Consider the following 208,467-nt stretch of genomic DNA (forward strand, 5'->3'; position numbering starts at 1 on the left):
ATCATAAAACAGCATGTGTCCTGATAAAGACTTAGAGCCTGAAGTGTTTGTGCTGTTCATAGACTGTTTACATAAATATAGTTTTTTTTTTCTTTTTTTTCTGCTCTGTGTGAAGCTCAGGAAAATTAAACCTATGACATTTATAAAGGTTTATATTATTGAGCTGAGGCTTTATAAACCTCGAAAATGCACTGGCACGTGACAAACTGCACAGAGCCTCTTCAAAACTTTCCTGTGGAGGAGCATGGAAAAAGTGTGAATAGATGGAAAGATAGAAAGATAGATAGAGATAAAGTGCGTAAACATGTGCATCAGTATCCCGGTTACGATCGGGTTTATTGAGTATCCTACGGTTTCTTCATGGTGCGTGTAGAAGCAGTATCTCAGTTTCAATATCCCGGTTTCGGCAGTATCCCAGTTATTAGAAACCTGAATACTGTAGCTGGTGTGTCCCGATAGTAACGAGGATACTACGGCTACTGCTACATAAAGGTGAGTGCGCATGCGTCCAAAAGACAAACACTTTACAGTCTTTTCCCCGCAACACTAGCGACATAAATAAAGTGACCAACATAAGTAAAGTGATCATACATGAGTGAAATGACTGTAAAATAAAGAGCTGCACTCGTACGACCTGCACGCATATGAGTACGCGCTAAAATGCTAAAACATGGAACTATCTCCTACAGTATACGCACAGAACAGACTCACCATCATTCGCACCTTTTCATTCACAAAAATAACTCACATAATCACACAATAATCCACTGAGTCGCGTCCTTTAGTCCAAAATAAGATGAACCGCACCAGCGTCACAAGGAGCGAACTGTTTTTATCAGCGCTAACAGTTTATGCTAGTTAGCCGTGCGGTTTTAAGTTTCGTTTCTGTAAAACGTAAACAAATACGATCAAAGCTGAATTATATGATCAGACGGGCTGGTGTGTGTGATGTTGTAAAGTTGTGGGATATCTCATAGCTCCTTACCGCTGGTTAAACCTCCCGGGCTTCTTCTGCTAAAGGAGCTCATGGTTGTTTGTATTTTTCCTGGTTCATTAATTTGAATTAACTTAATTTTTGCGATTGCGCATTTGTAAGATTATGTTAAGAAACCGGAATACTCCATTTGATCATGTGCACGGGGATATGAGGTCCTGGTTTCTCAGCGCGAATGTAAACACAGAAACCCGAATACTGACAAAACCGGGATATGGCTAATACCTGGAATACTGATGTGCATATGTACACACTCACGGACGGACGGACGGACTCACGGACTCACGAACGGACGGACGGGAGAGATAGATAGATAGATAGATAGATAGCGTGGGTCACGTGAGCACAGATGTATACTGCGTTCTTTTAAAAATGGCGCTCACCAGTACAGGTAAGGTAACTGTCACCAGATGCCCTGCCCCGGGCAGCCGAGCCAACCCAACCCGACTCAGCTCCGACTCAACTCAGCTCGACTCAGCTCAACTCGTTTTGTTTGTCGACAGCTTCACGTAAGTCTCTCTTGATATTTACTTAGGATGTTCCTGGTCGCGGGCTGACAGCGCTGACACCAGATCTGTGTCGTCAGTTCCTTTGTCCATGCATACTCTAACTTTTTACAGACTTCGTTGTTACGCATGGTTTATAAGGCATGTTTCCCTTGATGTCACTTCAAACGCTGCTTTATGTCAGAGGAAGCTCCTCTCATGGCAGCGCAACGTTTTTAGCAACAAAGAAAGAAAAGGCGGCGTGGAGCCACCGGAGCGGGAGCCACGGGATTCGCGCCAAAACTGCAGCGGGACCCGGATCATCGTCAGCGCAACAAACAGCACGGAGGAGTTCAGGTGAGTCCAGGTGAGTCTTTTTTGTGGATACGGAATCATTATTGCAATAATAAATTGCTGTTCGTTTGTAAATGTTGGATGAATTAAGATGCTGCTGCCGGTGTGTATTTACTCCGTGCTTTGATTCACGTTTATTTAATGTACAATGTGGATTGAAATAAAGCGATGATGTCATGAGTTTCAAATGATAATGACACTTTCGTTGAAAGGAAATCTCTTTCACTCTGTGGATGTGTTTTAAATTGAAAAAGGTGGATTATAAAAGGAAACGTGCACAAGGTGCGGCCTTGTGTCCTGAAACTGTCTGGTTAAAGGAAACAGAAAGGCCTTTTTTGAAAACAAATGCAAAAGGTTTTGTCTGTAAAACGAAGGAAATGATGCCACAAACGAAACTCATGAAACAAAAGCAAAACGTGTCTCAAATAAACTCTCTCGGTATTTTGATGTGTGAAAATGTCATTTATCACAAAGTGTGAAACTGTGGAGAAAAATTTGTTTTTCCAAACGTAACAAATTGCAATGAAAAGGTTTAAACGTGTACACCAAGCTTGGGTCAATGAACTGGAACACAACGAGTCAGAATTCTATGAAATGAATGGTACATTTGTGGGAATGAAATGATCACTTTCCAAACATGAATGATACAAGGACGGTACAGGAGCTGCCATGAAATACTCAAACATGCACATTTAAACAAGTGCAATACAAAAAGTGTCATCAAAGGTTTCAAATGGGATGAAAACCTACTCGGAAAATAAAAATCTCTCATCATTCCTGGAAATTTAAAACCGTACGCAAATGCATCCAAGTTTACAATGGTCATGGTGTAACCCTCAAATCCTAAAACATCTATTCTTTATTTATTCTTTACCTCATGTCCTCTCAAAACAAGAACTGAATGCTGAGGATTTTAATGGCTCAGATTTGGGTCTAAACTGGTACCAAATGTGTCATATTTTACACACACTTTTATGGAGACTCTGTGGTCTCTTGTGGGTTGATCTGGTCTAAATGTGGACTAGATTTTAATGTTTAATTTCCACAGGTGCCACTTTGTTTTGGGTCCTTGTGTTGCGTTTGGGTTTGGGATGGTTGGTAATAATAAAACAGAAACCAGTGCATAATTAAGGAAAATTGTTATGCACTCAGAGCACCTTGCAGGAAGAGTTTACCTGAACTGTGTGTTTTGGGTTGAACGTCCATCAGCTTTCCCCCAAAGACCCAAAGGTGAATTTAAAAACTGTTTTGCTGAAATACACTAGTATTTTGTAATTATGTTTCTAACTTTTCCTTTGTGTTTGCAGATTTGGGTGGTGTCCTCTAACTCGTCTACAGGTCTCACTTTTAGTATTATCATCATTGTTAATTAGTTCATAGTTAATGTAAAATAAATGTACTTCATGTCTTACAACTGTGAGACATGAAGATCATCTGTGGCAACTGCAGCAGATGATAATTTAGTTTATTTGAAAACAGCTAAAGCTAAAACGTGTCTGCCATATTTTCCTGACTAACCCTGGAGTTTTCAGGTTTTAGGTTGGTGTCTAACCCTTTTACAGCAGCTCTGTGACATCTACTACTGCTATATGAGCTAAAGAGTGCTGCTGACCAGTGAAAATGAACCTTTGCCTCCATCTGAAGTCAAAAAGGACACAAGAATTAAAGAAGAAGAATGGGAAATCTTATATCAGAGGCTATGCTCCAAAATATGGAATGAAAGAATTGATCCAGAGCACCTCGCTGGAAGAGTTGACCTCAACTCTGTGTTTTGGGTTGGGTTGGGCTTCAGTCAGCTTTCCCCCAAAAACCCAAAGGTGAATTTAAAACTGTTTTGCTGAAATATACTCTATATTTTGTAATCTTGTTTTTTAACTTTTCCTTTGTGTTTGCAGGTTTGGGTGGTGTCCTCTAACTCGTCTACAGGTCTCACTTTTATTATTATCATCATTGTTAATTAGTTCATAGTTAATCTAAAATAAATACACTTCATGTCTTACAACTGTGAGACATGAAGATCATCTGTGGCAACTGCAGCAGATGATAATTTAGTTTATTTGAAAACAGCTAAAGTTAAAATGTGATGACTGTCATGTTACTAACTCTTCAGTTTTCAGGTTGGAGAAACCCACATCTTTTGAAAACCTGATCATTTGGAATAATCTTAAGGTACTGTATATTTTAGTCATCCCTTCTGAGGTAAGTTCTTCCTCTACATTTGGCCCATTCATCAACAAAGTGCTGCTGGGGCAGCCTGTCAGGAGCAGTGAGCTGCTGCCGTACACCTGTGCAGATTCTGCACACAAAGGAACCTTCTTGCTGTGAGTGAGTGCTCAGTCACTCATCTTGACTTGAGTTTTGGTCCAAGGGTTGAGGCCCTTGTGTTCTGTCACTTTTTTGTGGTCTGAATGTAATAGTTCTGACCCTTTGACCTTGGGTTTGTAACCCACATAATCTTACAGGATCTTTCCCTGCTGCAGGTTTCACTGGATTTATTGGTCTGTCCATGCAGACTTTAACTCAGGTGGGTGACTTTAACTCAGGTGGGTGACTTTAACTCAGGTGGGTGACTTTAACTCAGGTGGGTGACTTTAACTCAGGTGGGTGACTTTAACTCAGGTGGGTGACTTTAACTCAGGTGGGTGATGTTTGTGTGTGAATCATCATCTCTAAACAAGGTCTGAATATGCTGAGGATTATATGTTACAGGCTTTAGTTTTGGGCCTAAACTGGTCCAAAAGTGGGCCATATTTAAATGTTGACTCACTTTTATGGAGACTGCTGGTCTCTCTTGGTCTTATCTGGTCTAAATGTGGAGTGGGCCAGATTACATGTTTACACATCATTTCCACAGGTTGCACTTGGGCCCTTGTGTGTTTTTGGTTTGTGCCTCGACTGGTCTGAACACAGGCCAGATTTAAACAGGCTGGTAAAACATGTTATGGTTTGGTGAAACTGAAATTTCTTATTGTAAACTAACCCTTCAACAGTTTCATTTGGTTTTAAAAAGGTCTGAAAACTGATTTGAGTGTGGGATTGTTTAAAGATGTGTTTTGTATTTGGTTTGGTCTGAACTGGTCTAAACGTGGGCCAGATTTGGACTGGTTTATAGAGTCTGATGGCTCTGGTCCTAACCCTGACACTAAACTGAAAGTCTAGTTGTTGTATCTTAATCCAACTCTTCCACAGGTTTGCGTTGGGTCTGTTTATTTTAACCGGTTTGAAATACGTTGACATTTTTGTTTAAACATTGTATTAACTTTACAGGGTTAAAGGTTCAATCTCATATTAATTTTGCCATTGTGTTTGTTGTAAAATTGTTTGGTTTTGTCTTGTGAAATGACAGTTCTAACCCTAACTCTTCTAAGTTCTTCTAAAACATCTATTCTTTTTTTATTCTTTACCTCGTGTCCTTTCAAAACAAGAGCTGAATGCTGAGAATTTTAATGGCTCAGATTTGGGTCTAAACTGGTCCAAATGTGTCACATTTTACACACACTTTTATGGAGACTCTGTGGTCTCTTGTGGGTTGATCTGGTCTAAATGTGGACTAGATTTTAATGTTTAATTTCCACAGGTGGCACTTTGTTTTGGGTCCTTGTGTTGCGTTTGGGTTTGGGATGGTTGGTAATAATAAAACAGAAACCAGTGCATAATTAAGGAAAATTGTGATGCACTCAGAGCACCTTGCAGGAAGAGTTTACCTGAACTGTGTGTTTTGGGTTGAACGTCCGTCAGCTTTCCCCCAAAAGACCCAAAGGTGAATTTAAAACTGCTTTGCTGAAATACACTAGTATTTTGTAATTATGTTTCTAACTTTTCCTTTGTGTTTGCAGGTTTGGGTGGTGTCCTCTAACTCGTCTACAGGTCTCACTTTTAGTATTATCATCATTTTTAATTAGTTCATAGTTAATCTAAAATAAATATACTTCATGTCTTACAACTGTGAGACATGAAGATCATCTGTGGCAACTGCAGCAGATGATAATTTAGTTTATTTGAAAACTGCTAAAGCTAAAACGTGTCTGCCATATTTTCCTGACTAACCGTTGAGATTTCAGGTTTTAGGTTGGTGTCTAACCCATTTACAGCAGCTCTGTGACATCTACTACTGCTATATGAGCTAAAGAGTGCTGCTGACCAGTGAAAATGAACCTTTGCCTCCATCTGAAGTCAAAAAGGACACAAGAATTAAAGAAGAAGAATGGGAAATCTTATATCAGAGGCTATGCTCCAAAATATGGAATGAAAGAATTGATCCAGAGCACCTCGCTGGAAGAGTTGACCTCAACTCTGTGTTTTGGGTTGGGTTGGGCTTCAGTCAGCTTTCCCCCAAAAACCCAAAGGTGAATTTAAAACTGTTTTGCTGAAATATACTCTTATTTTGTAATTTTGTTTCTAACTTTTCCTTTGTGTTTGCAGGTTTGGGTGGTGTCCTCTAACTCGTCTACAGGTATCACTTTTATTATTATCATCATTGTTAATTAGTTCATAGTTAATCTAAAATAAATACACTTCGTGTCTTACAACTGTGAGACATGAAGATCATCTGTGGCAACTGCAGCAGATGATAGTTTAGTTTATTTGAAAACAGCTAAAGTTAAAATGTGATGACTGTCATGTTACTAACTCTTCAGTTTTCAGGTTGGAGAAACCCACATCTTTTTAAAACCTGATCATTTGGAATAATCTTAAGGTACAGTATATTTTAGTCATCCCTTCTGAGGTAAGTTCTTCCTCTACATTTGGCCCATTCATCAACAAAGTGCTGCTGGGGCAGCCTGTCAGGAGCAGTGAGCTGCTGCCGTACACCTGTGCAGATTCTGCACACAAAGGAACCTTCTTGCTGTGAGTGAGTGCTCAGTCACTCATCTTGACTTGAGTTTTGGTCCAAGGGTTGAGGCCCTTGTGTTCTGTCACTTTTTTGTGGTCTGAATGTAATAGTTCTGACCCTTTGACCTTGGGTTTGTGACCCACATAATCTTACAGGATCTTTCCCTGCTGCAGGTTTCACTGGATTTATTGGTCTGTCCATGCAGACTTTAACTCAGGTGGGTGACTTTAACTCAGGTGGGTGACTTTAACTCAGGTGGGTGACTTTAACTCAGGTGGGTGACTTTAACTCAGGTGGGTGACTTTAACTCAGGTGGGTGACTTTAACTCAGGTGGGTGACGTTTGTGTGTGAATCATCATCTCTAAACAAGTTCTGAATATGCTGAGGATTATATGTTACAGGCTTTAGTTTTGGGCCTAAACTGGTCCAAAAGTGGGCCATATTTAAATGTTGACTCACTTTTATGGAGACTGCTGGTCTCTCTTGGTCTTATCTGGTCTAAATGGGAAGTGGGCCAGATTACATGTTTACACATCATTTCCACAGGTTGCACTTGGGCCCTTGTGTGTTTTTGGTTTGTGCCTCGACTGGTCTGAACACGGGCCAGATTTAAACAGGCTGGTAAAACATGTTTTGGTTTGGTGAAACTGAAATTTCTTATTGTAAACTAACCCTTCAACAGTTTCATTTGGTTTTAAAAAGGTCTGAAAACAGATTTGGACTGGTTTATAGAGTCTGATGGCTCTGGTCCTAACCCTGACACTAAACTGAAAGTCTAGTTGTTGTATCTTAATCCAACTCTTGCCATTGTGTTTGTTGTAAAACTGTTTGGTTTTGTCTTGTGAAATGACAGTTCTAACCCTAACTCTTGTGACTCTTCATTGCAGATCTAAACTGTTTTACTAAACTTTTAAACTAGTCTTCACAGGTCCAGAGGCTGCAGCTGTTTACTGTGAGTATGTCTGCACGCACTTACTAACACACTAACTCTGTACGAACACGGGCGGTGGGTCTAATCCAGCCACAGAGGGCGCTGTGTGTGTCCCTCTGTGCCAGTCCCCAGCCTGGATAAATGGAGAGGGTTGCTTTGGCGTAAAACCTGCGGCTTTAAGCCTGATCTTAAAGTGTGTATTACACTTGTGTATTATGTATTAAGCCCTGAGAGGCAAGAGAAAAAACACAGACTCAGGTCATTTGGTCTGTGTTTTCTAAGTGTATTTTTTGTTTTGGGGTTTTTTGCACCAATTCAAAAATAAAAATTTCTAAAAAAAAAAGTTTTTTTTTGTTTTGTTTTTTTTTCATTTTGCATCAGCAACGGTGAAAATTCGTGATGCATCTGTTGAAAGCAGCTGGTCTATGAAGAATGGAAAAAACGGATAACGGCCGTTTACGTGACTTCAGTGACTGTGATGCCGGACTTTTGCACCGCATACGGACTGAACCAGGACTGATCCAGGTCCGGGACCAGACTGGGACCAGAGTCACAGAAGTCACGAAAACAGGAAATGGCCGTTATCCGTTTTTTTCATCCTTCATTTAAACACAAAATCGAAAAGTGAAAAAAAAACAAATCGTTATCTGTTTTTTCATTTTGGTTTTGGAGACAAATAATGAAGAAAACTTGTTTTTTTCATTTTCTTATTTTTGGTTTTATATTGAAAAACGAATGAACGAATGACAGATTGTTTCAAGTGTTGATGTGTGTGTTAGTGTATTTTATTGAGTTTTAATTAATGGTGTGGTTCTGCTTTTTACTTACTTCCTTTTTTATCTTCTGTCTAGGTCCCAAAAGTTTCCTACCTGGAAACGCGCTCCCTCTTTTAAGACTCCGGGCTGGATCATGTGTATTATTTTGTACAGGGGTATTAGGTTTGGTGTTTTACTGGTTTATGGGTTTTAAAGTTTCATTGGTGTAATGGTTTTAGGTTTTTTTTTCATGTATATAGTTGGTGATTTTAATCGTTATTTGGTTTTGGGTTTATTCTACGGAGGTTTTGATCAAGATTTTAAGACGATGATAATTTTACCATCCCTGTTTTAGCTGTAGTAGTTTTATCCAATCAGTGACTCCAGGATAAAAGGCGCCTCAGTACATCAGTCTGGCTTCTGCTGGATTGAAAACACAAAAAGTAAACTGTGGACCACTGCTTCACGTCTTTGTCTGGACATTTTTTTACATTTCTCACTGAACCCCAACCCGCTCACGGTCAAACTACGTCACATGAGAAGTGATTAAAAACTGTAAGGATCATCCTAATTGTATTTTCATTTCCTTTATTATATCTTAAACTTAAATAGGCTGCATTTTGTCACAGCAAGTCCAATTTTGTTCAACACAGCAACATCTTTCTCTTTCTTTCTCTCTCTCTCGCTCTTTCTCTATCTTTTGGTCTCTTTCTCTCTCTCCCTCTTTCTTTCTTTTTTTCTTACTCTCTTTCTTTCTCTCTTTCTCTGTCTTTCGCTCTCTCTTTGTCTCTTTCTTTCTCTCCTGCTCGCTTTCGTTCTCTTTCTCTTTTTATCTTTCTCTCTCTTTTTGTCTTTCTTTCTCTTTCTTTCTGTTTCGCTCTCTCTCCTTTCTCTATCTCTTTTTTCTTTCTCTTCTTTCTCTCTCTCGCTCTTTCTCTGTTAATCTTTCTCTCTCTCCCTCTTTCTCTTTCTTTCTCTCTCTCTTTTTTCTCCTTCTTTCTCTTTTTGTCGCTCTCTCTCGCTCTTACTCTCTTTCGCTCTCTTTCTGTCTCTCTTTCTTTCTCTCCTATCTGTTTTTCTCTCTTTTCTCTTTTTATCTTTCTCTCGCTCTCTTTCTTGCTTTTTTCTTTCTCTTTCGCCTCTCTTTCTGTCACTCTTTCTTTCTCTCTCTCCTCTCTCTCTCTCTTTGTCTCTTTCTTTCTCTCTTTCTTTCTGTTTTGTTCTCTCTCTTTTTTCTTTCTCTTCTTTCTCTTTCTCTCTCTCGCTCCCCTCTCCTCTCCCCTTTCCTTCTCTCTCTGTTCTTTCCTTCTCTTCTCTGTTCTTTCCTTCTCTTCTGTTCTTTCCTTCTCTTCTCTGTTCTTTCCTTCTCTTCTCTGTTCTTTCCTTCTCTTCTCTTCTCTGTTCTTTCCTTTCTTTCCTCTGTTCTTTGCACACTCTTCTTTGGTTGTTTGATTTTGTTTTTCCTTAACTGTCAGCACTTGTTCTTTTTCATGTGTTTGAGTTTTTTTTAAAGATGAAATTTGAGTTGTCACTAAATGTTTGCATCTTAAAACTTTCATTGTGTGGTTCTATGATTCTATATATTTTCCTGCTTTTTTGTCCTTTTTGCTTTTTTTCCAATCACATCCCTGAGTATTCAAAAATATAAAAGTGAAAAAAAAAACGCTGTGTAGACTGTGTTCCAAAGCAAGAAATATAATCTGACGAAGGATTTTTGCCAAAACCTTATTTCAAAATTTTAAAAAAGCCTCCACCATCTGAGCGCACTAGGCATTTTTCCATTTTTATAAATAAATGAAAACAGGAAGCTATTAGAAATTGTGAGTTTTATTTTGCAGTAGTACAACTTTAAATGTGCATTTTTAAGTCAGTAGTTGAGATACAGCAGAGGCTTGTTGGTAGGAAATCCAACAAATTACAAGTATAGAAAACAATTCCTCAAAAACTCATTAGACAAAAGCAAAATCGGTAACACTTTATAATAACTACACCTTATTTAGCCTTAATAAAGCATGAACAAAGGCTTGATTAATAATGAACAAAGACTTTATTAATAATGATTCAAGCTGAGTAACTACTTAATTACTACCTTTATTAGCACTTGCACTTAATTTGCCTGAGCTGTAAATAGTTACTCATAATTATTTCATACTTAATTACTCATGAACTAACTATTTGAGCATTTATTAATCATTAGTAAACTATGAGACAATGATTTACTAATAATACAATGATAATTCAGGCAGCTATTATCTGTTAAGTCTTTTTGAGAGCTTTTCTAAAGTGAAGACAGATTATGCTTTATTAAGCATTTACTAAGCGTGAATCATTATTAATTAAATCTTTGTTCATTATTAATTAAGTCTTTGTTCATGCTTTATTAAGGCTAAGTAAGGTGTAGTTATTATAAAGTGTTACCGCAAAATCATTTTAGTTTACATCATAGCAAGCAAATAAACTTAATTAATATAGCACCTTTCCCAGACAACGAAGTCACAGAAGTTAAAACATAAAGATTACTCGAGTATGCAGTCCATGGTTTGCAATCTGAGGGTGAAATTATGATTAAAACTGTGTATTCTAGTGTTTGTAGATGTATTTACATTGGAGGAGCTTATATCTGGGGCAGAACAGAACTGTCTATAGTCCGGCTGTGGGCCAGACTCATCCTACAGCAGGAGAATTATCAGGAGAATCAAACAAAGACTCCATCCATTCTTCGTTAAAGGTCCCACATGACACAAAACTGACTCTCGTGAGGTCTAAAAACAGACCTGGAGATGTGTTTTGTTTCATTCACACATGTCTGAATAATCCTTTGTTATTAGTCTGTCTACGTCTCTAAAGCTCTAAATGTTCTGTTCCACCTTGTGATGTCATGAAGCGGTAGTCTTCAAGTTAACAGCTCCATTTTTTATACCTTTAATTCAGTGGAGATTGGCAATAGGCGAGTTTCATTGTTGACAAAAGCGCGCGTTGCATGCTGGGAATTATTTTGGTCGGCGGCAATAAACACTAATTCAACTTGATGGACAGAGCGAGAAAGCATGTAAAGGGTATTGATCCCGGTTATTTATCCACTCTAACGGCAGAGGACTGAAGACGATTTGACCAGAAATTGGTCATAAGCATCGATGGAGCCAAATCACCCTTTTCAGCTTCTACAAAAGGTGGACCAAACCAAATTTCTGGTCGGAATCGCCAACTACCTGGCCAAATATTCACTTCGGCGATATCCACAATGACTTGGTGGAAACTCCTGGGCCATTCACAGCAGAAAAGATGAAAACCTCCAAGAGTCTCGATGTGTTGTTGAACTTGTTGGAGTCCACGGTTTGTTAGGATCTTCTACATTTGCTCTGCGAATGTTTGAAAGCCGTTTAATACGAAAAAGACATTTTCCTTCTTCCGTGCTTCTATTTGTGCATCCGATAATGCAGAAGGAATTTACCATTATCAGGGATAAATACGCGAGGTTACGCACTGTCTTTGACCGCTATCGTGTTTCTTGTCTCCGACCAAAATATTTCCCAGCATGCAACGCGAGCTTTTAATAACAATGAAGCTGAAACTCGCTTATTCCAGGGCTGAAATTATCCAAATGATTCTAGTGAAGGTGTGTGATGCTTAAAAACACAATGGAGCACTTCCTGTATCACCGTATGACATCACAAGGTGGAACAGAGAGAAGAACTCGTGTGAATGAAACAAAACACAACTCCAGCTCTGTTTTTGATGAGGAAACAACATTATAAAATAGGTCAAAAGTAGTGTCATATGGGCCCTTTTAAATCTTCTTAGCACCTAACAACAGCTTTTGGTCTCTTCTCAGCAGCTCCAGGATCAGTTATTTCAGGTGAAAGAAGTTAAATATGTCGTCTTCATCGTGCTCTACCGGTTTGTTCTTCCCCACGGCCACTCTTGACAGACCCTCGGCCTTTCTGCTGAACGGTTCAAACCCTCTGGTGCTGTGGCTCTTCTGCTGTGAGATGTTGAGACGTCGTGAGATGCCCGGGCTCTGATCTCGCGGGCTGGAGGACCTCGGAGCTTCGGCCTTGTGTCCCAGCTCGCACGAGGCCACCAGAGGCTTGCCCACGTTCAGCTGCAGGGTCTGGGTGCACCTCCTGGCACTGTCCCTCTCCAGAACAGTGTAGTGTAGATCTACTCTGATGACCAGCGACTCCTACGAGCAAAGAAAACATTTTTTTTCATTAGCAGATCGATTCAAGTGATCACAGTTTTGAGCCCTGTGTCCCCTGTCCCAGCAGATTTATCCAAAACAACTGATTTGTTCAATTTTTATAAAAGAAATGTCCCAAATTCCCCTATTTTTGACCAATTTGATCCATGCCAACAGTAAAGAGACACATACTCTGTCATTTGTTCTGGTAAAATACTAAAAAATCTGCATAAAAATGACCAAAACACGAAGAAAATATGACTACACTGACTCATATGTTCGTCATGAATGTTCTCTGCGTAACAATTTTCCTTAATTACACACTCGTTTCACAATTTTATTCTTACCAACCACTAAAAAAACGCATGTGTCTCAGTTTTTTATTTTGAAAATCTGGTCACTAGGGATGTAACAATAACCAAAATGTCGTGATATTATATCATCAAAGTTCTCACAATAATATCGTGGACCATCACAATATATTGTATTCAAGTTTCTTTGGTTAAATGAAGAGTTATGGTGCAGCAATAGCTAAAGAAAGACAGAGGGAACTACATAGACCATGATCCTTTGCTCCATTTCAGTGCAGACTACAAGAAGAAATAACAGTTCTAACACTTTTAAGTCTTAGTTCTTTGGATAAAGTCTTGTCAAGGCATTTTAAGAGGAAAAAGCAGCATATTAACAGTTTTGTAAATTTGCCTCCACAAAATATCGCAATAAATGTCGTACCGTGAGATGTATATTGTGAAAATATCGTACAGAGAGATTTGGATATTGTTAGATCCTTAATCATGAGCCTCCCCACCATATTGCAATAAATATCGTACCGTGAGGTTTATACCGTGATGATATTGTATCGTGAGACTTGGATATCGTTACACTCCTTCTGGTCACTCTAACTTTGCAGCCAAAACACACCATAAACTGTGTAAAGAAGTGGACGTCACACATAGCTACAGTCAAATGAAGCTCACAGAGGCCTGCAGTCTCAGGAGAAATTGGAGCCCAGTTACATATTTGGAATAGAAAATTATTGAATCGTTTGTTTATTTTTCATATTGTTTTGTTTAATGCATTGTTGTGGAAGTTCTGTCTGCTTACAAAAATTTTCCCAACATTTATTTATTTACTTACTCATCTATTTATTCATTTATTTACATAGACTCTTGCAGTGAAGTGTATTGTCATTGTACCTTAAGTGTCTGAAGCCCGCAGAGCCAAATGGCGCTGTCTGAATCATTCGACTGGTTGAAGAGGAGGGAGTCGAATTCCTGTGATCTGTCCTGTCCCGAAAATATATCTCCCATGACCTAAGAAATCAAACAAATGTTAAACTTAAGGTCTCAGAGATCGATACAGAAAAGCAGCATGACAGAAAATCAATAAACGGTTTAAACAATTCTAAGCTTTCACCACTAGATGTCACCAGCGTCTTCTTAAATGATAGTGCAGTTGTGTCGTGACTAAAATGTGAATTTTTTGGGTTTTTTTTTTACATTCATAGTTTTAATCTAATCTGATAATGTAGTGTTTAATAAAAGTTTAGTCACATACTTCAGAGTGACGTTTCTTTGGTATTTAAAGGTCCTGTATTACGCAACATTGACCCTTGTGAACCTGCGAATGTTGACTCCTCCACAAAAACAAACCCAGAGTTGTGTTTTTTTTTCATTCCCACATGTTTGAGTAACACTTTATAATTAGTCCAAAGCTCAAAATGCTCAGTTCCACATTGCGAAGTCATGAAGCGATAGTTTTCAAGTTTCAAGCAGCTACTTTTTACTTTTACTTCTTTAGAGATCGGCAATTCCAGGACAGAAATCATCTGAATGATTCTAGTGACGGTGTATGGAGTTTAAAAACACAGTGGAGCACTTCCTGTATTAACACATTTGCTCCTGTGTTCTCCTTTGTTTTTGCTCTCCCTTTTTTTTTTTTTTTTTTGTACGTAAATCCCATTTGCAAGCCCTGGATCTGGAGTTGAGTTAACAAAAACAACATTGAGACACTTTTTATTTGATAGGATTACAAACTTTTGTTACGTTACCATTTGTTTGTAATTACTTAGAGTTCGGTTTGGTTAAAGAAATATTTCATTTGTTAATTATTTTTGTTTTAAAACCTTAATTTTATTTTCCACCACATTTTTTTCTGTCACTTAATACATTACAATTTTAGTTAACCTTATACATCTGTTTTTTTTTTTTTTTTTATATGTTACTTCCTCCTCCCTGGCTGAGCTGGTCGTAACACTGGAACAGAGCGTTTTCCGTTTGAGAGAAGAACTCTGACACAATCTGCAGGATTTGTGTGTTAAACTTGTGCGAATGAAACAAAACACGACTCCAGGTCTGTTTGTGATGAGAAAACAACATTTCGGTACAACATAGATCAGAAAATAGCGTAATATGTTTTTGCATCATTATTAATGTAATTATTACTACTTTATTTTTTTATTATTATTTTCTGGTCAATATTACTATTACTATTGTATTTTTATTTTATCAATATTATTTTTATTTATTTATTTTTAAATGTTTATTATTATTATATTTTTTTCTAAATTTTATTATTATTATTTTTTTTTTTTAATTTAATTTTTCAGCGTCTGTTAAGGGTGGGTATGGGGAGGGCGAATCGGGGTTTGGAAATGGGGAGGAGGGGGTTTAAATGTGGCATTTGTATATTTGTACATCTTGTGGCATTACTGTGTGGCCGTAAGACCACAATATAGGAAAAAATAAATAAATAAAATATATATGACAAAGAAAATTGCGTAATATGAGCCCTTTAAGTGATTAAAATGATAATAATATTAAAATCTGAAGCTGTATTCTGGTGTCTTACAGGAGTGGAGCTCAGGGACACTTTGCAGTCGATCATATGAGGCTCCGAGTGTCTGACGCTGGCGAAAGCTCCAAGAACGTTGGAGAACAACGCCGAGAACCCGACCTCCACTTCTGCTCCGCACGGAAACTTCAGACACTTCTTCTGAGGCAGCTCTGAAACACAACAACAAACAAACAAGAGTGAGTGAGCAGCAAAAACTCTAATAAATTTCATATTAAAACTTTGCATGTATTTCTATGGCTGAATGTTTCTGCTGTTACCATGGTGACACAATGCACACATTAGTAAACGCAGCCAAAAAAAAAAACATTTTAAGTTGTGAGTGAAGTTTAAGTGAAAAGTTGTACAGTATCTCTATTGGACGGAAAAGAGTTATAAGATCGTCTGAAAACTAAAAATGAAATAATAAAAAAAATAATAATACAAAATACAAAATGGGAGTACATTTTCAGGAGCCTTTGATCAGTCCGAGGCGTTCATGGTCCTCTGTAGGAGTTTGGTTTCAACAAAAAGGTGAGAGTGACTCACTGAACACGTCATTTACTGTTGGCGAACGCATTTTATCTGGTGACTTTAATGTTAGTTGAGAGGAACTTGTTTAATCAGATCATCTATTTTACTTCTGATTAAATTCTTTATAGTCAGATTGTGTGTAAAATGAAACTCAGATTTATTTTTTTTATTAAAGACAATGAATATAACATTAAACAAAATATAATAATAAACATGAAAACAAGATGCAGACACAAAAAACAGACATCCCTGTTTACCCGGGACTAGGGCTGGGTATTATTCAGAAGTTGCCGATATGATACGATACCTCGATACCGTGAGCTTACGATTCAGTACGATATATTTCAAATCGATTCGATATGGGTCAATAAAAAATAATGTCTAAATCATGGCTGTGATACTAAAAGTCTTTGTCAAACCACTTCTTGTGCAAAGTTCAAATGAAACACAAACATTTTAATCATCAAAACAGTGAAAATGTCAAATGTGTCACTAAACGACCTTCATTCCCTTAAACAAGCAACAAAACTGTAGCGCTGTAACTAAATAATTATTAAAATACATCAAAAAAATACTCTTGGTGAAATATCGATACTGTATCATCACATTAAATTATACGATATATCGATATTTCAATATTTTTGTATACCCTTACCCGGGACAGTCCCAGTTTTGAGCCCTGTGTCCCCTGTCCCAGCAGATTTATACAAAACCCATTGATTTGTCCCAGTTTTATACAAGAAATGTTCCCAGCCAACAGTAAAGAGACACATACATTGTCATTTGTCATTGAAAAGCTGCCTAAAAATGCCGAAACACAAAAAAATTGCGACTGCTGGGTCCAGAAACAAAAAAACAACTCTGGAATGAATGAATTATACATTAAACGTGTTTGTTTTGTTTATATTTTCTCTCTTATATATACAGTAAGTCGTGAGTAAAATTGTAAATACAAACTTGCTGTTCATAAGCTGCTTTTTAGACCAATTTGATACCCAGCAACAGTAAAGAGAGGACTATATTTTCATTTGTTGAGCTAAAATACAGAAAACCGTGCTTGGAAATTACTATAACACGGTGTCCAGATGTTCCTATTTACCCAGGACAGTCCCAGTTTGGAGCAATGTGTCCCCTGTCCCAGCAAATTTACCCAAAACCATTGATTTGTCACAGTTTTATATAAGAAATGTCCTAGATGTCCCTTTTTTGACCAATCTGATCCCAACCAACAGTAAAGAGAGGCATACATTATCATTTGTCATTGAAAAGCCGCCTAAAAATGCCAAAAACACAAAGAAAACCATTTGTTTGTCCCAGCTGTCCCTGTTTAAGATCAATTTGATTCCCACCAACAGTAAAGAGAGGACTATATTGTCATTTGTTGAGCTAAAATACAGAAAACCGTGCTTGGAAATTACTATAATAGTGTGTCCAGACATCCCTATTTACTCGGGAAAGTCACAGTTTTGAGTCCTGTGTCCCCTGTCCCAGCAGATTTACTCTAAACCACAGATTTGTCCCAGGTGTCCCTATTTTTGACCAATTTGACTATTGCCAACAGTAAAGACAGGCATACATTATCACTTGTTTAGGTAAATTACAGAAAAGCTGCTTAAAAATGACCAAAACACAAAAAATATAACTATACTGACTTACATGTTAGTCAGGAATAGGCCAAGTGCAAAACAATTTTCCTTAATTATGCTCGTTTATTATTATCACTGAAAACAGGGATGTCCAAGTTTTTCATTTTGAAAATCTTGTCGCCCTAAACAATACCAAAAATGAACAAAGCTTCCCAGGGACACACACGCACACAAATTTAAGTTAATAAAAATAAAAGTAATGTCATAGTGCAGCAAAACATACATACAGAACTACTTGCCCTGCTTATATTTATATTTTAACCTAATTATAATTTAATTTTCTTTTCTTATTTTCCTCAGTTTTGATAAACAGCGTCATCAGAATGTTCAAAATTTTAGAACAGCAGCACCTTTTCAATAATTAAACGAATAAAGGATGTAAATGTGAATGGCTTTACAACACTATAACAAAACATAAACGACTATTTTGAAATTCCAAACCACAAAATTGAACTTGAGCTTCAGAAAAAGTGTAATTTACGAAGAAAAGTGTGATATATCTGTAGATGAAGTGAAAAACTGTAATGGACTCAACTTTTCTTTACGTATTTTTCCAGTAAACCCTTGTTTAAAAACGTTTAGTGTCTATCATAAGTTCCTCTTAAACAAACAAATCACATAAAACACAATTGTAAATGTTTTTAAACTGTGCTCTTGTATCACTCACATGTCTCTGAGTGGATTTCGTTTGATAAATTTCCTTTGTTTTGTTCATATTTCGTGATTTTCTGAAGTTTTCCCATTGAAATCGCATTACGTTCCATTTCACTTTTGCCTCCAGCTGCCTCCTTTTCAGAATTCCTAATGTTTTTGTTTTTCAAATTTGATAATAGCAAGAATTTTAGCAGCAGCAATATCAGATTTAAATTTAATACACTATAAAAAACACACGCGAAAAACATGAAATGACAAAAGGATCCATGTTCAGTGAGGATTCTGCTGCTGTCGTGTGTTATGTTTGTAAAACCGCACACAGGTATTTCTGGAAACATTTAATCGCTTTTCTATAGGCGAGTTTCATTGTTGACAAAAGCGCGCGTTGCATGCTGGGAATTATTTTGGTCGGCGGCAAGAAACACTAATTCAACATGATGGACGGAGCGAGAAAGCACGTAAAGGGTATTGATCCCGGTTATTTATCCACTCTAACGGCAGAGGACCCAAGACAATTTGACCAGAAATTGGTCATAAGCATCGACGGAGCCAAATCACCCTTTTCAACCCCAACAGAGCCTGGACCAAACCAAATTTCTGGTCAGAATCGCCAACTACCTGGCCAAATACTCACTTCGGCGATATCCACAATGACTTGGTGGAAAATCCTGGGCCATTCACAGCAGAAAAGATGAAAACCTCCAAGAGTCTCGATGTGTTGTTGAACTTGTTGGAGTCCACGGTTTGTTAGGATCTTCTTCGTTTGCTCTGCGGATGTTTGAAAGCCGTTTAATTCGCCGTAAGCGGTTCTTTTCACTCAGAATACGAAAAAGACATTTTCCTTCTTCCGTGCTTCTATTTGTGCATCCGATAATGCAGCAGGAATTTACCATTATCGGGGATAAATACGCGAGGTTACACACTGTGTTTGACCGCTACCGTGTTTCCTGCCTCCGACCAAAATATTTCCCAGCAGCAACGCGGGCTTTTAATAACAATGACGTCAGCTGAAACTCGCCTATAGAGGGATTATCAGAGTACATCACTTTACGCTCCTGTCTCCTGCAGAAAGAGCCGCTGTCCTGTCCTGTCTGTATCATGTCAAAGTTTGTATCAGATCAGTGTCTGGGATCATGTCAGTGTCTTGTAGATTTCAGCAGATTTCAGGGTCTCCGGGGGGCGGGGATAAGTGTATCGTAAATTGTCGTTTACACACTCACCTGTATTTAACGCATACAGGTCATGAAAACATATCTCAGTCACTATTGTTCATTTATCATCAGATCTTATTTTATCACATGGGGATAAACTGTTTAATGCACCGTCTATATTACCAACCAGGTTACAGGTCAGATCTGTGGAGAGGCGACCCCACTCACTCAAAAACAGGCAATGGAATGGTATTGTTAAGCTTTAAAATTTTAATAATATATTTTTGGAAAGTCTATGAGAAAAAAAATGTATGAAAAATTTACTTCTGGAATCAGGTGGAGAGTGAGGGTGCTTATGTGTTATTGCAATATGATGAAGTTATGTTTAGCCAGGCTGGCGCCACCTAGTGTCTCAGCTCAATTTCATTTCTCTCCAGTGACCAGATCAGGAATCAGAATACACTAGACGATTCGTAAAAACCCCTGAAGTGCGAGTTTAGCAAAGAGCCAGATATTCTGTGACAGCAACGATTCCCGAGATCGAGGATTTAAACCCTCATGCTCTCCTCGGGGTCACATGGACCCGAAGAAACTTTTTTTTTTTTCCTTCCTGCTCTCTTGGGGCGAGTCAATCAGATCCAAAAATGTATTTTCTCGCCTGGCAAGAAAATAAATGAAAATAAGTTTCTGGGTCTGATTGACTCGCCACAAAAGAGCGGGAATGAAAAAAAAAACATTTCTTCGGGTCTATGTGACCCCGAGGAGAGCGTGAGGGTTTTAAATCTGGAACAAAGAGAATGTTTGGTGAATTTTATCAAGGGGAAAGATGTTATTGTCCTTCCTACGGGATTTGTGAAAAGCTTAATATACCAGTTTGCCCTGTTAATGGCGCATTACATACGTCACGACCAAAAAGCAGTGATTGGTTAAATAAAAAAAGTACCTGCCTACCATCGAGCAAATGAAATCTAACGCTGCGAGGTCAGACGGTTTCCACGAAGTGAAACCGGCTGATTAATCAGGCTAACATTTTACCACCATAGACTGTAAATCCATCCATCCATTTTTTTTCTACTTTTCTGGGGCCGTGTCGCGGGGACATCAGACTAAGCAGGGCCAGGGATTAAGCAGAGGCGTTCCCAGGCCAGCCTAAAGACAAAGTCCCTCCAATGTGTCCAGGGTCTTCAATGGGGCCTCCCCCCGGTGGGACATACCCGGAACACCTTCCCAGGGAGGCGCCCAGGAGGCATTCGGAACAGATGCCCGAGCCTCAGCTGCTCCTTTCGATGTGGTGGAGCAGCAACTCTACTCCGAGCTCCTCCAGTGTGACTGAGCTCCTCACCCTGTCTCTAAAGGAGCGCCCAGACACCCAGTTCACTTTGTACTGAAAAACTGCCGCCGCTCTCTCTGTGACTGCTGCTGTGAGCCCCGTCATTTTGGTCTTAAAATGTTCGTATTAACCCGCTCTACATGATCCGAGAGTTTTTCTTTTGCTTTTTCATCCGTAAATGTGTGAGTTTCTCTGTGAGTTTCATTTGACTGGAGCCAAACGCTGTGGGCCACATCACACTTTCTTAGTCCACTTCTTTATACAGTCGGTGGTTGATTTCTGGCTGCACCAAAGCAACACGAAAACAAAAAAACGGCCGACTGTTAGGAGGGACGAGCTTCAACTCAAACAAAAATAACTAATGATTTGAAAATTCCTGAACAGCTAAAGGGTTTTCAGTTTCATTCAACAATTCTAAACTAATTATTCTGCATAGTGAATGCTCGAATTGTCAGCTCAAAACAGAAAACTGAAACCTACAAATGAGGAACTAAAGGGTGAAAATATCTGATATCAGCAAAATAGAAACTGACTGATTCATTTTATTGTGGGTTATTGACGTGCCAGACATTTATGTGAACTTGGTCACATGACACTCGGCCCAAGGGACAAAGAGGAAATGAAAATCAAGTTCAGAACACAGACGTTTTAACTTTTCCGGTGTAGGGTCCGTCATATGCTTTTCTCCATGTTCTTGCTTTGTCTAGAATGTTCCACGGTATGGCATTAAACCTTTTTTATCTTCACGGAGACCAAACCAGACCAAGTTACAGGTCAGATCTATGGAGAGGCGACCCCGCTCACAGTCAGAATGCAGTTTTTCTAAGTATTTTTGAGTTTTAAAACCTCCTGTAATTGAATAAATGTAAAGTAGAGCTGTTTAAAGTCATACTGTGGAACATTCCAGACAGAGCAATGATTGTAGAAACAAGCAGGTGATGGACTCTCCATGAGAAAAGTTACACAATGCACCTTTAAAATGCCTATGATGGTTAGACTACTAATTTTACAAAAATACTGTTAAGATTTTTGCAAAAACTTTCATTCTCATTTTCCAAATTTGACCTTTTTTTTTTTTTTTTTAAATGTACTTCTTGGTTGGAAATCTGTAACTTCACACTCGGGAATTCCATAACTGTTACTTAGCAACCATGTAGTACACTTGACCAAAACTCGTCAAATGTGCATAGAAATTATTATTTGACAAGTAAAAACATAAGAAATACCTGTATTTTGTTGAAATTGAGCATCATTTTTGGTTAGAATTCTCCCTTTGTATGACCGTAAATGAAAAAAAAAAAAAGGAAATTTTTTCATTCTTATTGTGGTTTGCTTTGTACGATCCTAAACCATAAACTTTTGTGCCTTTGTTAATATTAGTATTAGTTTGTACAACCATAACAGGGTAAAAAAAAAAAATGCAAAAAAACTGGCACCTTTAAAAAAAAAAAGAAGATAAGAACTAAGAAAACAGTTATTGTATTTCTGTTCGAGGGGTTAGTTTATGGAATAACCTGAGTGATGATTTCAAAAAGTCTAACACTGCAGAAGCCTTTAAAAAAAGAGTATAAATCTTTATGTTTTAAATGATATAGAGCTCTGGAATGAATTAATTATGCATAAAATTTTGTTTGTTTTAATTTATATTTTGTCTCTTAAATATACAGTAAGTCGTGAGTAAAACACAAACTTGCTGTTCATATGCTGCTTTTCTTTCTTGGAATTATGTCATTGTTTAACAGGGGTTTGACGTTACAAGTACTTTTTACTTCAGCCTAAACTTTTTTGGTCATGATCTACAAGGATTGTAGTCTATTTTTGTTTTGTTTTGTTTTATAGGGCTGCAAAATGACTAAATAAACTACTACTACCACTACTCCTGTGCTGTCGTAATTATGATTTAGAACTCTCTACTTCATGTAATTTTTATTATATTTTTCAACTTTTCTTCACAAATTGCATCTTGATTTATGTAAAACTATAATTTATATCTAATAACAGGTATAATCAGGTATAAAAACAGGCACCAAATTAAGTCAAAATTACAGAGAATCATAAAAATCTGTCATGTATGCTTTAATAGTTTTGTCAGCTCACCGTTGGCTTGCCTCCAGCAGACGTCCCGCAGGTGCAGTTCCCTCGTGTGGCCAGAGGGGCGCACCGGGTCTGTGAGCGAGCGAGCCTCCTTCAGCGTGTGTCTGATCTCCACCGCCTGTTTCCCCTTCACCAGACCGTCTTTAGCCACGTCTGTCACAGAGAAAACAGAGAAATGTTCAAATGAATCCTTATAAGGACTTGTACAATTCCGTTAAAAAATGCTTAAAAGTGCACAACACAGTTGTGTTTTGTTTCATTCACATGTTTGATTAACTCTTTATTGTTAGTCTGTCCATATCTCCAAACTTCAAAATTGCTCTGTTCCACCTTGTGATGTCATGAAGTAGAAGTTTTCAAGTTAACAGCTCCTTTTTTACCTTTTGTTCAGCAGAGATTGGCAATTCCAGGGCTGAAATCATCCAAATGTTTCTAGTGAAGGTGTGTGGAGTTTCAAAATACACTGGAGCACTTCCTGTGTTACCACATGACATCACAAGGTGGAACAGAGTATTTTCAGTTTGAGAGAAAAACTGTTAAAGCCTAAATATGCAGGTTTGTGTGTTTAACATGTGTGAATGAAATAAAACACAACTCCAGGTCTGTTTGTGATGAGGAAACAACTTAAAAAAAAAAAATAAAAAAATCTGAAAATAGGGTAATATGATGAAAAAAAAAATCATTAAAAGTACGCATTATTAGTAGGGCTGGGTATCATTAAGAAGTTGCCAATACGATACATATCTTGATATAGTCCATTCAATACAATTCGATACAGTTCCAGACAAAGGCTAAAAAATTATGGCTGTGATTCAAAAAGTCTAGCCTGATTCATCAGCCGGTTTCACTTTGTGGAAACAGTCTGACCTCACAGTGTTAGGATTCGTTTGCTCGACAGTAGGCGAGTACTTTTTTTATTTAACCAGTAGCTGCTATTTGGTCGTGACGTATGTAATGCTCCGCTAACAGGACTAAGTGGTATATTAAGCTTTTCCCAAATCCAGTAGGAAGAAGGACAATAACGTCTTTCCCCTTGATAAAATTCTCTTTGTTCTGGCTTTAAATCCTCGATCTCGGGAATCATTACCAACACAGAACGTTTTTCGCTGATTGGCTGGTGTCCGAACTCGCACTTCCAGGGTTTTTGCGAAAGGTCAAGAGTATTCTGATTCCTGACCTAGTCGCTGGAGAGAAATGAAATTGAGCGGCTACAACAAGTCTATTAAGTCCACTAAGTTTGTGCAAAGTTAATATGAAAAACACCCATTTTACTCATCAAAACAGTGAAAATGTCAACACAACTGTAGCTCTTACACAAAATAATTTAGTAAAATATACCTCAAAATAGTCATGGCGATATATTGATACAGCTGCCCACGATATCGATACTGTATATTTTTGCACACCCGTAATTATTAGTAAATATTCTCTATCTTCCTTGCAGCTATGAGCCTTATTAGTGAGCTGCAAAACCAATCCTTAGTTGCAGCTCTGATAGCTTCCATCGTGACTTTGCCCAAAAGCTGTGCCTCGCTCTGGTGCCAGCAGGTTTAATTTCATAAATCATCAAGATCCACATGAGCCTCAGATAACGTGTAATGAAATTTTTTAATCGAGCATTAGCCAACACTTCTTCAGTTAGTCACTTCAAACCAAACCCCTAAACACAATCATGAAAATCCATGTTATATTTTCTCTTGAGTTTTCAGACTTGTATCTTAAAGGTGCATTGTGTAACTTTTCTGGAGGAGAGTCCGTTAAATGCTTTTCTCCATTGCTTTGTCTGGAATGTTTCACAGTATGGTATTAAATGGTGTTTCTATCTTCATGGAGACCAAACCAGATCAAGTTACAGCTCAGATCTGTGGAGAGGCGACCCCGCTCACTCAAAAACAAGCAAAAGAACGCCTGTTTTTCTAGGTATTTTTGAGCTATAAAATTTTAATACAAATTTTGGGAAAATAGATGAGAAAAAATAAATTTAAAACATACTTCTGAAATTGGGGTGCTCAGCTGACACTGTTAAAGGTGCATTGTATAACTTTTCTAGGGGCGGGTCTGTCAATAGGTTTTGTTTTATAGAGATGTTATTGTGTTGTCTGGAATCATGCAATCTGTCTGCAATCAAAATGTTTTTCTCCATGGACATGTTATTAGTTTGTCTGGAATCTTTCACAGTATTAAATGGTGTTTCTATCTTCATGGAGACCAAACCAGACCAAGTTACAGGTCAGATCTGTGGAGAGGCGACTCAAAAACAAGCAAAAGAACGCCTGTTTTTCTAGGTATTTTTGAGCTATAAAATTTTAATAATACAAATTTTGGGAAAGTTGATGAGAAAAAATAAATTTAAAACATACTTCTGAAATTGGGGTGCTCAGCTGACACTGTTAAAGGTGCATTGTGTAACTTTTCTAGGGGCGGGTCTGTCAGTAGGTTTTGTTTTATAGAGATGTTATTGCTTTGTCTGGAATGTTTCACAGTATGACATTATTTCTATCTTACAGGTCAGATCTGTGGAGAGATGACCCTGCTCAGTTAGAATGCCTATTATAAAAATGTAATAATATATTTTTTGGAAAGTCTATTAGAAAAAATGAATGAGCAATTTATTTCAGAAACTGAAGGCTGCGCAGACACTAAAATGCTTTTCTCCATGGACATGTTATTTCTTAAGAGACCAAACCAAACCAAGTTACAGGTCAGATCTGTGGAGAGGCAAACCCACTCACTCAAAAACAAGCAAAAGAACACCTGTTTTTTCTAGGTATTTTTGAGCTATAAAATTTTAATAATGTATATTTTTGGAAAGTCTATGAGAAAAAAATGAAAGAGAAATTTACTTCTGGAATCAGGGGCTGAGCCGACACTGTTAAAGCTGCATTGTGTAACTTTTCTGGTGGAAGGTCCATCATAAACTTTTCTACCTTCATGGAGACCAAAACCAAGTTACAGGTTTGTTTTTTTTTCTGTTTTGATTTGTAGGTACTTTTGAGCTATAAAACCACCTGTAATAAAAAAAAAAAAAGTATCGTAGATCTGTTTAATGTCATATTGTGGAACATTACGCAGAGCAATGACGTCTCCATAGAAACAAAACAGGTGACGGACCCCCAAACGAAAAGTTAACACTGCACCTTTAAATTAATTTAGTATTTTTCTTGAGTTTTCAGACTTTTATATTAAAACGTTTTTGACATCTGTGCAAATTCGTGCATTGTGTCTCCACGGTAACGGCCTATTTCTACGCTGAGGAAAAAGAAAAACACCCGATTCCGATAGCGATAGTTCCTTTACTCGGCTGTTTTCTAATGCTGGTTTCTTGGAATGGCGGTGTGGACTTGTGAATGCGGAGCTGCAGATCGGAGCGTGACCCCGGGAGCAGAGCCGTCAGCGTGCGACGGAGCAGCAGCTGTTTTGGACTCTCTTCTCAGGTTTCCGCTTGTTCTCCTGCCAACAGTCGCAATGTCCGAAGAATGAGGTCATCAGACACTTAACGGGCACAAGGAACGAATCCTGCCATCACCTCTCTATCACCGATACGCATGTAGGTCAACCGTTATTTATCTATTTATCTGCCCGTGGAAAATTATTTGTTTCGTCAGATTTTGAACGTTAAACACCGTTGGATTTCTCACTTTGAGTCTTTTTACTCTTTGAATGATTTTTATTCAAAATTTCAGACGATTATATTTTGAGGTATACGTTTTTTAATATGTGCTTAAAAAATTCACCTCATAAATATTTTCAAGCCTCAAATTCAACAGTCAGACAAAGTAAAAGTAAAATTCATGATGGAAAAAATTGCAGCAAAGATCCAAGACTACGTTTACACTGAAACAAACCCACGTATCACCGTATCGGAAACGATTTGCGTCCAGACACGTCATTTCTGTGTCCGCAAGCCTTCGCTATCCACACAGCTTTGAGCGTATTTGTTTACATTTTACAGAAACAAAGCTTAAAACCACATGGCTCATTTGCATAAACTAAGCGCTCAAAAAAAAAAGAGCGCTGATGCGGTTCAGCTTCTGCCGGACTAAAGGACATGACTCAGTGGAATATGAGTGTTCTTTCTGTGACAGAGGGATGTTCTGCTGATGATGAGTCTGTTCTGTGTTTCTATCGTGTTGGAGATGGTTCATGTTAAACTTTTAAGAGATTATTCATCTGCAGGTCATGAGCACAGACAGTTTATATATTCTAGCCTCTAGCGTTTTGGTGGTGAGTTACTTTGCAGCGCATAGACCTACATCAGAGTATCAGTGTTTTCGGGCGTCCACACGGTGCCGGATCAGATCTGTACTGAGATGAATTCGTGGGAGCTGGAGGCACCAGATGGTTCCGTCTCTGGAGTCGTTTTTAATCGGGTAAGTGTGAACGAACACTGCATCCACAATGAAAACGACTCAGATACGTACTAGTGTGGACGAAGCCTAAGATGCCAACGGAGGAGGAATTGATCCTAAGTGAGTCGATCTAACATAGTAACAACCACGAAACGCTGTAGGAACGACTCATTTTGAATTTTAAACACACTGAAAATGTGAATTTCAACTGCAATTGAAATTCAGAATAAAAACTTTTTTTCTCACTGTTAATTTTGTAACTGTATGTTTTTTTCAGACTTACAAAATTAAAAGTGAGAAATTCGGCAGCATTTAAAATTCAAATGTAATGAAACTAATAACCATTTTTTGCAGTAAAATCATGCTGGGGTGTTCTACATGTATCTCTAGGGAGGAATGTTCAGTCAATACTAGGGCTGGGTATCATTAACAAGTTGCCGATACGATACATACCTCGATACATACTTCTTATATATATATACATATACATTGAAGATTATTTCCATGTCGTAGTTGGCCAAGAAAGTCTCAAAATATTTAAACTATTATTTTAAAAAGTTCTGTAGTTAAATAACAGCTGCATGACACAGTTGGATCAGTTTTGTCTTATTTGATTCCAGTTTAAACAAAAAAATATATCAGTCTCAACACAGAATCGGTATCGGTTGATATCAGGTATCAGCTTATACTTAAAGACACAGTATCGAAAATGGTATCCAAAGTCAAAAAACTGGACCAGTGCATCCCTAAACGATACAAGTGTTCATGATCCTGTTTATTGGTTTGATTTCCAACAAAAAGATGAGACGAACTGAAAAACTGTTGGCTAATTTTATGTGAGAGAGATTTGTTTACCAGCACAAATCAGTTTACCTGTTGCAGTTCCAGCTAAATCAGTTCTTTCTGGTCAGATTGTGTTAAAATAAAGCTCAGATTAAAGTCTAACAGAGCCTCAGACAGAGCAGTGCCTTTGGTTTATCTTACCTTCGGAGACCCGCTCTAAAACGTGCGTGACTTTTTCTGGCAGTGAGATGTACTTGTTGAGATACTTGGTGAAGATCCCGGTGCTTTTCCCCCGATCCTGGACCTCAAACGCCTCAGCATCTTCACATCTGCAGCAGAAAAGTAGAAGAAGAAGGTACAGTGAGCTTTATTACACCAGGAGTCTCCAACATTTTTCACATTTGAGGAACTTTGATAAAAAGAAAATGGCACGGAGCTCCTTTGTTTAGGTGTTTAGGTGATTTAATGTGTTTTCCATGTAAAACGCAATTGGGAATTAATATGTCCATGTAAACTCGAAGGACAATATTTTAATTCCGGACTATTTAAGTCAGGACAATAAGAGGACGTGGCCAGTGTCACAATAGAATCAAAACTGCAATCTGAGTTAGCAGTTATAGTCCCTGCGGTCTTCCTCAGAGTCACGTGATGTTGCTGCTCAGCTGATTTAAACAGATTTTGGAGCTGTTTTCCTACCGGTGGAGGCAGGACGACAGCGCCATCTGCAGTCCGACTTCCTCAAGACAGTATCCCTGGTGTGTGAGAGTAAAAAAGCCCCCTTGTCCCGGTTTATAGTCCCGTGGGCACGTTTCAGTATTTCGATTGCCTCTTTAATCCAGCGACGATGTTTGTTGTCCTATATATAAATCAGCTGTCCGGACACCAGAGCTGAGGACTTGAGACTTCACTTGCTAAAATAGACAAAGACTTGGGACTTGACTTGATAAAATAGACAAAGACTTGGGACCTGACTTGGACTTGAAGGTAAATGACTTGGGGCTTGACTCGGACTTGAGGCCTGTGACTTGAGAAGACTTGATGCTTAGACTTGCTGACAAATGAACTGTTATTTAGCACTTAATTCTTTCTGTTCTGACCATAATAATTTGCACTCCTGTCAATACATTTAAAAAGGAAAAATCAACATTTCTACAACTCTTAGATAAATACTCATGTATAAATATACCATGACTTTGAAGTACAATTTACTTTAAAAATCATATAAATTGCAAAAATCTAAGCTATATGTGGTATTTTGGTTTAAAGACTTGAAATGACTTGAAGCTAAAAGGAGATAACTTGGGACATGACTCGAACTTGAGGTCAAAAACTTGAGACTTAGTTGAGACTTGCAAAACAACGACTTGGTCCCAGCTCTGCCGGACACGTCACAGCAACATCATGTGACCACTCTGAGAAGACTGTGAGTGAGCAAACTCCTAATAACATGAGTTAGCAGTTATCAAGTCACAAAGGCTCCAGTTATTTGGATAATAAAATCTCCTCTGTGAAGAACAAAATGTATTTTATAACCTCTAGTTTAAACCTCTACAAACGTGTTCTGAAATGTGATGTTCTGAATGGACTTTTGTATGAATTTATCCGTTATCTGTTTATATTTCAGTCTTTCTTTAAATATTAAAGCTGCATGTGACAAAGTGAGCCTTTATCCCATTTTAAATTCACATTATTTTATTTTAAACATTTTTATTTTGTAAGGGCACTTAGGCCCAGGAAAAGAAATCCTCGCTTTGCTTTGAAAGTTCCCTGGAAAGTCACCTGGGGGAGGTACTTCCTGCTAGGCGAGGGTATAAAGCAAAGCAGGTGTTGGGATTAGGGAGAGACTTCTGTGCAGATTGTTTTTTGTTTTTGATTTGAGTTACTTATTTTCTGTTTATTTGTACTTTCTTTTGCATTAACTTCAGAAGTCTGTTTTAAAATAAATTTTGTCTGGTCAAAGGTATTTTTTTTGTTGTCGTCTTCAACCTACCATATTTTCCGCACTATTAGGCGCTCTGGATTATAAGACGCACTGTTATTAAATTTTCTATTTTCTAACTTTTTTCACAAATAAACCGCACCGGACTTTAAAGGAAACACAACAGTGTGATGGGTGAGTGGTTTTGTTTGTTTGTGGCGTTCACGGTGACTCTGGGCTTTGTTCAGTTGTGGCGTGTAGGGAGGGTGCTGTCTGGGACCAACAGATTGTCGGCGTGTTCGCAGTGACTCAGTTGTTCAGTTTTGGCTCAGAAAGGCACATTGGACTCGCTTTTTTGGTTCGTTCCTCTGTTCTGTTCCTCATCGGCGTGGAGTGATGAGTGTGGCTGCGAGTGTTTTTGGCTGCGTGGTCTCTGTCTGCTCCGTGTGTGTTTGTGTGTTCTGCGGGTGGTGAGGCTTTGTAGTTTACTGAAGTCGTGCTGGGACACCTGAGTGGATTCGTGTATGGGGCGCTCTGGATTGCGGGGCGCACGGTTGTTTTTTGATGCGGTTAGAGGCTTAAGAGCGCGTCTAATAGCCAGGAAAATATGGTACTTTGACCACATTTGACCAGCTTCCCCACACTGCACTATGTAACTTTTTGGTTGCGGGTCCACCATCTGCATTTTTTTCTATGGATATGCCATTTTTTCTGTCTGGAATGTTCCACAGTGTGACATTAAACAGCTCTATCTTACATTTATTCTATTACAAGTGTTTTTATAGCTCAAAAATACCAAGAAAAACAACATTCTGACTTTGAGCAGGGTCGCCTCTCCACAGATCTGACCTGTAACTTGGGTCTTGTTTGTTCTCCACGAAGATGGAAAGGTTTATTAATGTCATACTGTGAAACCTTCCAGACAAAGTGATAACATCTCTGTGCAGAAAAACGCTGACAAACCCTCCACCAGACAGTGTTGTTTATTCAGCTCCAGTGAATTTCCTTCCTGATAATAAAGTATTTCTAATCTAATCTCGGTTTGGTGTGAGCTCATCGTTCTGGTCAGCTTGCTGGAGGAGCTATCGACACTGAAATTAACACACCCACTTCTGGTCTGTTGAATGACTCTGAGTGTAAACTGTGAGTCATATTTGCTTAATGGTTCTGTCTCCTGATGGGTGCAATCTGACCAAAACTGAAGAAGCTGCTGAGTTTTGATTTGTTTATGTATTTATTTTTCTTTTCTCAGGAGACACTGGGGAAGGGTAATGGGAGGGTGGAAAAAAATTATTATACTATTACATCTGCTTTATGTGCAAAAATAATAATTGCTTTTATTATATTATTATATTTATTATATTTATTATTTATATTTATTATATGTATTATATATATTATTATGTTTTTTTTTTTTTTGTTTTTTTGTGGCAGAGAGTAAAGGGAGGGGGGGAATAGTTTATATTATTACTAATAGTTTTTCTCTGCACAAAAAATAATAAAAAAAAAGCTGCTGAGATATTTATTATATTATTATACTTATATTTTATTTATTATTTATTATATTTATTTATTTATATTTATATATTATTCTATTTATTTATTTTATTTATGTTTATTTATTATTATTTATTTCCCTCAAGAGACAGTGGGGGAGAGTAAGGGGGGGATGTCAGAGAGAAAAACTAATTGTTTTTCTCTCTGACATCTGCTTTACATGCACAAAAAAGTAATAAATAAATAAATAACTAAATAAAAGAAGCTGGTGAGATGAGCACTAAAATCTCACTCAAAAACCTTTGACCAGTGACAGCAGCTCAAATTTGTTTTCTTGTGCTCTGGATCACACTGCAAAAACTCAAATCAAGCCAAGTTAAGATCACTTGAATTAAGAAAGTTTTATCATGATTTGAGTAAATAAAATAAAAAATGAACAAGGAGGTGAAAATGATAAGAAAAGTCTGAACAGAATCCTGCTTTTTATTGAAAATATAGTCACAATTGTAATCATCTCAGTTAGATTTTCTTTTCCAAAACTGTGCAATCCTAAATGCCCCTGTTCCAACACATTTGCAAGAATTTAAGGTGCATTGTGTAACTTTTCTAGTGGAGGGTCTGCACTTTTCTCCATGGAGATGTTATTGCTTTGTCTGGAATATTTCACAGTATGAAACCAGACCAAGTTACAAGTCAGATCTGTGGAGAGGCGACCCCACTCACAGTCAGAATGTCTGTTTTTCTAGGTATTTTTGAGCTATAAAACCACCTGTGATTGAATAAATGTAGAGCTGTTTAATGTCACACTGTGGAACATTCCAGGCAGAACAGTGACATATCCATAGAAACAAGCAGGTGACGGACCCACACCCGAAAAGTTACACAGTGCAGCTTTAAGAGTGATTAAATATTATTTACGTACGTGCCGTATCCATAGACGGTGTTTCCAGGTCTCAGAGGCTGAATCACTGACGGGGCGCTCCCCTCTTTACTCCTTCGAAAACACACATTTGGTTTGTTACTTAAGTAAAAGTACAGATACTGGAGCAAAAAATACTCAAGTAAAAGTAAAAGTGTCACATGAAAAAACTACTTAAGTAAAACATGTTTAAAAATTTACTTAAAGAGTAAAATGTCAAAGTTTTTGAGCAGAGTTTGAGATGTAATGAAGCTTCAAATGTGTGATTTTGATACAGATTTGTTCTAAATTGACAGAAATTATTGAATTATTTTTGTTTCTACTGTTTTTATTTGTGTATTTTTGTTTTGTTCAAATTATAAATGAGGTAAAAATAAACCTTCAGCGTTTTCAGCAGGTCTCGAACGATAATAACAAATACTTTAATTTTTCAGTCGTGTTCAAAAATATAGTGGAGTAGAAAGTACAGATACCTGCTCTTAAATGTAGTGAAGTAAAAGTAAAAATGATCCACTTTAAAATACACTTCTACTTTGTTACATTCTACCATTAGTTTCAGATACCTTTTACCTTTTGCCTTCTCAAAATTAGTATAATCTTGGACTTACCATTTTCTGCAGGCATCTAAAAGGACGACACTCAGCGCAGTCTTCCTTTCCTGCATTTTTCCCATGATCCTTTGCACACAGACACATGTTGACGCGTGGTACGGCTGTGGAGCGTCAACGGGAACAAGGTAGTTTCTCCCGGCTCGTTCAAACCCATGGCCTGCGTAGTAGAAGAGACCTGAGGAGCACAAGAGTGGAAGAAGAAGAAGAAACTGGTCATTATGGAGAGATTAAAAATAAAACAGATTTTAGATCTTCTTTGTAGCTTTTAAAGGTCTTATACTACACAAAATTGAATCTTGTGAGCTTTAAGTCATAATGTTGTTATCTCCTCAAAAACAGACTTGGAGTTGTGTTTTGTTTCATTCACACATTTTTGAGTAATTGCTCAAAATGCTTTGTTCCACCTTGTGATGTTATGAAGCGGTAGTTTCCAAATTAACAGCTACAATTTACCTTTTGTTCAATATGAGATTGGTAATTCCAGGGCTGACATTATCCATATCCAGGTGTGTGGAGTTTAAAATCACAGTGGAGCACTTCCTGTATTTACACATGACATCACAACCAGAGCGGAACAGAGTGTTTTCAGTTTGAGAAAAGGGTTTGTGTGTTAAACATCCATCTATTTTCTTCCACTCATCCGGGGCCGGGTTGCGGGTGCAGCAGTCTAAGCAGGGACTCCCAGACTTCCTTCACCCCGGACACTTCCTCCAGCTCCTCTGGGGGGGACCTCGAGGCATTCCCAAGGCCAGTCCAGAGACTGTCCAGCCTCCAGCGTGTCCTAGGTCTCCCCCAGAGCCTGCTTCCAGTGGGACATTCCCGGAACACCTCTCTAGGGCGTCAGCGGGGTCCCACCCTGGAGCAAGTCCTGAGTTGCGCGCTTAACATGTGAATGAAGCAAAACACAACTCCAGGTCTTGTTTGTGATGAGGAACAAGAGCGTAGGTTTGCACAGGAACGGTGGGGACATGTCACAAAATAGTCCCTACCGTTTTATTTTAATAACCAAAAATATATTTATTCCGATATTTTTCCAAACTCAGTAGTATTAATTTAATGTTTTAATTCACATTTATTTTATTAGACGTTCTGAGATGTATTCAGTAATGTGACGACAGGGTTACACCTGCCGCTGTTTCATTGGCTGCAGCAGAGTGATGTCATTAGTGGAGCCAGGAGCCTAAACTGGGGAAGCGGCAGGACAGGGCCGCACCTGAAGATGTCGGCTTGAGCAGGCGTGGGTGAAGACACTGCACCAAACTTTGAAAAACTTTTCAAAAGGAACTTACTTGGCTTCATCTTAAATTAAACTTGTCTTATAATGAGTCACCGTGGAAAAAGAGCATCTATCACCACAAGTTCACCTCCCAAACAGAGCCGTACTCGTGCACTGTGACCCCGACTCAACTAATATTCCATGGAAAAATGTACGGACATGACCTCACAAATATCTCATCACCAACAAGGAAAGAGAAATCTGTTACAAACTTGTAGAAGGACAATGAACACAAACTGTCACTTATTTTGGACCTGCTCAGACTCTGTGTGTTTTTGGAAAGAATTTATAAAACATATACACAACGTCTGATACCATTTTACTCTTTCTTATAAAGATGTGCTGTTTGTTTTTTGCAGTGTGCATCATACAAAAAGTAAACGATATTATATAATTAATCTGATAATCAAGTAACAAGTAAGTATCAGTTGTTAACTAACATAACGAGGCCTATCATGAATACAATACAAATTCACAAAATAGCTCCATAAACAGGTCTACTACAGGAGGGTGTAGAGGAAAAAACATAACAGATGAGAACATGTTTAGTCATTTAACACAAATCTTCCGTCTCTCACACTCACCGTAAACCCCTGAGTCTAAAAGCTGGATGAAGTTGTCCACGGCGGCTTTCATCTGGTCTGTGGTGAGGTCCAGCAGAGACAAAACCCTGAAGCCCAACTGCTGCAGGAGGAGGCCCAGCTCGTACACGTCCATGACCGGAGCCGTGAGCCCGGGGTGGTGCGAGTAGTTCAGGTTCCCGATGAGCAACGCGACTTTATCTGTGGCTACAAAACACAAAACACAAAACAATACAGCATGTGCACTGCAAGAACTCAAATGTACAAGTTAAAGTGACTTGAATTAAAAGTTTTATCATGATTTGAGTAGATTTCAAGTAGTAAAATGATCCATCAATGGAACAAGACTTTTTTGTAATTAAAATGTGAAAATACATCTGGCTACACTTAAGAAAAACAACAAATCTCTGCACTTAAAAATACAAAACAAAACGTAAAGTTGCGTGAATTAAGAAAAACACACTTATTCCATTGGTTGATAATTTTACTTGTTGTTGAATCTACTCAAATAAAGTAAAATGTTCTTAATTTAAGTCATATTAACTGACCTAGATATTCCTTTACTAATCAGTGTTGCCATAGTTACTTTGAAATAGTAATTTGACTACTGATTACTTCTTTAAAAAGTAATTTAGTTAAGTTACTGACTACTTGCTTTTAAAAGTAACTATGTTAGATCACAAGCAGCAGCTGATCCACATCTGACTCGTGGCGGAGTGGAGATGACGTAACATCATAGGAAACGTGTCACCAGAGACGATTTATACGATCTTTGTGGTCACATAACCCACGTCGCCGAAAAATACAAATAATTTAATAACCTACGTCGCCCTGAAATGCAAAAATAGTAACGCACAGTGTATTAGGTAAGTAACTTAAATTTGACTACTGGTTTGGAAATAGCATTGCCTTAGACACGCGTTACTGAGAAAAGTAGTCGGACTACAGTTAGTGGCATCACTGTTACTAATTGATACTTTGCGGCTGAACTCATCAACGTTCCCTGGAGGTTTGACACCAACAGGAGGCACGGCTCTGTCTGAAGCTCTGTGACTGAAGCTAGACTTTCTGAGCTTTGTGTTAAAGATGGACTGTGTAACTATTCTGCTTGGAGGGTCCGTCACCTGCTTGTTTCTATGAGTATGTCATTGTTCTGCCTGGAATGAGCCACAGTATGATTTTAAACAGGTCTACCTTACATTTATTCAGTTACAGGTGGTTTTATAGCTCAGAAACAACCTCGAAAAACAGGCGTTCTGACTGCGAGCGGGGTCGCCTCTCCACAGATCTGACCTGTAACTTGTAAAGCTCATAATGATCAAACTCTCCTGAAAATGTGCTGTTTAAATCCATTTTGTGTCTTCCATCTTAAAACTTTTTAGAACAGTGTTTGCTAAGGTGTGTATTGTGTCTCCATTTTAACTTGTCAACATTCCACCACAGACACACACTACCGGTCAAAAGTTTTAATACTCAAATTTTTCCAGTTATTTATTGAAATTCAAGTCACGCAAGTCCAACGAAGAGCTTGAAATGGTACAAAGGTAAAAACTGAACAGCCAGAAGAGTGAAGCAACCTACAAGTGCCACACATTTATGGAAACTTCTGCAACAGACTTGGGAAGAACTTTCTGAAAAATATTTGATTTCTGTTGTAAAAAGAACGAGCCACGAGTGTGTTCAGCTGTTATATCTGCCAAAGATGGACACTTTCATCAATCAAGTATGGTGTTATTAAACTTTTGACCAGTAGTGTACATGCAGAACACCCCCAGCGCGATGCCACCGTAAAGTATCAACAGATAAACAAGTGCGTTGTCATGTTTTACCTGTGAGTGCTGCCGGGGTTTCCTCCACACTCGGCTTTGGTAAACCTGCAACAAAACATCACACATTCGCATTAAAGGTACATCGTGCATTGAGATGTTATCGCTTTGTCTGGAATGTTTCACAGTATGGCATTAAACCTTTCTATCTTCATGGACACGAGATGTTTTTCTAGGTATTTTTGAGATATAAAAACACTTGTGATTGGATAAATGTAAGACAGAGGTGTTTAAAGGGACTGGTGCTAGACTAGTGCATGTCAGTGGTCATAGTTATCCTGCCACTAAACCCACTCCACAAAACACCTGAAAAAAATCTATTATTACACCAGGCTGTCCATGTAAATGTCTGTGTTGATAAAATAATTATAGCAGTAAAACCAACCTTGCATTTGAAGGATTTCTGTCTGAGCAGGAGAGCTGTCACTGGTCCATAAGTCCAAGTCAAGTCCAAGTTGTCTGCTTTGAGTCATTTCAAGTCTTTTAAACCAAAGTACCAAATATAACTTAGATTTTTGCAATTTATATGAATTTTAAGACAAATTGTACTTCAAAAAAATCTAAGTATATATTTATATTTGAGAATTTATAGAGTAAATAAGAGTTGTAGAGATTAATTTAGTTATTTTTTTCATTTTTAAATGTCTTGACAAGATCTTAGTGTCAATCATTAAGGTCAGAATAGAAAGAATTCAGATTTAAAAGTGCTTCTCAAGTTCTAAGTCACTGACCTTCAAGTCCAAGTTGAGTCCGGCATTGCAGTTTAAGTCACATAAACGGGAAAAGGCCATTACCTGTTTTTTTCATTAATCATTTAAACACAAAATCGAAAACAAATCGTTATCTGCTTTTTTTCATTTTGGTTTTGGAGACAAATAATGAAGAAAAATTTTGTTTTTTCATTTTCTTATTTTTGGTTTTATATTGAAAAACGAATGAATGAATGATACACGGATGAGCCTGGCTAACGGTTCATGCGATGCAAGGTTAGTTTTATTTCAAACATTGTTCTATCAACACAGACATTTACATCGACATTCTGGTGTAATACGGTATTTTCCTATTGGCTATTGGACGCTCTCTTCAGCCTCCAACCCCATCAAAAAACGACTGAGCGCCCCACAAGCCAGAGCGCCCCATACACGAATCCACTCGGGTGTCCCAGCACGACTTCAGTAAACTACAAAGACGAAAAACAACCGCAGAACACACAAACACACACGGAGCAGACAGCGACCGCACAGCCACACTCATCACTCCACGCCGACGAGGAACGGAACGGAGGAACGGACCGAAAAAGCGAGTGCAATGTGCCACTTCTAGACACGACTGAACAACTGAGTCACTGCGAACACGCCGACAATCCAGTTGGTCCCAGACACACCCTCCCTACACGCCACAACTGAACAAAGCCCAGAGTCACCGTGAACGCAACAAACAAACAAAACCACTCACCCATCACACTGTTGTGTTTCGTTTAAAGTCCGGTGCGGTTTATTTGTGAAAAAAGTTCGAAAATAGACCATTTAATGCCTTATAATCCAGAGCGCCTAATAGCCTGGAAAATATGGTAATTGTTTTGCTTCGGGTGCTTTTTGGAGTGGGTAAGACTCACTTCCATCCAGTCCTTGTAATATTTTAAAAAGTGTCTTCACACGCCTCCAACACTCACTAGGAAATGAGGTCTTATGTCTAAAATTCCGAACTGTCCCTTTAATGTTACACTGTGGAACATTCCAGACCGAGCAGTGACATATCCACAGAAACAAGCAGGTGACAGACGCCACAACCAAAAAGTTACACAGTGCACCTTTAAACTTTTGTGAGTAAACGTCTGGATATTTCATGACAAATTACAGTGTCAATGGAGAAATCTGACACATTCTAGAAACTACCAAAAAGTGACACAGCGCGTCTTTAACGTGATTATCTGTGATCTAAAAATGCTGTTGCTCTAGGAAAGTCTGGAGGTTTCAGTTTCAGTTAAAACCTCTTCCTGCATTACTGAGCTCAGGCGCACGGTCTTCTTTGTCATCTCTGACAAACGGAAAGTACCTTGAATTCACAGTCAAGTGAAAATACAGGTTTGTCTGAAACAGAACTTGACATGAACTTTTGTACTGTCTGCCTAGATGTGGTTCAGTTGACCTCAGAGCATTAGTAAATAGGTTATGGAAAATAATTTGTTCCAGTAGATTTTGTGTTTTAAATAAAGATGAATTTCCCACTTTGAATTTTTTAACTTTTAAAAAACATGTTTGAATTATTTTTATTCTGAATTGGAGTTGCTGGAATTCTATAATCTGTGTGTCATTCGTTCATTCGTTTTTCAAAATAAAAACCAAAAATAAGAAAATGAAAAATCAACAGTTTTCTTCATTATTTGTCTCCAAAACCAAAATGAAAAAAACAGATCATGATTCGTTTTTTTCAGTTTTTGATTTTGTGTTTAAATGAAGAATGGAAAAAAAACTGATAACGACTGCGATGCTGGACTGAACCAGGACTGAATCGGGACTAAACCAGGACTAATCGTTTTCAGTCCTGGTCTGGTCCCGGTCTCAGTCCCGGTCTCAGTCCCAGTCTCAGTCCTGGTCTGTCCTGTCTCAGTCTGGTCCGGTCTGGTCAGTCTGGTCCCTGGTCTCAGTCTGGTCTCTGGTCTGGTCTGGTCTCAGTCCTGGTCTCAGTCTCAGTCTGGTCTGGTCCCGGTCTGGTCCCTCTGGTCTAGTCATCTCCCTGTCTGGTCTTCCAGTCTGGTCAGTCCCGGGTCTCAGTCCCGGTCTCAGTCCCGGTCTGATCCCAGTCTCAGTCCTGGTCTGGTCCCAGTCTCAGTCACGGTCTCTGTCCTGGTCTGGTCCCAGTCTCAGTCCTGGTCTGAGTCCCGGGCTGGTCCCAGTTCTGGCCCCGGTATCATTCCTGGTCTGCTCCCGGTCTGGTCCCGATCTGATCCCGGTCTCAGTTCTGGTCTGGTCCTGTTCTCAATCCTGGGTCTGGTCCCAGTCCCTGTCCTGGTGTCTGTCCTGGTCTGATCCCAGTTCTGGCCCCGGTATCATTCTCGGTCTGGTCCCGGTCTCAGTCTCAGTCCCGGTCTCAGTCCAGTCCTCACACTCAGAATATCTGTTTTCTGAGGCATTTTTCATCTTTAAAACCACCTGTAATTGAATAAATTTAAGGTAAAACTGTTTAATGCCACACTGAGGAATATTCCAGACAGAAAAGAGCAGGTGACAGACCTTCAACCAAAAGGTTGCACAGTGAACCTTTAAAGATTTGTGAAGAAACGCGACAAAGTTAAGGGAAACCTGTCACATTCTAGAAAACCACCAAAAGGCAGAGCTGGGAAGTAACTGAATACACGAGAAAATGCAAACTAAACAATAATTTTGAGCGACTTCCTGGTGCAGTTGCTCTTTCATTTTGCGATGTTTAGAATACAGAGACTTTTCTAGATTAAAAGGAACACGCTGTTGTTTTTGATCAGGTAATTTAGGCTTCAAGTAGCAGGTATCAGTGCGAAGAATAGAAACCACAGCTTTTTGCGGTGAGGGAGTTTTTTCATTCTTCAAGGAAACGCACAAAAGTGAAACAAATATGAAGGAGGTCTTAAATATGAAGGAGGTGTTTTTTTGTTTTTTTTTTAATCCTGTGTTGTGATTTACACTGTAATTTCAGTGCAACTTGGTATTCTCAGTAAGTATTCAGAACACAGTGCTCTGATTGAACATTATCGGAACACGTTACAAAAAATGTTTTAATGCGGGAGGCAAAATTTTGTAACTAAAGACGTTTCAAAGTGTTCTTCCATCATTATTCAGGCTAGAAACTCGGCAAAATTAGAATAACGAGCATATTGTCTATAACAGGGTGCTAAAAGACAATAAAAAGCCCAAACTTTACTCACCCAAATTAAAAATATTATTGATAGAAGAGGAGGAGACGCGGTCCGCACAGCATGGTTAAATCCTGGTTTAGTCCTGTTGTAGTCCTGTTTTAATCCGGTTTTAGTCCTGGTTTATTCCTGGTTTAGACCTGGTTTAGTCCTGGTTTACACCTGGTTTAGACCTGTTTAGACCTGTTTTAATACAGTTTTAGTCCTGGTTTAGTCCTAGTTTAGACCTAGTTTAGACCTGGTTTAGAGCTGGTTTAGTCCTGGTTTAGACCTGGTTTAGTCCTGGTTTAGACCTGGTTTAAACCTGGTTTAGTCCTGGTTTAGTCCAAAATGTGAAAACAGGAATATACCGCCGTGTAATCCATTTATTCCAATAAAGTAACTGTAATCCAATTCCCACTCATTGAAACAGTAACTGTAACCGAATACAGTTACTCATAATTTGTACTCTGATTACGTAACTTTGGTACATATAAGCTGTTACTCCCCAACACTGGTTGTGATTTACGCTGTAATTTCACTGCAACTTGGTATTCTCAGTAAGTATTCAGAATGCAGTACTCTGATCGCATCATGTATCGAACACGTTACAAAAAACTTTTTCATGCAGGATTCAGTCTTCTGTCAGTAAAGATATTTCAAAGTATTCTTCCCATCATTATTCAGGCTAGAGGCTCAGCAAAATTAGAATAACGAAATCCAATATCCTTGGCGAGCGACTTGGAAGAGGGTGAAGAACATGCAGCATAATCTTTAAGGGTTTCAGCCAGGATATTTGCACGTCTGGATGAATCGAAGTCCTTTTCAAAGTTTACCAGCTGCGTTTTATTTAGACATTCTTGTGAAGGGAGCAGCCTAGTTTAAACCAATACTTAATATTGATCTTAATTGTCTGTCAAATACAATAAATGACATTTGTGATCAGCACGTGTCACTCACAGACGTTCACATCAGCGGGAAAGCTCCAGGTCTCCCCCAGGACGCTCGTGACGGCGCAGAGGTACGTCCCAGCGTCCTGTGCCCCGACCTGCTTCACCTGCACAAACACAAACACATAAACACAAACACATAAACACAATACTCACTGTGAAATCTGCACAAACACATAAACACAAAAATAATACTCTGAAATCTGCACAGACAAACACACAAACACATAAACACAATACTCTTAAATATGTGTACTCTGTACTTTATATATATAGTCAGTGTCAGGTAGTTTATATATATATAGATCAGGGGTGTCAAACTCATTTTGGTCCAGGGGCCATATCCAACCAACTTTGATCCCAAAGGGGCCGGATCAGAAAACTCATGGCATATAAACCCCAAAAATAATAAGTTCAAATATTTGTGCAGAGAAACAGAAATCTATTATAGATTTTTTTTTTTAATTGATGAACTCTTTCATTTACAAAATAATTGTAATATTATGAACAACCTGAATCTTTAAGAAAAATGTAATTTCAACACAATGTTTTAACATGAACTTGTATGCAAATTTAAAGAATTTAAATAAGAATAGGTAAATTTTTCTTGGAAAATCCTGCACTTGGCGTGCACTTTTCTCATTTTTGACATTTTGTTGATGAGGGTGTCAAGGTCAACAGTCAAAACAATCGTCCTTTAAGAGCGTTTGGAAAGAGACAAGTCTTCATTTGTGCTGCTCTGGTGGGAGGGGCCACGTGCAGAGACGCTGGAGACGCTGCTGTGATAAACACCACAGAAAATTACCAATATTTTAATAGAAAATATAATTAAAATATTTGACTAGAAAATCAGCTGAGGGTCAGATTAAAGGTCTTGGAGGCCCCCGGGACGTATGTTTGACACCCCTGATATAGACAGTGTGAAGTACTTTCTACAGTCAGTGTACTTTACATATACATCCAGTATGAGGTACTTTATATACAGTCTATGGTGAGGACTTTATATGTACAGTCAGTGTACTTTATATACAGTAAGTGTGAGGTACTTTTATATATACAGCCAGTATGAGGTACTTGATAAATACAATCAGTGTGAAGTACTTTTTTATACAGTCATTGTGAGATACTATTATTTACAGCCAATGTTCTTTATATATATAGCCAGTGTGAAGTACTTTCTACAGTCTATGGTGAGGACTATATATGTACAGTCAGTATATGTGTTTATTTAGCTCTATAGAGTCTGTGGTGAGTACTTTATAAAAACAGTCAGTACATATGTTTCTATAGAGTGTATGTTGGGGGCTGTTTTCACCTGCAGCAGCTCTCTGGTCTCGTGTCTCAGGGGGAAGCCGTTCCTGTACCACTGGTAACTGGGCTGAGGGGCCCCGAGAGCCGTGCAGCGCAGAGTGAGTTTGGCACCGGGCCGAAGTGTCTGGGATTTAGGGTTAACCACGACGTGAGGCTCCCCGTGCCACCGAGGAGGTAAACCTGCGAGGAAGACAAATGATGATTCAATGTTCAATCCCCACAGGAAACAGATTCTACAGACTGAATCAGATCAAAACAAACTTTACTATCAGGGAAAAAAGCTGTGCCTCATTCCACTGCCTCCCCCACCCACACAACTCTCTGACACACACAACCAACAGCTCACAGTCGGTCACATGTGAGTCTCACCCAAGCACACACACTCACACGCACACAAACACACACTCACACTCACATACACACACACACTCACGAACACAAGGCCTAAACACACACAAACACACACGAACACTCACGCACACACACTCACTCATACACTCACACGCACTCACTTACACACACACACACAAAAACACACACACTCACACACACTCATTCACTCACAGACACACACACACTCTCTTACACACACTCACACACACAAACACGCACTCACACACGCACTTATACACACAGACACGCACTCACACACACACGCACTTATACACACAGACACGCACACACACACACACACAAACACGCACTCACACACGCACTTATACACACAGACACGCACTCACACACACACGCACTTATACACACAAACACACACACACGCACATACACACAAACACACACACACACACACACTTATACACACAGACACACACACACAAACACGCACTCACACACGCACTTATACACACAGACACACACTCACACGCGCACACTTATACACACAAACACACACACACACACACGCACACACACGCACTTATACACACAAACACACACTCACACACACACACTTATACACACAAACACACACACTCACACGCGCACACACGCACTTATACACACAAACACACACTCACACACACACACTTATACACACAAACACACACTCACACGCGCACACACGCACTTATACACACAAACACACACACACGCACTTATACACACAAACACACACTCACACACACGCACTTATACACACATTCACACACACACACTTATACACACAAACACACACTCACACACACGCACTTATACACACAAACACACACCCACACAAACACACACACATACACTGACGCACACACACTCATTCATTTACACACACACAAACACACACACACACACTTATACACACACACACACTCACACACCGGTGTGTTTACACACATGTTTGTTCATTAACATGCTCTGTCCCACAAATAAATAAATAAATAAATAAATACACACACACACTCACTTACACACACAAACACGCACTCAGTCACACACACGCTCACACTCACTCATTTACACACTCTCTTACAAGCACACACACTCACTTACACGCGCACACACACACACACACACACACACATACACTCATACACACAAAAAACACACTCACTCACAAACACACACTCACATACACACACTAACACACGCACTCAATCACACACACACTTATATGCACACACAGACATTCATTCAGTTACACACACACACTCTCTTACAAGCACACACTCATTCACTCTCACTCACACAAACACACACACACACACACACACACAGTTCATCCTCATGTTGTGTGTAACACTGATCTTCTACGATCCGCACAAAAGCGAAACGCACCTGATTTATCCACGTCCAGCACCGTCACGTGAGCCCAAGTGGTAAATTTACAGTTTAAATAAATGTCATTGACTCGACATGAATAGTTCTGGTTTTTGGTCACTTTGATGGTGAGATTGGGTTGTGTGGCACCCGGAACCTTTAAAATAAAGAAGAAGAAAAAAAAAAGAAAGAAAGAAAACAGGGGTCAGGAACGGTCAGAAATGAAAAGTAGAGCTGTGAGTTTCTGTGTGAAGTGCTCCTTACCTCACACACTTCCCTTTTACCGTCCTTCAGAACATAATTAAACCACTGGTATTGTAATCCGGTGCCTTTAGCCCAGACGCTCAGGACCACTTCGTGACGCACGGGGACGCACGCGTGGACGGGATGGCGCACGATATCAATTTCTGGAACAATCCACAATTACAACTTACAGCGCTAAAAAAAAAAAAAAGCAAGTTATTCCACGACAGGGCACGAGTCTCGCTTACCTCCTATCATTCTGACAAATCCAGTTTTCAGACAGTTTTAACTTTGTGGTGTATTTTTTTGTTGTAGCAGCATCATAAACCGGGGCGTGTAGCTTCCATGTGAGTTGCGTTCTGCCCGTGCAGCTGCGCGGCAACAACTGCCTGCTCTGGTTTCTGTTTTTTTATCTTAGGCGTTTAGCACTTCCCTTTCATCGGAGCATGACACGATTTTACTGACACTCGTCACCAGAGAGCAGACGGACGCGCGCCAGGAAATACAGGCTGAGCTTTCGAGGCGAAGCTTTTTGTGACATTACGGTAACGCGCTCGAACTCTTATAAAGTTGACACGACAGACCAGGAGTGTCAAACTCAAACTCACAGAGGCCAAAATTAAAAACTGAGACTAAGTCGTGGGCCAAAATAAATATTTATTGCAAAATTTCAACAACACGTGCATGTTTTCTCTTCTTTCAAGATATGTAAAATCTTTTCTTATTAAAATAAATGTTTAGTAATAGTTTTGCTTAAACAGTGAATCCAGAACAAGCAGAATCTAAAATAATAACAACATTTTAAATAAATAATGTCTCTATAGCAGCGGTCACAAGAAATTGAGATGATTATAAGAAAGTGGGCGAGCCATAGGTACAGTCTGATGCCTACAAGACATAAACACAAACCATTGTCCATTTATTAGAAGTGTTGGGAGTGTTAGGCTACTTTTAAAATGTATTCCCCTACAGATTACAGATTACATCCCCCAAAATGTAGTTTGTAACGTAATACATTAAATTACTTAAAGTGAGTAACGTAATCTGAATACTTTGGATTACTTGATTTGCTGTAGAGAAGCAAAGACTAGGAAATCGTAACATAAGATGTTTTGTCTGTTAAAAGAAAATAAAAAGCCCAGAATTTACTGAACCAAATTAAAAATATTATTGATAGAAGAGGAGGAGACATGGTCCATGCAGTATGATTTAGTCCTGTTAAATCCTGTTTTAGACCGGGTTTAGACCTGCTTTTAGTCCCGGTTTAGACCTGGTTTAGTCCTGGTTTAGATCTGGTTTAGGCCTAGTTTAGACCTGGTTTTTAGTCCTGGTTTAGACCTGGTTTTAGTCATGGTTTAGACCTGGTTTAGACCTAGTTTAGACCTGGTTTTAGTCCTGGTTTAGACCGGGTTTCGACCTGGTTTAGACCGGGTTTAGACCGGGTTTAGACTGGGTTTAGACCTGGTTTTAGTCATGGTTTAGTCCTGATTTTAGACCTGGTTTAGACCTAGTTTAGTCCTGGTTTAGGCCTGGATTTAGACCTGGTTTAGTCTTGGTTTGGACCTGGTTTTAGACCTGGTTTCGACCTGGTTTAGTGTCCGGCATTGAGTGGAATTACCGAGAAAAACAAAAAAGAAAGAAAAAGGGGGCATATAGCCCGAAATGTGAAAACAGTAAAATACCTCTGTGTAATCCATTTATTTCAACAAAGTAACTGTAATCCAATTCCCACTCACTGAAACAGTAACTGTAACTGAATACAGTTACTCATAATTTGTACTCTGATTACATAACTCAGGTACATGTGATCTGTTACTCCCCTGCACTGTTTATTAGTGCACAAAGTTAGGCATCAGTGTCGATTGGTAAAAGGCATTTAATTAATCAGATTTTACTTATTCAGCATAATATGTATATTCAGAAATCCCTTGGCGAGCTCCTTGAAAGGGGGTGGGGAGCTACTTGTAGTTGAGCCTGAGTTTGACATGTCTGCTGCTCAGGATTTTAGCAGTTTTAACTACCAAACCACAGACTTTAGCTTTGGTTTGTTTTATATTATTGTATTATTGATTTATTACATTTGTGAAATTCTAATTGCATTTGACGAAACAAACTTTTTAACGCTTTCACTCAAACTTTTTTACGCTTTTACTGGAGCCATGAGAGCAGGCAGACGCGCGCCAGGAAATACAGGCTGAGCTTTCCAGGCGATGCTTTTAGCGACATTACGGTAACGCGCTCACGCTCTAATAAAGTTGACACTGTTTGCCCAAGTCTACTCAGGATTTTAGCAGTTTTAAATACTACCAAACCACAGAGTATATCTTAGGTTTGTTTTATATTATTGCATTTGATTTATTACATTGTGAAATTCTAATTGCATTTAACCAAACAAACGTATTTACGCTTTCACTTAAACTTTTTTACTCTTTCACTTAAAACGTTTTTACGCTTTTACTGGAGCCATGACACGACTTTACTGACACTCATCACCAGACAGCAAAAGCAGACGCGCGCCAGGAAATACAGGCTGTGCTTTCGAGGCGAAGCTTTTAGTGACATTACGGTAACGCGCTCACCCTCTAATAAAGTTGACACTGTAGATTCAAGATTGCTTAAGCCTACTTTGGATTTTAGCAGTTTTTACTACCAAACCACAGACTTTAGCTTAGTTTAGTTTTATAGGATTGCATTTGATTTATTACATTTGTGAAATTCTAACTGCATTTGACCAAACAAACTTTTTTACGTGTTCACTCGAAACGTTTTTACGCGTTCACTCATTACACTCATGTCCAGAGATTAAGTGAATTTAGATGTGTTCACAACTCTAAAATCAAGTTTCAGTGTCTGATGTGCTCTGGGACCTATTTGTGGCGCCGCTAAAAATAGGTCCAGCCTGGCAACACATGCTTGTCTCTGATACGGAGCTGGAGAGGTTCTGCTCACAAGCTCAGACCTGTGCAACACTCAGGGGCCGCTTCATGGTGAGTTTGAAAAAAGACGACCTAGAAACTCCAGAAATTCACGCTAAACTCTTTCTAGTTCGTGAATGTTAAGCTTGGGGTTTGGTCACTAACAGCGTGGACCCTCCTAACTCACCCTATTTATAACCTGCCTCCAAGAAAGCCTCTGCTCCAGTAAGGACAGGACAGGCCTGGGGGGCTGTTTTTGACTTTTGTGTGAGACCCTGATCCTGTTCTCTTTATCTCTTCCAGGGCCTCTGTGGGACTAAAGCAGAACAGAAGAAGGAGAAGAAGAAGAGGCGAGGGCAGTTTCACTTCTTTGGATATATTTTGGTTTATTTATTTGCCTGAAAATGACTTCCAGGAGGCCCATGACTCGGTCTTATTCCGGCAATGGACGGACGAGCAGCTTTAGTGAAGAAGAGAGCAGCTCCTCCAACGGACGCAACACTTATCTGTCAAATGTCCGGCCTGAGAACAGGTACGAAACAAAACTGTAGCTCCATTTGGCCAGTTTATGTTTGATTCAGTATGAAATATTTCCAGAGGAGGTACAGCACTGATACTGTATGTATAAAAATATGAATTTCAGTTTATAATGAGTGACTGATGAGTTCCTTTTATTTACCTCCTCCCTGAAGGTATTCTCACTACAGACCGACGAGGTAAACGACATTTCAGACCTTCCTCCACTAACCTGTTAACTCTGAAAGCAGCTCACACAGTGTAACAGTGGTGTTCACAGAGTCACGCCTTGGACTGACTTTGCTCTGTTTTGCCTGATGATGTCTCTGAGTTTTCCCCCTTCACTCCTTTTTACGTTTACTTACCACAGATTTCCATTAACAGCCGTCCTCCTAATGGGGCTCTTGTTTAAATGTTGACTCAGGGATAGTTCTGCTCACGGAGAGAGAGAGAGTGGGGAGTGGAGGGACTTTCTGACGGTGGCTGTGTGTTTCCAGGAGCACCTTGTGTAGCGTCATGGCTCAGCTCACCGAAGACGTCCAGCCCTCGTTCGAAACCACGCTCAAGTCCAAGGCCGTGTCCGAGAACTGTAACGTGAAGTTCACCTGCGTGGTGTCAGGTAGTATCGCGTCCAGCTGATGGAGACTGGGTAGGACCTGTAGCTGCACGGTGCACGTAGGAGTTCAAAACATCCTCACTGGAAACGCACGATCCGATGTTGGTATCAGAATTTGAAGCCTGTACTGAAAAAATTGGCTTTGAAATATCGCTTCAGTCAAAATGCTGGTTGAACTTATAAATTGATGTAATAAGTTTGTTTACAGGTCGGAGTCGAGACCGTGTACCATTCGTTCTTTTGAATTTCAATTAAGAACGAAAACAGTTTGAATCCGTGTGTCATTCGTTCATTCATTTTTCAATATAAAACCAAAAATAAGAAAACGACAAAACTGTTTTCTTCATTATTTGTCTCCAAAACCAAAATGAAAAAACACACAACGATTTGTTTTTTCAGTTTTCGATTTTGTGTTTCAATGAAAAATGGAAAAAAGGGATAATGGTCGTTTCCCGTTTCCGTGACTTAAACTGTGATGCCGGACTGTACAGGACTAAAACAGGATTAAAGCCGGACTAAACCGTTTTCAGTCCTGGTGTGGTCCTGGTCTTAGTCCGAGTCTGGTCCCGGTCTCAGTCCTGGTCTCAGGCCCGGTCTGTTCCTGGTCTCAGTCCCGGTCTCAGTCCCGGTCTCAGTCCTGGTCTGTTCCCGGTTTCATTCCTGGTCTCAGTCCTGGTCTGGTCCCTGTCTAAGTACAGGTCTCAGTCCCGGTCCAGTTCCGGTCTGGTCCCGGAACTGGTTTAGTCCTGGTTTAGTCCTGGTTTGGTCCAGCATCACAGTTTAAGTCACCTAAACAGGAAACGGTCGTTAACTGTATTTTTCCATTTTTCATTTAAACACAAAATCTAAAATTGAAAAAACAAATCATTATCTGTTTTTTGATTTTGATTTTGGAGACAAATAATGAAGAAAATAATTGTTTGTTCATTTTCTTATTTTTGGTTTTATATTGAAAAACAAATGAATGGATGTATACACAGATTAGTTTTTTATTTCATTATTCCGTTTTAGTGTCAAACAAAAAAAAACTAATTTTAACCTCTATTTCCTGTATAAATTTTTTATTCCTGCCTCTTTAAATTTTGATATTTTATTCTCTCTGGTTTATTTGCCCCGGAAGTTCTGCTGCTGGAAGGATTTACCTGAAAAATCGTTGCATGATGAAAAACGGAAACCAGGAACAAGGCGATAAACTTTGTTCAACTGACTCCATAAAACTATAATAAAAATAGTTTTTATTATAGATCCACGGTTGATACTAAATTCACACGCGACGTAGAGCAGCAGAGAATAAAATATCAAAATTAACAACGAAGTTTTTTGATTGGTGTTATTTGAATATTGGAAACAGAGATCGAAATCTGTTTTTGTTTTTGTTTGTTTGACACTAAAACGGAATAATTAAATAAACTGTTTTCCCTTTTTTTTTTTTGTTCTTAATTGAAATTCAAAATAACAAACTGTACATGGACTCAAGTCGGCTCAGAAAGCCTCAGTGTTTGACCTTTTGATTTACACAAAGTTGTTCTGTAGTAACTTAAGAGATAAATAACATTTTCATCACACATTTGGATCAGTTCTGTCTTATTTTATTTTTGTTTAAAGAAATAAATGCTGTTGTCACTTTCTGCACTGATACTAAGAACAGGAATCAGAAATGGAAAAAGCTCGATCGGTGCATCTCTAATCCCAACTCAATAGTGTATAGAATTATCAGAAAACACACACAATATCAGCACTGCATGAAAGAAAATATTATATTGAAGAGGTTTTTTACACTATAGACTTGAGTTATTTTAGCCATTGTGATCTTAATGTCATGTGTCTTTAGTTTTCGTATCACTGATGTTTGTGTTTCTTCAGGACTCCCGGCTCCTGAACTGAAATGGTACAAAGACGACCTGGAGTTGGATCGTTACTGTGGTCTTCCAAAATACGAAATTCGGCGAAACGGGAAAACTCACACCCTCCACATTTACAAGTGAGTCTCTACAGCGTTCACTAGGGGTGTAACGATACGATAATGTCACGGTATGAACATCACAGTACGATATTTATTGCGATATCGTGGGAAAGCTCACGATTAGAGATATAACAATAACCCAATCTCTCTGTACGATATTTTCATGATATACATCTCACGGTATGATATTTATTGTGATATTTTGTAGAGGCTAAAAAACTGTTAATATGCTACTTTTTCTTCTTAAAATGCCTTGACAAGACTTAATCCAAAGAACTAAGACTTTAAAGTGTTAGAACTGTTATTTCTTCTTGTGGTCTGCACTTAAATGGAGCAAAGGATCATGGTCAATGTAGCTCTTTGGTTTTTTTTGTTTGTTTTTAGCTATTGCTGCACCATAACTCTTAAATTTAAGCAAAGAGACTTGTAAGTCGATATATTGTGATGGTCCACGATATTATTGTGAGAACTTTGACGATACGATATCACAATATTTCGATTATTAGAATAGAATAGAATAGAAAGCCTTTATTGTCATTATACAATAGTATAATGAAATTCAGAGCTGGTCCGTTAAAGTGCAAGAATCAACAATTAACAAATAAAACAAATCAACAGTTCCCATTCAGTGTGGTGACAGCTTTGTGGAAGAAGCTGTCCCTGAGTCTGTTGGTCCTAGCTGGAATTGACCTGAAGCGCCTGCCAGAAGGCAACCGTTTGAACAGGTGGAATCCAGGTTGTGTATTGTCTTAAATTATTTTCCTTGCTCTGCTGAGACACCGAGAGTTGTATAATGTGGTTAAGGAAGGCAGGGGGCAGCCAATAATGTCCTGCGCAGTGTTGGTGACCCTCTGCACACGCTTCCTGTCAGCTTCTGTGCAACTACAGTGCCACACTGTCACTGCAAAGGTCAGCAGGCTCTCAATGGTGGAACGTTAGAAGGTTACCAGCAGGCTTGTGTTTAGTTGCTCCTTCCTGAGCACCTCAGGAAGTGTAGCCTCTGCTGGGCCTTTTTGCCCAGTGCTGAGGTGCTGACTGACCAGGAGAGATCCGCAGAGATGTGAACTCCAATTAATTTGAAGGTCTCCACTTGCTCCACACTTTGGCCATTGATGTACAGGGGGGCAGGGGTGGCTCTGTTCCTCCTAAAGTACAGGATGTTACTAACTGGACTATTGTTACATCCCTAGTGTTCTCCTCAATGTATTTAAATTGTTGACACTGGAATCAAAAGCAAATGATACAAATTAGGGCTGAATAAATGAGGCCTTGACAAATTTCATGTTTTGGTGTTTTTATCACAGTTTCTTAAAGGTCCTATATTGTTATAATGTTGTTACCTCATCAAAAACAGACCTGGAGTTGTGTTTTGTTTCATTCACACATGCACACATAGTTTTCAAGTTAACAGCTGTCTTTTACCTTTTTGTTAGAGTGTCAGTTTCAGGGCTGAAATCAAAAAGAATGAGAACTTCGCACATCAGTTTCTTGAAACGGGTGGGTTGGAGGAGCGGGAGCAGCCCAAGAACATAGAGAAAAATCCCGCAAACCAATTTTCTAATGTTCTAGGGCTGAAATTATCCAGATGATTCTAGTGAAGGAGATTATTCCGAATGAAAGTTAATTCAGAATAAAAATTAATTGCATTTTAAAAAGAACATGTAAACACTTAATTCCTATGATTATTCGGAATTAAACTTAAACGCAAATTAAGTATGTGGCTTATTCCGATTTTAAAGCTGAATTAATTTATTCCGCGATCATGTTAACTTTTATTCCTTAAAAATAATTCTGGTCGTTCAGTACATGCACGTTGACAACAATTAATTAATTAATTAATTAACAATTAATTCAGAATTTAAAAAATATCATGTAAACGTGTTTTTTCTTTGTTTTTGTCAATTTCAGGTCTGTTTGTGTTGAGGAAACAACACTATAACACAGATTAGAAAACAGAATAATATGGGCTCTTTAATGTTGACTTCACTGACAGGAAAATGCAACTTATTTAAAGATACATTTCCGGTTTAAAAGTTTTAGAACACCATCATTTTTCCAGTTATTTATTGCAGTTCAAGTTGTGCAAGTCCAATGAAGAGCTTGAAATGTTACAAAGGTAAGAACTGAACAACCAGAGGATTTTTAAAAAAAAGATAAACGATACAAAACACAAGTCCAAGCTCTGCCAAAACTACCTCAGGAAAACAGAACAAGACGGTAAAACTTGAAAACATGGAGTGTCCAGCAGCAGCACAGTGTCCAGACTTAAACCCCATCGAGCTGGTTTGAGATGAACTGGACAGAAAAGTGAAGCAACCTACAAGTGCCACACATGTATGGAAACTTCTGCGACAGACTTGGGAAGAACTTTCTGAAGAATATTTGATTTTTATTGTAAAAAGAACGAGCCACGAGTGTGTTCAGCTGTTATATCTGCCAAAGGTGGACACTTTCAGGAATCAAAAGTTTAGAATACGTACAGTAAAAATAAAAAAACTGGAAAAAGTGTAGTGTTCTAAACCTGATTTTGTGTTGTGTTTTTTAGCTGCACACTGGACGACGCCGCCATATACCAAGTCTCTGCGAGCAACAGTAAGGGGATTGTCTCCTGCTCTGGGGTTCTGGAGGTGGGCACTATGAGCGAGTACCAGATCCACCAGAGATTCTTCGCCAAACTGAAGGCAAAAGCTGAGAAGAAGCGACAAGACCTGGAGGAGTCAAGCAAGAAAGCCGCAGCGGACAAAGAACCAGCTCCGAAAGAGACGCCGCAGAAAAGCCCAGAGCGGACGCCGCGTAAACGAGCCATTTCAGAACCATCGCAGAGCCCTGAAGAACTGCTCGTCGGCGCTGCAGAAAAGAACAGCCAAGTCCAAGAACCTGCCCCGACTTCACCCGTAGCTCCAGAGGTGAAGACGGACGGCGAGCATGCGTTGAGCAAAAAGAAATTCAAAATCTCCAACAGCGTGGACGCGCAGACGGACCAGCCAAGCACGCCGAAGGGTAACACCGTCCGAAGCAACGTGATGGGGAACGGCGGAGACAATCATTACGACGGGGGAATGGGGCTGGCGCAGTTTTTGGCTGAAACGCTCCAGTCTCAGGCGGTAGAGGAGAAACAGGTGCCGAACAAAGAAGAGGCGGGTAAAGGAGGTGGAGAAAGTGTGAAAGAGAAGACGCATGAGGAGGACGGCAAACAGACGGTGGAAGAGGAGATGGAAGTAGAGACGGTGCAGGTGCAGGCGCAGGCGCAGGTAAGATTAAGTTGAAATTAGAGAATTGTCAAAACTTGTTGGACACGCTTTGTGAATTTTTAATTACCAAATATAGGGTCTATTTTATTGTAAATCTTTAGTCTCTCTTGGGGAAAAATACAATATGATTTTTTTTATGAAGTAAATGCACTGTACTTTTAACTTTTTTTTTTTTTTTACTTTTTTAATTTTACTTTTTTTTTTTTTTTTTAACAATTTTATTCTTATTTATTGTTATTATTTGTTACGTTACATTTTATTTATTACTTTATTTGATTATTTTATGTATATATTTTTACATTTTCTAATTTATAATTTTTTTTTTTTTTTTTAATGAAGTTAATGCACTGTACTTTTAACCTTTTTTCTTTTTTTTTTTAATAAGTTTTAATTTAATTAAAATTTTTTATTTTTAAAAAACAATTTTATTCTTATTTATTCTTATTATTTTTTATGTTACATTTTTATTTATTATTTTATTTGATTATTTTGTGTATATATTTTTACATTTTATAATTTATTATTTTTATTTTTATTTTTTTTACTTATTTATTTGACAGGTACACTGCAAAAAACAAAATCTGGCCACGTTAAGATGACTTGAATTAAGAAAGTTTTATCATGATTTGAGTAAATTTCACTTAAAAAGTTTTTAAAAATCTGCCAGCGGAACAAGACTTTTTCTTCTTAAAATATGAAAATACATCTTGCTTCACTTAAAATAAGAAAAACGACAACTTTTTGCACGTAAAATACAAAACAAAATCTAATGTTGCTTGAATTCAGAAAAACAAAAACAGACTTGTCAAGTTGAAGTAAAATTAAAGTCATTTTAATTAATAAGAACATGCAAAAACAGTTTAAAAGCAGGATCCTTAAACACATTTATACAACAGTACAGTTTCACATTCCAAACATTCTCACATTCAAACACGTCTCCATGCACACGCACACGCTGGGACTCTTAAGTGGTGAGGTCATTATTCTACTTCCCGGTTCAATATAATTCCAAACTCATTAACTATATCGCAGTGATATTGGAATTTGGCCCTGATCCAAGGCACAGACTGTATAAAGAAGCATCTGTCTCCAGTCCAGTGAAGCTCATCGAGGCTGGAGGTCACAGGGGCGAATTTGCAGCTGAGTTCCATATTAAGAATTTTTTTACCAAGAAAATAGCAAAATAAAAACACCAGGAGCACATAGAGAGGGTTAATGCGAACATTTTAAGACCAAAATGAAGAATGATAAAGAGAGGATTGACAATTTTTCAATGTAAAGTCAGTTTCAGTTTAGTTTTTTTCAATCTAAGATCCAAGATTTTGTATATAGACTTAGATTTTATTGATCCACAAGGGAAATTATTTGGACACAGTAACTCACACATCAAAATAAATATAATAACAAAGACTAAATATATAAATACTAATAATAAAATCAAAATAAGCAACAAAAATACTAAGGTGCTGGTGTCAGATAAGGCGTAATTACACAATTGTATATGCTGTTTAAAATACACTGCACACAAACTCTGCTTTTAGACTTAGACAGACTTTATTAACTGCAAAAGACAAAATCTAGCCAAGTTAAGATGACCTGAATTAAGAAAGTTTGATCATGATTTGAGTAAATTTCACTTGACAAGTAAAATTATCTGCCAATGGAACAAGACTTTTTGTAGTTAAAATATGAAAATACCTCTTGCTTCACTTGAAATAAGAAAAACAACAACTTTTTGGACTTAATTAACATAAGAAACAAAATCGAATGTTGCTTGAATTAAGAAAAACTCACATATTCTATTAGTAGATAATTTTACTTGTCAAATTGAATCGACTCAAATAACGTAAAATGTTCTTAATTTAAGTCATTTTAACTTAGTTAGATATTGTTTTTTTCAGTGTTCATCCACAAGGGAAATTATTTGGACACAGTAGCTCACAAATCACATTATAATATAATAACAAAGAGTAAAAAAATATATATAAATGGTAATAAACTTCTGAATAAGAAGCAATAAAAAGACTGGTGCCGGGCGTACACTGTGCGATATTTTTGATCATTTCGCTCAGCTCCAGCTCAAACTGTACGACCAAATCAGATAATTTAAAAGTTCACAGCTCACGATTCATGTTCTCACACGATACGAATGACTTCAACAGAGCAAAACCGTCACGAGAAGCGATTTCAAACAGGTTTGATTTTCTTACGACCTACGATTGCCGATCTGGAGCTGGTTGTGAGGTATTAATCGGTCTTCGTTACCCAATGTTTACTAAGCACGAAACACGATTAAGTAAAAACTTGCCCCGATCCCAAAAACAGTCGCACTAGTGAAAAATCGGCTCAAATAGGGCCAAAAATCACACAATAAACACACAATAAATTATATAAAAGTATGTACAGTAAGTAAAAAACACAAAAACCCCATGTTTACTACACGAAACACGGTACACGATGAAGCCAAGACTCGCCCCGATCCCAAAAACAGTTGCACGAGTGAAAAATCAGCTCAAACAGGGCCAAAAATCACACAATGAACACACAATAAATTATATAAAAGTATGTACAGTAAGTAAAAAACACAAAAATATCGTACTATAAATAGACTATATAGTTTTCCTGATATACAGATATATCAGTTTTGTTTGAGCAATAGAAACACCCATGGACATTATTCACCATGACCCACTCTGACCCCTGACAGCTCATTTATTTAGACATTTATTAATGAAACCTGCGTGACTATTTACTTCTGCTTTGTGTCTGTGGAGAACTGGGACCAACGCTGTCATACTTTTGCTATATCCTTGAGTTTCTGTTTCCAGACGCCATGTTGAGAACTTGTCATCATCCAAAATATGTAATATTAGGGATGTGACAATAACTGATTTTTTTTTATTGTGATATCGTATCATCAGAAGTCTCATAATAATATTGTAGACTGTGCATGGTTTATAGTAGTATCAGCTTATGAACTTTGGAAACTACATATCCCATGATTAATTTCAGCACAAACAACATGAAGAAATATGTTTTTTACTTAAATTCTTGGGATTATGACGGAAATAATTCACACCAAAATCTCGTCAAGGTATTTTAAAAGCAAAAAAGTTTCCTATCTCCATTTATATCAGCCTCTGCAAAATATCGCAATAAATGTCGTACCGTGACATGCATATCGTGATAATATCGTACCGAGAGATTTGGATATCGTTACATCCCTTCGTAATATGGACTTTGTTGTTGTTAATCGCTATAGCAACGGTGCAAATTTGTCATCACAGTGAACCCGACAGCAGTAAAAATGTTATAAAAAACAAAATCACGATCAAAACTCTAGCGCTGCCATTCCAAAAGTTTGTTTTTCCACTATCCCATTGATTGATTTCTAATAATAATAATATTTTACTCTACATATAAAATAATACATACTTTTAGATCATATTTATATGTTAAAACAATACATTCCCATGCTTTTAATACTAATATAAACAAATATTTAATGTAAAGCTGATTTAAAACTCAACAGTTTGGCTTTTGCTTGTTACGTCTAGAACAAAAATACAACTAATTCAGTCCAAAACTTTTTTTTCTTTCTTTTTTCTTTTATTGGGTCATTTTGCAGCACTACAAGACAAAAAAACAAAACAAAACAGACCAAAGCAACAGTATCAAACCATATTAAACAATAACAGAATTCCAAGAAAGAAAAGAAAGCAGTGCATGAACAACAAGTTTTATTTACAACAAAAAATATGAATTAAAAAGTTAAATTAAACTTTCATTTCAAGTAACAAAATCACATCAGATCTGTGTTTTTCTCCTTACAGCAGAACTAAAATGTGACTTTTTTTTTACATTTGTAGGTGCAAGAAAGAGCAGAGCAAGAGATGAAAGAGGAAAGCAAAGAGAAAGCTCATCCCACACCTCCAATTCGGCACAAGAAGGAACATAAAGAACAGAAAGAACAAAAAGAACACAAGGAGCATAAGGAGCATAAGGACCACCACATCCCCGCGTCCATCTCCTCCATGCTCCACTCCGTCAAGGACTTTTTCTTCGGGAAGAACAAGAAGGAACCCCACGAGAGCAAACCGAAAGACACCCCAGACTCCCCCGGCGTGCTCGAGCCGCCAGCCACGCCGCCGTCTTACTATCTCAAACCCGAAAGCCTGTCTGAAACCCGGGCTAAAGACGATTACGGAATGCCCACGGAGGTCGCGCAGCTGCAGGGAGCAACGTCGGAAAGGCCAAAGGTCGCAGAAGAGCAGGAGGATTTGTGCAGAGGAGACACTGCGCCGGAGAGCACGGCGGGGGGTGGAGCTGACCAAGCCATGGAGGTGACTGAAGAGGAAACGGCATTGTCCAGTCCGCAGATACTCGCTGAGGTATGGCCAGCTGCCCCACACTTGAGAGTTATTTTTAGGGCGCGTTTCTGACAAGATAGCAGAAGAAGAATGTCTAAGATGAAAGCGAGCAGCATGGCGCAAGAGCTGAAAAACAGAGAGTGTGCAATGGGTTTTTTACTCAGGTTTTAAAGGAATAATATATAAAAAAAACACGAGTAGCAGAGAAACAGGGGAAGTTCCTGGATATGTTTGTAAATATGCCTCAGCCAACACAGGAAGTTCTTCGATTTCAAGTCTTAGTTCTGTAGAAACCAAATCTGCAAAAGTTTACAATAACATGATGAAAAAATTACCATTACCATTGCTTTAGAATTAACTCTGGCTTGAATCTTGTAGCATTTAATAGATAGACAGATAGACACACATATATAGATAATTTCTCTTGTGGGTCAGTAAAGTTTGTCTACAGTTTGTCTAAAGATGAGATAGTGTATCATTCGTTCATTTGTTTTTTTTCAATGTAAAACCAAAAATAAGAAAACGAAAAAACAACTATTTTCTTCTTTATTTGTCTCCAAAACCAAAATGAAAAAACTGACAATTAATGATTTGTTTTTTCCGTTTTGTGTTTAAATGAATATGAATAATGGAAAAAACAGATAAAGGCCAGGACTAAACCAGGACTGAACCAGGACTGAACCAGGACTAAACCAGGACTAAACCAGGACTAAACCAGGACTGAACCAGGACTGAACCAGGACTAAACCAGGACTAAACCAGGACTGAACCAGGACTAATCCAGGACTGAACCAGGACTAAACCAGGACTAAACCAGGACTAAACCAGGACTAATCCAGGACTGAACCAGGACTGAACCAGGACTAAACCAGGACTAAACTAGGACTAAACCAGAACTAAACAAGGACTAAACTGTTTTCAGTCCTGGTCTGGTCCCGGTCTCTGTCCCGGTCTGGTCCCAGTGTAGTCCCGGTCTCAGTCCCGATCTTAATCACAGTCTGGTCCTGGTCTGGTCCCAATCTCAGTCCCAGTCTCAGTCCTGGTCCTGTTCCCAGTCTCATTTTCGGTCTGGTCCCAGACCTGTTTTAGTCCTGGTTTAGTCCTGGTCTCAGTCCTGGTCTGGTCCCGGTTTCAGTCTCGGTCTTAGTCCCAGGCTCAGTCCCGGGCTCAGTCTCAGTCTGGTCTCAGTCTGGTCCCAGTCTCAGTCCTGGTCTGGTCCCGGCCTCAGTCCTGGTCTCAGTCCTGGTCTCAGTCCTGGTCCTGTTCCCGGTCAAAGTCCTGGTCTCAGTCCTGGTCTCAATCACTGTCTGGTCCTGGTCTGGTCTCGGTCTCAGTCACGGTCTGGTCCTGGTCCTGGTCCCGGTCTCAGTCCTGGTTCAGTCCGGCATCGCATTTTAAGTCACGGAAACGGGAAATTATCAGTTTTTTCCATTATCAATTTAAACACAAAATTGAAAACTGAAAAAACAAATCTTTATCTGTTTTTTCATTTTGCTTTTGGAGAAAAATAAAGAAATTGTTTTTTCGTTTTCTTATTTTTGGTTTTATTTTGAAAAACGAATGAACAAATGATACACGGTACTTAAACCATATTATATTAATATTGTTTATTTTATGTGATTAGGTCTGTCACAAAAACAAACGATATATCAGAGAAATACAGAGAAATATTACAATAAATATATTCTCTGTACGATATTGTCACCATATGCATGTCACGTTTCGATATTTAATGTGAAATTTTGAGAAGGTTAACAAATCTGTGAATGTTTTGAATATTTTTTCCTCTTAAAATGCCTTGTCAAGACTTAATCCAAAGAACTAAAATTGAAAAGTGCTTATACTGGGGGAAAAAATCAATATCTAGGTCAATTAAAATGACTTAAATTAAGAACATTTGACTTTGAGTAGATTCAACTTGACAAGTAAAATTATCTACCAATGGAATAAGTGTGTTTTTCTTAATTCAAGCAACATTCGATTTTGTTTCTTATTTTAAGTGCAAAAAGTTGTTTTTTCTTATTTCAAGTGTAGCAAGACGTATTTTTAGATTTTAAGCACAAAAAGTCTTGTTACATTGGCAGATCATTTTACTTGTCAAGTTGAATTTACTCAAATCATGATAAAACTTTCTTAATTCAAGTGACGAGATTTTTTTTTTTTTTTTGCAGTGTAACAGTTATTTCTTCTTGTAGGCTGCACTGAAATGGAGCAAAGCATCATGGTCTATGTAGTTCCCTTTGTTTTTTTAGCTCTTGCTGCACCATAACTCTTAATTTAAGCAAGGAGATTTGTAATTCGATATATTGTGTTGGTCCATGATATTATTGTGAGACTTTTGACGATACGATATCACGATATTTCTGTTTTAGTCATGTTATTATATAAACATGGCAAAAACTCTCCCCATTATTGCACAGATTGAACTGTAAATCGATGTAGTAATTATCGTGACAGGCCTGTATGTGTTTATTAAAAAACTAGATCAGGCTGGCAACTAGGTCAGGAATCGGAATACAATTTGCAGAAAAACCCCAAACATTCTGTGTTGGCAACGATTCCAGAGATTTAGGATTAGGAGATCGAGGATTTAAAGCCGGAAAAAGAGAATGTTTGGTGAATTTTATCAAGGGGAAAGACGTTTATTGTCCTTCTTCCTACAGGATTTGGTGCATTACATACGTCACGACCAAATAGCAGCGATTGGTTAAATAAAAAAAAAAGTTCCCGCCTACTGTCGAGCGAAAAAATCCTAATGCTGCTGGTCAGACGGTTTCCACAAAGTGAAACCGTCTGATGAATCAGGCTACAACAGTATTACTGTGTCTAAAATAATACAGTTCTGGCTCTTTTATATCTGTGTTTATTTAACATATTGAATTTTGTGTTTTATTGAAGAGTTAAGCCAGGCGATTTTTGACCCTTTTTGAGCCGATGCGACTATTTTGGGGATCGGGCCGAGTTTTGGCTTCATCATGTGTCGTGCTTCGTGTTGTAAACATGGGGTAAAGAGAACAGATTAATACCTCACGACCAGCTCCCGATCTGCATTCGTAGGTCACAAGAATATCTAACCTGTTCGCCTCTCGTGAGGGTTTCGCTCTGTTGAAGTCGTTCCATAAGCCGATTTGCCAGATTCTGTCAGACCGAGCATGTGCGGACACAGAAGTGGAAGAAGGATATGAGGCTGTGGAGGACGATGGCGCCGGCGAGTGTTTTAGACACGGGACATTAGGGCTGGGTATCATTAAGAAGTTGCCGATACGATACATACCTTGATACACAGGACACGATACGATACATATCTCGATACAGTGCACTTTCAATTTGATATGATATATTTCAAATTGATTCGATACGGTTCAATAAAAAATAAAGGCTAAATCGTGGCTGTGATACTAAAAGTCTTTCTTGTGCAAAGTTCATATGAAACACAAACATTTTAATCATCAAAACAGTAAAAATATCAAATGTGTTGCATAAATGAGTTTCCTTTCACTCCACAAGCAACAAAACTGTAGCTCTGTAACAAAATAATTTAGTAAAAAACACCTAAAAATACTCTTACTTGGTGATATATCGATACAGTAGCCCACGATATCGATACTGTATCATCACATTAAAAGTTACGATATATCGATATTCCAATATTTTTGCACACCCCTACGGGACATGGAGGCACAGCTAATCAAGCAACACAGAACAGAAGTTTAGTGAAAAACTTGATGCTACTTACCTGCAGTTCCTTCTGAAGAACTGATAACTCGTACTGCCCACGTCTGCCCAGACATTTCTTTGACCAGATTCATCGCCTCTTCTTTTTGGGCTTGTCTGCGCAGAGAATGGCACAAATTGCCAAGGCAGCGCGTTTGTTTTTTGCCTGGATCAGCGTTGTGTCTCCGCACGTCTGTGGTTTTCTAATTCCATAGTTTTCTTTCCTTGTGGTTTTCTACTTCCGGAACAACAACTCCGGTCATTATGTGAGCGTACAGTATTCGAGCATCGGTTCGTATCGTGTGAGAACATGAATCGTGAGCTGTGAACTTTTAAACCCTGCGATTTGGTTGTACAGTTTAATGCCGGGGCTGAGTGACACGACCGAAAATACTGCACAGTGTACGCCCGGCATTAGAAAGTCATGACAGTTGTGGATGTGTTGTTTGCTGGATCGTGCATTACTTGGTTTCAGTGCATAGTATGAAATATTTTGACATTTAGTGGTGGAAAATAACAAAGTAAAAGCAGTAAAATGTTGTAGTTAAATACACATTTTTGGTATCTGTGCAATTACATTTTAAGTAGATACTTTTTACTTTTGCTTCACTACATTTGAGAGCAGGTATTTGTACTTTCCACTACATTTTTGACCTGGCCTGAAAAGTAAAAGTATTTTTATTATCATTTTAGACCTGCTGAAAAGGCTTTATTTATTTAGGCTTTAAAAGGGTTTATTTTTAACATGTTTGCAGTTTGAGCAAACAAAAATATACAAAAAACAACAACTAATTCAATTGTTACTGTACAAAAAAATCTCAAAATCGGTGCAAAATGCTTTTACTTTTTCAACAACTAACTATTTTAATACTTTTACTTGAGTAGATTTTTCATGTGATTTTGCTTTTTTTGCTCCGATATCTTAAAATCTGTGCAAAATGCGTTTACTTTTTACAGTTTAAGTACATTTTTCAACAAGTAGCTACTTTAATACTTTTACTTTAGTAAATTTTTTTATGTGATTTTGCTTTTTTTGCTCCAATATCTCAAAATCTGTGCAAAATTCTTTTACGTTTTACAGTTACAGTGCATTTTTAATCAAGTAGCTACTTTAATACTTTTACTTGAGTAGATTTTCATGTGATTTTGCATTTTTTGCGCCGATATCTGTACTTTTACTTAAGTTTCAAAGCTGAGTACTTCTCCCACCGCTGCATTTAATCTGTTTGATCAGAAATAAGGTTGAATATTGATGAGCTGGTGTGACAAAGGAGCTGTGTGTGTGAAAAATGAATTGAAAGTGAATGACGTTGCGCTCGTGTTTTGTTTTGTATGTAGCAGCATGTTGACCACAACTTCTTCATATATGTAACATGACCCTAGTTCCCTTCCACCGAAGCAGGAACTGTTCACTTCGGGTTTAGATTTACAGACAGCAGTCACAAAGGAGCCATTGAAATGCACTGAATTTTTGTGTAGTTACATCAATTAACAGTCAGGGAAGTCATTTTACATTCACAGTAACTTTCGGTAACATTATTTCAGAATTATTGTACTGCCGCTTTCAAATTGCGACTTCTGGAAAAGCGCTTTTAGAATTTTATATCAACTGTTTTTTGCCTTTTAAAGAGTCTCTATTACACTATTTTCTGATTTATGTTATAATTAGGCCTGGATATCATTAAGAATTTGTCAATTCGATACATGTCTCAGTACATAGGCCACGATACGATGCATATCTCAAAACATAGGCCACGATACGATACATAGGCCATGATATGATACATATCTCGATACATAGGCCACGATACGCTACATAGGTCATGATACAATACATATCTCAATACATAGGCCAGGATTTCGATACATGTCTCAAAACATAGGCCACGATTTCGATACATAGGCCACGATACGATACATAGGCCACGATATGATACATATCACGATACACAGGCCACGACACAAAACACATCTCGATACATAGGCCATGATACGATACATAGCTTGATACATAGGCCACGATACGATACATATCTCAAAACATAGGCCACAATTTCGATACATATCTCGATACATAGGCCATGATACGATACCTAGGTCATGATACGACACATATCTTGATACATAGGCCACGATACGATACATATCTCAAAACATAGGCCACAATTTCGATATATATCTCAATACATAGGCCATGATACGATACATATCTCGATACATAGGCCACGATACGATACATATCTCAAAACATAGGCCACAATTTCGATACATATCTCGATACATAGGCCATGATACGATACCTAGGTCATGATACGATACATATCTTGATACATAGGCCACGATACAATACATATCTCAAAACATAGGCCACAATTTCGATACATATCTCGATACATAGGCCATGATACATGTCTTGATACATAGGCCACGATTTCGATACATATCTTGATACAAAGGGCACGATACATATCTAAATATATAGGCCACGATACGATACATATCTCGATACAATACACATCTCCATACATCGGCCACTATACGCTACATATGTCAATACACAGGCCACAATTTGATATATATCTCAATACAAAGGCCACGATACGGTACATGTCTCGATACATAAGCCACGATTTGATACATACCTCGATACACAGGCTACAATACAATACATATCTTGATACACAGGCTACGATACGATACATATCTTGATACATAGGCCACGATACGATACAATGCTGTTATGACCCGACCCTTTTGCCTCTAAAAATCAAAAGGTAAAACGTGGCTGTTAACTTAAAAACTACCACTTCATGACATCACAAAGTGGAATGGACCAGTTTGAGCTTTGGATAGACAAATAATAAAGGTTATTTTCAATCTAACCTGACCTTTTACGTTTAGTTCAGTAGAGCTCGTCTGTTCCAAGGTGGAACATTGTGTTTTTGGGTTGAGAGAAGAAGTCAGACTAATAAGCATTCAGGATTTGTGCTCGAAACACGTGTGAATGAAACAAAACACGACTCTGGGTGCGTTTTTGACCAGGAAACAATATTACGACACGGGTTAAAGCTCACGGGGTAATTTTGCGTCACTCTGAACCTTTAACATTCATAACTCTCAACTTAAGTAGGAGAGAAGAGGCAGCATACCTCAACACGTCTCTTACTAACCACACGCCTCGGCCTGATTTATGGTTTAATGGAAACCCGTAAACATTGAGACACCAGCGCATGACACGAGCACAGCCTCCGCAAATAGACCTCACCGTAAAACAAGAATATTTGCATTTCTACATTTTGAACAAGTGCCCAAAGTGGTTGTTTTGAGAGTCCAGAATTGGCTGACGTCCCACTATATTTTACAGGGAAGGAGGCAGGAGTTCCCTCAGTGATGCAATAATTCTGTATCTATTTTTATTTCTTTGTAATGTAATTCCCTAGAATAGAAAGAATCTACAAATGTGAAAGCACTTTGTCGTTATTTGGAAGATTACGCAGCTACATTCTTTTCTTTTTTTGGTTTTAAAGGTCCTATATTACACAAAGTTGACTCTTGTGAGCTTTAAGTCATGTTATAATGTTGTTACCTCGTCAAAAATAGACCTGGAGTTGTGTTTTGTTTCATTCACACATTTGAGTAACCCTTTATTGTCAGTCTGTTTACATCTGCAAAGCTCAAAATGCTCTGTTCCACCTTGTGATGTTATGAAGCAGTAATTTTCAAATTAAGAGCTACCTTTTGGCTTTAGTTCAAGAGAGATAGTGTTGTAGTCAAGACCGCACTAATCGAGACCACAGGGTCCAGACACCAGGACAAGACCAAGACCTCTGAGAGTTGAGACTGAAAAGGCTTAAGACAGAAACTTTTAAGACCACGGCCCATCGAGACCAAATCAAGACCATCTTTGTCATTTTCAACATTTATTTGTATTTTACAGTTATTTTGGCACCTATATATCAATGTTTGTATAAATCCATCTCCATTTTATCTGATTAACGTTTATTTAGGCCTAAAATAAGCCAAGCAAACTGTACTGCACTGAAACATTCTGTGCCCCTTTTTTGGACCCTCACCCACAGTTTGAGAACCCCTTCTTTAAGAGAACTTCCACTGGCACTTTACACAAAACTATGAAGAAAGTGAGTAAGATTTTTAAACCTGTTTTTTCAAGTTCCTAACTGGAGTTACAATCTCTTAATGGTTTTTGCAGTGGGATTTAGACTCTGCACATTTACCAAATGCATGATGTGGCAAATACAGATGCATTTATACACTTTTATGAGGCAAACTTCAACCACATGTCACAGTAATTAGTTTATTGCCGACGGCAGCGGCTGTAATGAAATATGATCACACTCGACGAGAGTCAGACCTCGAGTCTGAGACAAGGCCGAGTCCAAGCGCCTTCAAGACTGAGACAAGACGGAGTCCAAGCGCCTTCAAGACCGAGACAAGACCGAGTCCAAGCGCCTTCAAGACCGAGACAAGACCGAGTCCAAGCGCCTTCAAGACCGAAACAAGTCCGAGTCCAAACACAGTCAAGTCTGAGACGGACTAAGACTGTAAAAAAAACAATCTCGAGTACTATGACTCTAGTAGAGATTGGAGTTTTCCATTTGAGAGAAGAACTCAGCCTAAATATGCAGAGTTTGTGTGTTGAACATGTGCAAATAAAACAAAAGTCCAACTCCAGGCCTGTTTTTGATGAGGAAACAACATTATAACAGTAGAAAATTGCGTAATATGGGCCTTTTAATCAGTATTTTTGCAGCCTTTCAAAATACTTTCATAAGAGTCTGTGAACTTCAAAAAGAAAACAGCGCCTACAATGTTGTCCTTCTTATATCTCCCTCTAAACTGTCTTGTCTCCCCTGCTTTAGATTGGAAAATTGTTGTAGCAGCGGCCGTCTGTCCTCTGCTCAAGTGAAGGACAAAGTTAATCCCAGCTGTGTGTTTCCTTTGCGGGGTCAGCGGCACGGTCCTTAACAACTTTTCCAATTAGGTCTAATGTAAAACTACTTTCTCCCTTCGACTCTGGATGTGTTGCTCAATTTTTGTAGCTCAGTTCTGGCATGCTGACATCTGACCCAAATCACCAGGACAGACAGTGTTGTGGTTACTGAAATAAATCTTTCCCACACAGGTGTTTTGGGGTCTCAGATGAGCTCATCGTGACATTCTAGAGGTCCCCGAGGTCGCGAGAAGGACGAAGCAAAAATGTTAAAAGTCCTAAATTACGCGAAACTGACTCTTGTTGTTTTAAGCCGTGTTATAAAGTTGTTACCTCGTTAAAAATAGACCTGGAGCTGCATTTTGTTTCATTCACACATGTTTGAGTGACCGTTTATTATTAGTCTGTCTACATCTTCAAAGCTCAAAATGCGCCATTCCACTTTGTGATGTTACAAAGCGGTAGTTTTCAAGTTAACACTTGACGTTTTACTTTTTTTTCTGGAGAGATTTGCATTTCGAGGTCTGAAATTTATCCAAATGATAGTCGTTTTCTGTCCAATCCAAATGTAAACACTTGGAATAAATCTCACAAGATCCTTTTTCTCATGTGTGCACGATCTTGTGGCAATTTCTCGTCCCATCCCTAATATTTATAATTCAGAAATCGAGCTGCTTGGAAGAGAGTGAAGAGCTACAGGCTGGAAACCGCTGATTCACACAGTGCAGCTTGAACTCAGACTGGGGATCTTAACCTTTTTGACCTTTTTGAGCCATCTTTTTTCAGTAATGTCACCTGTTAACGGCTGTAAATTATGTTATCCGTGTGGCTAACCCATAAACTATACCATATTTTTCTGACTTTTTTTCATGGTTTGGTTGTTTCCTGCAACTTATCCTCCGGTGCGACTTATATATTAAAATGTTCAAGCTGATAGGCACAAGAGGGCACTCTAGTCTTGTGTGTCAGTATCTGCTGCTCCTGTTCCTCCTGTACCACTGTCACTTCACTCTACTGCACATGTCTCCTGCAAAAAGAGCCTCTGTCCTGTCTGTATCATGTCAGTCAATCGCAACATTACTTCTGTACCACTGAAAATTTTACATTTAAACAAATTTATAAAGACGACTGAGAAGACTGAACACAAATGCCCCCAACAAGTAAATCATATTTTGCAGATTACAAACTGCAAGTAGTGCAATCTGCAGCTGAAAACAGTAATCGAGCAACAGAAAGAAAGTTGGTAGTGAGTGAGAAACTTGTGCGCCATGCAACTTTCCTGGAAGTCACTGGATGGATGGACAAAGTCTGGACTTCAGTGACACCGAAACCATCCTGTCGGGATTCAGAAAGGCCTGAATAATTCTAACTGGAACTGATGCTGAGTCTGATGACAGCGACACAGAAGAGGAAGCGGCGCTTTGTTTACCTCCAGAGGTCATGGAGTTGCTCAGAAGTGACACCGAGGATGAAGAATTGAATGGATTTAGTGATTTGGAGTGAGATGGAGAGTTTGGTAAACTTGTTCTGTTCTGTTGTTTATGTTATAGTTTATCTGAAGAACTGTTCATATGTGACGTTAACAGTCTGTTGTTCTCTCTTCTATTGTTATTACTAGAACTTGACTTTCAACAGGAAATGTCAATTCAATATATTTCCCCCCAAAAGTGCAACTTATATATGTTTTTTTTTCTTGTTCGTTGCACATTTTTTGGCTGGTTCGACTTATACTCCGGAGCCACTTCTAGCCCGAAAAATATGGTGTATATATATATATGTGTCTGCAAGCCTCAGTGAGCTTAATTTGACTGGAGCCGAACGCTACGGGTCACATCACGCTCAGTTCTTTCACTTCTCTACACTGTCTATGAACCCACACAGTTCTTGCTTCCCCACCATGCTGCTTTAGAATAGAATTAGCTTCCTTCTACATTGTACTTTTTACATCTTCTATATTATTTTAACTAAACAGCTTCACAAAGAACTACCAATAAATACAGATGAGGTACTTTTGCTGCATTGTCATCCCGTAATGTCCCTTGTACTTCAAAAACATACTTCATAACATTAGATTTTTGTTTCTTTCACATGTTTTTTTGTTGTTTTGTGTGTGTGTGTGTGTGTGTTCATCATGTGGCCGGATGAAAATACCCTGTTTCAGCATTTTACGTAGATTTCGTAAACCAGGAAACAAACTCACAGTCTTCTCACAGCTCAAACCGACTTTAGTGAAAATCTGTTCGCTTCCCTGTTTTGTATTTTGTCTGCTAGAGACCGAATAAAGATTACGGTAATAAGACCATCACTTTCCATCCACTTTTGAAACACAACTCCAACCAGAACCGACGGAGATAATATTTCAAAGAGAACAGAAAGTCACACCCATGTTTTCCAGGGGAGTTATTGGAATGGAAAGTGAATATATGTACTACCTGTCAAAAGTTTGGACTCACCCCCTCATTTAATGTTATTTTCTTCTTTTTTCTTACCACTTTTTACATTTTATATACATACAGAAGACACCAGAAAGGGCTGGTGCTGTTTAAACATATGTTACATAAATTAAAATGACTTAAATTAAGAATATTTTACTTTATTTGAGTTGATTCAACTTGACAAGTAAAATTATCAACTAATGGAATAAGTGTGTTTTTCTTAATTCAAGCAATGTTCAATTTTGTTTCTTATTTTAAGTGCAAAAAGTTGTTATTTTTCTTTCTCTTTTTTTTTTGAAATCTTAATTCAAGTCATCTTAACTTGACTAGATTTTGTTTTTTGCAGTGAAGGTTTGGACTCACGCTCTCATTATATGTTTTGTTTTCTTCTTTTTTCTTACCACTTTCTACATTTTTATATACAAACAGAAGACATCCAACATATGAAGCAAGATATATGGCATTATTTAGTAAAGAAACAAAGTGAAATAAATGTACAAAATATTTTTCGACAAACTAAAGGATGGCTGCTTTGAGGATTTGTTTTTTTTATTTATTTAAAGCTGCATTGTGTAACCGTCTGAGCCAAATTACTGGTTAGAGTTGGGGAGGTTCGACCCCACTCACAGTAAGAATAGATTTATGTCAGCAATAAATAACACCTATAGTTGAATAAATATGAGAGATTAGTTTAAAGCCATACTGTGGACAATTTAAAGTATTAACATCTCCATGGAGACAAAAAGGTTGGGGACCCTCTCCAGAAATGTATTTATTTATTTTATTTAATTTTTATTTTTATTTGCTACACAATTCCATAAATCTTACTTCATATATTTGATCATATATTTTTTGTATATGTTTAAAAATTAGTAAAAATATAGAAAAAACATGAATGTGAGTCCAAAGATCTGACATTTACATTTCTATTTTCTTCTTTTTTTTCTTCTTCTTCTCTTTTTGACGTTATGTTTTGGCCCATGCTGTTTTTCTTGGGTTGTTTGTTTTCTTGGGTTACGTACGTCTACTGTAAATTTCGTCATTGCCTGGGATCCAGAAAACACATTTCTCCATTGTGGACTTGCCAGGAAAATTTCCTCATCTGTTATTGTGAGTGGTGTAGACGTACTCAAAGTAAAAGTAAAAGTATCACATGAACAGATCTACTTAAGTACAAGTATTAAAGCACCTGTTTGTCAAAGTATTTCTCAGATTTTGAGATCTTATAAAGCTTCAAATGTAGTGATTCTGATACAGATTTGTGCTGAGTTTTGTTCAGTTTATTGTTTTCTTAGCTGTTTTTATTTATGACCTTGTTTTTAAAAAATTACCCCTCTTTTCTCAAACAATAATTAATAATACTTTTACTTTTGAGTCCATGTAGTGTAGTAGAAATTACAGATACTTGCTCTCAAATGTAGTGAAGTAGAAGTAAAAGCTACAGACTTTAAAATCTGCTTACGTAAAGTACAGATCTCTAAAATGTTTAGTTAAAAGTTGCTCTGTGTAACTTTTCTGGTGGAGGGTTTCACTTTCTTGTCTCCATGGAGATATTACTGTTTAGCCTGAATTATTCCACTGTATGGAAATAAACATTGTAATCACAATAGAGACAGGTTAACGGTCAGATCTGTGGAGAAGCAAGCTTGCACATGGTAAAAATTAATGTTTTTTGAGGTATTTTTGAGCTATAAACACCTGTAACTGAACAAATGCAAGGCAGATATCTGTAATGCCCTACCGTGGAACATTCCAGGCAAATTAGTGAGCAAGTAGCAAACACTTCACCTTAGAAATTACACAGTGAACCTTTAACTTATGCTACTCAAATTACATTTAACTTGATTTTAGTAGATTTGACTTGACAAGTGAAAATTTTTATTAATTTTTTTCTCGATTCAAGCTAAAGAAGATCTAAGACCTTGTTGCTTATTTTAAGTGCAAAGAGTTGTTATTTTTCTTAACTTTTGTGTAACAAGATATATTTTCTTAACCTGATTCATCAGACGGTTTCACTTCGTGGAAACTGTCTGACTTCGCAACATTAGGATTCGTTCGCTTGACGGTAGGCGGGTACTTTTTTTTATTTAACCAATCCCTGCTATTTGGTCTTGATGTATGTAATGCACCAAATCCTGTAGGAAGAAGGACAATAACGTCTTTTCCCCTTGATAAAATTCACTAAACATTCTCTTTGTTCCGGCTTTAAATCCTCGATCTCAGGAATCGTTGCCAACACAAAATGTCTGTTTTCGTCTACATCCATCTCGACGCTTTGTTTACTGTTGTGCTGTTCCACAAAAGGGACGCAGACAGACGCGTAAGTTTGATGACATGGCTTCACAGCTCTTCACTGATTGGCTGGTTCGCGGTCTACAACTTCCGAGGTTCTTGCAAATCATCTAGTGTATTCTGATTCCTGACCTAGTCGCTGGAGAGAATTGAAATTGAGCAAAAGCACTAGGTGACGGCAGCCTGTCTAGTATTTTCTTATTCTGAGTACGAAAGGTCTTGTTTCATTGGTAGATGATTTGACTTGTCATGTGAAATTGACTTCAAATCTTTATTTAAGTCATTTTAGCTTGTCAAGAGTTTAGTTTTTGAAATGTACAGTGCGTTTACTACTTTTACTTTGCTACATTCCACCACTGTTTAACCTCTTCTCTGTATTTCTCTCTTCTCTTTTAGACGGTGGAGAAAGAAGACCGGATACTCAACATTTCGGACATAAAATCAGAAGACAGGATCAGTGTTCCAGAGCTACCACCGAAAGACCCCGTCCCTGCCCTGGAACAGCCCCCAGTGCAGCTCCCGACCCCCAGCCCTTCCTCTTTTCAACGCCATCACACCCAAAGCCCGTGTGAAGACAGCCCTGACAGTCCACCGCAGCCTGAACCGAGAAGAAACCAGAATCCTGTCGCTGAAATCCAACCACAGCAAACTCAGAACGACACGGACACACGCTCTTCACGCGATTTCGCCCTGGCAACCTCTGTTTTTCCCTCTGTGCTGGAAGAGGAGAAAACTACACAACATCAGGTGCTTCTAGTTCCCGATAGAGACGCGAAAACAAAAGAAAGCGGAGAACTAAACAGCTCGGTTGTTGAGGAAATGAGTGTTGAATTTCCAGCTCCGGTCAGTAACAGTGAACTGAACACGCAAACACATCTTCCAGAAATGAACAAAGAATCTGAAAATGCAAATATACTCCAAGAAAAACAGAATAACGAGGATCAGGAAGCTACTAAAGAGAGTCAAATTCCCATAGAAAATATTCCTCTTATTCAAATATCGAGTATAGAAGACACGCAGGAAGTAGAAGCCGCCATGTGCACTGGAAATATTCAAGACAATAGTAAATCTTTACCAGTAACTAAACCTATTTTGACAGGTTTTGAGCATGACGTTAAAACAGTTCCAGAAATTCACATATGTTCCACAGAAGAAATTCCAGAAGTCCAGGTGGTTGTTCCGGTGATTTGCGTGGAGGACGAAATTCTGACTCCAACCATAGAAATAACTCAGCCGGATGTCATAGAAGGTCCCGTACCGATCCTTAATCTACCAAAAGAAAACGAGCCCGCCGTTTCACAGAAGGAGTTTGACAATTGGCCAAATATCATCCAAAACGATTACGTGTCAGATTTTTGTATGCAGCTCGAGCCAGAAAAAGCCGAGGCCCAAACAGAGGAGCTCCCCCAGGTTCATTATCCGATTATTCCGATTATAAATGTGTCGTGTACGGAGGAGGGGATGGAGCAGGTCTCGGAGATAAGGCCGTCACTTGAGACTGTGGAGCTGCCGGTGTGTGCGCCCGTGCTCGTCGTCCAAACAGCAGAAAGCGGAGATACACGTGAGCAAGAACTCAGCGAGCAGAAGGAGAAGAGTGAACCCAGAGAGGAGACTAAAGTTGTAGAGAAGGTAGAGCCGATAGAGAGCGCTGGAGCTGGACACGGAGACACCACGGCTCACGTAGAAACAGCAGAGCTCAGAGAAGTGCCAGTGTCTGAGCAAATATGTGAAAGGTCCGAGCTTGGAGAATTAATAAAACACAAAGAGACATTAGAGATACAAAGAGAGACGCCTGAGCACAGAGAGACAGAGCCAGCTGCCTCTGCTGTGAGTGAAGCTGCTGTGAGGGAGTCTGGAGCTGCTTCACAAGAGGAACCTAAACTCAGTGAAGCTCAGACCCAGGGTGAGGTGCAAGAACAGAGTGGAGCAGAGAACAGGCTCACAGTGGCCTACGAAACACCAAAGACTGATGTGAATGTGCTGTCTCTGAGTAAAACAGTGGAGGCCAGTATAGAGAGTGAAATCACCCAGTCTCTGAAAGAGGCGCGCATAGAGAGCTTCATGTCTGTGGAGAGGCTGAGCTTTAAGCCCCCGCTGTACCCCTCCCTGAGCCCGGCCAGTCTGAGGAAGTTCATGAAGGCCTCAGGTGAAGCAGACTCTGCAGGAGACAGACAGAGCGACAAAGCCGAGGACTCTCTGAGCGGCGGCTCTACCCCCACCTCGTCTCTGTCCTGTGAGAGCAGCCCCCGCCTCAAACGCAGAGACAGCCTCTCGCTCATCCGCTCCGCCACCCCCGAGGAGCTCGCCTCAGGGGCCCGCCGCAAGATCTACATCCCCAAAACCAAAGAGGAGAGTGAGGACAGCAGCGCTAAGAAGGACAGTCCCTACATGTCTCCCGGACAAGCTCGACGTACGACCTATCTACAGCCGCCCAGTGGCTCCAACACCCCCCCTGTGGAGAGACGCTCCCCTCTGCTCAACCGGCGGAAGGCCACGCTGGAGGTGCCCAAAGTGGTGGAAGAAATACCTGTGCCTGAAGAAGTCAGCACCAAACGAGAGGAGAAACCAGGAGACAAGAAACCAGATCCACTTAAAGGTACATGTTTTTATAAATATAAATGACACTTTTTATCCAGCCAAAACTGAGAATGAACTGACAAATCCCTGTGTGTTTGTGTGTGTGTGTGTCTCTGTGTGCGTGTTTGTGTATGTCTGTGTGTACATCTGTGTATGTGTGTCTGTGTGCAGCTCCTCAGGTGATCCGTAAGATCCGGGGTGAGCCGTTCCCTGACGCCTCTGGACACCTCAAACTCTGGTGCCAGTTCTTCAATGTTCTGAGCGACTCCACGATTAAGTGGTACAAGGAGGAGCAGGAGATTCTGGAGGTGCAGAGGAGGTGTGTTCACACTTTAGCTTAGTATAATTTTATTATAATGAACTAAATATGTATATATATTATAAGTTATATTAGCTCATAACTACTAAGTATGTGTTAGGTGGAATATTACACACACTGATCAAAGTCTGACACCAGTGTTCTGTGAAATAAACTAAGTGGATACAAAATATGATTCATCATATGCAGTACGTATATTACATTTTCAGTTCTACGTTATGCGGTTTGTTTCTGTCATACAGTTACAGGTACTGCAGAAATAAGTCTGTGTGAAAAGAGAAGTTACTCGAGCAAAACATAAAATGACAAGACATTTCCTTTTTTAAACCAAATCACAATTATAGCTCAACAGTGACGCTGCGGAGGCACGAGTGTGGGCCGGTTTCTGTATGAATAAAATGTTAGTTTCATAGGAAATACACTGATGATACAGCTAACCCACAGTGTATTTACCATACTGTATAGTGGATACTCTATAATATAGTTTTAAATCTATTATAATTAAGTAAAAAGGTTCCAGCACTGGGACCATACACCATCAGATTTTCAGATTCACAGTGGACGTGTCTTTATTAATCTCTATAAATCAGTACAGGGCATAAGATATTTTTGGTATGTGCTATGAAACCCAGGAGTACTGTTACTATAACTTATGAAACACTTCTTCACTTTGACGCTGGAAATAGCTTGGCGTGTGACAGTGACCCCTTGTGGCTGAAACCTGTGCTGTTCTTCTTTCTCTGTGCAGTGGAGGAGATGAGACTCAGGTCGCTCTGGCCATCGTTCTGGCCTCGAGTCTGGACTGTGGAGTCTACGGCTGCTCCATAAAGAATGAATATGGCAGCGACACCACGGACTTCCTGCTCAGTGAAGATGGTGAATGTGCATGAGAAATAAAACTACATGAAAATACATTTATGGTGATTTAACATTTTAAACCTTTTTTCTTTAGTCATGGCGGAGATTCTGCTCAAAGACGACTTGGAAGGTACAAGTATTCTTCTGTTTAAATCTGTCCACATTAGTCTTGTGTTATGAAAAGGAAGGAGGACATGGGTCTTTATTATATTTTAATGCTAAATGATGCACATTATTTTAGAACAGGAGTCTTCAACCTTTTTTTCTCCAGTGAGCTCCTTAGAGAGCTATTGATTTTATTGATTATTGATTTTAGCGGCCACAAAAAATTGAATGATAAGAAAGAGGGCAAGTCTTTGGGTACAGTTAGATGCCTATAAAACATAAACCACTGTCCATTTATTAGTGAAAAAAGTTGAGCTTCCAAATTATGCATTTACAATAGTAATAGGAAGGTAATTACCCAAATTTTTGTTATTTAAAAAAAAAAAGTATTTCCCTGTTTTTCCCATATTTATTTTTTTATTTATTCAATTTAATTATTATTTTATTTATTTTTATTATTTTTTATAGTTTTATTTTATTATTATGTATTTATTATTTTATTTATTTATTTATTTTTCCCTACTGGAGACAACGGAGGAGGGTAATGCGTTGGAGGTTTGGGGAATAAAATAATGGTGACATTATATTACTACTAATTGTTTTTTCTGTGACATCTGCTTTATGTGCACAAGTTAGTCATCCGCACAATGGTATAAATTTAATATGAAGGTTGTCAGATTAAAAAGTATCAAATTATAGCTATTTTCAGTTTGTGGAACCCTGGTATAAGAAGATTAAAAAACTACTACTTACTAAACAAGATTTATGATTAACAAGCAATAAAAGGCTTACCTAGTTTTCCCTAATTTGGCTTTAATGTAATTTTACTTCCCGTTTAATTAAATAACACATTTTATTGGTTAATTTTTAAATAACGTGTCAATAAGTAACCATACAGTACCCAGGGCCCTGAGAAAAACAACACGTTTTGTTTCATTCACACGTTAGTTTGAGTAACCCTTTATTATTAGTTCGTCTACACCTCCAAAGCTCAAAATACTCAGTTCCCCCTTGTGATGTCATGTAGTGGGTGAAAGGTTTTAAGTAAACAGCTTCTTTTAGTTTTAGTTTACTAGAGAACACACTGGAGTTTCACTTCCTGTGGAACAAAGTGTTTTCTGTTTGAGAGAAGAGCTCAGTCTAAATGTGTTGGATTATTGTGTTATACATTTGTGAATGAAAAAAAAAACACAACTTCATGTCTGTTTTTGATGAGAAAACAACATTATAACATCAGAAAATAGCGTAACACGGGCCCTTTAAAGCTGTTCTTGTGTTCTTCAGTGGGAGAGGAGATTGAGATGACCCCGCTGCTGTTTAACAGAGGCCTGGCGGACTCGGGGACCTGGGGAGGGAAGTTCTTTGGTCGGATCATGACTGAGACTGTGCACCTGGGCGAGGGCTGGACTCACAAGACCAGCAGAGTGAAGGTCATCTACGGCCTGGAGCCCATCTTCGAGTCTGGGACCTCCTGCATCATGAAGATCCAAAACCCAATCCCCTATGGGACCAAACTGGAGAGCAACCTGGCTGAGAGGAACCAGGAGATCACCAAACAAGTAAGACAGAGTGAACAGGGAGTACATGAATCCTTCAGGTACATATACTTTACCAAAAATCACCACTAATAATAAGATGGAGATAGGATGGAATGGAGATAGGTGCCTGGTTGAAAGAAGGGTCAGACTCTGTGCAGTAATAATTTCAGTAGTTCAGTTGGTAGAGTGTTGAAGGTTGGCGGTTCAAATATTTTCTCTCAACATAAACATCATTGGTGAAGTGATCAGATCCACTGACTCACAGTTTGCCAGTGCGATTCCAGCTGAGGGCAACGGACCCCACACTCATCTGTGGGGCCCGTTGCCCTCAGCCCCTAACCCCTTCCACACATTCATGTTTCTGCACACACTGGTGTATGAATGTGTGTGAATGGTTCCTTGATGTAAAGCGCTTTGAGTTCCCTGGAGATGGAACAAGTTTACAAGTTCAATACTGTTCAATTCAACTTTATTTGTACTGCAAATTTTACTAACACAAAGTCTTTAAAGTGCTGCACAGAGACCCAATATAAATTAAACACATTAAATCAGGGGTGTCAAACTCATTTTGGTCCGGGGGCTGTATCCAACCTACTTTGATCCCAAAGGGGCCGGATCAGAAAACTCATGTCATATAATCCCCAAAAATAGCAATAAGTTCAAATATTTGTGCTGAGAAACACAAATCTATTACAGAAATCTTTTTTAATTGATGAACTCTTTCTTTTACAAAATAATATATAATTATGAACAACTTGAAACTTTAAGAAAAATGCAATTTCAACACAATGTTTTAACATTAACTTGTATGCAAATAGGAATAAGTCTGTTTTTGTTGGAAAATCCTGCACTCGGCTCCACTTTTCTCATTTTTGCATTTTTCTGATGAGGGTGTCACGGTCAACAGTCAAAACGATCGTCCTTTAAGAGCGTTTGGAAAGAGACAAGTCTTCATTTATGCTGCTCTGGTGGGAGGGGCCACGCACAGAGACACTGGAGATGCTGCTCTGATAAACACCGTAGAAAATTAACAATATTTTAATAGAAAATATAATTTAAATATTATAGTAGAAAATCAGCTGAGGGCCAGAATAAAAGTCTTGGAGGGCCGGATCCAGCCCCCGGGCCTTATGTTTGACACCCCTGCATTATATAAAATAAAGCATAAAATAAACAAATAAGAAAGTAAACCAAAAACATACAAAAATACTAACATTAGCCAATAGAAAAATAGCAAATATGAGAAGTTTAGGGCCAATATTTAGGGCCAGTGTTGGTCAGTGAATCATTTTATTACTCCAGTTATAGATCAAAAATAATGGAATATTGATTGAACCAATATCTTGGAACTGATATATACAGTGCATCAAGATTTCCATTATCTGCACCGATATCTGAAACCTGAATCATATCAGTGCATCCCTCATAATAATGACCATTGACCATTTTCTTGTGTTGTGTCCACAGGAGTGTAAAGTTCAGAACATGATTCGTGAATACTGTAAAATCTTCACAGCGGAGTCTCGAGTCAATGAGAACTTTGGCTCTGCTCTAGAGTAAGAACGATGAATAAAACTGGATACTGAAGTTTGTTGAAGAATTGCCTGTGTTTAATGTTCGGTGTGACTTTGGCAGAGTGGTCCCGCAGTATCTGATGTACCGACCTGCAAACTCTGTGCCGTACGCCACAGTGGAGGCGGAGCTGCAGGGACCCTTCCAGGCGTACTGCTGGGTGGACTCTGGCAAACTGAACTCAAAGGGGGGTTCTGAGGTCGAGCAGAAGTGCTGCACTTTCCAACACTGGCTCTACGAGTGGACCCACAGCAACCTCCTGCCCACGAGACTGGAAGGTACGGCCCTGTGGTTTCACAACTTCAATGGTGAAATAGGAGTTTGGCTTTCTAGTGGCTGTCCATGGTTTTCAGAATGATGAGAAATCAGGACAATTGTCAAAGTGGTTAACAATTTAAAACAACATATCTTTTGGAGGATGGAGGCTATAATAGGAAGCTGATCGAATGACATTTGACAGAGTGAGGTTAAATTTTGAACTTCAACTTCACGTTTTAATAACATATATATATAATAATAATATCTTAGATGCTATAGTGCAGACATGTGAAATTCAGGCCCGGGGCCAAATTTGTAGCCTAATTCATCAACCATTTTCCATTCATAGAAACCGTCTGACCTTGCAGAACTCGTTCACTTTACGATAGGCAGGTATTTGGTAGTCACGTATGTAATGCACAGCTAACGGGGCTAACTGGTATATTAAGCTTTTCCCAAATCCCATATGAAGAAGGAAAATAACGTCTTTCCCCTTGATAAAATTCATCAAACATTCTCTTTGTTTCGGCTTTAAATTCTCGATCTCGGGAATCGTTGACAACACAGAATATATGGCTCCTTGCTGATTGGCTGGTGGCCGAACTTGCACTTCCGGGGTCTATTGTATTTTGATTCCTGACCTAGTCGCTGGAGAGAAATGAAATTGAGCGGAAGCACTAGATGGCGCCACCCTGGCTACCAAATTTGTCCCGTGATATAAATATATGTGGTCCGCGAGATCATATTGAATATGTATTAGAGCTGCCCGCCGGTTACAGACAAGCTATAGAGACATTATTTATTTAAAATGTTGTTATTATTTTATATTCTGCTTGTTCTGGATTCAATGTTTAAGCAAAACTATTATTAAACATTTATTTTAATAAGAAAAAGTTTAACATTACATATCTCGAAAGAAGATGCAGATGTTGTTGAAATTTTTCATTAAATATTTAGTTTGGCCCAAGAATTTGTCACAGGTTTTAATCTTGGCCCTCTGTGAATTTGAGTTTGATAGCCCTGCCATAGTGCCTTCTACAAACAAAAGACCATGTTGTTTCATTCCTTCTTAAAGACCATGCTGTGTCACAGCTGTGTACTGTACTGTACTGACCCTACGCCCTTCTGCTGTAGAATTATATTTACCCTCTCCTCTGTGTTCTCGACAGGTGTTGATTTTAAAATTACCAACATCAGAGTTGCGACCAAGTCCAAAGGGTCAGTATTTACAGCTTAAAGCACACACCTGTCTGCTGTCCGGATCATAACCCTTTGACTTGTGCCCTTCAGATACCAGGGCCTGTCCGAGCGTGGCTCTCCTGAAGTGTTTGACCAGTTCATCACTCACCATCAGTGCAACTACTACTGTGGACCTCCTGGGTCTGAGGCCCCTCAAATCCATGGACAGTCTCCAGCCGCCCTCAAAGATGAAGGGATCCAGGAGCCCGCTGCTGAACCGTAAAATGAGCGTAGGATCCGGAAGTCCACACATGCCAAAGAAGGCCTCACTCAGCCCACATTCACAGAGAAAAGCTGGAACCAGCCCCAAGGCGCCGAGAAAGAATCAGGAGGCAGAGGACAGTAAAAGCAAGGCTGTAGAGAGCAGGTAGGAGCCAGGGTGCTAATGACATGTTTTTAGATTCTAATTATTTATTGTATAGATCTAGTAATTATGATCATGATGAGCACAAGGATGAGAAGACACTGAACCTTTTTGTTAAAACCAAACTGTGAATGTAAGATTTGTCTTATGCATTTTGGCGGTCAGCCGTTGTCTTTGACTGACGCCAGACTGTAGCGTGTTTTTTCTGTGAAAAGCCTCACAGCATTATCTCATGGACGAGAAGACAAGAAGCGCCTCTTATGTGTAACAGCTCAGAGCGGATCAGGTCACGTGTGGAGCGGCTTGTTCCTTGGACTGTGGCAAACCCAAGATCTGGATTATTTATTTAAGAAGGAGTGTCAAAAAAAAAAAAAAACAATGACTGCAATCAAAGGCTCCTAACTGAAGTGCCCTGCTCAGATACCGGCTAAATGACAAAGATAATACGTAAGCCATTCTAACTGATACCTTGCTTGATCTCGCTCTTCACTTTGCATGAATCGTTAGACTGATCAGAACTACAGTGTATTTGGTGTTAAGAGCTGATGATGCCAGTATTGTGAAATGTGTAGCAAAGGAGAGAAGAAGTGCTGGAGACTGAGGGTGCGTTTACACTTGTCCTAGTTTCAGCCCAGTTTAGTCCTGATCATAGACCTTAAATGTAAATGGACATAGCTAACCTGCTAGTCACCACGTTTCAAATAGGAAATGAGCATGGACGCGCTTCCGGCTCCATCGACACTGGTTCCAAGTCACTTAGTATTGAAAAAACAGCCCTCCTCTATGAAACTGCTGCTGTCAGATCTGTCATTTTGATTTGTGATTGATAAAACCCGTTCTACGTGATCCTGGCATTTTTATTTTGTTGTTTTGTCAAGATATGAACTTTTTTTTTCAGTTTTTTCCCCGAGAACACTCCCTCTAGCATTAGCAACAGGTTTGATTGAATGCGAAAAGGAAGGGACATTCAACACCTTCAACAGCCTTGTTCCTGATTGACGCTTTGATTGGTACGACACTCGCAGTAGGAATTACAAATACCGTAAAATACCAAATAATAGCCGGGGCGTTTATTTGTTTCAAACAGACCAGGGATTTATTTGAGACCAGGCAGCAATTTGGGGCAGGCGATGAATTCATTCCTCACAAAAATCTCAGCAAAACTGGGAAAATATGGTACTCAAATTCTTTTAACCAGTATGACTATAGTTGACAGGGCTCAGAAGCGTTGCCGTTATACAACATGGCGATTACTTTGTCAAGCTTATGGGCTACGATTTCTGCCGCGTCATCCTCTTTGCCACAACTTTTCTCTTACGCCACAGCAGCTACGATCACATTGCTGCTTCTTTCGAATTGCCAAACTTAAGTAATATCACCAAAACTTCTAAAAACAGCTTCCATTTCCTGCCTGTTATGTTGCGCCATCTTTCTTTTTTACGTCACGTTGAAATAGGGATTTTACAGCAACATCATCTGTTCCTCCACTTTTTCAGTGACTGGATGCAGCGTTGAAAAAATATAGCCTATGCATTCAGTCACGCAACCAGTCTGGTAAAGTTAGGACTGAACTGAAGTCAAACTGCTTCTGTGTCAGGCTCTCTGTGGTGTCACTGCACTCATCATCATATTATTTATATATTTTCCGGACTATAAGTCACTCCGGAGTGTAAGTCGCACCAGCCAAAAAATGCGCAATGAAGAAAAAAAAAAACATATAAGTCATATCGAACTATAAGTCGCACTTTGTGGGGAAATATTTTTATAAAATCAGAGACCAGGAACTGATATTTCATCTTGAAGGACAAGTTATAGTAATAACAATAGAACAGAGAACAACAGGCTGAATCGGCGTTAGTTATGTTAACATAACATATTAACAGTTATTCAGATAATTATAGCATAAACAACAGAACATAAGTTTACCAAACTCACGATCTCACTCCAAATCACTAAATCCATTAAATTCTTCATTCTTGTTGTCACTTCTGCGCAACCTCCGGAGATAAACCATAGATCCATGAGGTAAACGGAGCGCCGCTTCCTCTTCTGTGTAGCTGTCGTCAGACTCAGCATCAGTTCCAGTTAGAATTATTCCGGCCTTTCTGAATCCTGACAGGATAGATTCAGTGTCATTGAAGTTCAGGCTTTGTCCATCCATCCAGTGACTTCAGGAAAGTTGCATGATGCACCCGCCCGATTACCATGAAGTTGTGTTCTCCATCTCCGCTTTCTGCCAGTTTCTCACACATTTCTCGTTCACTCCAATCTTTCTTTCTGCTGCTCGATTACTGTTTTTGGCTGAATATTTCACTATTTGTAGCAGGACAGCGGCTTTTTCTACAGGAGACATGCGCAGTAGAGTGCGAAGTGACAGTGGTACAGGATTAATAGGAGTAGCAGATACTGACACACAAGACTAGAGCCTCTCACGACTGTCAGTCTGAAAATTTTAATATACAACTCGCACAGGAGTATAAGTCGCAGGAAACACCCAAACTATGCAAAAAACTGCGACTTATAGTCCGAAAAATACGGTAAATAAAGCACAAAAAACGGGAAATGGGAGTTTGAGCAGCCTCCTCAGCAGCAGCCATAATGACTGTTGGGGGTGTCGGCATAAGCGACTTTCTATACAAACTCTGTGTTTATTTGGATCCAGCGGTTATTTATCAAAATATACCCCTGCACCCGGCTGTTAAGTTAAACTCGGATATTATTTGGTATTTTACAATATGGAACTTGGAGCTCCAACTTCTTGCTTATAAAGTCTTGCCCCGATGAGCTTCATTTGACTGGAGTCGAACATTCATATAGTCCACTTCTTTATACAGTCTGTGGTCCCGGTGTAGACTTGGTTTGGTCCTCTTCTAGTCTCTGTTTAGTCTCACTTTTTTGCTCGTGTGTGTGCAAATGTGAATGCACCCGTTTGTACATGAATGTGAATGAGTGACAAGAACATGTTTTTGTAATAAAAGTACATTTCTTTAAAGCAGGAGTGTTAATTCATTACAAAATACTCTTTCTGTACACGGTGTAATCGACAAAAACAAAAATAAAACATAGAAACACATAGAACATCTGGAATAATGCAGATAGGTGTGCTTAAAATGTACATATATTAGCTTGTATCATAAATATACTGTATTTTATCACAAAATTTCTATTTACAAAGCGCCTCAAATGAAAGGCTACAGCACCTACAGCATTCTGAGAAATAGATGGTGGAGTTTTGGATGTTTTCCCAGATGCCGCTGAATATCAGAGTGCCGTTATTAACAGTGCTGTGGAAGAGAGGCAGATCTGTCAGTAAAACACAGTAACAGACGATGACATATTTTGCTTTTTCAGGTATTTAGTGTTTAGTTAAAGGGCTTATATTATGCAAAATTGACTCTTGTGAGTTTTAACACATGTCAGAATGTTGTTACCTCATCAAAAACAGACCTGGAGTTGTGTTTTGTTTCATTTGTTTGAGGTACGCCACATTATTAGTCTGTCTGCACCTCGCAAGCTCAACATGCTTTTATTTATTTGTTTGTTTATTTTATTATTTGTTTGTTTATTTCATTCATAAAGTATAAAAAGACATTAATTAACAGTGTTCTAATATTAAATGTAGCAAACAAAGCAATGTTGTCTGCAGTGAGCGCTACACTGGAGAAACAAAACTGCCACTTCACAGACGAGAGAGCAACACAGGACCTCAGTCTGCTGTTCATCTCCATCTAAAAGCTACGGGCCACTCCTTTGAGGACAGTGAGGTACAGATTTGAGTCAGAGAAAATAATTGGTTTGAGAGGAAGATTTAAAGAGACTAGTTTTGTTAAGAAAGAAAATCCTTCCTTCAACAGAAATGGAGACCTCAGACACCATCTATCTCCTATTTACAACTCCATCCTGAGACTTAAAACAAAGAGAACAATAGGGGGAACCAGGCCAGGCCCAGAGGGGAATGATTCTGCTAACATGACCCCACACTCAGCACCGATGAATAGGCCGAGCAAACAAACACAAACTGTAAAAACAAATAGGTGTGTTAGTTTCAGAGTAGTTTCAGTGTAGTTAGCTCCTTCCTTCAGACAGATCTAAGACAGTGTTCACCAGCGTCTGACCAGAACAGAAGAAGCTTGGATGAGCTGCGAAACTTTTTCAACCTAAATAAACATTTTTCCAGTTGACAAATTTAATTTCTCCTTTGCCATGGCCTCTATATGGACAACTGAGGAATTGTAAACACTACAAGAAATTATTGAAAAGGAGCAGAAAGAAGAGTAATCTTATGTTATCTTTAAAACATTTCAAATCAATACATTTCATTTAAATTACAAATATTAATCAGTTGCAAACAGAAACCTTCACTTTTATGCACAATAGCTTATTTTTCTTTTTCATACATACATATTGCACTGGAATGTTTGTATTTTTAAAATGCCAATATTGCACTTGATCCTCTGATTTCTTTGTCAAGACTGTTCCATAAATTAACTCCATAACCTTGGTTCTGAATCTGGGTTTTTTAAACATGTAGGTTTCTTCTAAATTGTAGTGGCTTGTTTTTGAATATTTACAGGTGATCCTTGCACTTTGCTTTATGCACGACTCTGAGGAGAGGATCGTACATTTTCAACACTAACCACACAAATACACTGTTCCGCCTTGTGATGTTATGAAGTTGTAGTTTTCGAATTAACCTTTTTTTTTTTCAGAAGAGATTGAGTAGAAACTGAGACTGAGTTTTCCTGTTTGAAAGAAGAACTCAGTATAAATATGCAGGATTTGTGTGCTAAACATGTGAATGAAACAAAACACAACTCCAAGTCTGTTTTTGATGAGGAAACAACATTATAACAGATCAGAAATAGTGTAACATGGTCCCTTTAAAGTGAAAGTAAAGAAATCAGTGTGGTTGTGATTAGGAGAGTGGGTGTGAATCAATATTATAATTAAGCGCTTGTTCAAATCAATTGGACTTACCTTTTAAAGAGGTCTGTACAGCAGGTGTCAACGTCACTGATGTTCGCATGAAACGGGTTGTTTTGAAAAACATTGACACAGTCCGTGGGAGGCACAAACAGGATTCCTGAACAAAAGAACAGTGTTTTAGAGCTGTCCACTTTTTTTAGAGTTAGGTTAATAAATAACGCTGCACAAATAATCTCAACCAAACTTGAAATCTGAACTGGCAAAATTATCATATTCATGTCACTTCACATTTAATTTCACATTTCACTACTTATTTTGTTAATATGTGTTTATTCTGTGGTTTAGATCTGACAAAAATATTCTGAAATGTATGGGATTCTTGTATAATTATGAGAAAATTGAATATATTGAATTGCTGTGTTTCAGGTGACATCGCAACATTCTATAACAGACATGTCAAACTCAGGCCTGGGGAACCAAATTTGGCCCGTGATATAATTATATTTGGTCCGTGAGATCATATCAAATATGTATTAGAGCTGCCCACCGGCTACAGATAGACTATAGAGACATTATTTATTTAAAATGTTGTTATTATTTTATATTCTGCTTGTTCTGGATTTAATGTTTAAGCAAAACAATTATGAAACATTTATTTTAATAAGAAAAATTTAACATTACATATCTCAAAAGAAGATAAAACATGCAGATGTTGTTGAAATTTGTCAATAAATATTTAGTTTGGTTCACAACTTAGTCCCAGTTTTTAATTTTGGCCTCTGTGAATTTGGTTTTGACACTCCTGTTCTATAGGCCAATATTATTTAATACAGATGGGGGCAGGTAAAATGAATATTGTCCAACTTCAGATTTTTGTTGTAATAAGATTCCATATTTGGGAATTTACGTTTCAGATATTTCGTAGCAAAGTACCATCAAAGTAATCAATCAGGGAAAACTGTCTCTTGCCTCTAGTTCAGTGAGGTTCATTTGGTCTTACGATAATTTATGTTATTTGGTTCTTTTTTCAGTTTTTGTTTTCATACCTGACAGTTTCGACTGCTCACTGTGGTCTTCCTCAGAGTTACGTGATGTTCCTGTGACGTGTCTAGTCATCTTATTTAAACAGGTTTTGTCGCTGTCTTCCTACCGTTGGAGGCAGGACGACAGCGCCATCTGCAGTCCGACTTCCTCAGGACAATATCCCAGGTGTGTGAGAGTAAAAAAGCCCCCTCGTTTAAAGTCCCGTGGACACATTTCTATATTTTGGTTGCCTCTTTAATCCAGCAACGATGTTTGTCGTCCAATCCATAATGTGGTTCTCTCTTTTACAGTGTCAGAAATGGCCGATTTGAGTTGGTTCTGTTCTGCTTTGTGTTTTCTTGCTCTTATATAAACCGGGACGAGATTTTTTTTTTACTTTTCATTTTCAATATATAAAACCAAAAATAAGAAAACAAAAAAACAACTGTTTTCCTCATTATTTGTCTCCAAAACCAAAATGAAAAAACGGATAATGATAAATTTTTTCAGTTTTCGATTTTGTGTTTAAATGAGGAATGGAACAAACGGATAACGGTCGTTTCCCTTTTTCGTGACTGCGATGCCAGACTTTTGCACTGTATACGGACTGAACCAGGACTGATCCAGGTCTGGGACCAGACCAGAACCAGACCGAGACTGAGACCAGACCGAGACCAGACCGGGACCAGAGCGGGACTGAGGACCAGACCAGGCCGGGACCAGGCCGGGACCAGACCGGGATTGATACCGAGACCAGGCTGGGACCAGACCGGAGGCTCGGAGCCCACGGCTGGGCCGGAGCTCGAAGCTGAGGCTCAGACCCCATGGAGGCTCGGAGTCAAAGCTCGGAGTTCGCTCTGGTCCACTCTGGTCCTGGTGTGGTCTCGGTCTCAGTTCCGCTCTGGTCCCGCACTGGTCTCGGTCTCAGTCCCGCACTGGTCTCGGTCTCAGTCCCGCACTGGTCTCGGTCTCAGTCCCGCTCTGGTCTCGGTCTCAGTCCCACTCTGGTCCCGGTGTGGTCCTGGTCTCAGTCCTGTTCTGGTCCCGGTGTGGTCCCGAACCTGGATCAGTCCTGGTTCAGTTCATATGCAGTTTAAAAGTCCGGCATCGCAGTCATGGTAAACGGGAAACGGCCGTTATCTGTTTTTTCCATTCTTCATTTAAACACAAAATCAGAAAACTGAAAAAAACGAATCATTATCTGTTTTTCATTTTGGTTTTGGAGAAAAATAATGAAGAAAACTGTTGTTATTTCGTTTTCTTATTTTTGGTTTTATATTGAAAAATGAATGAACGAATGACAAACAGATTTGCCTCCACCGATGACAGCGCCAAAACCTGTATAAAGGTCACAACAGCAACATCACATGACCACTCTGAGGAAGATCTCTAGTGAGCAGTCGAAACTGTCAGGTCTGAAAACAAACTCTTGATCTGAAAAAAGAACCTGGTAACATCTCTTGCCCTTCGTCTGAAAGTATGAGATTGTCACCACCAATCTTCACTCTGTGTGTGGTTAAAATGTGCATCATCAACTGAATCAGATCTTAAAACCACAAAAATCACAAATAAGAAAATGTTTAACTTATTTTTTCCAACTTTGTGCAGTCCAGTAGCAGAAGGTCACTTGTTTTTTTTTTTACCTGCTATACACGCATTGACCATCGACACACACGTTCCGGTGATCATGGCTCTCAGCACAATACTGGAGATGTCACTTCTTCTGGTTGGACAGATGGACGCTTTAATAATAATCAAATAAAAAATATTGTTAGACATGTCAAATTCCGTCTATCAATAATACTAACATTGATACTTTGCAGTGACACTGGGAGTTTTCATTAACAACGATGACACAATGCACTTTGGCTGTAACGATATCAAAATCTCTGGATACGATATTTTCACGATATGTTGTGGAGGCTTACAAAACTGTGAATACACTACTTTTTCCCTTAAAATATCTTAACAAGACTTAATCCAAATAACTAAGATTTAAAAGTGCTTAGAATTGTTATTTCTTCATGTAGTCTGCGCTGCAATGGAGCAAAGGATCATGGTCTATGTAGTTCCCTCTGTTTTTTAGCTGTTGCTGCACGATAACAATGATTTTAAATTTGAGAAATTTGTAATTCGATCTGTTGTGATGGTCCACGATATTATTGAAAGACTTTTGACGATACAGAATCACGATATTGCAGTTATTGTTACATCCCTAATTCACACATTAGCAAACACTGACAGAAAAGATTAAGATTGTCTAAAAAAAAACACAAATTGGATTTAAACAACACATTTTGAGGAGCCTGTGATCAGTATGAGCGTTCATGGTCCAGTTTTTGGAGTTTGACTTTTCAAGAAAAAGGTCAGAGTGACTTGTGAGTGTAATTTTATGTGTGAGAGATTTGTTTAAGCGCACAACACATCTCATCTGTTGTAGTTCCAACTAATCCAGCTCTTTTTGGTCAGATTGTGTTACATTAAAACTCAGATAAAGTCTACACTGCAAAAAGCAATATCTAGGTAAGTTAAAATGAGTTAAATTAAGAACATTTAACTTTTTTTATAATAAGGCGACCAGATTTTCAAAATAAAAAACTGGGAGACCCTCGGTTTGGGGTGGTTGGTAATAGTAAAATTGTGAAACAAGTGCGTAATTAAGGAAAATTTGTAAGCACTTGGCTCATTCATGACGAACATGTGAGTCAGTATAGTCACATTTTCTTTGTGTTTTGGTAAGTTTTAAGCAGCGTTTCTATATTTTACCTAAACAAATGACACTTCATGCCTCTCTTTACTGTTGCGGGGTATCAGATTGGTCAAAAATAGGGACATTTGGGACATTTCTTGTATAAAACTGGGACAAATCACTGATTTTGTATAAATCTGCTGGGACAGGGGATGCATGGCTCAAAACTGGGACTGTCCAGTGTAAACAGGCAGAAGTGGGACCAAGTTTTTGTTTTGCAAGACTCAAGTAAGTCTCAAGTCCCAAGTCAAAGACAGGAAAGTCCAAGTCACTGCCCCATAAGTCCAAGTCAAGTCCAAGTCGTCTGCTTTGAGCTTCAAGTCATTTCAAGTCTTTAAACCAAAAAAGCACCAAATACAGCTTAGATTTACATGACTTTTAAACTAAATTGTACTTAAAAAGTCATGGTATATTTACATATGAGTATTTTTATAAGAGTTGTAGAAATACTAATGCTTCTCCTTTTAAATGTCTTGACAAGATCTTAGTGTGAATCATTACGGCCAGAACAGAAAGAATTAAGATTTTAAAAAAGAGCTATTTTGTCATGTATTCTGCACTGAAATGTAAGGATCATGTTCTTAGTAGTTCCCTCTGTTTTACTGTATTCTACTGTATATTACTGTAGTTCTTTTGAGGATACCACATCACAGTACTTCAGTTTCATCCAAAGTAACAAACAGAGAAGTGGGACGGACATGTTCCAGTTTGTCCATGTAAAATTAATCACCACATTTATCAACTGTAAAGAGAAAAGTATTTTCTAAAAACATATATTTTTTAGGAGATACATCGAGTTTTCTCAAGTCACAGGCCTCAAGTCCAAGTCAGGAGTCACTAAGCTTCAAGTCCAAGTCGAGTCCCAAGTCTTAGTCTATTTTATCAAGTCACAAGTCCTACAAATAGTGACTCAAGTCTGACTCGACACCTCTGTAAATAGGGACATATGGTCACTCTGTCTTGTGTGTGGCAAGATGTATTTTCATATTTTAAGTACAAAAAGTCTTGTTCTTGTTCAAGTGAATTGTACTCAAATCATGATAAAACTTTCTTAATTCTAGAAATCTTAACTTGGCTAGATTTTAGTTTTTGCAGTGTGACTTAAGTGACAGTTTCTAACAGACAGAGTAGTGCTTCCAGCTAGCGTCACACCCCCAGGGAACTTTAAAAACATCAATTGCAAAGTATCAAAAGCACAGAGCAGATCTACGCACAGAGGCCTCCGATGACGATTCCCAACGAACTGAAGTTTGCGAATCCACACAGAGCATAAGTTGTTATTGTTTCCGATCGCACCTATAAAAAATATAAAACATAATAATCATGCCGATAAAGATGCACTGTGTAACTTTTCACCTGCTTGTTTCTATGGATATGTAACTGCTCTGTCTGGAATGTTCCACAGTGTGACATTAAACGGATTTACCTTACATTTAAATCTCTGTATCATTTATTAATTTGTTTTTCAATATAAAATAAAAAATAAAAATAAAATAAAATTTGAAAAATAAACTCATTATTTGTCTCTAAAACCAAAATGAAAATACAGATAATGAATAGTTTTGTTTGTTTATTTTCAGTTTCAGTTTTCTGTTTCCGTGACTTAAACTGAGATGACGGACTGAACCAGGACTAAACGAGGACTGGACCAGGACTGAACCAGGACTGAACCAGGACTAAACCAGAACTAAACCAGGTCCAGGACCAGACTGGGACCAGACCACAACTACATCCGGGACCAGGACTGAGACCTGGACTTAGACCAGGACCAGACCGGGACCAGACTGGGACCAGACCAGGAATGAGTCCAGGACCAGGACTCAGACCGGGACTGAGAAAAGGACTGAGGTCGGGACCAGACCGGGATTGAGACTGGGACCAGACTGGGACTGAGACTGTTTTAGTCCTGATTCAGTCCCGATTCAGTCCGTATACGGCGCAAAAGTCCAGCATCGCAGTTTAAGTCACGTAAATGGGAAACGGTTGTTATCCGTTTTTTTTCCATTTAAAAACTGAAAACTGAAAAAACTAATCACTATCTGTTTTTTCATTTTGGTTTTGGAGACAAATATTTGAAGAAAATAGTTGTTTTTTTGTTTTCTTATTTTTGGTTTTATACTGAAAAACGAATTAACGAATGATACACAGATTCATTTACAGGTGGTTTTATAGCTCAAAAATACTTAGAAAAACAGGCTTTCTGACAGTGAGTGGGGTCGCCTCTCCACAGATCTGACCTGTAACTTGGTCTGGTTTGGTCTCCGTGAAGATAGAAAGTTTTAATGCCATACTGTGGAACATCCAGACCAAGCAATAACATCTCCACGGAGAAAAGCAAATAAGAAGACTAAAAACATATATTTACCGAAATCCACTGTAACTTTCCGTCGATAATGTAATCAAGTCCATTCAGCCGGTTGATTTTCAGAGCGGATAATTTCTCGTAGGCCACAAACTCATTGAGAAAGAGCTTCGTGCCAAGCAGCTGCGCCACCACGAAGCTTTCTTTGTACGGAATACCCATCATGAACGCAATTGGCATGAAGAGATAGGAGCAGATGAGCTGTAGAACACAAAACACACGAAAAAAACTATTTTAAACATTACACAAAACAGATTCTTGTGAGCTTTAATCCGTGTTCAGTGTTGGGGAGTAACAGATTACATGTACCGGAGTTATGTAATCAGAGTACAAATTATGAGTAACTGTATTCACTTACAGTTACTGTTTCAGTAGTGGTAATTGGATTACAGTTACTTTGCTGAAATAAATGGATTACATGGCAGTATTTTCCTGTTTTCACATTTTGGGCTAAACCAGGACTAAACCAGGTTTAACCAGGTCTAAACCAGGACTAAACCAGGACTAAAACCAGGACTAAAAGCAGGACTAAACCAGGACTGAACCAGGTCTAAACAATATGACACTAACAGTGGGTGGACATAATTTAAAGCAGCAGTGATCTCATACAGAAATAATTTCTCTATCAATAATATTTTTAATATGGTTAAGGGGCTTTTTATTTTCTTTTACAGACAAAACATCTTACGTTCAGATCCACGTCTTTGCTTCTCTACACCAAACAAAAGCCTCTTCATGGAGTCTTACGCTCAACAACCAATTTGAAAAGAACAAACAAGAATTCTCAGGATGTGGTCGCTGCATTCATGTAGTTTTAAAATGCATGACAAAATCAAGTAATCCAAAGTATTCAGATTACTTTACTCACTTTAAGTAATTTACTGGATTCCATTACAAACTACATTTTGGGGTATGTAATCTGTAATCTGTAGGGGAATATATTTTAAAAGTCACCTTCCCAACACACTGGCCGTGTTATATATATAATGCTGATATCTCTTTCAAAAATATACACTACCAATCAAAAGTTTTAGAACACCCTAATTTTTCCAGTTATTTATTGCAATTCGAGATGTGCAAGTCCAACGAAGAGCTTGAAATACAAAGTACAAAGGTAAGAAATGAACAGCCATAAGGTTAAAAAAAAGATAAAAGAACAAAAGGCAAGTCCAAGCTCTGCCAAAACTACCTCAGAAAAAAGAAAAAAAAAAGATGGTAAAACTTGAGAACATGGAGTGTCCAGCAGCACAGTGTCCAGACTTAAACCCCATCGAGCTGGTTTGAACTGGACAGAAGAGTGAAGCAACCTACAAGTGCCACACATTTATGGAAACTTCTGCAACAGATTTGGGAAGAACTTTCTGCAGAATATTTGATTTCTATTGTAAAAAGAACGAGCCACAAGTGTGTTCAGCTGTTATATCTGCCAAAGGTGGACACTTTCATCAATCAAAAGTTTTGAATATGTTTTTGGTCAACAGTAAAAAACTGGAAAAAGTGTGGGTTCTAAAACATTTGACCGGTAGTGTACCTTTAGTTGTGTTTTGTTTCATTCACATGTTAGAGTATTTTTTTTATTTATTACGGGCTCAGTTCATGCTTACGTCACAAAACCGGAAGACGTTTGGAAACATGAAGATGACGACTTCCTTTGGGCTCTATTGATGGTAATAACTCTGACAAAATCTGGGATAACTGAGAAAATGTCCTTGTTCTTCATCTTGATGTCATTGTATTCTTTTTTTTGCTTTTATAAATTGCCTATTAATCTGTGTATTACAATTTGCCTAATTGTTTAAGGCTTCGTTCAGACTGCAGGGCTTGATGCTCAATTCAGATTTTTTTGTGAAGTCTGAATTTTTTTACGTGGTCTTTCACATTTCCAATTAAATGTGACTTGGATGTGATCTCCAGTGTGAACTTTAAACGCCCCAAAAGTGTCCCGCATGTACATTGGAGGACACGACGACGTCACACGCAGCGAACATGCTCAGTGTTTATGGAAGTCGCCTAAACGCTCGGCTTGTGTCCCAAAATACGGTCAACTCCTTCATAAAATGGACAGGTTACACGTCCACAGCTGCTTCGTTTGTTTGAGTCTTTAGCCTCCTTGTGTTTGGCTCACAGGCTCTTTATTTTTTGTTGACATTGGAGTCAGGACCGTCTATAGCCGCACTCAGACATTTCTTTGGCAATCATTTCAAAAACAGTCGGTTCTGATAAGACTCCTCCAGTTTGGCCTGAACACAGCGAAATATTAATATAATTAATGAACTCGCTAACCTCGCTTTCCCTGCCGCTTTCAAAATGCTGTTTCAAACTCCATGGACCATTTTAGACGGCTAGAAATTTAAATACATAATTTTTTTTTTGACATATTCTGTGAAGTTATTTTCAGGTATTCATATTGTTCAAGTTTGATTTTTGATTTCATTTAGTTTTACTTTCAAAAACAAAACTGAGATGAACACAGACAAGACAGACTGTTACGTACGTGAACTTGTGTTTTGTTTCATTCGCACATGTTTAAGCAGTTCTTCAAACATGCTCAAAATGCTCTGTTCCACCTTGTGATGTCATAAAATGTAGTAGTACTTTTCAAGTCAACAGCCACAGTTTTCCTTTAGTTCAGTACAGATTGACAATTCCAAGGCTCAAATCATTCAACTGATTCTTCTGAAGCTGTATGGAGTTTAAAAACACAGTGGAGCACTTCCTTTATTACGGGATGACATCACAAGGTTGAACGGGGGGGGGTTGTGTTTGAGAGAAGAAATCATCAAACCATCCAGAAATTCTCTCCTCAAAACCTATTGTAAGATGAAAATTTTGATTATCTTTGCATTATGTTTCCTAATTTAAGGTGGAATTTAAGTGGTCCGCAACCTGCTTTTTTTCTCAAACCAATGTTCCGCAGTATTGCATTATGCATAGATACAGTATATGTTGAATGGGGACACTGCCGGGGCAAGTTACGAGTCAGATCTATGGAATGGCATGGTATTTTTGAGGAATTAAAAGCACCTGTAATAATAACATGCCATACTGTGGAACATTCCAGACAAAGCAACAACACAGTAAAGTTAATAAGTAGCTTTAATAAGTATTATAGGTAACTAATGACCAATCTGAACTGAAACTAACGATCTGCCTGGAGTGACCCTTGCTCTATTTTATGGGGCATAAAGTGTAAAACAGACCCTAAACACTGGAAATATACAGAGTAGAACGTCGGTCTGTGACAAAATACAAATTAAATACATAGTAAATAGTATAAGTAAATATAAGTAAATATAAATAAATATATACGGCACTGACACAAAAAGCCAAGAGCAGATTTAAGCCATAAAATTATTATAAATCTACAATATTATTAAAATAACTAGTAGAATAAAACACTTTTGTATCTGTAATGAATCATAGAAGTTATTTATTCCATTTTTTTTTTTACAACTTAAAGCTGCACTGTGTAATATTTCTAGAGGCGGGTCTACTTGGGTCTGCTTGTTTCCATGGAGATGTCGTCTTGCTTTTAAAAAAAACATCTCAAGAAATTTATGTTAACCAAACAACTCACCCTTGGATAATACTCCCTACAACTGTACAAAAACTTGCACTTATGTAACAGATAATACTCCCTACAACTGTACAACAACTCACCTGTATGTATCAGATAATACTCCCTACAACTGTACAACAACTCACCTGTATGTAACAGATAATACTCCCTACAACTGTACAACAACTCACCTGTATGTATCAGATAATACTCCCTACAACTGTACAACACGCCCTTATGTAACAGATAATACTCCCTACACCTGTATAACAACTCACTCTTATATAAGAGATAATACTCCCTACAACTCCCTACAACTGTACAACAACTCGCCCTAATGTAACAGATAATACTCCCTACAACTGTACAACAGCTCACCCTTATGTAACAGATAATACTCCCTACAACTGTACAACAACTTGCATTGATGTGACAGATAATACTCCCTACAACTGTACAAAAACACACACTTATGTAACAGATAATACTCCCTACAACTGTACAACTCACCTTTATGTAACAAATAATACTCCCTACAACTGTACAAGCAGGTTACAGCAGTACACTACATTACAGTTCAGCTCTGTGGAGAGGCAACCCTATTCACGGAAGAAAACGGTCGTAATGAATAAATGCTAAATGGAAATGTTTAAAGTCAAACCATGGGACATTCCAGGCAAAGCAATAACCTCTCCATGGAGACAAGTACATAGCGGGCAGTTGCACAGTGCACCTTTAAATCTTATCTTATAGCCAAAAATGAACCAAAAATGTCGCAGTAGTGTAAAGAAAATAAATAATAAATATTGATCCGCCCAAAAAGTACTGTTGCAGCTTTCATACATTGAACAATAACTTGATTCTTAATTATCGTGACAAGTCTTTTTGTTTAGAATAAACAAACCTCGAATGTGAGGGAGGGGTATCCGACCATCCCCCCGAGCCACTGAAGAGATTTGTTTATGAACTCCAGAATGGCCAAAAAGGCGATGAGATTGGCAGCGATGTTTGCACAGAGACCGATGGACGCGGACGCTCCACTGCTGGCGGCTTCCAGAATATTCTGCTCATTTCTGCGTAAACAAAAAACAATCATATTTTAACTACACATTCTATTAATTACAGGAAATTGACTCTTGTGAGCTTTAGAGGTGAAGCATGTAACTTTTCTGGTAGAGGGCTCACCAGTTGCTTGTTTCCATGGAGATGTTATTGCGTTGCCTGTAATTTTCCAAAGTATGGCATTAAACTTATCAGTCTCCGTAGCAACAAGCAAAAGATCCCACCAGGGAAATTTACAAATGAGATCTGTGAAGTGGTGACGCATGTTTTTAAAGGTATTTTTGAGAAATAAAAACACCCATAACTGAATAAATGCATTACAGGTGAAGCAATAGCATCTCCATGGTGACGGACCTCTAACTCAAAAAGTTACACAGTGCACCTTTAAGCTTCGTTAGAATGTTGCTGCCTCATCAAAAAACAGACCTGGAGTTGTGTTTTGTTTTGTTTTGTTTTGTTTCATTCACTCACTCATGTTTGAGTAATCTTTTAGTATTAGTCTGTCTACATCTCCAAACCTCAAAATGCCCTGTTCCACCTTGCATTTAATGGTAGTGCAGTGCCCTGAAAATGAATGATGGCTATTTCTCCTGTACTCACACATTTGTAATCACCTGATGTGTGGTTATTTTTGTTTTGAAGAAGACGAACCTAATTTGAATTGTATGTTCAGTGTTAGAAACTGAGCACTTATATGTTCTGAATGTAAACATTTTTTGCCATTCCATTATTTTAGTGGGGGAGGGTGTAGTGCAATACTAAATTCATTTTTAATTTAAATTGCTAAAAAAAATGCATTTGATATAAATACAAATTTAATGGATAATATTCTTTATTTTATCATTTCACTGTACTTGTGTAATAACAGGGTCTTTATCGTTACTTTAGGAATGTGAGACTCAAAGGCTTATGGGAAAAGCGCATTGATTTGTTGTTGTGAAGAAGCAGAAAAATGAAAAATACTTGTTAACAAACGAACTGAAATCTGAAATTAAAAGTTGCCCAAAAGCTAAAATGAACGCGAGTCGTGTCGGTCATTTCAGGGGTGCAACAGTAGTTTTTAAGTTAACTGCTCCTTTTACCTTTTGGGCAATTTCAGGGACTGAAATTATCCAGATTATTCTCAGTTTTCAGTTTCTCAGACTAAAGATGCAGGGTTTGTGTGTTAAACGTGTGAATGAAACAAAACACAACTCGAGGTCTGTTTGTGATGAGGAAACAACATTATAACACAGATCAGAGAAATAAAAAGCGTGATACGGGCCCTTTAACACATTAATATAAAGTGCACATACCCACAATCCACTTTAATGTTCTTGTCAGATTTGAAAACACTCTCCTCTGTTTCTGGAAATGACAGTTTGGAGATGGCCAGCGCACACGGAGCCGCCATCACAGACGCCGAGATCAGGGAGGAGGCGTCAATCTGGAAATAAATGAACAGAGAAAAGAGTCATGGTTAATACTATAGAAATAGAAAAGTTGCTGTTTTTGTTTCCCTAATCCTCACTTTATGTATGGGAATATGTTTTGGCACCACTGACCACCTTATGAATCTGGGTCCATTGCAGCACTTTGTCAAACCTTCTGTCATCAACCTTGGTGTTACTATTGACAGTGATTTTAAATTTGAAAAATTAGTGAACACAGTCGTCAAATATGGCTTTTATCATTTGCAGTAAAACCATTTTTATCTTTTAATACTTTTGAACAGGTCATGCATACTCTTATCTCCTCTCATTTAGACAACTATAATGCACATTTTTCTGTCACTATGCACAGTTGGTCTAAAATTTTGCAGTGTGACTTTTAACTGGAAGCAAAAAACACGAGCACATTACTCCGATTTTAGTGCCATTGCACCAGCTTCCAGTTCGTCTTACAATTGATTTTAAGATTTTATTGTTTGTTTTAAAGCTTTGAATGGACTAGCCCCATGTTACATCTCAGATCTCTTTCGAATTTACTTCTCTGAGCGCACTCTGAAGTCTGAGGTCCAGCTCCAGCTCGTGGGGTCCGGGACAAAACTTAAAACCAGGGGGACAGGACCGTCTCTGTGACTGACCTTAAACTCTGGAACGCTCTGCCCCTCCACGTCCCAACAGCCCCCACCATGGAGAGATTTAAGTCTCGTCTTAAGACCCACTTTTATTCTCTGTCTTTTAACACCCTGTGAGTTGTGTGGTCCTCTGTGTCTTTTATTTATTGGTATTTTTTAAATTTATTGATATTCTTGCTCTTATTTGACTAGTTTTATTGTCTTTACAAGGTCTAGTGGAGTTAAGTAGAGGTTTATTTTATACTTCTATTGGATATGTTTTATCTGTATTGTGCAGCACTTTGGAAACTGTTTTGTTTATGAAATGTGCTATAGAAATAAAAGTGGATTGGATTGAATAGATCTTGTTATGAAAACCTTTAGAGCAGGTATGTCCAAACTATGGCCCGTGGGCCAAATGCGGCCCTCAGACAATTTTTTCTTGGCCCTCAGGCTTCCAGATGAATTGGTCCAAATTACCTTGCATTTGCATTGCACATTTTACTGCAAGTCTTTTGAAAATCTACCTTGATAAAGCCAGAATTTAATAATTAGTGTGCAGCTTTAAGGATCTTAGCATGAATAAAGGACTGATGGCTCATTCCAATGTGTTAAACATGCACATATTTCAATTATTCACTGTACTGAGCACCAGTCTACAGCCCTCGATCGGCCCTCTGCTTCATCTGTGTTTAGATATGTGGCCCTTGATGAAAAAAGTTTGGACACCTCTGCTTTAGAGAATCCATACTGCCTATACATGACTAAGGTAACAGGGTAACATATGGTAGCATAAAGTAACATGTTTAAATTGGAAATGCGCCCTCTGGTGGCATCATCAGGGAGTGTGAACCTGAAATGTATCCAAATGAGAGACTCATAAAAAATAAACATATGCAACCCACATTTAGTACAGAGACTTTTATTTTGGCGGGTCTACTTCCTGTTCTGCTGCCCCGAACATTCCAGTTCCTTTAAGTTCACGCAGTTTATTTCCCCTTGGTGTCCAGCAAACTTTATACAAAGCACTGGAACTCTCTAAAACTACGCATTTCACTCAGCATTTTAAGCGTCTCTGTACATGTTTACCAATCTGGTCGTGGAAAACAAGATCTTTTTTTTTGTAATGGATGGAGTCCACTTTCAATGGACTATGACAAATCTCAACTCAACAAACCACCAGATGTCGAGTTGAAACAACTGTGCTGTAAGACAAACTGTTTCCCATTTCTTCGACAGCTTCTTGAACCATGAAATTGCGACTCTCGAGCTGTGGATTAGTGATTGCGATTTTCAAACTATGGATTATACACTAAACACTGGTGAAGAAAAACTGTTTATTTTTGTTTAAAAGACTCAACTTAATCCACCCCCAAAATTGAGATTTGAACTTTTGTGTTACTTTTTTCTTGTTTATAATTTAATTTGCCTTTCCTCTTCAATACACATATAGAATAACTACAAATCCTGTTGTTTATTTCTCATTCACACCTCGAGCTTCTTCAAAGAAACACTCTTCTGTTCCCACTAATATTCTTAGCCGCAGTCGTGTTGCTTAGACTTAAATCAGTGGTACATTTGGTGAGCTAGCCAGGAGCCTGATCGTGTGGATGACTCATATCGTTCATATCATTGTGTTGAATTAATTTGTGAAAAAGTTGGTTGAGTTGAACCGTGGATTATTTTGGCAAGACATACGCACTTTAACGCCATCTCTTACCCCTAATGAAACATGACACTTACTATGATGCTGGCGACCCCCTCCGTACATGTTTAACTCAACAGACCACCAGATGGCGAGCTAAACAACTGTGCCATAGGACAAACTGTTTCCCATTTTTTTCCGCCGCTTCTTGAACCGTGAAATTGCGAATCTCAAACTGTGGATTATATACTGAATTCTTGAGAGAAACTGTTTATTTTTGTTCAAAAGACTGAAAATTGAGATTTGAACTTTTGTGTTACTTTATTCTTGTTTATATTTTAATTTGCCTTTCCACTTCAATACACGTATATAAGAACTACAAGTCCTGTTGTTTATTCTTCATTCACACCTTAGGCTCCTTCAAAGAACTACTCTTCTATTCCCGCTAATATTCTTAGCCGCAGTCATGTTGCTGAGACTCAAATCAGCATTATATTTGGTGAGCTAACCAGGAGCCTGATCGTGTGGATGACTCATATTGTTCATATCGTTGTGTTGAAGTAATTTGCCCAAAAGTTGAGGTGAACCATGGATTATTTTGCAAAGACATACGCACTTTAACGCCATCTCTTACCCCAAATGAAATAAACACCCCCACAACACTTCTTGCGATGGTGGCGAACCCCTCCGTACTTGTTTACCAATTGGGTCGAGTCCACTTTCAATGAACTATAGCAAATCTCAACTCAACAGACCACCAGATGGCGAGCTAAACAACCGTGCCATAGGACAAACTGTTTCCTATTTTTTTCGCCACTTCTTGAACCGTGAAATTGCAACTCTCAAAATGTGGATTATACACTAAACTCTGGTGAAGAGAAACTGTTTATTTTTGTTTAAAAGACTCAAATTATTTCCCCCCAAAATTGAGATTTAAACTTTTGTGTTACTTTTTGCTTGTTTATAATTTAATTTGCCTTTCCGCTTCAATACATGTATATAAGAACTACAAATACTGTTGTTTATTTCTCATTCACACCTCGGGCTTCTTCAAAGAACTACTCTTCAGTTCCCACTAATATTCTTAGCCACAGTCGTGTTGCCTAGACTTAAATCAGTGGTACATTTGGCGAGCTAGCCAGGAGCCTGATCGTGTGGATGACGCATATCGTTCATATCATTGTGTTGAATTAATTTGTCAAAAAGTTGAGCCATGGATTATTTTGCAAAGACATACGCACTTTAACATCATCTCTTACCCCAAATGAAATAAACGCCCCCATGACACTTCCTGCGATGGTGGCGAACCCCCCGGTCATCACAGAGTGGATCTCAGACTTGGTCATATCTTTCAAATAGGGCCGGATCAGCAGAGGGGCCTCAGTCTGAAAAACACAAGCTCATCAGAAGTGTCTAGTGTCCTTCTGGAGGATCATAAAAGTACAGGACAAAGTACAGAGAGACTCATAAAAACACCAGACAGACAGACAGTTGAAATGACCATACCTGTCCCACGAAGATGTTTCCAGCAACGCTCAGGGTCTCAGTGGGAGAGGTCCCCATGGTCACCTGCATCACCCACGAGATCTGCGAGAACATAAACAGCAGATAAAACCATGACAATTATGAAGACTACAGACAAATGTGGGGAGAAAAGAGTGGTCAAAGTAGTTCTTGGTGTTTTTAGAATACATATTAAGTAAAGGCAACTGAAGGGTGCACTATGTAACTTTTTGACTAGTCCGTCACCTGCTTGTTTCTATGTCATTGCTCTGCCTGGAATGTTCCACAGTATGACATTAAGCAGTTCTACTTTACATTTAATAAATTGCATGTGATTTTATAGCTCAAAAATACCTAGGAAAACAGACATTCTGACTGTGAGCGGGGTCAACTCTCCACAGATCTGACCTGTAACTTGGTCTGATTTGGTCTCCATGAAGATAGAAAAGTTTAATGCCATAATGTGAAATACTCCAGATAAAACAATAACATCTCCTTGGAGAAAAGCATTTGACAGACTCTCCACCAGAAAAGTTACACAATGCACCTTTAAATAAAAGTATTAAAGTACTTGTTTAAAAATGTACTGAAAGAGTAAAGTAAATCAAAGTATTTTGTGCATATTTTTGAGGTCTAATAAAGCTTCAAATGTTGTAGATTTATGCTGAACTTGTGAAATTTTGTGCAGAAATCTGTTTTTGTTTATTATTGTTTGCAAAAAAAAAATTACACAATGCTCCTCTAACTACTAGTCAAAAGTTTGGACACACCTTATTTTTCAATGTATTTTTCTTTACGTTTCCTACTTTCTACACATTAAATACACACAGAAGACACCAAATATATAAAGCACAATATATGGAATTATGTAGTTAAAAAGTTAAACAACTCTACCAAATATTTCTTTTTGTATTAAAATCTTTAAATTATCCACCCTTTGTTTTGTCAACAGAGCTGCAAACCCTTTGCCTTCTCTCAGTGAACTTCTTGATGAAGTTTCCTGAAATAGTTTTCACTTCACAGCTGTGCCATGTCAGGGTCCAGAAATGCAAAAAGTGAGCCAATGCCATGTTGTAAAAGGCTGTAATTAAACTACAATGTAAATAATCATGGACATAAAGAAGAAAAATAAATGAAAAAGTGTTTCCAAACTTTTGACTGGTGTGTAACTCTTCTCATCAATTACACAAAAATAAAAACGCAAAGTAGCTGAGCAGGCTCTTTGTTGTGCTTTGCTGTTTCTCTGCTGCACTTTTCTGGACTGAGAGGTCTGATGTTTCTCCTTATTCATCTATTTATTTGTTTATTTCATTCATAAAGTATAAAAAAATACATTAACAGTGCCCTAATGAAATGAAAGAAAAGGAGCAGAAAGAAGAATCATCTTATGTTATCTGCCCTCTTTTCCCTTGTCTAGACAACACATTAACACTGATGGTTAACACTTTAAAATACTTCTGGGTTTGGACGGTTGCTGCCTTCACCTTCCAGCTCCAGCTCCTCTCTGAACCTTTCTTCTATTTCTCTATTTCTTTTTTCCTGATGTTGAAATCACTTGGTGTTGCAAAATCAACCACACAGGCTTTCCTCTGCTGTCTGTCCTCCACCACAGTGTCTGGTTCACCATCGCCGCTCAGTCTGTCTGTGTCTGGAGTCCTTTATATAAAAGTTCCAGTGACTTCCATGAACTACTGTATTGATTCTTTGCAGTGACATCAGGCTGGGGGTTTTCTACATGTGTCTCTTTTGGTTAGCAGTTACTACAATGACACAATGCACACATTAGCAAAGATGGCATCAGCTGCAACGTATAAATTTTGGTATTCACCTTATTCCACTGTTGTCTCTAAATGCTCCTAAGCCGCTCTTTTTTCCCGGTTAAACGAGAATCCCATTCACGTCAATAGAGAATTTGAGAAAAGTTTTGCGTCTTAAACATGACATAAAGTCGGTTCATTTGTGTAAAATGTTAAATTTTCATGTGCACCAACAATTCACACTGCACTGATTCTCTGGAGGCTTTAAAACAGCTTTATCATCTGTACTGAACTTATTTATGGTCAAGATCAGCCCCATACAAAATCATGAATAGAACAAACAGAACTGCACAGGTTCAAAACTATACAACATAAATTACCTACATTGTCATATTTTGTAAGACTCACCAAGATTTTACCCAAAGATTATCTGTAAACAATTTTGTGATGGAAATTCATATTGTGGAAAGACTTTTCTCAATCTGTCTTTGTGGAAATTGATGTGATTTCTTCCTGAGACCGAAATTTATCATTGACATGTGTAAAGGTTCAGCAGACACAACTGTCTGCACACACAGGAAATGGTGTATTGTCTTAGCTGTCCTCAAATGTATGTTCATTTAGCACCAGCCTCTGAAACAAAAGTCACTCTGCTTTGATATGTATGTAACTTGTATTTCTGTACAAATACTCAGAGCTCAGATGTTCTGGGGCAGATACTTGGGCTGTAACAAGAATAAACCTCGGTCTGTATTCCAAAAACTCATCGGGCTTTGCAAATGGATTAATTATTTGTCATCAGGAGATATATATTACTTTTTCCACAACAATTCCAAAGACGTGTGAGCGCTCACCTTTAGAATGACCCACTGCATGATGCCCAGGAAGTACAGGATGGACATGACGCTGCTGAAGAAAACGATGATGGGCAAAGCCTGGACAAACACAACAACAACGAGTACTTATAAAAGCGTACAGATGCTGATTTACATGATACAGGAACTGTCCTACTGTGTTTTTAAACTCCATACACACTTATATATACACACACACACACATATGGATGATTTCAGCTCTGGAATTGCCGATCTGTACTGAACTAACGCTAAAAGGAGCTGTTCGCTTCAATACTACTACTTCACATCACAAGGTGGGACAGAGCATGTTGAGCTTTAGAGGTGCAGACAGATCAATAATAAAGCTTTACTCAAACTTTTACATTTACATTTGATTCACAGACAATAACATTATTTTAGATACTCACTTGAAATGCAAAGATATTCGCTATGAGATCTCCAAAAACAAACGACGATCCCGCTTTGGTGTAATCCAGGAATATCTGCAAATAGAAAAGTGATAATCATAGACACAGTGTTCAGCTCCAGTCAAATGAAGCTCATCGAGGCATGCAGTTAAAGAGTGAAATCTTATAGCGCAGTTAGGAATTTATTTACGGACAAAATAGCAAAATAAAAACGCAAGGATCATGTAGCGCAGGTTAATACGAACATTTTAAGACCAAAATGAGAAGCCTAAAAGCAGCTGTAACAGTGAGAGAGAGGACATTTTTTCCTTAGAAAGTGAATTGGAGCCAGAGTCAATGGAGCCACTCACTTCCCATCATATGTCTACGATGATAACCAGAGGTGGAACCAAGTCATTGTTTTGCAAGTCTTTGACCTCAAGTCCAAGTCAAGTCCCAAGTCAAATACAGGCAAGCCCAAGTTGAGTCTCGAGTCACTGGCCCATAAGTCCACGTCTTAGTCCAAGTCATCTGCTTTGAGCTTCAAGTTATTTCAAGTCTTTAAACCAAAATACCAAATATAGTTTAGATTTTTGCAATTTGTATGACTTTTAAGATAAATTGTACTTATAAAGTCATGGTATATTTATATATGAGTATTTATAGAGTAGATAAGAGTTGTAGAAATGCACATTTTTCCTTTTTAAATGTCATGACAAGATCTTAGAATGAATCATTACAGTCAGAATAGAATAAATTCAGATGTAAAAGTGCTTCTCAAGTCACAGACCTCAAGTCCAAGTTAAGTCCCAAGTCTTAGTCCATTTTATCAAGTCAAGCCTCAAGGCCTAAAAATAGTGACTTAAGTCTGACTCGAGTCCAAGTCATGACTTGCATGTCCCCAGCTGTGGTGATTCAAGTTTCTAAATGCTAAAATCAGCTCGGAAATGTGGTTTCTGAGTAATCAGGATGAGCTGTCTTAAGCTTCTGATGAAATGTGTTAAAAATACTAAAAAAGACTATTTCAGTTCGTACCTTCACTTGGTCCCCGAGCCATTTGAATGCGACATTCCCCGGATTCGTTCTTATGACAAACAGACCAATACAGAACTGCAACCCCAAGCCCCAAAACACGGGTCTCCACTTCACCTGCAACACACATGAAGATAAAAATGAATTAATTTAACTAAACAAATAAAATAATAGCATATAATGTATACTCACGTGGGGACATTGCATTGACTGATTTATTAAATGTTAAATAAGAGTTGTTGTTGAAGCCTAAACCCAATTTATTTTTTGTTTGTTTTGTAATATTTTCATTATTGAGATAATTATTCCTATTTTGTTTGATTTAATATTTACTAGGAATGTAACAATAACTGAAATATCGTGATATCATATCGTCAAAAGTCTCACAATAATATCGTGGGCTGTCACAATATATTGAATCAAAAGTAAATGCAGGTTTTATAGTAGCAACAGCTTATTATAGTGCAGACAACATGAACAAGATTACTTGGTTGACTATTTGCTTAAGAAATAATTTGAACCATTTACATTTTTCTTTCAACTTACGTTAATCATAAGTTTACCTGAGTAATGTTTATGTTTTGTATTATTTTGAGGTTTATGGCTTCTTATTTATGACGAGTGTAGTGGAGCCAAACAGTTTTTTGACCTCCTGTTGCCCTTTACCTGTTAAAATTCCCCTTTTTGTTCATTTTGTTTGTCATCAACTATACATGAATCCTCAGCAAAGAGTTTTTAACTACGCTTGGATCGCTCACCATGGATTTATTTCACTTTTGATGCATTTTAAAAGGTGGAACAAGGTGCGCAAAGTGTCAAACTGTGGCTTCACAAATGTTTTGATCTTATTGTCGTGTCTGGCACAATAGCAAAAGCTTTGTAGATCCCGTACTGCTTATACATGAATAAGACAAGAATAGTAAAGTAACATGTTTAAATTGTAATTGCGCCCTCTGCTGGCACCAGTAGGAAGTGTTTTATAGACTGTTAGTCCAAAAGTCACTGGTTTTACTCCAGCTCATCCTCACGACACTTGCAATCAAGACAAACACAAGTAAATAAACTAATGGGGCTGATAACAACAGAGCATAAATGATCATCAGACAGAGAGGTGGATTGTGTGAATTTTCAATTCTTAAACACAACCCTCCCCCAGGCATCACAACAGGGATCTCAGGTATTACACTGACCATTTGTATAAAGAATTTTTCAACCTAAAACCCTAAAACGCATCATAAAGACAGATAATTCCCTTACACACACCGTCACTCGTATTTTGTCTTTTTATAACTTCAAAGCAGGCATGTCAAACTATGGCCCATGGACCAAATGCGGCCCTCAGACAAATTTTTCTTGGCCGTCATGCTTCCAGGAGAATTTGCCCAAATGACCAATGAAAAATTAACTTTTTATTGCAAGTTTTTTGAAAATCTACCTTGATAAAGCCAATATTTAATATGCAGTGTGTGGTTTTAAGGATCTTAGCGTGAATAAACGACAGATGGCTCATTGTAAATATGCTAAATATGTTAAATATGCACATATTTCAATGATTCACTGTAATGAGCACCAGTCTACGGCCCTCGATCGGCCCTCTGCTTCATCTGTGTTTAGATATGTGGCCCTTGATGAAAAAAGTTTGGACACCCCTGCTTTAAAGGGGCCATATAACGTTTTCCGATCTATGTTATAGTGTTGTTTCCTCATCAAAAAACAGACTTGGAGATGTGTTTTGTTTCATTTACACCTGCTTAAAACACAAACACTGCAGATTTAGACTGAGTTCTTCTCTCAGACCGAAAACATGTTCCACATTGTGATGTCATGTGTTAATACAGAAAGTTCTCCACTATGTTTTTTTTAATTTTTATTCCATACACCTTCACTACAATAATTTGGATGATTTCAGCGCCGGAGTTGCCAATCTCTTCCGCATTAAAGATAAAACAGGTCCATAAAAAAACAGAACGAATGGACTACAAAACAGTTTTTATCCAACAGCCATTATTTCACTAAACGGTGTTATCAAAGCGTAGTTGTTTTTTTTTACATTTTACATTTATGTAACGTGGAGGTTTATCGTTGGGATCTTTGTGGGTGTGTGAGGTTTTCATGTACTTTTAAGAAATGTTAATTGAGACTCTATTTATCTTTATCTTTTATTATTTATTGCTACCTTTGCACTGAACGAGGAGTGCGCTTAATTTTGTTTTATCTTTTACAATGACAATAAAGATATTCTAAAACGTCGCTATTAACTTGAAAATTTCCTGCTGACATGACATCACAAGGTGGGACAGAGCATTTTGAGCTTTGGAGACGTAGACAGACTAATAAAAATGATTGCTTAAGCATTAGGGACGCAACAATAACCGAAATATCATGTTATCGTATCGTCAAAGTTCTGGACCATCACAATATATTGACTTAAGTCTCTTTAAGAGTTATGGTGCAGCAATAGAAAAAAAAAAAAAAAAAAGACAGAGGGAATTACATAGAGCATGATCTTTTGCTCCATTTCAGTGCAGACTACCTGAAGAAATAACAGTTCTAAGCACTTTTAAGTCTTTGGATTAAGTCTTGTCGAGGCATTTTAAGAGGAAAAAGTTGCATATTCACAGTTTTGTTCACAAAATATTGCAATAAATATCGTATTATGAGACTCGGATATCGTTAAACTCTTATTAAACTTGCATAAATGAAATGAAACACAACTTCAGGTCTGTTTTTGAGCAGGTAACGGCATTAGAACCTGGTTTAAAGCTCACAAGAGTCAGTTTTGTGTAATACAGGACGTTTAACTGTGACTTGATCGTATACAGTAGTACGGTGTATGTGTGGGGGACTAGTAGGGTCAGTGCTGTTATTCCAAGGCAGCACTTCAGGTAACACTTATGATGACACAGACCAAGGCCAGGTGATATGGAGTCACTCAGCAGTCCGCACTGATAAGCCCTGATAAGAGACATGTGGGACTTATACTTATTGACTACAGTCCTGTGTGTGTGTGTGAGAGTGTAACCGTAAAGGGCCATTATACTTTTTCCTCTGTTACAGTATTGTTTCCTCATCACAAACATATGATCTATACTCGTGGGGATGATTAAATGTTATGTAAGAGTCAGTTTCGTAATTTTTGTAATATTTTCATCAATGAGACAATTATTCCTATTTTGTTTGATTTAACATTTACTTAAAAGGTATGATTTTTTGGGTAATTTTGGTCATTCTTTGCCATACAGGGCAGGGGTGTCAAACTCAAATTCACAGAGGCCAAAATTAAAAACTGTGACTAAGTCGTGGGTCAGACTAAATATTTATTGAAACATTTCAGCAGCATATTTGTTTTCTCTTCTTTCGAGATATGTAATAAACCTTTTCTTATTAAAATAAATGTTTAATAATAGTTTTGCTTAAACATTGAATCCAGAACAAGCAAAATATAAAATAATCACACAATTTTAAATAAATAATGTCTCTATAGTCTATCTGTAGCCGGTGGACCAGCTCTAATACAGATTTGATATGATCTCGCGGGCCAAATATAATTATATTGCGAGCCAAATTTGGCCCCTGGGCCTGAATTTGACATGTCTGGTATAGGGGTTATACTTATTGACTATTCTGCTGTTTGTGTAAAGGGCCATATTACACTATTTTCAGACCTCTGTTACAGTATTGTTTCTTCATCACAAACAGACCTGGAGTTGTGTTTTGTTTTTGTTTTTTTCAACCCTGCAGATTTAGGCTGAGTTCTTTTTTCAAACTGAAAACGCTCTATTCCACCTTGTGATGTCATGAGATAATACAGGAATTAAATCAAAATGTTTGAAACAATACCAACTGGAAAGTGTGGATGATTGATAAATGTCAAATATAAAGAAGATTTATGGTTCACACAGGTGAAAGAATGATTAGGGATCAATAATCAAAATATCATGATATCTTATCGTCAAAGATCTCACAAAAATATCGTGGACTATCACAGTATTTCGAATTACAAGTCAAAACAGACAAAAAACTGACAGAACTACATAGACCATGATCCTTTGCTCCATTTCAGTGCAGACTATATGATGAAATAAAGCACTTTTATATAAGCACTTTTAAATCTTTTGGATTAAGTCTTGTCAAGGCATTTTAAGAGAAAAAAAGTTGAGCATTCACAGTTCTGTTTGCCTCCACAAAATATCACAAAAGATATCATATTATGAGATGGATATGGAAAAAATATCGTACAGAGAGATTTGGAAATCGTTACACCTCTAGATATGATAGAATAGTTTTTGATAAAAGTGAAAAAATGCCGAGCACACTCAGATGGTCGATGTCCAAAAGCCCTTTTCATTCCTAAACAACATTTCAGCAAAAAATGCCTCTGTCATTTTATTTTTTTTTCTCACTTTGGACCAGAGGACAGTAGAATTTTTCTTCATATCTGCTACTTTCTAATCATGGAAACACCGTCTTTTACGTACATTTACATTATGTATCGTTATTTATTATACTACTCTACATTTTCATGAGAGAAACAAATAAAAATAAATAAATAAATAAATGAAATTAAATGAAAATGAAGTGCTGAAGTGTTTTTAAACTCCATACACCTTCAGTAGAATGATTTGGGTCATCATTTTGAGTTTGGCCCTGAAATTGACAATCTGTACTGTACTTAAGTAAACATTTTCAGTATCTGTACTTTACTTTACTTAAGTACATTTTAAAGTTCAGTTTTTTTTTACTTTTACTTCACTACATTTGAGAGCAGGTGTCTGTACTCTCTACTACACTACATTTTTGAACAGGACTGAAAAGTAAAAGTATTTATACTTTTTTTTTTAAAGTTGATTTTTTTTTCCACTTTTACTTCACTACATTTGAGAGCAAGTATGTGTACTTTCTACTTCACTACATTTTTGAACAGGAGTGAAAAGTAAAAGTATTTATCATTATTTTTTCATGCCATACTTTTACTTGTGTATTTTTTGCTCTGTACTCTTTAAGTAACAAAATTGAGTACTTCTTCTTCCACTTCATGATTCAAACATGTGTGAATGAAACAAAACACAACTCCAGGTCCGTTTTTGACGAGGTAACCACATTTTAACACGACTAAAACCTCACAAGAGTAAATTTTGCGTTTACTGTAGGACCTTTAGTTTCTCACTCACCGCCGTCCTGTGCGCCGAGCAGAGGAAAATGAGGATGACAAACATACACACTCCCCCCAACGAGATGAGCTGCTCGGGACGTTCGCTGGTGTCTATGGCGATCCACACCACGAACAGCACCACCACCAGCAGGATGAAGGCCCTGCAAAACACATAAACACACATAATCGTACTCTATGGTGGAATGTTCAGCGGTTACCATGGTGACACAATGCACATATAAGCAAACGCTGTCGGAAAAGTTTTAAGATTGTCTGAAAACTCGAGAAAGAATACAAAATGGATTTAAATAACAAATTTAAGGAGTCATATTTACTGTAGTCTAAGCTCCGATCCACCTTGTGATGTCATGTGATACTACAGGAAGTGCTCCACTGTGTTTTTAAACTTTATACAGGTACTTTTACTTAAGTAGATTTTTCAAAGTGTGAAAACTTGAGTGTTTCTTTGCTCCAGTATCTGTACTTTTACCTAAAGGCGTATTGTGTAACTTTTCTGGTGGAGAGTCTGTCAAATACTTTTCTCTGTGGAGATGTTATTGCTTTGTCTGGAATATTTCACAGTATGGCATTAAATCTTTCTAAGCACAAACCAGACCAAGTTACAGGTCAGATCTTTGGAGATGCGACCCCGCTCACAGTCAGAATTAATGTGGTATTTTTGAGTGTTTAAACCACCTGTAATTTAATAAATGTAAGGTAGATCTGTTTAATGCCGTACTGTGGAATATTCCAGGTAGAGAAATGCCGTATCCATAGAAACAAGAAGGTGACGGACCCTCAACCAGAAAAGTCACACAAAGCACCTTTAAGGAACTGTACAAAAAAAATAAATAAATAAAAAAATAAAAACAACTATAATGAACATGCTTGCAGAATTTCCATCGATAATTTCCAAAAAATTATGGTGAATTTTTACAAACTTAATAAATGAAACTCTGCTCCTTCAGTTTTGTAGCTTAAAATTGAGGAAAATCTGCTGAAAATGAGCTCTTGACGGGTGAGAAAGCCGAGAATATGAAATCCAATAAATGCATTCCAAATTTCGGACTTCCGATCATTACGCAATTCATACTGGGAAGGATTTCCGAAAAAATGAGCATCAAACCTCCATGTTTGATTTCCCAGCGGGATGTATCTATTGACAAAGTTGATCTTTTCAAGTCTTTTGAACCATATTACTTTTGTTTTTGATTCTGATATTGTCATATTTTAGCTTTGGGATACGGACATTGTTAATTGTGTGGTTTTTGGATGTCCTAACTGCAGAAATGGGCTTCAGGAAGTTTTCAAACTCCATAAATGCAAATGGGAATCAGATCTGTGTGACTGCAAACGGAACTGAAAAATTGTGAAAGGTGAAGGCGATGGACAGGATTGATCCACAGGAAGGACCAAAAAGGAAAGATTTGTTCGCAGCAACCTCGGGCTGATTTCTTGGGCAGTCATTTTGTATGTGGAGCACCATCAAAGCAAAATCCCGAACCCTCGCTCAACCTTGGTTACGAATTTAAAAAGTCAACGCCAAAGCGAAAGACACCAGCTGTTTGCCAAAACATCTTCCACTGCAAAGAGACCAAGACGTGATGTTGCTGTAAAGTCGAAAAAGAAAGTGCGAGCTCAGTCTGTTTGTCTTCTGCACCTCTCGCTTAACAAACGGGATTTTGCATTGATGATGCTCCACATACAAAATATTCACTGCAAACTGGGGATGATTTCTTAATCAGCCAAAGGTTTCCTTTTTCGTCCTTCCTGTGTATCAAACCTGCCCATCACCTTCACCTTTCACTATTTTTCTGTTCCTCTGGGAAGGGAAACAGTTTGAACAGAGGTTTGCAGTCACACACATCTGATTCCCTTTTGCATTCATGGAGTTCTCAAACAAATTTCTCGAGCCGTTTTCCGCTGTTAGGATCCAACAACCACACAATTACGATGTCTGAATCCCAAAACTAAAATATGATGATATCAGAACCAGAAACAAAAGCGATATGGTTCAAAAGACTTGAAAAGATCGACTTTGACAATAGACACATCCCACTGGGAAAACAAACATGGAGGTTTGATGCTCACTTTTTCGAAGGATCCTTCCCAGTATGCATTGCGCAATAACCGGAAGTCCAAAATTCGGGAGGCATGTATTGAATGTTGTGATAATGTGTCCTAAACTGTGCTCATTTACTCTGCTGATAAAAGCCTGTGTTTCCTCTCGTCAGCTCATTATTCACTCGTTTCATTTCCATGACATATCCATAGAAACAAGCAGGTGATGGACCCTCGACCAGAAAAGTCACACAGTGCACCTTTAAGTAACAAAATCGAGCACTTCTTCCACCACTGACCATTTGATCCATTTGAAGTAGGAGCTCAAGCAGCTGACCACAGGCTCAAAGCAGCTCTTGATGCTGTCGCCCTTGTACTCGTACAGGAGCCCTAGAGACTTGATGACGATCGCCAAACACGTGAGCACCACTAGAGCCGTCGCCCTCTTCAGGTCCAACACACACGCTGCGATGAAGTACGCCACATAACCTGCAAGAAGCATGTTTTAGAGGTCCTTTATTACACAAAATTGACTCGTGTGAGCTTTAAGTCATGTTATAATGCTGTTACCTCCTCAAAAACAGACCTGGAGTTGTGTTTTGTTCAGTGCCAGAGTTAGCAATTTGGAGGCCCTAGTAGAATTTGAGTTTGGGGCCCTCGCTGTAATGCATACTTTTTTTTTCCTAGTCCTGGTTCAGTCCTGGTTCAGTCCAGCATCGCAGTTTAAGTCACGAAAACAAGAAACTGCCGTTATCCGTTTTTTGCATTATTATTTTAAACACATAATTGAAAACCTGTTTTTCATTTTTGTTTTGGAGATATATAATGAAGAAAATCGTTTTTTTCGTTTGGTTATTTTTGGTTTTATTTTGAAAAACCAATGAACAAATGATATACGGATTCTGGAGTTTGTTTTGTTTCTATAACTGTCGCAGGACATTAAAAATAACTCATTTTCTTGTCTGATTTGAAGCTCCACAGACGGGAGAAGCAGCGTTTTGACTTTGCAGATGTTGACGGTAATGCAGGCCTCAACGTGACCGAGTGAAAAGAATGTCATTTAGAATAGAATGTGTTTTTAACATTAAATGGTAGTACTTTCTTTTCAATTCCCATGTGGTCTTATATCTGTGTAATCCCTCTGTGGTCCATGGATTTATACTAGTCTATGTGCTCTTATACTTGTTCTGATACAGCTCCAGATCATTCTCAAGCTATTCAGGAAAGTTTATTTCTGTGCTGTGAATGTCTTTGTATCTTAGTCTTATATGTCTTAATATTTAGTCCAGGGGTCTCCAATGTGTCACTCGGGAGCTACTAGTAGCTTCCAAGTAGCCCCTTCCAAGTAGCTCACAAAGGGATTTTTTAATTATATGTACTGTGCATAATGAGTAAAATGCGATTAATTACCATTGTAAATGTATCATTTTTATGCCTGCCTTGGTGCACTGATAAATGGATGATGGTTTATGTTTTATAAACATCTAACTGTTCCCCATCTAAGGCTCGTCGTGGCTCTTATATTTACTCCTTTTGTTTGGGACATCTGAAATTGGTACAGTAGCTCTTTGGCATTTTCATTTTGTAAAGGGAGCTCACTGGAGAAAAAAGGTTAGAGACCCTTGTTCGAGTGTATTCTGGTTCCTGACCTAGTCACTGGAGAGAAATGAAATTGAGCAGAGGCACTAGGTGGTGCCTAGAATCACCAATTGCTACTAAACTAAAGCTAAAAGGAGCTGTTACCTTGAAAACTACCAATTCACGACTTCACAAAGTGGAAAATATACTCTATGGGGTGTGGAGTATGGAGTATTTTGAGCTTTGGGAATGTAGACAGACTAATCACAAAGATTACTGAAACATGTGTGAATGAAACAAAACACAACTTCAGGTCTGTTTTTGAGAAGGAAACAACATTATAACATGACTAAACACTCTCAAGAATCCATTGTGTGTAACATAAAACCTTGAACGTGAACATTACCTGCTCCGAGAATGCCTAGAATTACGTATTTGAAGGTTTGCGAGTGAGCCCTGACATAATCCTCTGTAGCATTAAGAGGCTTGGAAACCTTGCTGCAGGAAAGAGAGAAAAAAAGAAAGTTCACTCAGCACATTTTTACGATCATGTGTGAGTACATGTGTGAGTCAGCCACTTTTTATCTTGTTTATAAAATTACTTTACGACGCGTTGCCATTATTACCATGGCATTATATTGACAAGGTATTTCCACCTTAAAAGATATGAACTTCTGACCTTATATGACTTAATCACCCTCCCCTAAAACTATTACAAATGATGCATCAACAAATTTGCATCAACATAGTATAACAACATAATAACAAGAAGTAATGACGACATTCTAAGATTAAACATGCAAACTGGGAAACAACAGCTTAATTTCCAAACATTTGCTCAGGTTTCTTGTAAGTACGGATAGAATTCAGACATTACTAAATGTTTTGTGCAATATAATTACATATGGTGTAATTTTTCGTGGTTTCTGACTCACCTCACGTACGACTTAAAGTTTTTCCCTCTCTTCTTTGGCTGGCTTTGGCTTCTTTGGCTTTGGCTTTCTTCATGTACCGTGGGTAAAGTGTTGTCATATATATCCTAATACACACACACACACACACATTCATGTTTACTTAATGCACAGCAGCTTACCGATTTCACACGCTTTTCAGTTCACATTTAAAGCCATACTATGTCACTTTTTGCTTTCTCGTTTCCATTGCTACGCTTGGAATCTTGCACAGTGTGATATTAAACAGCTCTGCTTTACATTTATCCGATTACATGTGGTTTTATAGCTCAAAAATATCGTAAAATTGGCATTCTGGCTTTGAGCGGGGTCGCCTCTCCACAGATCTGACCTGTAACTTGGTCTGGTTCGGTTTCCATGACGATAAGAAGTAGAAATGTTTAATAAGATACCGTGAAACATTCCAGATGAAACGATAACATCTAATCAACATCAAATAATTTCACTTGTGGATCAATAAAGTTTGTCTAAATCTACGGAGAAAAGCATTTGACGGATTCTCCACCGGAAAAGTTACACAGTGCACCTTTATTAATCTTACCTCATTGTCAAAAGCGTGGTTTTCAACACCATTTCTCCGTCCTGGATCCTCGAGCTCGTAAGTGTTGTCTTTTGCTGCAACAAGAACAATACGTCAGAGTTTACCTTGAGAAGTAAGTACCGGCTTGCAAAATAAACGAAAGAAGTTAAAGTCCAGAGGATTTAGTGGATTAAAGTGTGTCCGGAAATATCTACACAAAAAAACTGACTGAAAAGGAGTGCTGCTAATAGCTTACTCATTGTGTGTCCTCTTGCACCGAGCAGTTGTGGAATAATGACAGTCTCTTGGGCCACACACTCACACTTACACTCACAGTCACCACATCTGAACACTAATTAACAAACAGGACGTCCTGCTGTGGGCTGCCCTCGAGTTACTGGTTCGTGCCGTCATGTATCGAAACTGTTTTAATCTCTGAAGCGAGTGAGGGAGGCGATAAGGCCAGTGACAGATACAGACTGACCTGTGCTACCGGGATTCACATAACAACAATCATAAAGAACTTTACTGACATCGTCACACCCACGGAAAGGAGATAGACAAATGTGATAATCTGGAAATGTTGTAAAAGTGGGATTAGATTTCATTTGGTGATACACTAAACTTCAAGGGACTTTATTGGCTCTTTCCAGCTGTTGTTGTCCATATTCTGATGTAGATTTGTATTTCTATATTTCTACATCATTATAATATATTGTGATGTGTGAAAACTTTGTCCGAATCATTTCTACAACCAGAAAAACAAAGCATGACTGTTTGTAGATAGGTAGAGGAAAAAGGTGGTGTAGCGGCCAAAATGCACCTCCGGCCATTGTGTGGCACTATGTCTTTATTTTCTGTGGGTTGCTACGTATTTAAGACCTCTAATTAGGTAATACAAGTGTTCTGACCGTGTTCACAGCTCATGCTAAAATAAAGGAATATTTGAGCTTTTACTGGAGTTTTGGGCTCATTTATATGGAAACACGCGTCAGAAATGCCTTTTAAAATTTGCATCCCAGTGGCTTGTGTGGTATAGGGTCACACTGTCCCTATAGTTGGGAAAAAGGATCAAAATTTTAGATGCAACAAAGTCCAGGCGCCCCAACAAAAGTAAAAGTTGCATGAGGAAAAGTTTAGTTAAAAGGCCTTTATTTAAATGGCCAAAGCCAACATGTTTCAACCATGGGTGGGCTTCATCCACTAGAAAAGTTATACAATGCATCTTTAAAGCCAAATCCAATTGCAGTTTATATAGCTCTTTTTCTATACAAAACATTTTCTAAAGTGCTGCACATATAAAGATAATTACAAGTATGACTGTTACCCAAACCCAAAAAATCAAAATATAAGTTTACATAATTTAAAGCACGATTTATTTGGAATAACTTCATATATGCAAAAATATGTCTGACTTTTGATCATATTTATTTTTATTTTGTTTATTTGTTTATTCATATATTAAAAGGTGCATCGCAAAATTTTTTCTGGTAGAGGGTCCATCACCTGGTTTCAATTCATGGAAACTGTCTGACCTCGCAGCATTAGGATTCGTTCGCTTGATGGTAGGCAGGTACTTTTTTATTTAACCAATTGCTGCTATTTGGTCGTGATGTATGTAATGCGCCAAATCCCGTAGGAAGAAGGACAATAACTCTCCTTGATAAAATTCACCAACCATTCTTTTTGTTCCGGCTATAAATCCTCAATCTCAGGAATCGTTGCCAACACAGAATGTCTGTCTTCGTCTACATCCATCTCGACCGCTTTGTTTATGTTGTGCTGTTCCACAAAAAGGACCCAGACAGACTAGTTTGACGTCATGGCTTCACAGCTCTTCACTGATTGGTCGGTGCGCAGTCTACAACTTCCGGGATTCTTGCAAACCGTCTAGTGTATTCTGATCCCTGATCTAGTCGCTGGAGAGAAATGAAATTGAGTGGAGGCACTAGGTGGCAGCTGCCAAGCTACTTCATCAGTGCTTAGTTAAAAAATTTAAGTGTGGGTGTGGCCTTAATATACACACCAACCATTGGTAAGGACAGATGTTCAATATGCTCTATTCATGCTTACGTCACAAATCAGGAAGACGTTTGGAAACATCTGGTGGGCTCTGTTTGTAGAAGTAAGTCTGGCAAAATCTAGGAAAAATGAGAAAATGACCCAGTTTTCTTCATCTCCATGTCATTGTAGTGTTCCCTTATGTTCGACTAATCAACAATTACAACCATACGTCAGTTTTCATTTCCCCACTGACACACAAGTCATGTGATTAGAAGCGATGAGATGATTCCAAACAGCACATACGTCTGCAGTCTTTATTTTACCACTGATCACATTTACTTCAGTGGGTTTGATCACAGTTGAACAGCGAGCCCAGTGTTGAGAACTACACCTGAAATTGTCATCGCATGTTTTCAAACGTCTTCCTGGTTTGTGACATGAGTGTGAATAAAGCTTATTAGAAGTAGACAAGGCAGGTGCAAGACATGCAACATGGCACGGGCAACAGGAGTCACCTGCCTGTTTCCATGGAGATAGATCACTTTAATGCCACGCTGTCGAACATTCGAGGCAGAGCAAAAACAACTCAGTGAAGACAAATTGGTGGTGGATCCAACACCAGAAATGTTACACATTAAAACTTTTAATGAGCCCATATTGCGTTATTTTCTGATCTATGCTATAATGTTGTTTCCTCATCACAAACAGACCTGGAGTTGTGTTTTGTTTCAATCACACAAGTTTAACTCACAAACCCTGCAGACTTAGACTGAGCTCTTCTCTCTGCTTCATCTCGTGATGTCATGTGGCAATACAGGAAGTGCTCCACTGTGTTTTTAAACTCCATACACCCTCAACAGAATAATTTCTAGAATTTTAGCCCTGGAATTACCAATCTTTACTGAATAAAAGGTAAAAAGAGCTGGTCACTTGAAAAAACTACCACCTCATGACATTACAAGTTGGAACAGGACGTTTTGAGCTGTTGAGAGATGTAGACAGACTACCCCACGTACTCCGGTTTCCTGCTTCATTATGTATACACAAACACCAGTTTTAAATCCTCGCCTCCTAGTGTTGTGGAGGTGAATTGAATCGTGGAGCATAGACCTCGACGCAGATCCAGAAATCAAAAATGACCGACAATGCGATGGCAGCAGTGTGCGTTGAGTCGATGCAGAACTATAGTTTGGCCAAAATAATAAGGAGTCACTCAAACTTGCATGAATGAAACAAAACACAACTCCAGGTTTGTTTTTGATGAGGCAACAACATTATAACATGAATTAAAGCTCACAAGAGTAAATTTTGCGCAATTTAGGATCTTTAAAAACACACTTTTACTGAGGTTTGCGTTTGTGGGTATAGCACAAAATTTAAAATCTGAATCTATCCTGAAAGAGCGTTCATTACAATTCTACAAGCGTCATAACACCACAAGTGCCTGTATTGTTTACTTGAGACGCTCTTTAACTAACAAATATGAGGAACTGTTCAGGTCAGTGGGTGGTACTGCCCAGACGTGATGACACATAAGAGGATAAATTATAATCCAAAAATGATGAAAACATGCTTCATTAACGGCTTGTGTGTTTGGTTCAAGGGCTCTGCTGAACACTGATGTCACTCTGTTTGATTTTAATTATCATTATTTTCCACTTGTGGCTCATCACATCTTTTTATTCCACATAAAAGTTTCACAGCTCATAAGTGTCAGACATTAAGTTCGCCCTCCGTCGGTTGCAGCTTGTTTGGAGAAATGGGCACATCGAGGTAACGGCATTTTGCTTTTTGGGGTTTTAAGCAGTAAATTGCACATATATAAAACATTTTCAGTTTTATTGGGTGCAAAAACTGAAATTTAATTGATATGTAAACAATGAAAAGCAAATAAACCTATAAATAAAAAGCAAACTGATCTGAAAGTGTTTGTGTACTATGGTGTATGAATGTGAATACTTTAATGTGTATGTGTTTTGTTTTTTTCATTTAACTTCTCTAATGTTTGCAAAGATACACTATAATATACTTAACTTAGAGTTTGTTTGCTTGCGAGTAAAAACGACAAAATATTTTATTGGAAGTGCCTTTTGTTTAGACGGTGATGGCATTTTTGGGGCTTAAAAATGCAAAAATCTGAAACCACCCTCCAGAGTTGAAAAGTTGAATACGCTTCGCCATAGCGTTTTCGTCTACACTGCCCAAGACGCAAAACTCTGGTCAAATCTGCTCACGTCACGCACGCATTTACTTCACATACATACAGTACACAGAAACCTGGGATGCATACACAACTGAATTCCACACACTTTTGCGTCACCGTGTGCACGCAGATTTCCTCCCAAAAACGCTCGTCTAAAGTCAGAATAAAAAGTAAAGACACGACGAGACACTTTTGCGTCTTCTGTTCAGATTGTCATCATATAAACAAAGCCTTAGGGTGACCAGATGTCCCTGTTTACCCGGGACAGTCCCAGTTTTGAACCCTGTGTCCCCTGTCCCTCCAGATTTATTCAAAACCACTGATTTGCCCCAGTTTTTTACAAGAAATATCCCTGGTGTCTCTATTTTTGACCAATCTGATCCCTGCTAACAGTAAAGAGACTCATAAATTGTCATCTGTTTAGGTAAAATACAGAAAAGCTGCCTAAAAAAATGACCAAAACACAAAGAAAATGTGACTATACAGACTCATGTTATGTCATGAATTGGCCGAGCGCAGAACAGTTTTCCTTAATCGGGACAGTCCCAGTTTTGAGCCTGTGTCCCATGTCCCACCAGATTTATCCAAAACCACTGATTTGCCCCAGTTTTATACAAGAAATGTCCCAGGTGTCCATATTTTTTATCAATTTGATCACGGCCAACAGTAAAGAGACGTATACGTTATCATTTGTTTAGGTAAAATCCAGAAAAGCTGCTTAAAAATGACCAAAACTTAAAGAAAATGTGACTATACAGACTCACATGTTTGTCATGAATGGACCAAGCGCAGAACAGTTTTCCTTAATTACGCACTAGTTTCATAATTTATTTTTTACCAACCACAAATCCCAGTTTTTGATTTTGAAAGTCTGGTCACCCTAACTTCACTGTATACTGAATATAATGTAGATAAAATATTGTAAATTGTAAGAGTAGGATTGAAATAAGATTGAAATATGCTTCTTTCTACTCCTTTTTTAAAATTTTGTTTTTTTTTCTTCGTTAAATGTCCATGTTCTGAAAGTATGGAGACCACAAGTTGTGTTTTCATACATTAAATAAAAAAGTTCAAATAAAAGTAATTCTAACTCCAAAAAAAAAAAAAAAGTGTTGTGGTTCCAAAATGTAAAGCGATTTGAGCCGTTAAGGTGGAAAAGCGCTGTATAAAAATGTGGCCATTTTCCATTTAAAAGGTGCACAATGAACTCTATTGACATTTTCTTTTCTTTTTTTTTTTCATTTGTATTTTATTGTCTTTTCACAATGTGGATTTAGATGACAATTAGGACAAACAAAGTAATTTACAAATTGTCCATAATAATTCCAGTATAAATGTCCAATGTCCATAGTTAAGCATTTCCACATTTGTCATTCTTACTTACACAAACTATAATGTAATTTTCATAAGAACAAGTAATTCAAAACATAAAATGTAGCTTTAAACCAGGGTGTAAATTCAATCTTTGTTATCCAGACAATCACAGATTCTACACAAAATCAGATCTATGTTGTTTAATATAATGTAACCATCCTTTCCAAATGTTCTTAAATTTATGACCTTTCAATCGAAGTGAAGCAGTGAGTTTTTCCATATTATAAATACTTAATATTATATCAAACCACCCTTCCATTTTAGGCCTCAGATCACTTCACTATAAAAACATAAACTCAACATAAAAACTCACCTTTCAAAGCTGTTTATGGTCTCTAATTTTCATCTTGGTATCCTGTTTTTATCTGATTTGATCTTCTTTTACTATGGGTTGACCTTGGGTAAAAAGGCACCAACAAATAAAATTATGTAACGGCTGGAGTGACCAACTAGACAAGCATGTAAAGTGATGCCAGGTCTTCATGTGGAGAAGGTAACCAGCTCAAAGTAAGAATGTACTGTAGGTATTTTCAGCAATAAAAACAGAATCAGAGCATGCTGTGTTGGACTGAATGTGCAGAACAGTCAGGTCCTTCATGCCTACTGGGACCAGGAGGCTACTTTGTTGAGCTGCAGTCAACCATGTGAGATCTGAGATAAGACGGCTTTGAAGAAGGGAGTACAGGGTCACATAATCTTATAAAACAGAGCATTTTTTCTACTTATTACAGTTTTATTATCCATAAAAATACCACCAAGATGAATAACTAGAGTCAACACAACACGGGTTAGACTCTAAACACATTTTAAAGGTTCTATATTACACAAAATTAACTTTAATCCATGTTATAATGTTGTTACCTCCTCAAAAACAGAGCTGGACTTGTGTTTTGTTTCATTCACACATGTTTGAGTAATGCTTTATTATCAGTCTGTAACTTCTCCAAAGCTCAAAATGCTCTGTTCCTCTTTGTGATGTCATGTAGTGGTAGTTTTCAAATCAACAGCTCCTTTTACCTTTAGTTCAGTGGTGATTGGCAATTCCAGGGCTGAAATCATCCAAATGATTCAAGTGAAGGAGTATGGAGTTTAAAAAACACAGTGGAGTACTTCCTGTATTACCACATGACATCACAAGGTGGAGCAGAGTGTTTTCTGGGTGAGAGAAGAACACAAACACACACTACTGTTCAAAAGTTTGGGGTCACTTAGTCTACGTTCAGACTGCAGGGCTTAACGCTCAATTCCTATTTTTTTGTGAAATCCGATGTTTTTGCGAGGTCGTTCACATTTCCAATTAAATGTGACTTGTATGTGACTCCAGTGTGAACGTTAAAAGGCCCAAAAGTGTCGCCACATGTGCACTGGAGACACGATGACGTCAACCGCAGCGAGCGTGCTCTGTGTTTACGAAAGTTGTCCAAACATGGACGCAGCATTGAGCACCTGGAGATTTTAAAGTTTCTCTCGTACCGGAGCCAGAACATGAACAACTTACTTGTTTTAAGGAGGAGATTGAGAAGGAGAAGGACGAGGTTTTTGGCCGTGGCGTTTTGTGGGGCAGCGGCAGCGACGTCTGTTGAAAGGAACGTGTGGATGCGGAGACGTAGCCAAGAGTGGTGAGTGGTGATGTGCTTCACTTCAGTGACACGGAGTTCTTTAACAATTTTCGCCTACTTCATCACAGAATAGTGACGTTTGTGGTTTGTTGATAACGTGTAGGTCGAATGAATGCGCTTTGGCTGTTCACACTGAAGTCACATGTCAAAAGATCAGATATGTATCAGTTTCAGGAGCACATATCCAAGTTTCCTGGGTCGCATTTGAAAAAATCGGATCTGTCATTAAAAGATCAGATCCAGGTCACATAGAGGCCAAAAAATGGGATTTGGGTCACTTCAGGCTGAACGCAGCCTTAGAAATTTCCTTATTTTTTAAAGAAAAGCACTGTTTTTTTCAATGAAGATAACTTTAAATTAATCAGAAATACACTCTATACATTGATAATGTGGTAAATGACTATTCTAGCTGCAAATGTCTGTTTTTTGGTGCAATATCTACATTAGTGTATAGAGGCCCATTTCCAGCAACTGTCACTCCATTGTTCTAATGGTACAATGTGTTTAAGCATTGTGTCAGAAGCCTAATGGATGATTAGAAAACCCTTGTGCAATCATGTTAGGACAGCTGAAAACAGTTTAGTTGGTTAGAAAAGCTATAAAACTGACCTTTCTTTGAGCAGGTTGAGTATCTGGAGCATCACATTTGCGGGGTCGATTAAACGCTCAAAATGGCCAGAAAATGAGAACTTTCAAAACTTGACAGTCTATTCTTGTTCTTAGAAATGAAGGCTATTCCATGCGAGAAATTACCAAGAAACTGAAGATTTCCTACAAAGATGTGTACCACTCCATTCTTAGAACAGCACAAACAGGCTCTAACCAGAGTAGAAAGAGAAGTGGGAGGCCCTGCTGCACAACTGAGCAAGAAGATCAGTATATTAGAGTTTGTAGTTTGAGAAATAGACGCTTCACAGGTCCTCAACTGGCAGCTTCATTAAATAGTACCTGCAAAATGCCAGTGTCAGCATCTACAGTGAAGAGGCGACTCAGGGATGCTGGCCTTCAGGGCAAAGTGCCAAAGAAAAAGCCATATCTGAGACTGGTCAATAAAAGAAAAAGATTAATATGGGGAAAAGAACACAGACATTGGACAGAGGAAAATTGGAAAAAAAGTGTTATTGATGGACAAATCGAAGTTTGAGGTGTTTGGATCACACAGAAAAACATTTGTGAGATGCAGAACAACTGAAAAGATGTTGGAAGAGTGTCTGACACCATCTGTCAAACATGGTGGGGGTAACGTGATGGTCTGGGGTTGCTTTGGTGCTGGTAAGGTGGGAGATTTGTTCAGAGCAAAAGGGGATTTTGAATAAGGAAGGGTATCACTCCATTTTGCAAGCCATGCCATACCCTGTGGACAGAGCCAATTTCATCCTACAACAGGACAATGACCCAAAGCCCACCTCCAAATTGTGCAAGAACTATTTAGAGAAGAAGCAGGCAGCTGGTATTCTATCTGTAATGGAGTGGCCAGCGCAGTCACCACATCTAAACCTCATTGAGCTGTTGTGGGAGCAGCTTGACCGTACGGTAGGCAAGAAGTGCCCATCCAGCCAATCCAACTTGTGGGATGGGCTTCTAGAAACGTGGGGTGAAATTTCTCCAGATTACCTCAACAAATTAACAGCTAGAATGCCAAAGGTCTGCAGTGCTGAAAATGCTGCAAATGGAGGATTCTTTGACGAAAGCAAAGTTTGATGGAAAAAAATATTATTTCAAATACAAATCATTATTTCTAATCCTTGTCAATGTCTTGACTATATTTTCTATTCATTTTACAACTCGTGGTGGTAAATAAGTGTGACTTTTCATGGAAAACACAAAATTGTCTGGGTGACCCCAAACTTTTGAACGGTAGTGTAATACATTTTCAAAGAGCTGTAAGAATTTTCAGCGGAAGTGGATACAGAGACTCAACAAACCCAATATTTATACAGTTAAAAATACTGAAATTCAATGAATTGGTAAAATTTCATGTATAAAACAAATCAGCAGATCTTTCCCCAATAATCTCCAAAGAAAATTTACAAAGAGAGAAAGTTATTATAATTTGAAAGGAATTTAAATCTTCAAAAAACCCAGGTTCAGAACAACCACAATGGAAAAATGTGTTTGAATCAAAGGTGTGAGCCAATGGAACAGTCTAAAAAAAAGATCAAAGCTTCAAATCATATGCTACAAAAGTATGAAGTATGAACTGTCCTTTTATGTTAATTAAATATTTAATATAGTGTATGTCACATAAATAAGTTGTTTATATTTGTAGCTGGAACTGTTGAAGTGTTTTACTTTGTGAAAAGGAAGCAGATATTACAAGTCTATACATTTTTCTGCTTCTTTTTATTCACATTGATATATGAACATGATTATTTTGTATTAATCTTTCATCAATGAAACAAATAAAAAAATGGAATGAAAGTTGTATGATTCAGCCTCTGACATGTGCAATTTTTGGCATTTTTTGAACCAGTTTTTCACTCGTTTTTGGGATTGGGCCGAATTTTGGCTTAATCGCATGTCGTGCCTCTTGTAGTAAACATGAGGTAATGAGAACTGATTAATACCTCACGACCAGCTCCCAGTCAGCAATCATAGGTTGCAAGAATATCAAACCTGTTTGAAATCCAGTCGCCTCTCATGATATGAGGGTTTCACACTGTTGAAGTGTTGTGAACTGTGAACTTTTAAATCCTGCTATTTAGTCGTACAGTTTGAGCTGGGACTGAGTGAAATGATCGAAAATATTGCACAGTGTATGTCCGGCATTAGTGCCATATGAATCACCTGGCACTCTGAGGACCTCAGGAACTGGCCTCCTACTGGTGCCCATATTCCGGACTAAACACAGGGAGTCAGTGTTTCAGATTCATGCAGCTAAAACCTGGAACAGTCTTCCTGAACATGTGAGACAGGCCTCTACTTTGACTCTGTTTAAATCCTGGCTTAAAACAGTTCTGTTTAGCTGCATATGACTGAAAGGTTTTCATTTTTGATTCTGCACTCTTCTCTTCTCTCTTATTTAATGCCGCTCTCTCTCTTTAATTTTATGATTTTTATTTATGTTTTTTTTTTTTTTTTTTTTTTTAATAATGCATTTCTTATTCTGTAAAGCACTTTGAATTACTTTGTGTACAGTGTTGGGGAGTAACAGATGACATGTACCGGAGTTACGTAATCAGAGTACAAATTATGAATAACCCCCCCCGTAATTCCACTCATTGCCGGACACTAAACCAGGTCTAGACTAGATCTAAACCAGGTCTAAATCAGGACTAAACCAGGACTAAAACAGGTCTAAAACCAGGTCTAAACTAGATCTAAAACAGGTCTAAAACCAGGTCTAAAACCAGGTCTAAAACCAGGACTAAACCAGGACTAAACCAGGTCTAAAACAGGACTGAAACAGGACTAAAACCAGGACTAAACCAGGACTAAACCAGGTCTAAAACAGGTCTAAAACAGGACTAAACCAGGACTAAACCAGGATTGAACAGGACTAAATCATGCTGCGTAGACCGTGTCTCCTCGTCTTCTATCAATAATATTTTTTAATTTGGTTCAGTAAAGTCTGGGTTTTTCATTTTCTTTTCACAGATAAAACATCTTATGTTACGATATCCTCGTCTTTGCTTCTCTACAGCAAACCAAGTAATCCAAAGTATTCAGATTACATTACTCACTTTAAGTAATTTAATGGATTACGTTACAAACTACATTTTGGGGTATGTAATCTGTAATCTGTAGGGGAATACATTTTAAAAGTAACCTTCCCAACACTGTTTGTGTACAAGCTGTGCTATATAAATAAACTTGCCTTGCCTCGCCTGCTCCGGGGTTGAGCCTGTCAGACAACACCGAGGGAAAAGCGCAGTCCGTAGTCCGTCCAGGAAAAAGGAAAACAAGTCACCAGCAAAATGGCAAGACTGAGAGTGACAGCCAGCTTTAAAACACATTTATGACACTCTGTTCACTCAGTATGCGTATATTGACTAAGCGCAGTATTTTTAAATGGTAAGTTTATACATGGATTGTCAAAAAGAATATCAGTAATGTGACCAGTTTACGCACCGCGACGCTTTCGTGTGTAACTTTGTGAGCTAACGCGCCTGGATCCATATGCTTGTTTACATCCAGACATATGTACGATTTATATTAATGGCAGCGTTATACCGTCATAATTACACTGTTATACATTAGCGACTGGATGTTTACCAGTGTGTACATCGTAAATACACCTTTACAGCACCATTCTGTTAAACTATCCATACTGTTGCAGCTCAATGCTAACTGTAAGCTAATGTAAACAAGCGCACGTACCCCAGAGTCCCGTCCAAGCAGCGCGAGGGCGGCATGTTCTGTTAATTCAAGAGATTTTTATAAATTAGGGTGATCATATTTACAAAATTAAAAACTGGGGCACACCCTGGTTGGGATGGTTGTGTAAATAAAATAGCAGAAAAGAGCGCGTAACCGAGAGTGACCAGATGTCCTCATTTACCCGGGACAGTCAGATCAGATTAATCAGATTTATCCAAAACTAGTGATTTGTCCCAGTTTTATACAAGAAATGTCCCAGGTGTCACTATTTTTGATCAATTTGATAACCACTAACAGTAAAGAGTAGAGCAGGGGAGTGCAAAAATATCGAAATATCAATATATCGTAACGTTTAATGTGATGATACAGTATCGATACCGTGGGCTGCTGTGTCGCTATATCGCCAAGAGTGTTTTTTGGTATATTTTACTAAATAATTTTCTTACAGCGCTACAGTTTTGTGGAAGGAGCCTCGTTTATGCAACACATTTGACATTTTCACTGTTTTGATGATTAAAATGGGCTTTGGAATTTATATTCACTTTGCACAAAAAGTGGTTTAACAAACACTTTTAGTATCACAGACATGATTTAGCCATCATTTTTTATTGAATCACATTGAATCAATTTGAAATATATCATATTAAGTTGAAAGTGTGCTGTATCGAAATATATATCGTACTGTGGCCTGTAAATTGAGGTCTGTATAGTATCTGCAACTTCTTAATGATACCCAGCCTTAGTAAAGAGAGGCATAAACTGTTATTTGATTAAGTAAAATACAGAAAACCATGCTTAAAAATCATCAAAACACAAAAAATGTGACTATACTGACTCACATGATTGGACCGAGTGCAGAATTTTCCTTAATTACACACTTGTTTCACAACCCAAACCGAGATTCTCCCAGTTTTTTATTTAAAAAATCTTGGTTCCTAATGTGCTGTTAATTTAAAAGATTCAAGATTTCAAGATTTCCAAAATTAAAAACTGGGGAACACCCTGGTTTGGATGGTTAGTATAAATAATACTGTGGAAAGGAGCACGTAACATTTTTCCATTCTTGACTCACTTGTGGGTTAGTCATAATCTGAAGGACTTCTGCATTTTCTTTTTGCCTTATTTTTGCCTTATTTTCAAGCACAGTTTTCTGTATTTTAGCTAAACGAACTGCAGTATATTCCTCTCTTTACTGTAAGTGGGTGTCAGATTGTTCACAATAGGTCAAATCAATGTTTTTCTTTTTTGTATTAATCAGCTGGACACAGAGCTCAAAACTGGAACTGATAGGTTACGTTTAGAACATCAAACCCCGCATAGTTTTGCTGTAAATTGAAATACTAAAAGTGTAAGAACTCATGACTCCAGTGTAAATATTAGTACAATAACAAGTGCTGTTGTTGTCACAGGTTTAAAGAAGTCTGCAGCCATGGGTGACGTGAAGACCCCAGACTTTGACGACCTCCTGGCAGCCTTTGACATCCCAGATGCCACCGGTTTGGGCGCTAAAGAGGCGATTCAGGAGGGCAAAGGGGAGCTGGACAGCCAACTGAAGCCCATAGGGACCTGTTTAGAAGAAAGCTACCATCCAACCATCTCTACAGATATACTGGCTGTGAGTGAGATTGTGAAAAACTCAGATCAGCATGAGTCACTGGAGAGTACGGCTGAAAACTGCCAAACTGGACCAGACAGTTTATCTGATTTGGCTAAAAGCAACACAACCAAAGCTTTTGATTCTCTGTTGAATGGAAAAACGTCTAAAGAACTTTGCGATCTTGTGGCTGATTCACCGCCCCAAGCAACACTTAACCAGCAGCTGTCAGAGTTAAGTTCTTGTACTGTGTCTGAAGTGGGAAAGCTTAAAGAGAATGAAACGCATCCAAATAAACAAGAAGAGTTTTTCACCAACGGTTTAATGGACACTATAAATTCTTTCATTTCTAAAGAAGACACAAGTGAAGAGTTGGAAACAGACAAACCCAAATTGAACGATGAATGTTTGGAAGAAGATATTAGTCACTACAAAACATTTGACAACGCAACAGATACAACCCCAAATTCTCAAAATGACGGCAATAGCGAGACAAATCTTCCAACTTCAGACTGTAAATCTCAGTCTAAGCTCTCCTCCTGTCTCGAAGCTCTCGCCGCCTTGAATGCTCCAAACGATCCCGGTGAGTTTGCAGCTGAGTCCATAAAGGTGAGTCCTAAACCAGCCTTTTCTCCCGGAGGTCCGTGCAGCCCTCTGGACTCGGTGAAGAGGCTGATGAGGCCCACGGACAGTCCAGGGAGCGTGTGCAGTGACAGCAGCGGGATGTTCTCACCGGCTGTGGCTTCACCTCCAGCTATTCCCCGGGTTCGGATCAAAACCATAAAGACGTCATCTGGACACATCAGACGCACGGTTGCCAGCATACTCCCGGATTCGGAGACAGAGGACGTCCCTTCTGCTTACGAATCGTCTCCCTGTCAAAGTATGATCAGTGAAGACTCTTATAATATGTCTCCTTCGCAAAATGGAAAATCGTCTCCCAAAATAGTGCTTAATAAATCAGAAACTGTAATGAGAAAGTTAAAATCCTCAATGGCTGCGTTTAAGGAGCAAAAACCAAAGAAATCCGCTGAAGCGCAAAGTTCTGCAAACCTTCCTAAAGCGATGCACCTGGCCAATTTGAACCTGGTCCCTCACAGCGTCGCCGCTTCTGTTGCCGCTCGCTCATCTACCCAGCCCAGCCTTCAGACCGTCACCTCTCGAGTCTCCAGCAGCGTCCCTTTAGTCCACCAGGTCAACACCGCCTGCCCGTCCCCTCCCAACAAAGCAGTGGGGACCCTAAACAGACTATTACACTACGCTAACCCCGTTCCTACGTACGTACCGGATCTGAACCCGCCTCCAGAGAGCGACCTCCGGCTCCCTCCCCGTGGGTACCGCTGTCTGGAGTGCGGGGACTCGTTCGGTGTGGAGAGGAGTTTGAAGTACCACTATAGCAGAAGGAGCGTTCACATCGAAGTGTCCTGTACTCACTGCAGGAAGAGCTTGGTGTTTTTTAACAGGTGTGCTTTGTTGGCGCACGCTCGAGAACATAAGATCAACGGCAGCGTGATGCAGTGTACGCAGCTCTACATGAAGCCCATCTCAGAAGAGCAGATGTTTGTTCCCCTCAGAGCTGAGTCTCCGTCTGCACAGTCCTGTTTCTTTAAATCCTCTTCACACAAAAACCCACCTGTTATGCCTCTTTATCCGGAGCACAACGGCGCCCCCCAGCGACCGGGCTGTGTGGAGTGTAACCAGCAGTGCTCGAACCTGAAAGCCCTCGCGGGACATTACCAGAGAATGTCTGAGGAAACAAACAAACTGGTGAGGGACAAACACACAAACAAGATTAGAAACTTTTTGGGAATTAAAATGACAGTGTTGGGATATAACTAGTTGAAATTTATTATTACATAAACTCATTCTGTTTAATATTTATGCAGGAAAAAAGTGACTGTTGTACCTAAGACTGTGCAATTAATCGAATTTTTACTGTGTTTTAAATTTGTGTCAAACGATCACCAAACTCATATAATCGAGTTGAAACTTAACAAAGCTTAACAAAGTTTATTTTGGGATATTTTTATATAAATAAGTATCTATATATTTATATTTTATTTTATAAATATAGAGATTGTAGAAGAGCTGGATATACAGTTTATTTTGGATACATACATATTTTTAGCCTATATTTATTTTCAATTTGAAAATTTTGCGTAAATTATCAATAAAAAAGTGGGATTTTTTTGAGAGCGAGAGAGAAATTCTGAATAAATGGATTCGGTAACTTAAAAATAATGTTTAGAATAATCGTAATAATTTTATAATAATTTCAATATTGACTAAAATAATCGTGATAATGATTTTTTATGTAATCGAGCAGCCATAATTGTGCCCTTTGCTCAGAGGAGGTTTGTAACTCACATCATAAAAAATAAGCACTTATGTAGATCTAGTATTTGTCTTCATCCATTTATTTAACAAAAATAGGTTAATATTCCCTGTGGATGACTTTCATAAGAGTTTTAGTGATCACAAAATAGTTTCTCTCCTCCTCTCTAACTGTACTGACACTGCTGATATCGCTCTGCCACTACAGGTGAACGGATAAACCTGACTGCAGACTCAAATTAATCTTAATACATACACATAACGGAGAGTACACTTTAATAATAAATACATTAATATTGTATCAGAAACAATTATGTTAAGTTTCAAAATGTCCAAAATTTGCAGTGAAGTTCATGGCCTCTTGTTGATGTCTTAGTGACAAGGGAAACATGCAAACAAGTTGTAACTAAAGACTGACAGCCTGTTTTGTTTTCTTTGCAGATGTGTAAGGTTTGCTCCATGATCCTTCCAAACAAATGCAGCTTCAAAGCCCATCAGCGCCTCCACACCCACACGTCCCCGTTCTGCTGCCCAGAGTGTGGAACCCTATGCGGATCTGCAGACCTCCAGAGCCACGTCAAAGAGAACTGTCTGCACTATGCCCGCAAAGCATGGTACAAGTAAGTGGGAAATGTTTTATCTTTTCTTTATTAACAAAATCCAAACTATTGCAATAACACGTTTAAGCCATGTGGAATAAAGTCTGTGGACTAGAGTTGTTCAGTGTAGCAGGTACTGATGCTGTTTTTTTCTTTTAGTAGATTATGTCAGAACAACAAAGCCACATGTTTTTTTGTTTTTTTTTGTTGTTTTTTTTATCACTAGCTTTTTCCTTAGTACAGGGCAGCCTCGGGGTCTTAAAAGTCTTAAAAAGGTCTTAAATTTCATGTTCCTAAATTAAGGGCTTAAAAAGTCTAAAATTATGTTGTCCAAGTCTTATTTTTTTTCACAAAGGTCTTAAATTTCATTAGCCTGTTTTTTTGTATACACAACCGGGCTGCAGTGCGATGTTAAACGGAGGGAAAAAAGTTAAATCATGCAACGTGAATTAACATCTAATTTGGAGTATGCACAAACAATACTTAGTTTGTCTTGTTAGAATGTTATACAAGATTTTTGGCCATTTTACAAGCAATGCATACTACTGTAAATGAGTTCAGAATGAGATTTTATAACAAAAGTATTTTTTGTTATTAAAAGTAGTGAGTCATGGTCATTATAAGAATTGGATCTGGTGTTTTTTGCTTGCACTATGGGTGCGATGTTGGTCTTAATTTTCATTTAAGTGGTCTTAAAAAGGTCTTAAAAATGTCTTAAATTTGGGGTAGTTAAACCTGGGGATACCCTGTAGTAGTAGTAATTTATTTGGACATTTTGCAGCACTACAAAACAAAACAAAACAAAACATAGACTACAACCCCGTAGATCATGACCAAAATGGTTTAGGATGAAGTAAAAGGTACTTATAATGTCTAACCCTATTAAACAATGACAGAATTTCAAGAAAAAAACAGCGTATGAACAGCAAGTTAACATTTAAAATTTCACTTACGACTTATGAGACAAAATATAAATTAAAACAAAATAAATTAAATGCATAATTCATTCATTCCAGAGCTCTATATCTTTCAAAACATAATGCTTTATACAGTTTTTTTTTAAAGGCTTCTACAGTGTTAGACTTTTTAAAATCATCACTCAGGTTATTCCATAAACTAAACCCTCGAACAGAAATACAATCACTTTTTTTCTTAGTTCTTATCTTCATTTTTTTTAAAGATACCTGTTCCTCTAAGGTTATCCTGACTCTCTCTGCTCAAATAATCCTATAAACAAGAAGGAAGCAGATGATTATAGGCCAAGATTTTTAAAAAATTAAGTACTTTTAGCTTAACAAAAAGAGGATTTGTTTAAACGCTGTCTTTGGGAATGCTCTGCAATTCAAATATTCTGGAAAGAGATTATAAAATATTTGACAGAAATATTCAATGTAAAGATTCCTATGTGTGCAAAACTGTGTATATTGGGAATATATCCAGAAGGTTTATTACAGACAAAAAACAAGCAAAATTACTGGACTTTGGTCTATTACATGCCAGAAGAGCCAATAGTAGCCAATAATAATACTTAATTTTTATTTACTTTCACTATTATTATTATTAGTAGTAGTAATAGTAGTAATTTATTTTTATTTATTTACCTATTTTACTTTATTTTATTTTTTATTAATTAATTTATATTTATTTAAATAAATTAATATTTATTTATCTATTTATTTATTTTTCTCTACCCATTTTCCCTTTTTAAAGTTCATATGGTCACTGAATATGAATCTTAGACTTACCTGCGACTTGTTGAAGAAGATTTGTTGGTACATAGTAATTTGCTTGATTAATTATAACGATAACCTTCTTTTGGAGTAGAAAAATTGTACTAATATTTGATTTATGAGACTAGTATCGACCGATATGGGTTTTTCCATGTCCGATGTTCATTGTTTTGAATCCAGATATCTGGATTCAAAACAACACAACCGAGATTTTTGGGTTATGTTAGTTAAATCGAGTTATCTAATTTAAATTTAGTACAAACTCACTCACAACTTTGTTTTACTCCAAACTGGATAAGAGAGCAGTGTAGTCACATTATTGCAGTAAACTCTTTTGACTTAAATGTTCAAATATATTCATGATGCATATTGAGGCAGCTTAATGGACCTTAAAAAATCAGCCTCTGCAGGAAAATGAAGCCGATAATGCCCTAAAAAGTGCACATATTGACCTGATATCAGCCAACCAATATAAGAGTCTATCTATACTAGTATAACACGAGTATAATAGAGTGAAAAAAACTGCTCAGCTTACGTTTGACGGCATCCACGGTTTACTGAATGTTCTTTATGTGTTGTAATTGTGTGTTTGTGCAGATGCCTTCACTGTGACGTGGTGTTTAAGTCTCTGCAAGGACAGAAGTCGCACATCGATGAGAAACACTGTGAGATGTTCTTCAAGTGCTCCGTTTGTCCAGTGGCCTTCAAAACGTCTGACCGCTGTGAAACTCATTTGAAAAACAAACACAGCGACAGTAACTCGCCCCCTCAGTAAGTGGATCTCCAGCTCCAATTCACTTAAAACAGACTCTGGAGTTCATTCAGCTCATTTTTTTGTTTTGTGTCGCAGGTTAATCTTTAAGTGCTCGTGTGAAACAATTTTCAAGAAGAAGGAGCTGCTCTATCAACATTTCCACGAAGACGCAGACAAACGAGTCCAGTGTGTGTACAAGTGTCCCAAATGTAACGCCGTCTTCGCTTTGAAACAGCAGCTCATGCAACACTTCAGGGTAAATGATCTGAACTGATCTGGATTTGGAAGGGTTTATAGGTCCTACATTACACAAAGTTTACTTTTGTGAACTTTAAGACATGTTATAATGTTGTTACTCCTCAAGAACAGACCTGGAGTTGTGTGTTATTAGGTTGTTTTTTCAGACCATGAGTTTGTTTTCATACCTGACAGGTTCAACAAGTCTCACGATATGATATTATCACGATATGAACCTCATGGTACGATATTTATTGCGATATCATGGGAAAGTTCATGATATGGTGAGGAGGCTCACGATTAGAGATGTAACAATATCCAAATCTCATGGTACGATATTTATTTATTTTGTGGAGGCTGCAAACAGAACTCTTAATATGCAACTTTTTCCTCGTAAAATGAGATGACAAGACTTAATCCAAAGAATTAAGACTTAAAAGTGTTTAGAACTGTTATTTCTTTTTGTAGTCTGCACTGAAATGGAGCAAAGGATCATGGTCTTTGTAGTTCCCTCTGGGTTTTTTTAACTATTGCTGCACCATAATTCTTAATTTAAGCAAAAGAGACATTGCATATTGGTCCGATATTATTGTGAGAACTTTGATGATACGATATCACGATATTTCGGTTACTGTTACATCCCGAGATGTCAGATATGAAAACAAACTCTTTGTCTGAAAAAATAACCTATTAACATAAATCATCGGAAGACCAAATGAACCTCATTGGACTCGACCTGGAGTTGTGTTTTTGTGTGTTTCAATCAGACATATGTGAGTAATCTTTTATGATTAGTCTTTCTGCATCTCCAAAGTTCAAAATGCTCTGTTCCACCTTGTGATGTCATGAACTGGAAGTGGTAGTTTTCAAGTTAACAGCTTCTTTTACATTCATTAAAGATTGACAATTCCAGGGATGAAATTATCCAAATGATTCTAGTGAAGGTGTGTGGAGTTTAAAAACACAGTAGAGCACTTCATGTTTTACCACATGAGGAGCAGGGTTTTTTCAGTGTGAGAGAAGCCTAAATATGCAGGTTTTGTTTGTCAAACGTGTGAATGAAACAAAACACAACTCCAGGTCTGTTTGTGATGAGGAAACAACGTAGTGTAACATGAGCCCTTTAATATTTACCTTCAGGGCAGGACATTGTACTTGTTGCATATTAAAAATTGTTTAATAAGTGGGAATTTTGTGTTCAGAATACTCATATAGGTCCAGTAGAAAAAAACGGAGGGCACATTCGCGAACAACACGAGGATCACAACAGAAACGTCTCGGCGAAACCTTCAGACCAGAGCAGAGCTGGGACCAAAGCCAAGGTCAGTGTGAAAGTGAAATGTGAAGATCTGTGCAAACCAGAAATATGTCTTTATTGTTAATGTACACACAAAGTAAAAGAAAAAACTGCTCACTATAATTTCTGAATCTAGCGAGTGAAGCGGTACCCGTGCCGACGCTGTGACCAGTCCTTCTCCTTCAGCACCAGTTTAAAAAAACACATTCGCAAAGAACATGACGAGAAACTAAAATCATACGTTTGTTGGTAAGACTTCCTCATAGTTACATCATGGTTTCGAAGACATACTTTCTTACCTGGATATTTTTTAGGTTTTGCACCGAAACATCGACAGCGTTCACCTCGAGTGCGGCGCTGAGGAACCACATGAGCCTGATGCACGGCGTCAAAAACACAGACTTTGATAAAATGCCAAAAAATTTAGTTCAGGAAAGCAACAGGTCCTTAAGAAAGGTAAGGCTGGAAAATCCGTGTATCATTCGTTCATTAGTTTTTCAAGATAAACGAAAAAATAACTGTTTTCTTCATTATTTGTCTCCAAAATCAAAATGAAAAAACAGATAATGATTTGTTTTTTCAGTTTGTGATTTTGTGTTTAAATGAAAAACGGGAAAAACGGATAACAGCCATTTCCCGTTTCTGTGACTTAAACTGCCCTGCCGGACTTTTGCACCGCATACGGACCTAACCAGGACTGATCCAGGACTAAAACAGGACTAAACCAGGTCTAAACCAGGACTAAACCGGTCTCAGTCCCAGTCTGGTCCTGGTCTGGTCCCGGTCTCAGTCCTGATAACTCGGGGCCCATCCCGACACTCAGTACTGGTTCAGTCCTGGTTCAGTCCTCATTTAGACCTAATTTAGACCTGGTTTAGATCTGGTTTAGACCTGGTTTAGACCTGATTTAGTCCTGGTTCAGTCCATATGCGTCACAAAATTCCAGCATCGCAGTTTTAGTCACGGAAACCGGAAACAGCTGTTATCCGTTTTTACGTGACTTCTGTGACTGCGATGCTGGACTTCTGCACTGCATACAGACTGAACCAGGACTGATCCACGTCTGGGACCAGACTGGGACTGAGACCGGGACCAGACCGAAACCAGACCGGAGGCTCAAAGCCCACGGTAGGGTCAGAGCTTGAAGCTGAAACTCGGACCCCGCGGAGGCTCAGAGTCAAAGCCGTAGTCCGCTCTGATCCTGCTCTGATCCCGGTCTGGTCCCGGTCTCAGTCCTGCTCTGGTCCCGCTCTGGTACCGGTCTGGTCCCGGTCTGGTCCCGGTCTGATCCCGGTCTGGTCCCGGTCTCAGTCCCGCTCTGGTCCCGCTCTGGTCCCGGTCTGGTCCCGCTCTGATCCCGGTCTGGTCCCGGTCTCAGTCCCGCTCTGGTCCTGCTCTGATCCCGGTCTGTTCCCGGTCTCAGTCCCGCTCTGGTCCCGCTCTGATCCCGGTCTGGTCCCGGTCTCAGTCCCGCTCTGGTCCCGCTCTGGTCCCGGTCTGGTCCCGGTCTCAGTCCCGCTCTGGTCCAGGCCCTGGATCAGTCCTGGTTCAGTCCATATGTGGTGCAAAAGTCCGGCATCGCAGTCACAGAAGTCATGTAATCGGGGGATGGCCGTTATCCATTTTTTCCATTCTTCATTTAAACACAAAATCAAAAACTGAAAAAATGAATCATAATCTGTTTTTTCATTTTGGTTTTGGAGACAAATAATGAAGAAAATTGTTGTTTTTTCTTTTTCTTATTTTTGGTTTTATATTGAAAAACGAAATGAACGAATGACACATGGATAATTGAAAATGACCCACAAACCTCCTTCAACAGAAAGGAATAACAGTTTTTTTTTTCATTCAGGGTGGCTCAGTTGTTCTGGGGGTAAATGTTGGTAAAGATGATCAGCCTGAAGAGGGCGCTCCGGCACAGAAGAGGCTGAAGATGAGTTTCCGCTGTGCAAAGTGTGGCTTTATCACCTCAGACGGTCAGACGTTTGAAGAGCATATACCTCAACACAAGCTTCAGGAGAGCACGCCCCAGTGTCCCCTCTGCGGCCTGTGCTTCACCTCAGCCCTCGCCCTGAACAGACACAGATACATTGTCCACAAAGTCAGAGAAGAGGAGAAGCACGTCCAATAACAGAGCAGAGAATAGAGACAGCCGTCCAATCACAGAGCAGACGGGCAGAGACAACTGTCCAATCACAGAGCAGAGAATAGAGACAACTGTCCAATCACAGAGCAGAGGGCAGAGACAGATGTCCAATCACAGAGCAGAGAATAGAGGAGACGTCCAATCACAGAGCAGAGGGCAGAGACACCTGTCCAATCACAGAGCAGAAAATAGAGACAACTGTCCAATCACAGAGCGGAGGGCAGAGACAACTGTCCAATCACAGAGCAGAAAATAGAGACAACTGTCCAATCATAGAGCGGAGGGCAGAGACACCTGTCCAATCACAGAGCAGAAAATAGAGACAACTGTCCAATCACAGAGCGGAGGGCAGAGACAACTGTCCAATCACAGAGCAGAGGACAGAAACAGATGTCCAATCACAGAGAAGACGGCAGAAACAGATGTCCAATCACAGAACAGAGAAAAGAGACAGCCGTCCAATCACAGAGCAGAGGACAGAGGAGACGCCCAATCACAGAGCAGAGGGCAGAAACAGATGTCCAATCACAGAGCAGAGAATAGAGGAGACGTCCAATCACAAAGCAGACGGGCAGAAACAGATGTCCAATCACAGAGCAGAGGACAGCAACAGATGTCCAATCACAGAGCAGACGGCAGAAACAGATGTCCAATCACAGAGGGCAGAGACAGCCGTCCAATCACAGAGCAGAGAATAGAGACAGCCGTCCAATCACAGAGCAGATGTCAAGAGCAGCTAAAGACAGATCTGAGGGTGCAGAGGAGGAGGAGGTAAATGGAGGTGACTATCAGACTATATGATGATTTCCTTGTGTGTTGGTTTTACAGTGTAGTCCAGGGTGTTTATTACACAGGTATTACATGTGTAGATCACAGTGTTTACTTACAATAGCAATAATAATGAACATGATGTTACATGTTCTGTCCTCAGGAGGTTTCTCTGGGAGAGTTAACTTTAACGCAGGGATCATAATTTTTCACAACAGCAGCTGAATCTGCACATTAGTCATTATCATTAGTCGTTATCTGTCGTACATTCCATTATCAGTGTGATTCATGTCTTTCATATGCAGAACAATCACACAAACAACAGTTCTAATCATCTTTATAATGATAATATAATGCTATGATTTTGGAGCTTCAGGATCACTCATGCTTGTGCTGATCATCCTTTTATTTTTCCATTTCTTCTTCAAATTGTTTTTCAGAGTTAATACAAAGGTAATGGTGCAACACTAATTTACCTAATATTTTCTCAAATGCACTTGGGGAGCAGGGTTCTTCTGCCCTGGTCTGAGGGCGTGAGTCATGGGCACTTTGGCACTGACTTTGACGAGTTACAGATGCCACAAAGGGTCCTTTTGCTTTAGAGTAAAACCCGCTTTCTGGAGCCCCCGCGGTCTGTCCATGGGGCCCCTGTGGTCCGTCCGTGGGGCTGGAGCCCTTGTGTGGTCTGTCCGCGGGGCTCCAGTCCCTGCGTTCCGTCCGTGGGGCTGGATGTGGGTTTTTCTTAAGTAATTGAAGGAATGATTTGTGTTCCTCAGCTCCTACCTCTGACACGCGATTGTTCACAGTTGAAGGGCTTTGAGACGTTGCAGATAATGTGTAATATCCCATATTATTAAATTTTATAAATTGTTTGGGAATAAAATCACTGTTGTGTGGTCATATTGACCTCATAGGCAGATGCATGCTTTTTCTGTGCATTAATAAACAGTGATCATACACCTTTTGATTCTATGAAACATAATTTAATGTGAATAAAAATATACCAGCAAATGCTTATGTATTCATTCTGAAAGCCATTATTCAGCATGTGGGCTTGTGCCTTAAAGTAATTTAAATAAAACATTATTTCATACCAGTTGCTCGTGTCTCTTCTGTTACACTCTGACGGAGCAGAGCTTTGAGTGATCTGATCAATACTTCTTCAAACAGCAGCTGATTGTAATGCTTCTGTTTGTTCCAAGTTTTCTTGAGGTCATTTCAGCGTCACACCTCAGAGGTCCATCACTCCCTCTGGGCCAATGAGACGCTCCGGCTCAGGATCACCTCTCCAATAAAAGCGGACAGTGTGAGTCTGCGGAGACAGTCTGAGGATCGCACATCTTCATCCAACTCTTCCACCACTGCTCAGAGGAATGAAAGGCGCTGTGTTAGGCTTTCTCTACTCATTCTTTCTTTTGTCTTTCATCCCGATCACTTCTTCCATGTCTCTCGATTTAACCGAGCTGAGGAATAAAGTTTCCAAGATCAAAGTTAATCCAAGGGGAAATCTCTGGGCAACAGGTAAGACATTTAAATTTCCTATATTACGCAAAATTGACTCTTGTGATTTTTTTAGGCATGTTATAATGTTTTTACCTCTTCGAAAACAGACCTGGAGTTGTGTTTTGTTTCAGTCACACATGTTTGAGTAACACTTTATTATTAGTTTGGCTACATCTCCAAATCTAAAAATGCTTTGTTACACACTGTGATGTCATGAAGCAGTATTTTTTTATTTTATTTTGCAGCTTCTTTTACCTTTAGTTCAGCAGAGATTGGCAATTCTAAGGCTGAAATCATGCAAATACTTCTAATCGAGGTGTATAGAGTTTAAAAACAGAATAGAGCACATCCTGTATCACCATATGACATCACAAAGTGGAAATATTTCTGTCTGAGGGAAGATCTAAAGTCTAAATCTGCAGGGTTTGTGCGTTAAATGAAACAAAACGCAACTCCAGGTCAGTTTGTGATGAGAAAACAAGATCATAACAGTCCAGAAAATAGACAAATACAAGCCTTTTAACATTTTCTTTTCAACAAGGATCTCATTTTGTGTCTTTTATGATTATATTTTATTTGCTATAAGGGCATTTTATGGGGAAGAAAAGCTTGGTGGACAGCTCTCATATGGATTCATCTTCATATGAGGACGACGGTTTTGTGGAGAAGCAGGCTCTCAGCTCAGTGCACAATACCAAAGACATGTCCGCTGTGCTGCTCCGTCTGATGAACCAGCCCGGACCTCACAAACGCTCCCAGCAAACGTCAGTCCCTCGTTTTTTTTTTTTTGTCTCACGTTTGAACCGAAAGCGCTGAGCTGTGTAACTAATGCTGTGTTCATATTTCTAATTTCTGTAGAAGAGGGGACCCATCCTGATCAGCTCTTACCCCTTTTATTGGGATTTAAAAAGGCTCTAAAACTTTGTGTGTACAGACAAATTGACTTAATAATGTCTCGATTCAATAAATGATTAATGACGAACGACAGATATTCACGTTCTTTTGAGTCTGACGAGCGGTTTAAAGGTTTAATATCACGCAGTATTTAGTCTTGTGAGCTTTAAGATGTGTTAGAATCAGAGGTGTAGTGGGGTGAACCAGGATTAAACCAGGACTAAACCAGGACTCAAAAAGATCTAAAACAGGACTAAACGAGAAGTAAAACAGGACTAAACCAAGACTAAATCAGGACTAAACCAGGTCTAAACCAGGACTAAACCAGGACTGAACCAAGACTAAACCAGGACTGAAAAAGGTCAAAAACGGGACTAAACAAGGACTAAAACAGGACTGAACCAGGTCTAAAACAGGACTGAACCAGGAATAAACCAGGACTGAACCAGGACTGAACCAGGTCTGAACCAGGACTAAAAGAGATCTAAAACAAGACTGAACCAGGACTGAACCAGGACTAAACCAGGTCTAAAACAGGTCTAAAACAGGACTGAACCAGGAGTAAACCAGGACTAAACCAGGTCTAAACCTGGACTAAACCAGGACTAAAACAGGTCTAAATAGGACTGAACCAGAACTAAACCAGGACTGAACTAGGACTGAACCAGGTCTAAAACAGGACTAAACAAGGACAAAACCAGGACTAAACAAGGACTAAACCAGGACTAAACCAGGACTATACCAGGACTAAACCAGATCTAAAGCAGGACTAAATATATAGTATATAGTATAGTATCGTGGCTTACATATTGAATTATGTATCGCATAGTGGCCTATGTATCGAGGTATGTATCATATCGGCAACATCTTAACGATACTCAGCCCTAGTGTTGTATTCAAGTGCTTTTGTTGTAGTAGTGAAGTGAAACATGGTGGACTCAAAGTTTATCCTGACCTGTTACTCGAGTAAAATAGATTTAGACTTGCTAATTAATCGGCTAGAGTAAGCAGAGAATGCATCAAAACACAAATGGTCAACTAAATAATATGTTGTATATGTTACTGATCATGTATAGTAGAGAATTTTTTACTTTCGCTGCTCTTCGTCATGTTAAAGGTCAAAGTTGATCTCATCTGGATAATTACCATAGGACGTTGGGATGGGGAAAGATTATTAAAGAAATGTTTTTTGATCTGTGAAAGGAGGAGGGTTTCTAAGATTTATCTTCTTCCTCCTGTTCCTTTTGTTCATGAAGCAAAGACAAGGTAAATAATCGCAGAAATATGTATTTATGTTAATTGTCAGATTTTTATTTATTTATTTATTTATTTATTGTTCTCTTTAAATTGATGCCAACAAAATATTAGCATAAGCAATAATTAATTTAAATAAATACATACATAAATAAATAAAATAAAATAAAAATGTTAAGGCACCATATAATCCAATAATCAAAAATATATATTATTTTATTTATTTATTTATTTGTATTATTATTATGTGTTTATTTGTATTTATGTATTTATTTATTCAGTTATTTATTTATTAGGTGTATGATGAACAGCCACTCACGTCGTTATTTCCACTAGAAAGCTGCAAGATTTTTATGATACACGAGCTGCCGAGATGAGATAAATATAAACAAATTAAAATATACAGCATATTATTTAGCTTACTGTTTGTGTTTTGATGCGTTCTCTTCTTGCTGTAACAGATAAATTAGAAAGTCTAAAACTGTTTTACCAAAGTAACAGGTCACGATAAACTCTGGGTCACTACGACAACAAAAGCACTTGAACACAACACACTCGTAATTTCCACTTATAAACATGTGGGGCAAATTTCATATTCACCAAACAAAATGGGCAAATAGTAAACCAAATCAGAACTGCTTTCAAAACGAAATATAACAGTATTTTACAACAAAGAAGAAAAACTAAGAAAAAAATTAAAATAAATAAATAAATAAATAAATAATAAATAATAATAATAATAATAATAATAATAATAATAATAATAATAATAATAATAATAATAATAATAAATTGATTAATTTAAAATAATTAGAATGACATAATTTGGCCATTAAATACTTACAATATCCTGCATTAAACTGAATAATTTAAACCAAAGTAACAAAACTGATCAGTCATCTCCTTTAAGTTATTTTCTAATCTACTAGAAATATTAGTATTATTATTATTTTGTTTGTTTTATTTGTTTTATTATTATTTAATATTATTTTGTATTAACTAATTCTTTTAAATTTTATTTTATTTTTTCTTGTGTTATGTAAAGATATTTTGCTTCATTTAGTCATTAATCCCTTGTGTTTTAAAAAAGAAGAAAAAATTTGAAAATGTGGTAAAAAAAAAAATAAAATAAATTAATTCTGGTTTCTTTTGACTATTGCACATGAAGGCGATATTTGTGTAGTACCTATGTTGACCGGCAGAGGGCGGTGGCGGTTCTGTGACACGTTTATAATATCCGGTGTGTGGACGTATGGGAGACACGGGCAGCATGTTTGGGCTGATGTTTTGGTCTTGACAGTGAAATCCTGCAGTAAACATGCCTCTGGTGGTTCTGTGCGGGTTTCCGTGCAGCGGCAAAACCCAAAGAGCGAAAGAACTGAAGCTTTTCCTGGAACAAAACTCCGAGCGGAAGGTTCACGTTGTGGGAGACGAGACTCTGGATCTGGACAGAAACGCGGTGTACGCAGGTAAAAGCCCGAGTCCCGAGGATTTTCATCTAAAACAGGGTGTCCAGATGTTTTTATTTACTCGGGACAGTCATATTTTTGAGCCCTGTGTCCCCTGTCCTAGTGGATTTATCCAAAACCAGTGATTTGTCCCAGTTTTATACAAGAGATGTCCCAGGTGTCCTTATTTTTGACTAATTTTATACCTAAATTGTCATCTGTTTAGATAAAATACAGAAAAGCTGCTTTAAAATGTATGTTGTATACGAGAAATGTCCCAGCTGTCTCTGTTTTTCGACCAATTTTATACCTGCCAACAGTTAAGAGAGGCATAAATTGTCATTTGTTTAGGTAAAATACAGAAAAGCTGCTTAAAAATGCCCAAAACACAAAGAAAACCATTCATTTGTCCAAGTTTTATACAAGAAATGTCCTAAATGTCCCTATTTTTGACCAATTTTCTACCTAAATTGTGATCTGTTTAGGTAAAATACAGAAAAGCTGCTTAAAAATGACCAAAACACAAAGAAAACTATTGATTTGTCCCAGTTGTATATGAGAAATGTCCCAGCTGTCTCTGTTTTTTGACCAATTTTATACCTGTCAACACTAAACAGAGGCATACGTTGTCATTTGTTTAGGTAAAATACAGAAAAGGTGCTTAAAAATGCCAAAAACACAAAGAAAACCATTAATTTGTCCCAGTTTTATACAAGAAATGGCCTAAATGTCCCTATTTTTGACCAATTTTATACCTAAATTGTGATCCGTTAAGGTAAAATACAGAAAAGCTGCTTAAAAATGACCAAAACACAAAGAAAACTACTGATTTGTTCCAGTTGTATACGAGAAATGTCCCAGTTATCTCTGTTTTTGACTAATTTTATACCTGCCAACAGTAAAGAGAGGACTATATTGTCATTTGTTTAGGTAAAATAGAGAAAAGCTGCTTAAAATGCCGAAAACACAAAGAAAACCATTCATTTGTCCAAGTTTTATACAAGAAATGTCCCTGATGTCCCTATTTTTGACCAATTTGATACCCACCAACAGTAAAGAGAGGACTATATTGTCATTTGTTGAGCTAAAATACAGAAAACTGTGCTTGGAAATGACTATAATAGGGTGTCCAAACGTCCCTATTTACCTGGGACAGTCCCAGTTTTGAGTCCTGTGTCCCCTACCCCAACAGATTTATTCAAAACCATTAATTTGTCCTAGATTTATACAAGAAATGTCCCAGGTGTCTCTATTTTTGACCAATCTGATCCCTGCCAACAGTAAAAAGAGGCAAACATTGTCATTTGTTTAGGTAAAATGCAGAAACGCTGCTTAAAAACGACCAAAACACAAAGAAAATGTGACTATACTGGCTCATGTTAGTCATGAACGGTCTCTACATAACAATTTTCTGTAATTACACACTCGTTTCACAATTTTGTTATTACCAACCACCAAAAAACGAAACGGGGTCCCAGTTTTTTAGTTTGAAATTCTGGTCACCTGAGTTTGAGCCTTGTGTCCCCTGTCCCAGCAGATTTATCCAGAACTATTCATTTGTCCCAGTTTTATCAAAGAAATGTCGGAGTTGTCCCTGTTTTTGACCAATTTGATATCCAACAACAGTAACAAGGGCGAAATACTGTCATTTGTTGAGCTAAAATACAGAAAACTGCTTGGAAATGACTATGAGGTGAAAAAATGCATCAACAAAAGTATATAATGACCCATAAGTAAGTCGAGAATGGACAATGTTACACTCTTTTTTTCACAATTTTATTTATACCAACATCCCAACCCGTGTGTGTTCCAGTTTTTAACAAAAATCGGCACTTTGCTTCTGATTTTTGTTATTAAGTAGTGGTAGTACAATTTAAGTGACCAGATTTTCTAAATTCTAAACTGGGACACACCTGGGTTAGTTTGGTTGGTATAAATAAAACTGTGAAAAGAGCGTGGAACATTGTGGATTCTCGTTTAGTCATAATCTGAGGGACTTCTGACGCTGCTTTTATTTTGCTTTATCGTCATTTGCAAACACGGTTTTCTGTATTTTACCTAAACAAATGACAATTTATGCTCCTCTACTGCTGGCGGGGATCAGATTAGTCAAAAATTGTCCTGTTTTAGTCCTGGTTTAGATCAAATTGGCCAAAAATAGGGACACCTGGGACATTTCTTGTATAAAACTGGGACAAATCAGTGGTTTTGGATAAATCCGCTGGGACAGGGGACATAGGGCTCAAAACTGGGACTGTCCCGAGTAAATAAAGACGTCTGTCCACTCTAAGTACTACTTGGATTTCATTTGACCCTTTTTAATAGACAGAAAGAGCATAGATCTATAAGGAACTGATTGTCGCTCAGTAAAAACACTCCTGTTTTAAAACTCCTGTGAACAAATTCAATCATAAAATGGTCGTAATATTGTTGCCTTCATTGGTTTACATGCATTTTTAAGCATAAACAGGGTGTTAAAAATGACAGTCAGAATTAAATGAATAATATATATTTTTATTGCTACTTATTTATACGTTTATTACAATTTTCATATATTTTTTACTCTTTTTTTATTGTAATATAATGGGATTTGTGAGCTACTTTGTCCAGGTAATTTCCCTTGTGGATCTAAATTACATGACTAAACTTGCATAGTATAATCTGTAAACATGTTTTTTCTTTTGCAGATTCCCAAAAGGAGAAGGACGCCAGAGGAGCACTTAAAGCTGAAGTAGAAAGGTTTGTGTAACTACATGTTAAACTACAACACTTATCTTAATTTCACAGTTTGTCTCAATGCATTTGTACTTTTATTACAGAAAAGTCAACAAGGAGGACATTGTAATTTTGGATTCACTCAATTATATTAAAGGTGACATTAATCTTAAATGAATTATAAAAATTTTTTGGTCTGGAGTTTTAACATGAATGCGATGTTTTTGCAGGTTATCGATACGAGCTGTTCTGTCTCATTAAACACGCACAGACTCCACACTGTTTGGTGAGTACAAACTGACAACATAAAACTACTACTACAGAGATTTGTGTCTTTTCTGCTGACTGTAGATCTGTCACGAGAAAACATTTTGAAGTGTGATGTATTGGTGAAGTAAATACAGACGATAAATGACAATATTGAAACTGATTCAGCCTAAACTCTTTCGATCATGATCTGTTGTAGTCTATGTTTTTTTTAGTTTTGTTTTGTAGTGCTGCAAAATGACCAAAGAAACTACTACTACTACTAAATTTATGCCACTAACAGTTTATCCTAAAGTAGAATTATCTCTGAAATCTATTCTTATGTTAAATGTATAATATAGTTGGATCTATAAAACGAGTCCTTTATAACATGACGTCCCTTCATGTAATAAAAGATTTAAAATTTATTGAGTCAGAGTGCCTCGGGTTTATACCTTGTCCACTTTTACATTTTTCACTAAGGGCAACATTCTGTTATGATTAACTCTGTATGACCCAGTGAAGAGCTCTACTGTACCTCTGTTCTTCATCTGAAGTCCCTCACTTGTGTCCTTTGAACTGTACATGCTGCACCTCTTTGTTGGTTAAAATCCTATGACAGGATGTTAAAAACTGAGCAGATTTTGAAACATTTTGCTTTTTGAGCTCCGTTTGTGAGCCAGTTAGCCACAACAGAGCAGAATAACAGACAAAATAACTGAATAAAACATTAATAGCTAGTAGTTTGTTTGTATTTACAATGAGTCAAAGAAGTTATTTTTTCAACCATACCTGCTTGTCAAAGTCTGATCCTGTCAGAAGTTCAGCAGGGCCGGGTCTGGTTAGTGTTTGGATGGGAGAACACTGGAAAAATCAGGTGCCACAGGGGGCGCCAGAGGCAAAAACTGTTGTTGTGTCCTTAGGCAATACACTTCACCACATTACCCTAGTATAAAAGTGGTGTGTGTGTGAGTGTTAGTGGTGGTCAGAGGGGCCGATGGCACAGATTGGCAGCCTCGCTTCCGTCAGTCTGTCCCACGGCAGCTGTGGCTACAGTAGAAGTTTACCACCACTAAGTGTTGAGTGAATGAATAATGAACTGTAAAGTGCTTTGGGTATCTTGAACGGTGCTATATAAATGCAATTATTAATTAATGAATGATTAGATTTGAGCTGTAGAGGGTTAATTAATCGTAGAGAAGGAAAAATAACAAGTCCCCACGATAAATGTTCACTGGAAAAAAACTATATCTAGGTGAGTTAAAATGACTTAAAGTAATAAGATTTGACTTTATTTGAGTCGATTCAACTTGACAAGTAAAATTACCTACCAATGGAATAAGTTTGTTTTTTTAATTCAAGCAACATTAGATTTTGTTTATTATTTTAAGTGCAAAAAGTTGTTGTTTTTCCTATTTTATGTGTAGCAAGATGTATTTTCATATTTTAAATACAAAAAGTCTTTTTCCATTGGCAGAGAATTTTATTTGTCAAGTAAAATTTACTCAAATCATGATAAAACTTTCTTAATTCAAGTCATCTTAACTTGACTAGATTTAGTTTTTTGCAGTCTTGACCCCCAAAAATTACTTTTCCATCAAGTCGATATAGTATTTATTGTGATTGTGATTGTGATTAGTACTTAATTTGCATCTGTAATGGGTCACTGAAGTTCAATCTTTGATGGCTTAAATCTTATTTCGCTAAAAAATAAGTAAAAAATTCCAAGAAGTGCAAAGAAATTATACACACGATAAATACTGACCCCAAAAAATACTGTTCTATCTTTCATATTTTAAACATTAATTCGTTATAGTAATTATCGTGACAGATGTTTATTCTCTTCTTTTAGGTTTACTGTTTGACGTCACCTGAAACCAGCTCCAAATGGAACTCCGAAAGAGACGTTTCTGAGCGGTACAGCCAAGAAATGTAAGGAGAAACTTCTAGAATCGTGAAAAAATCAGGCTGACCGTCCATAAAATTGTTCATTTTTGTTTCATTTGTAGATTTGACGCGTTGATCCTGAGATTCGAAGACCCAGACTCCAGAAACCGCTGGGACAGTCCTCTTTTTACCGTGCACCAGGACGACCAGCTTCCCTTCGAGGCCATTTCCGACGCGCTTCTGAAACGAAAAGCTCCGCCTCCAAACCAGTCGACCCAAAATGTACGTAACACTAACACACAACTGCTCTCTACCGCCCCCATCTGACGCAAACTGACATTTATTTTTTAATTTGCAGCAACCTCTGTCGTCCGCGAACTTCCTCTACGAGCTGGACAGAGTCACTCAGGACGTGCTGATGGTGAGTTTTCATTCATTTACAGCTGCAGTGGAAAAGTCAATTAGTGCGTAAACAAACAGGAAGTGAGCATGGGGGCACTTCTGGCTCCATCGACTTGGCTCCAATTCACTTTGTACTGAAAAAACTTTTCCATCTCTCCATAACTGCTGCTGTCAGACTCCTCATTTTTTTGGTCTTAAAATGTTCGTATTAACCTGCTTTAAATGATCCTGGTGTTTTTATTTCACTGTTTTGTCCTAATATAGAACTATGCTCCAAATTTGCCCCATAACTGCCGTGACAAGGTTAATTTGACTGGAGGTGACATCACATTCACTTAATCTGCTTTATACAGTCTTTAGTGTAGATGCAGTGCTGTTTAAAGAGCTTTTAAACACCCTCCTGGAAGCTTTACTCCACCCCTAAGCAAAATCTGAAAAATCCTCCAGAGTGGGCGGGTTGCGGGGAGTGGGTATGGGGCGGTAACCAGGCTGGCGCCACCTAGTGCCTCCACTCAATTTAAATTTTCTCCAGCGACTAGATCAGGAATCAAAATACACTATGACAGTTCGCAAAAACCCCAGAAGTGCAAATTCGGGCACCAGCCAATCAGCGAAGAGACATATATTCTGTGTTGGCAACGATTCCTGAGATCGAGGATTTAAAGCCGGAACAGAGAGAATGTTTGTTGAATTTTATCAAGACGTTTAGACGTTACTGCCCTTCTTCCTACAGGATTTGGTGCATTACATACGTCACGACCAAATAGCAGTGATTGGTTAAATAAAAAAAGTACCTGCCTACTGTCGAACGAACAAATCCTAATGCAGACAGTCAGATGGTTTCTAAGAAGTGAAACCAGCTGATGAATCAGACTAACGGGGTGGGCTCTGAAGCGATGATTGACAGCTGACTGACAGCCACAACAATCCAACACGGCACGGACCAGCGCGTTCTGAACTTTGAAACACAGCGGAGGATTTGTGCTCGGATCACGCAGTTTCCTTTTTCTCCAGACACGGCGGGGTGCCAAACGGTGCCAGGTCGGGGCGGGGCTGAGAGGGGCTTCTCATGTCTCGCCTGTAGATGCCAGTGTCTGCGCTCGTCACGTAATAACCTGCATCTAACTCACTGGCGGTTGTTAGTCCAACTTGAAAATTCAAATGTTCTGGCCGTAGTTGATCCGAAAGAGGCCATTACAGACACAACTTAGACCCAAAAGTCAGATTTTTAACAAATATCCACTAAAATGCCAAAATAAAGCCAGGGATAGGTATACATTTCTATTTTGGACACATTTACACAGATAATCAGTAGAAAAAAGTGATCTTCTTGTAGTAAAGCTGAAACTCTCCCCAAATGCCAACAAATTGAACAAATGCTTAGACTGTGTTTCTGAACATTAGAACTGGTATATGAATGGGTATATGCTTTTTTAAATTTGACACGCACAGATCATAGTGTATGGATTTTTCAAAAAATTCTATTATTAATTATTATTATTATTTATTAATTAACTAATGTCCATTTTTAAGTCCAAAAAGCACATTGAAAACTCAAGATTTGTCAAAATGTTTTTAATAACTTCAAATCACTGGCTCCTGAAAATGTGCTGTGCTTTATTTTAGATGATTGCAAGACTTTTTTGACAGTGTTTACCAATGTGTCTCTGTGTTCCACCACAGAGATACACATAGAACACCCCCAGAGCGATGTCACAGCAAAGTATCAGTTGTTTACACGTACACTGACGGAGTTAAAATGCTTTTATTACACACACACAGGCCTTTTCAAACCCTCAGTCAGATATTTGTAATTAAACTCCCACCTGTTTCTGAGAATGCTTTCTTCTCCTCTGCACTTTTCTTTTCACATCTCGTTCCTTTGCCCACATCTGACGTCAGGCTAAAACTGCATTATCGACTCTCCCCTGTTCTTCTAAAGCTCAGACCTCTATAATTATTCAAAGTTTAATTGCTGTTTTCATTATAGATTTATTTAGCGTTTATCTCTCTCCTGATTGGCCATTCAGCAGAGGCTTGTTTGTCTGATTGATTGTTCTTTCTCTGTATTTTCAGGTAATTTTCAACGCACAAAAGACAAGCGTTTCTGGTGATTACATAACCGTCCCGGGAGCAACAGAAAAAATATCCTTTGACCTCTGATGGTTTTGAATGTTTGTAAAGTAAAGATGCACTGCAGAACTTTTTAAAATGTTTTATATTGCGCAAATTGTGAGCTTTAAGACGTGTTATAATGTTGTGACTTCATCAGAAACAGACCTGGAGCTGAGTTTTGTTTCATTGACCATGTTTACATGATGTTTTTAAATTCGTAATCAATTGTTCTGAATTAAATAGTTCGGAATTAAAATATTCTCCTTTGAGTTTACAGGGGAATAATAATTCTGAATTGAGGTTTACATGGAAAACACGTTAAATTGTCTTTATTATTTAATTCCGCTCAATGTCCGGGGGAGAGGAAGGGTTCTGATTGGATAGAAATTTACGTCGACTGGAAGAAAACACACACTTCAGCTGCTACCAGCTTTTCTGTCATCTCGGTTTGTCGTAACGCCACGGACACAAACATGATCCAAACTTTTGTCGCAGTCGTTCCGATGATAATTGCGCAGCAGGTGAAGAATTCTCTCATCACGCATTACGTCTGTCAGCTGAGGAGGAGAAGGGAAGAGTGTCGGAGAAGGGAGGAAGAAGACAAACTGAGTCAACGGCTGCTCTACCTCAGCCCACTCCCGCATCCCGCTCACAAATCCAAAGAGACGTGGAGGAAAGTCCGAAGACAGGATTGGTCCAGCCGGATCAAAGGGCAACACAACGAGCATGCGCTGAACGACTGGAGTTATTGTTAAGAAGAATAAACGTTTACATGATCGAGGAATAAATTAATTTGGCTTTAAAATCAGAATAAACCACCCACTTACTTTAGAATCAAGTTTAATTCTGAATAATCATTTTCATCAGGAATTACTGTATTTTCCGGGCTATTAGACGCGCTCTTAAGCCTCCAACCCCATCAAAAAACAACCGCGCCCCGCAATCCAGAGCGCCCTATGCACGAATCCACTCAGGTGTCCCAGCACGACTTCAGTAAACTACAAACACACCACCCACAGAACACACAAACACACACGGAGCAGACAGCGACCGCACAGCGAAAAACACCCACAGCCACACTCATCACTCCACGCCGACGAGGAACGGAACGGTTTAACAAACCGAAAAAGCGAGCGCAATGTGCCACTTCTAGACACAACTGAACAACTGAGTCACTGCGAACACGCCGACAATCCGTTGGTCCCAGACAGCACCCTCCCTACACGCCACAACTGAACAAAGCCCAGAGTCACCGTGAACGCACCAAACAAACAAAACCACTGACCCATCCAACTGTTGTGTTTCATTTTAAAGTCCGGTGCGGTTCATTTGTGAAGAAAGTTTGAAAATAGACCATTTAATGACAGTGCGCCTTATAATCCAGAGCACCTAATAGCCCGGAAAATACGGTAAGTGTCTACATCGTCTTTTTAAAGCAGAATTCATTTTTATTCAGAACTAAGTTATTTTTATTCTGAATTAAAGCTCTCATGTAAACGTGGCAACTCACACATGTTTGAGTAACCGTTTATTATTAGTCTATGTACATCTTTAAAGCTCAAAATGCTCTGTTCCACCTTGTGATGTCATGAAGCGTTAGATTTCTTACTAATTAACAGCTCCTTTTACCTTTTGTTTAGTGGAGATTGGAAATTTCACGGCTGAAATCATCCAAATGATTCTAGTGAAGGTGTGTGGAGTTTAAAAACACAGTGGAGCGTTTCCTGTATCACCACATGACATCACAAGGTGGAACAGAAGAACTCAGCCTAAATATGCCGGGGTTTTGTGTTAAATGTGTGAATTAAAAAAAACAAACAAACACAACTCCAGGTCTGTTTTTGACATTAAAACATCAGATCAGAAAATAGCGCAACATGGGCCCTTTAATTTGGTCTGCCCCCCGGAACACATTTTTCCAAGCAGTGGGAAACTCAAATCCAATTTAAGGGAACGAGGGAGGTCACAGAAGACGTCCCATCAAAGAATATAAATGAAAGGAGACGTCCTGAGCCATTTTAAAGCAAATGCTAATTGGTTTTTTGAACTTGTGTTGGTTGAAGTTTCCGTCCTGACAGTGCAGCTTCAACCACCGTCGGATAGTTTACTCACACTTCCAATAGAACATCAATGAGCTTTACAGATACGGCACAATCCAACCGGCACAGTCAAGCTTATTACTTTCCTTTGCCTGGAATGTTTCACAGTGTGGCATTAAACTTATCACAATGGAGACGAGCAGATGACGCCACCAGGCCACGTTAAAGGCAGAGACGCTTTCCTCGCTTCAGTTCTCCATTTTTCAGCTGTCAATCAAATGCGTCATATTAAGAGTCGTACCAAAGAAAACCACAGAATGAAGGAGTAAACCTGAGGGAAGATTCAGGAGCAGACGTCAGAGAAAAGAATCAAACTTTATTGGTTTCAGTGAGGAGTTTAGATCCTCTCTCATGTGGTAACAGACCTTTTTCTACAGCGGCCAGAAGTGTCTCGCTGTAGGTTTTTTGAACTTCCGGTTAATGGTTTTCTGTGGCAAAATATCAGTGTAAATGTGTGTTGCATTGTCCAGCAGCTTCGTAAATCTGCCCCTTCACCAAATCTTCAACCAACAAGGTCCACAAAGGTTAAATCACTATCAAGATAAGAAAGACGAATGCTTAAAGGAGAACAATGACGATGCATTAGTGAACTACTGAGCAAAACTTTATTATTATTATTATGGTCATGAATAACATAAGTCACTTGTTCACTCAGACTGATTCTACAATTAAATTTTAAATCAATTTCATGATGTTTATCAGCAGAGATCAGGGGTCTCCAACCTTTTTCCTCTGGTGAGCTACCCTGACGAAACAAAAATGCCAGAGAGCTACTCATTTTAACGGCCGCAAGAAATTGAGATGATTACAAAAAAGAGGGCGAGTATTTGGGTACAGTTAGATTAGCCCGGTTGACGCCACCTAGTGCCTCCTCTCAATTTCATTTCTCTCCAGCGACGAGGTCACACTAGACGGTTTACAAGAACCCTGGAAGTGCGAGTTTGGGCACCAGCCAATCAGCGAAGAGACATACATTCTGTGTTGTCAACGATTCCTGAGATCAAGGATTTAAAGCCGAAACAAAGAGAATGTTTGGTGAATTTCATCAAGGGGAAAGACTTCATATACCAATTAGCCCCGTTAGCGGCGCGTTACACACGTCACGTCACGACCAAATAGCAGCATAAAAAAAGTTAAAAAGTTAGATGCCCATAAATCATTGTCCAATTCACTTTGTATTGAAAAAAATGTCACCTCTCTCTGCAACTACTGCTGTCAGACTCCTCATTTTGGTCTTAAAATGTTCGTTTTAACCCGCTCTACATGATCGTGGTGTCAGCAACAGGTTTGACTGACAGCGTTGCTAGGGAAGGGGTGTTACCTCCAACAGCCTCGCTCCTGATTGGCTCTTTGGTCGCTATGACACTCACAGACGAAATTCCAAATATGAAACTCGGCTCCAAATTCGCCCCATAACTTGCGGCCTCGATGAGCTTCATTTGGCTGTCACACTCACTTAGTCTACTTTTTTTATACAGTTACAAGTCAGATCTTTGGAGAAGTGCGATCTTTAGAAGGATTGCTTGTTTTAAAGGACCTATAAATGCATGTAATATTAAGTTTACTGATATGCTGCGGAGTTATTCAAGGCATGACCAAAAAACCTAAACCTATTTTAACCCATGCTCTGAAAAAATTACGTAGTGCTTCTTTAACTGCAGCTTATCTTCAGTGTGTGGTTCATTTCTCCTTATGTTCTTATGTCCCTTAACATTCAAACATAGAACTTTCCAGAAACATCAACATGGCAGAGCTGCGAAAGTTACGACGCCAGTTTATCAGTTACACCAAGAGTCACCCGACAGAGGACAGCGCCCAGATCACCAACATGTTTGTGCAGTATTTAAATAAAAGCCTGCACTGAGCTGTCCGTTTTTATTTTTGTTTTGTCTAAATAATAAATGTATTTTATATAACAGTGTGCAGTCTGTTTTATTTAGATTATAGTGTTGGACTGTGCAGAGGCATTTCCCTGTGACCCCCTTTTGACCGGAGTGTCACACAACACCACAGCTTTTCTCTTTCAAGCTGATTATTCTTATGTGGAATTTGAACAGTAAAAAAACCTGCTGAGTAATGCACGGTTACGTAAGTGGATTTCATTTGGTCTAGAGACTCCAGCATCACATCCGTGAGCAAGAACACACCTGGACAGGCCTCGAAACACTGGTCTAACCGAGGAGTTTAAGAGCATTTGTGTAGCTCGTAGATTTGAAAAATAAATAAGAGATAAATACAGAATGTACAAATTATGACAAATTATGAATTGCTTTAATATTTAAATAATACACATCATTTTAATGTGTGTAAAAAGGCATTATTGTGTGTATTAAGGCATTATTTAGAAAAAAAAAGCTTTAAATAATAAAGCCTAATATGATAATGATGCTAATGATAATGTTATTAACAATGAAAGTGGCTCCCTAGAAATTAAATTACCAAAATACACAATGTTCAAGTAATTGTCCATTTTGCTTTGATTCATAAGAGACAACTGAGCTTTTTGAGTTTTCTTTTTTCCCCCACAGTCTATATATTTTTTTTAAAAAGGAACGATTGCAAAGGAAGTATTAAGTGAATGTACCCCAGAAAAGTATTCAAGTATCTAAATCAGTGTCATTTAAACTTCCTCTTCAGCGGGACAGCTGTGCCAAACACTCGGTCCCAGTGGCTGAAGAAAGGCGCGTAGTTGCTGTTTGGTTTTTGGTGGTGCATGTCGTGAGCCGGTGCTCCTCCGAGGAGACCACAGGGCACCAGACGATTGAGCGTCCAGGGCAGGTCATACCCGATGTGATCCTCCACAGACATCCAGACACTGAACACTGTCACGCACCATGTGGTCAGAGGGTGGCAGCGCAGGAGGATTGGGTCCAGGTTACTCCAGAATCCTACGGTCAGGAGCTCGGGGATACTGAGCTGCTCAGTCGACCAAGAGAACGGAGATATGTACTCATGGTGAACAGCGTGGATCCACTTGTACAGGTGTGGGTTTTTGTGGTGCATAAAGTGCCAGAGATAATACTGAGTGTCAAAAAGAAGAAGTGCGGCCAGTCCATCCACACAGACTTCATAGAGTGTGGGGGCGTCCTGAGGCAGAGTGGGTGAGGGTAGAATAAAAGTCCCAATGATCACAGATGGCAAAACAAAAAAGACATGATTATACAGCGCCATCATGAAGCTCTTCATCATCATTTTTACAGTCGGCTTCCTGTCCTGCTGGATCTTGTACTGGTAGAAATAAGGCAGACGCTCCCCCATCAGGTCCATAACTGCAAAAGGAAGACTGAAGCAGACGTAGCTGGAGAAGGCCAAAAGGACAGGGAAGAACGGAGACGAGATGAGCGGCCGGTGGTGGAGCAGGAGATGATCCCAGAGCTGCTGGAGCGAGCTCTGAGAGGGACGCACGGGCCACAGGCTGCTGCTGTTAGACATACTCTTAAATATACTGTTACACTCACATACAGACTGGACTCAGGCTCACTGCAGCCTCCACAGAAACACTGGTCATATATATGTGCACATGTACAGTATGTGAGTCCGAGCATTAGCAGCTAAGAAAGAAGATTAAATGGTCCTATGTTACGTGAAATTGATTCTGTTGGTGAGCTTTTAACCATGAATGTTGTTTCCTCATCAGAAACAGACTGTACCTAGAGTTTTTGGTGTTAGGTTTCATTCACACATGTTTGAGTAAAACTTTACCTTTATTTTAGTAGAGACTGACAATTCCAAGGCCAAAATGATCCACACGATTCTAGTGAAGGTGTATGGAAAGTGCATGGAGTTTTAAAACACAGTGCAGAACGTCCTATATTACCATAAAACATCACAAGGTAGAGTGGAGTGTTTTCTGTCTGAGAGAAGAACTTAGCCTAAATCTGCAGGATTTCTGTGTTAAAAATATGTGAATGAAACAAAATAACTCCAGGTCTGTTTGTGATGAGGAAACATTTTAACATCGATCAGAAAATAGCGTAAAATGAGACCTTTAACTGAAACAAGACACCTCTCTGGATGGTTCAGTGTAGAATTAACACATCACCAAGAATTTAAAAACAACAAAAGCCCCAGCATAAAAAATTTAAGATTTATTGTTCATAAATGATCAGAACATGGACCATGTTCAAGGCTCATTTCATTGAAATGTATTTTACATTTCGGCAGTAGCTCAGTTGATAGAGCATTCGCCCACTGAACTTAAAGGTTGGTGGTTCGATTCCAGCTCTCAACATAAACATCACAGGTTGAGCGGTCAGATCCACTAACCCACAGGTTGGCTGGTGTGATTCCAGCTCCCACAGATGAATGCTGTCGTTGTGTCCTTGGGCAAGACACTTAACCCACCCCCACAGTGTCTGCGTACACTGGTGTGTGAATGGGTGAGTGGTTCCTTGTTATAAAGCGCTTTGAGTGCCTTGAAGGTGGAAAAGCGCTATAGAAAAATGTGACCATTTACTTTTGTTGGATGTCTGGATTCATTATTTTTCAGATAAATTGTGATAAAATATGAGATTTTTAGAAGCACTCTTATCAGATTTGAATATAATCTGTATTACAAATAATATTCCAGCATCCAAATTATGTTAATGCCAGGTAGAGAAATGTGAATTTTAAATTTATAAAGTGCCTCTGATGATACAGGTATAGAAATGTTTTAAAGTAACGATCAGTGTTTATGTATGGTCTGGAAAAAAGAGCAGATAATATTAGATTACTCTTCTTTCTGCTCCTTTTCATTCATTCTTTCATGTTTAACTTTATGACACTGTTGATGCCTTTTTATATTTCACGAATTAAATACATTTTAAAAAGGCATGATAAATTTGGTTTGATTTAAGTATTTTAAAATAATCATGTAAACAGTGATTCCTTAGTTGTTTCTTTGTCACCTTCCACATCACACTTTAATTTTTAATCAAACTACTTCTAGTTCTTGTCACTTGCTGCTTTCCGTGATATCGTCTTGTTGGTGTTGCTGTATTTTTGACGATCATTTCTAAAAACAGAAATAATTCTCATCAGGACATTTATGTTTTATGTTTAAACAAAAGCATTTGACTCAAAGGAAACAGTATTTGTCTTTACTTGTTCATTTTGACTTTGTTGCGGCAGCCCTTGGCCTCCCTCCCAGTGGCTGCTGTGAGATCCTCTGGTCATCATACTCCCACAGCTCACACAAGCCTTTCCATAACTCTGCAAAACAAAACAAACCATTTTTATGTATTTATTTATTTTACAATACATATGCAAACGTTTAGAAAAGTTCATACAATTCATATCACAGGCTGTACTATTTCACTAAAATGTAGTACCATACCATATTAAAATCTTGCCCAGTTTTCACACAGACTGTATAAAGAAGTGGACTAAACGAGTGTGACGTCACCCATAGCATTTGCTCCAGTCAAATGAAGCTCATTGAGGCTTGCAGTTATGAAGCGGACAACAGAGTCAGATAAAAACAGCATGAATCATGTAGAGCGGGTTAATACGAATGTTTTAAAGACCAAAATGAAGAGCCTGAAGAGGTCGCGAAGTTGTTCAGAAGTGACACAGAGGATGAAGAACTGAATTTTATTTATTTATTTATTTTATTGGGACAGAGCATGTTAATGAACAAACATGACAACATGAATGTAAACACACCGGATTGTAGCCTAAGGCTAATTTCCATCCGTTGTCCCAAGGGCTAGGGTCACAGGGGGCCAGACACTAAAATATTGCACACTCCACTCATACAGTTCCATCATTGCACAGTTCCCATTCATTGCACAGTCCCTTCATTGCACAGTCCCTTCATTGCACAGTCCCTTCATTGCACAGTCCCTTCATTGCACAGTCCCTTCATTGCACAGTCCCTTCATTGCACAGTCCCCATAGTTGCATAGTCCATTCCAGTCCATAGAAAAACTAATTAAAATCACAGTGCAGTTATACATGTGTACATGTTTGGTTTGACCATAACCAAGTTTTTGTTTGAGCTTTAAAAGAGGTGTATGTAGGCCATTCTTTCAGGGTCAGTGGAAGACTGTTCCACAGATTTCCACCTTGTACAGATAACACATTCTGACCAAAGGTGGTCCGTCTCTGGAGTATGGAGTCACTCCTGGTGGTGGCTCGTGTGATTCTTACTGAGATGTCTTTACGTTTAATGTAATTATTTAATGGTGGTGGTGCCAGGGAGTGTAGGACCTTATAAATTAGACAAGTCCTTTTGAGTTTGACCATACTGCTAAAATCCAGAAGCCTGTGCTTTTACAGTATGTGACAGTGGTGGTGGGAAATGGGTTTTGTGATTTGGAGTGAGATGGAGAGTTTGGTAAACTTGTTCTGTTGTTTATGCTATAGTTTATCTGAAGAACTGTTCATATGTGACGTTAACAGCCTATTGTTCTCTTTTCTATTGTTATTACTAAAACTTGACTTATTTTAAAACTTAAAATAATTTTCCCCCCAAAAGTGCAAATTATATATGTTTTTTTCTTATTCATTACACATTTTTCGGCTGGTGCGACTTATACTCCAGAGCAACTTATAGTCCACTAAATGTGAACTGTGTCTGAGTTATTTAGAGGGATACAATGGTTGAATTCGGCGTCTTCCTGTATTTTCCAATTTTCTTCACAAACCTTGACTTGAGTAAAACTGAGATAAATATGTACCTCATATCCCAGATCCTCCAATCCCACCAAATTAAGTAAAAATTATAAAAACCCAAACACAAAATGACCTGTCGAATGCACTTAAAGTTGAACAGTGAAATGTGTAGCGCGTTTTACTCTGATCTGACCTGCTCCTTGGCGCAGTATCCACAGATCATTCTAGAGGCCAGCTCCATTGGATGGTCCTGGTCCTCATCATGGCACACGTCACAGGGGTACGCTCTGCCACAGCACGGGAACCTGGGCACAACCACACATCGGTCAACACATAAACAGTCTGATACACAATACACAGTTTATTACACTGCAGAGGTCACATGGAGAGTACCCCAACAGCCCTGTGTTTGTACCTGAGCCAGCGGTGACTCTGTCTGTAGTGTTTACAGGCTCCTTTGTCTGGCAATGGTTTCCCTTTTTGCACTGCAGGGTCCCTTATGGTTTTCAAATAAACAGTGTCGGAGCTCGGACCTGCAGAGGAACAGAAAGAGGCTGAACTGTAAGCTCCGCTCTGTCTGAAAGTCTGTCACTCAAGTTAGACTTTAATCTGAGCTTTGTATTAAGACTAGAACTGATTTAGCTGGAACTACAACAGACGTGCAGATTTGTGTCATTATAAACAACTCTTTCTCACATAACATCACAATCAGTTTTTTTAAGCTAGTCACTCTCATCTTTTTGTTAAAAATCAAACACCTAAATGCTCGTATCGATCACAGACTCCTGAAAATGCGCTGTTTAAACCCATTTTGCATTTCTTCTTGGGTTTTCATACTATACTTTTTGTTTGCTAATCTGTGTATTGTGTCACCATGGTAAGTGCTGAACATACCACCATAGGCAAACATGTAGGTCCTTCCAGTGCGATGTCAGAATAAAGTATCACTGAAGATGGAGAGGGGCTCTCACCTGTTTTGCTGCTGCGAGGTTGAATCAGCACAAATCTTGCACTTTCGACCTCGACGCTGTGTTTCTCGTGGCAGTGCTCACAGTTTAACTCCTTCGTTTGGCCATAAGAGAGACTCTGAGGAAAACAACAACATATTTACACTGGTATATGAATGTTAGTTTAATCTGTATTATTAGGGAACATGGGTGGGCATTTAGTATTTACATTGTGGGGAAAAAAATCTGTAAATATAGATACACACACACTGACATCATGGTGAGCAAAATAAGGTCCCAGTGACAAACTCTACAGCGTGGGTTAAAATAGGTTTAGGTTTGGCCAACAGTAAGTATGATTAAAGGGCCCATATTACACTGTTTTCTTATCTATGTTATAATTTAGTTTCCTCATCACAAACAGACCTTGAAGCAAGTTTAAGTGAAAGTCTGACTTATCTGGCTAATCCAGGCTTGTCAAATCCTCAGTTCCACCAAAGAATGTGTCAAACTCAAATTCACAGAAGCCAAATTTAAAAACTGGGACCAAGTTGTGGGCCAAACTAAATATTTATTGAAAATTTTCAATAACATCTGCATGTTTTCTCTTCTTTCGAGATATGTAATGTTAAATCTTTTCTTATTAAAATAAATGTTTAATAAAAGTTTTGCTTAAACATTGAATCCAGAACAAGCAAAATATAAAATAATAAAACAATTTAAAGCAAATAATGTCTCTATAGTCTATCTGTAGTTGGCGGGCAGCTCTAATACATATTTGATTTGATCTTGCAGGCCAAATATAATAATATTGCGGGACAAATTTGGCTCCCGGGTCAGAGTCTGACATGTCTGATCTAAAGAAACAATTTAGTCAAAAGCAAAAGGAGGCAGAGTGTCTTTCCTCTCACTCCTCAGATCAGAATGAGTGGAAAAGTTCTATGTCCCGTATCAAACTCTTGTCCATGCGCGCTGTTGCTCCTGTCTTGTTTAGTCAGATTATATAAAAAAAGTCACACTTTGAGCCCATTTTGTGTGATGTCGTTGCTCCATTGCTCTGGCCTTCTCAGAGTCACCGCAAGCAAAAATAACAGCTTAAAGTTCAGGCCTAAATTAGCTTTGGTTAGACTCAGGCTTATTTACTACTTATTTATCTACTTTGACGCTGTTTAAATCCAGGCTCAAAACGGTTCTGATTGACTGTGCATATGACTGAAAGGTTTTCATTCCACACTCTTCTCTCTAATTTATGTAATTAATGTCTCGCTCTTTTTAATTTTAATTTTATGATGATTATTTATGTTTTGATTTGTTTTTATTGTGATTTCTGTCATGGAACGAGTTGAGAGATGGAGCTCAGGATTTCAAGATAAGCCTCGACTTACTGAGCCACTTTAACAGAACACCCCCCTAGAGTTGTGTTTTGTTTGAGCTCTTCTGTCAAACGGAAAACACTCTGTTCCAACTTGTGATGTCATGTGGTGATACAGGACGTGCTCCTCTGTGCTTTTACACTCCATACACCTTCACTTGAATCATTTGGATAATTTCAGCCCTGGAGTTGCCAATCTCTATTGGACTTAAAGTAAAAGATCGCTGCAAACTCTTACCACATGACATCACAAGGTGGAACAGAAGATTTTGAGCTTTGGAGATGTAAACAGACCAATAATTTAAAAAAAAAAAATTACTCAAACAAACTGATCTGGTCTGTTTTTTGAGGGGGGTAACAGCATTCTATCATGGCTTAAAGCTCACAGGAGTCAATTTTGCTTAATATAGGACCATTACCTGCTTTTTTTCTATGCATATGTCACTGCTCTGCCTGGAATGTTCCACAGAGTGACAAACAGCTCTACTTTACATTTATTCAATTACAGATGGTTTTATAGCTCAAAAATACCTAGAAAAACATGTGAATAAAACAAAACAGAACTTAAGGGTTGTTTTTATGAAGTATCAACATTATAACATGACTGAATGCTCAAGAGAATCCATTTTGTGTAATATGGACCGTTTCTGGATCATTCTCTAAGAAATGAATACAAGTCAGTGTAATTTCTCCAGTTTAAATGTGAGTTCTGACCTCCACGGGAGTCTCCTGGGAGCAGTTCAGGCAGCCCAGCGTGAAAAGGCACCGCTGGAGCAGGAGGTCGAGGGCGGCAGTGTTGTGGAGCTGGAGGTGACCCAGGACGGTGCTGTACGGGTGGAGGATGGACGGGGTGAAGGACGCTCTGATGTCTGTGCTGCACTTCTCACACTGAGCGACGCAGAGGGCCCCCGCGGACAGGCTCAGCTCCGCACTCACCTTACACCTAAACACAAACACAAAGATTTTATTCACATTTGTAAAGCTGTTTTTCTTCTTGTGAAAGTAAAAAAAAAAAAAAAAAACTCAACATTTACAGCTACTCTCAGAAGCTCTGTTAGACTTTAATTTGAGTTTTATTTGAACACAATTTGACCAGAAAGAGTTAGTTTAGACCATAGGTGAGAGGGTTTGTGCTGTTAAACAAGTCTCTCACACATAATATAAATCAAAATAAAAAACTGAGACATCACCAGTTTGGGGTGATTGATAAGAATAAAATTGTGAAAGAGTACGTAATTAAGGAAAATTTTTATGCACGCTGCACTAATGTGAGTCAGTATAGTCACATTTTCTTTGTGTTTTGGTCATTTTTAAGTAGCTTGTCTGTATTTTACCAAAATAAATGACAATGTATGTCTCTCTTTACTCTTGGCAGGAATCAGATTGGTCAAAAATAGAGACACCAGGGACATTTCTTGTATAAAATTGGGACAAATCAGTGGTTTTGGATAAATCCACTGGGACAGAGGACACAGGGCTCAAAACTGGGACTGTCCCGGGTAAATAGAGACAGTTGGAAACCCTACTGTTGTCATTAAATCAGTTAGGAGCATCTGGTCACACTACTCACAAATAAAATTACAGTCACAAGATATATAGATAGATAGATTAGTCAACAGTTTTTTAGTTCATCACACTCATCTTTTTTGTTGAAAATCAAACTCCTAAACAGGACCATGAACGCTTGTATTAAATCACAGGCTCCTGAAAATGCACTGTGCAATACAAAACTACGAATCCAAATTTAAATCTCAGATGCAGCAACCTCTCTAATTATTATTTAAAGAATTAATAATGTATGCAACTAATGTTACATAAGCCCTTTACTAATAAATGTTTCAATGTTCATCTTTTGTGACTTAAAATAAACTTGTCTTCTCTTTGAGTCTGCACTTTTACAGCTTCTACTGCCCTCTGCTGGTGTAGTGAAGGCAATGGTACAGCTGAAATTGTTGGAGTCTTTTAGAAATACATGTATGGACTTGTATGGAAACAGGCTTGATCATACCTGGACAGGAGAGAGATTGGCTTATTGGTGGTTTTCAGGTTTTAAAATGTGATGTCATACTCCCAAACGAGGCAAAAAGGTCAAATAAAACAAAATCTACTTTGGTTTGAGTCAAATTAATCCTCTTTACTCCTGATTTAAGTTTAGTTCTTCTTTAAGCGGAAGAAAATGGATGGGATGGATAGAAATGGTTTAGTTCTGGTTTAGTCCTGCTTAATAACTAGTTTAGATCTGCTTTGGATTTGGTTTCGTTCTGGGTTATACCTGAGTTAGAAAGGTAAATTTCCAAATATGGAATCTGATCATTTCGATTACTGACTAGACCCAAGACCACATTATATAACAACAAAAATCTGCAGCTGAACAATATTAATTTTACCTGCTCCTATTTGTATTAATATTGGATCCTATAGAATTTAAGATGTCATGTGTTAGTGTAATGGTAAAGCTTATTTTAACTCTGGAAATGGATATTAACTTTAGAATGCAGAATAACTAAAATGTGCAATGAAGCAATAAATAAGTTTTGATGTGGGGACAGCAGCTGGTACCTGTTACAGCGAAGGCAGACCGTGATCTTTTGGGTCATGACCGTGACGGTGTTCTGTCCGAGCTTCAGCCCCAGCAGCTGGATCTCTGTCCCTTTTGGACGGTCTTGGATCCGGATGTTCTCCACCAAATGGACTCCATCCTCCTCAGTTTGCCCAGATCCTGCTTCTTCAGTCTTCTCAGGCTCTGCCCCCTCAGTCCTCTCTGAACCCTCCTCTTCTGCCCCCTCAGTTCGCTCAGACTTGTCCTCTTCCATCTGTTCCGTCTCCGTCTGCTTCTCACTGACTGCTGCTTGAAGTTCCTGATATGATATAAACTGAAGTCCAGCTTTTTCCAAATCTATGTCCTTTTTCAGCTACAGGAGAAAAAATTTCAAAGTGAATGTTCAGATTGATGTTACAGTTGTCCAACAGAGTATTTAGTCTTTAGTACGCAGCCCTGTGTAGGACGTTAAGGTTCACACAAACCTGTTTCGCTCCCTCTATGAAGAGCCGCTCCAGACTGCGGTCCAGCCATCGCAGAAAAGGACGAAACAGGAGCTCCACTTTCCCCAGCAGTTGGTTTGTGGCATGTTTGGCCTGGAGCCACTGAATTGAAGCTTCTTGAACGTGTCTAAATGACAAAGCAGGACAAAAATACAATAGGACTGGAAATAAACATTCTCTGAACCAGTTCAATGTGATAGAGTCACACCTGGCCATAACTGCTGGCAGCTGCTGATCCAGAGGAATTTCTAAAGTAAAAATCTATGAAAGTAGGATTTAATGAATATTTTATAATACAATATTTCATAAAACATGTATATAATAACCTATAGGGTTTACCTCCTCAGGGTAGTTGGGTGGAAAGCTCACCATGATGTCAATCTCCTTCAGATCAAACGGCTGCAAAAAGTACTCTGCTTTAATTCCTAAAGTGGATTTTTAATCATTTGAAACCCTGACACAAAAGTATATGTACATTACCCAGTCAGGATCAGTGGCCTCCACTGTGGCTCTGTAATACGCCATGTCCTCTTGCTCCTGAACAATCAGATCTTTGGGGAAACGTTTCTTCAGCTGCTGGATCTCTGTAAGACGAAGCTTTTGGACCATGTCCTCTGTTAAATCGCTCAGCTTCAGCTCTCTGCTCACTGCTGGACCTCGAGGCTGGACTTCACGAGGCTGAGGACCTCGAGGCTGGGCTTCACGAGGCTGAGGACCTCGAGGCTGGGCTTCACGATGTTGAGCTTCACGATGTTGGGGGTTATGAGAAGGAGGATCTGCCAGTGGCGGCATGTAAGCAGGATGTAAGAATCGACAGCGTTCCTCCATGCTGCAGAAGCCGGACATGAAGTAGCGACATGGTCTTGGCGTGGGCGCTGCTTGGGCCCTGGGGGAGCTGAAAGTCCTGGAGGAGGTCTGCTCTTGGTGTCCTGGTTGGGAGGAGCTGATGGGACCAGAGGACGGGCCCTGGTTCCCTACATGCAAAAACCTGCATTTCTTCCCAAAGCGGCAGTGTTGTCCCTGTGAGTAGAAGCGGCACACTGGGGGCTGTATTGCTGACTCTGGGGCTCCACTCCTCTCCACAGCTCTCTGCTGTTCTGCTCCGTCAGGCTCAACTGGTCCAGGTCGCTCTACGTCAATCATGATGAACACCTGAAACACTGCAGACATGAACAAGTGAATAACATGAACAACATTTTGCTCAGAAGTTCATGATTTAAACAATAAAATAATGAACTGCTGCATTTTAGATGACATCACAATATTAATAAGCCAATAACTTTTACTATTGAATTAAATGAACATTGTTCTTGGGTCTAGTTAATAAATTACAATACAGTCTGTTTGTGATCTTTCCTCACATGGGAGCATGACATCAGCACATTTTAGAATCTGAAAACCACCAAAAAATCCCAAGTGTTTTAATACAAACAAGAACAGAACATTATTATAGGGTGTCCAGATTTTCAAAATAAAAAACTGGGACATCTCTGGTTTGGGTTGAGAATAATAAAATTGTGAAACTGGTGCGAAATTAGGGAGAATTATTACACACTTGGCACTAATGTGAGTCAGTATAGTCACGTTTTCTTTGTGTTTTGGTCATTTTTAAGCAGATTTTCTGTATTTTACCTAAACAAATCACAACGTATGCCTCTGTTTACAATTGGCATGAATCAGATTGGTCAAAAATAGAGAATCCTGGGACATTTTTTGTATAAAACTGGGACAAATCAGAGGTTTTGTATAAATCTGCTGGGGCAGGGGACACAGGGCTCAAAATTGGGACTGTCCAGAGTAAATAGGCACATCTGGTCACCTTATATTAGAATAAAGAAAGATGAAAGTAGCGGTTCATTCAGATTGGTATTAATGTTGTGTCCTCGTGCAAGACACTTCACCCAGATCCACCTTTCTGCGTCATGAGTCATTAAATCTACTGAAACCTTCACGTACGCGTTTTACAGGTTCCCCAACATGGCGATTTATTACAACCTAAATAAAGTTTGTGTTGTTCTGAGTAAAACTGACCCACAGAGAGACACAGTTTATAAATATTTACTATATTTAGAGACACTTTAGACACGGAGGAGGATTTACTTACAGTAGTTTCGCGTCAGAGCTCGTCCCCAGAGTTTAAGCTTTTGTCGATGGACTTCAATTTACAAAAAAAAAAAAAAAAAAAAAAAGTTAAAAAAAAGAATAAGTCAGATGGTGTTTTATATCCTGATACCAAAAGGAAGTCTACGCTCTTCTTCTTCTTCTAGTGGTTTTATGGCAGCTGGCATTCTACCTCGTGCATCTATCGCCACCTACTGGTTGATAGTTCTCAGTGCGCATTATACACAGAGATCCTCCTAACTTTGCTTGTTTAAAAAAAAAAAAAAAAAAGAACTCAAATTATATATAAAAGCTTTGAAATATATGAATGGACCTAAAGCTCAAAAAGTGTATTCCTACATGTGTAAAATTCCCCTGGACTTTATGAACTCAGGATGAATGAACTCTACTCCCCCTGCTGTTATCCTTTTCTCTTCCTAAATGCACTTTTTTTTTTTTTTTTTTATGTTTTTTTTTTTTTTTATTATTGTTGTATTGTATTGTTACTGTATAATATGTTGTGTTTATGTTCCCTTATCCCGACACGTAACTGCTGACGACACACAGCCATATTTGTTGTATCGAGTTTATGCACCCAGTTTTGTGTAATTAAAATAAATAAATAAATAAACAGCATTATACGTAGAGGTTTATTTATTTATTTATTCATTTATTTATTTAAATTTATTAGTACTTCAAATCCCAGATACAAACAAAAAGGCACCACACAAAGACCACAATTGTGAAGAAAAAACAAAACAAAAAAATAAACAAAAAACAAAAACACATTCATGAACAAATTAAGGGGGCAATTCTAAAGCTTCTAATCAATGGAACAAATCAACATCGTTCAAAAAGGCTACAAGAAACCCGGCTTCCCTTTTTTCAATCAGGTTCAATCAATGAGTCAACAAAAAATATCAGGTCATTTCTGAAGTGCGTCATATTTGGTTTTATCTTAAAAAATTGACATTTGTGAACAAAAAAATTACGTAAAAATCAATGAATTATTAATTCCAACTTCCAAATTTATTTATTTTGTGGTTAGAGGGGCAAATTGAATTCCCCTGGACTGAAACAATGACCCAAAATCAGAACAAAATTGTTGTACCAAACTACATGAAAAGAAAAGATGTTCAACGTGTCACAGAACACAAATTTACCTGTCTCAAATTTTAATTTTTGTTTTAGGAATTCACCGGTTGGATTCACAGTGATAAGTTTGAAGTAAAACCATTTAGTGTCCTCCTTATTTTCTCAGCAAAAAAGTTATAAATTGGGTGACCAGGCGTTTCTATTTACTCGGGACAATGCCAGTTTTGAGATTTACACAAAACCAAGAAATGTCCCAATTGTCTTTGTTTTTGACCAGTTTCACACGTGCCAACAGTAACGAGGGGAATATATTGTCATTTGTTAAACTAAAATACAGAAAACTGTGCTTGGAAAAGACTATAAGGCGAAAAATGCAAAATGCAAGTCTATACTGCCACACAAGTGAGACGAGAATGGACAATGTTATGTCTCGTTTCACAATTTTGAAATTTTGAATTTTCAAAAATGAATTTTGAATTTTCATAAAATTGAAAATCTGGTCACCCTAACTTTGCATGGAATGTGAAACAAACAAACAAACAAACAAACAAACAAAAACACACAAAACTAGTATGCCAATAAAAAGCAGTGTTTATTTAGTAAACAGTGCACAGTGAGACTACAGCGCCATCTAGTGCTCAGGGCGTGTGTGGGCTTAGATGAGGGGGTGTCAAACATACGGCCCCGAGGCCGGATCTGGCCCTCCAAGACCTTTAATCTGGCCCTCGGCTGATTTTCTACTAAAATATTTTAATTATATTTTAAAACCTGACAGAATTTGCCATTTTTCACACACCATTCACAGTCAAAACCTCGGATGTGCCTAAAAATAATAGATTTGCAGTTACTACCTTTGTGAGCAGGTTTTCTCAGTAATGAACATTAATAAAACAAAGCTGCACTCAAAGCTAAAACACAACACACAAGCACTTGAATGACATTCTGAATATAGCAGCTACTCAGGACACGGTGCCTGATATTGATGCCCTTGTACAGGCTAAAAGATGCCAAGTTTCAGGAGCAAAAAGAAAACATGACTAAATTCTATGAAATGCAAACGTTAATGTTAAAACATTGTGTTGAAATTGCATTTTTCTTAAGTTTCAGGCTGTTCATAATATTATAATATTTTTTAAAAGTTCATCAATTAATAAAGATTTCTGTAATAGATTTGTGTTTCTCTGCACAAATATTTGAAGTTATTTTTATTTTTGGGGTTTATATGACATGAGTTTTCTGATCCGGCCCCTTTGGGATCAAAATAGGTTGGATACGGCCCTCGAACCAAAATGAGTTTGACACCCCTGGTTTAGATAATATTACACATAACAACTATAATTCAAGTTTGGAAATTAGAATTAACCTGATTTTAGAATATTGTGACCTAAAGGTATACTACTATACTAACTCAGTACATGTGTAATGTCTATTTATATACAGTAATTATGTTTGGTAATAATACTTTAAATAATTATCCACTCAGAAGAATGAGACCATCACTTTTGACTTCCCATATTCCTCAGTATATGAAATCTCAACCCAGGTTCAGCTGTTCTCCATGGAGACGTTATTGTTATTGTATTAGATATTGACTCTTGGCATTAGATTTAGACTCTATAGACCAGGGGTGTTAAACTCATTTTGGTCCGGGAGCCGTAGCCAACCTACTTTGATCTCAAAGGGGCTGGATCACAAAACTCATGGCATATAAACCCCAAAAATAACAATAAGTTCAAATATTTGTGCAGAGAAACGCAAATTTATTATAGAAATCTTTTTTAATTGATGAACTCTTTCATTTACAAAATAATTATAATATTATGAACAACCTGAAACTTTAAGAAAAATGCAATTTCAACACAAAGTTTTAACATTAACTTGTATATAAATAGGAATAAGTCAGTTTTTCTTGGAAAATCCTGCACTCGGCTCCACTTTTCTCATTTTTAATATTTTTCTGATGAGGGTGTCACGGTCAACCGTCAAAACGATCGTCCTTTAAGAGCGTTTGGAAAGAGACAAGTCTTCATTTGTGCTGCTCTGGTGGGAGGGGCCACGTACAGAGACACTGGAGACGCTGATATGCTCAGCACCGCAGAAAATTACTAATATTTTAATAGAAAATATAATTAAAATATTTGAATAAAAAATCAGCTGAGGGCCAGATTAAAGGTTTTGGAGGGCTTATGTTTGACACCTGTGCTCCAGATCTTCATGGGCTGAAGAAGTGAAGCCACCAGGGCAAGTTACAGGTCAGATCTGTGTGGGGACGTGACCTCAAGCTCAGTTAGAATAATTATAAGACAGATACGGTATAGATAATTCAATACTGTCTCCATGGTGACGCTGGACTTTTACACAGAGCATGTTACAGTTAATTCCTTTAATTAAAGCCGTTTCGTTTTGTCTGCAGTTTTGAAACAGACTCTGTGGATTCAGCTCCGAGCCACACGAAACTCAGTGTATAATTTATGACTGGAAAAACACAGGCCATCAGGGAAATTAAGAATCCACCCTCCCCTCCTCACACAGACACAAACACACACTCACAGAGACTTACACACAATTTACAGTTAATTGAAGTGTTTACGTCATACAGTGAGATGTGATACTCGATGTGAGATGTGACTGATACTTTACAGTGGAGGTCATCAGTATTACCTGGGGGTGTGAACTGTAGGCAGTGCTCTGTCTGAAGATCTGTTACACAAATTAGACTTTAATCTGACCAGATGTGCTGTTAAACAAGTCTAGTGTCTCTCTCTGTGTCCCCTTGTCCCAGCAAATTTATCCAAAACCATTATATTTATCCCAGTTTTATACAAGAAATGTCCCTGGTGTTCCTATTTTTGAACAATTTGATCCCTGGCAACATAAAAGAGATGCATAAATTGTATTTTGTTTAAGTAAAATACAGAAAAGCTGCTCAAAATGACCAAAATGACCAAAACATAAAGAAAAAGTGACAATACAGACTCACATGTTAGTCGTGAAAGAGTCGAGTGCAACAATTTTCTTTCACAATTTTATTATTACCAATTATCCCAGTTTTTGATTTTGAAAAGCATTAGCCAACAGTTTTTCATGTAGTAACTTTCCCACCTGTATTGATCACAGTCTCCTGAAAATAAATTATTTAAATCCATTTTGTATTTTGTATTTTTGCGTCACCCCCAGCTTGATGACGCTGCAAAGTATCAACAGCCATCCGTATGTCATTTGTTCATTTGTTTTTCAAAATAAAACCAAAAATAAGAAAATGAAAAACAACTATTTTCTTTATTATTTGTCTCCAAAACCAAAATTAGTTTTTTCAGTTTTCGATTTTGTGTTTTAAATCAATAATGGAAAAAACAGATAACGGCCATTTCCCATTTACATGACTTAAACTAAGATGACGGACTGAACCAGGACTGAACCAGGACTGAACCAGGACTGAACCAGGACTGAACCAGGACTGAACCAGGACTGAGACCAGGACTAAGACCAGGAGAGTGGGACTGAGACTGGGACCAGACCAGGACCAGACCAGAACTGAGACCAGAATTGAGACCAGGACTGAGACCAGGACTGAGAATGGAAACAGGATCAGGACTGAGACTGGGACCAGGCCGGGACTGAGACAGAGACTGGGACCTCGAACAGGATCAGGACTGAGACCGGGACTAGACCGGGACTGAGACCGGGACTGAGATCAGTTTAGTCCGGCATTCTTCATTTAAACACAAAATCGAAAACTGAAAAAAAGAAAAAAAAAAACATTATCTGTTTTTTCATTTTAGTTTTGAAGACAACTAATGAAGAAAATAGTTTGTTTTGTTTTTTTTTTCATTTTTTTGGTTTTATTGTGAAAAACAAATGAACGAACGATACCCTGATCAGCCTACTCCAGAAAATCTGTAAACTTAAATCTGTGGTGTCAATCATCTATTTATTTTTTTAGACTGAAAAGTTACAACAGCGTTCCCCTCTGTAAAACCTGAAGAGTCGACGATCACGGCCTGTCATGATAACAAATTTTGAAATGCGATAAATTGCTGAAGTAAATATAGACAATTAACAAAAATATTATTTTATGCCACTAGCACAATAATCACAATTTAAACCACAAAACTATTATATAAAAGCAGTAATAAATAAACAGCAGAATGAAACAGTTTAGTCATAGCACAGTTTGCATCTGTAATGAGTCCGTGAAGTGATTAATTCAAACTTTTACAGCTCAAATCTTTTCGTAAAGACAAAAAAATAACTCAACATTTACAGTAGTGCAATTAAAATTTGTATATTTACCTAAAAAATATTGTTCAATCCATCATATATAGTCGATAACTTGATATATTAAATTATTAGGGATGCGACGAGACACAATTTCCACAAAACGAGACGAGATTTCACATAATTCCAAATATATACATTTCATGATGAAGTTTTCAAGTTTGGCCTCATAATTTTGTATTTATTTGATTTCATATTTTTGTTTCGATTCTAGTTCTGTTTTTTGGAACTGACTCTCCAACACGTGACTCTTTTTCAACCAATCCAAATGTGAACACTTGGGAAAAAAATCCTACGAGATCATTTCTCTCTTGTGTGCACGATTCTGTGGCAGTTTTGTCTCACGAGATCTTGTCCCATCCCTAATAATAATAATTATCGTGAAAGGCCCACTGTGATGTAATAACAAAATGAGAAAGACAAATCAGTGTCAATCACAAACTGACTCAGTGCTGGAAGGTACTAAAGTCCAAAAGTAAAAGTAAAACTGCAATACTTAAGTACAATTTTAAGGCATCTGTACTTTACTTTCTACTACTTTTACATTCTACAGTGGATACTTTTTACTTTTACTTCACTAATTTGAGAGCAGGTATCTGTACTTTCTACTCCACTACATTTTAAATCTGGACTGAAATGTAAAAAGTACTTTTCTTCATGATTTTAGACATGCTTTTTAGCATATTTAATTTGAGTTTCTGTCCAAGCTTTGAGCAAACCAAACACACAAAAACAGCTAAAAAAAAATCAAGAAATCAACTGAATCACTTAAAATCAGCCAAATTCTTGATCAAAATCACTACATTTCGTCTTTAAATTGTTCTAAAAAACGCTGCAAACTTAACTAGATTTTCTCATGTGATACTTTTACTTTTACTTGTGTAACTTTTTGCCCCTGTATCTGTACTTTGAATTAATGATGCTTTGACTGTGAAATCTTTCCGGTATAAGACCTGCCAGTTCCTTGTCTCCATAGAGCTGTTATTGCTTTTCGTGAAATGTTCCAAAGTATGGCATTAAACTAATCAATCTCCATAGAGACAAGCAGGAGACACCACCAGACTCCATGTTTTTAAAGGTATTTTTGACCAATAAAAACTGATAATAACTGAATAAATGCATCTTATATAAGTTTAATATCATATTGTGGAACGTTGCCGGCAAAGCAATAGCATTTCCATGGTAACACCAAACCTGTAAAGTTACACAGTGCAGCTTTAGGAAACAAAATTGAGTACTTCATCCACCACTGAGTTCCTTTGTACAGAGTTTGATTGTATTGAGAATGAGCAGTTCATAAAAGTCAGTGATGCCCAGTTTATGAGGCAGAGACATCATTCACTGATCAGTTTGACCTTTTCTGTCCACATTAGAAAATAAATAAACTATTTGGTTACACATTTTCTCACATCAACATATTACAGTAATTCTTAATGTCAAATAAATATGTTTTAACAGAGCAAACACAATGCTATAAAGGTGTTTCAATACATGATTACATTCATTCCATATGCCATACAACTGTACAACTCGCCCTTATGTAAAAGATAATGCTCCCTACAACTGTACAACAACTCAAACTCACTCTGATGTAAAAGATAACCCTACATCATGTCAATCACGATTTCATCTTTGCACTTTTTCTCCTTTTGATCTCTTGTATAAAGCTTCTTGTATAATTCTAAACTTTTATTTTGTCTTCTTCACAGGGCAGTAGACACGGGGGGGACAAAGGGGTCTGTTGTTCTGGGTCCCACGATTTTAGGGACTCAGAATGTGACCGTATTTTTTGGACTATAAGTCGCTCCAGAGTATAAGTCGCCCCAGCCAAAAAATGTGCAATGAAGAGGAAAAAACCACATACAAGTCACACTTTTTTCAGAGTTCTAGTAATAACAATAGAAGAGAGAACATCAGGATGTTAACGTCACATATGAACAGTTCTTCACATAACTATAGCATAAACAACAGAACAGAACAAGTTTACCAAACTCTCCATCTCACTCCAAATCACTAAATCCATTCAATTCTTCATCCTCGGTGTCACTTCTGAACAACTCGGCAACGTCTGAAGGTAAACTCTTCTGTGTAGCTATAGTCAGATTCAGCATCAGTTCCAGTTAGAATTATTCGGGCCTTTCTGAATCCCGACAGGATGGTTTCGGTGTCACTGAAGTCCAGGCTTTGTCCATCCATCCAGTGACTTCAGGAAAGTTGCATGGCGCACCCTCCCGGTTTCTCGATCACTCTAATCTTTCTTTTTGCTGCTCGATTACTGTTTGTGGCTGCAGATTTCACTACTTGCAGCTTGTAATCTGCAAAATAGGATTTTCTTTTTGGGGGCATTTGTGTTCAGTCCTCTCTCTAAGTTGTTTTGTTTAAATGTTAAATTGTTCAGTGGTGCAGAAGTAATGGTGCGATCGACTGACATGATACAGACAGGACAGAGGCTCTTTCTGCAGGAGACATGTGCAGTAGAGTGAAGTGACAGTGGTACAGGAGGAACAGAAGCAGCAGATACTCACACACAAGACTAGAGCCTCTCACTGCTTCAGTGTGAAAATTTTAATATATAAGTCACACCAGAGTATAAGTTGCAGGAAACACCCAAACCATGAAAAAAAGTGTGACTTACAGTTCAAAAAATACAGTAATTTTTGTTAGAAGGGGGCTAAGTGAATCTTCTTGCCAGACGCCCTGAAATTTCTGTCGATGGGACTGGTTCTACATAAACTTCTAAAAGCTATGCCTTATTTGACACCAGTCTCTTGCTGTTTTTGCCGTTTATATTGTAGCTCTTTGTGATGTGTGAGCTGCTGTGTCCAAGTAATTTCTTTTGTGGATCAGTAAAGTTTGTCAATTCCAAGTCCAAGTCTATTGTGTATTTTTCTTAGGATTCGCGTAGCAGTACTCAGCATGTGTCCCGAACAGTCTGTCCAAGTGTCCGAAGTGAGGAGCGAAATTGCGCGTCGGTTTCTGGTGGTGGACATCGTGCATGTTGGGACCTCCGTACACGCCGAAGGGAACGAGCCGCGAAATGGACCAGGGGAAGTCGTACCCGCAGTGATCTTCGACCGAAACGTACACGTGCACCACCATGAAAGCCCAGGTCGTGAGGAGATGGCATTTTAGCAAGATCGGGTTCAGAGTGGTCCAGAAGCCGACAGTGAGCAGCTCCCACCCGCCGAGACACTGGGTGGCGAGGGCGAAGGGTGACGAGTATTTGTGGTGAATGGCGTGGAAAGTTACGTACAACCAGCGGATGCGGTGGTGCAGGAGATGCCAGATGTAGTACTGGAAGTCAAAGAGGAGCAGGTTCCCGATGACGCCGGTGACGAACTCGGGTAAAGTTGGGGCGTTTTCGGGGAGATCTACAGGCGGTCTCCATGCCCATTGCGCCACAGAAGCTGGAAAAACCAAAAACAAGTGGTTCCAAAGTGTGACCCCGGCGCAGTGCAGCATAGTGGCGTAAGTTGGTCGAACATTAGGCTGGAGTTTATATTTCTGCACCCACGGCCATCTATCGCCCATGAGATCACAGACGACATACGGCGCGCAAAAAATAAAATACGAAGACACGGTGAGGATGACAGGAAAAAGCGGAGAACGTAAATAGTCCGCGTAGTGGACCCGGAGGGAGTCCCAGAGAGGCTGTAGTAAGGATTCATTGTGAAAATAGTTGACCCAAATATGACGAGGAGTCGGAACGTCCATGGTGGAAAAAGGCTGCCGGTCCTGGAGTGTGTCCGGTGGTGCAGGCTGAGATCGAGTGACGGTTCACACAGACTAATTATTTATGCCTTTGCCTGTGCAGGTAACAGATTTCAGCACAAGCAGGTGAAGCGTCGTACAGTTGTCCACATTATGCTGACTTCAGACTTCAGAACTGCATTTGAGGCCCTTTAAAGAACTATTTTAACTTTTATTTCAGTTTTTCAATTAAATAATAAGAGTTCATTTGCAAAAAAAAAAAACAGACTGTATAAAAAAAGTGGTGTTCAGCTCCGGTCCAGGCAAATTTGGAGCCAGTTTCAGATTATAACAGGAATAGAAATGTATTTACGGACAAAATGATGAAATAAAAACACCAGGATCATGTAAAGTGGGTTAATCCCAACATTTTAAGACCCAAATGACAAGGCTCACAGCTGCAGTTACAGCAAGAGGAGCCAAAATCAATGGAGCCAGAAGAGTGCCCATGAACATTTCCTATTTGTGTCCATTGATATATATAGTTTATGGCAAAAATAAGATAAGTACCACTTAAAAAGCATTTGAGTTTTGGCTTTGTACAGGAATAATTTCAAAATCCAGATGTCATTTACGGCTTTAAAAATATTATTCCATCTCTCCTTTATTAATTATATTATTATATTTATTGATAATACACGTAGAAGAAGGTAAATAAAAGGACATATCTGTTTTTGCAATTGAACTCTTTAATGTAAAAAGTCTTCCGTTGGGGCCATAGCTCTACCATTTTTGCCACAGTATGTTACGATAATTTATTCAAAACTTATGCAAATAAAAACTAAATAACTCAATTCCTCTTTAAAACTGTGTAAGAATTGGCCTAATATTCAATAATTATGACAGGGCAGTTTCAAAGCTTACTCTGTGAGGGTCACATGCAGAGTAGCTTTTTTTCTGAGAATCCACAGTTTGATAAATTGGAGGAATTTCTGATTGAAAGGTTTAAAGTTGCACTATTTGGTTTAGGGTCTGTGTCCTGCTTGTCTCCGTGGAGTTGTGTGTCTCCAACCTGTAGCTCGAGACTTATCAGTATCTCCAAACCCCTTCAAAGTCGCTGTAACCTAACAACAACGATAACAATAATCGAAGTATCATGATATCGTATCGTCAAAAGTCTCACAATAACACCATGGGCTGTCGCAATATATCGAATAAGAAAATCCTTTGCTTAAATGTATTGTTTTATAGTACCGATAGCAAATAAAGATCGAGAACTACATATCCCATGATTCATTTCAGCGCAGACAACATGAAGAAATATGTTTTTTACTTGAATTCTTGTGATTATGACAGAAATAATTCACACCAAAATCTTGTCAAGGTGTTTTAAAAGCAAAAAAAGTATTTTATTTACAATTCTATCTGTCTCTTCAAAATATCGCAATAAATATCGTACCGTGAGATGCATATCGTGATAATATCGTACTGAGAGATTTGGATATCGTAACATTACCATTGTAAATGTATTATTCTGATGTCTAACTTTGTGCACTAATAAATAAATAAAGGTTTATGTTTTATAAATCTAACTGTTCCCCATCTAAGGCTTGTTTTGGCTTCTATATTTGCCCAGTTTCTTACAACTGTTATTATGAATAGATGTTTTCGTTTTGTGAAAGTCGCTCATCAGAGAAAAAGCTTGGAGACTGAGAATGTTCCACAGAATCTCCCCGGAGACTTGCAAGCCAATTTACAGGTTAGGTTTACGGAGAGGCAACCCAACTTTACGTACTTGTTTACGCGAGAACGCTTGCGGGTAAAAACGACAAAATATTTTATCGGAAGGAAGTGACTTTTGTTGAGACGGTGACGGCGTTTTTGGAGCTTAAAAATGCAAAAATCTGAAACCAGCCTCCAGAGTGGAAAAGTTGAACGCGCTTCGCCGTTGCGTTTCCGTCTACACTGCCCAAGACGCAAAACTCTGGTCAGATCTGCTCACATCGCGTACGCATTTACGTCAGATACATACAGTACACAGAAACCTGGCGTGCATACCCAAATTCCTGACTTCCACACACTTTTGCGTCACCGTATGCATGCAGAATTCCCCCAAAAAAACGTTTGTCTAAACTCGGAATAAAAAGCGAAGAAGCGACGCCACTTTTGTGTCTTCTTTTCAAACCATCATCATATAAACGCAGCCTTAGAATTAATATTTGTGACCAATAAATAACACTTTAAATAAATAAATACACCACAGATTCGTTTAATGCCATACTGCGGACAGTTTCAACCAAAGCATTTACATCTCCATGGAGACAAACAGGTTCCCTTTCTGAAACACTTATTGCGTCTTTAAATGTCTCAAATTCGAGTATAATAAAACACTTAAAATATTTGTTAAGTCAACATGTGGACAAACTGTAGCCGATTAGCAATAGTGAAATTTTAATGCAACACTAAATTATTATGTATTTGCCAACAAAATTAAACAAATCTGTAACAAAAAATCTTAACATAAGCATAAATATTACTCTAACTATACACGAAATATGCCTAAAAATATATAAATAATGGCGTGTTGTCTGGAGAGGCCCTGCACGTCCACACAGCCTGTCCATGCTAGAAAACTACATCAGGGTTTCATGGTCCCACTCGTTAGCTGCTGAGCTCCTGTGTGAGGTAAGAGCCGGGAACCAAGCCTGATTGTCCGCCGCACTGGACAGTCCACCAGCCGTCCTCTCCGCGCATCGTCACGGTAACAGTCTCGCCCGCACACACCGAAAGCTCACCGTCTCCCTGAAAAAAAAAAAAAAGAAAGACCAGTTTGGATCACAGACCAACACTGACACTCTTTGGATCACAAGTGTATTGCAATATCGGTGAGGGTACTGAATGTAAAAAAAAAAAAAAAAAGTTAAAATGCGCTCTGTAACTTTTCTGGTCACCTGCGACTTAGAATGTTCCACAGTGTGACATTAAACAGCTCTAACTTACATTTATTCAATTACAAGTGGTTTAAAAGCACAAAAATACCTAGAAAAACAGACATTCTGACTGTGAGCAGGGTCGCCTCTCCACAGATCTGAGCTGTAACTTGGTCGGCTTTGGTCTCCACGAAGATAGAAAGGTTTAATACCAGAAAAGTTACAGCTCAGATCTTTGGAGAGGCGACCCCGCTCACAGTCAGAATGCCTGTTTTTCTAGGTAGTTTTGAGCTTTTAAACCACTTGTAATTGAATAAATGTAAGGTAGAGCTGTTTAATGTCACACTGAGGAACATTCTAAGTTGCAGGTGACCAGAAAAGTTACACAGTGTGGCATTAAACAGCTCTAATTTACATTTATTCAATTACAACTGGTTTAAAAGCTCAAAAATACCTAGAAAAACGTTAATTCTGACTGTGAGCGGGGTCGCCTCTCCACAGATCTGAGCTGTAACTTGGTCTGGTTTGGTCTCCACGAAGATAGAAAGGTTTAATATCAGAAAAGTTACACAATGCACCTTTAAAGAGCTCATAGGACGCTATTTTCTGATTTGTTATAATGCAGTTTCCTCATCGCAAACAGACCCAGAGTTGCTTTTTGTTTCGTTTAACACACAAATCCTGCACATTTAGGCTGAGCTCTTCTCTCTGTTCCACCTTGTGATGTCATGCAGTGATACAAGAAGTGCTCCGCTGTGTTTTTAAACTCCATACACCTTCACTAGAATCATTTGGATTATTTCAGCCCAGGAATTGCCAATTTATATGGAATTAAAGGTAAAAGGAGTTGTTAAAATGAAAACTACAGCTTCATGACATCACAAAGTGGAACAGAACATTTTGAGTTTTGTAGATGTAAACATAAAGGGTTTCTCAAACATGTGTGAATGAAACAAAACACAACTCCAGGTCTGTTTTTAATGTGATAACAACATTATAACTTGATTTAAATGTCACAAGAGTCAGCTGTTTTACACAATATCATAACTCACTTTGACTTGGGATAAAACCTGTTTTAAATATAAAATATAGTTTTACATAAATCAAGAAGCAATTTGCAAAGAAATGTTGAAAAATATGTTGAAAATTACAAGACATAGAGCAGGGGTGTCAAACTCAAATTCACCAAAATTTAAAAAATTGTTAAATCACTTCTTGTGCAAATTTCATATGAAACACAAACATTTTACTCATCAAAACAGTGAATATGTCAATTGTGTTGCATTAATGAGTTTCCTTCCTCTAACCCAGGGGTGTCAAACTCATATTCACCAAAATTAAAAAGTGGAACTAAGTCGTGGGCCAAACTAAATACTTATTAAAAAAATTTAACAACATCTGCATGTTTTCTCTTCTTTCGAGATATGTAATGTTAAATCTTTTCTTAATAAAATCAATGTTTAATAAGAGTTTTGCTTAAACACTGAATCCAGAACAAGCAAAATATAAAATAAGAACAACATTTTAAATAAACATTGCCTCTACAGCCTATCAGCAGCTGGTGGGCAGCTCTAATACATATCTGAGATGATTTCGTGGGCCAAATATAATTATGTTAAATTTGTCCTCCAGGCCTGAGTCTGACATGTCTGACATAGAGAGGTTTGTTTAGAGAGTTCAATACTGATCAAGTAACACTGGGAGAATTCTGTTCCAAAGTTTGGCATAATCTACACAAACACATTTTCTGACACTTTAAACATTATTTCAGCTCAATAAATGGAGTTTTCTTTTGTTTTTATGTGTCAAATCATATTGTTTGTGTATGTTAGAAGAGTTTTGGCCCTGTGTACTAAATGGTTGCTAGGTTAAGAGTTAAAGAATTCCCTTGTGTGATGTTATGATTTCAAATCAGGAAGTAAAAATGGGAACTTCTTCAAATCAAGAATTTCCTGCTCACAGTGTGTCACCAACAAGAAGAAAAATACAGAATCTTGCTACAAACAAATTTCTGACAAATATTAAGTGTATCTAATCTTTGTTCTGGGTGAAGTGTATTTTATCCATTGTATGTACTCGAAAGTTCTAATACTCACTGTGTATTCTGTGTGTATTTATTGTATTCTCTGTACAAATTTTTACTTTGTCATTTTGAAAATGATTTAATAAAAAAAAATTAAACCTTAAAAATGTTCAACTGTAAAGAATTTTACATTTTTAGCAAAATCATAAATATCATGATCTTAACTGTGTTTTAATGAAATGAGAACTCCAGTAGGCATTACTACTACTGCTGCTACTGCTACTACTACTTTTGGTACTATTGCTACTACTGCTACTGCTGCTGCTGCTACTACTACTACTACTACTACTACTACTACTACTACTACTACTGCTACTACTTCTACTACTTCTACTACTACTGTACTGCTGCTGCTAATGCTACTACTGCTACTATTACTACTACTACTACTGCTGCTACTACTACTACTACTACCACTACTACCACTACTGCTATGACTACTAGTACTACTGCCACTACTGCTACTACTACTAGTACTACTACCACTGCTACTACTACTGTTAATACTACTACTACTACTACTACTACTGCTACTACTACTACTACATAAAAATAAAATAACAGCAACTACCCTTTAAGTAAATCATGAATATAATTTAACTACACTTTAATTAAACCATAATTACACAGCAATAACATCATAATTAAAGTTCTAAATTGCATAAACTGAACAGCAATTAACAAAATAGCACGTTATTGTAGCATGTGAATATTATATAAACAATAAATAAATAATTAAAGAGCATTGTAATATGACGTGTGAGTATTCTGACAGTTTGCTGCACCCACGCAGATCAAGACAGAGAGCGCTGTCTTTACATCTGCATATGTAAGTGTGAAAAACAGAAACAAACATTCATTTCCTGGAAACTGAACTGAAGTCACAAGAAACTCAAACTAAAACCAAAAACCTATTTTAATCTTTATCATAACATCAAATTATATTGTGGATCTAATAATAAAGTCCATGCGCAAACCAAACTGACTGAGGGAGGAAGACGTGCAAACAAATCCTTGTATCATTTGTTTATTTGTTTTTCAAAATAAAACTAAAAATAAGAAAACGGGGGGGAAAAAAAAAAGAAAACTTTTTTTCTTTTTTTTTTGTTTCATTATTTGTCTCTAAAACCAAAATGAAAAAACAGATAATGATTCTTTTTTTTCCAGTTTTCAATTTTGTGTTTAAATGAAAAATGGAAAAAAATGATAACAGCCATTTCCAGTTTACGTGACTAAAAGTGCAATGTTGGAACATATGAAATGAACCAGGACTAAAACAGAACTAAACCAGAACTAAACCAGGTCTGAATTAGGTCTAAACCAGGGCTGAACCAGGACTGAGTGTCAAGATGGGCCCGGAGGTGAGCCTGCGTAGACTGTCGGGTGATCAGTTTGAAGACCGGGACTAGACCGGGACCAGACCAGGACAGACCGGGATCAGACCGGGACTGAGACCAGGACTGAGACCAGGACTGAGACCAGGACTGAGACCAAGATTGAGACTGGGACCAGACCAGGACTGAGACTGGTTTAGTCCTGGTTTAGACCTGGTTGGGCCCTGATTCAGTCCTGGTTTAGAACTGGTTTAGACCTGGTTTAGACCTGATTTAGTCCTGATTCAGTCCCTATGTAGTTTAAGTCACGGAAATGGGAAACGGCCGTTATCTATTTTTTTTCCATTATTCATTTAAACACAAAATCTGAAGCTGAAAAAACAAATCATTATCTGTTTGTTTGTTTTTTTTATTTTGGGTTTAGAGAAAAATAATGAAGAAAATTGTTATATTTTCATTTTCTTATTTTTGGTTTTATTTTGAAAAACAAATGAACAAACGATACTTGGATTCAAACATAATATGCTTCCATTAAACATGGACGGTGTAACTTTTTGTTTCTATGAATATGTCACTGCTCTGCTTAGAACGTTCCACAGTGTGACATTAAACAGCTCTACTTTACATTTATTCAGTTACAGGTAGTTTTAGAGCTCAAAAATACCTAGAAAAACAGACATTCTGACTTTGAGCGGGGTCGCCTCTCCACAGACTTGACTTGTAACTTGGTCTGGTTTGGTCTCCATGAAGATACAAAGGTTTAATGCCAAATTGTGAAACATTCAGAGTAAAGTAATAACATCTGCATAGAAAAAAAGCATTTGATGGCCCCTTTACAGGAAAAGTTACACGGTGCATCTTTCAGTGGCATTATTTTAAGCGTCTGAAATAAGGCCACAAACATTTTAAAATGACTTTGCAATGCCATCTTTTTCACCCAGTAGACCCAGGGCTGTAATAAAGTTTGATTGTTATATCCATGAGAGGCAGGTTTTCATGTTGTTAGTGTGTTTTACATTTTTAGTTTAGTTTAGTACAAACCCACAGAAAATACACACTAACCTGAGCCGTGTAGTCGTACATGACTCTAAAGTCTTCTTCATTTTCTTCTTGAATTCCTGGGATAGAGGCATATACTCCGTCTGAAGACTCAACTAAGAAAAAACAACAACAGCAAAAAATCAAAATATATTTAAAACTTATTCTACAGAAATTAGAAAAATCTGACATGTGAATAAGGTGACAAGATTTTCAAAATAAAAACTGGGACATCCCTCGTTTGTGGTGGTTGGTAATAATAAAATTAATGAATGAAGCAAGTGCATAATTAAGGAATATAGTTCTTAGATGTGTGTGTATATATGTGCGTGCATGTATGTATGTATGTATGTATGTATGTACTTGTGTGTATATATAACTAAATGGACATTGAACATCGCTAATGAAATGAATAAATATATATTAACGCAAGCGCCACCTAGTGCCTCTGCTCAATTTAATTTCTCTCCAGCAAATAGGTCAGGAATCAGAATACACTAGACAGTTTGCAAGAACCCTGGAAGTTGTAGATCGAGCACCGCCCAATCAGCGAAGAGCTGTGAAGCCATGACGTCAAACTCAAATGCCTGTCTGGGTCCCTTTTGTGGTACAGCACAACAGTAAAACAAAACGTCGAGATGGATGTAGACGAAGACAGACATTCTGTGTTGGCAACGATTCCTGAGATCAAGGATCTAAAGCCGGAACAAAGAGAATGTTTGGTGAATTTTATCAAGGGGAAAGACGTTATTGTCCTTCTTCTTATGGGATTTGGGAAAAGCTTAATATACTAATTGACCCTGTTAGTGGGGCATTACATACGTCACGGCCAAACAGCAGCGATTGGTTAAATAAAAAAAATATCCGCCTACCGTTGAGCGAACGAATCCTAATGATGTAAGGTCAGACAGTTTCCACAAAGTGAAACTTGCTGATGAATCAGGCTAACTAATGTGAGTCAGTATAGTCACATTTTCTTTGTGTATTCATCATTTTTAAGCAGCTTTTCTGTATTTTACCTAAACAAATGACAATTTATGCCACTGTCTACTGTTGGCAAGAATCAAATTGGTCAAAAATATTAATTAACTAATTAAATTAAATATTAACAAATTAATTAACTAGAAAACACGTTTATCTTGTTTAAATCATGAAATAATTTGAAATAATGTGTTTCTTTTGTGTAAATTGTGCTGATCTTTTAAACAGAATTCTCCCAGTGTGAACTCTCTAAAAAAAGAGCTCTCTACTTCCTGTAATTTTCAACACATTTTTCAACGCTTCTTCACAAATTGTTTCTTGATCAATGAAAAACAATAATTTATCTTTACAACAGGTATTTTCTCACCTAATTAAGTTAAAATTTGAGAGTCATATGCACTTTTGACATGGGGACAAATTAGCCATATTCACTCGTCTAGAACTGCTGTGTTTTTAACTACGTGTGTTGTTGTGAAAGTAAAACTGCCTTTGTATGTGACACTTGGTTACAACGACAACAAGTTTATGGTTTGATTTGTGAGTTGGTGAGTTGGCGTAGACTGTATAAAGTGAGTGTGACCCATAGTGTTTGGCTCCAGTCAAACGAAGCTCACCGAGGCTTGCAGTTATAGGGGTGAATTTGCAGCCACGTTTCAGTATCATAGCAACCAAAAGAGCCAATCAGGAGCAAGATTGTTGAAGGTAATGCCCCATTCCAACCACACTGCTTTTTTTTTTTTTTTTTGCAGGGAGCGAACGCTTGGCCTAGAGCTATAATAAAATCTGAAGGTGAACCCAAGGCCCCATCCACACTAGTACGTATTGGAGTCATTGTGGCTGCAGTGTTCGTCCAAACTAATCTGAGCTCTCACGAATTCATCTGAGTACAGATCTGATCCGGCACTGTGTGGACACCTGAAAACGCTGATACGCTGATGTAGGTCTCTCTACCGCAAAGTAATTCACCGCCAAAACACTAAGAGGCGAGAATATCTGTCCATTCATGTAAACGTGTGTCTGTGTGTATGAGATGCAGACGTATAATCTCTGATAAGTTTAACATGAACCATCTCCAACACGACAGAAACACAGAACAGACTCACCATCAGCAGAAACACCCCTCTGTCACAGAAAGAACACTCATATTCCACTGAGTCGTGTCATTTAGTCCGACAGAAGCTGAACCGCATCAGCGACACAATAATGAGCTGTTTTTTTGAGCTCTTAGTTTATGCAAATTAGCTATGTGGTTTTAAGTTTCGTTTCTGTAAAACGTTAATAAATATGCTCAAAGCTGTGTGGATAGGGAAGGCTTGTGGACAGATAATTTCTGATACGGTGATACGGTGATTCATTTCAGTGTAAACGTAGCCCAAGATGGTGTCGTATTGTTTTCAGTGACCTGTGCTCATTGGCGCATGGGACCAAAATTATTTTCTCTTCATTCAATTTTCTCTCTTCTTCATTACTTCCTCAATCTGGGCAAGCTCCTCCCAGTCATTTGACGTCTGTAATGCGCACGGTGTGGAGCGTTTGGACCAATCAGCTAGAGTGGGCTCAGAGAAGGGCGAGGCTTTAAGGATTCAAACATTTCAAAAGGTTTATGTTGTGAAGAATCTTACAAAATCCGACTTTTGTTAAAGTTGCTGATGCCCTGTCAGAACACGGACAGTTTGAATTCCCCCAAAATGCACTGTGCTCTACGGGAGAATTCTTTCTGGGCCCAAGATCCCCGGGAGCTGCAGTACCTTGAGCGGCCACTAGTCGGGACAGAGGGAGAATGACTTATCCAGTTTTTATTATAGATCCATGGCACTGTTGTCAACTGTAGTGGGAGTGACCTTGTGGAAATAAGGTACCTGATTGGTCTGTAATTAATGTTCTTATCTTAATTTATGAACAAAATAGCCGTTGTGTTGCCGTTGGTTACAGTCGACAGTGGGCCCTGTGCTCAGAAAATAAACAAAACAAAACAAAAAAAAAAACGTATCTGTATTTCCTCAAACCAGAACACGAGAATACTTTACCAATCGTCTGCAAGCCGGGTTCAGTCGTGTTCGCTTTGAAGGCTGTTCCTGTGCTCTGAAGAAGACCTGAAAACCTGCACAAAAAACACAAATACTTATAAGAGTAATGCAGTAACTATAGTACTGTATATTAAACTTTGACCTCCTCTGACCTTTTCATCACACCAACAAATCGGCTGCCTCCGTGTTTTTCAGTGGAAATGTCGAGATCGTAGTAATTTTGGAAAACAACGGGAGCTGTTGTAGAAATAGAACAAGAATCACACAATGTAATATCTGTGTGACTGTTTGAATCTTTATTAAAGGTCCTAAATTACGCAAAATTGACTCTTGAGCCATGTTATAATGCTTATAATATTTGATCAAAAACAGACCTGGTGTTATGTTTAATTTCATTCACATGTTTGAGTAATTGTGCATTTTTTAAAAATACAATAATAAACACAAAAACAAGACACAAAAACTTAAAACAATACTTACAACAAACATAAAACAACAAAACTTCCCACCCCTAACCCACCCACACACCAGTATAATGAAATAAAACAAAAGTAATGTGGTGGTGCTGCATAAGGGTCCGTCCACATGAAATCAGCCACCCTCCCCCATGAGCCATATCTTAGATTTGGCTGAAAAAAATTCCAAAAGAATTCTAAAAATGACCAAATGAGAGAATCTAAAATTTTAGCTCAATCCCTTGAGTCATTCCTGAGTTATGGCACACTGAAATTTGGGGCCATGCTCACTTTTTTTCAGAAGTCTGCATTTATAAACATGTTTGAGAGACCATAACTTCATAAAAAATAGAGCTAGGAAGATGAAAATGTGTATTATTGTAGATTCTGGGTCATAGATTCTAAATCTGTTGTAAATATTGTGTATCTTTATTAAGGGGGGCGCTGTGGGCACCCAAAATCTCACATTTGGTTGCTGCTCAATTTTCTTTTCAATTTTTGAGGTCCAAGATCTATTTAATTCAAGAAGATATTTACAAACTAACTGTTGAAACTGAATATTTGACAGAATGACCATTTCTGACAACAATCTCACACTTTTCTGAGCTTTCATGTGGACGGTGTAGAGTCCCAAATATGGTCACAGATCAGATTTGCCTTGGTTTCCTGTGTGGGCACAGTTAGATGTTGATAAATTTTTTACCATAGAAACTTTGGCATATTCTGATTAGTTTAAAGTAATAAAAACATCTACTATTAACTTTATTCATTTCAAAGGGAATTTTTGAAAATGAGCGTTGTTGGTGGAGCTCAGGTACTTTTCCACCTAATAGCAAAGTTAATTTACCTTTAATGGCCTTACACACTAATTGCTTGTTATAAGGGAAGACAATTGTAGATGATTTGTGGTTACATTGCTTGGAAAAGTGTCATTAATCCTTAATTTTAGAAGTTTTTTTTATTTTTTTTCAGCCAAATCTGAGATGGCTCATAGGTGAGATTTCTTGAAAATGTCTGATTTCATATGGACACACTCATAACCACACTGCTAGGCTCCCTTATATTTATATTTTGGACAGTTTATAATTAAATTTCCCTTCTCTCTCTTTTAAAAAAATAAAATAAACACTTTTAGTCACTATACCTACCGTAATATAATTTTTATTTATTTATTTTTAATCCTTCATTATTAGTCTGTCTACATTTCCAAAGCTCAAAATGCTCTGTTCCAGCTTGTGATGTCATGAAGCTATGGTTTTACCTTTTTGTTCAGTAGAGATTGGCAATTCTAGGTCTGAAATTATCCAAATAATTCTAGTGAAAGTGTGTGGAGTTTAAAAACACAGTGGAGCACTTCCAGTATCTCCACATGACATCACAAGAGAGAGAACAACTCGGCCTAAATATGCAGGATTTGTGCTTTAAACATGTGCGAATGAAACAAAACACAACTCCAACAATGTTTTTGATGAGGAAACATTATAATCTAGTAATTTAAAACTCAGGAGGGACTGTGTCTGACCTGGGGGAGTTGAGCCTGTGGTGTTCAGCTCTACAAAGGCGTTGTTGTCCTCAGTCGCGTCACACTTTTCCAAAACGAGCCGTATATTCTCATAACACTGCAAAATACAAAGCAACTTAAACACGACAAACTACATATACTGTTTTTTCTTAATAAACTAAAGTGTTATTTTACGTTTTAAGTGCTCAATAATAGAATGAGACCATGGACTTCCTGTTCAAAACTGCAAAAAACTGATTTCAACCACATTTCTTTGTCGCATTTCACCACAGGAAGCAATGTTTTTATTATGAAAACATGGATACATGACATTTTTCAGTTCCACATGCATGACCCAGATAACTGAGAAGTACAGAGAAGTGTGTGGAGATCGGTGTAGGTGAATATTTATCTATCCTGAGCACTAAAACATGTTTGAATCAATGAAAATACAAGCGTAAACTGAGGCAGTAGCAGGCCTACTACAAGTATTGGGAAGGTTACTTTTAAAATGTATTCCCCTACAGATTACAGATTACATACCCCAAAATGTACTTTGTAACAGAATCCATTAAGTTACTTTAGGTGAGTAACAAAATCTGAATACTATGGATTACTTGATATTGTCATGCTTTTTAAAACTACATGAATGTAGCAACCACCTCCTGAAAATTCTTGTTTGTTCTCTTCAAATAGATGCATCACAAATTTCGGACTTCCGGTCATTGCGCAGTGCATACTGGGAAGGATTTTCCGAAAAAGTGAGCATCAAACCGCCATGTTTGATTTCCCAGTGGGACTATTGACAAAGCCGATCTTTTCAAGTCTTTTGAACCATATCACTTTTGTTTCTAGTTCTGATATTGTCATGTTTTAGTTATTGGATTCAGACATTGTAATTGTGTGGTTGTTGGATCCTAACACCAGAAAACTGCTCAAGAAATGGGCTTCAGAAATTTGTAAACTTCATAAATGCAAAAGAGATTCACACACATCTGATTCCATGTGAAACCTCCGTTCAAACTGTTTCTCTTCCCAACAGAATGGAAAAATAGTGAAAGGCGAAGGCGTTGGGCAGTATTGATCCACAGGAGTGGATAGCACAGTTTGCTATGTTCAGATAATCTTTAATTATTATGTCAATTTAGGCAATGGTTTGTAAGGATAATGACCTTGAATTTAGTCATGTTGTGTTATAATTAATATATTTGGTGGTCAGATTACTATAGTCATAGGATTTTGACCTCCTTTATATAAAATCAATCATTGTCAATATTCAACTAACATTACTTTTACTTTACATCATCATAACTAAAATAAACATATTGGGGGGTCTGATTACTATAGTCATAGGTTTCCCCTATTTAACTACTCTATTGATCAGCCCTGTCTATTTAAACAAGATTCCAAATTATTATACATCACTTTGATTACCAAACTAATTAATAACTACTTATCTCATTTTCAGTAAAATATGTGTTTAGACAACTAAGTCATTTTTAACACTCAAAACTTATAATCGACATAAAAAATGCATCTGAGTTCTTCAAAAAACACTTTTAAATATGTCAATATGTTTTAATTTGCAGATAGTACTAGTATTAATATTCAAAGTTTTTTCTAAAATATAGATTTTCATGGGGGGGTCAACATACCATTTATTTATGTATTTATTTATTAATTTATTTATTTTGCACATATAACATGACAATAAAAAGTAGGTGTCGGAAGAGGCAAAAAACCCAAGCGTAATATTAAAGCCTTCACCTTATGAGAACATTAAAAATTTTACCTTATCATTGTGCATAAAAATGTATATATATAGAAAAATTACATTTAAACACCCTGGATTAAATTCTTTTGATTCAAACATGGATTAAAACACAATGAAACATCCACAATTGAAAGATTATCAAACATTAGCATGAAATATCAAACATTTCCTCAAACCATAATAGGATTCTGACCCCGGGTTCAAAATACTGTATGGTATGTTGACCCCGGGGTCACCTCACCGCGGGGTCAAAATCCTATACCACACCGGCAAGGAGTGGAATTTCCAAAATTTAAAAAAAAAAAAAAAAAAAAAAAAAAAAAAAAGTAACTGTAATTCAATTCCCACTCACTGAAACAGTAACTGTAACTGAAAATAATTACTCATAATTTGTATTCTCATTACGTAACGCCGCTACATGTCATCTGTTACTCCCCAACACTGCCTACTTATACTTTTTTATTTCCATTTTAAGTCTGTCTTTTCTATGACCTTTCTCTGCTTATGTAATTGTAACAAAAATAAAATGTGTTATTATTATGATTTTTATAGTCAGCTTTGCATAAGTACTTTTTAATATGCATGTTTTAACAGGAAATCTCACTAACCTCATCGTCTCTCACACACTGACTGGACAAATGGTTTGAGTGAACCCACATCGCGTTTCTCAGAATGTTGATGCGATCTTCTTCCTGTTGTTGAAACATCTGAAACACACAAAGCTCAGGCATTAATCTGTGACGATTAAAACCTCACGCTCTAAGATTTGTGGTTGGATAATCCTGGACTTTTTAAATGGAAGTAATTTATTGTTTATTTTTATGTATTTATTGAAACTCACTTTATGAATTCAGTCATTATTTAACTCACTTTTTGAAACCATAATTAGAATTTGATGCCATTTTTTCAGATGTAGGGTTCAGTGTTTATGAAAGAAATCGCCAGATTCATATTTTTGTTTTTCAGAACTTCCATATTAACATTTCACAGGTTTCGGACGGAAGACCAAAGCTCGTTAGTTCCCTTGTGATACTACAACTGAGACTTTGCAGTGACATTACGCCGGGGAGTACTGCATATATGTCTGTGGAAGAATGTTCTGTAGTTACCACAGTGAAAACTCGTTCTTCGTCTGGTTTAGGCTTAGGTTTAGTCTTAGCCACTCCACAAAACACCCGAAGCAAATCTATTATTACACCAGACCATGTCCATGTGAATGTCTGTGTGGATAGAATAATGTTTGATGTAAAACTAACCTTGCATATGAAGGATTTCTGTCTGAGCAGCAGCAGCGAGGAACAATAACGTAAATATCGTGATATTGTATCATCAACGTTCTCACAATAATATCGTAGACCATCACAATATATCAAATTGCAAGTCTCTTTGCTTAAATTAATAGTTATGGTGCAGCAGTAGCTAAAAAAAAGACAGAGGGAACTACATAGACCACGATTCTTTGCTCCATTTCAGTGCAGACTACAAGAAGAAATAACAGTTCTGAGCACTTTTAAAGGTCCCAATTGATGCAAAATCAACTTTTCAGAGCTTTGTACCTTCTAAGAGTGATGTGCGAGCCTTGTATATGTCGCTGAAGTGGTTTTTAGACTGATTTGGCTTTTTTTTAAAAAGAAATTGCAGTGTATTTCTGCCACCCTCCCACATGACAACGAACTAAACCTGCTACAACGATGACGCGTCTGACGTAACAGAAAGTGCTTCACACCTGCTCCACCGCCTCCAGCAATAATAAATTTATCTACTAGTGTTTATTAATACTTTACCAATCAGTAATGTTCAGCTGATGTGGACGCGGTGCTTGAGCTTCGTGCTCCTCAAAGTCCTCGTCCGATTCCGGGTCCAACACATGCGGCTGAACGCGCTGTATCGCCATGATGAGTAAAAGTTTATTCCTGCCACTATCAGGGTGCACGTCTGTCTCCGCCTCCCTCCCTGAGATGGGCGGAGGACTTTCTCAGGATGGGCAGGGGGATGAGCAATAGTCGGTCTTTCATAGTTCCTGGTCTGTGACTGCCTCCAAGAAATCAGTAAGATTTCATAACTATTGTGTAATGGATGTTCCAAAACCCAAATTGTGCTTGTTTATGTACAGAAGATACAATGTGAAAAGAGTTATTTTGCATGAGATGGGCCCTTTAAGTCTTAATTCTTTGGATCAAGTCTTGTTAAGGCATTTTAAAAAGAAATAGTAGCATGTTAACAGTTTTGTTAGACTCCACAAAATATCAAAATAAATATCGTACCATGAGATGTATTTAGTGAAAATATTGTGTAAACATAAAAATAAAAGAGATTTGGATACTGTGTCGTTACATCCCTAATCGTGAGCCTTCTCATCATATTGTCAGCTTTCCCACAATATTGCAATAAATATCATACCGTGAGGTTCAAACCGTGACAGTATCGTGAGACTTGGATATCGTTACACCCCTAGCAGTGAGTTGTACTTCCTGATAGAAAGCTTGGCAGCAGTGGCGGACTGATATATGAGAAAATAGTCCCTCAACATGCGACGATTCATGCGATGCAAGGTTAGTTTTATTTCAAACATTATTCTATCAGCACAGACATTTACATCGACAGTCTGGTGTAATAATAGATTTGCTTCGGGTTTTTTGTGGAGTGGGTCCTATGCCCAAAATTCCGAACTGTCCCTTTAACAGCACAAATCAGCCTGTTGTAGATTTTTATGGTCAGATTGTGTTATGGCAAAACTCAGATTAAAGTCTGAGTTGAGATTTAGAGACAGACAGACAGAGCAGTGATTCTAGTTAACTTTTGGGTCACTATTTCCAGGACTTGAGACTTGATAAAATCGACTAAGACTTGTGACTCGACTTGGACTCGAAGCTGAGCCATGTGACTTGAGCTCTGTGACACGCTTCTCCTAAAAATATATATGTTTCTAGAAAATACTTCTCTGTTTACTGTTGATACATGTTGTGATTAATTTTACAGGAACAAACTGGAACATGTACGTTCCACTTCTCTGTTTGTCACTTTAATGTAATTAAAATACTTTGATGTGGTATTCTCAAATGTACTAAAGTAATATACAGAACAATACATTGGGGTGGAAGTGAAAGGCTGGAGAGTCAACATAGTGTGATTTCAAAAGTGAACATTGTATGATCTTTGAGAGTTCAAGCCCCTTTATTTATTGCTTCCAAACGAGCAAGTTTATAAAGCAAATGTTGTGAGACTATGAAGGACAATATTTAGACAGCAATATGCCACAATTTAGATAAAAGAAAAGGTACGCCAAGGGAAGATTACTCTAACTCAGCGGTGTTGAACTCAAATTTACAGAGGCCAAAATTAAAAACTGGGACTATGTCGTGGGACAAACTAAATACTTATTGACAAATTTCAACAACACCTGCATGTTTTCTCTTCTTTCCAGATATGTAATGTTAAACCATTTCTTATTAAAATAAATGTTTAATAATAGTTTTGCTTACTGTGTTATTTGATTCTCAGCTCCAATGGAGCCAGCAGGTACAGTCTGTCTGCTCAAGAATCAGCCAGTGTCTCTATTTTTTAAGACGACTTAGGTTACATGGAGTTGACACCAATGTAATGCTGTTGTTTTACAAAGCATGCATAGAATCTATCTTACGCTATGGCATGTCAACATGGTTTGGTAACCTCTCAGTCAAACTTAAAGCACAGATTTTTACCTTGACTAAAAGAGCAGGTAAAATAATGGGTGTGGCCCCAAGCTCACTTCAGCAAATTTTTGAGGAGACTGTTAGGAAGCTCGACAGGAAGGTGATCAATGACCCAACCCATGTTCTTCACAGTCAGTTTGAGTTGATGCCATCAGGCAGAAGGTACAGGGTCCCAAACTGTAAACTGAACAGATTCAAACATTCTTTTGTGCCACTAGCTGTTAAACTGCTAAACTCAGATAGGCTTAGGGATTGTGCAATCAAAACTGCACATAGGTGTAGGGAATGTGCAATTAAAACTGCACATAGGCTTAAGGAATGTGCAATGAAAACTGCACATAGGCTTAGGGAATGTGCAATTAAAACTGCACATAGGCTTAGGGAATGTGCAATTAAAACTGCACATAGGCTTAGGGAATGTGCAATAATTATAACTAAAACTGCACATAGGCTTAGGGAATGTGCAATAATTAATAGAACAGAAGAATGCAAGGGCTTGCGTGTTAAGGATAATTTAAGGGTCCTGTTGGTGCATCACTCATGGTCATACTTGGCCTCATATTTACTTTGTTTTATGGTGTTTGTTTATGTGGTGCTATGTGTTGTGTTGTCCTGTTTTTTGATAAAACATGTTACCCCCTGTCCCAAGACAAATTTCTCCCATGGGAGACAATAAAGGATTATCTTATCTTATCTTATCTAAACACTGAATCCAGAACAAGCATAATACGAAATAACAACAATATTTTAAATAAATAATGTCTCTATAGTCTATCTGTAGCCGGTGGACCAGCTCTTTGATACATATTTGATCTTGCGGGCCAAATGTAATTATATCGTGGCCTGAGATTGACATGTCTGCTCTAGTCCCTGTGAGTCAATGTTAAACTGAGAGATATACGTGGAGAATAAATTACTTAAAGTCTCTGACAATACTCATAAATAAATATTAGGGATGTAACAATAACCGAAATATCGTGATATCGTATTGTCAAAGTTCTCACATTAATATCGTGGACCATCCCAATATATCAAATTACAACTCTCTTTGCTTAAATTATGAGTTATGATGCAGCAATAGCTAAAAAAAAAAAGACAGAGGGAACTACATACACCATGATCCTTTGCTCCGTTTCAGTGCAGATTACAAGAAGAAATAACAGTTCTAAACACTTTTAAGTCTTTGGATTAAGTCTTGTCAAGGCATTTTAAGCAGAAAAAGTCGCACATTAACAGTTCTGTTAACCTCCACAAAATACCACAATAAATATCGTATCGTGAGATGTATATCATGAAAATATCATACAGAGACATTTGGATATTGTTACATCCCTAATCGTGAGCCTCCCCACCCTATCGTGAGCTTTCCCACGATATCGCAATAAATATCGTACCGTGAGGTTCATACCGTGACAATATCGTATCGTGAGACTTGGGTGTTGTTACACCCCTAATAAATATACTATGACTTTTTAGGAACAATTTAGCTTAAAAGTCACACAAATTGCAAAAATCAAAGCTATATTTAGTGCTTTGGTTTAAAGACGACTTGGACTTGGGTTGGACTTATGAGCCAGTGACTCAAATCTAGGCTTGGACTTGTTTGTATTTGACTTGGGACTTGACTCGGACTTGACTTGAGACTTGCAAAACAACGACTTGGTCCCACCTCTGGCTTTTACCCCCCAGGAAACATCATCACAGTGTATTAAAAATGCCCATATTTACCTCGCAGGTGCTTATAAACGCCAACTCCCAGTCCTGACGGGTTTGGTCAAGTTGTTCCACATTTGCCATGTACTGCTTCTCTGAAAACATCACAGAATTACCAGGTTAAAGGCATAATTTATAAAAGAAGAATACGCGTGATAATATAATAACACCCCTAATTTCCATTGTGTTCTCTATAGTGAACCAATTTAACTCACCAGCTTTTTCGGCCTCTTCCCTGCACAGTTTTGACTTTATTTTCATCTAAAAAGTAAGAAAAAAAATCCATAATTGGCAGCGTTTTCAAAATTTTTTGCTCTTCTGAAGGTTTTTAGTCGCTATTGTGTTAGAGCTCAGACCTCAGCCTCTCTGATGAAAATGGGCACGTTACCTTCTCGATCATCTTGGGAGTCGATGTGGGAGCGTTGCTCATTTTCTCTGCAGTTTGTTCGGCTTCATCGGCGTCTCTGCAGCGCTGTTCGTAAGTCTTTTTCGACTGAAAGGACAAAACAAAAAGAGATCATTGGGCCACTATTAAAAAAGTACAGCTCACGATTGACTCAGCCGCCCAGGAGCACACTTACAGACCACAGACTTTATATACTGGTAAATAAATACACATAGCTAAACCGCCGACCACTGTGTTCCAAATAGGAAGTGAGCATGGGGGTGCTTCCGGCTCCAGTTTCACTTTCTATTGAAAAACCGTCTCACCTCTTTCTGTAAATGCTGCTCTCGCTTTCGGTCTTAAAATGTCTGTATTAACCCGCTCTGCATGATCCAGAGATTTTTATTTAGCTATTTTGTCTGTAAATCAAGAAATTGATGTTTATTGATTTATTTATTTAGTTTCAGTAGCTAGGACCATGCCAACAACAACATAGTGAGAAGAAGTTTATTGATAATGTACAAAGTGAGGCAAAGATGGCTGGGTTGAGACTATGGGTGGGGGCTCCGTCTCAATCTGCAATTGGCCCAGCCGGAACAGGACCCCCCTTGTAGGGGTCTTCTGACTGAATGACAAAATAGGGGATGGGGGGGTGGGGTCGAGTTAGCCGAGACAAACTGGGATGATGGGAAAGGCTGCTACATATAGGCTTCTGGGAAATTCCTGTCAAACCTGTAAAACCTGTCAAGGTTAATGCGAAAATTGTGCACTGTCCCTGTCTCAAATAAATGAATAAATAAATAAATAAATAAATTAGAGGCGTGGTCGAGGTGAGTTGTGGTTCGCTGGTGAGAGGAGAGGGCAGCTGAGGCCTGGTCCTGCTCCTGAATCTCAGTTAATCATATTAACTACATTTATTTATGAGACATGGACAGTGCAAAATACACATTAACCTTAAAGGGACATTTCAGAATTTTGGACATAGGGTCTCATTTCCTAATGAGTCAGAGTGTTGGAGATGTGTGGAGACACTTTTTAAAATATTCCATCCAGTCCTTGTGTTTGCAGAGGTCACTGTTTCTACGTCAATGGTCATAGTTATCCTGACACTAAAAACAGTCTTACCCACTCCACAAAACACCCGAAACAAATCTATTATTACACCAGGCTGTCGATGTAAATGTTTGTGTGGATAGAATAATGTTTGAAATAAAACTAACCTTGCATCACATGAATCATCGTATGTTGAGAGACTATTTTCTCATATATCAGTCCACCGCTGCCGAGCTTTATATCAAGAAGTACAACTCGCTGCTGCTGCTCAGACATAAATCCTTCAAATGCAAGGTTGGTTTTACTTCTAAAATTATTCTATCCACACAAACATTTACATCGACAGCCTGGTGTAATAATAGATTTGTTTCGGGTGTTTTGTGGAGTGGGTAAGACTGTTTTAGTGGCCAGGACTGAAGCAGGACTGAGTGTCGGGACGGGTCCGGAGATGCGCCTGCGTAGACCGTTGGGTGACCGTGGGAGAAAGGACCAGCGCAGAGCTTCGTACCCAACAGGACTAAAAACGCAGCCGTCATACGCGGGCTCATGGTTCTCTCTCTCTCAAAATCAAGATTAGTCCTGGGTTAGTTATGATTTAGACCTGGTGTAGATCTGGTTTAGTACTGGTTTAGTCCTGGTTCAGTTCTGGTTTAGACTTGGTTTAAACCTGATTTAGACCTGGTTTAGTCCTGGTTCAGTCTTGGTTTAAACCTGGTTTAGATCTGGTTTAGACCTGGTTTAAACCTGATTTAGACCTGGTTTAGTCCTTGTTCAGTCCTGGTTCAAACCTGGTTTAGACCTGGTTTAAACCTGGTTTAGACCTGGTTCAGTCTTGGTTTAAACATGGTTTAGACCTGGTTTAGTCCTGGTTTAGTCCTGGTTTAAGTCCTGGTTTAGTCCTGGTTCAAACCTGGTTCAAACCTGGTTTAGTCCTGGTTTAGACCTGGTTTAGACCTGGTTTAGACCTGGTTTAGACCTGGTTCAGTCCTGGTTCAGTTCTGGTTCAGTCCTGGTTCAAACCTGGTTTAGTCCTGGTTTAGACCTGGTTTAGTCCTGGTTTAGACCTGGTTTAGTCCTGGTTTAGACCTGGTTTAGTCCTGGTTTAGACCTGGTTTAAACCTGGTTTAGACCTGGTTTAAGTCCTCTTGGTTCAGTCACAAACCCCCACTTAAGAAATCCCCACTACACCACTGGTTTAGTCTCTTTACTTTGTCCATTGATTTGAACTTTTGGCATTTCCTGATAAAACACCATGTCAGGAGACTTTGTGAAGATGTTTCAGCAGAAGTAACTCTTCACATGCAAATAGTCCATGCTTGACCAGTTCTTCTCTTTAACTTGTTAAGTTCAGCCTATTTATTCACTGAACACTTCTGCCCTTTGCAACAGTGACCAGACAAGTGTCACATCCTCATAAAAATAAATGCTGTAATGTAAATGAGTAAGAGCGCCATTTATGACGAATGCTCAACAGGCTTCATCAAGAAAATCATTTGCAGTGCTGTTAACAAAGCAAAGGGTGGAGACAAATTTAGTTTAGTTATTAATTTTTTCCTTTACTACATAATTCCACTCATCTCGCTTCATATATTCACTGTAAAAACTAAAATCTTGTTAAGTTAAGATGACTTGAAATAACAAAGTTTTATCATGATTTTGAGTAAATTATCTGCCAGTGGAACAAGATTTTTTTTTAACTTAAAATATGAAAATACATCTTGCCACACTTAAAATAATAAAAACTAAACAACTTTTTGCATTTAAAATAAGAAACAAAAAATGTTGAGTTTTGACAATAATTGTTCTGCTGTGTGTAAAAGAGGCACCAGCGTCTTCATTGTCTGAGAAAGTTGCCCTTTTACTGTGTAGAGAGAACCATGATGACACTGTTTTATAAAACATTTATGGAATCAGTTTTAACGTTTTCATGGGTCTTGTGGTTTGGGAGTGTCTCTGCTAAAAAGAAGAACTCCCTGAATGAGTCGGTTAAATGGGCGAGTGAGGTGATTGTTCATCCTCAGAGCCGCCTGGACTCTCTGTACTCGAGACAGTTACAGAGAATGTCCCAGAGTATTTTAAAAGACGTGCAACATCCATTAAATTCAGAGTTTCAGCTTCTTTCTTCTGTTTAGAGGCTTTTAGTCCCAAGATCTAGAACGAATCGTTTTAAAAGGAGCTTCGTTCCGGCTGCTATCGTACTTATGAATAAATTGTAATCTATATATATATCAGAGATTGTGTGTTTTTAACATATTTAATATTTATTGTGGTTTTAGCCAAGCGTGATGGATGAATTTAACTAATTGTTTATAGAACAAACCATTCTGCACTGGAGCTCTGTAACACTTTATTTTATAATTGTGTTTTTATACGTGTTTTGTGGATGAATGAAATGTGAAATGTGGAACCTGCCTCTCAAATCTGCAAAGCAAATTTACCTACGGGTACGAATATAGCAACATAACCTAACCTTAAGAAAAACACACTTACTCCATTGGCAGATAATTTTACTTGTCAAGTTGAATCTACTCAAATAAAGTCAGATGTTCTTAATTTAAGCCATTTAATTTACCCAGAAGTGTTTGATGTTTTCTGTATGTATATAAAAAGTAAAAAGTGGTAAACAAAGAAAAAAGTCTCTTGAAAAAGAGGGCGTGTCCAAACTTTTGACCGGTAGTGTAAATATAAACACTGAAACTGAAACCGGCTTTATGCTTGAATGATACTCACATCTATGGTCTTCTTATAAAAGGAGACTTTAGTTTTCTGAATCTTCTCCACCACACTTTCAAACTGTAAAAAGGACAAATAAGTATAGTTACTCTGGAGTCGTGGTAGATCCTGATAGAGACATAAAAGTAAAAACACAGACCTTTCTCCTCTGCTCCTTCTGTCTCTCTCTGAACTGCTCCATCCTCTTCACCTCCTCCCTGAGCGCCATCGCCAGCTGCATGTGCTGCCTCCCAACGCTTTCGATTTCTGCGGGTCATCACAACAAAAAATACAAGTCACAAAAAGGACAAGTCGCAAAAAGTACGAGTCACAATCAGCAGGTAAATACTAGGTCCTACAATCAGCTGTGGTGGAACATAACGAAGTAAAAGTATAAGTCCTGTTCTCAAAGTGCTAGATTGACAGATGAGACTACTTATTTTACCAAAACACAGTTAAGATCTTTATATTGACGATTTAAGATGACAATTCACTACGTTTTTCCCCATTTTGGTCAATTTGAAGGTTTTAAATCATGACATCACAACAGGAAATTCCATAAATGTTATCTGGCAAACATGATGAACTCCTCTAAAATTCCTCTAATGTACACAGACATTTTAATTTGCCAAATAAAAGTGCAAGAAATCACCTTTATTTTGTTGAAATCATGTTCAAATTGTCAGAAAAATGTGTCTCTTGTGTGGAATTGTGACAAACTTAAGTCAAAATTAGAATAATCATAATAAACCTGTGATAGGCACTTTAAAGCTACACTTTTTACATTTACATTTTTACATTTTTGTCTCCCTGACGATGTGATTGGTTTGCTTGGAATGTTTCACAGTATCTTGTCTCCATGGAAACAAGCAGGAGATGCCACCAGATCAAGATACAGGTCAGATCTGTGCAGAGGAGAGCCTGCTGACTTTAGGTGTGCACGTCTTTGAACAATAAAAACACCCGTAATTGAAAATGAACGGAAGATGGATAAGTTTAATGCCACACTGTGAAACATTTCAGACAAAGTAATAACATCTCCATGGAGAAAAGCAGGTGGCTGACCCTCTACCAGAAAAGTTACACAATGCACCTTTAAGTAAAATTGCAGGTATCTTTACTTTTTACGTTTATTTCACAACATTTGAGCGCAGGTGTCTGTACTTTATATTCCACTGCATTTATGAACAGGACTGAAAAGTAAAAGTATTTTTTTATTATTGTTTGGGACCTCTTGAGAAGGCTGAGAGGTTTATTTTTTAACAGTTTTATTAATATTTGTGATTGAAATTAAATGTATTGATTTAAAATGTTTTAAATAACCATCAGTGTTAATGAATTGTCTGGAAAAGGGGTCAGAAAACATAAGATTACTCTCATTTCTGCTCCTTTTCATTAATTCCTTTTCATTTCTTGTATGTTTACACACTGTTTATGTCTTTTTATACTTTATGAATGACATAAATAAACAAATTAAATAAAAATAAAATATGTTCGTAGTTTGAGCAAACAAAAATATACAAATAAAAACAGTTCAAATGTTTCTGTTGAATATTTAAAATCTGTTTTTTCAATAAATGTGAAGCCCTGTAAGACCACAAAATCTGCATGAAATACTTTTACTTACATTTTCATTATCACTATCAGCTTTTTAAATACTTTCACTTCAGAAGATTTTTTCATGTGATACTTTTACTTTTACTTGAGTATTTTTTTGCTCTGGTATCTTTAACTCAATTAACTAGACCAATAGATGCATGATGAATTTTGGACTTCAGTCATTGCGCAGTTCATACTGGGAAGGATTTTCCGAAAAAGTGAACATCAAACCGTAATGTTTGTTTTCCCAGTGGGATGCGTCTATTGACAAAGTTGATCTTTTCAAGTCTTTTGAACCATATCACTTTTGTTTCTGGTTCTGATATCGTCGTATTTTAGTTTTGGGATTCGGACATCGTAATTGTGTGGATGTTGGATGTCCTAACAGCGGAAAACAGCTCGAGAAATGGGCTTCAAAAGTTTGTGAACTCCATAAATGCAAAACAGAATCGGATCTGTGTGAATCTATGTGAAACCTCTGTTCAAACTGTTTCCCTTCCCAACAGAATTGAAAAATAGTGAAAGGCGAAAGCGATGGGCAGGATTGATGCACAGGAAAGACGAAAAAGGAAACCTTTGTCTGCCTAAATTATCAATTATTGCAAACCTAAGATGATTTAAGCAGCCAAAGGTTTCCTTTTTCGTATTTCCTGTGGATCAATTCTGCCCATCGCCTTCGCCTTTCACTATTTTTCAATTCCTTTGAACAGTTTGAACAGAGGTTTGCAGTCACACACATCTGATTCCATTTTGCATTTATGGAGCTCACAAACAAATTTCTCGAGCCGTTTTCCGCTGTTAGGATCCAACAACCACACAATTATCAGAACCAGAAACAAAAGTGATATGGTTCAAAAGACTTGAAAAGATCGGCTTTGTCAATAGACGCATCCCACTGGGAAAACAAACATGGCGGTTTGATGCTCACTTTTTCGGAAAATCCTTCCCAGTATGAATTGCAATGCACAATGATCGGAAGTCCGAAATTTGTGATGCATGTATTAGACCAATAATAAAATACTTACCCCTTTTCATTTCATCAAACGATGCTCTTAGTGTGCTGTAAAAAAACATTTAAACAGTTAATACAATTGAAACTGCCCCCAAAAGCACTTCAGACATAATCTATACTTAATCTACCATATTTCAAAAAGGCCTCCTGCTTTGTGTGCGATGGCCACCAGCTCTTTGCCATACTTCTCTTCGGCCGAGGCTCTGAGAGAACAAAACCACGCGTCAATGTGGTCAAGTGGTATGACCTAAAATACAAGAGCGCATGTCACATAAACTCACCTCATCTTTAATAAATCCTCCAGCTCTTTGCACGTCCGCCGCCCATCGTTGAGTCTCTGAGTCAGAGCCTCGTAGCCGGCGTTACTAACAAAATCTGCACTCTGAAATAGCACTGGCATTACTCACATGCACACTTTCAAACATAAACACATTTTATTCCCAAACATAGGCATAGAGAGCTAAAGCTGCACCGTGTAACTTTTCTGGTGGAGGGTCTGTCAAATGTGTTTTCTTCAAGGATGTTAAGTCTTTTAAAAATTAAATAACTGATTTTCTTGATGAATCTGTTGAGCATTCGTCATAAATGGCGCTCTTACACCTTGTGTAAAAAGGAGCATTTATTTATATGAGGATGTGACGTCATTGTGTTATCCGCTGATGGCGCTTGCACTGTCTGGTCACTGTTGCAAAGTTATAGGTCAGATGTGTGGAGAGGAGATCCCTATTCACTGTCAGAATGCCTATTTTTTTTTTTTTTTTTTGAGCAGTAAAACCACTTTTAGTTGAGTAAACTTAAGTTTGAGGTGTTTAATGTCATACTTTGGAACATTCCAGGCAGGGAAATGACATACAGTATTCTTAGTAACAAGCAGGTGATGGATAGCCAGGCTGGTGCCACCTAGTGCCTCCGCTCAGTTTCATTTCTCTCAAATGACTAGGTCAGGAGTCAGAATACACAAGACGGTTCACAAAAACCCCAGAAGTGCAAGTTCGGGCACTGGCCAATCAGAGAAGAGACATACATTTAGTGTTGTCAACGATTCCCAAGATCGAGGATTTAAAGCCAGAACAAAGAGAAAGTTTGGTGAATTTTATCAAGGGGAAAGACGTTATTGTCCTTCTTCCTACAGGATTTGGCGCATTACATACATCAAGACCAAATAGCAGCGATTGGTGAAATAAAAAAAAGTACCCACCTACCGTTGAGTGAACGGATTCTAACACTGCGAGGTCAGACGGTTTGTACGAAGTGAAACGAAGTAAAACCAGCTGATGAATCAGGCTAGGTGACGGACCCTCAACCAAAAAGTTACACAGTGCACCTTTAAGCGGTAGTTTTAGATAGTTTTCCTATGTCCCTTGTGTTAGCAGATTTCCCAAAAAACTGGATTTGTCAAAGTTTTATACAAAAAATGCCCTCAAAATACACAAATTTAATACCCTTTGACAGTAAAATGGGCAAAATACTGTCATTTCTTAAGCTAAAATACAAAAAACAAGCTTGAAAATGACCACAAGGCAAAAAACCCCCAAAAAACCCCACAAGTGAGTCAAGAATGGACAATGTTAAGTTGCTTTTTTTCACAATTTCATCTCTACCAACCATTCCAAAAAGAGCAGGGTCCTAGTTTTTAAAATCTGGTCACCCTACGCACGTAAAGGAAATCTTGTTGCATATTACTAAATGGCATTAAAGGTTTAATTTCAGTGGTAAAATAAATGAAAAGGGGGTAAACAGCAAAGAAACACAATTAATCGTCTTCATTTGTGTTTTACAGGATTCCGTTATTCAAGGAATCTGTAATAATGCTCTCTACAAGCCGTAAATCAAGTGTTGCAAGGTGGGGATTACCTCTGTTGAGTCTACAGGCAAAAGTACAACTCTCAGTCAAAAGTACACCTGCGACTGAGTTCCTACGCAAAGAAAAACAAGAGACAACTCACCCAAAAAGAGTCCTTAAACTGTAAGGTCATATCGGCGTAGTTCAGCTGTATTTCCGTTATTATTATTTTTCTCAGAGAAGAGGGGTCCAGCTCTGTGCATGTGTGAGAAATGACAGTAGAGAGGAAACAGCAGTCACTGAGCCGAGAAAAAGAGGAAGACTTACCGCACTTAAACCGCCTCTGCCACCGTGCTATGACTCTCACACTTCTGAGGGCTCGGTGGTTGCTTTGAGTTCCTGTCCCTTCGTGTTGTCATCAGACAGTGAGATATACAATACTCCGCTCATACTGTACTCCAACTCAAATGATAATACTCCCTACAACTGTACAACTCACACTTATGTGCCAGATAATACTCCCAAAAACTGTGCAAAAACTCACTCTTATGCAACAGATAATACTCACTATAACTCCCTATAACTCAGCTTTATGTAGCAGATAATACTCCCTACAACTGTGCCAAAACTCACTTTTATGGAGCAGATAATATTCCCTACAACTGTGCAAAAGCTCACCTATATGTAGCAGATAATACTCCCTACAACTGTGCAAAAACTCCTTTATGCAGCAGATAATACTCCCTACAACTGTACAACTCACCCTCATGTAACAGATACAACTCCCTACAACTGTACAGCAATCACGTTTATGTGACAGATAATACTCCTCATAACTTTGCAAAAACTCACTTTTATGGAGCAGATAATACTCCCTATAACTGTACAACTCACCTTTATGTAGAAAATAATACTCCCTACAACTGTGCAAAAACTCACCTTTATGTAACAGATAATAAAAAGCTCACAAGAGCCTGTTTTGTGTAATATAGGACCTTTAAACCTCTTGTATATAACTGAGATATACTTATTACTATATTTCTATGTTTTATTTTGACTTGTACATACATTTATATAATGTATATTATATATTATGACTTATTTAACACCTGTTTCTTGTTATGCTTGAATTTATTATTACCATTTATACTTTTGCTCTTTGTTATTATATTATACTGTGATGTGTGAGCTACTGTGTCCAAATAATTTCCTTTGTGAATCAGTAAAGTTTGTATAAGTCTATTTTATATGCTCTAAAACATATTAGCTCTCTTCCTCTGCTGCTTGTCTCTGATCACCTGTTTTTTTTATCTTTTCATCAGCCTGATTCTGGAGGCAGGGGAGTAGTGCAAAATTCTGGGCCCAAATTCAGTACAAATCATCGTCTTGGACCCATATGACATGTTTACTGTATGATATTTGCATGTTACAGATTTTGTGAAGGGCCCCTCTAGCTCCGGGCCCTTGATAAACACGACCTTTATCCCCCTCGATTCTGACGCCCCTGTCCTGTAAATTGCAGACCTCTGTTAATAATAAAATGTTCAGTCTTCCAAAACACTGTTTAATGTTTAAAAAGAGCAAAGATGTGATGTAACAGAAAACGGATATTTAATTTAAAAAAATTACAAAAATAACAATGACACAATCGCAGCATTTTGGTACTTTCACTCGTTGCAAAACATCGAATTAAAGGGAAATATTAGGCTATTTTCTGATCTATGTTATGATGTTATTTCCTCATCAAAAATAGATCTGGAGTTGTGTTTTGTTTCATTCACACATGTTTAACTTTCAAATCCTGCATATTTAGGCTGAAATGTTCTGAAAACACTCTTTGTGATGTCATGCAGTAATACAGAAAGTGCTCCACTGTGTTTTTAAACTCAATACACCTTCACAAGAATCACTGGAATACTTTCAGCCATGGAATTGCCGATCTTTACACAGGCCCGTCAACAGAAATTTCAGGGCCTGGAGCAAAGAACTTCATATGAGCCCCTCTTCGATATAAATTCAATGGAAGAGGGTCAAATTCTGGGTCCCAAAAGCCATATTCAAACAGGATAAGTACAACCTGGGTAATTAAGTCTAGTAATTTTCAAATTACTGCCCCGCCTCTGTGTTACTTCCGCTGCATTCGCATGGGATAAACAAAGTGTACAAATTACTCTGTTTTACTGAAACTGACACAGAAATTGAAAGAGAAAAAAATGTGGAGAGAAAAGAAAACGAAAGAAAAGACATGTGATTACAACAACAATCAATGAGATGCAGATTCGCACAGGACTACTCTGGGGATTAAAGGGACAGTTTAGAATTTTGGACATAGGACCTCATTTCCTAGTTAGTCAGAGTGTTGGAGATGTGTGGAGACACTTTTTAAATATTCCATCCAGTTCTTGTATTTACAGAGGTCGCTGGTGCTAGACTAGTGCATGTCAATGGCCATAGTTATCCTGCCACTAAAAACAGTCTTACCCACTCCACAGAACACCCAAAACAAAACTGTTATTAAGTCAGTCTGTCGATGTAAGTGTCTGTGTTGATAGAATAATTGTAGAAGTAAAACCAACCTTGCATTTGAAGGATTTATATCTGAGAAGCAGCAGTGAGAAAAATGATAGAAAGTGATAGAAAGTTTGGCAGCAGCGGACTGATATATGAGAAAATAGTCCCTCAACATGCGACGATTCATGCGACGCAAGGTTAGTTTATTATTCTATCAACACAGACATTCACATGGACAATCTGGTGTAATAATAGATTTTCTTCAGGTGTTTTGTGGAGTGGGTAAGATTGTTTTTAGAGGCAGAATAACTATGACCATTGACATGCACTAGTCTAGCACCAGCGACCTCTGCAAATACAAGGACTGGATGGAATATTTTGATAAGTGTTTCCACATGTCTCCAACACTCTGGCTCACTAGGAAATGAGGTCCTATGTCCAAAATTCCGAACTGTCCCTTTTAAATCTCAGGCATCCTCCACAATTATTATACAAATCACCAAAGGTCCACAGGTAAAACTAATCTCGTGCGAATAAGACATAAGACCCCTTTCGATTCCCCTAACTTGAAAATTACTGCTTCATGACATCAGAAGGTGGAACAGAGCATTTTCAGCTTTGAAGATGTTGACAGACTAATAATAAAAGATTACTCAAACATGTGAATGAAACAAAACACAACTCCAGGTCTGTTTTTGAGAAGTTAACAACATTATAACACGTCTTAAACCTCACACGAGTCCATTTTGCGTAATATAAGATCTTTAAACATTAGAGCAATATAATATCTGAATAGTTAAATTGCTAGTGCAGGGGTGGGCAAACTACGGCCCAGGGGCCATATGCGGCCCTCCGATAATGAATAATAATGACAATAATAAATTTCAGTGTTTTTAAAGTAATTTCAATAAATAGTATATACCATGGGACTTGAAAGACAAATATTTAGTTGTAATGCTTTGTAATAATGGGATATTTCAATAACATGGGATATGTTTTCTAGATATCCCGTGTTAATTTTTTCTCTTATGAGGTGGATTACCAAAAAACTCCATCCATCTGCCCCAGGTCTGGCCCTTCCGTCAAATTTTAGAACCCTTTTTGGTCCACGAGTCAAAAAGTTTGCCCATCCCTGTGTTAGTGCGTTTAAGTATAAAATAATGGTCCTATATTGTGACCACTAATTATCAGGACAGTTTCAAAGCAAACACATTATGCTATTATGATTCAGAGATTTCCCTGAAGTGTTTAACAGGAGCAGATATAAGTTTGTTCCTCTCACGTGAACCAAACTCTATACAAACCAGACAATGCAGATGAGGAACTGTGTGAAACATAATGTTATCAGAAGAAAAACAAACCACAAACACAATGCGAGCCGCTATTTAAATGTCAATATTGAGATTTTTTATGGATGCTCGGCAGTTACAATGGTGACACAATTCTGAAAAATGCAAAATGGATTTAACCGCACATGTTCAGGAGCCTGGGATCAGTGGTCTTGTTTGAGTGA

At 38.3% G+C, this 208,467-nt stretch overlaps 11 protein-coding genes across 14 annotated transcripts; 5 read left to right on the top strand and 6 right to left on the bottom strand.

The window, feature by feature from the left end:
* Positions 1–10,165: 10,165 nt before the first annotated feature.
* On the bottom strand, positions 10,166–45,085 carry malt3 (MALT paracaspase 3). The gene is made up of 14 exons (XM_055155430.1): positions 44,923–45,085; positions 44,696–44,838; positions 44,450–44,588; positions 42,669–42,844; positions 41,364–41,460; positions 36,539–36,583; positions 34,713–34,916; positions 32,850–33,027; positions 32,245–32,316; positions 28,109–28,236; positions 22,779–22,928; positions 15,385–15,539; positions 13,731–13,847; positions 10,166–12,537 (listed from the first exon to the last, which is right to left on the bottom strand). Exons 1-14 carry the CDS (start codon positions 44,930–44,932, stop codon positions 12,202–12,204), a joined length of 1,950 nt encoding a protein of 649 aa, XP_055011405.1. The 5' UTR covers positions 44,933–45,085; the 3' UTR covers positions 10,166–12,201.
* A 3,006-nt stretch (positions 45,086–48,091) lies between these two features.
* On the top strand, positions 48,092–58,377 carry LOC129409532 (alpha-protein kinase 3-like). The gene is made up of 6 exons (XM_055155916.1): positions 48,092–48,121; positions 48,282–48,305; positions 48,603–48,724; positions 50,585–50,702; positions 53,230–53,935; positions 57,805–58,377. The coding sequence occupies exons 3-6, from the start codon at positions 48,622–48,624 to the stop codon at positions 58,375–58,377; spliced, it is 1,500 nt and encodes a 499-aa protein (XP_055011891.1). The 5' UTR covers positions 48,092–48,121; positions 48,282–48,305; positions 48,603–48,621.
* A 12,607-nt stretch (positions 58,378–70,984) lies between these two features.
* On the top strand, positions 70,985–82,484 carry LOC129409423 (alpha-protein kinase 3-like). The gene is made up of 11 exons (XM_055155429.1): positions 70,985–71,060; positions 71,412–71,470; positions 72,094–74,293; positions 74,446–74,593; positions 75,342–75,469; positions 75,546–75,581; positions 76,841–77,115; positions 78,562–78,650; positions 78,730–78,944; positions 80,094–80,142; positions 80,215–82,484. The coding sequence occupies exons 3-11, from the start codon at positions 72,517–72,519 to the stop codon at positions 80,384–80,386; spliced, it is 2,889 nt and encodes a 962-aa protein (XP_055011404.1). The 5' UTR covers positions 70,985–71,060; positions 71,412–71,470; positions 72,094–72,516; the 3' UTR covers positions 80,387–82,484.
* A 646-nt stretch (positions 82,485–83,130) lies between these two features.
* slc28a1 (solute carrier family 28 member 1) lies at positions 83,131–116,124 on the bottom strand. Its single transcript, XM_020920751.2, has 18 exons — positions 115,965–116,124; positions 115,730–115,803; positions 115,153–115,256; positions 114,624–114,715; positions 112,939–113,128; positions 110,598–110,739; positions 105,430–105,543; positions 104,416–104,490; positions 104,006–104,086; positions 101,398–101,478; positions 101,151–101,276; positions 97,504–97,634; positions 96,051–96,219; positions 91,591–91,788; positions 90,440–90,521; positions 88,120–88,218; positions 85,505–85,610; positions 83,131–83,811 (listed from the first exon to the last, which is right to left on the bottom strand). Exons 1-18 carry the CDS (start codon positions 115,966–115,968, stop codon positions 83,691–83,693), a joined length of 1,989 nt encoding a protein of 662 aa, XP_020776410.1. The 5' UTR covers positions 115,969–116,124; the 3' UTR covers positions 83,131–83,690.
* Positions 116,125–126,761: 10,637 nt separating this feature from the next.
* znf592 (zinc finger protein 592) lies at positions 126,762–139,780 on the top strand. Its single transcript, XM_020920745.2, has 9 exons — positions 126,762–126,922; positions 128,638–130,589; positions 131,598–131,776; positions 134,083–134,256; positions 134,336–134,495; positions 135,679–135,798; positions 135,910–136,022; positions 136,088–136,229; positions 137,626–139,780. Exons 2-9 carry the CDS (start codon positions 128,658–128,660, stop codon positions 137,902–137,904), a joined length of 3,099 nt encoding a protein of 1,032 aa, XP_020776404.2. The 5' UTR covers positions 126,762–126,922; positions 128,638–128,657; the 3' UTR covers positions 137,905–139,780.
* A 141-nt stretch (positions 139,781–139,921) lies between these two features.
* Positions 139,922–141,103, top strand: nmba (neuromedin Ba). The gene is made up of 3 exons (XM_055155431.1): positions 139,922–140,208; positions 140,777–140,954; positions 141,049–141,103. The coding sequence occupies exons 1-3, from the start codon at positions 140,061–140,063 to the stop codon at positions 141,065–141,067; spliced, it is 345 nt and encodes a 114-aa protein (XP_055011406.1). The 5' UTR covers positions 139,922–140,060; the 3' UTR covers positions 141,068–141,103.
* Positions 141,104–143,570: 2,467 nt separating this feature from the next.
* kti12 (KTI12 chromatin associated homolog) lies at positions 143,571–155,166 on the top strand. The gene is made up of 9 exons (XM_020920750.2): positions 143,571–143,807; positions 146,474–146,525; positions 146,606–146,658; positions 146,732–146,787; positions 148,600–148,679; positions 148,757–148,916; positions 148,993–149,055; positions 151,113–151,181; positions 154,971–155,166. Exons 1-9 carry the CDS (start codon positions 143,657–143,659, stop codon positions 155,112–155,114), a joined length of 828 nt encoding a protein of 275 aa, XP_020776409.1. The 5' UTR covers positions 143,571–143,656; the 3' UTR covers positions 155,115–155,166.
* A 509-nt stretch (positions 155,167–155,675) lies between these two features.
* Positions 155,676–157,115, bottom strand: ch25hl1.1 (cholesterol 25-hydroxylase like 1, tandem duplicate 1). The gene has a single exon (XM_020920757.2). The coding sequence runs from the start codon at positions 156,680–156,682 to the stop codon at positions 155,867–155,869; it is 816 nt and encodes a 271-aa protein (XP_020776416.1). The 5' UTR covers positions 156,683–157,115; the 3' UTR covers positions 155,676–155,866.
* Positions 157,116–157,323: 208 nt separating this feature from the next.
* On the bottom strand, positions 157,324–167,475 carry si:dkey-24l11.2 (uncharacterized protein LOC100034462 homolog). Its single transcript, XM_055155432.1, is given in 13 exon segments — positions 157,324–158,246; positions 158,336–158,364; positions 158,366–158,443; positions 160,041–160,152; positions 160,263–160,380; positions 160,819–160,933; positions 162,881–163,109; positions 164,726–165,078; positions 165,191–165,335; positions 165,417–165,469; positions 165,548–165,607; positions 165,689–166,368; positions 167,313–167,475. Coding segments are annotated over 12 exon segments (2,025 nt in total). The 5' UTR covers positions 166,352–166,368; positions 167,313–167,475; the 3' UTR covers positions 157,324–158,176.
* A 2,891-nt stretch (positions 167,476–170,366) lies between these two features.
* ch25hl1.2 (cholesterol 25-hydroxylase like 1, tandem duplicate 2) lies at positions 170,367–178,488 on the bottom strand. The gene has a single exon (XM_055155599.1). The coding sequence runs from the start codon at positions 176,393–176,395 to the stop codon at positions 175,556–175,558; it is 840 nt and encodes a 279-aa protein (XP_055011574.1). The 5' UTR covers positions 176,396–178,488; the 3' UTR covers positions 170,367–175,555.
* A 136-nt stretch (positions 178,489–178,624) lies between these two features.
* On the bottom strand, positions 178,625–204,811 carry pstpip1a (proline-serine-threonine phosphatase interacting protein 1a). Of its 4 annotated transcripts, none has more exons than XM_055155596.1 (15): positions 204,771–204,811; positions 202,942–203,042; positions 202,789–202,863; positions 202,674–202,708; positions 200,210–200,316; positions 200,068–200,130; positions 196,288–196,392; positions 196,115–196,160; positions 195,915–195,994; positions 191,103–191,201; positions 188,742–188,838; positions 186,917–187,001; positions 186,765–186,838; positions 183,781–183,872; positions 178,625–179,173 (listed from the first exon to the last, which is right to left on the bottom strand). In XM_055155596.1, the coding sequence occupies exons 2-15, from the start codon at positions 202,944–202,946 to the stop codon at positions 179,033–179,035; spliced, it is 1,104 nt and encodes a 367-aa protein (XP_055011571.1). In that variant the 5' UTR covers positions 202,947–203,042; positions 204,771–204,811; the 3' UTR covers positions 178,625–179,032. The 4 variants fall into 4 exon arrangements, with proteins under 4 accessions (XP_055011571.1, XP_020776399.1, XP_055011572.1 ...); XM_020920740.2 differs by lacking the exon at positions 204,771–204,811 and adding an exon at positions 204,607–204,764; XM_055155597.1 differs by lacking the exon at positions 204,771–204,811 and adding an exon at positions 203,859–204,234.
* Between the last annotated feature and the right edge of the window lie 3,656 nt (positions 204,812–208,467).

Source organism: Boleophthalmus pectinirostris, unplaced genomic scaffold (assembly GCF_026225935.1).
Source record: "Boleophthalmus pectinirostris isolate CB_2022bp ecotype Guang Dong unplaced genomic scaffold, ASM2622593v1 HiC_scaffold_2, whole genome shotgun sequence".
NCBI classification, from domain to species: domain Eukaryota; kingdom Metazoa; phylum Chordata; class Actinopteri; order Gobiiformes; family Gobiidae; genus Boleophthalmus; species Boleophthalmus pectinirostris.

Bases quoted from the DNA above. Each gene is read 5' to 3' on its own strand.
- malt3 (XM_055155430.1), bottom strand. The intron at 33,028-34,712 runs GTGAGTGTGAGA...TGTGCTCCTCAG, and splicing joins TTTAGACTCAGGGGTTTACG to GTCTCTTCTACTACGCAGGC. The intron at 13,848-15,384 runs GTAAGACACCAG...TTGATTTCTTAG, and splicing joins TGTCCCTGAGCTCCACTCCT to GTCATGGGAGATATATTTTC.
- LOC129409532 (XM_055155916.1), top strand. From the start codon at position 48,622: ATGGCTCAGCTCACCGAAGACGTCCAGCCCTCGTTCGAAACCACGCTC. The intron at 48,725-50,584 runs GTAGTATCGCGT...GTGTTTCTTCAG, and splicing joins GTTCACCTGCGTGGTGTCAG to GACTCCCGGCTCCTGAACTG. The intron at 50,703-53,229 runs GTGAGTCTCTAC...TGTGTTTTTTAG, and splicing joins CACACCCTCCACATTTACAA to CTGCACACTGGACGACGCCG.
- LOC129409423 (XM_055155429.1), top strand. From the start codon at position 72,517: ATGAGTGTTGAATTTCCAGCTCCGGTCAGTAACAGTGAACTGAACACG. The intron at 74,594-75,341 runs GTGTGTTCACAC...TTCTCTGTGCAG, and splicing joins ATTCTGGAGGTGCAGAGGAG to TGGAGGAGATGAGACTCAGG. The intron at 78,945-80,093 runs GTACGGCCCTGT...TGTTCTCGACAG, and splicing joins CCTGCCCACGAGACTGGAAG to GTGTTGATTTTAAAATTACC.
- slc28a1 (XM_020920751.2), bottom strand. The intron at 104,087-104,415 runs GTGAGTATCTAA...GTGTTTGTCCAG, and splicing joins CGAATATCTTTGCATTTCAA to GCTTTGCCCATCATCGTTTT. The intron at 101,277-101,397 runs GTATGGTCATTT...TGTGTTTTTCAG, and splicing joins GAAACATCTTCGTGGGACAG to ACTGAGGCCCCTCTGCTGAT.
- znf592 (XM_020920745.2), top strand. From the start codon at position 128,658: ATGGGTGACGTGAAGACCCCAGACTTTGACGACCTCCTGGCAGCCTTT. The intron at 131,777-134,082 runs GTAAGTGGGAAA...GTGTTTGTGCAG, and splicing joins GCCCGCAAAGCATGGTACAA to ATGCCTTCACTGTGACGTGG. The intron at 135,799-135,909 runs GTCAGTGTGAAA...TTCTGAATCTAG, and splicing joins GAGCTGGGACCAAAGCCAAG to CGAGTGAAGCGGTACCCGTG.
- nmba (XM_055155431.1), top strand. From the start codon at position 140,061: ATGAAAGGCGCTGTGTTAGGCTTTCTCTACTCATTCTTTCTTTTGTCT. The intron at 140,209-140,776 runs GTAAGACATTTA...ATTTGCTATAAG, and splicing joins GGGAAATCTCTGGGCAACAG to GGCATTTTATGGGGAAGAAA.
- kti12 (XM_020920750.2), top strand. From the start codon at position 143,657: ATGCCTCTGGTGGTTCTGTGCGGGTTTCCGTGCAGCGGCAAAACCCAA. The intron at 143,808-146,473 runs GTAAAAGCCCGA...TTTCTTTTGCAG, and splicing joins CAGAAACGCGGTGTACGCAG to ATTCCCAAAAGGAGAAGGAC. The intron at 148,917-148,992 runs GTACGTAACACT...TTTAATTTGCAG, and splicing joins CAAACCAGTCGACCCAAAAT to CAACCTCTGTCGTCCGCGAA.
- ch25hl1.1 (XM_020920757.2), bottom strand. From the start codon at position 156,682: ATGTCTAACAGCAGCAGCCTGTGGCCCGTGCGTCCCTCTCAGAGCTCG.
- ch25hl1.2 (XM_055155599.1), bottom strand. From the start codon at position 176,395: ATGGACGTTCCGACTCCTCGTCATATTTGGGTCAACTATTTTCACAAT.
- pstpip1a (XM_020920740.2), bottom strand. From the start codon at position 204,636: ATGACCTTACAGTTTAAGGACTCTTTTTGG. The intron at 191,202-195,914 runs GTAAATATGGGC...TGTGTGTTTCAG, and splicing joins CGTTTATAAGCACCTGCGAG to ATGTTTCAACAACAGGAAGA. The intron at 186,839-186,916 runs GTCAGAGGAGGT...TTTTTTGTGCAG, and splicing joins TTTGTTGGTGTGATGAAAAG to GTTTTCAGGTCTTCTTCAGA.